At 55.4% G+C, this 255,410-nt stretch overlaps 4 protein-coding genes across 4 annotated transcripts; 1 reads left to right on the top strand and 3 right to left on the bottom strand.

Moving 5' to 3' along the window:
• Positions 1–44,268: 44,268 nt before the first annotated feature.
• On the top strand, positions 44,269–199,391 carry LOC146751948 (multiple epidermal growth factor-like domains protein 8). Its single transcript, XM_085533458.1, has 35 exons — positions 44,269–44,449; positions 44,911–45,056; positions 47,955–48,068; positions 59,170–59,326; positions 60,897–61,028; positions 62,359–62,494; positions 65,094–65,257; positions 73,357–73,602; positions 80,235–80,438; positions 83,770–84,180; positions 86,722–86,837; positions 88,447–88,578; positions 92,969–93,133; positions 94,720–95,220; positions 98,716–99,173; positions 109,838–110,033; positions 116,678–116,936; positions 119,923–120,055; positions 122,188–122,354; positions 124,806–124,868; positions 126,089–126,216; positions 139,190–139,397; positions 144,480–144,642; positions 148,289–148,443; positions 152,881–153,025; positions 159,149–159,266; positions 160,229–160,271; positions 160,551–160,584; positions 165,729–165,850; positions 171,324–171,585; positions 174,502–174,586; positions 175,416–175,479; positions 190,925–191,055; positions 196,767–196,884; positions 199,317–199,391. Exons 3-35 carry the CDS (start codon positions 47,989–47,991, stop codon positions 199,389–199,391), a joined length of 5,571 nt encoding a protein of 1,856 aa, XP_085389584.1. The 5' UTR covers positions 44,269–44,449; positions 44,911–45,056; positions 47,955–47,988.
• Positions 199,392–200,304: 913 nt separating this feature from the next.
• On the bottom strand, positions 200,305–201,426 carry LOC146751947 (uncharacterized). The gene has a single exon (XM_085533457.1). It carries the CDS (start codon positions 201,364–201,366, stop codon positions 200,305–200,307), a length of 1,062 nt encoding a protein of 353 aa, XP_085389583.1. The 5' UTR covers positions 201,367–201,426.
• Positions 201,427–206,561: 5,135 nt separating this feature from the next.
• On the bottom strand, positions 206,562–207,948 carry LOC146751946 (uncharacterized). Its single transcript, XM_085533456.1, has 2 exons — positions 206,714–207,948; positions 206,562–206,590 (listed from the first exon to the last, which is right to left on the bottom strand). The coding sequence occupies exons 1-2, from the start codon at positions 207,828–207,830 to the stop codon at positions 206,562–206,564; spliced, it is 1,146 nt and encodes a 381-aa protein (XP_085389582.1). The 5' UTR covers positions 207,831–207,948.
• Positions 207,949–214,432: 6,484 nt separating this feature from the next.
• Positions 214,433–253,295, bottom strand: LOC146751945 (B-cell lymphoma 3 protein-like). Its single transcript, XM_085533376.1, has 7 exons — positions 253,099–253,295; positions 242,383–242,491; positions 236,442–236,649; positions 229,972–230,060; positions 228,686–228,763; positions 224,029–224,196; positions 214,433–214,639 (listed from the first exon to the last, which is right to left on the bottom strand). Exons 1-7 carry the CDS (start codon positions 253,182–253,184, stop codon positions 214,475–214,477), a joined length of 903 nt encoding a protein of 300 aa, XP_085389502.1. The 5' UTR covers positions 253,185–253,295; the 3' UTR covers positions 214,433–214,474.
• Between the last annotated feature and the right edge of the window lie 2,115 nt (positions 253,296–255,410).

Below are 255,410 nucleotides of genomic sequence, written 5' to 3'. Positions count from 1 at the left end.
TCCCTATGGGGCTGGCTGTGGGGCTGGGGCTCCCCATTGATCCCTATGGGGCTGGCTGTGGGGCTGGGGCTCCCATTGATCCCTATGGGGCTGGCTGTGGGGCTGGGGCTCCCATTGATCCCTATGGGGCTGGCTGTGGGGCTGGGGCTCCCCATAGATCCCTATGGGGCTGGCTGTGGGGCTGGGCCTCCCCATTGATCCCTATGGGGCTGGTTGTGGGGCTGGGGCTCCCCATTGATCCCTATGGGGCTGGTTGTGGGGCTGGGGCTCCCCATTGATCCCTATGGGGCTGGTTGTGGGGCTGGGGCTCCCCACTGATCCCTATGGGGCTGGCTGTGGGGCTGGGGCTCCTCATTGAGCCCTATGGGACATGCTATAGGGTTGGGCTCCAGCTGGATATCCGGACTGGATATGGGGCTGGGACCCCTTATGGGACCTGCTGTGGGGCAGGACACTGATATGGGGCTGGGACCACTTATGGGTCCTGCTATGGGGCTGGAAACCCTATATGGAACCTGCTATGGGGCAGGAGCCCGCTATGGGGCTGGATATGGGGCTGGAGACCCTATTTGGGACCTGCTATGGGGCTGGATATGGGGCTGGGACCCCTTACAGGACCTGCTATGGGGCAGGACCCTACTATGGGGCTGGAAACCCTATATGGGACCTGCTATGGGGCAGGGGGCTGGATATGGGGCTGGGACCCATTATGGGACCTCCTATGGGGCAGGACCCCGCTATGGGGCACGCTGTGGGTCTGGGACCCTATATATATCCTACTATGGAGCTGGAAACCCTATATGGGTCCTGCTATGGGGCAGGACTCCACTATGGGGCTGGATATGGGGCTGGAAGCCCTATATGGGACCTGCAATGAGGCAGGATCCCGCTATGGGGCTGGATATGGGTCTGGGACCACTTATGGGTCCTGCTATGGGCCAGGACCCAGCTATTGGGCTGGATATGGGGCTGGAACCCCTTATAGGACCTACTATGGGGCTGGAAACCCTATATGGGTTCTGCTATGGGGCAGGACCCCACTATGGGGCTGGAAGCCCTATATGGAACCTGCTGTGGGGCAGGGCCCCACTATGGGGCTGGATATGGGGCTGTGATCCCTTATGGGACCTGCAATGGGGCAGGACCCCGCTATGGGGCTGGATATGGGGCTGGGACCCCTTATGGGACCTGCAATGGGGCAGGACCCCGCTATGGGGCTGGATATGGGGCTGGAACCCCTTATGGGACCTACTATGGGGCTGGAAACCCTATATGGAACCTGCTGTGGGGCAGGGCCCCACTATGGGGCTGGGTATGGGGCTGTGACCCCTTATGGGACCTGCTATGGGGCAGGACCCTACTATGGGGCTGGAAACCCTATATGGAACCTGCTGTGGGGCAGGGCCCCACTATGGGGCTGGATATGGGGCTGTGACCCCTTATGGGACCTGCAATGGGGCAGGACCCCGCTATGGGGCAGAGCCCCCTATAACTCCCCCCCCCTCCATCTCTTTCCAGCTCCAGCTCGAAGCCCCGCCCACTCCGAGAAGACCACGCCCACCATCACAGAGGCCACGCCCCCTCATTATAATACCGACCCCATAAGCCCCGCCCACCATCCAGAGGCCACGCCCCCTCATTATAATACCGACCCCATAAGCCACGCCTCCTCATTATACTATCACCCCATAAGCCACACCTCCTCATTATAATATCACACCTTAAGCCCTGCCCCCTCATTATAATACCACCACCATAAGCCACGCCTCCTCATTATAATACCACCCCATAAGCCACGCCTCCCCATTATAAAATCACACCTTAAGCCCCGCCCCCTCATTATAATACCGGCCCTTAAGTCACGCCCCCTCATTATAATACTGCCATCTTAAGCCCCGCCCCCTCATTATAATATTGACCCCTTAAGCCACACCTCCTCATTATAATACCGCCCCTTAAGCCCCGCCCCCTCACTATAATACTGCCCCCTTAAGCCCCTCCCCCTCATTATAATACTGGCCCTTAAGCCACGCCCCCCCATTATAATACTGGCACCTTAAGCCACGCACCCTCATTATAACATCGCCCCATTAAGCCCCACCCCCTCATTATAATACTGGCCCCTTAAGCCCCACCCACTACCCCGAGACATGCCCCTCATTATAATACCGATCCCTTAAGCCCCGCCCCCTCATTATAATACTGTCCTTAAGCCACGCCCCCTCATTATAATAAAGCTCCTTAAGCTCTGCCCCTCATTATAATACTGCCCCCTTAAGCCACGCCCCCTCATCATAATACAGACTCCTTAAGCCCCGCCCCCTCATTATAATACAACCCCTTAAGCCCAGCCCCCTCATTATAATAAAGCTGCTTAAGCTCCGCCCCCTCATCATAATACCACCCCTTAAGCCCCGCCCCCTCATTATAACACCGCCGTTAAGCCACGCCCCCTCATTATAATACTACCCCCTTAAGCCCCGCCCCCTCATTATAATACTGCCCCTCTTAAGCACCGCCCCCTCATTATAATACCGGGCCCCTTAAACCACGTCCCCTCATTATAATACCACCCATTAAGCCACGCCCCCTCATTATAATACCGCCCTTAAGCCCCACCCCCTCATTATAATACTGCCCCTCTTAAGCACCGCCCCCTCATTATAATACCGGGCCCCTTAAACCACGCCCCCTCATTATAATACCACCCATTAAGCCACGCCTCCTCATTATAATACCGCCCTTAAGCCCCACCCCCTCATTATAATACTGCCCCCTTAAGCCCCACCCCTCCATTATAATACCACCCCTTACGCCCCGCCCACTATCCCCGAAGCCACGCCCCCTCATTATACCACCACCCCATTAAGCCCCGCCCCCTCATTATAATACCGACCCCATAAGCCCCGCCCCTCATCTCAATACTGGCCCCTAAGCCCCGCCCACTGCCGCCATGGCCCCGCCCCTTGTGTGGGCGTGGCTTTGTGTGTGTGTGGGCGGGGCGGTGGGCGGGGCTTGCACCGGAAGGAGGTGGAGCTTAAAAGGGGGCGGAGCTTTGAGTGACGGGCCCGGGAACTACTCGGTCATGGGGGAGTGTGTCTGGGTGCTGCAAGGTGAGTGGGGGCACCCCATAGGGACACATAGCGACCCCATAGAGACCCATAGAGACCCCATAGAGACCCATAGAGATACATAGAGACCCATAGAGACACATTGGAACCCATTGGGACCCATAGGGACACATTGGGACCCATAGAGAGCCATAAAACCCCATAGAACCCCATAGGGATCCATAGAGACCCATAGGGACCCCATAGGGACTCATAGCGACCCCATAGAGACCCATAGAGACCCATAGAGATACATAGGGACCCATGGGGACCCATAGGGACCCATAGGGACCCATAGAGACCCATAGAGACACATTGGGACCCATTGGGACCCCTAGAGATCTATTGGGACCCCTAGAGATCCATTGGGACCCATAGAGATCCATTGGGACCCATAGAGACCCTATAGGGACCCCATAGCAACACATAGGGACACATAGGGACACATAGAGACCCCATAGGGACACATAGGGACGCATAGAGACCCATAGAGACCCCATAGAGATCCATTGGGACCCCATAGAGACACATAGGGACCCATAGGGACACATAGGGACACATAGAGACCCCATAGGGACACATAGACCTATAGGGACCCCATAGGGACTCCATAGGGACACATAGAGAGACATAGACCCATAGAGACCCCATAGGGACACATAGAGATCCATTGGGACCCCTAGAGATCCATTGGGACCCATAGAGACCCTATAGGGACTCCATAGCAACACATAGGGACCCCATAGGGACACATAGGGACACGTAGACCCATAGGGACCCCATAGAGACCCCATAGAGACCCATAGAGACCCATAGAGATACATAGGGACCCATAGGGACCCATAGGGACACATAGACCCATAGAAACCCCATAGAGACCCCATAGAGACCCATAGAGATACATAGGGACCCATAGGGACCCATAGGGACACATAGACCCATAGAAACCCCATAGAGACCCCATAGGGACACATAGGGACCCCATAGAGACCCATAGAGATACATAGGGACCCATAGGGACACATAGACCCATAGAAACCCCATAGAGACCCCATAGGGACACATAGGGACACATTGGGACCCCATAGAGACCCATAGAGACCCATAGAGGGACATAGAGCCATAGGGACCGCATAGGGACTCCATAGAAACCCCATAGGGACACATAGAGACCCCATACGGACCCCATAGGGACCCCATAGAGACCCATAGGGACCTCATAGGGACACATAGGGACCCATAGGGACACATAGACCCCATAGGGACCCATAGAGACCCATAGGGAACCCATAGCGACCCCATAGAGACCCCATAGGGACCCCATAGAGACCCCATAGGGACCCCATAGGGACACATAGAGTCACATAGGGACACATAGAGAGACATAGACCCATAGAGACCCCATAGGGACCCCATAGAGACCCCATAGAGAGACATAGACCCATAGGGACCCCATAGGGACACATAGGGACACATAGAGACCCATAGGGACCCCATAGGGAACCCATAGAGACCCCATAGGGACCCCATAGGGACACATAGGGACCCCATAGAGACCCCATAGAGAGACATAGACCCATAGGGACCCCATTGAGACCCCATAGAGGGACATAGACCCATAGGGACCCCATAGGGACACATAGGGACCCCATAGGGACACACTGAGACCCCATAGAGACACATAGAGACACATAGGGACCCCATAGAGATCCATTGGGACCCATAGAGGGACATAGAGCCATAGGGACCCCATAGGGACACATAGAGACCCATAGAGACCCCATAGAGATCCATTGGGAGCCCATAGAGATCCATTGGGACCCCATAGAGACACATAGGGACCCATAGGGACACATAGGGACACATAGAGACCCCATAGGGACACATAGACCTATAGGGACCCCATAGGGACTCCATAGGGACACATAGAGAGACATAGACCCATAGAGACCCCATAGGGACCCCATAGGGACACATAGAGATCCATTGGGACCCCTAGAGATCCATTGGGACCCATAGAGACCCTATAGGGACCCCATAGCAACACATAGGGACCCCATAGGGACACATAGGGACACATAGAGACCCCATAGGGACACATAGACCCATAGGGACACATAGGGACACATAGGGACACATAGACCCATAGGGACCCCATAGGGACCCATAGAGACACATAGGGACCCCATTGAGACCCATAGGGACCCCAGAGGGACACATAGGGACGAATAGGGACCCCATAGAGATCCATTGGGACCCATAGAGGGACATAGAGCCATAGGGACCCCATAGGGACCCATAGAGACCCATAGAGATCCATTGGGACACATAGAGACACACAGGAACCCATAGAGACCCCATAGGAACACATAGGGAGCCATAAGGACCCATAGAGAGCCATAGAGACACATAGGGACCCCATAGAGACCCTATAGGGACCCCATAGCAACACATAGGGACCCATAGAGGGACATAGAGCCATAGAGACCCCATAGCGACCCCATAGGGACCCATAGAGACACATAGGGACCCATAGGGACACATAGGGACACATAGAGACCCCATAGGGACACATAGACCTATAGGGACCCCATAGGGACACATAGGGACACATAGAACCATTGAGACCCATAGGGACCCCATAGGGACACATTGGGACCCATACAGACCCATAGGGACCCATAGAGATACATAGGGACCCCATAGAGATCCATTGGGACCCATAGAGGGACATAGAGCCATAGGGACCCCATAGGGACACATAGGGACACATACACCCATAGGGACCCCATTGAGACCCATAGAGAGCCATAGAGACACCGCATAGAGACCCCATAGAGATACATAGGGACCCGTAGGGACCCATAGGGACCCCATAGAAACCCATAGGGACCCCATAGAGACCCATAGAGACCCATAGAGACCCATAGGGACCCCATAGAGACCCATAGGGACCCCATAGAGACCCATAGAGACTCATAGAGACCCATAGAGACCCATAGGGACTCCATAGAGACCCATAGAGACCCATAGACTCATAGGGACCCCATAGAGACCCATAGAGACCCATAGACCCACAGGGACTCCGTAGAGACCCATAGACGCATAGAGACCCCATAGCGACCCCATAGGGACACATAGACCCATAGGGACCCCATAGGGACACATAGAGAGACATAGACCCATAGGGACCCATAGACACCCATAGGGACACATAGGGACCCATAGAGACCCCATAGGGACGCATAGGGACCCCATAGGGACGCATAGGGACTACATAGAGGCCCATAGGGACCCATAGAGACCCATAGAGACACATAGACCCATAGGGACACATAGGGACCCCATAGAGACACATAGAGACCCATAGAGACCCATAGACCCATAGGGACCCCATAGGGACACATTGGGACACATAGAGAGACATAGGGACCCCATAGAGACCCATAGGGACCCATAGAGACCCATAGAGACTCATAGAGACCCATAGAGACCCATAGGGACTCCATAGAGACCCATAGAGACCCATAGACCCATAGGGACCCCATAGAGACCCATAGACCCACAGGGACCCCATAGAGACCCATAGAGACCCCATAGAGACCCACAGGGACCCAATAGAGACCCATAGAGACCCATAGACCCACAGGGACCCCATAGAGACCCCATAGAGACCCATAGACCCATAGGGACCCCATAGAGAATCCATCTGGCCTTGTAGAGAGACCCCATAGAGACCCCATGGGGTTATGGGGGGGATATGGGGGTCTGGGAGTTTACATGGGGGTCTATGGGGAGGGATATTGGGGTCTATGGGGGGATATTGTGACCCTTGACCCCTTGTGACCTTTGACCCCAACCCACCTTGACCTTTAACCCCATTTGTGACCTTTGACCCCCAACCTAATGACCTTTAACCCCCCTCTGTGACCTTTGACCCCATTTGTGACATTTGACCTCAACCCACCTCGACCTTTTGACCCGTGTTGACCTTTAACCCCTTGTGACCTTTGACCTCTCATGAAATTTGACTCCTCATGACCTTTGACCCCTCGTGACCTTTAACCCCCCATGACCTTTGAGCCCTCATGACCTTTGACCTCCCATGACCTCTGACCCCATTGTGACCTTTGACTCCTCATAACCTTTGGCCCTACATGACCTTTAACCCTCATGACCTTTGACCCCTCATGACATTTGACTCCTCATGACCTGTGACTCATCGTGACCTTTGACCCTCACGTGACCTTTGACCCCTCATGCCCTTTGACCTCCCATGACCTCTGACCCATCGTGACCTTTGACCCCCTCATGACCTTTGACTCCTCATGACCTTTGAGCCCTCATGACCTCTGACCCCCATGTGACCTTTGACCCCCTGCTGACCTTTGCCCCCAGCCCCCCCAGGTCACCATGTCATGCTGACCCCAACCTCGTGACCTTTGACCCCTCATGACCTCTGACCCCTCGTGACCTGTTACCCCATGTGACCTTTGAACCCCTCATGACCTCTGATCCAATTGTGACCTTTGACCTCCTCATGACCTTTGACTCCTCATGACCTTTGACCCCCACGTGACCTCTGACCCCATGTGACCTTTGCCCCCAGCCCTCCCCAGGTCACCATGTCCTGCTGACCCCAACCTCGTGACCTTTGACCTCCCATGACCTCTGACCCCATCGTGACCTCTGACCCCATAGTGACCTTTGACCCCCCTCATGACCTTTGACCCCCATGTGACCTTTGACCCCATGTGACCTTTGCCCTCAGCCCCCTGGTCACCGCGTGCTGCTGACCCCCATGTCGTGACCTTTGACCCCTCATGACCTCTGACCCCATTGTGACCTTTGACCCCCTCATGACCTTTGACTCCTCATGACCTTTGAGCCCTCATGACCTCTGACCCCCATGTGACCTTTGACCCCCTGCTGACCTTTGCCCCCAGCCCTCCTCAGGTCACCATGTCCTGCTGACCCCAACCTCGTGACCTTTGACCTCCCATGTTCTCTGACCCCATCGTGACCTCTGACCCCATTGTGACCTTTGACCTCCCATGACCTCTGACCCCTCATGACCTCTGACCCCATTGTGACCTTTGACCTCCCATGACCTCTGAACCCCATGTGACCTGTGACCCCCATGTGACCTTTGCCCCCAGCCCCCCCCGGTCACCGCGTGCTGCTGTCGCTGTCGGAGCTGGAGACGGAATGCGGCTTCGACTTCCTGTTCGTCTTCGACGGCTCCGCCCACCGCGGCCGCCTATTGGCTGCGCTCAGCGGCAACGCCCCGCCCCCACCAATCATAGAGGCCGCATCCGGGCAGGTGGGCGGGGCTACGGGGGGGGGGACGGCCAATGGGAGGGGAGGGAGAACAAAGGGGGGCGGGGCTAAGGGAGGGGGCGGGGCTAAAGGAGAAACAGCCAATGGGAGGGGAGGGGGGACAAAGGGAGGCGGGGCTTAAGAATGGCCAATGGGAGGGGAGGGAGGACAAAGAGAGGCGGGGCTAAAGGATGACCAATGGGAGGGGAGGGGGGGCAATAAGGGGCGGGGCTAAAGAACAGCCAATGGGAGGGGAGGGAGGACAAAGGGGGGCGGGGCTAAAGAACGGCCAATGGGAGGGGAGGGAGGACAAAGAGGGGCGGGGCTAAGGGAGGGGGAGGGGCTAAAGGGAGGAACGGCCAATGGGAGGGGAGGGGGGACAAGAAGGGGCGGGGTCCTATGGGTCCCTATGGGTCTCTATGGGTCCCTATGGGTCCCTATGGGTCTCTATAGGTCTCTATGGGTCTCTATGGGTCTCTATGGATCCCTATGGGTCTCTATGGGTCCCTATGGGTCTCTATGGGTCCCTATGGGTCTCTATGGGTCTCTATGGGTCTCTATGGGTCCCTATGGGTCTCTATGGGTCTCTATGGATCCCTATGGGTCCCTATGGGTCTGTATGTGTCTCTAAAGGGTCCCTATGTGTCACTATGGGTCTCTGTGGATCTCTGTGGTCCCTATGGGTCTCTATGGGTCCCTATGGGTCCCTAAGGGTCTCTATGGGTCCCTATGGGTCTCTATGGGTCCCTATGGGTCCCTATGGGTCCCTATGGGTCTCTATGGGTCCCTATGGGTCTCTATGGGTCCCTATGGGTCCCTATGGGGTTCTATGGGGTTTTATGGGTCCCTATGGGTCTCTATGGATCCCTATGGGGTTCTATGGGGTTTTATGGCTCTCTATGGGTCCCTATGGGGTTCCATGGGTCCCTATGGGTCCCTATGGGTCTCTATGGATCCCTATGGGGTTCTATGGGGTTTTATGGGTCTCTATGGGGTTCTATGGGGTTTTGTGGCTCTCTATGGGTCCCTATGGGTCCCTATGGCTCTCTATGGGGTTCTATGGGGTTCTATGGGTCTCTATGGGTCCCAATGTGTGTGTATGTTCCCAATGCAGATGGAGGTCCGTCTGTTCAGTGACGCCAATTACAACCTGGGCGGGTTCTGGGGCTGGTTCCGCTCCAGTCTGTGCCCTATGGGTCCCTATGGGTCCCTATGGGTCCCTATGGGTCTCTATGGGTCCCTATGGGTCCCTATGTGTCTCTATGGGTCTCTATGGGTCTCTATGGGGTTTTATGGGTCTCTATGGGTCCCTATGGGGTCTCTATGGGTCTCTATGGGTCTCTATGGGTCCCTATGGGTCCCTATGTGTCGCTCTGTGCCATCTGTAGTTCCACTGTTGGCCACCAGGGGGCGCAGTGGAGCAATAGAGATCTCTATGGATTCCTATGAGGTTCTATGGGGTTTTATGGATCCCTATGGCTCTCTATGGGGTTCTATGGGGTTCTATGGGGTTCTATGGCTCTCTATGGGGTTCTATGGGTCTCTATGGGTCCCAACGTGTGTGTATGTTCCCAATGCAGATGGAGGTCCGTCTGTTCAGTGACGCCAATTACAACCTGGGCGGGTTCTGGGGCTGGTTCCGCTCCAGTCTGTGCCCTATGGGTCCCTATGGGTCTCTATGGATCCCTATGGGGTTCTATGGGTCCCTATGGGTCTCTATGGGTCTCTATGGGTCCCTATGGGTCCCTATGGGTCTGTATGTGTCTCTAAAGGGTCCCTATGTGTCCCTATGGGTCCCTATGGGTCACTGTGTCACCAGTTGCACTTCCACTGTTGGCCACCAGGGGGCGCAGTGGAGCAATAGAGATCTCTATGGATTCCTATGGGTCCCTATGGGGTTCTATGGGGTTTTATGGCTCTCTATAGGGTTCTATGGGTTTCTATAGGGTTTTATGTGCCCCTATGGGTCCCAATGTGTGTGTATGTTCCCAATGCAGATGGAGGTCCGTCTGTTCAGTGACGCCAATTACAACCTGGGCGGGTTCTGGGGCTGGTTCCGCTCCAGTCTGTGCCCTATGGGTTCCTATGGGTCCCTATGGGTCTCTATGGGTCCCTATGGGTCCCTATGGGTCCCTATGTGTCCCTATGGGTCCCTATGGGTCCCTATGGGTCTCTATGGGTCCCTATGGGTCTCTATGGATCCCTATGGAGTTCTATGGGGTTTTATGGGTCTCTATGTGTCTCTATGGGGTCCCTATGGGTCCCTATGGATCTCTATGGATGCTTATGGGGTTCTTTGGGGTTTTATGGGTCCCTATGGGTCCCTATGGCTCCCCATGGGTCGCTCTGCACCAGTTGCACTTCCACTGTTGGCCACCAGGGGGCGCAGTGGAGCAATAGAGATCTCTATGGATTCCTATGGGGTTCTATGGGGTTCTATGGGGTTTTATGTTTCTCTATGGGGTTTTATGGGTCTCTATGGGTCCATATGGGTCTCTATGGATTCCTATGGGGTTTTATGGGTCTCTATGGGTCCCTATGGGTTCCTATGATGGGTCTCTATGGATCCCTATGGGGCTCTATGGGGTTTCATGACTCTCTTTGGGTCCCTATGGGTCCCTATGGGTCTCTATTGATCTCTATGGGGTTCTATGGGTCTCTATGGGTCCCTATGGGTCTCTATGGATCCCTATGGGTCCCTATGTGTCTCTATGGGTCCCTATGGGTCTCTATGGATCCCTATGGGTCCCTATGTGTCTCTATGGGTCCCTATGGGTCTCTATGGATCCCTATGGGTCCCTATGGGTCTCTATGGATCCCTACGGGGTTCTATGGGGTTTTATGGGTCTCTATGTGTTTCTATGGGGTCTCTATGGGTCCCTATGGGTCTCTATGTGTCCCTATGGGTCTCTATGGATCCCTATGGGTCTCTATGGGGTTTTATGGGTCCCTATGGGTCTCTATGGGTCTCTATGGGTCCCTATACGTCCCTATGGGTCCCTATGGGTCACTGTGTCACCAGTTGCACTTCCACTGTTGGCCACCAGGGGGCGCAGTGGAGCAATAGAGATCTCTATGGATTCCTATGGGTCCCTATGGGGTTTTATGGGTCCCTATGGGGTTCTATGGGGTTTTATGGCTCTCTATAGGGTTCTATGGGTTTCTATAGGGTTTTATGTGCCCCTATGGGTCCCAATGTGTGTGTATGTTCCCAATGCAGATGGAGGTCCGTCTGTTCAGTGACGCCAATTACAACCTGGGCGGGTTCTGGGGCTGGTTCCGCTCCAGTCTGTGCCCTATGGGTCCCTATGGGTCCGTATGGGTCTCTATGGGTCTCTATGGGTCTCTATGGGTCTCTATGGATCCCTATGGGTCTCTATGGGTCCCTATGGGTCTCTATGGGTCCCTATGGGTCCCTATGGGTCTGTATGTGTCTCTAAAGGGTCCCTATGGGTCCCTATGGGTCCCTATGGGTCCTATAGGTCTCTATTGGTCCCTATGTGTCCCTATGGGTCTCTATGGGTCCCTATATGTCGCTCTGTGCCATCTGTAGTTCCACTGTTGGCCACCAGGGGGCGCAGTGGAGCAATAGAGATCTCTATGGATTCCTATGGGGTTCTATTGGGTTCTATGGGTCCCTATGGGGTTCTATGGGGTTCTATGGGTCTCTATGGGGTTCTATGGGGTTCTATGGGTCTCTATGGGTCCCAATGTGTGTGTATGTTCCCAATGCAGATGGAGGTCCGTCTGTTCAGTGACGCCAATTACAACCTGGGCGGGTTCTGGGGCTGGTTCCGCTCCAGTCTGTGCCCTATGGGTCCCTATGGGTCCCTATAGGTCTCTATGGGTCTCTATGGGTCCCTATGGGTCCCTATGGGTCCCTATAGGTCTCTATGGGTCTCTATGGGTCCCTATGGGTCCCTATGGGTCTCCATGGGTCCCTATGGGTCTCTATGGGTCTCCATGGGTCTCCATGGGTCCCTATGGGTCCCTATGTGTCCCTATGGGTCTCTATGGGTCTCTATGGGTCCCTATGGCTCTCTATGGGTCTCTATGGATCCCTATGGGTCCCTATGGGTCCCTATGTGTCGCTCTGTGCCATCTGTAGTTCCACTGTTGGCCACCAGGGGGCGCAGTGGAGCAATAGAGATCTCTATGGATTCCTATGGGTCCCTATGGGGTTCTATGGGGTTTTATGGCTCTCTATAGGGTTCTATGGGTTTCTATAGGGTTTTATGTGCCCCTATGGGTCCCAATGTGTGTGTATGTTCCCAATGCAGATGGAGGTCCGTCTGTTCAGTGACGCCAATTACAACCTGGGCGGGTTCTGGGGCTGGTTCCGCTCCAGTCTGTGCCCTATGGGTTCCTATGGGTCCCTATGGGTCTCTATGGGTCCCTATGGGTCCCTATGGGTCCCTATGTGTCCCTATGGGTCCCTATGGGTCTCTATGGGTCCCTATGGGTCTCTATGGATCCCTATGGAGTTCTATGGGGTTTTATGGGTCTCTATGTGTCTCTATGGGGTCCCTATGGGTCCCTATGGATCTCTATGGATGCTTATGGGGTTCTTGGGGTTTTATGGGTCCCTATGGGTCCCTATGGCTCCCCATGGGTCGCTCTGCACCAGTTGCACTTCCACTGTTGGCCACCAGGGGGCGCAGTGGAGCAATAGAGATCTCTATGGATTCCTATGGGGTTCTATGGGGTTCTATGGGGTTTTATGTTTCTCTATGGGGTTTTATGGGTCTCTATGGGTCCATATGGGTCTCTATGGATTCCTATGGGGTTTTATGGGTCTCTATGGGTCCCTATGGGTTCCTATGATGGGTCTCTATGGATCCCTATGGGGCTCTATGGGGTTTCATGACTCTCTTTGGGTCCCTATGGGTCCCTATGGGTCTCTATTGATCTCTATGGGGTTCTATGGGTCTCTATGGGTCCCTATGGGTCTCTATGGATCCCTATGGGTCCCTATGTGTCTCTATGGGTCCCTATGGGTCTCTATGGATCCCTATGGGTCCCTATGTGTCTCTATGGGTCCCTATGGGTCTCTATGGATCCCTATGGGTCCCTATGGGTCTCTATGGATCCCTACGGGGTTCTATGGGGTTTTATGGGTCTCTATGTGTTTCTATGGGGTCTCTATGGGTCCCTATGGGTCTCTATGTGTCCCTATGGGTCTCTATGGATCCCTATGGGTCTCTATGGGGTTTTATGGGTCCCTATGGGTCTCTATGGGTCTCTATGGGTCCCTATACGTCCCTATGGGTCCCTATGGGTCACTGTGTCACCAGTTGCACTTCCACTGTTGGCCACCAGGGGGCGCAGTGGAGCAATAGAGATCTCTATGGATTCCTATGGGTCCCTATGGGGTTTTATGGGTCCCTATGGGGTTCTATGGGGTTTTATGGCTCTCTATAGGGTTCTATGGGTTTCTATAGGGTTTTATGTGCCCCTATGGGTCCCAATGTGTGTGTATGTTCCCAATGCAGATGGAGGTCCGTCTGTTCAGTGACGCCAATTACAACCTGGGCGGGTTCTGGGGCTGGTTCCGCTCCAGTCTGTGCCCTATGGGTCCCTATGGGTCCGTATGGGTCTCTATGGGCTCTATGGGTCTCTATGGGTCTCTATGGATCCCTATGGGTCTCTATGGGTCCCTATGGGTCTCTATGGGTCCCTATGGGTCCCTATGGGTCTGTATGTGTCTCTAAAGGGTCCCTATGGGTCCCTATGGGTCCCTATGGGTCCTATAGGTCTCTATTGGTCCCTATGTGTCCCTATGGGTCTCTATGGGTCCCTATATGTCGCTCTGTGCCATCTGTAGTTCCACTGTTGGCCACCAGGGGGCGCAGTGGAGCAATAGAGATCTCTATGGATTCCTATGGGGTTCTATTGGGTTCTATGGGTCCCTATGGGGTTCTATGGGGTTCTATGGGTCTCTATGGGGTTCTATGGGGTTCTATGGGTCTCTATGGGTCCCAATGTGTGTGTATGTTCCCAATGCAGATGGAGGTCCGTCTGTTCAGTGACGCCAATTACAACCTGGGCGGGTTCTGGGGCTGGTTCCGCTCCAGTCTGTGCCCTATGGGTCTCTATGGGTCCCTATGGGTCCCTATGGGTCTCTATGGATCCCTACGGGGTTCTATGGGGTTTTATGGGTCTCTATGTGTCTCTATGGGGTCTCTATGGGTCCCTATGGGTCCCTATGGGTCTCTATGGGTCCCTATGGGTCTCTATGGGTCCCTATGGGTCCCTATGGGTCTGTATGTGTCTCTAAAGGGTCCCTATATGTCCCTATGGGTCCCTATGGGTCACTGTGTCACCAGTTGCACTTCCACTGTTGGCCACCAGGGGGCGCAGTGGAGCAATAGAGATCTCTATGGATTCCTATGGGGTCCTATGGGGTTTTATGGGTCCATATGTGGTTCTATGGGGTTCTATGGGGTTCTATGGGGTTCTATGGATCCCTATGGGGTTCTATGGGGTTTTATGGCTCTCTATGGGTCCCTATGGGTTCTATGGGGTTTTATGGATCCCTATGGGTCCCTATGGGGTTCTATGGGGTTTTATGTCTCTCTATGGGTCCCTATGGGGTTCTATGGGGTTCTATGGGGTTTTATGGCTCTCTATGGGTCCCTATGGGGTTTTATGGCTCTCTATGGGTCCCTATGGGGTTCTATGGGGTTCTATGGGTCTCTATGGGTCCCAATGTGTGTGTATGTTCCCAATGCAGATGGAGGTCCGTCTGTTCAGTGACGCCAATTACAACCTGGGCGGGTTCTGGGGCTGGTTCCGCTCCAGTCTGTGCCCTATGGGTCCCTATGGGTCCCTATGTGTCCCTATGGGTCTCTATGGGTCTCTATGGGTCCCTATGGCTCTCTATGGGTCTCTATGGATCCCTATGGGTCCCTATGGGTCCCTATGTGTCGCTCTGTGCCATCTGTAGTTCCACTGTTGGCCACCAGGGGGCGCAGTGGAGCAATAGAGATCTCTATGGATTCCTATGGGTCCCTATGGGGTTCTATGGGGTTTTATGGCTCTCTATAGGGTTCTATGGGTTTCTATAGGGTTTTATGTGCCCCTATGGGTCCCAATGTGTGTGTATGTTCCCAATGCAGATGGAGGTCCGTCTGTTCAGTGACGCCAATTACAACCTGGGCGGGTTCTGGGGCTGGTTCCGCTCCAGTCTGTGCCCTATGGGTTCCTATGGGTCCCTATGGGTCTCTATGGGTCCCTATGGGTCCCTATGGGTCCCTATGTGTCCCTATGGGTCCCTATGGGTCCCTATGGGTCTCTATGGGTCCCTATGGGTCTCTATGGATCCCTATGGAGTTCTATGGGGTTTTATGGGTCTCTATGTGTCTCTATGGGGTCCCTATGGGTCCCTATGGATCTCTATGGATGCTTATGGGGTTCTTTGGGGTTTTATGGGTCCCTATGGGTCCCTATGGCTCCCCATGGGTCGCTCTGCACCAGTTGCACTTCCACTGTTGGCCACCAGGGGGCGCAGTGGAGCAATAGAGATCTCTATGGATTCCTATGGGGTTCTATGGGGTTCTATGGGGTTTTATGTTTCTCTATGGGGTTTTATGGGTCTCTATGGGTCCATATGGGTCTCTATGGATTCCTATGGGGTTTTATGGGTCTCTATGGGTCCCTATGGGTTCCTATGATGGGTCTCTATGGATCCCTATGGGGCTCTATGGGGTTTCATGACTCTCTTTGGGTCCCTATGGGTCCCTATGGGTCTCTATTGATCTCTATGGGGTTCTATGGGTCTCTATGGGTCCCTATGGGTCTCTATGGATCCCTATGGGTCCCTATGTGTCTCTATGGGTCCCTATGGGTCTCTATGGATCCCTATGGGTCCCTATGTGTCTCTATGGGTCCCTATGGGTCTCTATGGATCCCTATGGGTCCCTATGGGTCTCTATGGATCCCTACGGGGTTCTATGGGGTTTTATGGGTCTCTATGTGTTTCTATGGGGTCTCTATGGGTCCCTATGGGTCTCTATGTGTCCCTATGGGTCTCTATGGATCCCTATGGGTCTCTATGGGGTTTTATGGGTCCCTATGGGTCTCTATGGGTCTCTATGGGTCCCTATACGTCCCTATGGGTCCCTATGGGTCACTGTGTCACCAGTTGCACTTCCACTGTTGGCCACCAGGGGGCGCAGTGGAGCAATAGAGATCTCTATGGATTCCTATGGGTCCCTATGGGGTTTTATGGGTCCCTATGGGGTTCTATGGGGTTTTATGGCTCTCTATAGGGTTCTATGGGTTTCTATAGGGTTTTATGTGCCCCTATGGGTCCCAATGTGTGTGTATGTTCCCAATGCAGATGGAGGTCCGTCTGTTCAGTGACGCCAATTACAACCTGGGCGGGTTCTGGGGCTGGTTCCGCTCCAGTCTGTGCCCTATGGGTCCCTATGGGTCCGTATGGGTCTCTATGGGTCTCTATGGGTCTCTATGGGTCTCTATGGATCCCTATGGGTCTCTATGGGTCCCTATGGGTCTCTATGGGTCCCTATGGGTCCCTATGGGTCTGTATGTGTCTCTAAAGGGTCCCTATGGGTCCCTATGGGTCCCTATGGGTCCTATAGGTCTCTATTGGTCCCTATGTGTCCCTATGGGTCTCTATGGGTCCCTATATGTCGCTCTGTGCCATCTGTAGTTCCACTGTTGGCCACCAGGGGGCGCAGTGGAGCAATAGAGATCTCTATGGATTCCTATGGGGTTCTATTGGGTTCTATGGGTCCCTATGGGGTTCTATGGGGTTCTATGGGTCTCTATGGGGTTCTATGGGGTTCTATGGGTCTCTATGGGTCCCAATGTGTGTGTATGTTCCCAATGCAGATGGAGGTCCGTCTGTTCAGTGACGCCAATTACAACCTGGGCGGGTTCTGGGGCTGGTTCCGCTCCAGTCTGTGCCCTATGGGTCTCTATGGGTCCCTATGGGTCCCTATGGGTCTCTATGGATCCCTACGGGGTTCTATGGGGTTTTATGGGTCTCTATGTGTCTCTATGGGGTCTCTATGGGTCCCTATGGGTCCCTATGGGTCTCTATGGGTCCCTATGGGTCTCTATGGGTCCCTATGGGTCCCTATGGGTCTGTATGTGTCTCTAAAGGGTCCCTATATGTCCCTATGGGTCCCTATGGGTCACTGTGTCACCAGTTGCACTTCCACTGTTGGCCACCAGGGGGCGCAGTGGAGCAATAGAGATCTCTATGGATTCCTATGGGGTCCTATGGGGTTTTATGGGTCCATATGTGGTTCTATGGGGTTCTATGGGGTTCTATGGGGTTCTATGGATCCCTATGGGGTTCTATGGGGTTTTATGGCTCTCTATGGGTCCCTATGGGTTCTATGGGGTTTTATGGATCCCTATGGGTCCCTATGGGGTTCTATGGGGTTTTATGTCTCTCTATGGGTCCCTATGGGGTTCTATGGGGTTCTATGGGGTTTTATGGCTCTCTATGGGTCCCTATGGGGTTTTATGGCTCTCTATGGGTCCCTATGGGGTTCTATGGGGTTCTATGGGTCTCTATGGGTCCCAATGTGTGTGTATGTTCCCAATGCAGATGGAGGTCCGTCTGTTCAGTGACGCCAATTACAACCTGGGCGGGTTCTGGGGCTGGTTCCGCTCCAGTCTGTGCCCTATGGGTCCCTATGGGTCCCTATGTGTCCCTATGGGTCTCTATGGGTCTCTATGGGTCCCTATGGCTCTCTATGGGTCTCTATGGATCCCTATGGGTCCCTATGGGTCCCTATGTGTCGCTCTGTGCCATCTGTAGTTCCACTGTTGGCCACCAGGGGGCGCAGTGGAGCAATAGAGATCTCTATGGATTCCTATGGGTCCCTATGGGGTTCTATGGGGTTTTATGGCTCTCTATAGGGTTCTATGGGTTTCTATAGGGTTTTATGTGCCCCTATGGGTCCCAATGTGTGTGTATGTTCCCAATGCAGATGGAGGTCCGTCTGTTCAGTGACGCCAATTACAACCTGGGCGGGTTCTGGGGCTGGTTCCGCTCCAGTCTGTGCCCTATGGGTTCCTATGGGTCCCTATGGGTCTCTATGGGTCCCTATGGGTCCCTATGGGTCCCTATGTGTCCCTATGGGTCCCTATGGGTCCCTATGGGTCTCTATGGGTCCCTATGGGTCTCTATGGATCCCTATGGAGTTCTATGGGGTTTTATGGGTCTCTATGTGTCTCTATGGGGTCCCTATGGGTCCCTATGGATCTCTATGGATGCTTATGGGGTTCTTTGGGGTTTTATGGGTCCCTATGGGTCCCTATGGCTCCCCATGGGTCGCTCTGCACCAGTTGCACTTCCACTGTTGGCCACCAGGGGGCGCAGTGGAGCAATAGAGATCTCTATGGATTCCTATGGGGTTCTATGGGGTTCTATGGGGTTTTATGTTTCTCTATGGGGTTTTATGGGTCTCTATGGGTCCATATGGGTCTCTATGGATTCCTATGGGGTTTTATGGGTCTCTATGGGTCCCTATGGGTTCCTATGATGGGTCTCTATGGATCCCTATGGGGCTCTATGGGGTTTCATGACTCTCTTTGGGTCCCTATGGGTCCCTATGGGTCTCTATTGATCTCTATGGGGTTCTATGGGTCTCTATGGGTCCCTATGGGTCTCTATGGATCCCTATGGGTCCCTATGTGTCTCTATGGGTCCCTATGGGTCTCTATGGATCCCTATGGGTCCCTATGTGTCTCTATGGGTCCCTATGGGTCTCTATGGATCCCTATGGGTCCCTATGGGTCTCTATGGATCCCTACGGGGTTCTATGGGGTTTTATGGGTCTCTATGTGTTTCTATGGGGTCTCTATGGGTCCCTATGGGTCTCTATGTGTCCCTATGGGTCTCTATGGATCCCTATGGGTCTCTATGGGGTTTTATGGGTCCCTATGGGTCTCTATGGGTCTCTATGGGTCCCTATACGTCCCTATGGGTCCCTATGGGTCACTGTGTCACCAGTTGCACTTCCACTGTTGGCCACCAGGGGGCGCAGTGGAGCAATAGAGATCTCTATGGATTCCTATGGGTCCCTATGGGGTTTTATGGGTCCCTATGGGGTTCTATGGGGTTTTATGGCTCTCTATAGGGTTCTATGGGTTTCTATAGGGTTTTATGTGCCCCTATGGGTCCCAATGTGTGTGTATGTTCCCAATGCAGATGGAGGTCCGTCTGTTCAGTGACGCCAATTACAACCTGGGCGGGTTCTGGGGCTGGTTCCGCTCCAGTCTGTGCCCTATGGGTCCCTATGGGTCCGTATGGGTCTCTATGGGTCTCTATGGGTCTCTATGGGTCTCTATGGATCCCTATGGGTCTCTATGGGTCCCTATGGGTCTCTATGGGTCCCTATGGGTCCCTATGGGTCTGTATGTGTCTCTAAAGGGTCCCTATGGGTCCCTATGGGTCCCTATGGGTCCTATAGGTCTCTATTGGTCCCTATGTGTCCCTATGGGTCTCTATGGGTCCCTATATGTCGCTCTGTGCCATCTGTAGTTCCACTGTTGGCCACCAGGGGGCGCAGTGGAGCAATAGAGATCTCTATGGATTCCTATGGGGTTCTATTGGGTTCTATGGGTCCCTATGGGGTTCTATGGGGTTCTATGGGTCTCTATGGGGTTCTATGGGGTTCTATGGGTCTCTATGGGTCCCAATGTGTGTGTATGTTCCCAATGCAGATGGAGGTCCGTCTGTTCAGTGACGCCAATTACAACCTGGGCGGGTTCTGGGGCTGGTTCCGCTCCAGTCTGTGCCCTATGGGTCTCTATGGGTCCCTATGGGTCCCTATGGGTCTCTATGGATCCCTACGGGGTTCTATGGGGTTTTATGGGTCTCTATGTGTCTCTATGGGGTCTCTATGGGTCCCTATGGGTCCCTATGGGTCTCTATGGGTCCCTATGGGTCTCTATGGGTCCCTATGGGTCCCTATGGGTCTGTATGTGTCTCTAAAGGGTCCCTATATGTCCCTATGGGTCCCTATGGGTCACTGTGTCACCAGTTGCACTTCCACTGTTGGCCACCAGGGGGCGCAGTGGAGCAATAGAGATCTCTATGGATTCCTATGGGGTCCTATGGGGTTTTATGGGTCCATATGTGGTTCTATGGGGTTCTATGGGGTTCTATGGGGTTCTATGGATCCCTATGGGGTTCTATGGGGTTTTATGGCTCTCTATGGGTCCCTATGGGTTCTATGGGGTTTTATGGATCCCTATGGGTCCCTATGGGGTTCTATGGGGTTTTATGTCTCTCTATGGGTCCCTATGGGGTTCTATGGGGTTCTATGGGGTTTTATGGCTCTCTATGGGTCCCTATGGGGTTTTATGGCTCTCTATGGGTCCCTATGGGGTTCTATGGGGTTCTATGGGTCTCTATGGGTCCCAATGTGTGTGTATGTTCCCAATGCAGATGGAGGTCCGTCTGTTCAGTGACGCCAATTACAACCTGGGCGGGTTCTGGGGCTGGTTCCGCTCCAGTCTGTGCCCTATGGGTCCCTATGGGTCCCTATAGGTCTCTATGGGTCTCTATGGGTCCCTATGGGTCCCTATGGGTCCCTATAGGTCTCTATGGGTCTCTATGGGTCCCTATGGGTCCCTATGGGTCTCCATGGGTCCCTATGGGTCTCTATGGGTCTCCATGGGTCTCCATGGGTCCCTATGGGTCTCTATGGGTCCCTATGGGTCTCTATGGGTCTCTATGGCTCTCTATGGGTCCCTATGGCTCTCTATGGGTTCCTATGGGTCACTATGTGTCCCCATCTGTAGTTCCACTGTTGGCCACCAGGGGGCGCAGTGGAGCAATAGAGATCTCTATGGATCCCTATGGGGTTCTATGGGGTTTTATGGGTCCCTATGGGGTTCTATGGGGTTCTATGGGTCCCTATGGGGTTCTATGGGTCTCTATGGGTCTCTATGGGTCTCTATGGGTCCCAATGTGTGTGTATGTTCCCAATGCAGATGGAGGTCCGTCTGTTCAGTGACGCCAATTACAACCTGGGCGGGTTCTGGGGCTGGTTCCGCTCCAGTCTGTGCCCTATGGGTCCCTATGGGTCCCTATAGGTCTCTATGGGTCTCTATGGGTCCCTATGGGTCCCTATGGGTCCCTATAGGTCTCTATGGGTCTCTATGGGTCCCTATGGGTCCCTATGGGTCTCCATGGGTCCCTATGGGTCTCTATGGGTCTCCATGGGTCTCCATGGGTCCCTATGGGTCTCTATGGGTCCCTATGGGTCTCTATGGGTCTCTATGGCTCTCTATGGGTCCCTATGGCTCTCTATGGGTTCCTATGGGTCACTATGTGTCCCCATCTGTAGTTCCACTGTTGGCCACCAGGGGGCGCAGTGGAGCAATAGAGATCTCTATGGATCCCTATGGGGTTCTATGGGGTTTTATGGGTCCCTATGGGGTTCTATGGGGTTCTATGGGTCCCTATGGGGTTCTATGGGTCTCTATGGGTCTCTATGGGTCTCTATGGGTCCCAATGTGTGTGTATGTTCCCAATGCAGATGGAGGTCCGTCTGTTCAGTGACGCCAATTACAACCTGGGCGGGTTCTGGGGCTGGTTCCGCTCCAGTCTGTGCCCTATGGGTTGTAGGGGACGGGGGTCGTGTGGCCCCGATGGCGTCTGTAGGTGCGACCCCCCGTGGGGGGGGATGGACTGCGGACAAAGACTGTGTGATGTGGGGTGTCACAACGGGGGGCAGTGCCAGGTACATGGGGGTGGGATATGGGGGGTGGTTATGGGGTGGTTATAGGTGGGATATGGGGGATATGGGGTGGTTATGGGGGGCTATGGGGTGGTTATGGGGCAATATGGGGTGGTTATGGGGTGGGCAAGGTTATAGGGGTGTGGGGTGGGGGTTATGGGGTGGTTACAGGTGGCTATGGGGGGTTATGGGGTGGTTATGGGGGGATAAGGGGGGATATGGGGGGCTATGGGTTGGTTATGGGGTGGTTATGGGGGGGTTATGGGATGGTTATGGGGGGTTATGGGGTGTCACAACGGGGGGCAGGGCCAGGTACATGGGGGTGGGATATGGGGGGTGTGGGGTGGTTATGGGGGGCTATGGGGTGGTTATGGGGGGATATGGGGGGCTATGGGGGGGTATGGCGGGGTATGGGGGGTTATGGGGTGGTTATGGGGGGGATATGGGTGGGTATGGGGTGGTTATGGGGGGTTATGGGGGGTATGGGGTGGTTATGGGGGGTTATGGGGGGTATGGGGTGGTTATGGGGGGTGGTTATGGGGTGGTTATAGGGTGATATGGGGTGGTTATGGGGTGAGTATAGGGGGATATGGGGTGGTTATGGGGGGCTATGGGGGGCTATGTGGGGCTATGGGGTGGTTATGGGGTGGGTATGGGGTGGTTATGGGGGGGTATGGGGGGTATGGGGGGCTATGGGGGTGATATGGGGGGATATGGGGTGGTTATGGGGTTGGTTATGGAGGGCTATGGGGGGTTATGGGGTGGGTATAGGGGGATATGGGGGGATATGAGGTGTTTATGGGGGGTATGGGGTGGTTATGGGGTTGTTGGGGGTATATAGGGTGGGTATGGGGGGCTATGGGGTGGTTATAGGGGGTTATGGGGGGATATGGGGTGGTTATGGGGTGGGTTATGGGGGGATATGGGGTGGTTATGGGGGGTTATGGGGTGGTTATGGGGTGGTTATGGGGCGTTATGGGGTGGTTATGGGGTGGGCAAGGTTATAGGGGCGTGGGGTGGGGGTTATGGGGTGGTTATGGGGGGCTATGGGGGGATATGGGGTGGTTATGGGGGGATATGGGGGGCTGTGGGGTGGTTATGGGGGGATATGGGGGGTTATGGGGTGGTTATGGGGTGGTTATGGGGGGATATGGGGGGCTGTGGGGTGGTTATGGGGGGATGTGGGGTGGTTATGGGGGGATATGGGGTGGTTATGGGGGGATATGGGGGGTTATGGGGTGGTTATGGGGGGATATGGGGGGGATATGGGGGGCTATGGGGTGGTTATGGGGGGCTATGGGGTGGGTTATGGGGTGGTTATGGGGGGATATGGGGGTCTATGGGGTGGTTATGGGTCACTATGGGGGGTATGGGGTGGTTATGGGGTTATATGGGGTTATATGGGGTTATATGAGGTTGTATGGGGTTATATGGGGGGATATGGGGGGCTATGGGGTGGTTATTGGGGGTATGGGGGGGATATGGGGTGGTTATGGGGTGGTTATGGGGGGGTATGGGGGGCTATGGGGTGTCACAACAGGGGGCAGTGCCTGGTACATGGGGGTGGGATATGGGGGTATATGGGGGGATATGGGGGGATATGGGGTGGTTATGAGGGGATATGGGGTGGTTATGGGGGGATATGGGGTGGTTATGGGGTGGTTATGGGGTGGTTATGGGGTGGGTATAGGGGGATATGGGTGGTTATGGGGGGTATGGGTTGGTTATGGGGTGTCACAACGGGGGGCAGTGCCAGGTACATGGGGGTGGGATATGGGGGGTATGGGGTGGTTATGGGGTGGTTATGGGGGGATATGGGGGGCTATGGGGTGGTTATGGGTTTATATGGGGGGATATGGGGGGATATGGGGGGCTATGGGGTGGTTATAGGGGGATATGGGGGGATATGGGGTGGTTATGGGGGGTTATGGGGGGATATGGGGTGGTTATAGGGGGTTATGGGGGCTATGGGGTGGTTATGGGGGGATATGGGGGGGCTATGGGGGGATATGGGGTTATATGGGGTTATATGGGGTTATATGAGGTTGTATGGGGTTATATGGGGGGATATGGGGGGATATGGGGGGATATGGGGTGGTTATGGGGCGGATATGGGGTGGTTATGGGGGGATATGGGGTGTCACAACGGGGGGCAGTGCCAGGTACATGGGGGTGGGATATGGGGGGTGTGGGGTGGTTATGGGGGGTATGGGGTGGTTATGGGGGGCTATGGGGGGTTATGGGGTGGTTATGGGGGGATATGGGGGGGTATGGCGGGGTATGGGGGGTTATGGGGTGGTTATGGGGGGGATATGGGTGGGTATGGGGTGGTTATGGGGGGTTATGGGGGGATATGGGGTGGTTATAGGGGGCTATGGGGGGGCTATGGGGGGATATGGGGTGGTTATGGGGGGATATGGGGTGGTTATGGGGGGATATGGGGTGGTTATGGGGGGATATGGGGTGGTTATGGGGTGGGTATGGGGGGGTATGGGGTGGGTATAGGGGGATATGGGTGGGTATGGGGTGGTTATGAGGGGCTATGGGGGGTTATGGGGTGGTTATGGGGGTCTATGGGGGGTATGGGGTGGTTATGGGGGGATATGGGGGGATATGGGGTGGTTTTGGGGGGATATGGGGTGGTTATGGGGTGGTTATGGGGGGATATGGGGTGGTTATGGGGGGCTATGGGGGGATATGGGGTGTCACAACGGGGGGCAGTGCCAGGTATATGGGGGTGGGATATGGGATATGGGGGGATATGGGGGTATATGGGGGGATATGGGGTGTCACAACGGGGGACAGTGCCAGGTACATGGGGGTGGGATATGGGGGGCTATGGGGTGGTTATGGGGTGGTTATGGGGGGCTATGGGGGATATGGGGGGGATATGGGGGGCTGTGGGGTGGTTATGGGGGGATATGGGGGGCTATGGGGTGGTTATGGGGGGATATGGGGTGATATGGGGGGGTATGGGGTGGTTATGGGGTGGTTATATGGGGTTATATGGGGGGATATGGGGTGGTTATGGGGGGATGTGGGGTGGTTATGGGGGGATAAGGGGGGATATGGGGTGGTTATGGGGGGGCTATTGGGGGGTTATGGGGTGGGTATAGGGGGATATGGGTGGGTATGGGGTGGTTATGGGGGGTTATGGGGGGATATGGGGTGGTTATGGGGGAGATATGGGGGGATATGGGGGGGTATGGGGTGGTTATGGGGGCATATGGGGGGTTATGGGGGGGATATGGGGTGGTTATGGGGGGCTATGGGGTGATGTGGGGTGTCACAATGGGGGGCAGTGCCAGGTACATGGGGGTGGGATATGGGGTTATATGGGGGGGTATGGGGGGTTATGGGGTGGGTATGGGGGGATATGGGGGGGTATGGGGGGCTATGGGGTGGTTATGGGGTGGTTATGGGGGGATATGGGGTGGTTATGGGGGGTATGGGGTGGTTATGGGGGGTATGGGGGGTATGGGGTGGTTATGGGGGGGGATATGGGGGGATATGGGGTGGTTATGAGGGGATATGGGGTGGTTATGGGGGGATATGGGGTGGTTATGGGGTGGTTATGGGGTGGTTATGGGGTGGGTATAGGGGGATATGGGTGGTTATGGGGGGTATGGGTTGGTTATGGGGTGTCACAACGGGGGGCAGTGCCAGGTACATGGGGGTGGGATATGGGGGGTATGGGGTGGTTATGGGGTGGTTATGGGGGGATATGGGGGGCTATGGGGTGGTTATGGGTTTATATGGGGGGATATGGGGGGATATGGGGGGCTATGGGGTGGTTATAGGGGGATATGGGGGGATATGGGGTGGTTATGGGGGGTTATGGGGGGATATGGGGTGGTTATAGGGGGTTATGGGGGCTATGGGGTGGTTATGGGGGGATATGGGGGGGCTATGGGGGGATATGGGGTTATATGGGGTTATATGGGGTTATATGAGGTTGTATGGGGTTATATGGGGGGATATGGGGGGATATGGGGGGATATGGGGTGGTTATGGGGCGGATATGGGGTGGTTATGGGGGGATATGGGGTGTCACAACGGGGGGCAGTGCCAGGTACATGGGGGTGGGATATGGGGGGTGTGGGGTGGTTATGGGGGGTATGGGGTGGTTATGGGGGGCTATGGGGGGTTATGGGGTGGTTATGGGGGGATATGGGGGGGTATGGCGGGGTATGGGGGGTTATGGGGTGGTTATGGGGGGGATATGGGTGGGTATGGGGTGGTTATGGGGGGTTATGGGGGGATATGGGGTGGTTATAGGGGGCTATGGGGGGGCTATGGGGGGATATGGGGTGGTTATGGGGGGATATGGGGTGGTTATGGGGGGATATGGGGTGGTTATGGGGGGATATGGGGTGGTTATGGGGTGGGTATGGGGGGGTATGGGGTGGGTATAGGGGGATATGGGTGGGTATGGGGTGGTTATGAGGGGCTATGGGGGGTTATGGGGTGGTTATGGGGGTCTATGGGGGGTATGGGGTGGTTATGGGGGGATATGGGGGGATATGGGGTGGTTTTGGGGGGATATGGGGTGGTTATGGGGTGGTTATGGGGGGATATGGGGTGGTTATGGGGGGCTATGGGGGGATATGGGGTGTCACAACGGGGGGCAGTGCCAGGTATATGGGGGTGGGATATGGGATATGGGGGGATATGGGGGTATATGGGGGGATATGGGGTGTCACAACGGGGGACAGTGCCAGGTACATGGGGGTGGGATATGGGGGGCTATGGGGTGGTTATGGGGTGGTTATGGGGGGCTATGGGGGATATGGGGGGGATATGGGGGGCTGTGGGGTGGTTATGGGGGGATATGGGGGGCTATGGGGTGGTTATGGGGGGATATGGGGTGATATGGGGGGGTATGGGGTGGTTATGGGGTGGTTATATGGGGTTATATGGGGGGATATGGGGTGGTTATGGGGGGATGTGGGGTGGTTATGGGGGGATAAGGGGGGATATGGGGTGGTTATGGGGGGGCTATTGGGGGGTTATGGGGTGGGTATAGGGGGATATGGGTGGGTATGGGGTGGTTATGGGGGGTTATGGGGGGATATGGGGTGGTTATGGGGGAGATATGGGGGGATATGGGGGGGTATGGGGTGGTTATGGGGGCATATGGGGGGTTATGGGGGGGATATGGGGTGGTTATGGGGGGCTATGGGGTGATGTGGGGTGTCACAATGGGGGGCAGTGCCAGGTACATGGGGGTGGGATATGGGGTTATATGGGGGGGTATGGGGGGTTATGGGGTGGGTATGGGGGGATATGGGGGGGTATGGGGGGCTATGGGGTGGTTATGGGGTGGTTATGGGGGGATATGGGGTGGTTATGGGGGGTATGGGGTGGTTATGGGGGGTATGGGGGGTATGGGGTGGTTATGGGGGGGGATATGGGGGGATATGGGGGGCTATGGGATATGGGGGGATATGGGGGGATATGGGATATGGGGGGATATGGGGGGCTATGGGCCGGATATGGGGTGGTTATGGGGGGATATGGGATATGGGGGGGTTATGGGGTGGTTATGGGGGGCTATGGGGTGGCTAGGGGGTGGTTATGGGGGTCTATGGGGGATATGGGGTGGTTATGGGGGGATATGGGATATGGGGGGATGTGGGGTGGTTATGGGGGGTTATGGGGGGATATGGGGTGGTTATGGGGTGATTATGGGGGGATATGGGGGGCTATGGGGGGGTATGGGGGGCTATAGGGTGGTTATGGGGTGGTTATGGGGGGATATGGGGGATATGGGGGGCTACGGGATATTGGGGGATATGGGGGGCTATGGGGCGGATATGGGGTGGTTATGGGGGGATATGGGATATGGGGGGGTTATGGGGTGGTTATGGGGGGATATGGGGGGTATGGGGTGGTTATGGGGTGGGTATGGGGTGGGCAAGGTTATAGGGGTGTGGGGTGGGGGTTATGGGGTGGTTACGGGTGGCTATGGGGGGCTGTGGGGTGGTTATGGGGGGCTATGGGGAGATATGGAGGGCTATGGGGTGGTTATGGGGTGGTTATGGGGTTGTTGGGGGTATATAGGGTGGGTTATGGGTGGCTATGGGGTGGTTATGGGGGGCTATGGGGGGCTATGGAGGGGTTGGGGGGGGATGTCCCCCTTCCACCCCGCATCTCTCCACATCTCCCCCCATCTCTGCCCCACATCTCCCCCCTTATACCCCATATCTCCCCCCTTATACCCCATATGTCCCCTCTTATACCCCATATGTCCCCCTTTCTGCCCCATATGTCCCCCCTTACACCCCACATCTCCCCCCTTATACCCCATATATCCCCCTTTCTGCCCCACATCTCTCCCCTCCCACCCCACATCTCCCCCCTTATACCCCATATGTCCCCCTATCTCTGCCCCCCATCTCTGCCCCATATCTCCCCCCTTATACCCCACATCTCCCCCCTTCTACCCCATATGTCCCCCCTTATACCCCACATCTCCCCCCTTCTGCCCCCCATCTCTGCCCCCTATCTCCCCCCATCTCTGCCCCATATCTCCCCCTCTTATACCCCATATGTCCCCCTATCTCTCCCCCCTCCCACCCCACATCTGCCCCCCATCTCTACCCCACATTCTCCCCCCTTATACCCTATATCTCCCCCCTTCTGCCCCCCATCTCTGCCCCCTATCTTCCCCCATCTCTGCCCCACATCTCCCCCCTTATACCCCATATCTCCCCCCTTGTACCCCATATCTCCCCCCTTCTGCCCCCCATCCCTGCCCCCTATCTCCCCCCATCTCTGCCCCACATCCCCCCCCTCCCTGCCCCACATTAGTCCTCAGGTCGCTGTCGTTGCCCCCCCGGTTTTATGGGGCAGAGCTGTGAGCTGGATGTGTGGGGCCCGGGGGGGGGCGGCCGTTGGTACCCCATAAGTGACGGAGACGACGTCTATGGGGCCAGAGTGGGGGCTGCGGGGGTCTTCCTGCCCCACACAGGGGGGCTCTATGTGTTTGGGGGTGAGTATGGGGGGATATGGGGAGATATGGGGGGATATGGGGAGATATGGGGGGATATGGGGAGATATGGGGGGATATGGGGTGGTTATGGGGGGGTATGGGGTGGTTATGGGGTGGTTATGGGGGGATATGGGGGGCTATGGGGGGCTATGGGGAGGTTATGGGGGGATATGGGGGGTTATGGGGGGATATGGGGAGATATGGGGGTATTGGGTGGTTATGGGGGGATATGGGGTGGTTATGGGGGGATATGGGGTGGTTATGGGGGGCTATGGGGTGGTTATGGGGGGATATGGGGGGATATGGGGTGGTATGGGGTGGTTATGGAGGGGTATGGGGTGGTTATGGGGGGATATGGGGGGTATATGGGGGGATATGGGGGGATATGGGGTGGTTATGGGGGGCTATGGGGGGATATGGGGTGGCTATGGGGTGGTTATGGGGGGATATGGGGTGGTTATGGGGGGATATGGGGGGATATGGGGTGGTTATGGGGCTGCCGGGGTCTTCCTGCCCCACACAGGGGGGCTCTATGTGTTTGGGGGTGAGTATGGGGGGATATGGGGGGATATGGGGGGCTATGGGGTGGTTATGGGGGGATATGGGGGGATATGGGGGGGATATAGGGGGTATGGGGTGGTTATGGGGTGATATGGGGTGGTTATGGGGGGCTATGGGGGCCTATGGGGTGGTTATGGGGGGGTATGGGGTGGTTATGGGGGGATATGGGGGGATATGGGGTGGTTATGGGGGGATATGGGGGGTATGGGGTGGTTATGGGGGGGTATGGGGTGGTTATGGGGGGATATAGGGTGGTTATGGGGGGATATGGGGTGGTTATGGGGGGATATGGGGGGGTATGGGGTGGTTATGGGGGGCTATGGGGTGGTTATGGGGGGGTATGGGGTGGTTATGGGGGGGTATGGGGTGGTTATGGGGTGGTTATGGGGGGATATGGGGGGATATGGGGGGGTATGAGGTGGTTATGGAGGGATATGGGGGGATATGGGGTGGTAATGGGGGGGTATGGGGTGGTTATGGGGTGGTTATGGGGGGATATGGGGAGGTTATGGGGTGGTTATGGGGAGCTATGGGGAGGTTATGGGGGAGTATGAGGGGATATGGGGGGCTATGGGGTGGTTATGGGGTATGGGGGTCTTCCTGCCCCACACTGGGGGGTTCTATGTATTTGGGGGTGAGTATGGGGAGGTTATGGGGGGATATGGGGTGGTTATGGGGTGGTTATGGGGGGCTATGGGGAGGTTATGGGGGGGTATGGGGGGATATGGGGGGATATGGGGTGGTTATGGGGGGCTATGGGGTGGTTATGGGGGGATATGTGGGGTTATGTGGTGGTTATGGGGTGGGCGAGGTTATAGGGGTGTGGGGTGGGGGTTATGGGGTGGTTATGGGGGGCTATGGGGTGGTTATGGGGCTGCTGGGGTCTTCCTGCCCCACACAGGGGGGCTCTATGTGTTTGGGGGTGAGTATGGGGGGATATGGGGGAGCTATGGGGTGGTTATGGGGTGGTTATGGGGGGATATGGGGGGATATGGGGTGGTTATGGGGTGGTTATGGGGGGTTATGGGGGATATGGGGTGGTTATGGGGTGGTTATGGGGGGTTATGGGGGGATATGGGGTGGTTATGGGGGGTTATGGGGGGATATGGGGTGGTTATGGGGTGGTTTTGGGGGGCTATGGGGGCCTATGGGGTGGTTATGGGGGATATGGGGGGCTATGGGGTGGTTATGGGGCAGCTATGAGTCTGTATGGGTTTGTATGTGTCACTGTGGGTCTCTATGTGTCCCTATGGGTCTATATGTGTGTCTATGGGTCTCTATGGGTCTCTATGTGTCCCTATAGGTCTCTATGGGGCAGTTATGGGTCTATGTGTCTCTATGGGGTCCCTATAGGTCTCAATGGGTCTCTATGGGGTCCCTATATGTCTCTATGTGTCCATATGGGTCCCTATGGGTCCCTATATGTCTCTCTGTATATCTCTATGGGGTCTCTCTCTATATCTCTATGGGTCTCTATGTGTCCCTATGTGTCCCTATGTGTCTCTATGGGTCCCTATGTGTCTCTATGGGTCCCTATAGGTCTCTATGGGTCCCTCTATGTCTCTATGTCTCCCTATAGGTCACTCCCTGGGCTCCCTATGGGTCCCTATGGGTCCCTATAGGTCTCTATGGGTTCCTATGTGTCTCTATGGGGTCTCTATGTATCTCTATCTGTCCCTATATCCTACAGGTCACTCCCTGGGCTCCCTATGTGTCTCTATGGGTCCCTATAGGTCTCTATGGGTCCCTATAGGTCCCTATATGTCTCTATGTGTCCCTATGGGTCTCTATGGGGTCTGTATGTGTCCCTATGTGTCTCTATGGGTCTCCCTATAGGTCACTCCCTGGGTTCCCTATGGGTCTCTATCTGTCTCTATCTGTCTCTATGTGTCTCTATGGGTCCCTATGGGTCCCTATGTGTCCCTATGGGTTCCTTTGTGTCTCTATGGGGTCTCAATGTGTCCCTATGGGTCTCTATGGGTCTCTATGTGTCTCTATGGGTCTCTATGTGTCCCTATATGTCTCTATGGGTCCCTATGTGTCCCTATGGGGTCCCTATGTGTCTCTATGTGTCTCTATGGGTCCCTATAGGTCCCTATAGGTCCCTATCTGTCTCTATGGGTCTCTCCCTACAGGTCACTCCCTTGGTTCCCTATGGGTTCCCTATGGGTCCCTGTGTATCTCTATGTGTCTCCCTACAGGTCACTCCCTGGGCTCCCTATGTGTCCCTGTGTGTCCCTATAGGTCTCTATGTGTCCCTATGTGTCTCTATGGGTCCCTATGTGTCCCTATGTGTCTCTATGGGTCCCTATGTGTCCCTATGGGTCTCTATGTGTCCCTATGTGTCCCTATGGGTCTCTATGGGTCTCTATGGGTCCCTATGTGTCTCTATGAGTCTCTATGGGTCCCTATGTGTCTCTATGGGTCTCTATGTGTCTCTATGGGTCCCTATGTGTCTCTATGGGTCTCTATGGGTCCCTATAGGTCCCTATAGGTCTCTATGTCTCTCTATAGGTCCCTATGTATCTCTATGTGTCTCTATGGGTCTCTATGGGTCCCTATGTATCTCTATGGGTCCCTATGTGTCTCTATGTGTCTCTATGTGTCTCTATGTGTCCCTATGGGTCCCTATGTGTCCCTATGTATCTCTATGTGTCCCTCTATCCCACAGGTCACTCCCTTGGTTCCCTATGGGTCCCTATGGGTCCCTATGGGTCCCTATCTGTCCCTATAGGTCTCTATATGTCTCTCTATGTGTCCCTCTATCCTACAGGTCACTCCCTTGGTTCCCTATAGGTCCCTATAGGTCTCTATGTGTCTCTATGGGTCTCTATGGGGTCTGTATGTATATCTATAGGTCTCTATAGGTCTCTCTATGTGTCTCCCTACAGGTCACTCCCTTGGTTCCCTATGGGTCCCTATAGGTCTCTATGTGTCTCTATGGGTCTCTATGTGTCCCTATGGGTCCCTATGTATCTCTATGGGTCTCTCTATAGGTCACTCCCTGGGTTCCCTATAGGTCTCTATGGGTCTCTATGGGTCCCTATGGGTCTCTATGTGTCCCTATGTGTCCCTATAGGTCTCTATGGGTCTCTATGGGTCTCTCTATGTGTCCCTCTATCCCACAGGTCACTATGGGGCTCTATGGGGCTCTATGGGTCTCTATAGGGCTCTATGAGTCTCTATGGGGTCTCTATGGGTCTCTATAGGTCTCTATGGGTCTCTATGGGATCTCTATGTGCCTCTATGGGTCCCTATGTGTCCCTATGGGTCTCTATGGGTCTCTATGTGTCTCTATGGGTTCCTATGGGTCCCTATGGGGTCTCTATGTGTCCCTATGTGTCCCTATCTGTCTCTATGTGTATCTATGGGTCTCTATAGGTCCCTATGTGTCCCTATGTATCTCTATGGGTCTCTATGGGTCCCTATAGGTCCCTGTGTATCTCTATGTGTCTCCCTATAGGTCACTCCCTGGGTTCCCTATGGGTCTCTATGTGTCCCTATGGGTCTCTATCTGTCTCTATGTGTCCCTATGTGTCCCTATAGGTCTCTATGGGTCCCTATGTGTCTCTATGGGTCCCTATGCGTCTCTATAGGTCCCTATAGGTCTCTATGTGTCCCTATGGGTCCCTATGGGTCTCTATGGGTCCCTATAGGTCTCTATGGGTCCCTATGGGTCTCTATCTGTCTCTATGTGTCCCTATGTGTCCCTATGTGTCTCTATGGGTCTCTATGTGTCTCTATGTGTCTCTATGGGTCTCTATGTGTCCCTATAGGTCCCTATAGGCCTCTCTATGGGTCTCTATGTGTCCCTATGGGTCTCTATGGGGTCTCTATGTGTCCCTATGTGTCTCTATGTGTCTCCCTACAGGTCACTCCCTGGGTTCCCTATGTGTCCCTATGGGTCTCTATGTATCTCTATCTGTCCCTATATCCTATAGGTCACTCCCTGGGTTCCCTATGGTTTCCCTATGTGTCTCTATGGGTCTCTATGTGTGTCTATGGGTCTCTATGGGTCTCTCCCTACAGGTCACTCCCTGGGTTCCCTATGGGTCTCTATGGGTCTCTATGGGGTCTCTATGTATCTCTATCTGCCCCTATATCCTACAGGTCACTCCCTGGGTTCCCTATGGGTCTCTATCTGTCTCTATGGGTCCCTATGTGTCCCTATGGGTTCCTATGTGTCTCTATGGGGTCTCTATGTGTCCCTATGGGTCTCTATGGGTCCCTATGTGTCCCTATGGGTCTCTATGGGTCCCTATGTGTCCCTATGGGTCTCTATGTGTCCCTATGGGTCCCTATGTGTCCCTATGGGTTCCTATGTGTCTCTATGGGGTCTCTATGTGTCCCTATGTGTCTCTATGGGGTCTCTATGTGTCCCTATGGGTCTCTATGGGGTCTGTATGTGTCTCTGTGGGTCTCTATGGGTCCCTATGTGTTTCTATGGGTCTCTATGTGTCTCTATGGGGTCCCTATGGGTTCCTATGGGTCCCTATGGGGTCTCTATGTGTCCCTATGTGTCCCTATCTGTCTCTATGTGTCTCTATGGGTCTCTATAGGTCCCTATGGGTCCCTATGTATCTCTATGGGTCCCTATAGGTCTCTATGTGTCCCTATGTGTCTCTATGGGTCTCTATGGTTCCCTATGGGTCTCTATAGGTCCCTATGTGTCTCTATGTGTCCCTATGTGTCCCTATGTATCTCTATGTATCTCTATGTGTCTCTCTATGTGTCCCTGTATCCTACAGGTCACTCCCTTGGTTCCCTATGGGTCTCTATAGGTCTCTATAGGTCCCTATGGGTCTGTATGGGTCTCTATGTATATCTATAGGTCTCTCTATGTCTCTCTATGTGTCTCTATCCCACAGGTCACTCCCTTGGTTCCCCTCTGGGCGATTTGTTGCTGTTCAATTTCAGCACCAACAGTTGGAGCCGCATCGTACACAGACCAGCACCGGTAACTGCACGGCCCTGACCTCTGACCTCTGACCCCTGACCTCTGACCCCCATCCCTGACCTCTGACCCCCAACCTCTGACCTCCATACCTGACCTCTGACCCCAACCCTGACCTCTGACCCCGGCCTCTGACTTCTGACCCCCATCCCTGACCTCTGACCCCCATCCAAGACCTCTGACCCCGACCCCTGACCTCTGACCCCCGACCCCTGACCTCTGACCCCGACCCCTGACCTCTGACCCCCATCCCTGAGCTCTGACCCCCATCCAAGACCTCTGACCCCGACCCCTGACCTCTGACCCCCACCCTGACCTCTGACCCCCGACCCCTGACCTCTGACCCCAACCCTGACCTCTGACCCCCATCCCTGACCTCTGACCCCCACCCTGACCTCTGACCCCAACCCTGACCTCTGACTTCTGACCCCCATCCCTGACCTCTGACCCCGACCCCTGACCTCTGACCCCCATCCCTGACCTCTGACCCCAACCCTGACCTCTGACCCCATCCCTGACCTCTGACCCCCGACCCCTGACCTCTGACCCCACCCCTGACCTCTGAACCCAACCCTGACCTCTGACCCCCATCCCTGACCTCTGACCCCCATCCCTGACCTCTGACCCCACCCCTGACCTCTGACCCCCATCCCTGACCTCTGACCCCCGACCCCTGACCTCTGACCCCCAACCCTGACCTCTGACTCCTATCCCTGACCCCTGCCCCCCAGATCTGAACTCTGACCCCCAAGTCTGACCTCTGACCCCATCCCTGACCTCTGACCCCCAACCTCTGACCTCCATGCCTGACCTCTGACCCCCAACCCTGACCTCTGACCTTTACCCTGACTCCACATCTGACCTCTGACCCCCAGCACTGGCTTCTGACCCCTGATCCCAATCTGACCCCCTGACCTTTCACCTTGACCCCTGACCCCTCTCTGTGACACCCCACCCCACCCCTGACCTCTGACCCCTGACCCCCATCTCTGACCCATTGACCCCCCCATCTTTGACCTTTCCCCCCTGACCCCCAACTACGACCCCATCTGACCTCTGACCCCCTGACCTTTCACCCTGACCCCATATCTGACCTCTGACCCCCATCCCTGACCCCATCTGACCCCATGACCTTTCACCCTGACCCCATATCTGACCTCTGACCCCATCTGACCCCCTGACCCCCACCCCACCCCTGACCCTCGCCCTTTAACCCCCATCTCTGACCCCTGACCCCCACCCTGACCCCATATCTGACCCTTGCCCTTTAACCCCCATCCCTGACCCTCACCCTCTGACCCCCACCTCTAACCTCTGCCCTTTAACCCCCATCCCTGACCCCATCTGACCCCATGACCTTTCACCCTGACCCCATATCTGACCTCTGACCTCCATCCCTGACCCCTAACCCTGACCTCTGACCCCCTGACCCCTCACCCCCACCCCACCCCTGACCCTCGCCCTTTAACCCCCACCTCTGACCTCTGCCCTTTAACCCCCACCTCTAACCTCTGCCCTCTGACCCCCACCTTTAACCTCTGCCCTTTAACCCCCATCCCTGACCCCATCTGACCCCATGACCTTTCACCCTGACCCCATATCTGACCTCTGACCCCCATCCCTGACCCCATCTGACCCCATCTGGCCCCCTGACCCCCACCCCTGACCCTGACCCTCGCCCTCTCACCCCCATCTCTGACCTTTGCCCTCTGACCCCCATCCCTGACCCCCACCCCATCCTTGACCTTTGCCCTCTGACCCCCATCTCTGACCTTTCCCCTTTGCCTGATCCTCATCTTTGACCCCCTGACCTTTCACCCTGACCCCCCATCCCTGACCCCATCTGACCCTCTGACCTTTCAACCTGACCCCATATCTGACCTCTGACCCCCATCCCTGACCCCTAACCCTGACCTCTGACCCCCTGACCCCTCACCCCCACCCCATCCCTGACCCTTGCCCCTTAACCCCCATCTCTGACCCCCACCCCATCCCTGACCCTTGCCCTCTGACCCCCATCTGACCCCATCTGACCCCCTGACCTTTCACCCTGACCCCATATCTGACCTCTGACCCCCATCCCTGACCCCATCTGACCCCCTGACCCCTGACCCCCACCCCACCCCTGACCTCTGCCCTTTAACCCCCACCTCTGACCTCTGCCCTTTAACCCCCACCTCTGACCTCTGCCCTTTAACCCCCACCCCTGACCCTTGCCCTTTAACCCCCACCTCTAACCTCTGCCCTCTGACCCCCACCTCTGACCTCTGCCCTTTAACCCCCACCCCTGACCCTTGCCCTTTAACCCCCACTTTTAACCTCTGCCCTTTAACCCCCACCTCTGACCTCTGCCCTTTAACCCCCACTTTTAACCTCTGCCCTTTAACCCCCACCTCTGACCTCTGCCCTCTGACCCCCACCTCTGACCTCTGCCCTCTGACCCCCACCTCTGACCTCTGCCCTCTGACCCCCACCTCTGACCTCTGCCCTTTAACCCCCACCTCTAACCCTTGCCCTTTAACCCCCATCCCTGACCCCATCTGACCCCCTGACCTTTCACCCTGACCCCATATCTGACCTCTGACCCCCATCCCTGACCCTTGCCCTTTAACCCCAACCCCTGACCCCCACCCCACCCCTGACCCTCACCCTTTAACCCCCATCTCTGACCCCCACCCCATCCCTGACCCTTGCCCTCTGACCCCCATCTGACCCCATCTGACCCCCTGACCTTTCACCCTGACCCCATATCTGACCTCTGACCCCCATCCCTGACCCTTGCCCTTTAACCCCAACCCCTGACCCCCACCCCACCCCTGACCCTCACCCTTTAACCCCCATCTCTGACCCCCACCCCATCCCTGACCCTTGCCCTCTGACCCCCATCTGACCCCATCTGACCCCCTGACCTTTCACCCTGACCCCACATCTGACCCTTGCCCTTTAACCCCCCCCTCTGCCCTCTGCCCTTTGCCCTTTGCCCTTTAGGCCGCCCGCCATTCGCACACGGCCTGTCGCTGGCGTGACTCCATGGTTGTCTATGGCGGGGAGACGCGGGGGGGAAACATGGCGGCCGATGTCTGGAGGTATCGACCACACAGAGGGTGGGACCTACTGAGGCCTAAGGGACCCACAACATGGCCGCCACATAGGGCACAACACGCTGCCGCCATCGTTGGGGACTGGATGTACATCAGTGGGGGTAATTAACACTAATTAGGGGTAATTAATGGGGGAAGGGTGTCTATGTGTCTCTATGGGTCCCTATGGGTCTCTATGGGTCCCTATGGGTCCCTATGGGTCTCTATGGGTCTCTATGGGGTCCCTATGTGTCCCTATGGGTCTCTATGGGGCCCTATGTGTCCCTATGGGTCCCTATGGGTCTCTATGGGGTCTCTATGGGTCTCTATGGGTCTCTATGGGTCTCTATGGGTCTCTGTGGGTCCCTATGTGTATCTATGGGTCTCTATGGGTCTCTATGTGTCCCTATGGGGTCTCTATGGGTCTCTATGGGACTCTATGGAATCTCTATGGGTCCCTATGGGTCTCTATGTGTCTCTATGGGTCTCTATGTGTCTCTATGGGTCTCAATGGTTCCCTATTAATCCCTATGGGTTGCAATGAGTCCTCCAAGCCTCTAGGGGGCGCTCTATTAATCTCTATGGGTCTCTATGGGTCCCTATTAATCCCTATGGGTTGCAATGAGTCCTCCAAGCCTCTAGGGGGTGCTCGATTAATCTCTATGGGTCTCTATGGGTCTCTATGGGTCCCTATGGGTCCCTATGGGTCTCTATGGGGTCTCTATGGGTCTCTATGGGTCCCTATGGGTCTCTATGGGTCCCTATGGGTCTCTATGGGGTCTATGGCGGCCTAAGGGACAGATAAAGGGACCCCATAGGGCACAGCATGCGGCCGCCATCATTGGGGACTGGTTATACGTCAGTGGGGGTAATTAGTGATAATTAACGTTAATTAATGGGGTAATTAGTTAATGGGGGGGGGTGGGAGCAACTGAGGCCTAAGGGACCCACAACAAGGGCGCCCCATAGGGCACAACACGCGGCTGCTGTCATTGGGGACTGGTTATATGTCAGTGGGGGTAATTAATGGGGTAATTAATGGTAATTAATGGGGTAATTAGGGAATGGGGGGGGTTATTGGGGGGGTAGGGGGGTAATTAATGGGGGTGGGAGGAACTGAGGCCTAAGGGACCCACAGCAAGGGCGCCCCATAGGGCACAACACGCTGCCGCCATCGTTGGGGACTGGTTATACGTCAGTGGGGGTAATTAACATTAATTAGGGGTAATTGGTTAATTAGGGGGCTTATTGAGGGGGTAGGGGGGTAATTAATGGGGGTGGGAGGAACTGAGGCCTAAGGGACCAATAAAGGGACCCCATAGGGCACAACACGCTGCCGCCATCGTTGGGGACTGGATGTACATCAGTGGGGGTAATTAATGGGGTAATTAGTGATAATTAATGGGGTAATTAGTTAATTAATGGGGTAATTAGGTAGTTATGGGGGTAATTAATGGGGGTGGGAGGAACTGAGGCCTAAGGGACCGATAAAGGGACCCCATAGGGCACAACACGCCGCCGCCATCGTTGGGGACTGGTTATAGGTCAGTGGGGGTAATTAACATTAATTAGGGGTAATTGGTTAATTAGGGGGGTTAATTGGTTAGTTATGGGGGTAATTAGGGAATGGGGGGGGTAATTAGTTAGTTATGGGGGTAATTAATGGGGGTGGGAGCTACTGAGGCCTAAGGGACCCACAACAAGGGCGCCCCATAGGGCACAACACGCTGCCGCCATCGTTGGGGACTGGTTATACGTCAGTGGGGGTAATTAGTGATAATTAATGGGGTAATTAATGGGGGATGGGTCTCTATGTGTCTCTATGGGTCTCTATGGGTCTCTATGTGTCTCTATGGGTCTCTATGGGTCTCTATGGGTCTCTATGGGTCTCTATAGGTCCCTATTAATCCCTATGGGTTGCAATGAGTCCTCCAAGCCTCTAGGGGGTGCTCGATTAATCTCTATGGGTCCCTATGGGTCTCTATGGGTCTCTATGGGTCCCTATGGGTCTCTATGTGTCTCTATGGGTCCCTATGGGTCCCTATGTGTCCCTATGGGTCTCTATGGGTCCCTATGGGTCTCTATGGGGTCTCTATGGGTCTCTATGGGTCTCTATGGGTCTCCATGGGTCTGTATGGGGTCTATGGCGGCCTAAGGGATGGATAAAGGGACCCCATAGGGCACAGCATGCGGCTGCTGTCAGTGGGGACTGGTTATACGTCAGTGGGGGTAATTAGTGATAATTAATGGGGTAATTAGTGTTAATTAATGGGGTATGGGGGTAATTAGGTAGTTATGGGGGTAATTAATGGGGGTGGGAGCTACTGAGGCCTAAGGGAACAACAAGGGCGCCCCATAGGGCACAGCATGCGGCCGCCATCGTTGGGGACTGGATGTACATCAGTGGGGGTAATTAACATTAATTAATGGGGTAATTAATGGGGGATGGGTCTCTATGGTTCCCTATTAATCCCTACGGGTTGCAATGAGTCCTCCAAGCCTCTAGGGGGTGCTCGATTAATCTCTATGGGTCTCTATGGGTCTCTATGGGGTCTCTATGGGTCTCTATGGGTCCCTATGGGTCCCTATGGGTCTCTATGGGGTCTCTATGGGTCCCTATGGGTCTCTATGGGTCCCTATGGGTCCCTATGGGTCTCTATGGGTCCCTATGGGTCCCTATGGGGTCTTTATGGGTCCCTATGTGTCCCTATGGGTCTCTATGGGTCCCTATGTGTCCCTATGGGTCTCTATGGGTCCCTATGGGTCTCTATGGGTCTCTATGGGTCTCTATGGGTCTGTATGGGGTCTATGGCGGCCTAAGGGATGGATAAAGGGTCCCCATAGGGCACAACACGCTGCCGCCATCGTTGGGGACTGGATGTACATCAGTGGGGGTAATTAACATTAATTAATGGTAATTAATGGGGTAATTAGGGAATGGGGGGGGGTGGGAGGAACTGAGGCCTAAGGGACCCACAGCAAGGGCGCCCCATAGGGCACAACACGCGGCTGCTGTCATTGGGGACTGGATGTACATCAGTGGGGGTAATTAGTGATAATTAATGGGGTAATTAATTAGTGGAGGGGGTAATTACTTACTGGGGGGGGTAATTAATGGGGGATGGGGGGTAATTAATGGGGGTGGGAGGAACTGAAGCCACGGGGACCTCCAATGGGACCACAATGGGCACAACACGTGGGGGTAATTAAGGTTAATTAACATTAATTAGGGGTAACTAGTTAATTAATGGGGTAATTAGTTAATTAGGGGGGTAATTAATTAGTTATGGGGTTAATTAATGGGGATGCGAAGAACTGCAGCCATGGGGACATACAAGGGGACCGCAATGGGCACAGCACGCGGGGGTAATTAACGTTAATTAACATTAATTAGGGGGTAATTAGTGTTAATTAGGGGTAATTAGGGGGTAATTAGTTAATTAGGGGGGTAATTAATTAGTTATGGGGGTAATTAATGGGGGATGGGAGGAATTGCAGCCATGGGGACATACAAGGGGACTGCAATGGGCAGAACACGCGGGGGTAATTAAGGTTAATTAATGTTAATTAGGGGGTAATTAGTTAATTAATGGGGTAATTAGTTAATTAGGGGGGTAATTAGGGAATGGGGGGGTAATTAATGGGGGATGAGAGGAACTGCAGCCACAGGGACAGACAAGGGGACCCAATAAGTCACAGCATGTGGGGGTAATTAACGTTAATTAGCGTTAATTAGGGGTAATTAGCTAATTAATGGGGTAATTAGTTAGGGGGGTAATTAATTAGTTATGGGGGTAATTAATGGGGGATGGGAGGAATTGCAGCCACAGGGAACGACAAGGGGGCCACAAGGGGAACAACACGTGGGGGTAATTAACGTTAATTAACGTTAATTAGGGGGTAATTAGTGTTAATTGGGGGTAATTAGGGGGTAATTAGTTAATTATGGGGGTAATTAATTAGTTATTGGGGTAATTAATGGGGGATGGGAGGAACTGCAGCCATGGGGACATACAAGGGGACCCTATAGGGCACAGCATGTGGGGGTAATTAAGGTTAATTAACGTTAATTAGGGGGTAATTAGTTAATTAGGGGGGTAATTAATTAGTTATGGGGGTAATTAATGGGGTATGGGAGGAATTGCAGCCATGGGGACATACAAGGGGACCCAATAGGGCACAGCACCCAGGGGTAATTAACGTTAATTAATGCTAATTAGGAGGTAATTAGTGAACGGGGGTTAATTAATTAATGGGGAATTAGTGGGGGTGGTTGGGGGGTAATTAGTGGTTGGGGTAATTAATTGGGGGGGTAATTAATGGGGGTTTGGGGAATGGCTGTACGTCAGCGGGGGTAATTAGCGTTAATTAGGGGGAGAGTTAATTAATGGGGGAGAGTTAATTAATGGGGGGTAATTAATGGGGGGTGGGGGGATAAAGGGGGGAGATGGGGGGGGTGGGGGGGGGGGATGGGGGCCCCATTAACCCCATTGACCCCATTGACCCCATTGACCGCATAGACCCCATTAACCCCATTGAGCCCATTGACCCCATAGACCCCATTATTAACCCCATTGACCCCATTGACCCCAATGACCCCATTGACCCCATTAACCCCATAGCCCCCATTGACCCCATTGACCCCATTGACCCCAATACCCCATAGCCCCCATTGACCCCATTAACCCCATTAACCCCATTGACTCCATTAACCCCATTAACCCCATAGCCCCCATTGACCCCATTAACCCCATAGCCCCCATAGCCCCCATTACCCCCATAGCCCCCATTGACCCCATAGACCCCATTATTAACCCCAATGACCCCATTACCCCCATAGCCCCCATTGACCCCATAGCCCCCATTGACCCCATAGCCCTCATTGACTGCATAGCCCCCATTGACCCCACTGACCCCTTATCCCCCATTGACCCCATTAACCCCATTGCCCCCATAGCCCCCATTACCCCATAGCCCCCATAACCCCATAGCTCCCATTGACCCCATAGCCCCCATTAACCCCATTGACCTCATTACCCCTATAGCCCCCACTGACCCCATATCCCCCATTGCCCCCATTGACCCCATATCCCCTATTAACCCCATTAACCCCATATCCCCTATTAACCCCATATCCCCTATTAACCCCATTAACCCCATATCCCCCATTAACCCCATATCCCCTATTAACCCCATTAACCCCATATCCCCTATTAACCCCATTAACCCCATATCCCCTATTAACCCCATATCCCCTATTAACCCCATATCCCCCATATCCCCCATTAACCCCATATCCCCTATTAACCCCATATCCCCTATTAACCCCTATTAACCCCATTAGCCCCATATCCCCTATTGACCCCAATAACCCCATAGCCCCCATAGCCCCCATTGACCCCATATCCCCTATTACCCCCATATCCCCCATTAACCCCATATCTCCAATTAACCCCATATCCCCCATATCCCCCATAACCCCATAGCCCCCATAGCCCCCATTGACCCCATAGCTCCCATTGACCCCATAGACCCCGTTGACCCCAATAACCCCATTGACCCCATAGACCCCATAACCCCATATCCCCTATTAACCCCATTAACCCCATATCCCCCATTAACCCCATATCCTCTATTAACCCCATTAACCCTATATCCCCTATTAACCCCATATCCCCTATTAACCCCATAGCCCCTATTAACCCCATAACGCCCATATCCCCTATTAACCCCATATCCCCTATTAACCCCATTAACCCCATATCCCCTATTAACCCATAACGCCCATATCCCCTATTAACCCCATATCCCCTATTAACCCCATTAACCCCATATCCCCCATTAACCCCATTACCCCCATATCCCCCATTGCCCACATATCCCCTATTACCCCCATAACCCCATTAAATCCCCTATTACCCCCATAGGCCGCAGTGACGGTGACGCCGTGTCCTCGTCCCTATTCCGCTTCCATTTGGGGTCGCCCCATTGGGAACAATTGGAGCCGTGGGGCGGGAGGGCACCGGCAGCTATGGGGCACTCCATGCTATGGGATCCGTGGGGCAGCAGCCTCATCCTACATGGCGGGGTACGGCCATCATCAGCCAGGTATGGGGCGCTATGGGGCTGACTTATGGGGCTGGGGGTCTCTATGGGGCTCTATGGGTCCCTATGGGTCCCTATGGGTTTCTATGGGTCTCTATGGGTTTCTATGGGTCCCTATGGGTCTCTATGGGTCTCTATGGGTCCCTATGGGTCTCTATGGGTCTCTATGGGTCCCTATGGGTCCCTATGGGTCTCTATGGGTCTCTATGGGGCTCTATGGATCTCTATGGGTCTCTATGGGTCTCTATGGGGTCTCTGTGGGGCTGACTTATGGGGCTGGAGGTCTCTATGGGGCTCTATGGGTCTCTATGGGTCTCTATGGGGTCTCTATGGGTCTCTATGGGTCCCTATGGGTCCCTATGGGTCTCTATGGGTCTCTATGGGTCCCTATGGGTCCCTATGGGTCTCTATGGGTCTCTGTGGGGCTCTATGGGTCTCTATGGGTTTCTATGGGTCTCTATGGGGCTTTATGGGGCTCTATGGGTCTCTATGGGTCTCTATGGGTCTCTATGGGTCTCTATGGGGCACTCCATGCTATGGGATCCGTGGGGCAGCAGCCTCATCCTACATGGCGGGGTACGGCCATCATCAGCCAGGTATGGGGCGCTATGGGGCTGACTTATGGGGCTGGGGGGCTCTATGGGCCTCTATGGGTCACTATGGGTCTCTATGGGTTTCTATGGGTCTCTGTGGGTCTCTATGGGTCTCTATGGGTCCCTATGGGTCTCTATGGGTCTCTATGGGTCCCTATGGGTCTCTATGGGGCTCTATGGGGTCCTTATGGGTCCCTATGGGTCTCTATGGGTCTCTATGGGGTCCCTATGTATCTGTATGGGGTTCCTATGGAGTTTCCATGTATCTCTATGGGTCCCTATGTATCTCTATGGGGTCCCTATGTATCTCTATGGGGTTCCCATGTATCCCTATGGGGTCCCTATATATCTCTATGGGGTCCCTATGGGTCTCTATGTATCTCTATGGGGTCCCTATGTATCTCTATGGTGTCCCTATATCTCCCTATGTTACCCCCATAATCTCGCCCCCCCCCCCCATCCAGGTTCAGTTCTCGCGTGAACACGACGGATGTGTACCACGTGACCCGTCGCCATTGGAGCACGCTGCGGTTCCGTGATGGCGGCTCAGGGGCGCCCCCCAGCGCCCAGCACAGCGCACTGCGGGTCGGACCTTATATGGTCATATTCGGTATGGGGCTGACACATAGATTATATGGGGGGGGTCTGACCCATAGATTATATGGGGCTGGACCCATAGATGAGGGTCCCTGACCTATAGATGGGGGATATAGGGATAATTGGGGTCCCTGACCCATAGATTATATGGGGGGACCTATAGGTTATATGGGGTCTGACCTATAGATTGTATGGGGGGACCTATAGGTTATATGGGGCTGGACCCATAGATGGGGGGCCCTGACCTATAGATGGGGGTCTCAGACCTATAGATGGGGGTCCCTGACCTATAGATATGGGGCTGGACCCATAGATGGGGGTCCCTGACCTATAGATGGGGGGCTGGACCCATAGATGGGGGTCCCTGACCCATAGATATGGGGCTGGACCCATAGATGGGGGTCTCAGACCTATAGATGGGGGACTGGACCCATAGATGTGGGGGGACACAGGGATATATGGGGTCTGACCCATAGATATGTGGGGCTGACCCATAGATATGGGGCTGACACATAGATATGGGGCTGACCCATAGATATGGGGCTGACCCATAGATATGGGGGGGGTCTGACCCATAGATATGGGGCTGAACCATAGATATGGGGGGCAGACCCATAGATATGAGGCTGACCCATAGATTATGTGGGGCTGACACATAGATATGGGGGGCTGACACATAGATATGGGGGGCTGACACATAGATATGGGGGGCTGACACATAGATATGGGGGGCTGACACATAGATATGGGGGGCTGACCCATAGATGTGGGGGGACACAGGGATATATGGGGTCTGACCCATAGATTATATGGGGCTGGACCCCTATAGATGGGGGTCCCTGACCCATAGATGTGGGGGGACACAGGGATATATGGGGTCTGACCCATAGATATGGGGCTGACCCATAGATATGGGAGGCTGACACATAGATATGGGGCTGACCCATAGATATGGGGGGCTGACACATAGATATGGGGCTGACCCATAGATATGGGGGGCTGACACATAGATATGGGGCTGACCCATAGATATGGGGGGCTGACACATAGATATGGGGCTGACACATAGATATGGGGGGCTGACACATAGATATGGGGCTGACACATAGATATGGGGCTGACACATAGATGGGGGTCTCAGACCCATAGATGTGGGTCCCAGCCCCATAGATGTGGGTCCCAGCCCCATAGATGTGGGTCCCAGCCCCATAGTTGTGGGTCCCAGCCCCATAGATGTGAATCCCAGCCCCATAGATGTGGGTCCCAGCCCCATAGATGTGGGTCCCAGCCCCATAGATGCGAATCCCAGCCCCATAGATGTGGGTCCCAGCCCCATAGATGTGGGTCCCAACCCCATAGATGTGGGTCCCAGACCCATAGATGTGGGTCCCAGCCCCATAGATGGGGGTCCCAGCCCCATAGATGTGGGTCCCAACCCCATAGATGTGGGTCCCAGCCCCATAGTTGTGGGTCCCAGCCCCATAGATGTGGGTCCCAGCCCCATAGATGTGGGTCCCAGCCCCATAGATGCGAATCCCAGCCCCATAGATGTGGGTCCCAGCCCCATAGATGTGGGTCCCAACCCCATAGATGTGGGTCCCAGACCCATAGATGTGGGTCCCAGCCCCATAGATGCGAATCCCAGCCCCATAGATGTGGGTCCCAGCCCCATAGATGTGGGTCCCAACCCCATAGATGTGGGTCCCAGCCCCATAGTTGTGGGTCCCAGCCCCATAGATGTGTGTCCCAGCCCCATAGTTGGGTCCCAGCCCCATAGATGTGGGTCCCAGCCCCATAGTTGGGTCCCAGCCCCATAGATGTGTGTCCCAGCCCCATAGATGTGGGTCCCAGCCCCATAGATGCGAATCCCAGCCCCATAGATGTGTGTCCCAGCCCCATAGATGTGGGTCCCAACCCCATAGATGTGGGTCCCAGCCCCATAGATGTGGGTCCCAGCCCCATAGTTTGGTCCCAGCCCCATAGATGTGGGTCCCTGCCCCATAGATGTGGGTCCCAGCCCCATAGATGTGGGTCCCAGCCCCATAGGTGTGGGTCCCAGCCCCATAGATGTGGGTCTCAGCCCCATAGATGTGAGTCCCAGCCCCATAGATGTGGGTCCCAGCCCCATAGATGTGTGTCCCAGCCCCATAGATGTGGGTCCCAGCCCCATAGTTTGGTCCCAGCCCCATAGATGTGTGTCCCAGCCCCATAGATGTGGGTCCCAGCCCCATAGATGTGTGTCCCAGCCCCATAGATGTGGGTCCCAGCCCCATAGTTTGGTCCCAGCCCCATAGATGTGTGTCCCAGCCCCATAGATGTGTGTCCCAGCCCCATAGATGTGTGTCCCAGCCCCATAGATGTGGGTCCCAACCCCACAGTTTGGTCCCAGCCTCATAGATGTGGGTCCTAGCCCCATAGTTGGGTCCCAGCCCCATAGATGTGTGTCCCAGCCCCATAGATGTGGGTCCCAGCCCCATAGATGTGTGTCCCAGCCCCATAGATGTGGGTCCCAGCCCCATAATTTGGTCCCAGCCCCATAGATGTGGGTCCCAGCCCCATAGATGTGGGTCCCAGCCCCATAGTTTGGTCCCTGCCCCATAGATGTGGGTCCCAGCCCCATAGTTTGGTCCCAGCCCCATAGATGTGTGTCCCAGCCCCATAGATGTGTGTCCCAGCCTCATAGATGTGGGTCCCAACCCCATAGGTGTGGGTCCCAGCCCCATAGATGTGTGTCCCAGCCCCATAGATGCGAATCCCAGCCCCATAGATGTGGGTCCCAGCCCCATAGATGTGGGTCCCAGCCCCATAGATGTGGGTCCCAGCCCCATAGATGTGTGTCCCAGCCCCATAGATGTGGGTCCCAGCCCCATAGATGTGGGTCCCCATCTCACCCCACACTTGTGGGTCGCAGGGGGCAGCGTCCACCAGCATTACAGCCAGGAGAAATGTTATGGGGACGGGATCTACTTCTACCACCTGGGCTGCCATCAGTGGGTCTCCGGCCCCACATTGACACCAGGATCCGGTGAGTGCCCCATAAGTTGGGGGGCAGCCCCATAGATGGGATGTGGGATGGGATGGGGGGGCTGCCCTATATATGGGGTGTGGGGTGCCCCATAAATGGGGTGGGGTGACCCATATATGGGGTGTGGGGGTGTGGGGTTGCCCTATATATGGGGTGTGGGGTGCCCCATAGATTGGGGTATGGGGCTGCCCCATAGATGGGGTGTGGGTCTGCCCCATAGATGGTGTGGTGTGCCCCATAGATGGGGTTTGGGGTTGGGGGGCTGCCCCATAGATGGGGTGTGGGGTGCCCCATAGATGGGGTTTGGGGGTGTGGGGCTGCCCTATATATGGGGTGTGGGGTGCCCCATAGATAGGGTTTGGGGCTGCCCCATAGATTGGGGTGTGGGGGTAGGGGGCTGCCCCATAGATGAGGTGTGGGGTGCCCCATAGGTTGGGGTGTGGGGCTGCCCCATAGATGGGGTGTGGGGCTGCCCCATAGATGGTGTGTGGGGTGCCCCATAGATGGGGTTTGGGGTTGGGGGGCTGCCCTATATATGGGGTGTGGGGTGCCCCATAGATAGGGTTTGGGGCTGCCCCATAGATGGGGTGTGGGGTGCCCCATAGATTGGGGTGTGGGGGTAGGGGGCTGCCCCATAGATGAGGTGTGGGGTGTCCCATAGGTTGGGGTGTGGGGCTGCCCCATAGATGGTGTGGGGTGCCCCATAGATGGGGTTTGGGGTTGGGGGGCTGCCCCATAGATGGGGTGTGGGGTGACCCATAGATGGGGCGTGGGGGTTGGGGGCTGCCCTATATATGGGGTGTGGGGCTGCCCCATAGATGGGGTGTGGGGTGACCCATAGATTGGGGTTTGGGGGTGTGGGGTTCCCCATAGATGGGGTGTGGGGGTAGAGGGCTGCCCCATAGATGGGGTGTGGGGTTTGGGGGGCTGCCCCATAGATGGGTTGTGGGGTGCCCCATAGATGGGGTGTGGGGCTGCCCCATAGGTGGTGTGGGGTGCGCCATAGATGGGGTTTGGTGGTATGGGGTGCCCCATAGATGGGGTTTGGGGGTGGGGGTCTGCCCCATAGATGGTGTGTGGGGTGACCCATAGATTGGGGTGTGGGGGTAGGGGGCTGCTCCATAGATGGGGTGTGGGGTGTCCCATAGGTTGGGGTGTGGGGCTGCCCCATAGATGGGGTGTGGGGCTGCCCCATAGATGGTGTGGGGTGACCCATAGATGGGGTTTGGGGGTGTGGGGCTGCCCCATAGATGGGGTGTGGGGTGACCCATGGATTTTATGGGGCTGCCCCATAGATTGGGGTTTGGAGTGACCCATGGATGTGTGGGGCTGCCCCATAGATGGGGTGTGGGGTGACCCATGGATTTTTTGGGGCTGCCCCATAGATTGGGGTGTGGGGCTGCCCCACAGATGGGGTGTGGGGTGACCCATAGATGGGGTGTGAGAATGGGGGTCTGCCCCATAGATGGTGTGTGGGGTGCCCCATAGATGGGGTTTGGGGGTGTGGGGCTGCCCTATATATGGGGTGAGGGGTGCCCCATAGATAGGGTTTGGGGCTGCCCCATAGATGGTGTGTGGGGTGACCTATAGATTGGGGTGTGGGGGTGGGGGGCTGCCCTATATATGGGGTTTGGGGTGACCCATGGATGTGTGGGGCTGCCCCATAGATTGGGGTGTGGGGGTGGGGGGCTGCCCCATAGATGGTGTGGGGTGCCCCATAGATGGGGTTTGGGGCTGGGAGGCTGCCCCATAGATGGGGTGTGGGCTGCCCCATAGATGGGGTGTGGGGTGCCCCATAGGTTGGGGTGTGGGGCTGCCCCATAGATGGGGTGTGAGAGTGGGGGTCTGCCCCATAGATGGTGTGTGGGGTGCCCCATAGATTGGGGTGTGGGGGTGGGGGGCTGCCCCATAGATGGGGTTTGGGGTGACCCATGGATTTGTGGGGCTGCCCCATAGATTGGGGTGTCGGGGTAGAGGGCTGCCCCATAGATGGTGTGGGGTGCCCCATAGATGGGGTGTGAGAGTGTGGGTCTGCCCCATAGATGGGGTGTGGGGTTGGGGGGCTGCCCCATAGATGGGGCGTGGGGTGCCCCATAGATTGGGGTGTGGGGGTGGGGGGCTGCCCTATATATGGGGTGTGGGGTGCCCCATAGGTTGGGGTATGGGGCTGCCCCATAGATGGGTTGTGGGGTGCCCCATATATGGGATTTGGGGGTGTGGGGCTGCCCCATAGATGGTGTGTGGGGTGACCCATAGATTGGGGTGTGGGGCTGCCCCATAGATGGGGTGTGGGGTGCCCCATAGATGGGGTTTGGGGGTGTGGGGCTGCCCTATATATGGGGTGTGGGGTGCCCCATAGATGGGGTGGGGGGCTGCCCCATAGATGGTGTGTGGGGTGCCCCATATATGGGGTGTGGGGTGCCCCATAGGTGGGGTTTGGGGTTGGGGGGCTGCCCCATAGATGGGGTGTGGGGTGCCCCATAGATGGGGTTTGGGGGTGTGGGGTTGCCCTATAGATGGGGTGTGGGCTGCCCCATAGATGGGGTTTGGGGTGCCCCATAGATGGGGTGTGGGGGTGGGGGGCTGCCCCATAGATGGGGTGTGGGGCGGGGGGCTGCCCTATATATGGGGTGTGGGGTGACCCATAGATGTGTGGGGCTGCCCCATAGATTTTGCCCCATTTCCCCCCATTTTCCCCCATTTTGGAGCTGATTTCCCCCCCATATCCCCCTTATTTCCCCCATTTTACCCCATTTCCCCCCATATCCCCCTTATTTCCCCCAATTTTCCCCCATTTAGGAGCTGATTTCCCCCTATTTCCCCCATTTTACCCCACTTTGGATCCGATTTCCCCCCCCCATATCCCCCTTATTCCCCCCATTTCCCCCTATTTCCCCCCCATTTTACCCCATTTCTGCCCCATTTCCCCCCATTTTCCCCCATTTTGGGGCTGATTTCCCCCAATTCCCCACTATTTTCCCCTCATTTACCCCCATTTTCCCCCCATTTCCCCCCTATGTGCCCCATTTCTGCCCCATTTCCCCCCATATCCACCCCATTTCCCCCCCATTTTCCCCCATTTTGGAGCTGATTTCCCTTTATTTCCCCCCATTTCCCCCCTATTTCCCCCCATTTTACCCCATTTTGGTGCTGATTTCCCCCATTTCCCCACTATTTTCCCTTCATTTCCCCCCATTTCTCCCCCATTTCCCCCATTTCCCCCCATATCCCCCTTATTTCCCCCTATATCCCCCCTATGTGCTCCATTTCTGCCCCATTTCCCCCCCATTTCCCCCTAATTCCCCCATTCCCCCCCATATCCCCCCTATTTCCCCCCATTTCCCCCCATTTTGTTGCTGATTTCCCCCATTTCCCCCCATATCCCCCCATATCCCCCATATCCCCCCATTTCCCCCCATATCCCCCATATTCCCCTTATTTCCCCCCATTTTACCCCATTTTGGAGCTGATTTCCCCCTATTTCCCCCCATATCCCCCCCATTTCCCCCCATATCCCCCATATCCTCCCCATTTTCCCCTATTTCCCCCCATTTCCCCCTTATTTCCCCCCATTTCCCCCATTTTGGAGCTGATTTCGCCCTATTTTCCCCCATATCCGCCTTATTTCCCCCCATTCCCCCCCTATTTCCCCCCATATCCTCCCCATTTCCCCCATTTCCCCCCTATTTCCCCCTTATTTCCCCCGATATCCCCCATATTTCCCCCTTATTTCCCCCCTATATCCCCCCATTTCCCCTATATTTCCCCCCATTTTCCCCATTTCTGCCCCATTTCCCCCCATATTCCCCCCATTTCCCCCCATTTTGTTGCTAATTTCCCCCCATTTCCCCCTTATTTCCCCCCATTTCCCCCCATATCCCCCCTATTTCCCCCTATTTCCCCCCATTTTGGTGCTGATTTCCCCTATTTCCCCCCATTTCCCCCCATATTCCCCCTATTTCCCCTCCTTCCTCCCCATATCCCCCTATTTCCCCCTTATTTCCCCCATTTCCCCCTATTTCCCCCCCATTTTACCCCATTTCTGCCCCATTTCCCCCCATTTTCCCCCATTTTGGGGCTGATTTCCCCCCATTTCCCCCTTATTTCCCCAATTTTACCCCATTTTACCCCATTTTACCCCTATTTCCACCTTATTTCCCCCCATTTCCCCCCATTTTGGAGCTGATTTCCCCCCATATCCCCCCATTTTGGAGCTAATTTCCCCTATTTCCCCCCTATTTCCCCCATATCTCCCTTATTTCCCCCCATTTCCCCCTATTTGCCCCATTTCCCCCCATTTTACCCCATTTTGGGGCTGATTTCCCCCCATTTCCCCCCTATTTCCCCCCATATCCGCCCCATTTCCCCCATTTCCCCCCTACTTCCCCCTTATTTCCCCCCATTTCTCCCCTATGTGCCCCATTTCTCCCTAATTTCCCCCATTTTACCACATTTTGGAGCTGATTTCCCCCCTATTTCCCCCCCATTTCACCCCATTTCCCCCTATTTCCCCCCATTTCCCCCATTTTTCCCCATTTTGGTGCTGATTTCCCCACTATTCCCCCCTATTTCCTCCCCATATCCCCCTTATTTCCCCCCATATCCCCCATATACCCCTTATTTCCCCCCATTTCCCCCCATTTCCCCCCATATCCCCTTTATTTCCCCCTATATCCCCCCTATGTGCTCCATTTCTGCCCCATTTCCCCCCCATTTCCCCCCCATATCCCCCATATCCCCCTTATTTCCCCCCATTTCCCCCCATTTTGTTGCTAATTTCCCCCCATTTCCCCCTATTTCCCCCCATTTCCCCCATATTTCCCCCCTATTTCTGCCCCATTCCCCCCCATTTCCCCCCCATTTCTGCCCCATTTCCCCCCATACCCCCCCTATTTCCCCCCATTTCCCCCTATTTTCCCCCATTTTGGGGCTGATTTACCCTTATTTCCCCCATTTCCCCCCTATCTGCCCCATTTCCCCCCATTTTCCCCCATTTTGAAGCTGATTTCCCTTTATTTTCCCCCTATTTCCCCCCATTTCCCCCCTATGTGCCCCATTTCCCTCTATTTTCCCCCATTTTGGGGCTGATTTCCCCCTATTTCCCCCCATATCCCCCTTATTTCCCCCCATTTCCCCCCATTTTGTTGCTGATTTCCCCCCATATCCCCCCATATCCCCCCTATTTCCCCCCATATCCCCCCATTTCCCCCCATTTTGTTGCTAATTTCCCCTATTTCCCCCCTATTTCCCCCCATATCCCCCATATCCCCCCCATATCCCCCATATTCCCCCCATTTCTCCCCCATATCCCCCTTATTTCCCCCTCTATCCCCCCTATGTGCTCCATTTCTGCCCCATTTCCCCCCTTATTTCCCCCCATTTTCCCCCATTTTGTTGCTAATTTCCCCCATTTCCCCCCCATATCCCCCCTATTTCCCCCTATTTCCCCCCATATCCCCCCTATTTCCCCCTATTTCCCCCCATTTCCCCCTTATTTCCCCCTAATTCTCCCCTACTCCCCCCTATTTCCCCCCCATTTCCCCCCATTTCCTCCCCATATCCCCCCATATCCCCCCTATTTCCCCCCATTTTGTTGCTGATTCCCCCCATTTTCCCCCATTTCCCCCCCATATTCCCCCTATTTCCCCCCATTTCCCCCATTTCCCCCCATTTCCTCCCATATCCCCCATATTCCCCCCATTTCCCCCCATTTCCCCCCATTTCCCCCCCCTATCCCCCATATTTCCCCCCATTCCCTCCCATTCCCCCCCCATTTTCCCCCATTTCCCCCCTATTTCCCCCTATTTCCCCCCATTTACCCCCATTTCCCCCCTATTTCCCCCTTATTTCCCCCGATATCCCCCATATTTCCCCCCTATTTCCCCCCATTTTCCCTATTTCCCCCCATATCCCCCTTATTTCCCCCCATTTCCCCCCATATCCCCCTTATTTCCCCCCATATCCTCCCCATTTCCCCCCATTTCCCCCTATTTTACCCCATTTTGGTGCTGATTTCCCCCCATTTCCCCCCATTTTACCTCATTTTGGAGCTGATTTCCCCCCATATCCCCCTTATTTCCCCCATTTTACCCAATTTCCCCCCCATATCCCCCTTATTTCTCCCCATTTCCCCCCTATGTGCCCCATTTCTCCCCTATTTCCCCCCATTTTACCCCATTTTGGAGCTGATTTCCCCCTATTTCCCCCCTATTTCCCCCATTTCCCCCCATTTTACCCCATTTCAGAGCTGATTTCCCCCCATTTCCCCCCATTTTGTAGCTGATATCCCCCCTATTTCCCCCCATATCCCCCCATATTCCCCCCATTTCCCCCCTATATTTCCCCCTTTCCCCCCTATTTCCCCCCTATTTTCCCCCATTTCCCCCCATTTCCCCCCATATTCCTCCTATTTCCCCTCCTTCCTCCCCATTTCCCCCATTTCCCACCTATTTCCCCCCATTTCCCCCTTATTTCCCCCCATTTTCCCCCATTTTGGAGCTGATTTCCCCCCATTTCCCCCTTATTTCCCCCCATTTCCCCCCTTTTTGCCCCATTTCCCCCCTATTTCCCCCCATTTCCCCCCATTTTACCCCTTTTTGGGGCTGATTTCCCCAATTTCCCCACTATTTTCCCCTGATTTACCCCCATATCCCCCTTATTTCCCCCCATTTTCCCCCATTTTGGAGCTGATTTCTCCCCTATTTCCCCCCATATCCCCCCATATTCCCCCCATTTCCCCTATATTCCCCCCTTTTCCCCCTATTTCCCCCCATTTTACCCCATTTTGGGGCTGATTTCCCCCATTTTACCCTCATTTCTCCCCTTTTTGCCCCCATTTCCCCCCATTTTCCCCCATTTTGGGGCTGATTTCCCCCCTATTTCCCCCCATATCCCCCCCATTTCCCCTCTATTTCCCCCCATTCCCCCCCATTTCCCCCCATATCCCCCATATCCTCCCCATTTCCCCCATTTCCCCCCTATTTCCCCCTTATTTCCCCCCTATATCCCCCCATTTCCCCCCATTTCCCCTATATTTCCCCCATTTTCCCCATTTCAGCCGCATTTCCTTCCATTTCCCCCCTATTTCCCCCTTATTTCCCCCCATTTTACCCCATTTTGGAGCTGATTTACTCCCGTTTCCCCCCTATTTCCTCCCCACTTCCCCCCATTTCCCCCCATTTCCCCCCATTTCCCCCCTATTTCCCCCTATTTCCACCTTATTTCCCCCCATTTCCCCCCATTTCCCCCTTATTTCCCCCCATTTCCCCCCTATTTCCCCCCATTTCCCCCCATTTCCCCCCATTTTGGAGCTGATTTCCCCCCATTTCCCCCTTATTTCCCTCCATTTCCCCCCTTTTTGCCCCATTTCCCCCCTATTTCCACCTTATTTCCCCCCATTTTCCCCCATTTTGGTGCTGATTTCCCCCCTATTTCCCCCCTATTTCCCCCCATATCCCCCTTATTTCCCCCTATATCCCCCCTATGTGCTCCATTTCTGCCCCATTTCCCCCCATATCCCCCATATCCCCCTTATTTCCCCCCATTTCCCCCCATTTTGTTGCTGATTTCCCCCATTTCCCCCCATTTCCCCCCCATTTCCCCCTTATTTCCCCCATTTCCCCCCATTTCCCCCACCATTTCCCCCTTATTTCCCCCATTTACCCCTATTTCCCCCTATTTCCCCCCATTTTACCCCATTTTAGAGCTGATTTCCCCCTATTTCCCCCCTCTTTCCCCCCGTATCCCCCTTATTTTCCCCATTTCCCCCCTATTTCCCCCCATTTTACCCCATTTTAGAGCTGATTTCCACTATTTCCCCACTATTTTCCCCTCATTTCCCCCCATTTCCCCCCATATCCCCCTTATTTCCCCCCATTTCCCCCCTATTTCCCCCCACTTCCCTTCATTTCCCCCCATTCCCCCCCTATTTGCCCCATTTTCCCCTATTTCCCCCATTTTGGTGCTGATTTCCCCTTATTTCCCCCCATTTTCCCCCATTTCTGCCCCATTTCCCCCCTATTTCCCCTCATTTTGGAGCTGATTTCCCCCCATTTTCCCCCATTTCTGCCCCATTTCCCCCATTTCTGCCCCATATCCCCCATTTCCCCCGTACTTCCCCCCATTTCCCCCATTTTGGAGCTGATTTCCCCCCATATCCCCCTTATTTCCCCCATTTTACCCCATTTTACCCCTATTTCCCCGCATTTCCCCCCATTTTGTTGCTATTTTCCCCCCATTTCCCCCCATATCCCCCCCATATCCCCCATATTTCCCCCCATTTTCCCCATTTCTGCCCCATATCCCCCTATATTTCCCCCATTTTCCCCCATTTTGTTGCTAATTTCCCCCTATTTCCCCCCCATTTCCCCCCATATCCCCCATATTCCCCCTATTTCCCCCCATTTTACCCCATTTTGGAGCTGATTTCCCCCCATTTCCCCCCTATTTCCTCCCCACTTCCCCCCATTTCCCTCCATTTCCCCCCATTTCCCACCTATTTCCCCCCATTTCCCCCCATATCCCCCCTATTTCCCCATATTTCCCCCCCATATCCCCCCATTTCCCCCCATTTCCCCCCATTTTCCCCCCATATCCCCCATATTTCCCCCCATTTTCCCCATTTCTGCCCCATATCCCCCTTATTTCCCCCATTTTCCCCCATTTTCCCCTATTTCCCCCCATATCCCCCCATATCCCCCTTATTTCCCCCCATATCCTCCCCATTTCCCCCCTATTTTGTTGCTGATTTCCCCCATTTCCCCCCCTTTTCCTCTCCATTTCCCCCAATTTTGGTGCTGATTTCCCCTTATTTCCCCCCATTTCCCCCCATTTCCCCCCATTTCCCCCCTATTTCCCCCTTATTTCCCCCGATATCCCCCATATTTCCCCCTTATTTCCCCCCTATTTCCCCCCATTTCCCCCCATTTTGTTGCTAATTTCCCCCCATTTCCCCCCATATCCCCCATATTCCCCCCATTTCCCCCCATTTTACCCCATTTTCGAGCTGATTTCCCCCCCATATCCCCCTTATTTCCCCCCTATTTCTCCCCATATCCCCCTTATTTCCCCCCATTTTCCCCATTTCTGCCCCATTTTCCCCCTATTTCCCCCCATTTCCCCCCATTTTGTTGCTATTTTCCCCCCATTTCCCCCCATTTCCCCCCATTTCCCCCCATTTTCCCCCTATTTCCCCCCTATTTCCCCCCATTTTCCCCATTTCTGCCCCATTTCCCCTTATTTCCCCCATTTTCCCCCATTTTGGGGCTGATTTCCCCTTATTTTCCCCCCCTTTTCCCCCTATTTCCCCCATTTCCCCCATTTCCCCCCTATTTTCCCCATATCCTCCCCATTTCCCCCATTTCCCCCATATTTCCCCCTTATTTTCCCCCTATATCCTCCCCATTTCCCCTATATTTCCCCCCGTTTTCCCCATTTCTGCCCCATTTCCCCCCAATTCCTCTCTTACTTCCCCCATTCCCTCCCATTTCCCCCCTATTTCCCCCCATTTCCCCCCTATTTCCCCCCTTTTCCCCCTATTTCCCCCCATTTCCCCCTTATTTCCCCCTTATTTCCCCCTTATTTCCCCTCCTTCCCCCCCCATTTCCCCCATTCCCCCCCATTTCCCCCTATATCCCCCCTATGTGCTCCATTTCTGCCCCATTTCCCCCCTTTTCGCCCCTATTTCCCCCCATTTTACCCCATTTTGGAGCTGATTTCCCCATTTCCCCCCATTTCCCCCCCATATCCCCCATATCCCCCCCATTTCCCCCCATTTACCCCCATTTCCCCCCTATTTCCCCTTATTTCCCCCGATATCCCCCATATTTCCCCCCTATTTCCCCCATTTTCCCTATTTCCCCCCATTTCCCCCCATTTTGTTGCTAATTTCCCCCATTTCCCCCCAGATTTCCCCCCCATATCCCCCTTATTTCCCCCATTTGGTGCTGATTTCCCCCTATTTCCCCCATATCCCCCTTATTTCCCCCCATTTCCCCCCTAATTCCCCCCTACTCCCCCCATTTCCTTCCCATTTCCCCTCTATTTCCCCCATTTTACCCCCTTTTGGTGCTGATTTCCCCCCTATTTCCCCCCATTTCCCCCCATTTCCCCCCCATATCCCCCTTATTTCCCCCTATATCCCCCCTATGTGCTCCATTTCTGCCCCATTTCCCCCTATTTCCCCCTATTTCCCCCCCATTTCCCCCCATTTTGTTGCTAATTTCCCCCTATTTCCCCTTATTTCCCCCCATTCCCCCCATTTTGTTGCTGATTTCCCCCATTTCCCCCCATATCCCCCTTATTTCCCCCCAATTCCCCCCATTTTGGTGCTGATTTCCCCCTATTTCCCCCCATTTCCCCCATATTCCCCCTATTTCCCCTCCTTCCTCCCCATATCCCCCTATTTCCCCCTTATTTCCCCCATTTCCCCCTATTTCCCCCCATTTTACCCCATTTCTGCCCCATTTCCCCCCATTTTCCCCCATTTTGTTGCTGATTTCCCCCCATTTCCCCCTTATTTCCCCAATTTTACCCCATTTTACCCCATTTTACCCCTATTTCCACCTTATTTCCCCCCATTTCCCCCCATTTTGGAGCTGATTTCCCCTTATTTCCCCCCATTTCCCCCCTATTTTCCCCCATATCCTCCCCATTTCCCCCCCATTTCCCCCCATTTTCCCCATTTCTGCCCCATATCCCCCCTATTTCCCCCTATTTCCCCCCATTTTGGTGCTGATTTCCCCTATTTCCCCCCATTTTCCCCCATATCCCCCCCATATCCCCCTTATTTCCCCCCATATCCCCCATATCCCCCCATTTCCCCCCATTCCCCCCCATTTTGTTGCTAATTTCCCCTATTTCCCCCCATTTCCCCCCATTTCCCCCCCATTTCCCCCCATATCCCCCATATCCCCCATATTTCCCCCCATTTTCCCCATTTCTGCCCCATTTCCCCCCATTTCCCCCCCATATCCCCCCTATTTCCCCCTATATCCCCCCTATTTCCCCCTATTTCCCCCCATATCCCCCCCATATCCCCCATACCCCCCATTTCCCCCCATTTCCCCCCATTTAGTTGCTGATTTCCCCCATTTCCCCCCAGCTTTCCCCCCCCCCCAGGTGGGGGTCGCGTGTCCCATACCTCGGCTGTGCTATGGGGCCGGGTGATGGTGGTGATCGGGGGCTTCAATGGGGTGGCCCGGGGGGATCTCATTGCCTTCAAGGTGCCCAACTCGGTGCTGCAGGACAGACCCCAAGGGGTGAGTCATATAGGGGTGGATATGGGGGTCCCTGACCCACATATGGGGGTCTATGGGGGGTCTCAGACCCACATATGGGGGGCTATGGGGGTCCCTGACCCACATATGGGGGCTATGGGGGGCTATAGGGGGTCCCTGATCCACATATGGGGGGCTATGGGGGGCTATGGGGGGTTCCAACCCACATATGGGGGGCTATGGGGGATACTGGGGGTCTCTGACCCACATATGGGGGGCTATGGGGGGTCTGTGGGGTCTTTGAGGGGTCCCAGACCCACATATGGGAGGCTATGAGGTGTCCCTGACCCACATATGGGGGTCTATGGGGGGTTCCTGACCCACATATGGGGGGCTATGGGGGGTCTCAGACCCACATATGGGGGGATATGGGGGGTCCTGGGGGTCCCAAACCCACATATGGGGGGATATGGAGGGCTATGGGGGGTCCCAGATCCACATATGGGGGGATATGGGGGGTCCCTGACCCACATATGGGGGGTCTATGGGGTCTTTGGGGGGTCCCTGACCCACATATGGGGGGCTATGGGGGGTCCCTGACCCACATATGGGGGGCTATGAGGGGTCCCTGACCCACATATGGGGGGCTATGGGGGGCTATGGGGGGTCCTGGGGGTCCCTGACCCACATATGGGGGGCTATGGGGGACTATGGGGGGTCCCAGACCCACATATGGGGGCTATGGGGGCTCCCTGACCCACATATGGGGGGTTATGGGGGGTTCCTGACCCACATATGGGGGGCTATGGGGTTCCCAGCCCCACATATGGTCTCTATGTGGTGTCTGTGAGTCCCAGCCCCACGTATGGGCTGTGTGTGGGTCTCAGCCCCACATACGGCCTCTGTGGGGGATCTATGGGGTCTATGGAGTTCCCAGCCCCACATATGGTCTCTATGGGGTCTATGGGGTTCCCAGCCCCACATATGGTCTCTATGGGGTCTATGGGGTTCCCAGCCCCACATATGGGCTCTATGGGCTGTGTGGGGGTCTCAGCCCCACATATGGGCTCTATGGGATTCCCAGCCCCACATATGTTCTCTATGGGGTGTATGTGGGTCCCAGTCCCACATATGGTTTCTATGGGGTCTATGGGATTCCCAGCCCCACATATGGTCTCTATGGGGTGTATGTGGGTCCCAGCCCCACATATGGTTTCTATGGGGTCTATGGGATTCCCAGCCCCACATATGGTCTCTATGGAGTCTGTGTGGGTCTCAGCCCCACATATGGGCTGTGTGTGGGTCCCAGCCCCACATATGGGCTCTATGGGGTCTATGGGATTCCCAGCCCCACATATGGTCTCTATGGAGTCTGTGTGGGTCTCAGCCCCACATATGGGCTGTGTGTGGGTCCCAGCCCCACATATGGGCTCTATGGGGTCTATGGGGTTTCCAGCCCCACATATGGTCTCTATGGGGTCTGTGTGGGTCCCAGCCCCACATCTGGTCTCTATGGGGTGTCTGTGGGTCCCAGCCCCACATCTGGTCTCTATGGGGTGTCTGTGGGTCCCAGCCCCACATCTGGTCTCTATGTGGTGTCTGTGGGTCCCAGCCCCATAGATGCCCCCTATTTCCCCAGCACCCCGACCCCTGCTCTGCCCACCCCGATCCCAGCGCCTGCAGCGCCGACCCCCAATGCTCCTGGTGCCGGGGGGGATGTACGAGACCCCCAGCGGGGGGAGGGGTGAGATGTGGGGCTCATATGGGGCAGGGGGGGGGGTGGTTATGGGGCAGGGGGGCTGGTTATGGGGTGGATATGGGGCGGTGGGGGGGGTTATGGGGCAGGGGGGCTGGTTATGGGGTGGTTATGGGGCAGGGGGCTGGTTATGGGGCAGGGGGGGCTGGTTATGGGGCAGCTATGGGGCAGGGGGGTTGGTTATGGGGCGGGGGGGGTGGTTATGGGGCAGCTATGGGGCAGGGTGGGTGGTTATGGGGTGGGTTATGGGTCAGTCTCACTTATGGGTCCCACTTATGGGTCCCATCCCCCACTTATGGGTCCCATTGCCTCCACTTATGGGTCAGCCCCACTTATGGGTCCCACTTATGGGTCCTGTCCCCACTTATGGGTCCCACCCCTCACTTATGGGTCCCACTTATGGATCAGCCCCACTGATGGTCCCACTTATGGGTCCTGTCCCCACTTATGGGTCCCGCCCCCAACTTATGGGTGGGTCCCACTTATGGGTCAGCCCCACTTATGGGTCGCACTTATGGGTCCCACCCCCAACTTATGGGTCCCACTTATGGCTCCCCCTCCCCACTTATGGGTCCTGCTCCCCCACTTATGGGTCTCACTTATGGCTCCCCCTCCCCACTTATGGGTCCCATTGCCTCCACTTATGGGTCAGCCCCACTTATGGCTCCCCCTCCCCACTTATGGGTCCCACTTATGGGTCAGTCCCACTTATAGGTCCCACTTATGGGTCCCATCCCCCACTTATGGGTCCCATTGCCCCCACTTATGGGTCCCACCCCCAACTTATGGGTCCCACTTATGGGTCCCACTTATGGGGTCTCACTTATAGGCCCCACTTATGGGTCAGCCCCACTTATAGGTCCCACTTATGGCTCCCATCCCCACTTATGGGTCACTTATGGGTCCCATTGCCTCCACTTATGGGTCCTGCCCCCCACTTATGGGTCCCACTTATGGGTCAGCCCCACGTATGGGTCACTTATGGGTCCTGCCCCCCACTTATGGGTCTCACTTATGGGTCAGTCTCACTTATGGGTCCCAGCCCCCACTTATGGGTCTCCCTCCCCACTTATGGGCCAGCCCAACTTATGGGTCCCACTTATGGGTCTCATTTATGGGTCTCAATATGGGTCTCACTTATGGGTCCCACTTATGGGTCTCACTTATGGGTCTCAATATGGGTCTCACTTATGGGTCCCATTCACTTATGGGTCAGCCCCACTTATGGGTCACTTATGGGTCCTGCCCCCCACTTATGGGTCCCATTCACTTATGGGTCAGCCCCACTGATGTGTCACTGATGTGTTCCCCCATGTAGTGCCCCCCCCCCCGCTGTGGGTCCCTGTCCCGGCTCCTCCCCGACTGCTCGTCCTGCCTCGTGTTCAGCGCCCCACGGCGCCAAGATGGCGCCTACGGCTGGTGCGTGCAGAACGACACCTGCCTCCCATTGGCCGGTGAGTCCCAGCGCCCGCATCCCATTGGACGGGGAGAGAAAAGGGGCGGGGAGAAAAGAACCGCGCCTGCCTCCCATTGGGTGGGGAATTGAAAGGGGCGGGGACAAGCGAGGAGGGGGCGGGGCTAAATGAGGGGGCGGGGCTAAAAGACGCCTGCCTCCCATTGGCTGGTGAGATAAAAGGGGCGGGGCTAAGCGAGGCAGGGGGCGGGGCTAAGCAAGAATGACGCCTGCCTCCCATTGGCTGCTGAGACAAGGGGGGCGGGGCTAAGCAGTGAGGGGCGGGGCTAAAAGACGCCTGCCTCCCATTTGCTGGTGAGACAAAAGGGGCGGGGCTAAGCGAGGCAAGGGGCGGGGCTAAGCAAGGACGCCTGCTTCCCATTGGCTGGTAGGACAATGGGGGCGGGGCTAAGCGAGGAGGGGGCGGGGCTAAAAGATGCATGCCTCCCATTGGCTGGTGAGATGAAAGGGGGCAGGGCTAAGCGAGACAGGGGGCGGGGCTAAATGAGAGGGGTGGGGCTAAATGAGAACGATGCTTGCCTCCCATTGGCTGGTGAGATAAAAGGGGCGGGGCTACGCAAGGCAGGGGGCGGGGCTAAAAGACGCCTGCATCCCATTGGCTGGTGAGACAAAAGGGGCGGGGCTAAATGAGGGAGGGGGCGGGGCTAAACAATGAGGGGTGGGGCTAAGCAAGGGTGCCTGCCTCCCATTGGCTGGTGAGACAAAGGGGCAGGGCTTAGTGAGGGGGCGGGGCTAAGCGAGAAGGGGGCGGGGCTAAGCAAGGACGCCTGCCTCCCATTGGCTGGTAGGACAATGGGGGCGGGGCTAAACAATGAGGGGCGGGGCTAAGCAAGGTCGCCTGCCTCCCATTGGTTGGTGAGATAAAAGGGGTGGGGCTAAAAGACGCCTGTCTCTCATTGGCTGGTGAGATGAAAGGGGCGGGGCTAAATGAGGGAGGGGGCGGGGCTAAACAATGAGGGGTGGGGCTAAGCAAGGGTGCCTGCCTCCCATTGGCTGGTGAGACAAAAGGGGCGGGGCTATAAATGAGGGAGGGAGAGGGGCTAAGCAAGAACGGCGCCTGCCTCCCATTGGCTGGTGCGATAAAAGGGGGCGGGGCTAAATGAGGGAGGGGGCGGGGCCAATAGGACCCTATAGGACCCCATATCACCTCATAGAACCCCCTATTATCCCCATATCACCCCATAGGAACCCATAGGACTCAATAGGACCCAATAGGACCCCATATCACCCCATAGGACCCCATATAACCCCCTTATCACCCCCATAGAAACCCATAGGAACCCATAGGACCCAATAGGACCCCATATCACCCCATAGGACCCCATAGGACCCCATATAACCCCCTTATCACCTCCATAGGACTCCATATCACCCCATAGGAACCCATAGAACCCCATAGGACCCCATAGGAACCAATAGGACCCCATGGGACCCCATATCATCCCATAGGACCCCATATCACCCCATAGGACTCCATAGGATCCCATATCACCCCGTAGGACCCAATAGGACCCCATATCACCCCATAGGACCATAGAAGGACCCCATATCACCCCCATAGGACCATAATAGGACCCCATAGAACCCAGTAGGACCCAATAGGACCCCGTAGGACCCCATATCACCCAATAGGATCCCGTATAACACCCTTATCACCCCCATAGGACCTAATAGGACCCCATAGGATCCCATAGGACCCCATATAACCCCCTTATCACTCCCATAGGACCCCACATCACCCCATATCACCACCATATGACCACAATAGGGCCCCATAGAACCCAATAGGACCCAGTAGGACCCCATATAACCCCATAACTCCATATAATACCCCTCTATCTCCCCCCATAGAGGCGTCCCGGTGCCGCATGGGCCGGGTGGGGGGCACCCACGGGTGGTGGGGTCCCCGTGCTCAGCTGCTGACCCCATATCACCCCATAGGATCCCATATCACCCCCATAGGACCCCATATCACCGCATAGGACCCCATAGGAACCCCATATGACCCCATAGGAACTTATAGGACCCCGTATCACCCCATATCAACCCATATCACCCCATAGGACCCAATAGGACCCCATAGGAACCTATAGGACCCCATATAACCCCCATTTCACCCCCATAGGACCCCATATCTCCCCATAGGATCCCATATAACACCCTTATCACCCCCATAGGACCCCATATCACCCCCATAGGGCCCCATAGGAACCAATAGGACCCCCTATCACCCCCTTAGGACCCAATAGGACCCCATAAGAACCTATAGGACCCCATAGGAACCTATAGGACCCCATAGGAACCTATAGGACCCCATATCATCCCATAGGACCCCATATCACCCCCATAGGTCCCCATATCACCCCAAAGGACCCAATAGGACCCCATATCACCCCATAGGACCCCATAGGACCCCATATAACCCCCATATCACCTCCATAGGACCCCATAGGACCCCATATAACCCCCATATCACCTCCATAGGACCCCATAGGACCCCATATAACCCCCATATCACCTCCATAGGACCCCATATAACCCCATAACTCCATATAATACCCCTGTATCTCCCCCCATAGAGGCGTCCCGGTGCCGCATGGGCCGGGTGGGGGGCACCCACGGGTGGTGGGGTCCCCGTGCTCAGCTGCTGACGTCATTGGAGCAGTGCAGGACGGACGACGTCCCCCCCGGGCTCCATCTGCTCACATTCCTACGGCCACGCAACGACTCACAGCCCGACAAGGTGCGGGGGGGGTTAAATAGCGAGGGGGCGGGGCTAAGGGAAAGGGGGCGGGGCTAAGGGGAAAGGGGGCGGGGCTAAAAAGAGGGGGCAGGGCTAAGGGGAAAGGGGGCAAGGCTAAGGGGGAAGAGGGCGGGGCTAAGGGGAAAGAGGGCGGGGCTGAGGGGAAAGAGGGCGGGGCTAAAGGGAAAGGGGGCGGGGTTAAAAGGAAAGGGGCGGGGCTAAGGAGAAAGGGGGCGGGGCTAAGGGGAAAGGGACGGGGCTAAAGAAAAGGGGCGGGGTTAAGGGGAAAGAGGGCGGAGCTAAGGGGAAAGGAGGCGGGGTTAAAAGGGAAGGGGCGGGGCTAAAGGGAAAGGGGCTGTGTTAAAGGGGCGGGGCTAAGAGAAGGGGGGCGGGGCTAAAGGAAGGTGGGGGCGGGGTTTAAAGAAAAGCGTGGTTAAAAGGGGGCAGGGCTAAAGAAAAGGCGTGGCTAAGGGAAAGGGGGTGGGGCTAAGGGGAAAGGGGGCGGGGTTAAAAGGGAAGGGGCGAGGCTAAAGGGAAAGGGAGAGGTTAAAAGGGGCGGGGCTAAAGGGAAAGGGGCGGGGCTAAAGGAAGGCAGGTTGAAAGGGAAAGGGGGCGGGGCTAAAGAAAAAGGGGGCAGGTTTAAATGGAAGGGGCGGGACTAAGGGGAAGGGGGCTGGACTAAAGGAAAGGGGCGGGGCTTAATGGAAAGGGGCGGGGCTGAGGGAAATGGGGCGGGGCTAGGGGAAAGGGGGCGGGGCTAAGGGGAAAGAGGGCGGGGCTAAAGGGAAGGGCTAAAGGAGAGGGGGCGGGGTTAATGGAAAGGGGGCGGGGCTAAGAGAAAAGGGGGTGGGGCTAAGGAAAGGGCGTGGCTAATGGAAAGGGGCGGGGCTTAAGGAAGGGGCGGGGCTAAATGAAAGGGGCGGGGTTTGAGGGAAGAGGCGGGGCTAAAGGAAAAGGTGCGGGGCTAAGGGGAAAGGGGCGGGGCTAAAGGGAAAGGGGCGGGGCTAAGGGAAAAGGGGCGGGGCTAAAGGAAAGGGGCGGGGCTAAAGGAAAGGGGCGGGGCTAAAGGGAAAGGGGGGCTAGAGGAAGGTGGGTTAAAGGGGGAAGGGGGTGGGGCTTAAGGGAGAGGGGGCGGGGCTAAGGGAAAGGGGCGGGGCTAAAGGAAAGGGGCGGGACTAAAGGAAAAGGGGCGGGGCTGAAGAAAAGGAAGCGGGGTTAAAAGGAAGGGGGCGGGGTTAAAGGAAAGGGGGCGGGGCTAAAGGGAAAGGGGCGGGGCTAAAGGAAAGGGGGCGGGGGTAAAGGAAGGTGGGTTAAATGGAAAGGGGCGGGGCTAAAGGAAAGGGGGCGGGGCTAAAAGGGGCGGGGCTAAAGGGAAAGGGGAGGGGCTAAAGGAAAGGGGGCGGGGATGAAGGAAGGTGGGTTAAATAAAAAGGGGCGGGGCTAAAGGAAAGTGGGCGTGGCTAAGAGAAAAGGGGCGGGGCTAAAGGAAGGGGCGTGGCTTAATGGAAGGGGCGGAGCTAAAGGAAAAGGGGCGGGGCTAAAGGGAAAGGGGGCGTGGCTAAGAGAAAAGGGGTGGGGCTAAGGGAAAGGGGGCGGAGCTAAGGGAAAATGGGTGGGGTTAAAGGAAATGGGGCGGAGCTAAAGGAAAAGGGGCGGGGCTAAAGGAAAGGGTGGTCTCCCTTTAACCCCATTGCTGCCCCATAAGTGACCATAATCCCTCCCATTTAACCCCATAAGTGACCATAGTCCCCATTGAACACCATAAGTGACCCTATTCCCCCCCTTTAACCCCATAGGTGACCATAGTCCCCATTTAACCCCATAAGTGACCCTATTCCCCCTTTAACCCCCTTTAACACCATTGCTGCCCCATAAGTGACCCTATCCCCCCCCTTGAACCCCATAGGTGACCATAGTCCCCATTGAACCCCATTGAACCCCATAAGTGACCCTATTCCCCCCCCTTGAACCCCATAACTGACCCTATTCCCCCTTTAACCCCATAAGTGACCCTAATCCCCCCCATTTAACCCCATTGAACCCCCTTTAACCCCATAGGTGACCATAGTCCCCCCATTTAACCCCATAAGTGACCATAATCCCCCCCCTTTAACCCCATAAGTGACACTAATCCCCCCCATTTAACCCCATTGAACCCCATTGAACCCCATAACTGACCCTATACCCCATTTAACCCCATAAGTGACCCTATTCCCCCCCATTGAACCCCATAACTGACCCTATTCCCCCTTTAACCCCATAAGTGACCCTAATCCCCCCCATTTAACCCCATTAAACCCCATTGAACCCCATAACTGACCCTAATTCCCCCCCTTAACCCCATTTAACCCCATTGCTGCCCCATAAGTGACCCTAATCCCGCCCATTTAACCCCATAAGTGACCCTAATCCCCCCATTTAACCCCATAACTGACCATATTTCCTCTTTAACCCCATAAGTGACCCTAATCCCCCCCATTTAACCCCATTTAACCCCATTTAACCCCATTGAACCCCATAACTGACCCTAATCCCCCCCCTTTAACTCCATTGAACCCCCTTTAACCCCATAAGTGACCCTAAACCCCCCCATTTAACCCCATTAAACCCCATTGAACCCCATTGCTGCCCCATAAGTGACCCTATCCCCCCCTTATTGACCCCCATAGGTGACCATAGTGCCCATTGAACCCCATTGAACCCCATTGAACCCCATTGAACCCCCTTTAAACCCATTGCTGCCCCATAACTGACCCTATTCCCCCCCCTTTAACCCCATAACTGACCCTATCCCCCCCCTTGAACCCCATAGGTGACCATAGTCCCCATTGAACCCCATTGAACCCCATAACTGACCCTATCCCCCCATTTAACCCCATAAGTGACCATAAGACCCCATATCACCCCCATAGGACCCCATATCACTGCATAGGACCCCATAGGAACTCATAGGACCCCATATAACCCCCTTATCAACCCCATAGGACCCCATATCACCCCATATGACCCCATAGGACCCGATAGGACCCCATAGGACCCCATATCACCCCCATAGGACCCCATATCATCCCATAGGACCCCATATCACCCCCATAGGACCCCATATAACCCCCTTATCACACCCATAGGACCCCATATCACCCCATAGGACCCCATAGGACCCCATATCACCCCCATAGGACCCAATAGGACCCCATATAACCCCCTTATCACAACCATAGGACCCCATATCACCCCATAGGACCCCATATCGCCCCCATAGGACCCCATATAACCCCCATATCACCCCATAGGACCCAATAGGACCCCATATCACCTAATCCTCCCCATTTAACCCCATTTAACCCCATAACTGACCCTAATTCCCCCCATTTAACCCCCTTTAACCCCATTGCTGCCCCATAAGTGACCCTATCCCCCCCTTATTGACCCCCATAGGTGACCATAGTGCCCATTGAACCCCCTTTAACCCCATTGAACCCCATTGCTGCCCCATAACTGACCCTATCCCCCCCTTATTGACCCCCATAGGTGACCATAGTGCCCATTGAACCCCATTGCTGCCCCATAACTGACCCTATTTCCCCCCCTTTAACCCCATAGGTGACCATAGTCCCCATTTAACCCCATTGCTGCCCCATAAGTGACCCTATTTCCCCCCCTTTAACCCCATAACTGACCCTATTCCCCCCTTGAACCCCATAGGTGACCATATTCCCCCTTTAACCCCATTGAACCCCATTTAACCCCATTGCTGCCCCATAAGTGACCCTATCCCCCCCCTTGAACCCCATAGGTGACCATAGTCCCCATTGAACCCCATTGCTGCCCCATAACTGACCCTATCCCCCCATTTAACCTCATAGGTGACCATAGTCCCCATTGAACCCCATTGAACCCCATAACTGACCCTATCCCCCCCCTTGAACCCCATAGGTGACCATAAGACCCCATATCACCCCCATAGGACCCCATATCACCCCCATAGTACCCCATAGGAACCCATAGGACCCCATATGACCCCCTTATCACCCCCATAGGACGTCATATCACCCCATATGACCCCATAGGATCTCATATCACCCCCATAGGACCCAATAGGACCCCATATAACCCCCTTATCACAACCACAGGACCCCATATCACCCCATAGGACCCCATAGGACCCCATATCACCCCATAGGAACCAATAGGACCCCATATAACCCCCTTATCACAACCATAGGACCCCATATCACCCCATAGGACCCCATATAACCCTCTTATAACCCCATAGGACCCCATATCACCCCATAGGAACCCATAGGATCTCATATCACCCCCATAGGACCCAATAGGACCCCATATAACCCCCTTATCACAACCATAGGACCCCATATCACCCCATAGGACCCCATATCACCCCCATAGGACCCCATATAACCCTCTTATCACCCCATAGGACCCCATATCACCCCATATCACCCCATAAGACCCCATATCACCCCCATATCACCCCCATAGGACCCAATAGGACCCCATATCACCTAATCCCCCCCATTTAACCCCCTTTAGCCCCCTTGAACCCCATAGGTGACCATATTCCCCCTTTAACCCCATTTAACCCCATTGAACCCCATTTAACCCCATTGAACCTCATTGTACCCCATAACTGACCCTATTCCCCCTTTAACCCCATAACTGACCCTAATCCCCCCCCATTTAACCCCATTTAACCCCATAACTGACCCTAATCCCCCCCATTTAACCCCATTGAACCCCCTTTAACCCCATAAGTGACCCTAATCCCCCCCATTTAACCCCATTGAACCCCATTGAACCCCATAAGTAACCCTATTCCCCCCATTGAACCCCATAACTGACCCTAATCCCCCCCATTTAACCCCATTGAACCCCCTTTAACCCCATAAGTGACCATAAACCCCCCCATTTAACCCCATTAAACCCCATTGAACCCCATTGCTGCCCCATAAGTGACCCTATCCCCCCCCTTATTGACCCCCATAGGTGACCATAGTGCCCATTGAACCCCCTTTAACCCCATTGAACCCCATTGCTGCCCCATAAGTGACCCTATTCCCCCTTGAACCCCCTTTAACCCCATTGCTGCCCCATAAGTGACCCTATTCCCCCTTTAACCCCATTGAACCCCATTGCTGCCCCATAAGTGACCCTATGCCCCCCCTTATTGACCCCCATAGGTGACCATAGTGCCCATTGAACCCCCTTTAACCCCATTGAACCCCATTGCTGCCCCATAAGTGACCCTATTCCCCCTTGAACCCCCTTTAACCCCATTGCTGCCCCATAAGTGACCCTATTCCCCCTTTAACCCCATTGAACCCCATTGCTGCCCCATAAGTGACCCTATCCCCCCCTTATTGACCCCCATAGGTGACCATAGTGCCCATTGAACCCCATTGAACCCCATTGAACCCCATTGAACCCCCTTTAAACCCATTGCTGCCCCATAACTGACCCTATTCCCCCCCCTTTAACCCCATAACTGACCCTATCCCCCCCCTTGAACCCCATAGGTGACCATAGTCCCCATTGAACCCCATTGAACCCCATAACTGACCCTATCCCCCCCCTTGAACCCCATAGGTGACCATAAGACCCCATATCACCCCCATAGGACCCCATATCACCCCCATAGTACCCCATAGGAACCCATAGGACCCCATATGACCCCCTTATCACCCCCATAGGACGTCATATCACCCCATATGACCCCATAGGATCTCATATCACCCCCATAGGACCCAATAGGACCCCATATAACCCCCTTATCACAACCACAGGACCCCATATCACCCCATAGGACCCCATAGGACCCCATATCACCCCATAGGAACCAATAGGACCCCATATAACCCCCTTATCACAACCATAGGACCCCATATCACCCCATAGGACCCCATATAACCCTCTTATAACCCCATAGGACCCCATATCACCCCATAGGAACCCATAGGATCTCATATCACCCCCATAGGACCCAATAGGACCCCATATAACCCCCTTATCACAACCATAGGACCCCATATCACCCCATAGGACCCCATATCACCCCCATAGGACCCCATATAACCCTCTTATCACCCCATAGGACCCCATATCACCCCATATCACCCCATAAGACCCCATATCACCCCCATATCACCCCCATAGGACGTCATATCACCCCATATGACCCCATAGGATCTCATATCACCCCCATAGGACCCAATAGGACCCCATATAACCCCCTTATCACAACCACAGGACCCCATATCACCCCATAGGACCCCATATCACCCCATAGGAACCAATAGGACCCCATATAACCCCCTTATCACAACCATAGGACCCCATATCACCCCATAGGACCCCATATAACCCTCTTATAACCCCATAGGACCCCATATCACCCCATAGGACCCCATAGGATCTCATATCACCCCCATAGGACCCAATAGGACCCCATATAACCCCCTTATCACAACCATAGGACCCCATATCACCCCATAGGACCCCATATCACCCCCATAGGACCCCATATAACCCTCTTATCACCCCATAGGACCCCATATCACCCCCATAGGACCCCATATCACCCCCATATCACCCCCATAGGACCCAATAGGACCCCATATCACCTATTCCTCCCCCTTTAACCCCATTGAACCCCCTTTAACCCCATAAGTGACCCTAATCCCCCCCATTTAACCCCATTGAACCCCATTGAACCCCCTTTAACCCCATTGCTGCCCCATAAGTGACCCTATTCCCCCTTGAACCCCATTGAACCCCATTGCTGCCCCATAAGTGACCCTATTCCCCCTTGAACCCCATTGAACCCCATTGCTGCCCCATAAGTGACCCTATTCCCCCTTTAACCCCATTGAACCCCATTGCTGCCCCATAAGTGACCCTATTCCCCATTGAACCCCATTGAACCCCATTGCTGCCCCATAAGTGACCCTATTCCCCATTGAACCCCATTGAACCCCATTGCTGCCCCATAAGTGACCCTATTCCCCCATTGAACCCCATTGAACTCCATTGCTGCCCCATTATTGACCCTATTCCCCATTGAACCCCCTTGAACCCCATTGCTGCCCCATAAGTGACCCTATTCCCCATTGAACCCCATTGAACCCCATTGCTGCCCCATAAGTGACCCTATTCCCCATTGAACCCCATTGAACCCCATTGCTGCCCCATAAGTGACCCTATTCCCCATTGAACCCCATTGAACCCCATTGCTGCCCCATAAATGACCCTAATCCCCCCCATTTAACCCCATTGAACCCCATTGCTGCCCCATAACTGACCCTATTCCCCCTTTAACCCCATTTAACCCCATAAGTGACCCTAATCCCCCCCATTTAACCCCATTGAACTCCATTGCTGCCCCATAACTGACCCTATTCCCCCCCATTTAACCCCATAGGTGACCCTATTCCCCCTTGAACCCCATAGGTGACCATAGTCCTCATTTAACCCCATAACTGACCCTATTCCCCCCCTTTAATCCCATTTAACCCCATAAGTGACCATAATCCCCCCCCATTTAACCCCATAAATGACCATAAGACCCCATATCACCCCCATAGGACCCCATAACACCCCATAGGACCCTATAAGACCCAATAGGACCCCATAGGACCCCATATCGCCCCCATAGGGCCCCATAACACCCCATAGGACCCCATAGGACACAATAGGACCCCATAGGACCCCATATCGCCCCCATAGGGCCCCATAACACCCCATAGGACCCCATAGGACACAATAGGACCCCATAGGACCCCATATCGCCCCCATAGGACCCCATATCATCCCATAGGACCCCATATCACCCCCATAGGACCCCATAACACCCCATAGGACCCTATAGGACCCAATAGGACCCCATAGGACCCCATATCACCCCCATATCACCCCCATAGGACCCAATAGGACCCCATATCACCTAATCCCCCCCATTTAACCCCCTTTAACCCCCTTGAACCCCATAGGTGACCATATTCCCCCTTTAACCCCCTTGAACCCCATTGAACCCCATTGCTGCCCCATAAGTGACCCTATCCCCCCCTTATTGACCCCCATAGGTGACCATAGTGCGGAGCAGCACGGTGACTCTGTCTCCCCCTGGTGGTGGGGGCGTGTGGCTGCAATACCTGGGTTTCCTCCACCCCCTTGTGGGACCCCCCCCCATCCCGGCCCCCTCCCCATATAAGAACCGATCCCTGACCCACCCCCCCCCCACAATTCGAACCCCCCAAGTTTGGGCCCGAATTCGACGCCTCATCGACGTGGTGGCCAAAGTGGGGAGGGGACCCGACGACCCACACATGGTGAGTATGGACCCATAGGGAACCATAGGGACCCCATAGGGACCCATAGAGAACCCAGAGGGACCCATAGAGACCCATAGAGACCCCATAGGGACACATAGAGACCCCATACGGACACATAGAGACCCCATAGGGACCCATAGAGACCCCATAGGGAACCATTGAGACCCCATAGGGACCCATAGGGACACATTGAGACCTATAGGAACCCATAGAGACCCCATAGGGACCCATAGGGACACATTGAGACCCCACAGGAACCCATAGGGACACATTGAGACCCCATAGGGACCCATAGGGAAACATTGAGACCCATAGAGACCCCATAGGGAACCATAGGGACCCATTGAGACCCATAGGAACCACTGAGACCCATAGAAACCCATAGAGACCCCATAGGGACCCATAGAGACCCCATAGGGAACCATAGGGACCCATTGAGACCCATAGGGACTCATAGGGACCCATAGAGACCCATAGGGACCCATAGAGACCCCATAGGGACCCATACGGTCCCATTGAGACCCATAGGGAACCATTGAGACCCATAGGAACCCATAGGGACCCATAGAGACCCCATAGAGACCCATAGAGAACCCAGAGGGACCCATAGAGACCCCATAGGGACACATAGAGACCCCATAGGAAACCATAGAGACACACAGGGACACATAGAGAACCCATAGGGACCCATAGAGACCCCATAGGGAACCATTGAGACCCCACAGGAACCCATAGGGACACATAGGGACCCATTGAGACCCATAGGGACCCATAGGGACCCATAAGATCCCATTTAGACCCATAGAGACCCCATAGGGACCCATACAGTCCCATTGAGACCCATAGGGACACACTGAGACCCATAGGGACACATAGAGACCCATAGAAATCCATAGGGACCCATAGGGACGCATAGGGACCCCATAGGGAACCATTGAGACCCCATAGGAACCCATAGAGACCCCATAGGGACACATAGGGACCCCATAGGGACACATAGGAACACATAGGGACCCATAGGGACCCCATAGAGACCCCATAGGGAACCATTGAGACCCCATAGGAACCTATAGAGAACCCAGAGGGAACCATTGAGACCCCATAAGGACCCATAGAAACCCATAGGGACCCCATTGAAGCCCATTCAGACCCATAGAAACCCATAGGGACCCACAGAGACCCATAGAGACCCATAGGGACCCATAGAGACCCATAGAGACCCATAGGAACCCATAGAGAACCCATAGGGACCCATAGAGACCCACTGAGACCCATAGGGACCCATTGAAACCCCATAGGGAACCATTGAGACCTATAGGGAACCATAGAGACCGCGTAGGAACCCATAGAGACCCATAGGGAACCATTGAGACCCCATAGGGAACCATTGAGACCTATAGGGAACCATAGAGACCGCGTAGGAACCCATAGAGACCCATAGGGAACCATAGAGACCCCATAGGGAACCATTGAGACCCATAGAGAACCCAGAGGGACCCATAGGGACACATTGAAACCCAATAGGGACCCCATAGGGAACCATTGAGACCCCATAGGAACCCATAGAGACCCCATAGGAACCCATTGAGACCCCATAGGGAACCATTGAGACCCATAGAGACCCATAGAGACCTATAGAGACCACATAGGGACCCATAGGGACCCATAGAGACCCATAGGGAACCATTGAGACCCCATAGGGACACATAGAGACCCCATAGGAACCCATAGGGACACATAGGGACCCATTGAGACCCATAGGAACCCATTGAGACCCCATAGGGACACATTGAGACCCATAGGGAACCATAGAGACCCCATAGGAACCCACAGAGACCCCATAGGGACCCATAGAAACCCATAGGGACCCATAGAGACCCATAGAAACCCATAGAAACCCATAGGGACCCCATTGAAGCCCATTCTGACCCATAGAAACCCATAGGGACCCATAGGGACCCATAGGGATCCATAGAGACCCAAAGTGGGGAGGGGACACGACGACCCACACATGGTGAGTATGGACCCATAGGGAACCATAGGGACCCCATAGGGACCCATAGGGACACATTGAGACCCATAGGGAACCATTGAGACCTATAGGGAACCATTGAGACCCATAGAGACCCCATAGAGACCCATAGAGACCCATAGAGACCCATAGAGACACATAGAGACGCATAGAGACCCATAAGGACCCCATAGAGACCCATAGAAACCCATAGAGACCCAGAGAGACCCAGAGAGACCCATAGAGACCCACTGAGACCCATAGGAACCCATAGAGACCCATAGAGACCCATTGAGACCCATAGGGACCCACAGAGACCCATAGGGACCCATAGGGACCCATAGAAATCCATAGGGACCGCTAGGGACACAAAGTGGGGAGGGGACCTGACGACCCACACATGGTGAGTACATAGGGAGACATAGGGAACCATAGGGACCCCATAGAGACCCATAGAGAACCCAGAGGGACCCATAGAGACCCATAGAGACCCCATAGGGACACATAGAGACCCCATAGGGACACATAGAGACCCCATAGGGAACCATTGAGACCCCATAGGGACCCATAGGGACCCATTGAGACCTATAGGAACCCATAGAGACCCCATAGGGACCCATAGGGACCCATTGAGACCCCATAGGGACCCATAGGGACACATTGAGACCTATAGGAACCCATAGAGACCCCATAGGGACCCATAGGGACCCATTGAGACCCCATAGGGACCCATAGGGACCCATAGGGACACATAGGGACTCATAGAGACCCATAGAGACCCATACAGACCCCATAGGGATCCATAGGGACCCATAGAGACCCCATAGGGACCCACTGAGACACATAGGGACCCATAGGGACCCATAGAGACCCAAAGTGGGGAGGGGACCCGACGACCCACACATGGTGAGTATGGACCCATAGGGACACATTGAGACCCCATAGGGACCCCATAGGGACACATTGAGACCCCATAGGGACCCCATAGGGACACATAGGGACACATTGAGACCCATAGGGAACCATTGAGACCCCATAGGGACACATAGAGACCCCATAGGGACACATAGGGACACATAGGGACCCATTGAGACCTATAGGGAACCATTGAGACCCATAGGGACCCATAGGGACACATAGAGACCTATAGAGAACCCATAGAGACCCAAAGGGACCCATAGGGACACATTGAGACCCATAGAAACCCATAGAGACCCCATAGGGACACATAGAGACCTATAGAGACCCCATAGGGACCCATAGGGACCCATAGGGACACATTGAGACCCATAGGGACCCATAGAGACCCCATAGGAATGAATAGGGACCCATAGGGACCCATAGAGACCCAAAGTGGGGAGGGGACCCGACGACCCACACATGGTGAGTATGGACCCATAGGGACACATTGAGACCCCATAGGGACCCATAGGGACCCATAGAGACCCATAGGGACCCATAGAGACCCATAGAAACCCATAGGGACCCATAGAGACCCATAGAAACCCCATAGAGAGCCATAAAGACCCACAGAGACCCATAGGGACCCATAGAAACCCCATAGAGACCCATAAAGACCCATAGAGACCCATAGAGACCCATAGAGACCCATTTAGACCCATAGAGACCCATAGGGACACATAGGGATCCATAGGGACACATAGAGACCCATATAGACCCACAGAGCCCCATAGAGACCCATAGAGGCCCATAGAGACCCCATAGAGGCCCATAGAGATCCCATAGAGACCCATAGGGACCCATAGGAACCCATAGAGACCCATTCAGACCCATAGGGACCCGTAGGGAACCATTGAGACCCCATAGAGACCCATAGTGACCCCATAGAGACCCATAGAGGCCCCATAGAGACCCATAGAGACCCATAGAGACGCGTAGAGACCCATAGAGACCCATAGAGACCCATAGGGACTCATAGAGACCCATAGGGACACATAGAGATGCATAGAGACCCATAGGGACCCATAGGGACCCATAGAGATGCCATAGAAACCCATAGAGACCCATAGAGACCCATAGAGACCCATAGAGACCCATAGTGACCCCATAGAGCCCCATAGAGCTCCATAGGGACCCATAGTGACCCCATAGAGACCCATAGAAACCCATAGGAACCCATAGAGACCCATAGAGATGCGTAGAGACCCATAGAAACCCATAGGGACCCATAGAGACCCATAGAAACCCATAGGAACCCATAGAGCCCCATAGAGACGCATAGAGCCCCATAGAGACGCATAGGGTCCCATAGAGCCCCATAGAGACTCATAGAGACCCCATAGAGACCCATAGGGACCCATAGGGACCCATAGGGACCCCATAGAGACCCATAGGGACCCATAGGGACCCATAGGGACCCCATAGAGACCCATAGAAACCCCATAGAAACCCCATAGAGACCCATAGAGATGCCATAGAAACCCATAGAGACCCATAGAGACCCCATAGAGACCCATAGTGGCCCCATAGAGACCCATAGAGACCCATAGAGACCCATAGAGACCCATTGGAGACCCATTGGAGACCCATTTAGACCCACAGAGATCCATAGAACCCTATAGAGACCCATAGAGGCCCATTGAGACCCATAGTGACCCATAGAGATCCATAGAACCCTATAGAGACCCATAGGGACCCATAGAAACCCCATAGAGACCCATAGGGACCCATAGAGCCCCATAGAGACCCCATAGAGACCCATAGAGACCCATAGAGCCCCATAGAAACCCACAGAGCCCCATAGGGACCCATAGAAACCCCATAGAAACCCCATAGAGACCCATAGTGACCCCATAGAAACCCCATAGAAACCCCATAGAGACCCATAGTGACCCCATAGGGACCCATAGAGACCCACAGAGCCCCATAGAAACCCCATAGAGAGCCATAAAGACCCACAGAGACCCATAGGGACCCATAGAAACCCCATAGAGACCCATAGAAACCCACAGAGCCCCATAGAGGCCCCATAGAGACCCATAGAAACCCATAGAGACCCATAGAGACCCATTGAGACCCATAGAGGCCCATTGAGACCCATAGTGACCCATAGGGATCCATAGAACCCTATAGAGACCCATAGGGACCCATAGAGCCCCATAGAGACCCCATAGAGACCCACAGAGACCCATTTATACCCATAGAGACCCATAGGGACACATAGGGATCCATAGGGACACATAGAGACCCATATAGACCCACAGAGCCCCATAGAGACCCATAGAGACCCATAGGGACCCATAGAGACCTATAGAAACCCATAGGGACCCATAGAGACCCACAGAGCCCCATAGAGGCCCATAGAGACCCATAGAGACCCCATAGAGACCCATAGTGACCCATAGAGATCCATAGAACCCTATCGAGACCCATAGAAACCCACAGAGCCCCATAGAGGCCCCATAGAGACCCATAGAGACCCATAGAGACCCATAGTGACCCATAGTGACCCCATAGAGACCCATAGAGACACATAGAGACACATAGAGACCCATAGAAACCCATAGGGACCCATAGAGACCCATAGAGACCCCATAGAGACCCATAGAAACCCATAGGGACCCATAGAGGCCCCATAGAGACCCATAGAGACCCCATAGAGACCCCATAGAGACCCATTTATACCCATAGAGACCCATTTATACCCATAGAGACCCATAGGGACACATAGGGATCCATAGGGACACATAGAGACCCATATAGACCCACAGAGCCCCATAGAGACCCCATAGAGACCCATAGAGGCCCATAGAGACCCCATAGAGACCCATAGGGACCCCATAGAGACCCATAGAGACCCATAGAGACCCATAGAGGCCCCATAGAGACCCATAGAGGCCCCATAGAGACCCATAGAAACCCATAGAGACCCATAGAGACCCATAGAGGCCCCATAGAGACCCATAGGGATCCATAGGGACACATAGGGATCCATAGGGACACATAGAGACCCATATAGACCCACAGAGCCCCATAGAGACCCCATAGAGACCCATAGAGGCCCATAGAGACCCCATAGAGACCCATAGGGACCCCATAGAGACCCATAGAGACCCATAGGGACCCATAGGGACCCATAAAGACCCATAGAGACCCATAGAAACCCACAGAGCCCCATAGAGGCCCCATAGAGACCCATAGAAACCCATAGAGACCCATAGAGACCCATAGAGACCCATAGTGACCCATAGGGATCCATAGAACCCTATAGAGACCCATAGGGACCCATAGAAACCCCATAGAGACCCATAGGGACCCATAGAGCCCCATAGAGACCCCATAGAGACCCATAGAGACCCCATAGAGACCCATAGGAACCCATAGAAACCCATAGAGACCCATAGAGACCCATTGAGACCCATTGAGACCCATAGAGATCCATAGAAACCCCATAGAGACCCATAGGGACACATAGAAACCCCATAGAGACCCATGGAGACCCATAGAGACCCATAGAAACCCATAGAGACCCATAGAGCCCCATAGAGCCCCATAGAAACCCACAGAGCCCCATAGAGACCCATAGAAACCCCATAGAAACCCCATAGAGACCCACAGATAGACCCCATAACCCCCACCCTCTTCTCCCACCCCATAGGAAGAAGTGGGGCGCTGGGCCGCCCCCAAGGACCGTCAGACCCGTCCCTTATTACGGGGGGGGTCTCGTGCTTTGCTGTCCCCCCCCCGGGGTCGTTACGCCCTACAAGTGGAGGGCAGGAGTGGGGCCGACCCCGAAGACGGAGCCGGGGGGAGCAGCGAACTCACCTTGGTGTGGGATCGAACCGGGGTCCCGGGGGGCAGCGTGAGTTATGGGGTTATAGGGGGTTATAGGGGGCTATAGGGGGGTTGTAGGGGGTTATAGGGTGGCTATGGGGTGGGTTATGGGGACTATGGGCGGCTATGGGGTGGTTATGGGGGTTATAGGGTCCCTGTCGGGGGATATGGGGTCCCTATGGGGCTGTATGGGGGGATATGGGGTCTCTATGGGGCTCTATGGGGGGATATGGGGTCCCTATGGGGCTGTATGGGGGGATATGGGGTCTCTATGGGGGGATATGGGGTCCCTATGGGGCTGTATGGGGGGATATGGGGTCTCTATGGGGCTCTATGGGGGGATATGGGGTCTCTATGGGGCTGTATGGGTGGATATGGGGTCCCTATGGGGCTCTATGGGGAGATACAGGGTTATAGGGGGGTTATAGGGGGCTATAGGGGGATTATAGGGGGGTTATGGGGGGTTAAAAGGGCTATGGGGTGGGTTATGGGGGCTATGGGGTGGGTTATGGGAGGGTTGTAGGGGGTTATGGGGGCTATGGGGTGGTTATAGGGGGGTATAGGGGGGCTATGGGGGGCCTATGGGGTGGTTATGGGGGTTATAGGGGGGCTATAGTGGGGCTATGGGGTGGATTATAGGGTGGTTATAGGGGGGTTATAGGGGGTTATGGGGGGTTATAGAGGGTTATAGGGGGGTTATAGTGGGTTATAGGGGGGCTATGGGGGGTCTAAGGGGTGGGTTATGGGGGCTATGGGGTCTATGGGGTGGTTATAGGGGGTTTAAGAGGGTTATGGGGGGGCTATAGGGGGGCTATGGAGTGGGTTATGGGGGCTATAGGGGGGCTATGGGGGGCAATGGGGGGTTATAGGGTGGTTATAGGGGGGCTATGGGGGGATTATAGGGGGGCTATGGGGGGTTATAGGAGGTTATAAGGGGTTATATGGGGGTTATAGGGGGTTATAGGGTGGGTTATGGGGGGCTATGGGGTGGTTATAGGGGGATATAGTGGGTTATAGGGGGGCTATAGGGGGTTATAGGGGGATATAGGGGGGTTATAGGGGGTTATATGGGGGCTATGGGGTGGTTATAGGGGGTTATAGGGGGGCTATAGGGGGCTATGGGGGGCTATGGGGGGTTATGGGGTGGTTATAGGGGGTTATACGGGGTTATACGGGGTTATAGGGGGGTTATAGGGGGTTATAGGGGGCTATAGGGGGGTTATAGGGGGGCTATAGGGGGCTATGGGGGGCTATGGGGGGTTATAGGGGGGTTATACGGGGTTATACGGGGTTATACGGGGTTATAGGGGGGTTATAGGGGGTTATAGGGGGCTATAGGGGGGTTATAGGGGGGCTATGGGAGGTTATAGGGGGATATAGGGGGTTATAGGGGGGCTATGGGGTGGGCTATGGGGGGCTATGGGTGGCTATGGGGTGGTTATAGGGGGTTATGGGGGGCTATAGGGGGGTTATAGGGGGTTATAGGGGGGCTATGGGGTGGGCTATGGGGGGCTATGGGTGGCTATGGGGTGGTTATAGGGGGTTATGGGGGGCTATAGGGGGGTTATAGGGGGTTATAGGGGGGCTATTGGGGGGCTAAGGGGTGGGTTATGGGGGTATAGGGGGTATGGGGGGGTTATAGTGTCTGTGTGGGGTGGGGGTGGTTATGGGGGGCTATGGGGGGTTATAGGGGGGCTATGGGGTGGGCTATGGGGGGCTATGGGTGGCTATGGGGTGGTTATAGGGGGTTATGGGGGGTTATAGGGTGGCTATGGGGTGGTTATAGGGGGTTATAGGGGGGCTATAGGGGGTTATAGGGTGGCTATGGGGTGGTTATAGGGGGTTATAGGGGGTTATGGGGGGTTAAAAGGGCTATGGGAGGGTTATAGGGTGGCTATGGGGTGGTTATAGGGGGTTATAGGGGGGCTATAGGGGGTTATGGGGGGCTATGGGGGGCTATGGGGTGGGTTATGGGGACTATAGGGGGCTATGGGGTGCTTATAGGGGGTTATAGGGGGTTATAGGGGGGCTATGGGGCGGGTTATGAGGGGCTATGGGGGGCTATGGGGTGGTTATAGGGGCTTATGGGGTGGTTTATGGGGGCTATGAGGGGTTATGGGGTGGTTATAGGGGGATTATAGGGGGGCAGCGTGAGTTATAGGGTTATAGAGGGGTTATAGGGGGGCTATGGGGTGGGTTATGGGGGGCTATGGGTGGCTATGGGGTGGTTATAGGGGGTTATGGGGGTATAGGGGCTATGGGGTGGTTATGGGGGGTTATAGGGGGCTATGGGGGTGGTTATAGGGTCCCTGTGGGGGGATATGGTGTCCCTATGGGGGCTCTATGGGGGGATATGGGGTCCCTATGGGGCTGTATGGGGGGATATGGGGTCTCTATGGGGGGATATGGGGTCTCTATGGGGCTGTATGGGTGGATATGGGGTCCCTATGGGGCTGTATGGGGAGATACAGGGTTATAGGGGGGTTATAGGGGGTTATAGGGTGGTTATAGGGGATTATAGGGGGTTATAGGGGGGCTATAGGGGGTTATGGGGGGTTATAGGGGGTTATAGGGGGGTTATAGGGGGTTATAGGGTGGCTATGGGGTGGTTATAGGGGGTTATAGGGGGTTATGGGGGGTTATAGGGTGGCTATGGGGTGGTTATAGGGGGTTATAGGGGGGCTATAGGGGGTTATGGGGGGCTATGGGTGGCTATGGGGTGGTTATAGGGGGTTATGGGGGGCTATGGGTGGCTATGGGGTGGTTATAGGGGGTTATGGGGGGCTATAGGGTGGCTATGGGGTGGTTATAGAGGGTTATAGGGGGGCTGTAGGGGGTTATAGGGGGGCTATGGTGTGGTTATAGGGGGTTATAGGGGGCTATGGGGGTGGTTATAGGGTCTCTGTGGGGGGATATGGGGTCCCTATTGGGCTCTATGGGTGGATATGGGGTCTCTATGGGGCTGTATGGGGGGATATGGGGTCCCTATGGGGGTTCTATGGGGGGATATGGGGTCCCTATGGGGCTGTATGGGGAGATATGGGGCTCTGTGGGGTTCCTATGGGGGGATATGGGGTCTCTATGGGGCTGTATGGGGCTCTGTGGGGTTCCTATGGGGGGATATGTGGTCCCTATGGGGCTCTATGGGGAGATATGGGGTTATAGGGGGGCTATAGGGGGGTTATAGGGGGGTTATAGGGGGCTATAGAGTGGCTATAGGGGAGCTATGGGGTTGCTATGGGGTCTATGGTGTCTATGGGATTATGTGACTGGCCCTTTAATTCCTCCCTCAACCACGTGACCCCCTTCCCCACCACCACCCGAGTCACGTGACACCCCCCCCCCCCCCCCCCCCCCAGGAGATCTCGTTCTTCTTCCTGGAGCCGCACCGCACTTCCGCTTCCGGCTCCCTATCATCCCAAGATGGCGGAACTTCCGCTTCCGACTCCGCATCGCCTCAAAATGGCGGCACTTCCGCTTCCGGCTCTCCATCGCCCCCCGGTGGCGTCTGCGGCTCGTTACCGTCGTGTGGCCGCTGTTTGTCGGACCTGAGCTGCGCCTGGTGCCCCCGGAACAACAAGTGCGTGCCCCGTAACGCCCCAACACCGGAAGTAGGCCGCAACGCCTCCAAACCGGAAGTAGGCCGCAAAGGCTCCGGACCGGAAGTAGGCCTCTGCGTAACCGGAAGTGGCCCTGGGCCTCGGTTGGTGCTGAGCCCGGCCTTGTGTCCGAGCTGCGAGGAGAAGAGCGAGTGTCGGCTGTGTGCTGCGGTACGGGTCACGTGGGGTCATGGGTGGTCACGTGGGAGGAAGTGGGGGTCACGTGGGGGGGTGTCACGTGGTGGTGGGGGGTCACGTGGGAGGAAGTGGGGGTCTCGGGGTGGAGAGAGAGGTCACGTGGGGGGGATGGGGGGTTACGTGGGGGGGGTCACGTGGGAGGGGGGAGGGGTCACGTGGGGGGGAGGGGTCACGTGGGGGAGTCGTTTGAGAGGGGGGAGGGGTCACGTGGGGTGAGGGAGGGTCACGTGGGGGGGGGGTCACGTGGGGGGGTCATGTGGGAGGGGGGAGGGGTTACGTGGGGGAGAGGGGGGGTCACGTGAGGGGGGGGTCACGTGGGGGGAGGGGTCACGTGGGGGGGATGGGGGTGTCACGTGGGGGGGGTCACGTGGGAGGGGGGAGGGGTCACGTGGTGGTGGGAGGTCACGTGTAGGGGGGAGGGTCACGTGGTGGAGGGCGGGGGGTCACGTGGGAGGAAGTGGGGGTCTTGGGGTGGGGAGAGGGGTCACGTGGGGGGGATGGGGGGTCACGTGGGAGGGGGGAGGGGTCACGTGGGGGGGAGGGGTCATGTGGGGGAGTCATTTGAGAGGGGGGAGGGGTCACGTGGGGTGAGGGAGGGTCACGTGGGGGGGTCATGTGGGAGGGGGGAGGGGTTACGTGGGGGGGAGGGGGGGTCACGTGGGGGGGGAGGGGTCACGTGGGGGGAGGGGTCACGTGTTGGGGGGGGTCACGTGGGAGGAAGTGGGGGTCATGGGGTGGGGAGAGGGGTCACGTGGGGGGGATGGGTCACGTAGGGGGGGAGGGGGGGTCACGTGGGGGGAGGGGTCACGTGGGGGGGATGGGGGTGTCACGTGGGGGGGTCACGTGGGAGGGGGGAGGGGTCACGTGGTGGTGGGAGGTCACGTGTAGGGGGGAGGGTCACGTGGTGGAGGGCGGGGGGTCACGTGGGAGGAAGTGGGGGTCTTGGGGTGGGGAGAGGGGTCACGTGGGGGGGATGGGGGGTCACGTGGGAGGGGGGAGGGGTCACGTGGGGGGGAGGGGTCACGTGGGGGAGTCATTTGAGAGGGGGGAGGGGTCACGTGGGGTGAGGGAGGGTCACGTGGGGGGGGGTCACGTGGGGGGGTCATGTGGGAGGGGGGAGGGGTTACGTGGGGGGGAGGGGGGGTCACGTGGGGGGAACTGGGGGTCACGTGGGGGGAGGGGTCACGTGGGAGGGGTGTCATGTTGTGGTAGGTGGGGGGGAGGGTCACGTGGTGGGAGTGGTCACGTGGGGGGGGTCACGTGGGGAGGTCACATGGTGGGAGGGGTCACGTGGGATGGGGAGGGTCACGTGGTGGGAGGGGTCATGTGTGGAGGTCATATGGGAGGGGTCACGTGGGGCTGGAGGATCACATGGGTTGAGGGATGGGGGTCACGTGGGAGGAAGTGGGGGTCACGTGGGGGGGAAGGGTCACGTGGGGGGGTCACGTGGGAGGAAGGGGGGGTCACGGGGGGGAGGGTCACGTGGGGGAGAATGGGGAGGTGGGGGGGGTCACGTGGAGGTAGTAGATCTCTATGTGTCCCTATGTGTCTCTATGTGTCTCTATGGGTCCCTATGTGTCCCTATGTGTCCCTATGGATCCCTATGGTGTCTGTATGTGTCTCAATGGGTCTCAATGGGTCTCTATGGTTCCATATGTGTCCCTATTGGGTTGCTATAGGTCTCTATGTGTCTCAGTGTGTCCCTATGGGTCCCTGTGGGTCTCAGTGTGTCCCTATGGGTCTCTATGGGGTCTCTATGGGTCCCTATGGGGTTTCTATGGGTCTCTATGGGTCTCTATGGGTCTCTATGTGTCTTTATGTGTCCCTATGTGTCCCTATGTGTCCCTATGGGTCTCTATGGGTCTTTATGTGTCTCTATGGGTCCCTATGTGTCCCTCTGTGTCCCTATGGGTCCCTATGGGTCTCTATGGGTCCCTATGGGGCTCTATGGGTCCCTATGTGTCCCTATGGGGTCTCTATGGGTCCCTATGGGTCTCTATGGGGTCTCTATGGGTCACTATGTGTCTCAGTGGGTCACTATGTGTCCCTATGGGTCTCTATGTGTCCCTATGGGGTTTCTATGGGTCTGTATGTGTCTCAATGGGTCTCTATGGGTCTCTATGTGTCCCTATGGGTCCCTATGAGTCTCTATGGGGTTTCTATGGGTCCCTATGTGTCTCAATGGGTCCCTAAGTGTCCCTATGGGTCTCTATGGATCCCTATGGGTCCCTATGGGTCTCTATGGGTCCCTATGTGTCTCTATGTGTCCCTATGGGTCCATATGGGTCTCTATGGGTCCCTATGTGTCCCTATGGGTCTCTATGGGTTCCTATGTGTCTCTATGGGTCTCTATGGGTCCATATGTGTCTCTATGTGTCCCTATGGGTCCCTATGGGTCTCTATGTGTCCCTATGGGTCCCTATGGGTCTCTATGGGTCTCTATGTGTCCCTATGGGTCTCTATGGGTCCCAATGTGTCCCTATGTGTCCCTATGGTGTCTGTGTGTTCCCCCAGGACCCGTTCTGTGAGTGGCAGCCCAGCTCCCAGGTGGGTGATTTTATCTGCAGCCGCCGCGGCCGAATGGACGGAGCCGTGAGGGACCCCAAAGAGTGTCCGGAACTGTGCAGCAGGTGGGAACCGGAACAGGAAGTGAGGGGGACAGGAAAAGAGGGGGGACAGGAAGTAGGGGACAGGAAGTGAGAGGGGACAGGAAGTGAGGGGGACGGGGGGGGGGGGAAACAGGAAGTGGGGGACAGGAAGTTGAGGGGGACAGGAAGTGGGAGGGACAGGAAGTGAGGGACAGGAAGTGAGGGGGATGGGGGGGGAAACAGGAAGTGGGGGACAGGAAATGAGGGGGGCAGGAAGTGAGGGGACAGGAAGTGGTGGACAGGAAGTGAGGGGGGCAGGAAGTGAGGGGGGACAGGAAGTGGGGAAGGACCGGAAGTGAGGGGGACGGGGGGGGAGAGGGGGAACAGGAAGTTGAGGGGGACAGGAAGTGGGGGGGACAGGAAGTGAGGGGGGACAGGAAGTGGGGGACAGGAAGTGGGGGGGACGGGGGGGAAACAGGAAGTGGGGGACAGGAAGTGAGGGGGGCAGGAAGTGGGGGGACAGGAAGTGGGGGGGGACAGGAAGTGGGGGACAGGAAGTGGGGGGACAGGAAGTGAGGGGGGACAGGAAGTGAGGGGGACAGGAAGTGGGGGGGACAGGAAGTAAGGGGACAGGAAGTGGGGAAGGACCGGAAGTGAGGGGGACGGGGGGGGGGGAAGGGGGGGAACAGGAAGTTGAGGGGGACGGGGACAGGAAGTTGAGGGGGACAGGAAGTATGGGGGGACAGGAAGTGGGGGGGGACAGGAAGTGAGGGGCAGGAAGTGAGGGGGACGGGGGGGGAAACAGGAAGTGGGGGACAGGAAGTGAGGGGGGCAGGAAGTGGGGGGGGAGGGGGGGAACAGGAAGTTGAGGGGGAGAGGAAGTGAGGGGGGACAGGAAGTGGGGGGGACAGGAAGTGAGGGGGGACAGGAAGTGAGGGGGACGGGGGGGGGGAACAGGAAGTGGGGGACAGGAAGTGAGGGGGGCAGGAAGTGGGGGAGACAGGAAGTGAGGGGGGACAGGAAGTGAGGGGACAGGAAGTGAGGGGGATGGGGGGGAAACAGGAAGTGGGGGGGACAGGAAGTGAGGGGGACAGGAAGTGGGGGACAGGAAGTGAGGGGGACAGGAAGTGAAGGTGGCTCCATTTATGGGTCCACCCACCACTTATGGGTCTGTCCCCCACTTATGGGTCCCACTTATGGGTCTGCCCCCCACTTATGGGTCCCACCCCCCACTTATGGGTCCCACTTATGGCCCCCACCCCCCACTTATGGGTCTGACCTCCACTTATGGGTCCCATCCCCACTTATGGGTCCCACTTCTGGGTCCCATCCCCACTTATGGGCCCCACTTATGGGTCTGCCCCCCACTTATGGGTCAGCCCCACTTATGGGTCCCACTTATGGGTCTGCCCCTCACTTATAGGTCCCACTTATGGGTTTCATTTATGGGTCCCACTTATGGGTCCCACTTATGGGTCCCACCCCCCACTTATGGGTCAGCCCCACTTATGGGTCAGCCCCACTTATGGGTCCCACTTATGGGTCAGCCCCACTTATGTGTCTGCCCCCCACTTATGGCCCCCACCCCCCACTTATGGGTCAGCCCCACTTATGTGTCAGCCCCACTGCTGTGCCCCCCTTGTCCCCGCAGTCGCCGCAGCTGCAGTAGGTGCCTGTCCCAGCCGGGTCCCTGCGCCTGGTGCCGCTCGTTGGGTCGATGCTTCGCGTTCGGAACCTACTTGGGCCAGTTCAGCACCGGGGGGTGTCAGGGCTGGCACGACAGGTGGGATGGGGGGGGGTATGGGGGAGATGGGGGGATATGGGGGGATATGGGGGGTATGGGGGGATATGGGGTCCCTGTGGGGGGATATGGGGCTCTATGGGGGATATGGGGGGATATGGGGCTCTATGGGGGGATATGGGGCTGTATGGGGCTCTGTGGGGTTCCTATGGGGGGATATGGAGGAATATGGGGGGGTATGGGGTTCCTATAGGGGGATATGGGGCTGTATGGGGGGATGTGGGGGGATATGGGGTCCCTATGGGGCTCTATTGGGGGATATAGGGGGATATGGGGCTCTATGAGGGGATATGGGGGGGTATGGGGCTATATGGGGGGATATGGGGGGATATGGGGCTGTATGGGGGGGTATGGGGGGATATGGGGCTGTATGGGGGGTATATGGGGTCCCTATGGGGCTCTAGGGGGGGATATGGGGTCCCTATGGGTCTCTATGGGGGGGTATGCTGTCCCTATGGGTCTCTATGGGGGATATGGGGGGATATGGGGTCCCTATGGGGGTATATGGGGTCCCTATGGGTCTCTATGGGGGATATGGGGGGATATGGGGTCCCTATGGGGGTATATGGGGTCCCTATGGGTCTCTATGGGGGATATGGGGGGATATGGGGTCCCTATGGGGGTATATGGGGTCCCTATGGGTCCCTATGGGGGGATATGGGGTCCCTATGGGTCTCTATGGGGGGATACGGGGTCCCTATGGGTCCCTATGTGGGGATATGGGGTCCTTATGGGTCCCTAAGGGGGGATATGGGGGAGTATGGGGTCCCTATGGGTCCCTATGGGGTCCCTGTGTTCCCTATGGGGGGATATGGGGTCCTTATGGGTCCCTATGGGGGGATATGCGGGGATACGGGGTCTCTGTGGGGCTGTATGGGGGGATATGGGGTCTCTATGGGGGGGTATGGGGTCCCTATGGGGTCCATTGGGTCAGTTCCTGGGCCAGTTCAGCACCGGGGGGTGTCAGGGCTGGCACGACAGGTGGGATGTGGGGGGGATATGGGGGGAGATGGGGGGGATATGGGGGGATATGGGGCTGTATGGGGGGATATGGGGCTCTGTGGGGGGATATGGGGCTGTATGGGGCTCTGTGGGGTTCCTATGGGGGGATATGGAGGAATATGGGGGGGTATGGGGTTCCTATAGGGGGATATGGGGCTGTATGGGGGGATGTGGGGGGATATGGGGCTGTATGGGGGGTATATGGGGTCCCTATGGGGCTCTAGGGGGGGATATGGGGTCCCTATGGGTCCCTATGGGGAGGTATGGGGTCCCTATGGGGCTCTATGGGGCCATATGGGGCTCTGTGGGGTTCCTATGGGGGGAGATGGGGGGATATGGGGCTGTATGGAGGGTATGGGGGGATATGGGGTTCCTATGGGGGGATATGGGGCTGTATGGGGGGATATGGGAGGATATGGGGTTCCTATAGGGGGATATGGGGCTGTATGGGGGGATATGGGGGGGATATAGGGCTGTATGGGGGATATGGGGGGATATGGGGTCCCTATGGGGCTCTATGGGGGGATATGGGGGGATATGGGGCTCTATGGGGGGATATGGGGTCCCTATGGGGGGATATGGGGTCCCTATGGGGGGATATGGGGCTCTATGGGGCTCTATGGGGGGATATGGGGTCTCTATGGGGCTCTGTGGGGGGATATGGGGTCTCTATGGTGGGATGTGGGGGGGATATGGGGGGGTATATGGGGGGATATGGGGGGATATGGGGCTGTATGGGGGGGTATGGGGGGGATATGAGGGGATATGGGGCTCTATGGGGGGTATATGGGGCTGTATGGGGGGATATGGCGCTGTATGGGGGGATATGGGGCTCTATGGGGGGATATGGGGCTGTATGGGGGGATATGGGGCTCTATGGGGGGATATGGGGCTCTATGGGGGGATATGGGGGGGTATGGGCCTCTATGGGGGGATATGGGGGGATATGGGGCTGTATGGGGGGGTATGGGGGGATATGGGGCTGTATGGGGGGGTATGGGGTCCCTATGGGTCCCTATAGGGGGATATGGGGGGAGATGGGGGGATATGGGGCTCTATGGGGGGATATGGGGTCCCTGTGGGCTCTATGGGGGGATATGGGGTTCCTATAGGGGGGTATGGAGGGATATGGGGTTGTTATAGGGGGAGATGGGGGGAGATGGGGGGATGTGGGGGGATATGGGGTCCCTATGGGTCCTTATGGGGGGGTATGGGGTCTCTATGGGGCTCTGTGGGGGGATATGGGGTCTCTATGGGGGGATATGGGGTTCTATGGGGGGATATGGGGTCTCTATGGGGCTCTGTGGGGGGATATAGGGGGATATGGGGCTGTATGGGGGGATATGGGGTTCCTATGGGTCCCTATGGGGGGGTATGGGGTCCCTATAGGGGGATATGGGGGGAGATGGGGGGATATAGGGGGAGATGGGGGGATATGGGGTTCCTATAGGGGGATATTGGGGATATGGGGGACTATAGGGGGAGATGGGGGGATGTGGGGCTGTATGGGGGGATATGGGGGGATATGGGGTCCCTATGGGGCTCTATGGGGGGATATAGGGGGATATGGGGCTCTATGGGGGGATATAGGGGGATATGGGGCTGTATGGGGGGATATGGGGTTCCTATGGGTCCCTATGGGGGGGTATGGGGTCCCTATGGGGGGATATGGGGTCCCTATGGGTCTCTATGGGGGATATGGGGGGATATGGGGTCCCTATGGGGGTATATGGGGTCCCTATGGGTCCCTATGGGGGGATATGGGGTCCCTATGGGTCTCTATGGGGGATATGGGGGGATATGGGGTCCCTATGGGGGTATATAGGGTCCCTATGGGTCTCTATGGGGGATATGGGGGGATATGGGGTCCCTATGGGGGTATATGGGGTCCCTATGGGTCCCTATGGGGGGATATGGGGTCCCTATGGGTCTCTATGGGGGATATGGGGGGATATGGGGTCCCTATGGGGGTATATGGGGTCCCTATGGGTCCCTATGGGGGATATGGGGGGATATGGGGTCCCTATGGGTCTCTATGGGGGATATGGGGGGATATGGGGTCCCTATGGGGGTATATGGGGTCCCTATGGGTCCCTATGGGGGGATATGGGGTCCCTATGGGTCTCTATGGGGGATATGGGGGGATATGGGGTCCCTATGGGGGTATATGGGGTCCCTATGGGTCCCTATGGGGATATGGGGGGATATGGGGTCCCTATGGGGGTATATGGGGTCCCTATGGGGGGATATGGGGTCCCTATGGGTCTCTATGGGGGATATGGGGGGATATGGGGTCCCTATGGGGGATATGGGGTCCCTATGGGGCTCTAGGGGGGGATATGGGGTCCCTGTGGGTCCCTATGGGGGGGTATGGGGTCCCTATGGGTCTCTATGGGGGATATGGGGGGATATGGGGTCCCTATAGGGGGATATGGGGGGAGATGGGGGGATATAGGGGGGAGATGGGGGGATATGGGGTTCCTATAGGGGGATATGGGGGGATGTGGGGCTGTATGGGGGGATATGGGGGGATATGGGGTCCCTATGGGGCTCTATGGGGGGATATAGGGGGATATGGGGCTCTATGGGGGGATATAGAGGGATATGGGGCTGTATGGGGGGATATGGGGTTCCTATGGGTCCCTATGGGGGGGTATGGGGTCCCTATGGGGGGATATGGGGTCCCTATGGGTCTCTATGGGGGATATGGGGGGATATGGGGTCCCTATGGGGGTATATGGGGTCCCTATGGGGGGATATGGGGTCCCTATGGGTCTCTATGGGGGATATGGGGGTATATGGGGTCCCTATAGGGGGATATGGGGGGAGATCGGGGGATATAGGGGGGAGATGGGGGGATATGGGGTTCCTATAGGGGGATATGGGGGGATGTGGGGCTGTATGGGGGGATATGGGGGGATATGGGGTCCCTATGGGGCTCTATGGGGGGATATAGGGGGATATGGGGCTCTATGGGGGGATATAGAGGGATATGGGGCTGTATGGGGGGATATGGGGTTCCTATGGGTCCCTATGGGGGGGTATGGGGTCCCTATGGGAGGATATGGGGTCCCTATGGGTCCCTATGGGGGATATGTGGTCCCTATGGGGGTATATGGGGTCCCTATGGGGCTCTAGGGGGGGATATGGGGTCCCTGTGGGTCCCTATGGGGTCCATGGGTTCCCTGTGTTCCCTATGGGTCCCTATGGGGTCCCTGTGTCCCCTATGGGGTCCATGGGTTCCCTGTGTTCCCTATGGGTCCCTATGGGGTCCCTGTGTTCCCTATGGGGTCCATGTGGTCCCTGTGTCCCCTATGGGTTCCCTGTATCCCCTATATACCCCAATTCAATGTATGTCTCTATATGTCAGTTCCCCCCCCGCCGCCGGCTGCCCACGGTGTGAAGCCGCTACAACGTGTGAGAGCTGCATCGGGAATAGAGATATAGATACAGATAGAGACAGCAATACAGACAGCGATACCAACAGCGCCCCCTGCGGGTGGTGCTGGGACGGACAGCGGCCGCATATAGGGCGGTTAGTGTGGGGGTTATATAGGGGGATATGGGGTTATATGGGGGGATATGGGGTTATATGGGGTTGTATTGGATCTTATAGGGTTATATGGGGTTATATGGGGGTGGTGCTGGGACAGACAGCGGCCACATGTAGGGCGGTTAGTATGGGGTTATATAGGGTTATATGGGGGGATATGGGGGGATATAGGGGGACATGGGGTTGTATGGGGGATATGGGGTATATGGGGGATATGGGGTATATGGGGGGATATAGGGTTATATGGGGTTATACGGGATTGTATGGGGGTATATAGGAGGTATAGGGATCTATATGAAGTTATACGGGGTTATATGGGGGATATGGGGTTATATGGGGGATATAGGGTATATGGGATTGGTGCTGGGATGGACAGCGGCCACATGTAGGGCGGTTAGTATGGGGTTATATGGGGTTATATGGGGGGATATGGGGGTATATGGGGGTATATGGGGTTATATGGGGTTATATGGGGTTATATGGGGTTATATGGGGTTATATGGGTTATATGGGTTATATGGGGTTATATGGGGTTATATGGGTTATATGGGGGGATATGGGGTTATATGGGGGTTATATGGGGTTATATGGGGGTTATATGGGGTTATATGGGGTTATATGGGGTTATATGGGGTTATATGGGGTTTTATGGGGGGATATGGGGTTATATAGGGTTGTATTGGGGTATCTAGGGGGGATATGTGGTTATATGGGGGATATGGGGTTATATGGGGTTATATGGGGGTATATGGGGGATATGGGGTTATATGGGGTTATATGGGGTTATATGGGGTTATATGGGTTATATGAGCTGCATTGGGAATAAGGATAGTGATACCAACAGCGCCCCCTGTGGGTGGTGCTGGGACGGACAGCGGCCGCATATAGGGCGGTTAGTATAGGGGTTATATGGGGTTATATAGGGGGATATGGGGGGATATGGGGTTATATGGGGTTATATGGGGTTGTATTGGGGTATATAGGGGATATATGGGGTTATATGGGGTTATATGGGGTTATATGGGGTTGTATTGGGGTATATAGGGGGTATATGGGGTTGTATGGGGGGATATGGGGGGATATAGGGGGGATATGGGGTTATATGGGGTTATATGGGGGGATATAGGGGGGATATGGGGGGATATGGGGTTATATGGGGTTATATGGGGGGATATGGGGTTATATGGGGTTATATGGGGGGATATGGGGTTATATGGGGTATATAGGGGGGATATGGGGTTATATGGGGTATATAGGGGGGATATGGGGTCTTATAGGGTTATATGGGATATCATAGGGTGATATGGGGTTATATGGGATTATATAGGGTTATGTGGGGTTGTATGGGATTTTATAGGGTTATATGGGGTTGTATGGGGTATATAGGGGCTATAGGGGGTTATATTGGGGTATATAGGGGGGATATGGGGTTATATGGGGGGATATGGGATTGTATTGGGGTATATAGGGGTTATAGGGGGTTATATTGGGGTCAATATGGGTCTCTATGTGTCTCTATGGGTCTCTATGGGTCCCTATGTGTCTGACCTTTGCCCTTTGACCCCCAGCTGTGTCCCCGGTGACTTCCTGTCCCCGCGGGGTTTCCCGCACTGTGGTGCAGCGCTTCCTGGGTCACGTGACCCCATGTGGGCCTACACACAGTGTCCAACCCACCACTGTAGCCCCGCCCCCTCCCGGACAACCGACCAATCAGAACGCTCCGCCTTGGCCTCAAGCCACGCCTCCTTCACAAGCCCCGCCCCCTTCGGAATCAATGCCTTCAATGGAAGCCACGCCTACAACGGAAGGCAACAACCAATGGGAAGCCTCGAATCTCTGGAAGGCCACGCCCCCTTTAATGGAAGCCACGCCCACAATGGAAGCTCCGCCCCCTTTAATGGAAGCCCCGCCCCTGATGGTGGTGAACCAATGGGAAGCCCCGCCCCCGTTGTAAGTCCCGCCCCCTCGGGGTGTCATCCAATGGCGAGCTGCGAACTGACGTCAGTCGGGTACCGGTGCCGCTGCCCCATTGGTTACCAGGGGGATGGGAGGAAACAATGCAGCCCCAAGTGAGTCTATGGGGGATATGGGGGGGATATAGGGGGTCAATGGGGGCTATGGGGGGATATGGGGTCAATGGGGGGATATGGGGTCAATGGGGGCTATGGGGTCAATGGGGGCTATGGGGTCAATGGGGGGATATGGGGTATATATGGGGTTATGGGGTCAATGGGGGATATGGGGTCAATGGGGGCTATGGGGTATATATGGGGTTATGGGGTCAATGGGGGATATAGGGTCTATGGGGTCAGTGGGGGCTATGGGGGGATATGGGGTCAATGGGGGATATGGGGTCAATGGGGGCTATGGGGTCAATGAGTCTATGGGGTATATGGGGTCAATGGGGGGATATAGAGGTAATGGGGTTAATAGGGTTCAGTGGGGGGATATGGGGTCAATGGGGGTTATGGGGGCTATGGGATCAATGGGATTAATGGGGTCAATAATGGGGTCAATTGGGTCACTAATGGGGTCAATAGGATCAATGGGGTCACTAATGGGGTCAATGGGCTCAATGGGATCTATGGGGTCAATAATGGGGTCAATGGGATCAATGGGGTCAATATAGTCCCTAATAGGGTCCATAGGGTCAATGGAGCCAATGGACTCTATAACCCCCCATTTACCCCCATATATCCCCCCATATCCTCTTATAACCCCCTATTAACCCCAATTAACCCCCATATCCCCCCATATCCCCCTATATTAACCCCATATCCCCCATATCCCCCTATATTAACCCCATATCCCCCATATCCCCCTATATTAACCCCATATCCCCCATATCCCCCCTATATAAACCCCATATCCCCCCTATATTAACCCCATATCCCCCATATCCCCCCCATATTAACCCCATATCCCCCATATCCCCCCTATATTAACCCCATATCCCCCATATCCCCCCATTTACCCCATATATCCCATATATCCCCCCATATCCCCCCTATATCCCCTATTAACCCCATATCCCCCCCATATAAACCCCATATCCCCCATATCCCCCATATTAACCCCATATCCCCTATATCCCCCATATCCCCCTATATTAACCCCATATCCCCCATATCCCCCCTATATTAACCCCATATCCCCCATATCCCCCCTATATTAACCCCATATCCCCCATATCCCCCCTATATTAACCCCATATCCCCCCATTTACCCCATATATCCCCTATACCCCCCATATCCCCTCTATATTAACCCCATATCCCCCATATCCCCTCTATATTAACCCCATATCCCCCATATCCCCCTATATTAACCCCATATCCCCCATATCCCCCCTATATTAACCCCATATCCCCCATATCCCCCCTATATTAACCCCATATCCCCCATATTAACCCCATATCCCCCATATCCCCCCTATATTAACCCCATATCCCCCATATCCCCCATATATCCCCCATAACCCCCCCATATTAACCCCATATCCCCCATATCCCCCCATATTAACCCCATATCCCCCCTATATTAACCCCATATCCCCCCATATCCCCCCTATATTAACCCCATACCCCCCATATCCCCTATATTAACCCCATATCCCCCATATCCCCCCCATATTAACCCCATATCCCCCATATCCCCCCCATATTAACCCCATATCCCCCATATATCCCCTATATTAACCCCATATCCCCCATATCCCCCCATATTAACCCCATATCCCCCATATCCCCCCTATATTAACCCCATATCCCCCATATCCCCCCTATATTAACCCCATATCCCCCATATCCCCCCTATATTAACCCCATATCCCCCATATCCCCCCTATATTAACCCCATATCCCCCATATCCCCCCCATATTAACCCCATATCCCCCATATCCCCCTATATTAACCCCATATCCCCCATATCCCCCCTATATTAACCCCATATCCCCCATATCCCCCCATATTAACCCCATATCCCCCATATCCCCCCTATATTAACCCCATATCCCCCATATCCCCCCCATATTAACCCCATTTCCCCCATATCTCCCCTATATTAACCCCATATCCCTCATATATCCCCCATATCCCCCCCATATCCCCCCTATATTAACCCCATATCACCCATATCCCCCCATATTAACCCCATTTCCCCCATATCCCCCCTATATTAACCCCATATCACCCATATCCCCCCATATTAACCCCATATCCCCCCTATATTAACCCCATATCCCCCATATCCTCCCTATATTAACCCCATATCCCCCATATCCCCCCCATATTAACCCCATATCCCCCATATCCCCCCATATCCCCCCATATTAACCCCATATCCCCCATATCCCCCCCATATTAACCCCATATCCCCCCATTTACCCCATATATCCCATATTAACCCCATATCCCCCCTATATCCCCCATATCCCCCCTATATTAACCCCATATCCCCCATATCCCCCCATTAACCCCCTATATCCCCTATACCCCCCATATTAACCCCATATCCCCCATATCCCCCATATCCCCCCATATCTCCCTATATAAACCCCATATCCCCCCATTAACCCCATATATCCCCTATACCCCCCATATCCCCCCTATATTAACCCCATATCCCCCATATCCCCCCATATTAACCCCATATCCCCCATATCCCCCATATTAACCCCATATCCCCCCCATATTAACCCCATATCCCCCATATCCCCCCTATATTAACCCCATATCCCCCATATCCCCCCCATATTAACCCCATATCCCCCATATCCCCCCCATATTAACCCCATATCCCCCATATCCCCCCTATATTAACCCCATATCCCCTATATATTAACCCCATATCCCCCATATCCCCCCTATATTAACCCCATATCCCCCATATCCCCCCCCATATTAACCCCATATCCCCCTATATTAACCCCATATCCCCCATATCCCCCCCATATTAACCCCATATCCCCCATATCCCCCCATATCCCCCATATCCCCCTATATTAACCCCATATCCCCCCTATATTAACCCCATATCCCCCATATTAACCCCATATCCCCCATATCCCCCCTATATTAACCCCATATCCCCCCTATATTAACCCCATATCCCCCCTATATTAACCCCATATCCCCCATATCCCCCCCATATTAACCCCATATCCCCCATATCCCCCCTATATTAACCCCATATCCCCCATATCCCCCCATATTAACCCCATATCCCCCATATCCCCCCTATATTAACCCCATATCCCCCCATGTCCCCCCATATTAACCCCATATCCCCCATATCCCCCTATATTAACCCCATATCCACCCTATATTAACCCCATATCCCCCCTATATCCCCCCTATATTAACCCCATACCCCCCATATCCCCCCATATCCCCCCTATATTAACCCCATATCCCCCCCATATCCCCCCTATATTAACCCCATATCCCCCCATTTACCCCATATATCCCCTATATCCCCCTATATCCCCCATATCCCCCCTATATCCCCCATATCCCCTATATCCCCCTATATCCCCCTATTAACCCCATATCCCCCCCCCCAGGTGCCCCCATAGTTGCGGTCACGGCCGTTGCGGCCCCTCCCCCCATTTCCGCTGCCTCTGTCACCTGGGATGGCGCTCCCCACGTGGCCGCCGCCATCTTGCCGCCGTCACTTCCGCTTCTAACCCGGAAGTGGCCGGCTCTAACCCGGAAGTGGCCGGCTCTAACCCGGAAGTGGCCGGCACTAACCCGGAAGCGACTCGCGCTAACCCGGAAACGGAAGTTCTCTCTACCGGAGCTGTCCCAACTGCTGGTGGTGCTGAAATCGGAGCTGAACCGGATACAACCCGATCTGACCCGGATGTTATCGGTGCCGACCCGGAAGTTGTTAATGCGGAAGCGGAAGTGAGCCGTGTGCCGCCATGTTCGTTGCCGTGCGGCTGCCATTGGCACAGCAGCTGTGACCTTAAAGGGCCGGGACACTGCGACCGGTGTCAGCGTGAGTTAATGGGGGACCCCGGTAATTAACGACCCCGTTAATTAGTGACACCATTAATTAACGACCCCGTTAATTAACGACCCCGTTAATTAGTGACACCATTATTGAACCCATTAAGGACCCCATTAATTAGTGACCCCATTAATTAACGACCCCGTTAATTAACGACCCCATTAATTAGTGACCCCATTAATTAACGACCCCGTTAATTAGTGACCCCATTAATTAATGACCCCATTAATTAACGACCCCGTTAATTAGTGACCCCATTAATTAACGACCTCGTTAATTAGCGACCCCATTAATGAACCACCCCATTAATGAACCACCCCATTAATTAATGACCCCATTAATTAGTGACCCCATTAATGACCCCATTAATGAACCACCCCATTAATGAACCACCCCATTAATTAACGACCCCGTTAATGAACCACCCCATTAATGAACCACCCCATTAATTAATGACCCCATTAATTAGTGACCCCATTAATGACCCCATTAATGAACCATCCCATTAATGAACCACCCCATTAATTAACGACCCTATTAATGAACCACCCCATTAATGACCCCATTAATGAACCACCCCATTAATGAACCACCCCATTAATTAGTGACCCCATTAATGACCCCATTAATGAACCACCCCATTAACGACCCCATTAATTAACGACCCCATTAATTAGCGACCCCATTAATGACCCCATTAATTAACGACCCCATTAATGAACCACCCCATTAATTAGTGACCCCATTAATGAACCACCCCATTAATTAACGACCCCATTAATGAACCACCCCATTAATGAACCACCCCATTAATTAACGACCCCATTAATGAACCACCCCATTAATGAACCACCCCATTAATGAACCACCCCGTTAATGAACCACCCCATTAATGAACCACCCCATTAATTAACGACCCCATTAATGAACCACCCCATTAATTAACGACCCCATTAATGAACCACCCCATTAATGAACCACCCCATTAATTAACGACCCCGTTAATGAACCACCCCATTAATGAACCGCCCCGTTAATTAACGACCCCATTAATTAGTGACTCCATTAATGAACCAACCCATTAATTAATGACCCCATTAATTAGTGACCACATTAATGAACCACCCCATTAACGACCCCATTAATGAACCACTCCATTAATGAACCACCCCGTTAATTAACGACCCCATTAATGAACCACCCCATTAATTAACGACCCCATTAATGAACCACCCCGTTAATTAACGACCCCATTAATGAACCACCCCATTAATGAACCACCCCGTTAATTAACGACCCCATTAATTAGTGACCCCATTAATGAACCACCCCATTAATTAACGACCCCATTAATTAGTGACCCCATTAATGAACCACCCCATTAATGAACCACCCCATTAATTAACGACCCCATTAATTAACGACCCCATTAATGAACCACCCCATTAATTAACGACCCCATTAATGAACCACCCCATTAATGAACCACCCCATTAATGAACCACCCCATTAATTAACGACCCCATTAATTAGTGACCCCATTAATGAATCACCCCATTAATTAATGACCCCATTAATTAGTGACCCCATTAATGAATCACCCCATTAATTAATGACCCCATTAATTAGTGACCCCATTAATGACCCCACTAATTAGTGACCCCATTAATGAACCACCCCATTAATTAACGACCCCGTTAATGAACCACCCCATTAATGAACCACCCCGTTAATTAACGACCCCATTTAATGAACCACCCCGTTAATTAACGACCTCATTAATTAACGACCTCATTAATGAACCACCCCATTAATTAACGACCCCATTAATTAACGACCCCATTAATGAACCACCCCATTAATTAATGACCCCATTAATGACCCCATTAATGAACCACCCCATTAATTAATGACCCCATTAATTAACGACCCCATTAATGAACCACCCCATTAATGAACCACCCCATTAATTAATGACCCCATTAATGAACCACCCCATTAATTAACAACCCCATTAATGAACCACCCCATTAATGACCCCATTAATGAACCACCCCATTAATGAACCACCCCATTAATTAACGACCCCATTAATGAACCACCCCGTTAATTAACGACCCCATTAATGAACCAACCCGTTAATGAACCACCCCAATAATGAACCACCCCGTTAATGAACCACCCCGTTAATTAACGACCCCATTAATTAGTGACCCCATTAATAAACCACCCCATTAATGAACCACCCCGTTAATTAACCACCCCATTAATTAACGACCCCATTAACGACCCCATTAATGAACCACCCCATTAATGAACCACCCCATTAATTAACGACCCCATTAATGAACCACCCCGTTAATTAACGACCTCATTAATGAACCACCCCATTAATGAACCACCTCGTTAATTAACGACCCCATTAATTAACGACCCCATTAATGAACCACCCCATTAATGAACCGCCCCGTTAATTAACGACCCCATTAATGAACCACCCCATTAATGAACCACCCCATTAATTAACGACCCCATTAATGAACCACCCCATTAATTAACGACCCCATTAATTAACGACCCCGTTAATGAACCACCCCATTAATGAACCACCCCATTAATGAACCACCCCATTAATGAACCACCCCATTAATTAGTGACCCCATTAATGAACCACCCCATTAATTAGTGACCCCATTAATGAACCACCCCATTAACGACCCCATTAACGACCCCATTAAGGACCCTATTAGGGACCCCATTGACCCCATTGATCCCATTAGTGACCCCATTGATCCTATTGACCCCATTATTGACCCCATTAATTAGTGACCCCATTAATGACCCCATTAATGGCCCTATTAGGGACCCCATTAGTGAATGACCCCATTAATGACCCCATTAATGAACCACCCCATTAATGAACGACCCCATTAAGGACCCTATTAGGGACCCCATTGACCCCATTGATCCCATTGACCCCATTGATCCCATTGACCCCATTGACCCCATTAGGGACCCCATTGATCCCATTGACCCCATTGACCCCATTAGGGACCCCATTGATCCCATTGACCCCATTGACCCCATTGACCCCATTAGGGATCCCATTGATCCCATTGACCCCATTGATCCCATTGACCCCATTGACCCCATTAGTGACCCCATTGACCCCATTGGCCCCATTAATGACCCTATTAGGGACCCCACTGACCCCATTAGTGACTCTATTGACCCTATTGATCCTATTGACCCTATTAGTGACCCCATTGATCCCATTGACCCCATTGACCCTATTAGTGACCCCATTGACCCTATTGACCGCATTGACACCATTATTGACCCCATTAGTGACCCCATTGATCCCATTGACCCCATTGACCCTATTAGTGATCCCATTGATCCCATTGACCCCATTGACCCCATTATTGACCCCATTGATCCTATTGACCCCATTAGTGACCCCATTAGGGATCCCATTGACCCCATTGACCCCATTGACCCCATTAGGGATCCCATTGACCCCATTGATCCCATTGACCCCATTGACCCCATTAGTGACCCCATTGATCCTATTGACCTCATTGACACCATTATTAACCCCATTGACCCCATTGACCCTATTGACCCCATTGATCCTATTGACCCCATTGAGCCCATTGACCCCATTATTGACCCCATTGATCCCATTGACCCCATTATTGACCCCATTGATCCTATTGACCTCATTGATCCCATTGACCCCATTATTGACCCCATTGATCCCATTAGTGACCCCATTGACCCTATTGATCCCATTGATCCCATTGACCCCATTGTTGACCCCATTGACCGTATTGACCCCATTGATCCCATTGACCCCATTGACCCTATTGATCCCATTGGTAACCCCATTGACCCCATTATTGACTCCATTGACACCATTGACCCCATTAGGGACCCCATTAACCCCATTAATCACATTGACCCTATTAGGGACCACAGTGATCACATTGATCCTATTGACCCCATTAGTGACCCCATTGATCCCATTCAGCCCATTGACCCCATTATTGACCCCATTGATCCCATTGACCCCATTAGTGACCCCATTAGTGACCCCATTGATCCTATTGACCCCATTGACCCCATTATTGAACCCATTGACCCCATTATTTATCCCATTGACACCATTATTGACGCCATTGAGCCCATTGAGTCCATTGATCTCATTGACCCTATTGACCCTATTAGGGACTCTATTGACCCCATTAGTGACCCCATTGATCCCATTGACACCATTAGTGACCCCTATTGACCCCATTAAGGACCCCATTGATCCTATTGATCCTATTAGTGACCCCATTGACCCCATTGATTCTATTGACCCTATTGACCCCATTATTGACCCTATTGATCCCATTGACTCAATTGATCCCATTGATCCCATTGATCCCATTGACCCCATTAGTGACCCCATTGATCCCATTGGCCCCATTAATGACCCTATTACGGACCCCATTAATGACCCCATTATTGACCCCATTGATCCCATTGACACCATTAGTGACCCTATTGGTCCCATTAAGGACCCCATTGAGCCCATTGATCCTATTGATCCAATTGACCCCATTATTGACCCCATTGATCCCATTGACACCATTGATCCCATTGACCCCATTATTGACCCCATTGATCCCATTGACCCCATTATTGACCCCATTGATCCCATTGATCCCTTTGACCCCAATTATCCTATTGACCCCATTGATTCCATTGACCCCATTGATCCTATTGACCCCATTAGGGACGCCATTGACCCTATTGACCCCATTGACCCCATTAGTGGCCCCATTGATCCCATTGATCCCATTAGTGACCCCATTGACCCCATTGACCCCATTAGTGACCCCATTGACCCCATTGACCCCATTAGTGACCCCATTGACCCTATTGACCCCATTGATCCCATTGATCCCGTTGACCCCATTAATGACCCCATTGATCCCATTGACCCCATTGACCCTATTGACCCCATTGACCCCATTAGGGACCCCATTAGACTTCATATCCCCCCGTAGAGCCCCATAGGAACCCTATATCCCCCTGTGTCCCCCCTTAATACCACATAGAGCCCCATAGGGACCCCATATCACCCCATAGGGACCCCATATCACCCCATATCCCCCATATCCCCCATTACTGACCCCATATCCCCCATAACTGACCCCATATCCCCCCATATCCCCCTATACCCCCATACCCCCTATATCCCCCATATCCCCCCATTACTGACCCCATATCCCCCATAACTGACCCCATATCCCCCCATATCCCCCATATCCCCCATTACTGACCCCATATCCCCCATATCCCCCCATTACTGACCCCATATCCTCTATATCCCCCATTACTGACCCCATATCCCCCATATCCCCCATATCCCCCATTACTGACCCCATATCCCCCATATCCCTCATATTACCCCATTACTGACCCCATATCCCCCATATCCCCCATTACTGACCCCATATCCCCTATATCCCCCCATAGAGCCCCATTGGGACCCCATATCCCCCATATCCCCCATATCCCCCATTACTGACCCCATATCCCCCATATCCCTCATATTACCCCATTACTGACCCCATATCCCCCATATCCCCCATTACTGACCCCATATCCCCTATATCCCCCCATAGAGCCCCATTGGGACCCCATATCCCCCATATCCCCCATATCCCCCATTACTGACCCCATATCCCCCATATCCCTCATATTACCCCATTACTGACCCCATATCCCCCATATCCCCCATTACTGACCCCATATCCCCTATATCCCCCCATAGAGCCCCATTGGGACCCCATATCCCCCATATCCCCCATATCCCCCATTACTGACCCCATATCCCCCATATCCCTCATATTACCCCATTACTGACCCCATATCCCCCATATCCCCCATTACTGACCCCATATCCCCTATATCCCCCCATAGAGCCCCATTGGGACCCCATATCCCCCATATCCCCCATACCCCCCACTACTGACCCCATATCCCCCCATAACTTACCCCATATCCCCCCATATCCCCCATATCCCCCATAACTGACCCCATATCCCCCATTACTGACCCCATATCCCCCATATCCCCCCATTACTGACCCCATATCCCCCCATATCCCCCATATCCCCCATTACTGACCCCATATCCCCCATATCCCCCATTACTGACCCCATACCCCCCATATCCCCTCATATCCCCCATATCCCCCATTACTGACCCCATATCCCCCATATCCCCCCATTACTGACCCCATATCCCCCCATATCCCCCATATCCCCCATTACTGACCCCATATCCCCCCATATCCCCCCATATCCCCCATATCCCCCATTACTGACCCCATATCCCCCATATCCCCCTATACCCCCATATCCCCCATAACTGACCCCATATCCCCCTATTACCCCACAGACGGTACCTGGGGTCCCGGCTGCTCCTCCCATAGCCCCATATCCCCCCATAGAGCCCCATATCCCCCCATATCCCCCCATATCCCCCATAACTGACCCCATATCCCCCATTACTGACCCCATATCCCCCATTACTGACCCCATATCCCCCATAACTGACCCCATATCCCCCATAACGGACCCCATATCCCCCATTACTGACCCCATATCCCCCCATTACTGACCCCATATCCCCCATTACTGACCCCATATCCCCCATTACTGACCCCATATCCCCCCATTACTGACCCCATATCCCCCATTACTGACCCCATATCCCCCTATACCCCTATATCCCCCATTACTGACCCCATATCCCCCATATCCCCCCATAACTGACCCCATATCCCCCATAACTGACCCCATATCCCCCCATATCCCCCATACCCCCCATAACTGACCCCATATCCCCCCATATCCCCCATTACTGACCCCATATCCCCCCATATCCCCCCATATCCCCCATTACTGACCCCATATCCCCCCATATCCCCCATAACTGACCCCATATCCCCCATAACTGACCCCATATCCCCCATTACTGACCCCATATCCCCCATATCCCCCATATCCCCCATTACTGACCCCATATCCCCCATAACTGACCCCATATCCCCCCATATCCCCCATTACTGACCCCATATCCCCCCATATCCCCCCATATCCCCCATTACTGACCCCATATCCCCCATATCCCCAATTACTGACCCCATATCCCCCCATACCCCCCATATCCCCCATTACTGACCCCATATCCCCCCATACCCTCCATATCCCCCCATTACTGACCCCATATCCCCCATATCCCCCATAACTGACCCCATACCCCCCATTACTGACCCCATATCTCCCCATATCCCCCTATACCCCCATATCCCCCATTACTGACCCCATATCCCCCTATAACCCCACAGACGGTACCTGGGGTCCCGGCTGCTCCTCCCATAGCCCCATATCCCCCCATAGAGCCCCATAGGGACCCCATATCCCCCCATATCCCCCCATTACTGACCCCATATCCCCCATATCCCCCATATCCCCCATATCCCCCATTACTGACCCCATATCCCCCATATCCCCCATACCCCCCATTACTGACCCCATATCCCCCATACCCCCCATATCCCCCATTACTGACCCCATATCTCCCCATACCCCCCATTACTGACCCCATATCCCCCATACCCCCCATTACTGACCCCATATCCCCCATACCCCCCATATCCCCCATTACTGACCCCATATCCCCCATTACTGCCCCCATATCTCCCCATATCCCCCATTACTGACCCCATATCCCCCATATCCCCCATTACTGACCCCATATCCCCCCATATCCCCCATTACTGACCCCCTATTCCCCATAACTGACCCCATATCCCCCATATCCCCCATTACTGACCCCATATTCCCCTTTATCCCCCCATTACTGACCCCATATCCCCCTATCCCCCATTACTGACCCCATATTCCCCTTTATCCCCCCATTACTGACCCCATATCCCCCTATCCCCCATTACTGACCCCATATCTCCCCATATCCCCCATATCTCCCATATCCCCCCATTACTGACCCCATATCCCCCTATCCCCCATTACTGACCCCATATTCCCCTTTATCCCCCCATTACTGACCCCGTATCCCCCATATCCCCCATTACTGACCCCATATCCCCCATATCCCCCATTACTGACCCCATATCCCCCATATCCCCCCATTACTGACCCCATATCCCCATATCCCCCATATCCCCCATTACTGACCCCATATCCCCCATATCCCCCATTACTGACCCCATACCCCCCATATCCCCCATACCCCCCATTACTAACCCCATATCCCCCATATCCCCCATATTCCCCATTACTGACCCCATATCCCCCATATCCCCCCATTACTGACCCCATATCCCCCCATACCCCCCCATAACTGACCCCATATCCCCCCATATCCCCCATATCTCCCATTACTGACCCCATATCCCCCATATCCCTCCATTACTGACCCCATATCCCCCCATTACTGACCCCATACCCCCCATATCCCCCATAACTGACCCCATATCCCCCCATACCCCCCCATAACTGACCCCATATCCCCCCATATCCCCCATATCCCCCATTACTGACCCCATATCCCCCATTACTGACCCCATATCCCCCTATACCCCCATATCCCCCATAACTGACCCCATATCCCCCCATATCCCCCATAACTGACCCCATATCCCCCATAACAGACCCTATATCCCCCCATATCCCCCATAACTGACCCCATATCCCCCCATATCCCCCATTACTGACCCCATATCCCCCATTACTGACCCCATATCCCCCATATCCCCCATAACTGACCCCATATCCCCCCATATCCCCCCATATCCCCCATATCCCCCCATATCCCCCCATATCCCCCATAACTGACCCCATATCCCCCATTACTGACCCCATACTTCCCATTACTGATCCCATATCCCCCATATCCCCCATTACTGACCCCATACCCCCCATATCCCCTCATATCCCCCATATGCCCCATTACTGACCCCATATCCCCCATTACTGACCCCATACCCCCCATATCCCCCATAACAGACCCCATATCCCCCATTACTGACCCCATATCCCCCCATTACTGACCCCATATCCCCCATTACTGACCCCATATCCCCCTATACCCCTATATCCCCCATTACTGACCCCATATCCCCCATATCCCCCCATAACTGACCCCATATCCCCCATAACTGACCCCATATCCCCCCATATCCCCCATACCCCCCATAACTGACCCCATATCCCCCCATATCCCCCATTACTGACCCCATATCCCCCCATATCCCCCATTACTGACCCCATATCCCCCCATATCCCCCATATCCCCCATTACTGACCCCATGTCCCCCATTACTGACCCCATATCCCCCATATCCCCCATAACTGACCCCATATCCCCCATTACTGACCCCATATCCCCCATTACTGACCCCATATCCCCCATATCCCCCATTACTGACCCCATACCCCCCATATCCCCTCATATCCCCCATATCCCCCATTACTGACCCCATATCCCCCATATCCCCCATTACTGACCCCATACCCCCCATATCCCCCATTACTGGCCCCATATCCCCCCATATCCCCCTATACCCCCATATCCCCCATTACTGACCCCATATCCCCCATATCCCCCCATATCCCCCATTACTGACCCCATATCCCCCATATACCCCTATACCCCCATATCCCCCATAACTGACCCCATATCCCCCTATTACCCCCCAGACGGTACCTGGGGTCCCGGCTGCTCCTCCCATAGCCCCATATCCCCCCATAGAGTCCCATATCCCCCCATATCCCCCTTATCCCCCCATTACTGACCCCATATCCCCCATATCTCCCATTACTGACCCCATATCCCCCATAACTGACCCCATACCCCCCATATCCCCCATAACTGACCCCATATCCCCCATTACTGACCCCATACCCCCATAACTGACCCCATATCCCCCATACCCCCCATTACTGACCCCATACCCCCCATAACTGACCCCATATCCCCCCATATCCCCCATAACTGACCCCATATCCCCCATTACTGACCCAATATCCCCCCATATCCCCCCATATCCCCCATTACTGACCCCATATCCCCCCATATCCTTCCATTACTGACCCCATATCCCCCATTACTGACCCCATATCCCCCATTACTGACCCCATATCCCCATATCCCCCCATATCCCCCATTACTGACCCCATATCCCCCATTACTGACCCCATATCCCCCATATCCCCCATTACTGACCTCATACCCCCCGTATCCCCCCATATTCCCCATTACTGACCCCATATCCCCCATATCCCCCATTACTGACCCCATACCCCCCATATCCCCCATTACTGACCCCATATCCCCCCATATCCCCCATATCCCCCATTACTGACCCCATATCCCCCATAACTGACCCCATATCCCCCCATTACTGACCCCATATCCCCCCATATCCTTCCATTACTGACCCCATATCCCCCATAACTGACCCCATACCCCCCATTACTGACCCCATATCCCCCATACTCCCCCATAACTGACCCCATACCCCCCATAACTGACCCCATATCCCCCCATACCCCCCATTACTGACCCCATACCCCCCTATTACCCCCCAGACGGTACCTGGGGTCCCGGCTGTTCCCGCTGCTCTCGGCTCCATTATGGCTCAGCTTTATGGGGTCGGGGCTGTCGGCCGTGTCGCTGTTGGGGGGCTCAGCCCTGCCACCCTATAACCGGAGCCTGTCGCTGCAGCCCCCCCCTCAGCGGGACCCGATGTCAGCGATGCCTGCCTGGATACCAGAGGGGGCCGGGGTGAGATATAGGGGGGGTATGGGGGGATATGGGGGATATGGGGGGATATGGGATCCCTATGGGGTGATATGGGGGGATATGGGGGAGATATGGGGGGATATGAGGGGATATGGGGGGATATGGGGTTGGTATGGGGGGATATGGGGTCCCTATGGTGTGATATGGGGGGATATGGGGTCCCTATGGGGGGATATGGGGTCAGTAATGGGGGGTATATGGCAGATATGGGGGGATATGGGGTCCCTATGGGGGGACACAGAGGGATATGGGGTTCCTATGGGGCTCTATGAGGGGGATATGGGGTCCCTATGGGGTGATATGGGGGGTATGGGGAGATATGGGGTCCCTATGGGGCTCTATGGGGGGATATGGGGGGCTATGGGGTCTCTATGGGGTTATATGGGGTGATATGGGGGGATATGGAGTCCCTATGGGGAGATATGGGGTCCCTATGGGGAGATATGGGGGGATATGGGGTCCCTATGGGGTGATATGGGGGGCTATGGGGTCTCTATGGGGTGATACGGGGGTATACGGGGGGATATGGGGTCGCTAATGAGGGGATATGGGGGATATGGGGTCTGTATGGGGGGATATGGGGTCCCTATGAGGTGATATGGGGGGATATGGGGTCTGTATGGGGGGATATGGGGAGTATGGGGGGATATGGGGGTATGTAGGGTTCCTATGGGCTTCTATGGGGGGATATGGGGGGATATGGGGTCAGTAATGGGGGGATATGGGGGGTTTGGTGGGATATGGGGTCCCTATGGGGTGATATGGGTGGATATGGGGGGATATGGGGTGATATGGGGTCTGTATGGGGGGATATGAGGTCCCTATGGGGTGATATGGGGGGATATGGGGATATGGGGGGATATGGGGGGATATGGGGTCCCTATGGGGCTCTATGGGGCAATGTCAGCGCTGCCTGCCCGGATACCAGAGGGGGCCGGGGTGAGATATAGGGGGATATGGGGGGATATGGGGGATATGGGGAGATATGGGGTCAGTAATGGGGGATATGGGGGCAGTAATGGGGGATATGGGAGATATGGGGTCAGTAATGGGGGGATATGGGGCATATGGGGTCAGTAATGGGGGGATATGGGGCATATGGGGTCAGTAATGGGGGGATATGGGGTCAGTAATGGGGGGATATGGGGGATATGGGGTCAGTAATAGGGGGATATGGGGGATATGGGGTCAGTAATGGGGGATATGGGGTCAGTAATGGGGGATATGGGGGATATGGGGTCAGTAATGGGGGATATGGGGTCAGTAATTGGGGATATGGGGGATATGGGGGATATGGGGTCAGTAATTGGGGATATGGGGGATATGGGGGGTATGGGGTCAGTAATGGGGGATATGGGGGATATGGGGTCAGTAATTGGGGATATGGGGGATATGGGGGGTATGGGGTCAGTAATGGGGGATATGGGGGATATGGGGTCAGTTATGGGGGGATATGGGGGATATGGGGTCAGTAATGGGGGATATGGGGGGTATGGGGTCAGTAATGGGGGATATGGGGTCGGTAATGGGGGATATGGGGGGTATGGGGTCAGTAATGGGGGGGTATGGGGTCAGTAATGGGGGATATGGGGTCGGTAATGGGGGATATGGGGGATATGGGGTCAGTAATGGGGGATATGGGGTCGGTAATGGGGGATATGGGGGATATGGGGTCAGTAATGGGGGATATGGGGGGTATGGGGTCAGTTATGGGGGATATGGGGTCAGTAATGGGGGATATGGGGGGTATGGGGTCAGTAATGGGGGATATGGGGTCAGTTATGGGGGGATATGGGGGGATAATGGGGCTCTATGGGGGGATATGGGGGATATGGGGTCCCTATGGGGTCCCTATGGGGTGATATGGGGTCCCTATGGGGGGATATGGGGTGATATGGGGTGATATGGGGGGATATGGGGGTATATGGGGTTCCTATGGGGCTCTATGTGGGGATATGGGGTCCCTTAGGGGCTCTGTGGGGGGATTTGGGGGGATATGAGGGGATATGGGTTCCCTATGGGGGGATATGGGGGGATATGGGGTGATATGGGGTCTGTATGGGGGGATATGGGGCTCAAAGGGGGGGTATGGGGGGATATGGGGTCCCTATGGGGCGATATGGGGGGGATATGGCGGTATATGGGGGAATATGGGGTTCCTATGGGGGGATATGGGGGATATGGGGTCTGTATGGGGTGATATGGGGTCCCTATGGGGTGATATGGGGTCTGTATGGGGGGATATGGGGTCCCTATGTGGGGATATGGGGGGATATGGGGTCTCTATGGGGCTCTATGGGGGGATATGAGGTTTCTATGGGGTGATATGGGTGGTTTGGGGGGATATGGGGTCCCTATGGGGCTCTATGGGGGGATATGGGGGATATGGGGTCCCTATGGGGTGATATGGGGTCTGTATGGGGGGATATGGGGCAATATGGGGTGATATTAGGGGATATGGGATCTCTATGGGGTGATATGGGGTGATATGGGGGGATATGGGGTCTGTATGGGGGGATATGGGATATGGGGTCCCTATGGGGGGATATGAGGGGATATGGGGGGAGTATGGGGGGATATGGGGTCCCTATGGAGGCATAGGGGGGATATGGGGTGATATGGGGGGATATGGGATCCCTATGGGGTGATATGGGGGGATATGGAGTCCTTATGGGGGGATTTGGGGGGTATGGGGGGATATGGGGTCAGTAATGCAGGGATATGGGGGGCTATAGGGGGATATGTGGGGATATGGGGGGCATATGGGGTCCCTATAGGGCTCTATTTGGGGATTTGGGGGTTATGGGGTCAGTAATGGGGTGATATGGGGGATATGGGGCACATATGGGGGTATATGGGGGGGGTATGGGGGGATATGGGGTCCCTATGGGGTGATATGGGGCAATGTCAGCGCTGCCTGCCCGGATACCAAAGGGGGCCGGGGTGAGATATAGGGGGATATGGGGGGATATGGGGTCTGTATGGGGGGTATGGGTGGATATGGGGTCCCTATGGGGGGATATGGGGGAATATGGGTGATATGGGGTCTCTATGGGGTGATATGGGGGAGATATGGGGGGATATGGGGTCTGTAATGGGGGGATATGGGGGGATATGGGGGATATGGGGTCCCTATGGGGGGGATATGGAGGGGATATGGGGGGATATGGCGTCAGTAATGAAGGATATGGGGGATATGGGGTCAGTAATGGGGGGATATGGGGGATGTGGGGTCAGTAATGGGGGGATATTGGGTCAGTAATGGGGGATATGGGGGATATGGGGTCAGTAATGGGGGATATGGGGGATATGGGGTCAGTAATGGGGGATATGGGGTCAGTAATGGGGGGATATGGGGGATGTGGGGTCAGTAATGGGGGGCTATGGGGGATATGGGGTCAGTAATTGGGGATATGGGGTCAGTAATGGGGGATATGGGGTCAGTAATGGGGGATATGGGGGGTATGGTGTCAGTAATGGGGGATATGGGGTCAGTAATGGGGGATATGGGGGGTATGGGGTCAGTAATGGGGGATATGGGGTCAGTAATGGGGGATATGGGGGATATGGGGTCAGTAATGGGGGATATGGGGTCAGTAATGGGGGATATGGGGGATATGGGGTCAGTAATAGGGGATATGGGGTCAGTAATGGGGGGATATGGGGGATATGGGGTCAGTAATGGGGGGATATGGGGGGATAATGGGGCTCTATGGTGGGATATGGGGGATATGGGGTCCCTATGGGGTCCCTATGGGGTTATATGGGGGGATATGGGGTCAGTAATGGGGGGCTATGGGGTCTGTATGGGGTTATATGGGGGGATATGGGGGGATATGGGGTCCCTATGGGGGGATATGGGGGATATGGGGTCTGTATGGGGGGATATGGGGGAATATGGGGTTCCTATGGGGGGATATGGGGGATATGGGGTCTGTATGGGGTGATATGGGGTCTGTATGGGGGGTTATGGGGGAATATGGGGCGCTATGGGATCCCTGTAGGGGGATATATGGACCCTATGGGGCGATATGGGGTCCCTATGGGGTGATATGAGGGGATATAGGGGGATATGAGGTTATATGGGGTGATATGAGGGGATATGGGGTCTGTATGGGGGGATATGGGGGGATATGGGGTCCCTATGGGGTTATATGGGGGAATATGGGGGGATATGGGGTTCCTATGGGGCGATATGGGGGGATATGGGGGGCTATGGGGTCTCTATGGGGTTATATGGGGGGATATGGGGGAATATGGGGTGCTATGGGGGTATATGGGGGGATATAGGGTGATATGGGGTCCCATTGGGGAGATATGGGGGGATATGGGGTCCCTATGGGGAGATATGGGGGGATATGGGGTCCCTATGGGGTCCTTATGGGGGGATATGGGGTCCCTATGGGGAGATATGGAGGGGATATGGGGGGATATGGGGTCCCTATGGGGTCCCTATGGGGTGATATGGGGTCCCTATGGGGAGATATGGGGGGATATGGGGTCTGTATGGGGTTATATGGGGTGATATGGGGGGATATGTGGTCCCTATGGGGTGATATGGGGGGATATGTGGTCCCTATGGGGTGATACGGGGGGATATGGGGCAATATGGGGGGATATGGGGTCCCTATGAGGTGATACGGGGGGATATGGGGTCTGTATGGGGGGATATGAGGTCCCTATGGGGGGATATGGGGCAATATGGGGGGATAGTGGGGCTTTATGGGGGGATATGAGGGGATATGGGGTCTGTATGGGGGGATATGGGGGTATATGGGGTCCCTATGGGGGGATATGGGGGGATATGGGGTCCCTATGGGGGGATATGGGGAGATATGGGGGGATATGGGGTCCCTATGGAGTTATATGGGGGGATATGGGGGGATATGGGGTCTGTATGGGGGGATTTGGGGGGATATGGGGTCAGTAATGGGGGGCTATGGGGTCTGTATGGGGTTATATGGGGGGATATGGGGGGATATGCGGTCCCTATGGGGTGATATGGGGGAGATATGGGGGGATATGGGGGATATGGGGTCTGTATGGGGGGATATGGGGTCCCTATGGGGGGATATGGGGGGATATGGGGTCCCTATGGAGGGATATGGGGTCCCTATGGGGAGATATGGGGGGATATGGGGTCCCTATGGGGTGATATGGGGGGATATGGGGTCTGTATGGGGGGATATGGGGAGTATGGGGGGATATGGGGGTATGTAGGGTTCCTATGGGCCTCTATGGGGGGATATGGGGGGATATGGGGTCAGTAATGGCGGGATATGGGGGGTTTGGTGGGATATGGGGTCCCTATGGGGTGATATGAGGGGATATAGGGGGATATGAGGTTATATGGGGTGATATGAGGGGTAATGGTGTCTGTATGGGGGGATATGGGGTCCCTATGGGGAATATGGGGCAATATGGGGGGATAGTGGGGTCCCTATGGGGAGATATGGGGTGATATGGGGTCCCTATGGGGGGATAGTGGGGTTCTATGGGGGGATATGAGGGGATATGGGGTCTGTATGGGGGGATATAGTTGTGTATGGGGTCCCTATGGGGCTCTATGGGGGGATATGGGGTCCCTATGGGGAGATATGGGGTGATATGGGGTCCCTATGGGGGGATATGAGGGGGTATGGGGTCTGTATGGGGGGATATGGGGAGTATGGGGGGGCATGGGGGGATATGGGGTCCCTATGGGTCTCTATGGGTCTCTATGGGTCCCTATGGGTCTCTGTGGGTCTCTATGGGTCCCTATGGGTCTCTATGGGTCCCTATGGGTCTCTGTGGGTCTCTATGGGTCCCTATGGGTCCCTATGGGTCTCTATGGGTCTCTATGGGTCCCTATGGGTCTCTATGGGTCTCTATGGGTCTCTATGGGTCCCTATGGGGTCTCTATGGGTCTCTATGTGTCCCTATGGGTCTCTATGGGTCTCTATGGGTCCCTATGGGTCCCTATGCGTCTCTATGGGTCCCTATGGGTCCCTATGGGTCTCTATGGGTCCCTATGGGTCCCTATGGGTCTCTATGGGTCTCTATGGGTCTCTATGGGTCCCTATGGGTCCCTATGCGTCTCTATGGGTCCCTATGGGTCCCTATGGGTCCCTATGGGTCTCTATGGGGTCCCTATGGATCCCTATGGGTCTCTATGGGTCTCTATGAGTCTCTATGGGTCTCTATGGGTCCCTATGCGTCTCTATGGGTCCCTATGGGTCCCTATGGGTCCCTATGGGTCTCTATGGGGTCCCTATGGATCCCTATGGGTCTCTATGGGTCCCTATGGGGTCTCTATGGGTCTCTATGTGTCCCTATGGGTCTCTATGGGTCTCTATGGGTCCCTATGGGTCCCTATGGGTCTCTATGGGTCCCTATGGGTCCCTATGGGTCCCTATGGGTCTCTATGGGTCTCTATGGTTCCCTATGGGTCTCTATGGGTCTCTATGAGTCTCTATGGGTCCCTATGGGTCTCTATGAGTCTCTATGGGTCCCTATGGGTCTCTATGAGTCTCTATGTGTCCCTATGGGTCCCAATGGGTCTCTATGGGTCTCTATGGGTCTCTATGGGTCCCTATGGGTCCCTATGTGTCTCCATGGTAACCCCTTTGACCTCTGACCCCTTTTAGCCCCGCCCCCTGTTTCCAGATGTGCCCAGGCCGGAAGGTTCTCTGGCTGAGGGGGCGGAGCCAACAGCTGTCAATCAACTCAGCCCCGCCCCCAGGCCCCGCCCACTGCCTCTGGGTGGTGGTGGGCGGGGACAGGCCATGTGACCACGGCCAATCACGTGACCACGCCCCGTCACGTGACCATGGCCCCGCCCACCCGCCCTGCCCTCAGCTGTCAATCACGGTGTGGCCCCGCCCACAAGATGGCGGCCGCTGTCAGGTGAGCAATCTATGGGGCACAGTGGGATATATGGGGTCTATGGGATCTATGGGGGTCTATGGGGTCTATGGGGATCTATGGGGTCTATGGGGATCTATGGGGCACAATGGGGATCTATGGGGATCTATGGGGCACAATGGGGATCTATGGGGTCTGTGGGGATCTATGGGGTCTGTGGGGATCTATGGGGATCTATGGGGCACAATGGGGATCTATGGGGTCTATGGGGCACAATGGGGATCTATGGGGTCTATGGGGATCTATGGGGCACAATGGGATCTATGGGGCACAATGGGGATCTATGGGGGTCTATGGGGTCTATGGGGCACAATGGGATCTATAGGGTCTATGGGGCACAATGGGGATCTATGGGGCACAATGGGGCTCTATGGGGCACTATGGGGATCTATGGGGCACAATGGGATCTATGGGGCACAATGGGGATCTATGGGGCACAATGGGATCTATGGGGTCTATGGGGTCTATGGGGATCTATTGGGCTCTATGGGATCTATGGGGATCTATGGGGATCTATGGGGTCTATGGGGATCTATGGGGCACAATGGGGATCTATGGGGATCTATGGGGCACAATGGGGATCTATGGGGCACAATGGGGATCTATGGGGTCTGTGGGGATCTATGGGGTCTGTGGGGATCTATGGGGATCTATGGGGCACAATGGGGATCTATGGGGTCTATGGGGCACAATGGGGATCTATGGGGTCTATGGGGATCTATGGGGCACAATGGGGATCTATGGGGCACAATGGGATCTATGGGGTCTATGGGGATCTATGGGGATCTATGAGGCACAGTGGGGATCTATGGGGCACAGTGGGGATCTATGGGGTCTATGGGATCTATGGGTTTCTATGGGTCCCATTGGATTCTATGGGTTTCTATGGGTCTCTATGGGGCTTTATGGGTCTCTATGGGTTCCAATGGGCTCTATAGGTCGCAATGGGTTCTATGGGTCTCATTGGGCTCTATGGGTCTCTATGGGTCCCTATGGGTCTCTATGGGTCTCTATGGGTCTCTGTGGGTCTCTATGGGTCCCTATGGGTCTCTATGGGTCTCTGTGGGTCTCTATGGGTCCCTATGGGTCTCTATGGGTCTCTGTGGGTCCCTATGGGTCCCTATGTGTCTCTATGGGTCCCTATGTGTCCCTATGGGTCTCTATGGGTCCCAATGGGTCTCTATGGGTTTCTATGGGTCTCTATGGGTCTCATTGGGTTCTATGGGTTTTAGTGGGCTCTATGGGTCTCTATGGGTCTCTATGGGTCTCATTGGATTCTATGGGTCTCTATGGGTCGCATTGGATTCTATGGGTCTCTATGGGTCGCTATGGGTCTCACTGGATTCTATGGGTCTCTACGGGTCCCATTGGATTCTATGGGTCTCTATGGGTCTCTATGGGTCGCTATGGGTCTCATTGGATTCTATGGGTCTCTATGGGTCCCATTGGATTCTATGGGTCTCTATGGGTCTCTATGGATCGCTATGGGTCGCATTGGATTCTATGGGTCTCTATGGGTCTCTATGGGTCGCTATGGGTCTCATTGGATTCTATGGGTCTCTATGGGTCTCATTGGATTCTATGGGTCTCTATGGGTCGCATTGGATTCTATGGGTCTCTATGAGTCTCTATGGGTCGCTATGGGTCTCATTGGATTCTATGGGTCTCTATGGGTCTCATTGGATTCTATGGGTCTCTATGGGTCGCATTGGATTCTATGGGTCTCTATGGGTCTCTATGGGTTGCTATGGGTCTCATTGGATTCTATGGGTTGCTATGGATCTCATTGGATTCTATGGGTCTCTATGGGTCTCATTGGATTCTATGGGTCTCTATGGGTCTCATTGGATTCTATGGGTTTCTATGGGTCACTATGGGTCTCATTGGATTCTATGGGTCTCTATGGGTCTCTATGGGTCACTATGGGTCTCATTGGATTCTATGGGTCTCTATGGGTCTCATTGGATTCTATGGGTCTCTATGGGTCTCTATGGGTCGCTATGGGTCTCATTGGATTCTGTGGGTCGCTATGGATCTCATTGGATTCTATGGGTCTCTATGGGTCTCTATGGGTCACTATGGGTCTCATTGGATTCTATGGGTCTCTATGGGTCTCTATGGGTCACTATGGGTCTCATTGGATTCTATGGGTCGCTATGGGTCTCATTGGATTCTATGGGTCTCTATGGGTCTCATTGGATTCTATGGGTCTCTATGGGTCTCTATGGGTCGCTATGGGTCTCATTGGATTCTATGGGTCTCTATGGGTCTCTATGGGTCGCTATGGGTCTCATTGGATTCTGTGGGTCGCTATGGATCTCATTGGATTCTATGGGTCTCTATGGGTCTCTATGGGTCACTATGGGTCTCATTGGATTCTATGGGTCTCTATGGGTCTCTATGGGTCACTATGGGTCTCATTGGATTCTATGGGTCGCTATGGGTCTCATTGGATTCTATGGGTCTCTATGGGTCTCATTGGATTCTATGGGTCTCTATGGGTCTCTATGGGTCGCTATGGGTCTCATTGGATTCTATGGGTCGCTATGGGTCTCATTGGATTCTATGGGTCGCTATGGGTCTCATTGGATTCTATGGGTCGCTATGGGTCTCATTGGATTCTATGGGTCTCTATGGGTCTCTGTGGGTCGCTATGGGTCTCATTGGATTCTATGGGTCACTATGGGTCTCATTGTATTCTATGGGTCGCTATGGGTCTCATTGTATTCTATGGGTCGCTATGGGTCTCAATGGATTCTATGGGTCTCTATGGGTCTCACTGGATTCTATGGGTCTCTATGGGTCTCTATGGGTCGCTATGGGTTTCATTGGATTCTATGGGTTGCTATGGGTCTCTATGGGTCGCTATGGGTCTCATTGGATTCTATGGGTCTCTATGGGTCTCTATGGGTCTCTATGGGTCTCTATGGGTCGCTATGGGGCTGATGCTGTGTCCCCCCCCCCCCAGGACGTGTTCTCCTTCATCTTCGATGGGATCCCCCCCTCCCTGCACGGTGTGGGGCTGCGGGGTGACCCACAACTGCTGGGGGCCTTCTGTGGGGGGGGGCCCTCCCAGCCCCACACATTGGTGGCCCGCTCAGGTGAGAGCTATGGGGCAGTGTGGGGTTCCTATGGGTCTCTATGTGTCTCTGTGGGGTCTCTATGGGTTACTGTGGGTCCCTATGGGTCTCTATGGGTCCCTATGTGTTCCCTATGTGTCCCTATGGGGTCCCTGTGGGTCGCTGTGGGCTTTTCTATGGGTCTCTATGGGTCTCTGTGGGTCTCTGTGGGTCTCAGTATGTCCCTATGTGTCTTTATGGGTCCCTATGGGGTCACTATGGGTCTCTTTGGGTCCCTATGGGTCTCTATGGTCTCTATGGGTCCCTATGAGGTCTCTATGGGTCCCTATGGGGTCTCTATGGGTCTCTATGGGTCTCTGTGTGTCCCTGTGGGGTCTCTATGGGTCCCTATGTGTCTCTATGTGTTCCTATGGGGTCTGTATCGGTCTCTGGGGTATCTATGGGTCCCTATGGGGTCTCTGTGGGTCTCTATGGGTCTGTATGTGTCCCTATGGGGTCTGTGTCGGTCTCTATGTGTCTCTATGTGTCTCTATGGGTCCCTATGGGTCTCTATGGGTCCTTATGGGTCTCTATGGGTCTCTATGGGTCCCTATGGGTTCCCTATGTGTCCCTATGGGGTCCCTGTGGGTCACTGTGGGTCGCTGTGGGCTTTTCTATGGGTCTCTATGGGTCTCTGTGGGTCTCTATGGGTCTCAGTGTGTCCCTATGTGTCTCTGTGGGTCCCTATGGGGTCTCTATGGGTCTCTGTGTGTCCCTGTGGGGTCTCTATGGGTCCCTATGTGTCCCTATGGGGTCTGTATCGGTCTCTATGGGTCCCTATGGGTCCCTATGGTCTCTATGTGTCTCTATGGGTCCCTATGGATCTCTGTGTTTCCCTATGGGTCTCTATGGGGTCTCTATGGGTCTCTATGGGTCTCTATGTGTCCCTATGGGTCCCTATGTGTCTCTATGGGTCTCTATGGGGTCCCTATGGGTCCCTATGGGTCTCTATGGGGTCCCTATGGGTCCCTATGGGTCTCTATGGGTCCCTATGGGTCTCTATGTGTCCCTATAGGTCCCTATGGGGTCTCTTTGTATCTCTGTGGGTCTCTATGGGTCCCTATGGGTCTCTCTCTATGGGTTCCTATGTGTTTCTATGGGTCCCTATGGGGTCTGTATGTGTCCCTATGTGTCTCTATGGGTCCCTATGGGTCCCTGTGGGTCTCTATGGGGTCTCTATGGGTCTCTGTGGGTCTCTATGTGTCCCTATGTGTCTCTATGGGTCTCTATGGATCCCTGTGGGTCCCTATGTGTCCCTATGGGTCTCTATGTGTCTCTATGAGTCCCTATGGCTCTCTGTGTCCCTATGGGTCTATATGGGTCTCTATGGGGTCTCTATGGGTCCTTATGAGTCCCTGTGGGTCCCTATGGGTCTCTATGGGTCTCTATGGGTCTCTATGGGTCCCTATGGGTCTCTATGGGTCTCTATGGGTCCCTATGGGTTCCCTATGTGTCCCTGTGGGGTCCCTGTGGGTCGCTGTGGGCTTTTCTATGGGTCTCTATGGGTCTCTATGGGTCTCTGTGGGTCTCTATGGGTCTCAGTATGTCTCTATGTGTCTCTATGGGTCCCTATGGGTCTCTATGGGTCTCTATGGGTCCCTATGGGGTCTCTATGGGTCCCTATGGGGTCTCCTCTATGTGTCCCTATGTGTCCCTGTGTGTCCCTATGGGTCTCTATGGGTCTCTATGGGACCCTGTGGGGTCTCTATGGGTCTCTATGGGTTTCTATGGGTCTCGGTCTCTATGGGGTCTCTATGGGTCTCTGTGGGTCCCTATAGGTCCCTATGTGTCTCTATGGGTCCCTATGTGTCCCTATGGGTCCCTATGAGTCTCTATGTGTCCCTATTGGTCCCTATGGGTCTCTATGTGTCTCTATATGTCCCTATGTGTCCCTATGGGTCCCTATGGGTCTCTATGGGTCTCTATGTGTCCCTATGGGGTCCCTATGGGTCTCTATGGGTCCCTATGGGTCTCTAGGTGTCCCTATGTGTCCCTATGGGTCTCTATGGCTCTCTATGTGTCTCTATGGGTCCCTATGTGTCCCTATGGGTCCCTATGTGCCCTATATGTCCCTATATGTCCCTACATGTCCCTATCTGTCCCTATACATCCAGGTGTGGCTGTCATATACTCTGCCCCCCCCGCCGTGGGGCTGAACGTCACTGTCCGTCTGTGTGGGGCGGGGCCGGGGGGTGGGGCCGACTGTGGGGCGGAGCCTGAGGAGACCACGCCCCCTTCAGTGCACACTGACCAATGGGAGCAAGAGGAGGAGTGTAATGAGGTGAGGGGGCGGGGCCTAAAAGGGGCGGGGCTTAAAGGGGTGTGGTCTAAGGGGGGCGGGCTTTAAAGGGGCGGAGCCTAAAGGTGGGCGGGGCTTAAAGGGGGCGGGGCTTAGATGGGGTGTGGCCCCAAAGGGGCTGAGCTGAGAGTGGGCGGGGCCTAAGAGGGTGGGGCTTAAATGGGGGCGGGGCCTAAAGTGGGCGGGGCTTAAATGGGGCGGAACCTAATTGGGGGCGGTCTTAAAGGGGGCGGGGCTTAAAGGGGACGTGGCCTTAGGGGGCGGGGCTTAATGGGGCTGAGCCTAAAGGGGGCAGAGCTTAAAGAGGGAGGGGCCCAGAGGGGCGGGGCTTAAAGGGGGGTGTGGCCTAAAGAAGGCGGGGCTCAAAGGGATGGGACCTGAAGGGGGGCGGGGCTGAAAGTGGGCGGGGCTTAAAAGGGGCGGAGCTTAAAGGGGGCGGGGCTAGAATTGATGTGCTTAACGGGGCGGGGCCTAAAGGTGGGAGGGGCTTAAAAGGATTGTGGCCTAAAGGGGGGCGGGGCTTAACGGGGGGTGGGGCCTAAAGGTGGGCAGGGCTTCAAAGAGCGGGAGGGGCGGGGCTTAATAAGGGGCGGGGCAAAAGGGGCGGGGCTTAGAGGGTGTGTGACCAAAGGGGCGGGGCTTAAAGATGGGAGGGGCTTAAAAGGGGGAGTGGCTTAAAGGGGGGCGGGTCTTATTAGGGGGCGGGGCCTAAAGGTGGGCGGGGCTTCAAAGGGTAGAAGGGGCGGGGCTTAATAAGGGGCGGGGCTTAAAGGCGGAGGGGCTTAAAAGAAGGGCGTGGTCTAAAGGGGGAGGAGCTTGAAGGTGGCTGGGCTTAAAGGGGGAGGGGGTATAAGGGAGACGGGGCCTAAAGGAGGCGGGGCTTAAAAGGGGAGGGGTCTATTGGGGGCGGGGCTTAGGGGGGTGTGGCTGGGGGAGGTGCCTAATGTGGGTGGGGCTTAAAGGGGGAGGGGCTTAAAAGGGGACTTAAAGGGGGCAGGGCTTAAAAGGGGCGGGGCCTAAAGGGGGTGTGCGGCCTAAAGGGGGCGGGGCTTAAAGGGATGAGGGCTGAAAGTGGGCGGGGTCTGAAAGGGGCGGGGCTTAAAGGGGGCGGTGCTTAAATTGATGTGCTTCAGGGGGCGGGGCCTAAAGGTGGGCGGAGCGAAAGGGGGCAGGGCCTGAAAGGGGCGGAGCCTAATGGTGGGCGGGGCTTAAAATGGGTGGGGTTAAAGGGGGTGGGGCTTTAAAGGGGCGTGGCCTAAATGGGGATGGGGTTTAAAAGGGGTGGGGCCTAAAGTGGGCGGGGCTTGAGGGGATGTGGCCTAAAGGGGTGGGGCTTAAAGGGGGCAGGGCTAAAGGAGATTGGGGGGTGGGATATGGAGCTGGGTTATGGGATATGGGGCTGGGTTATGGGGTGGGATATGGGGCTCATGGGGTGGGATATGGGGCTGGGTTATGGGGTGGGATATGGGGCTCATTATGGGGTGGGATATGGGGCTGGGTTATGGGATATGGGGCTGGGTTATGGGGTGGGATATGGGGCTGGGTTATGGGGTGGGATATGGGGCTGGGTTATGGGGTGGGATATGGGGCTGGGTTATGGGGTGGGATATGGGGCTGGGTTATGGGATATGGGGCTGGGTTATGGGGTGGGATATGGGGCTCATGGGGTGGGATATGGGGCTGGGTTATGAGGTGGGATATGGGGCTGGGTTATGGGGTGGGATATGGGGCTGGGTTATGAGGTGGGATATGGGGCTGGGTTATGGGGTGGGATATGGGGCTGGGTTATGGGGTGGGATATGGGGCTGGGTTATGGGGTGGGATATGGGGCTGGGTTATGGGGTGGGATATGGGGCTGGGTTATGGGGTGGGATATGGGGCTGGGTTATGAGGTGGGATATGGGGCTGGGTTATGGGGTGGGATATGGGGCTGGGTTATGAGGTGGGATATGGGGCTGGGTTATGGGGTGGGATATGGGGCTGTGTTATGGGGTGGGATATGGGGCTGGGTTATGGGGTGGGATACGGGGCTGGGTTATGGGGTGAGATATGGGGCTGGGTTATGGAGCGGGATATGGGGCTGGGTTATGGGGTGGGATATGGGGCTGGGTTATGGGGTGGGATATGGGGCTGGGTTATGGGGTGGGATATGGGGCTGGGTTATAGGGTGGGATATGGGGCAGGGTTATGGGGTGAGATATGGGGCTGGGTTATGGGTTGATCTATGGGGCAGGTAATGGGGTGAGCTATGGGGCTGGGTTATGGGGCAGGTTATGGGGCTGGGTTATGGGGTTAGCTATAGGGTGTGGTTATGGGTTGATCCATGGGGCATGTTATGGGCTGGGTTATGGGGTTAGCTATAGGGTGTGGTTATGGGGTGGGATATGGGGCAGGTTATGGGGCGGCACAGCCCTGACCCCACTCTCTTTTTAGACCCGGTGCCTGGAGCCGTGGAGCGTCCAATGGGAGCAGCTGGGGGCGGAGCATAAAGGAGCCGTGAGTGGGGGGATCTATGGGGCTCTATGGGTCTATGGGTCTCTATGGGTCTATGGGTCCCAATGGGTCTCTATGGGATCTCAGTGAGGCTCTATGGGTCTCTATGGGGCTCTATGGGTCCCTATGGGTCTCTATGGGGCTCTATGGGTCTCTATGGGGTCTCTATGGGGCTCTATGGGGTCTCCATGGGTCCCTATGGGTCTCTATGGGTCCCTATGGATCTCTATGGGGCTCTATGGGGTCTCTGTGGGGCTCTATGGGTCCCTATGGGGTCTCTATGGGGCTCTGTGGGGTCTCTATGGGTCCCTATGGGTCTCTATGGGGCTCTATGGGTCTCTATGGGGTCTCTGTGGGGCTCTATGGGTCCCTATGGGGTCTCTATGTCTCTCTATGGGTCCCTATGGGTCTCTATGGGGTTCTATGGGGTCTCTATATGTCTCTATGTGTTCCTATGTCTCTCTATGGGGTCTCTATGGGTCCGTATGGGGTCTCTATGTATCCCTATGGGATCTCTATGGGTCTCTATGGGTCCCTATGGGTCTCTATAGGTCTCTATGGGACTATTTGGGTCCCTATGGGTCCCTATGGGATTTCTATGGGTCTCTATGGGTCTCTATGGGTCTCTATGGGTCTCTATGGGTCTCTATGGGTCCCTATGTGTTTCTATGTGTCTCTATGGGTCCCTATGTGTCCCTATGGGTCTCTATGGGTCCCTATGTGTCCCTATGGGTCCCTATGGGTCTCTATGGGTCTCTATGTGTCTCTATGGGATCTCTATGGGTCCCTATGGGTCTCTATGGGGTCTATGGGTCTCTATGGGGTCTATGGGGTCTCTATGGGTCCCTATGAGTCTCTATGGGTCTCTATGGGTCCCTATGGGTCCCTATGTGTCCCTGTGGGTCTCTATGGGTCTCTATGTGTCTCTATAGGGTCTCGATGGGTCTCTATGAGTCCCTATGTGTTCCTATGTGTCTCTATTGGGGTCCCTATGGGTCTCTATATGTCCCTATGTGTCCCTATGGGGTCTCTATGGGGTCTCTATGTATCCCTATGGGTCTCTATGGGTCTGTATGGGGTCTCTGTGGGTCTCTATGTGTCCCTATGTCTCTCTATGGATCCGTATGGGGTCTCTATGTGTCCCTATGGGGTCCCTATATGTCCCTATGGGTCCCTATTGTTCCCTATGTCCCTCTGACCCTTTATATCTCCCCATCCCTCAGTCCGGCTCCTTCCTGGGTCGCTTTGGTCACTCCCTATTGGCTGCCGCTGGCCCCGCCCCCTTTGGCCCCGCCCTCTGGCTCTATGGCGGCCTGTCGCTGCAGCAAGGCATGCTGGGAACGCTCTACAGGTCTGTCAATCAAAACCCTTTAAACCCCGCCCCCCTTTAAGCCCCGCCCCCCCCTTTGGCCATTAAACCACATTAAGCCCCGCCCCCTTTAGACCACACCCCTCCCCATTCTGCTCTCCCATTGGCCATTACACCACATAAGCCCCACCCCCTTTAAGCCCCTCCCCTCCCAATTCTCTTCTCCCATTGGCCATTAAACCACTTTAAGCCCCGCCCCCTTTAAGCCCCGCCCCCCTTTGGCCATTGAACCACCATTAAGCCACGCCCCCATTAGACCACACCCCTTCCCATTCTGCTCTCCCATTGGCCATTGAACCACCATTAAGCCCCGCCCCCTTTTAGCTCCACCCCCTTTTAGCTCCGCCCCCATTGGCCATTGAAGCACATTAAGCCCCGCCCCCATTAGACCACACCCCTCCCATCCCGCTCTCCCATTGGCCATTACACCACATCAACCCTGCCCCCTTTAAGCCCCGCCCCCTTTAAGCCCCTCCCCTCCCAATTCTCTTCTCCCATTGGCCATTAAACCACCATTAAGCCCCGCCCCCTTTAAGCCCCGCCCCCGCTGGCCATTACACCACATAAAGCCCCGCCCCCTTTAAGCCCCGCCCCCTTTAAGCCCCTCCCCTCCCCATTCTGCTCACCCATTGGCCATTAAGCCACCATTAAGCCCCGCCCCCTTTAAGCCCCGCCCCCGTTGGCCATTAAACCACATTAAGCCCCTCCCCCTTTAAGCCACGCCCCCTTTAAGCCCCTCCCCTCCCCATTCTGCTCTCCCATTGGCCATTAAGCCATCATTAAGCCCCGCCCCCTTTAAGACACGCCCCCCTTTAAGCCACGCCCCCTTTAAGCCCCTCCCCTCCCAATTCTCTTCTCCCATTGGCCATTAAACCACCATTAAGCCCCGCCCCCTTTAAGCCACGCCCCCATTTGACCACGCCCCTCCCCATTCTGCTCTCCCATTGGCCATTACACCACATAATCTCTGCCCCCTTTAAGCCACGCCCCCTTTAAGCCCCTCCCCATTCTGCTCTCCCATTGGCCATTAAGCCACCATTAAGCCCCGCCCCCTTTAAGACACGCCCCCTTTAAGCCACACCCCCTTTAAGCCCCTCCCCTCCCAATTCTCTTCTCCCATTGGCCATTGAACCACATTAAGCCCCGCCCCCTTTAAGCCCCGCCCAGCCTCTATAGCTCCGCCCCCTTTCCCTTTTGGGCCACGCCCCCTTCAACGTGGCCACGCCCCCCACCCTTTTAACGCCATCCTATTGGCTCTTCCTCCCCTTCTAGGCCCCGCCCCCTTTTCTCTTGGCCCCGCCCCCTTTTTCCTTATATGGGTTCCTATGGGGAATTGTATGGAGGGAAATAGGGGCGGGGTTTGTGGGCGGGGCTAAAGGAAAAGGGGGCGTGGCCTATGTGTAGCCCCGCCCCCTATTGCTCCTATTGGCTCATATGGGGCCCTATGGGGTTCTATTGGGGTCTATGGGGCTCTATGGGGGTCTGTGGGGCTCTATGGGGCTCTATTGGGGTCTATGGGTCCCTATGGGGCTCTATTGGGGTCTATGGGGCTCTATGGGGCTCTATTGGGGTCTGTGGGGCTCTGTTGGGGTCTATGGGGCTCTATGGGGGTCTGTGGGGCTCTATGGGGCTCTGTTGGGGTCTATGGGGCTCTGTGGGGCTCTGTGGTGCCCTATAGGGCTCTATGGGTGTCTATTGGGGTCTATGGGGCTCTTTGGGGTCCTGTGGTGGTCTATGAGGCTCTATGGGGTCCTATGGGGCCCTATGGGGCTCTATGGGGTCCTATGGGGGTCTATGGGGCTCTATGGGGTCCTATGGGGCCCTATGGGGCTCTGTTGGGGTCTATGGGGGTCTATGGGGCTCTATGGGGTCCTATGGGGCCCTATGGGGCTCTATGGGGTTCTGTTGGGTCCTATGGGGCCCTATGGGGCTCTATGGTTCCCTATGGGGCCCTATGGGGCACAGACACATAACCCTGCCCCCCTTTTATATCCCCCCCCCCCCCCCAGGTTCTCCATAGGGTCATATAGGGCTCTATTAGATCTATGGGGCTCTATGGGTGTCTGTTGGGGTCTGTGGGGCTCTATGGGGTCCTATGGGGCTCTATGGTGCCCTATGGGGCTCTGTTGGGGTCTATTGGGATCTGTTGGGGTTTATGGGGCTCTATGGGGCTCTATTGGGGTCTATGGGGCTCTGTGGGGCTCTATGGTGCCCTATGGGGCTCTATGGGTGTCTATGGGGCTCCATGGGGCTCTATTGGGGTCTATGGGGCTCTATGAGGCCCTATTAGATCTATGGGGCTCTGTGGGGCTCTATGTTGCCCTATGGGGCTCCATGGGGGTCTGTTGGGGTCTGTGGGGGTTTATGGGGGTTTATTGGGGTCTATGGGGTTCTATGGGGCTCTGTGGGGGTCTATGGGGCCTATGGGGTTCTATGGGGTTATATTGTGTTCTATGGGGCTCTATTGGGGTCTGTGGGGTTCTATGGGGCCCTATTAGATCTATGGTGCCCTATGGGGCCCTATGGGGCACAGACACATAACCCTGCCCCCCTTTTATATCCCCCCCCCCAGGTTCTCCATAGGGTCATATAGGGCTCTATTAGATCTATGGGGCTCTATGGGTTCCTGTGGGGGTCTATGGGGTTCTATGGGGCTCTGTTGGGGTCTATTGGGATCTGTTGGGGTTTCTGGGGCTCTATGGGGGTCTATTGGGGTCTATGGGGCTCTATGGGGGTCTATTGGGGTCTATGGGGCTCTATGGGGGTCAATCTGTGGGGCTCTATGGGGCTCTGTTGGGGTCTATGGGGCTCTGTGGGGCTCTATGGTGCCCTATGGGGCTCTATGGGTGTCTATGGGGCTCCATGGGGCTCTATTGGGGTCTATGGGGCTCTATGGGGCTCTATTAGATCTATGGGGTCCTATGGGGCTCTATGGGGTCTTGTGGGGGTCTACGGGGTCATATGGGTCCCTATGGGGTTCTATTGGGGTTTATGGGGCTCTATGGGGGTCTGTGGGGCCCAATGGTGTTCTATTGGGGTCTATGGTGCTCTATTGGGGTCTATGGGGCTCTATGGGGCTCTATTGGGGTCTATGGGGCTCTATGGTGCCCTATGGGGCTCTATGGGGCTCTATGGTGCCCTATGGGGCCCTATGGGGCACAGACACATAACCCTGTCCCCTTTTATGTCCCCCCCCCGCCATGTTCTCCATAGGGTCATATAGGGCTCTATTAGATCTATGGGGCTCTATGGGTTCCTGTGGGGGTCTATGGGGTTCTATGGGGCTCTGTTGGGGTCTATTGGGATCTGTTGGGGTTTATGGGGCTCTATGGGGGTTTATTGGGGTCTATGGGGCTCTGTGGGGGTCTATTGGGGTCTATGGGGCTCTATGGGGGTCAATCTATGGGGCTCTATGGGGCTCTATTGGGGTCTGTGGGGCTCTGTGGGGCTCTATGGTGCCTTATGGGGCTCTATGGGTGTCTATTGGGGTCCATGGGGCTCTATTGGGGTCTATGGGGCTCTATGGGGCTCTATTAGATCTATGGGGTCCTATGGGGCTCTATGGGGTCCTGTGGGGGTCTACGGGGTCATATGGGTCCCTATGGGGTTCTATTGGGGTTTATGGGGCTCTATGGGGGTCTGTGGGGCCCAATGGGGTTCTATTGGGGTCTATGGGGCTCTATTGGGGTCTATGGGGCTCTATGGGGGTCTATTGGGGTCTATGGGGCTCTATGGGGTTCTATGGGGGTCTATGGGGCTTTATGGGGCTCTATTGGGGTCTGTGGGTCCCTATGGGGGTCTGTGGGGCTCTATGGTGCCTTATGGGGCTCTCTGGGTGTCTATTGGGGTCTATGGGGCTCTATGAGGCTCTATTAGATCTATGGGGCCCTATGGGGCTCTATGGGGTCCTATGGGGCTCTATGGTTCCCTATGGGGCCCTATGGGGCACAGACACATAACCCTGCCCCCCTTTTATATCCCCCCCCCCCAGGTTCTCCATAGGGTCATATAGGGCTCTATTAGATCTATGGGGCTCTATGGGTTCCTGTGGGGGTCTATGGGGTTCTATGGGGCTCTGTTGGGGTCTATTGGGATCTGTTGGGGTTTATGGGGCTCTATGGGGGTTTATTGGGGTCTATGGGGCTCTGTGGGGGTCTATTGGGGTCTATGGGGCTCTATGGGGGTCAATCTATGGGGCTCTATGGGGCTCTATTGGGGTCTGTGGGGCTCTGTGGGGCTCTATGGTGCCTTATGGGGCTCTATGGGTGTCTATTGGGGTCCATGGGGCTCTATTGGGGTCTATGGGGCTCTATGGGGCTCTATTAGATCTATGGGGTCCTATGGGGCTCTATGGGGTCCTGTGGGGGTCTACGGGGTCATATGGGTCCCTATGGGGTTCTATTGGGGTTTATGGGGCTCTATGGGGGTCTGTGGGGCCCAATGGGGTTCTATTGGGGTCTATGGGGCTCTATTGGGGTCTATGGGGCTCTATGGGGGTCTATTGGGGTCTATGGGGCTCTATGGGGTTCTATGGGGGTCTATGGGGCTTTATGGGGCTCTATTGGGGTCTGTGGGTCCCTATGGGGGTCTGTGGGGCTCTATGGTGCCTTATGGGGCTCTCTGGGTGTCTATTGGGGTCTATGGGGCTCTATGAGGCTCTATTAGATCTATGGGGCCCTATGGGGCTCTATGGGGTCCTATGGGGCTCTATGGTTCCCTATGGGGCCCTATGGGGCACAGACACATAACCCTGCCCCCCTTTTATATCCCCCCCCCCCAGGTTCTCCATAGGGTCATATAGGGCTCTATTAGATCTATGGGGCTCTATGGGTTCCTGTGGGGGTCTATGGGGTTCTATGGGGCTCTGTTGGGGTCTATTGGGATCTGTTGGGGTTTATGGGGCTCTATGGGGGTTTATTGGGGTCTATGGGGCTCTATGGGGTTCTATTGGGGTCTATGGGGCTCTGTGGGGCTCTATGGTGCCCTATGGGGCTCTGTGGGTGTCTATTGGGGTCTATGGGGCTCTATGGGGTCCTATGGGGGTCTATGGGGCTCTATGGGGCTCTCTGGGTGTCTATTGGGGTCTATGGGGCTCTATGAGGCCCTATTAGATCTATGGGGCTCTATGGGATCCTGTGGGGGTCTACGGGGTTCTATGGGGCTCTATGGGGGTTTATTGGGGTCTATGGGCCTCTATGGGGTTCTATTGGGGTCTATGGGGCTCTATGGGGTCCTATGGGGCCCTATGGGGCTCTATGGGGTCCTGTGGGGGTCTATGGGGTCTACGGGGCTCTATGGGGGTTTATTGGGGTCTATGGGGCTCTATGGGGGTCTATTGGGGTCTATGGGGTTCCATGGGGGTCTATGGGGCTCTGTGGGGGTCTATGGGGCTCCGTGGGGCTCTATGGTGCCCTATGGGGCTCTATGGGTGTCTATTGGGGTCTATGGGGCTCTATGGGGTCCTATGGGGGTCTGTGGGGCTCTATGGGGTCCTATGGGGCCCTATGGGGCTCTATGGGGCTCTGTTGGGGTCTACGGGGCTCTATGGGGGTTTATTGGGGTCTATGGGGCTCTATGGGGGTCTATTGGGGTCTATGGGGCTCTACTGGGGTCTATGGGGCTCTATGGGGCTCTATTGGGGTCTATGGGGCTCTATGGGGGTCAATGGGGCTCTATGGGGCTCTGTTGGGGTCTATGGGGGTCAATGGGGCTCTATGGGGCTCTATTGGGGTCTATGGGGCTCTATGGGTGTCTATTGGGGTCTGTGGGGCTCTATGGGGCTCTATGGGGTCCTATGAGGGTCTATGGGGTTCTGTTGGGGTCTATGGGGTTCTATTGGGGTCTATGGGGCTCTATTGGGGTCTGTGGGGCTCTATTGGGTCTATTGGGGTCTATGGGGCTCTATGGGGGTCTGTTGGGGTCTATGGGGTCCTATGGGGCCTGTGGGGCTCTTTGGGGCTCAATGGTGCCCTATGGGGGTCTATGGGGGTCTATTGGGATCTATTGGGGTTTATGGGGCTCTATGGGGGTCTGTTGGGGCCCTATGGGGCTCTATGGGGTCCTGTGGAGTTCTATGGGGCTCTATGGGATCCTATGGGGTTCTATTGGGGTCTATGGGAGACTATTGCGGTCTATGGGGTTCTATGGGGTTTTATTGGGGTCTATGGGGGTTTATGGGGGTTTATTGGGGTCTATGGGTTTCTATGGGGTTCTATGGGTGTCTATTGGGGTCTATGGGGCTCTATGGGGCTCTATGGGGTCCTATGGGGCTCTATGGTGCCCTATGGGGCTCTCTGGGTGTCTATTGGGGTCTATGGGGCTCTATGAGGCCCTATTAGATCTATGGGGCTCTGTAGGGCTCTATGGTGCCCTATGGGGCTCCATGGGGGTCTGTTGGGGTCTATGGGGCTCTATGGGTGTCTGTTGGGGTCTATGGGGCTCTATTGGGTTGTATGGGTGTCTATGGGGCTCTATTGGGGTCAATGGGGCTCTATGGGGCTCTGTTGGGTCTATGGGGGTCAATGGTGCTCTCTGGGTGTCTATTGGGGTCTATGGGGCTCTATGGGGTCCTATGGGGGTCTATGGGGCTCTATGGGGTCCTATGAGGGTCTATGGGGTTCTATTGGGGTCTATGGGGTTCTATTGGGGTCTATGGGGCTCTATTGGGGTCTGTGGGGCTCTATTGGGTCTATTGGGGTCTATGGGGCTCTATTGGGGTCTGTGCGGCTCTATTGGGTCTATTGGGCTCTATGGGGCTCTATGGGGGTCTGTTGGGGTCTATGGGGGCCTGTGGGGCTCTTTGGGGCTCAGTGGTGCCCTATGGGGATTTATGGGGGTCTATTGGGATCTATTGGGGTTTATGGGGCTCTATGGGGGTCTGTTGGGCCCTATGGGGCTCTATGGGGCTCTATGGTGCCCTATGGGGCTCTATGGGTGTCTATTGGGGTCTATGGGGCTCTATGGGGCTCTATGGGGTCCTATGGGGCCCTATGGGGCTCTATGGTGCCCTATGGGGCTCTCTGGGTGTCTATTGGGGTCTATGGGGCTCTATGAGGCCCTATTAGATCTATGGGGCTCTGTGGGGCTCTATGGTGCCCTATGGGGCTCCATGGGGGTCTGTTGGGGTCTATGGGGCTCTATGGGGGTCTATTGGGGTCTATAGGGCTCTATGGGGGTCTATGGGTGTCTATGGGGCTCTATTGGGGTCTACTGGGATCTATGGGGCTCTATGGGGCTCTATTGGGATGTATTGGGGTCTATGGGGCTCTGTGGGGCTCTATGGTGCCCTATGGGGCTCTATGGGTGTCTATGGGGCTCCATGGGGCTCTATTGGGGTCTATGGGGCTCTATGGGGCTCTATTAGATCTATGGGGTCCTATGGGGCTCTATGGGGTCTTGTGGGGGTCTACGGGGTCATATGGGTCCCTATGGGGTTCTATTGGGGTTTATGGGGCTCTATGGGGGTCTGTGGGGCCCAATGGGGTTCTATTGGGGTCTATGGGGCTCTATTGGGGTCTATGGGGCTCTATGGGGCTCTATGGGGGTCTATTGGGGTCTGTGGGGCTCTATGGGGTCCTATGGGGCTCTATGGGGTCCTATGGTGCCCTATGGGGCTCTATGGGGCACAGACACATAACCCTGCCCCCCTTTTATATCCCCCCCCCCCAGGTTCTCCATAGGGTCATATAGGGCTCTATTAGATCTATGGGGCTCTATGGGTTCCTGTGGGGGTCTATGGGGTTCTATGGGGCTCTGTTGGGGTCTATTGGGATCTGTTGGGGTTTATGGGGCTCTATGGGGGTTTATTGGGGTCTATGGGGCTCTGTGGGGGTCTATTGGGGTCTATGGGGCTCTATGGGGGTCAATCTATGGGGCTCTATGGGGCTCTATTGGGGTCTGTGGGGCTCTGTGGGGCTCTATGGTGCCTTATGGGGCTCTATGGGTGTCTATTGGGGTCCATGGGGCTCTATTGGGGTCTATGGGGCTCTATGGGGCTCTATTAGATCTATGGGGTCCTATGGGGCTCTATGGGGTCCTGTGGGGGTCTACGGGGTCATATGGGTCCCTATGGGGTTCTATTGGGGTTTATGGGGCTCTATGGGGGTCTGTGGGGCCCAATGGGGTTCTATTGGGGTCTATGGGGCTCTATTGGGGTCTATGGGGCTCTATGGGGGTCTATTGGGGTCTATGGGGCTCTATGGGGTTCTATGGGGGTCTATGGGGCTTTATGGGGCTCTATTGGGGTCTGTGGGTCCCTATGGGGGTCTGTGGGGCTCTATGGTGCCTTATGGGGCTCTCTGGGTGTCTATTGGGGTCTATGGGGCTCTATGAGGCTCTATTAGATCTATGGGGCCCTATGGGGCTCTATGGGGTCCTATGGGGCTCTATGGTTCCCTATGGGGCCCTATGGGGCACAGACACATAACCCTGCCCCCCTTTTATATCCCCCCCCCCCAGGTTCTCCATAGGGTCATATAGGGCTCTATTAGATCTATGGGGCTCTATGGGTTCCTGTGGGGGTCTATGGGGTTCTATGGGGCTCTGTTGGGGTCTATTGGGATCTGTTGGGGTTTATGGGGCTCTATGGGGGTTTATTGGGGTCTATGGGGCTCTATGGGGTTCTATTGGGGTCTATGGGGCTCTGTGGGGCTCTATGGTGCCCTATGGGGCTCTGTGGGTGTCTATTGGGGTCTATGGGGCTCTATGGGGTCCTATGGGGGTCTATGGGGCTCTATGGGGCTCTCTGGGTGTCTATTGGGGTCTATGGGGCTCTATGAGGCCCTATTAGATCTATGGGGCTCTATGGGATCCTGTGGGGGTCTACGGGGTTCTATGGGGCTCTATGGGGGTTTATTGGGGTCTATGGGCCTCTATGGGGTTCTATTGGGGTCTATGGGGCTCTATGGGGTCCTATGGGGCCCTATGGGGCTCTATGGGGTCCTGTGGGGGTCTATGGGGTCTACGGGGCTCTATGGGGGTTTATTGGGGTCTATGGGGCTCTATGGGGGTCTATTGGGGTCTATGGGGTTCCATGGGGGTCTATGGGGCTCTGTGGGGGTCTATGGGGCTCCGTGGGGCTCTATGGTGCCCTATGGGGCTCTATGGGTGTCTATTGGGGTCTATGGGGCTCTATGGGGTCCTATGGGGGTCTGTGGGGCTCTATGGGGTCCTATGGGGCCCTATGGGGCTCTATGGGGCTCTGTTGGGGTCTACGGGGCTCTATGGGGGTTTATTGGGGTCTATGGGGCTCTATGGGGGTCTATTGGGGTCTATGGGGCTCTACTGGGGTCTATGGGGCTCTATGGGGCTCTATTGGGGTCTATGGGGCTCTATGGGGGTCAATGGGGCTCTATGGGGCTCTGTTGGGGTCTATGGGGGTCAATGGGGCTCTATGGGGCTCTATTGGGGTCTATGGGGCTCTATGGGTGTCTATTGGGGTCTGTGGGGCTCTATGGGGCTCTATGGGGTCCTATGAGGGTCTATGGGGTTCTGTTGGGGTCTATGGGGTTCTATTGGGGTCTATGGGGCTCTATTGGGGTCTGTGGGGCTCTATTGGGTCTATTGGGGTCTATGGGGCTCTATGGGGGTCTGTTGGGGTCTATGGGGTCCTATGGGGCCTGTGGGGCTCTTTGGGGCTCAATGGTGCCCTATGGGGGTCTATGGGGGTCTATTGGGATCTATTGGGGTTTATGGGGCTCTATGGGGGTCTGTTGGGGCCCTATGGGGCTCTATGGGGTCCTGTGGAGTTCTATGGGGCTCTATGGGATCCTATGGGGTTCTATTGGGGTCTATGGGAGACTATTGCGGTCTATGGGGTTCTATGGGGTTTTATTGGGGTCTATGGGGGTTTATGGGGGTTTATTGGGGTCTATGGGTTTCTATGGGGTTCTATGGGTGTCTATTGGGGTCTATGGGGCTCTATGGGGCTCTATGGGGTCCTATGGGGCTCTATGGTGCCCTATGGGGCTCTCTGGGTGTCTATTGGGGTCTATGGGGCTCTATGAGGCCCTATTAGATCTATGGGGCTCTGTAGGGCTCTATGGTGCCCTATGGGGCTCCATGGGGGTCTGTTGGGGTCTATGGGGCTCTATGGGTGTCTGTTGGGGTCTATGGGGCTCTATTGGGTTGTATGGGTGTCTATGGGGCTCTATTGGGGTCAATGGGGCTCTATGGGGCTCTGTTGGGTCTATGGGGGTCAATGGTGCTCTCTGGGTGTCTATTGGGGTCTATGGGGCTCTATGGGGTCCTATGGGGGTCTATGGGGCTCTATGGGGTCCTATGAGGGTCTATGGGGTTCTATTGGGGTCTATGGGGTTCTATTGGGGTCTATGGGGCTCTATTGGGGTCTGTGGGGCTCTATTGGGTCTATTGGGGTCTATGGGGCTCTATTGGGGTCTGTGCGGCTCTATTGGGTCTATTGGGCTCTATGGGGCTCTATGGGGGTCTGTTGGGGTCTATGGGGGCCTGTGGGGCTCTTTGGGGCTCAGTGGTGCCCTATGGGGATTTATGGGGGTCTATTGGGATCTATTGGGGTTTATGGGGCTCTATGGGGGTCTGTTGGGCCCTATGGGGCTCTATGGGGCTCTATGGTGCCCTATGGGGCTCTATGGGTGTCTATTGGGGTCTATGGGGCTCTATGGGGCTCTATGGGGTCCTATGGGGCCCTATGGGGCTCTATGGTGCCCTATGGGGCTCTCTGGGTGTCTATTGGGGTCTATGGGGCTCTATGAGGCCCTATTAGATCTATGGGGCTCTGTGGGGCTCTATGGTGCCCTATGGGGCTCCATGGGGGTCTGTTGGGGTCTATGGGGCTCTATGGGGGTCTATTGGGGTCTATAGGGCTCTATGGGGGTCTATGGGTGTCTATGGGGCTCTATTGGGGTCTACTGGGATCTATGGGGCTCTATGGGGCTCTATTGGGATGTATTGGGGTCTATGGGGCTCTGTGGGGCTCTATGGTGCCCTATGGGGCTCTATGGGTGTCTATGGGGCTCCATGGGGCTCTATTGGGGTCTATGGGGCTCTATGGGGCTCTATTAGATCTATGGGGTCCTATGGGGCTCTATGGGGTCTTGTGGGGGTCTACGGGGTCATATGGGTCCCTATGGGGTTCTATTGGGGTTTATGGGGCTCTATGGGGGTCTGTGGGGCCCAATGGGGTTCTATTGGGGTCTATGGGGCTCTATTGGGGTCTATGGGGCTCTATGGGGCTCTATGGGGGTCTATTGGGGTCTGTGGGGCTCTATGGGGTCCTATGGGGCTCTATGGGGTCCTATGGTGCCCTATGGGGCTCTATGGGGCACAGACACATAACCCTGCCCCCCTTTTATATCCCCCCCCCCCAGGTTCTCCATAGGGTCATATAGGGCTCTATTAGATCTATGGGGCTCTATGGGTTCCTGTGGGGGTCTATGGGGTTCTATGGGGCTCTGTTGGGGTCTATTGGGATCTGTTGGGGTTTATGGGGCTCTATGGGGGTTTATTGGGGTCTATGGGGCTCTGTGGGGGTCTATTGGGGTCTATGGGGCTCTATGGGGGTCAATCTATGGGGCTCTATGGGGCTCTATTGGGGTCTGTGGGGCTCTGTGGGGCTCTATGGTGCCTTATGGGGCTCTATGGGTGTCTATTGGGGTCCATGGGGCTCTATTGGGGTCTATGGGGCTCTATGGGGCTCTATTAGATCTATGGGGTCCTATGGGGCTCTATGGGGTCCTGTGGGGGTCTACGGGGTCATATGGGTCCCTATGGGGTTCTATTGGGGTTTATGGGGCTCTATGGGGGTCTGTGGGGCCCAATGGGGTTCTATTGGGGTCTATGGGGCTCTATTGGGGTCTATGGGGCTCTATGGGGGTCTATTGGGGTCTATGGGGCTCTATGGGGTTCTATGGGGGTCTATGGGGCTTTATGGGGCTCTATTGGGGTCTGTGGGTCCCTATGGGGGTCTGTGGGGCTCTATGGTGCCTTATGGGGCTCTCTGGGTGTCTATTGGGGTCTATGGGGCTCTATGAGGCTCTATTAGATCTATGGGGCCCTATGGGGCTCTATGGGGTCCTATGGGGCTCTATGGTTCCCTATGGGGCCCTATGGGGCACAGACACATAACCCTGCCCCCCTTTTATATCCCCCCCCCCCAGGTTCTCCATAGGGTCATATAGGGCTCTATTAGATCTATGGGGCTCTATGGGTTCCTGTGGGGGTCTATGGGGTTCTATGGGGCTCTGTTGGGGTCTATTGGGATCTGTTGGGGTTTATGGGGCTCTATGGGGGTTTATTGGGGTCTATGGGGCTCTATGGGGGTCAATCTATGGGGCTCTATGGGGCTCTATTGGGGTCTATGGGGCTCTATGGGGGTCAATGGGGCTCTATGGGGCTCTGTTGGGTCTATGGGGGTCAGTGGTGCTCTCTGGGTGTCTATTGGGGTCTATGGGTCTCCATGGGGTCTCAATGGGTCTCTATGGGGCTCTATTGGATCTATGGGGCCCTATGGGGCTCTATGGGGTCCTGTGGGGGTCTACGGGGTCATATGGGTCCCTATGGGGTTCTGTTGGGGTCTATGGGGCTCTATGGGGCTCTGTTGGGGTCTATGGGGCTCTATGGGGCTCTGTTGGGGTCCTGTGGGGGTCTACGGGGTCCTATGGGGCTCTATGGGGGTTTATTGGCGTCTATGGGGCTCTATGGGGCTCTATTGGGGTCTATGGGGCTCTATGGGGTCCTATGGGGGTCTATGGGTCTCCATGGGGTCTCAATGAGTCTCTATGGGGCTCTATTAGATCTATGGGGCCCTATGGGGCTCTATGGGGTCCTGTGGGGGTCTACGGGGTCATATGGGTCCCTATGGGGTTCTGTTGGGGTCTATGGGGTCCTATGGGGCCCTATGGGGCTCTATGGTTCCCTATGGGGCCCTATGGGTCACAGACACATAACCCTGCCCCCCTTTTATATCCCCCCCCCCCAGGTTCTCCATAGGGTCCCAGCGTTGGACTCAGGTGTTGGCTGGGGGTCCTATGGGGAGCCCGGGACCCCCAAGTCGGGCCTTCCACGCGGCCGCCATGTTTCCCCCCAGCGGCCCCATGGTGATCCATGGGGGGCTCAGGGTGGGGGGCGGCGTGGGGGGGGACGCGTGGGAGCTGCAGCTCCATAGTCTGCAATGGAGGCAGCACCGGGTGAGTGGGGGGAGATGGGGGGAGGTATGGGGGGGGGCTATGGGGTTTGGGGGTTCTATAGGGTTCTATGGGGTCCTAGGGGGGTCCTGTGGGGGTTATGGGGATTCTATAGGGTTCTATGGGGTCCTAGGGGGGTCCTGTGGGGGTTATGGGGGTTCTATAGGGTTCTATGGGGTCCTAGGGGGGTCCTGTGGGGGTTATGGGGGTTCTATAGGGTTCTATGGGGTCCTAGGGGGGTCCTTTGGGGGTTAAGGGGGTTCTATAGGGTTCTATGGGGCCTCAGAGGGGATGTTGGGGGGGTCTTATGGGGGTCCTGTGGGGTCTATGGGGTCTTAGAGGGGTCCTGTGGAGGTTATGGGGTCTTGTGAGGGTCTTGTGGGGTGTTATGGGGTCTTAGAGGGGTCCTATGGGCAGTTATGGGGCTCTTATGGGGTCTATGGGGTCTTAGAGGGGATCTGTGGGGTCTTATGGGGGTCCTGGGGGGGGTTATGGGGTCTTATGGGGTCTTAGAGGGAATCTATGGGGTTCTGGTGGGGTTCTGTGGGGTCTTATAGGGGTCCTGTGGGGGTTATGGGGGTTCTGTAGGGTCTTATGGGGGTCCTGTGGGGTTCAATGGGGCCTTAGAGGGGATGTGGGGGGGTCTTATGGAGGCAGCACCGGGTGAGTGGGGGGCTATGGGGGGAGATATGGGGGGGGCTATGGGGTTTGGGGGGGGCTATGGGGTCTATGGGGTCTTATGGGGGTCCTGTGGGGTTCTGTGGGGTCTTATGGGGTCTATGGGGTCTTAGAGGGGTCCTGGTGGGGTTCTGTGGGGTCTTATGGGGTCTATGGGGTCTTAGAGGGGAGCTGTGGGGGGTTATAGGGGGTCTTGTGGGGTTCTGTGGGGTCTTATGGGGCCTATGGGGTCTTAGAGGGGATATTGGGGGGTCTTATGGGGTCTATGGGGTCTTAGAGGGGATATTGGGGGGTCTTATGGGGTCTATGGGGTCTTAGAGGGGATATTGGGGGGTCTTATGGGGTCTATGGGATCTTAGAGGGGATACTGGGGGGTCTTATGGGGTCTATGGGGTCTTAGAGGGGATATTGGGGGGTCTTATGGGGTCTATGGGGTCTTAGAGGGGATATTGGGGGGTCTTATGGGGTCTATGGGGTCTTAGAGGGGATATTGGGGGGTCTTATGGGGTCTATGGGGTCTTAGAGGGGATATTGGGGGGTCTTATGGGGTCTATGGGGTCTTAGAGGGGATATTGGGGGGTCTTATGGGGTCTATGGGATCTTAGAGGGGATACTGGGGGGTCTTATGGGGTCTATGGGGTCTTAGAGGGGATATTGGGGGGTCTTATGGGGTCTATGGGGTCTTAGAGGGGATATTGGGGGGTCTTATGGGGTCTATGGGGTCTTAGAGGGGATATTGGGGGGTCTTATGGGGTCTATGGGGTCTTAGAGGGGATATTGGGGGGTCTTATGGGGTCTATGGGATCTTAGAGGGGATATTGGGGGGTCTTATGGGGTCTATGGGGTCTTAGAGGGGATATTGGGGGGTCTTATGGGGTCTATGGGGTCTTAGAGGGGATATTGGGGGGTCTTACGGGGTCTATGGGGTCTTAGAGGGGATATTGGGGGGTCTTATGGGGTCTATGGGGTCTTAGAGGGGGATATTGGGGGGTCTTATGGGGTCTATGGGGTCTTAGAGGGGATATTGGGGGGTCTTATGCGGTCTATGGGGTCTTAGAGGGGATATTGGGGGGTCTTATGGGGTCTATGGGGTCTTAGAGGGGATATTGGGGGGTCTTATGGGGTCTATGGGGTCTTAGAGGGGATCTGTGGGGTCTTATGGGGTCTATGGGGTCTTAGAGGGGATATTGGGGGGTCTTATGGGGTCTATGGGGTCTTAGAGGGGATATTGGGGGGTCTTATGGGGTCTATGGGATCTTAGAGGGGATATTGGGGGGTCTTATGGGGTCTATGGGATCTTAGAGGGGATATTGGGGGGTCTTATGGGGTCTATGGGATCTTAGAGGGGATATTGGGGGGTCTTATGGGGTCTATGGGGTCTTAGAGGGGATATTGGGGGGTCTTATGGGGTCTATGGGGTCTTAGAGGGGATATTGGGGGGTCTTATGGGGTCTATGGGGTCTTAGAGGGGATCTGTGGGGTCTTATGGGGGTCCTGGGGGGGGTTATGGGGTCTTGGGGGGGTCTTATGGGGTCTATGGGGTCTTGGAGGGGCTCTGTGGGGGGTTATGGGGGCCCTGAGGGGGGTTATGGGGTTTGGGGGGGTCTTATGGGGTCTATGGGGTCTTAGAGGGCATCTGGGGGGGGTTATGGGGTCCTGGGGGGGGTTATGGGGTCCTGGGGGGGGTTATGGGGTCTTACGGGGGTCTTATGGGGACTATGGGGTCTTATGGGGGTCCTGGTGGGGTTCTATGGGGGTCCTTTGGGGTTCTATGGGGTCTTATGGGGTCTATGGGGTCTTAGAGGGGTTCTATGGGGTCTTAGAGGGGTCCTGGTGGGGTCCTGTGGGGTCTTATGGGGGTCTTGGGGGGGTCTTATGGGGTCTTAGAGGGGTCCTGTGGGGGTTATAGGGGTCTTATGGGGTTCTATGGGGTCTTAGAGGGGATCTGTGGGGTTCTATGGGGTCTTATGGGGGTCCTGGTGGGGGTTATGGAGGTTCTATAGGGTTTTGTGGGGTCTTATGGGGGTTATGGGGTCTTATGGGGGTCCTGTGGGGCTCTATGGGGTCTTAGAGGGGATCTGGCGGGGGTTATGGGGGTCCTGAGGGGGGCTATGGGGTTTGGGGGGGTCTTATGGGGTCTATGGGGTCTTAGAGGGGAGCTGTGGGGGGTTATAGGGGGTCTTGTGGGGCTCTGTGGGGTCTTATGGGGTCTATGGGGTCTTAGGGGGGAGCTGTGGGGGGTTATGGGGGTCCTGGGGGGGGTTATGGGGTCTTACAGGGGTCTTATGTGGTCTATGGGGTCTTAGGGGGGAGCTGTGGGGTCTTATGGGGGTCCTGGGGGGGGTTATGGGGTCCTGTGGGGGGTTATGGGGTCTTATGGGGGTCTTATGGGGTCTATGGGGTCTTAGAGGGGTCCTGGTGGGGTTCTATGGGGGTCCTGTGGGGTTCTGTGGGGTCTTATGGGATCTATGGGGTCTTAGAGGGGTTCTATGGGGTCCTGGTGGGGTTCTATGGGGTCTTAGAGGGGTCCTGGTGGGGTCCTGTGGGGTCTTATGGGGGTCTTGGGGGGGTCTTATGGGGTCTTAGAGGGGTCCTGTGGGGGTTATAGGGGTCTTATGGGGTTCTATGGGGTCTTAGAGGGGATCTGTGGGGTTCTATGGGGTCTTATGGGGGTCCTGGTGGGGGTTATGGAGGTTCTATAGGGTTTTGTGGGGTCTTATGGGGGTTATGGGGTCTTATGGGGGTCCTGTGGGGCTCTATGGGGTCTTAGAGGGGATCTGGCGGGGGTTATGGGGGTCCTGAGGGGGGCTATGGGGTTTGGGGGGGTCTTATGGGGTCTATGGGGTCTTAGAGGGGATCTGTGGGGGGTTATGGGGGTCTTGTGGGGTTCTGTGGGGTCTTATGGGGTCTATGGGGTCTTAGAGGGGATCTGTGGGGTCTTATGGGGGTCCTGGGGGGGTTATGGGGTCTTACGGGGGTCTTATGGGGTCTATGGGGTCTTAGAGGGGTCCTGGTGGGGTTCTATGGGGTCTTAGAAGGGTCCTGTGGGGGTTATGGGGGGTCTTATGGGGTGTATGGGGTCTTAGGGGGGATCTGGGGGGGGTTATGGGGGTCCTGGGGGGGGTTATGGGGTCTTACGGGGGTCTTTTGGGGTCTATGGGGTCTTAGAGAGGATCTGTGGGGTTCTATGGGGTCTTATAGGGGTCCTGTGGGGTTCTGTGGGGTCTTATGGGGTCTATGGGGTCTTAGAGGGGAGCTGTGGGGGGTTATAGGGGGTCTTGTGGGGTTCTGTGGGGTCTTATGGGGTCCATGGGGTCTTAGGGGGGATCTGTGGGGGGTTATGGGGTCTTATGGGGGTTCTTTGGGGTTCTATGGGGTCTTAGAGGGGTCTTTTGGGGTCTATGGGGTCTTAGAGGGGATCTGTGGGGGGTTATGGGGGAGATACAGGGTTGTGTGGGGTCTTAGAGGGGTCCTGTGGGTTGGTTTCCCTATGGGGTGGGTTTCTCTATGGGATGTGGGTCCCTATGGGGTGGGATCCCTATGGAGTGGGGGTCCCTATGGGGTGGGGTCTCTATGGGGCAGGGTCCCTATGGGGTTGGGATCACAGTGCATTGGGGGTCGGTATGGGGTGGGGGTCCCTATAGGGTAGGGGTCCCTATGGGATGTGGGTCTCTATGGGGTGGGATCCCTATGGGGTTTTGTTCTCTATGGGGCTGGGTTCCCTATGGGGTGGGATCCCTATGGGTCAGGGGTCCCTATGGGGTGGGATCCCTATGGGATGTGGGTCGCTATGGGGTGGGATCCCTATGGGGTGGGTTTCTCTATGGGATGTGGGTCCCTATGGTGTGGCCCTATGGGGTTGGGTCCCTATGGGGTGGCCACCCTATTGGCCTGGGTTCCTATGGGGCAGGGGCCGCTATGGGGCAGGGGTCCCTATGTGATGTGTATCCCTATGGGTCTCTATGGGTCCCTATGGGTCCCTATGGGTCTCTAGGGGTCCCTATGGGTCTCTATGGGTCTCTATGGGTCCCTATGGGTCTCTATGGGTCTCTATGGGCCTCTATGAGTCCCTATGGGTCTCTATGGGTCCCTATGGGTCTCTATGGGTCTCTATGGGTCCCTATGGGTCTCTATGGGTCCCTATGGGTCTCTATGGGTCTCTATGGGTCCCTATGGGTCTCTATGGGTCCCTATGGGTCTCTATGGGTCTCTATGGGGTCCCTATGTGTCTCTATGGGTCCCTATGGGCCTCTATGAGTCCCTATGTGTCTCTATGGGTCTCTATAGGTTTCTATGGGTCTCTATGGGTCTCTATGGGTATCCCTATGGGGTGGGGGTCCCTATGGTGTGTAATGGGATCGATGTGGGGTCCCGACCCCATATAACCCCCATCTCTCCCCCCCGCAGGCTCCTCCCCCCCCCTTGTTGGGTCACACTCTGACCCCCGCGGGCGCCGTGGGGCTGGTGCTGCTGGGGGGCTACAACCCACAGCTGGGGGTCAACACCAGGATGTGGGGCCTACGGGGCGGAATATGGACAGAGCTGAGGGCACAGGGACGGGGACCCACAGGTGGGGGATCTATGGGGCGCTATGGGGTCTCTATGGGGCTCTATGGGGTGCTATGGGGCTCTATGGGGCGCTATGGGTCTCTGTGGGGCTCTATGGGTCTCTGTGGGGTCTCTATGGGGCTCTATGGGTCTCTGTGGGTCTCTATGGGGCTCTTTGGGGTCTCTATGGGTCACTAAGGGGCTCTATGGGGCTCTATGGGGTCTCTGTGGGGCTCTATGGGTCCCTATGGGGTCTCTATGGGTCTCTGTGGGTCTCTATGGGGTCTCTATGGGTCCCTATGGGGTCTCTATGGGTCTCTATGGTCTCTCTATAGGTCTCTATGGGGCGCTATGGGGCTCTATGGGGCTCTATGGTCTCTCTATGGGTCTCTATGGGGCAGCTATGGGGTCTCTATGGGGCTCTGTGGGTTTCTATGGGGCTCTATGGGTCTCTATGGGGCACTATGGGTCTCTATGGGTCTCGTCTCTATGGGGTCTCTATGGGTCTCTGTGAGTCTCTATGGTCTCTCTATGGGTCTCTATGGGGCGCTATGGGGCTCTATGGGGCTCTATGGGGTCTCTATGGGGCTCTATGGGGCGCTATGGGTCTCTATGGGGTCTCTATGGGGCTCTATGGGGCGCTATGGGTCTCTGTGGGGCTCTATGGGTCTCTATGGGGTCTCTATGGGGCTCTATGGGTCCCTATGGGTCTCTGTGGGTCTCTATGGGTCTCTGTGGGTCCCTATGGGGTCTCTATGGTTTTCTATGGGTCTCTATGGGTCCCTATGGGTCTCTATGGGGTCTCTATGGGGCTCTATGGGGCGCTATGGGTCTCTGTGGGTCTCTATGGGTCTCTGTGGGTCCCTATGGGGTCTCTATGGTTTTCTATGGGTCTCTATGGGTCCCTATGGGTCTCTATGGGGTCTCTATGGTTTTCTATGGGTCCCTATGGGTCTTTATGGGTCTCTGTGGGTCTCTATGGTCTCTCTATGGGTCTATGGGGCAGCTATGGGGTCACTATGGGGCTCTGTGGGTCTCTATGGGTCTCTATGGGGTCTCTATGGGTCTCTATGGGGCTCTATGGGTCTCTATGGTCTCTCTATGGGTCTCTATGGGGCGCTATGGGGCTCTATGGGGCTCTATGGGTCTCTATGGTCTCTCTATGGGTCTCTATGGGGCAGCTATGGGGTCTCTATGGGTCTCTATGGGTCACTAAGGGACTCTATGGGGTCTCTGTGGGGCTCTATGGGGTCTCTATGGGGCTCTATGGGGCTCTATGGGTCTCTATGGGTCCCTATGGGGTTTCTCTGGGTCTCTATGGGGTCTCTGTGGGGCTCTATGGGGCTCTATGGGGCAGCTATGGGTCTTTATGGGTCTTTCTATGGGTCTCTATAGGTCCATGGGGTCTCTATGGGGCTCTATGGGCCTCTATGGGTCTCTATGGGGCTCTTTGGGGTCTCTATGGGTCACTAAGGGGCTCTATGGGGCTCTATGGGGTCTCTGTGGGGCTCTATGGGGTCTCTATGGGTCTCTATGGGGTCTCTATGGGGCTCTATGGGTCTCTATGGGTCCCTATGGGGTTTCTCTGGGTCTCTATGGGGTCTCTATGGGTCTCTATGGTCTCTCTATGGGTCTCTATGGGGCGCTATTGGGCTCTATGGGTCTCTATGGTCTCTCTATGGGTCTCTATGGGGCAGCTATGGGGTCTCTATGGGTCTCTATGGGTCACTAAGGGACTCTATGGGTCTCTATGGGTCTCTATGGGGTTTCTCTGGGTCTCTATGGGGTCTCTATGGGGCTCTATGGGTCTCTATGGGGCAGCTATGGGTCTTTATGGATCTTTCTATGGGTCTCTATAGGTCCATGGGGTCTCTATGGGGCTCTATGGGCCTCTATGGGTCCCTATGGGGCTCTATGGGTCTCTATGGGTCTCTGTGGGGTCTCTATGGGGCTCTATGGGGCTCTGTGGGGGTTCTATGGGTCTCTATGGGTCTCTATGGGTCTCTGTGGGGTCTCTATGGGGCTCTATGGGGCTCTGTGGGGGTTCTATGGGTCTCTATGGGTCTCTGTGTGTCTCTTTGGGGTCTCTATGGGTCTCTATGGGGTCTCTATGGGTCCCTATGGGTCTCTATGGGCCCCGCCCCTTTCAAAACCCCTCCACCCAATACAAAGCCCTGCTCATTTGCATAGCCCTGCCCCCTCTCCTGAACCCCCACCTAAACGTGGCCCCGCCCCCTTTTGGCCCCGCCCCCTTTATGTGACCACGCCCCCTTTATGACTCCGCCCCCTTTGTGTGACCACGCCCCCTACATTGACCCCGCCCCCTCCCGTGACCACGCCCCCTATATTAGCCCCGCCCCCTTTCTGACTCTGCCTCCTTTGTGGCCCCGCCCCCTTTAAGTGACCCTGCCCCCTTGCTGACTCCGCCCCTTTTCTGCCCCCACCCACTACATTAGCCCCGCCCCCCTTTCTGGCCCCACCCCCTTTCTGACTCCGCCCCTTTCTTGTGGCCACGCCTCCTAAATTAGCCCCGCCCCTTTCTGGCTCCGCCCCCTTTGTGGCCCTGCCCCCTTTCTGACCGCACCGCCTACATTAGCCCCGCCCCCTTTCTGACCACGCCCCCTACATTAGCCCCGCCCCCTTCCTGACCACGCCCCTTCAATTAGCCCCGCCTTCTTTCTGACCACGCCCCCTACATTAGCCCCGCCCCCTTTCTGACCACGCCCCCTACATTAGCCCCGCCCCCTTTCAGACCACGCCCCCTACGTTAGCCCCGCCCCCTATGTTAGCCCCGCCTCCTTTCTGACCACGCCCCTACATTAGCCCCACCCACATTCTGACCGCGTCCCCTACATTAGCCCCGCCCCCTTTCTGACCACGCCCCCTACATTAGCCCCGCCCCCTTTCTCACCACGCCCTCTGCATTAGCCCCGCCCCCTTTCTGACCACGCCCCCTACAGTAGCCTCGCCCCCTACATTAGCCCCGCCCCCTTTCTGACCACGCCCCTACATTTGCCCCACCCCCTTTCTGGCTCCACCCCTTTCTGACCCCGCCCCCTTTCTGACCCCGCCCCTTTTTGGCTCCGCCCCCACCCGTGACCACGCCCAATATATTGGCCCCGCCCCCTTTTGACTCCTCCCCCTTTGTGGCCACGCCCCCTTAAACTGACCAAGTCCCTATATTAGCCACGCCCCCCTTTTGGCCCCGCCCCCTCACGTGACCCTGGTCTTGGCCCCGCCCCCTTTCTGACCACGCCCCCTTTCTGACCACGCCCCCTACATTGGCCCCGCCCCCTTTCTGACCACGCCCCCTTTCTGACCACGCCCCCTACATTGGCCCCGCCCCCTTTCTGACCACGCCCCCTACATTGGCCCCGCCCCCTCCCGTGACCACGCCCCCTGCATTGACCCCGCCCCCTTTCTGACCCCGCCCCCTCCCGTGACCACGCCCCTATATTAGCCCCGCCCCCTTTAAGTGACCTCGCCCCTATATTAGCCCCGCCCCCTTTAAGTGACCCCGCCCCCTTTCTGACTCCGCCCCCTTTCTGGCCCCACCCACTACATTAGCCCTGACCCCTACATTAGCCCCGCCCCCTTTCTGGCTCCACCCCTTTCTGACCCCGCCCCCTTTCTGACTCCGCCCCCTTTGTGTCCCCGCCCCCTTCCAGCTTTGCTGGGTCACGTGTCAGTGTTCGACCCCCCCTCTCGCTCCATGTTTGTCTATGGGGGGTGGAGCCCCATGGAGGGAACAGCCGGGACCATGTACAGGCTGCACTGCGACACCTGGAGGTGGGAACCGGTACTGCAGGACCCACAGTGCGGGGTAAGGGGGATATAGGGGGATCTATGGGGGGATATGGGGATCTATGGGGGGATATGGGGATCTATGGGGGGATATGGGGGGCTATGGGGCTGTATGGGGGGCTATGGGGGGATATGGGGGGATATGGGGATCTATGGGGGGATATGGGGAGATATGGGGTCCCTGGGGTCCCTATGGGGCTCTATGGGGGCATATGGGGTCCCTATGGGGCTCTATGGGGGGATATGGGGTCCCTATGGGGCTCTATGGGGGGATATGGGTCCCTATGGGGCTCTATGGGAGGATATGGGCGGATATGGGGTCTCTATGGCGCTATATGGGATATGGGGTGTTTATTCCGACACCTGGAGCTGGGAACCGGTACTGCAGGACCCACAGTGCGGGGTAAGGGGGCTATGGGGGGATCTATGGGGATGTATGGGGGGATATGGGGGGATATGGGCGGATATGGGGTCCCTATGGGGGGATATGGGGGGATATGGGGTCCATATGGGGGGATATGGGGTCCATATGGGGGGATATGGGGTCCCTATGGGGTTCTATGGGGGGATATGGGGCCCCTGGGGTCCCTATGGGGCTCTGTGGGGGGCTATGGGGGGATATGGGGCTGTATGGGGGGATATGGGGGGATATGGGGTCCCTATGGGGCTATATGGGGGGGATATGGGGGGATATGGGGTCCATATGGGGGGATATGGGGTCCCTATGGGGTTCTATGGGGGGATATGGGGTCCCTGGGGTCCCCATAGGGCTCTGTGGGGGGCTATGGGGGGATATGGGGCTGTATGGGGGGATATGGGGGGATATGGGGGGATATGGGGCTGTATGGGGGGCTATGGGGGGATATGGGGCTGTATGGGGGGCTATGGGGGGATATGGGGCTGTATGGGGGGATATGGGGGGATATGGGGTCCCTATGGGGAGATATGGGGGGATATGGGTCCCTATGGGGCTCTATGGGGGGATATGGGGAGATATGGGGGGATATGGGTCCCTATGGGGCTCTATGGGGGGATATGGGGAGATATGGGGTCCCTATGGGGCTCTATGGGGGGACATGGGGGGGATATGAGGTCCCTATGGGGCAATATGGGGGGATATGGGGCTCTATGGGGGATATGGGGTCCCTATGGGGGGATATGGGGTCCCTATGTGGCTCTGTGGGGGGATGTGGGGGGATATGGGGCTCTATGGGGGGATATGGGGTCCCTATAGGGCTCTATGGGGGGATTTGGGGTCCCTATGGGGGGATATGGGGTCCCTATGGGGCTCTATGGGGGGATATGGGGTCCCTATGGGGCTCTATGGGGGATATGGGGTCCCTATGGGGCTCTATGGGGGGATATGGGGTCCCTATGGGGCTGTATGGGGGGATATGGGGACCCTATGGGGATCTATGGGGGGATATGGGGTTCCTATGGGGCTCTGTGGGGGGATATGGGGTCTCTATGGGGCTCTATGGGGGGATATGGGTTCCCTATGGGGCTATATGGGATATGGGGTGTTTATTGTGACACCTGGAGCTGGGAACCGGTACTGCAGGACCCACAGTGCGGGGTAAGGGGGCTATGGGGGGATCTATGGGGCTGTATGGGGGGATATGGGGGATATGGGGATGTATGGTGTCTGTATGGGGCTAACTGGGGCTCTATGGGGGGATATGGGGGGATATGGGGTCCCTATGGGCCAATATGGGGAGATATGGGGTCCCTATGGGGGGATATGGGGGGATATGGGGCTCTATGGGGGATAAGGGGTCCCTATGGGGCTCTATGGGGGGATATGGGGGGATATGGGGCTCTGTGGGGTCCCTATGGGCCAATATGGGGGGATATGGGGCTCTATGGGGGGATATGGGGTCCCTATGGGGCTCTATGGGGGGATATGGGGAGATATGGGGTCCCTATGGGGGGATATGGGGTCCCTATGGGGCTCTATGGGGGGATATGGGGCTCTATGGGGGGATATGGGGCTATATGGGGATCTATGGGGCTTAATGGTGTCTGTATGGGGCTATATGGGGCTCTATGGGGGGATATGGGGCTCTATGGGGGGATATGGGGTCCCTATGGAGCTCTGTGCGGGGATATGGGGCTCTATGGGGGGATATGGGGCGATATGGGGGTATATGGGGTCCCTATGGGGGGATATGGGGCTGTATGGGGATCTATGGGGGGATATGGGGTCCCTATGGGGCTCTGTGGGGGGATATGGGGTCCCTATGGCGCTATATGGGATATGGGGTGTTTATTGCGACACCTGGAGCTGGGAACCGGTGCTGCAGCATCCACAGTGCGGGGTAAGGGGGCTATGGGGAGATCTATGGGGCTGTATGGGGGGCTATGGGGGGATATGGGGCTGTATGGGGGGCTATGGGGGGATATGGGGGGATATGGGGATGTATGGTGTCTGTATGGGGCTAAATGGGGCTCTATGGGGGGATATGGGGTTCCTATGGGGGGATATGGGGATCTATGGGGGGATCTATGGGGATATATGGGGGGATATGGGGGGTTATGGGGCTCTATGGGGCTCTATGGGGGGATATGGGGTCCCTATGGGGCTCTATGGGGGGATATGGGGTCCCTATGGGGGGATATGGGGGGATATAGGGCTCTATGGGGAGATATGGGGCTCTATGGGGGGATATGGGGTCCCTATGGGGGGATATGGGGGGATATAGGGCTCTATGGAGGGATATGGGGTCCCTATGGGGGGATATGGGGGGATATAGGGCTCTATGGAGGGATATGGGGCTCTATGAGGGGATACGGGGTCCCTATGGGGCTCTGTGGGGGGATATGGGATCCCTATGGGCCTCTATGGGGGGATATGGGGTCCCTATGGGGGGATATGGGGTTCCTATGGGGCTGTATGGGGGGGTACGGGGTCTCTATGGGGCTCTATGGGGGGATATGGGGTCCCTATGGGGCTCTATGGGGGGATATGGGGCTCTATGGGGGGATATGGGTTCCCTATGGGGGGATATGGGGGGGATATGGGGTCCCTATGGGGCAATATGGGGGGATATGGGGCTCTATGGGGGGATATGGGGCTCTATGGGGGGATATGGGGCTATATGGGGATCTATGGGGCTTAATGGTGTCTGTATGGGGCTATATGGGGCTCTATGGGGGGATATGGGGCTCTATGGGGGGATATGGGGTCCCTATGGGGCTCTATGGGGGATATGGGGTCCCTATGGGGCTTTATGGGAGGATATGGGGTCCCTATGGGGCTCTATGGGCCTTGATGGGGTCTCTATGAGGTCTCTGTGGGTCTCGATGAGGTTTCTATGGGACCCTATGGGGTCTCTATGGGGCTTTGTGGGGCTCTTTGGTTTTCTGTGGGGCTCTATGGGGCTTTATGGGGCTTAATGGGGTCTCTATGGGTCTCTATGGCTTTTTATGGGTCTCTATGGGGTGTTTACGGGTGTTCACTGTGACACCTGGAGCTGGGAGCCGGTACTGCAGGATCCACAGTGCACAGTATGGACCTATGGGGGGATATGGGGATGTATGGTGTCTGTATGGGGCTATATGGGGATCTATGGGGGAATATGGGGATCTATGGGGGGACATAGGGGGGATATAGGGGATATAGGGGGAGATATGGGGCTCTATGGGGAGATATAGGGGGAATATGGGGGATATAGGGGGAGATATGGGGCTATATGGGGATCTATTGGGCTGTATGGGGATCTATGGGGCTATATGGGGATCTATGGGGGGATATGAGGATATATGGGCGGATATGGGGCTCTGTGGGGGGATATGGGGATCTATAGGGCTATATGGGGATCTATGGGGGGATATGGGGCTCTATGGGGGGATATGGGGTCCCTATGGGGCTGTATGGGGGGGATATGGGGTCCCTGGGGTCTCCATAGGACTCTGTGGGGGGATATGGGGTCACCATGGGGCTCTATGGGGAGATATGGGGGGGATATGGGGTCCCTATGGGGTTCTATGGGGGGATATGGGGTCCCTGGGGTCCCTATGGGGCTCCATGGGGGGATATGGGTCCCTATGGGTCCCTATGTGTCCCTATGGGTCTCTATGGGTCCCTATGTGTCTTTATGGGTCTCTATGGGTCCCTATGTGTCCCTATGGGTCTCTATGGGTCCCTATGGGGCTCTATGGGGTCTCTATGGGTCTCTATGGGTCTCTATGGGGTCTCTATGGGTCTCTATGTGTCTCTATGGGTCCCTATGTGTCCCTATGGGTCTCTATGTGTCTCTATGTGTCCCTATGGGTCTCTATGGGTCCCTATGTGTCCCTATGGGTCCCTATGGGTCTCTATGGGTCCCTATGGGTCCCTATGGGTCTCTATGGGTCCCTATGGGTCCCTATGGGTCTCTATGGGTCCCTATGGGTCCCTATGTATCTCTATGGTCGCACTGTTGCCTCTCTATCCCCCCGTCTCTATGATCCCCAGCTCCCGCCCCGCTGGCTGCACGCCGCGCTCCCATTGGACGGTTCCTTGTTGGTGTTGGGCGGACGCGGCGCTTCCGGGTCCGACGCGTCACAGCGCCCCCTGCTGCTCGGAGGGCGGCAGCGCGGCTGGCGGCCAATCAGAGGAGGTGAGGGGGGGGGATATGGGGTCACTATGGGGTTACTATGGGGCTGGGGTTACTATGGGCCCCTATGGGGTCCCTATGGGGCTCTATGGGGTCCCTATGGGGTCCCTATGGGGCTCTATGGGGTCCCTATAGGGTCCTTATGGGGTCCTTATGGGTCCCTATGGGGTCCATATGGGGTGGGGGTCTTTATGGGGTCCCTACGGGGTCCTTATGGGGTCCCTATGGGTCCCTATGGGGTCCCTATGGGGCTGGGGTTACTATGGGCCCCTATGGGGTCCCTATGGGGTCCCTATGGGGTCCTTATGGGGCGGGGGTCCCTATGGGGTCCTTATGGGGTCCCTATGGGGCTCTGTGGGGTCGGGTTACTATAGGGTCCCTATGGGGTCCCTATGGGGTTCCTATGGGGCAGGGGTTACTATGGGTCCCTATGGGGTCCCTATGGGGTTACTGTGGGGTTACTATGGGGCAGGGGTCCCTATGGGGTCCCTATGGGGTTGGGGTCCCTATGGGGTTCCTATAGGGCAGGGGTTCCAATGAGTCCCAATGGGGTCCTTATGGGGTCCCTATGGGGTTGGGGTCCCTATGGGTCCCTATGGGGTCCCTATGGGATTCCTATGGGGCAGGGGTTACTATGGGTCCCTATGGGTTTCTATGGGGTCCCTATGGGGCTCTATGGGGTCTCTATGGGGTCCCTATGGGTCCCTATGGGGCTCTTTGGTGTTACTATGGTCCCTATGGGGCTCTATGGGGTTACTGTGGTCCCTATGGGGTCCCTATGGGGCTCTATGGGGTCCCTATGGGGTCCTTATGGGGCGAGGGTCCCTATGGGGTCTTTATGGGGTCCTTATGGGGTCCTTATGGGGTCCATATGGGGTGGGGGTCTTTATGGGGTCCCTACGGGGTCCTTATGGGGTCCCTATGGGTCCCTATGGGGTCCCTATGGGGTCCCTACGGGGTGGGGGTCTCTATGGGGTCCCTATGGGGTGGGGGTCCATATGGGGTCCCTATGGGTCCCTATGGGGTCCCGATGGGTCCGTATGGGGTCCGTATGGGGTCCCTATGGGGCAGGGGTCACTATGGGGTCCTTATGGGGTTCCTATGGGGTGGGGGTCCCTATGGGGTCCTTATTGGGTTGGGGTCCCTATGGGTCTCTATGGGTTCCCTATGGGGTCCCTATGGGGTTGGGGTCCCTATGGGTCTCTATGGGTCTCTATGGGTCTCTATGGGTTCCCTATGGGGCAGGGGTTACTATGGTCCCTATGGGGTCCCTATGGGGTTGGGGTTACTATGGGTCTCTTTGGGGTCCCTATGGGGTCCCTATGGGGTGGGGGTCTCTATGGGGTCCCTATGGGGTCTCGATGGGGTCTCAATGGGGTTATTATGGGGTCCCTATGGGGTGGGGGTCACTATGGGGTCCCTATGGGGTTGGGGTCCCTATGGGTCCCTATGGGGTTCCTATGGGTTTCCAATGGGGCAGGGGTCTCTATGGGGTCCCTATGGGGTGGGGGTCTCTATGGGGTCCCTATGGGGTGGGGGTCTCTATGGGGTCCCTATGGGGCAGGGGTTACTATGGGTCCCTTTGGGGTTCCTATGGGTTTCCAATGGGGCAGGGGTCTCTATGGGGTCCCTATGGGGTGGGGGTCTCTATGGGGTCCCTATGGGGTTCTATGGGGGGATATGGGGTCCCTATGGGGTGGGGGTCCTTATGGGGTCCATATGGGGTTACTATGGGGTTCCTATGGGGCAGGGGTTACTATGGGTCTCTATGGGGTCCCTATGGGGTCCCTATGGGGTTGGGGTCCCTATGGGTCTCTATGGGGTCCCTATGGGGTCCCTATGGGGCAGGGGTCCCTATGGGGTCCCTATGGGGTGGGGGTCCATATGGGGTCCCTATGGGGTCCCTATGGGGCAGGGGTCCCTATGGGGTCCCTATGGGGTCCCTATGGGGTGGGGGTCTCTATGGGGTCCCTATGGGGTGGGGGTCCATATGGGGTCCCTATGGGTCCCTATGAGGTCCCTATGGGTCCTTATGGGGTCCATATGGGGTCCCTATGGGGTCTCTATGGGGCAGGGGTCCTTATGGGGTCCCTATGGGGTGGGGGTCCCTATGGGGTCCCTATGGGGTTGGGGTTACTGTGGGTCCCTATGGGGTCCCTATGGGTCCTTATGGGGTCCCTATGGGGTGGAGCTCTCTATGGGGTCCCTATGGGGTTCCTATGGGGTCTCTATGGGTCCATATGGGGTCCTTATGGGGCAGGGGTCCATATGTGGTCCATATGGGGTCCCTATGGGGTGGGGGTTTATATGGGGTCCCTATGGGGTCCCGATGGGTCCTTATGGGGTCCATATGGGGTCCCTATGGGGTCCCTATGGGGCAGGGGTCACTATGGGGTCCTTATGGGGCAGGGGTCCCTATGGGGTCCTTATGGGGTTCCTATGGGGTGGGGGTCCCTATGGGGTCCTTATGGGGTCCTTATGGGTCCCTATGGGGTCCATATGGGGTGGGGGTCTTTATGGGGTCCCTACGGGGTCCTTATGGGGTCCCTATGGGTCCCTATGGGGTCTCTATGGGGTCCCTATGGGGTCCCTATGGGGCAGGGGTCCCTATGGGGTCCCTATGGGGTGGGGGTCCATATGGGGTCCTTATGGGGTCCTTATGGTGCAGGGGTCCTTATGGGGTCCCTATGGGGTGGGGGTCTCTATGGGGTCCCTATGGGGTGGGGGTCTCTATGGGGTCCTTATGGGGTCCCTATGGGGTCGGGTTACTATGGGGTCCCTATGGGGCTCTATGGGGTCCCTATGGGGCTCTGTGGGGTCGGGTTACTATGGGGTCCCTATGGGGCTCTATGAGGTCCCTATGGGGTTCCTATGGGGCAGGGCTTACTATGGGTCCCTATGGGGTCCCTATGGGGTTACTGTGGGGTTACTATGGGGCAGGGGTCCCTATGGGGTCCCTATGGGGTTGGGGTCCCTATGGGGTTCCTATGGGGCAGGGGTTACTATGGGTCCCTATGGGTCCCTATGGGGTCCCTATGGGTCCTTATGGGGTCCATATGGGGTCCCTATGGGGTCTCTATGGGGCAGGGGTCCTTATGGGGTCCCTATGGGGTGGGGGTCTCTATGGGGTCATTATGGGGTGGGGGTCCATATGGGGTCCCTATGGGGTCCCTATGGGCCCCTATGGGGTGGGGGTTCCTATGGGTCCCTATGGGGTCCTTATGGGGTTGGGGTCCCTATGGGTCTCTATGGGTCCCTATGGGGTCCTTATGGGGTTGGGGTCCCTATGGGTCTCTATGGGTCCCTATGGGGTCCCTATGGGGCAGGGGTTACTATGGGCCCCTATGGGGTCCCTATGGGGTCCCTATGGGGCTCTGTGGGGTCCCTATAGGGTCCTTATGGGGCAGGGGTTACTATGGGTCCCTATGGGGCTCTATGGGGTCCCTATGGGTCCCTATGGGGTCCCTATGGGGCTGGGGTTACTATGGGCCCCTATGGGGTCCCTATGGGGTCCTTATGGGGCGGGGGTCCCTATGGGGTCTTTATGGGGTCCTTATGGGGTCCTTATGGGGTCCATATGGGGTGGGGGTCTTTATGGGGTCCCTACGGGGTCCTTATGGGGTCCCTATGGGGTCTCTATGGGGTCCCTATGGGGCAGGGGTCCCTATGGGGTCCCTATGGGGTGGGGGTCCATATGGGGTCCTTATGGGGCAGGGGTCCATATGGGGTCCCTATGGGGTGGGGGTCCCTATGGGGTCCATATGGGGTCCCTATGGGGTGGGGGTTTATATGGGGTCCCTATGGGGTCCCTATGGGGTGGGGGTCCCTATGGGTCCCTATGGGGTCCCGACGGGTCCTTATGGGGTCCATATGGGGTCCCTATGGGGTCCCTATGGGGCAGGGGTCACTATGGGGTCCTTATGGGGCAGGGGTCCCTATGGGGTCCTTATGGGGTTGGGGTCCCTATGGGTCTCTATGGGTTCCCTATGGGGTCCCTATGGGGTTGGGGTCCCTATGGGTCTCTATGGGTCTCTATGGGTTCCCTATGGGGCAGGGGTTACTATGGTCCCTATGGGGTCCCTATGGGGTTGGGGTTACTATGGGTCCATATGGGGTCCATATGGGGTCCCTATGGGCCCCTATGGGGTGGGGGTTCCTATGGGTCCCTCTGGGGTCCCTATGGGGTTCCTATGGGGCAGGGGTCCCTATGGGGCAGGGGTTACTATGGGTCCCTATGGGGTCCTTATGGGGTTGGGGTCCCTATGGGTCTCTATGGGTCCCTATGGGGTCCCTATGGGGCAGGGGTTACTATGGGTCTCTATGGGGTCCCTATGGGGTTACTATGGGGTTACTATGGGGCAGGGGTCCCTATGGGGTTGGGGTCCCTATGGGGTTCCTATGGGGCAGGGGTTACTATGGGTCCCTATGGGGTCTCTATGGGGTCCCTATGGGGTTGGGGTTACTATGGGGTCCTTATGGGGTCCATATGGCGTTCCTATGGGGTCCCTATGGGGTCCATATGGGGTCCCTATGGGGTTCCTATTGGGTTCCTATGGGGCAGGGGTTACTATGGGTCTCTATGGGGTCCTTATGGGGTCCCTATGGGGTGGGGGTCTCTATGGGGTCCCTATAGGGTCCCTATGGGGTCCCTATGGGGCAGGGGTTCCTATGGGGTCCCTATGGGGTTCCTTTGGGTTTGAGGTTACTATGGGTCCCTATGGGGTCCCTATGGGGTGGGGGTCTCTATGGGTCCCTATGGGGTCTCTATCGGGTCCCTATGGGGTGGGGGTCTCTATGGGGTCCTTCTGGGGTCCCTATGGGGTTGGGGTCCCTATGGGTCCCTATGGGGTCACTATGGGGTCCCTATGGGTCCCTATGGGGGGGGGGTTACTATGGGTCCCTATGGGGTCCCTATGAGGGGGGGGTTACTATGGGTCCCTATGGGGTCTCTATGGGGTGGGGGTCTGTGTGGGGTTGGGCTCACTGTGGGGTGGGGGTCGCTATAGGGCGGTGGTTCCCTATAGGGCGTGTGTTTCTATGGGGTGGGGTCCCTTTTATATGGGGTTCCCTATGGCTCAATGGTTCTTATGGGGTGGGGGGGGGGGGCGTGGCTTCGAATTGGGGGGCGTGGCTTATGCTAATCAAGGGGGCGTGGTCTCCCAATGGGGGGTCATGTGTTATAAGGGGCGTGGCCTATGAGGGGGCGTGGCTTATTTGGGGGCGTGGCCTGTTGACTCCTCCCACTTCCTTTCCACCAATGGCGACAGGGGGCGTGGCCTATGAGGGGGCGTGGCCTATCGACTCCCCCCCTTCCTTTCCCACCAATGGCGGAAGGGGGGCGTGGTCTCTATGGGGGCGTGGCCTACATGGGGGCGTGGCCTATCGACTCCGCCCCCTACCTTTCCACCAATGGCGGGTGGGGGGCGTGGCCAATGTGGGGGCGTGGCTTATTTCGAGGGGCGTGGCCTGTTGACTCCTCCCCCTTAATTTTCCACCAATGGCGGTGGGGGGGTGTGGCCTACTGGGGGCGTGGCCTATATTAGGACGTGGCCAATGGGGAAGGGCCTATAAGGGGGTGGGGTTTATATGGGGGCGTGGCTTATTTGAGGGGCGTGGCCTGTTGGGGGCGTGGCCTATTGACCCCACCAATGGCGGCTGGGGGCGTGGCCTTATATGGGGGCGTGGCCTGTTGGGGGCGTGGCCTATCGACCCCACCAATGGCAGCAGGGGGCGTGGCCTATATGGGGGCGTGGCCTGTTGGGGGCGTGGCCTATTGACCCCGCCAATGGCGGCTGGGGGTGTGGCCTATATGTGGGCGTGGCCTGTTGGGGGCGTGGCCTATTGACCCCACCAATGGCAGCAGGGGGCGTGGCCTATATGGGGGTGTGGCCTATTGACTCCACAAATGGCGGCTGGGGGCGTGGCCTTATATGGGGGCGTGGCCTGTTGGGGGCGTGGCCTATTGACCCCACCAATGGCGGCTGGGGGTGTGGCCTATATGTGGGCGTGGCCTGTTGGGGGCGTGGCCTATTGATCCCACCAATGGCAACAGGGGGCGTGGCCTATATGGGGGCGTGGCTTATAAGGGGGCGTGGCCTACTCTGCTGACCCCGCCCCCTTTCCCAGCCCCCCGGTTCCCCCCGATGTTGGCTGCAGCGTCGCTGGGCGGCGCCATCTTTGTTTGCGGCGGGACGGAGGGGGCGGGGCTGTGGAAGCTCCGACCAATGAGAGACCAGAGAGACAGGTGAGATGCTAATGAGATGCTAATGAGGGGGGAGATGTGGGGCTGGGGGGTATGAATCTCTATGGGTCTCTATGGGTCCCTATGGGTCTCTATGGGTCTCTATGGGTCCCTATGGATCTCTATGGGTCTCTATGGGTCCCTATAGATCCCTATGGGTCTCTATGGGTCTCTATGGGTCCCTATGGGATGCAAATGAGATGCAAATGAGTGGGGAGATGTGGGGCTGGGGGGTATGAATCTCTATGGGTCTCTATGGGTCTCTATGGGTCTCTAAGGGTCTCTATGGGGTCTCTATGGGTCCCTATGGGTCTCTATGGATCCCAATGGGTCTCTATGGGGTCTCTATGGGTCTCTATGGGTCTCTATGGGCCTCTATGGGCCTCTATGGGTCTCTATGGGTCCCTATGGGATGCAAATGAGGGAGGGAGATGTGGGACCGGGAATGATGTAGGGCAGCATGGCGGCCATGGGTGTGAATGAGATGCAAATGAGATGCAAATGAGACGGAATGTAATGCAAAGAAGGTGGGAACGATGTGGAAGTGAGATGTAAATGAGATGCAAATGAGATGCAAGCGATATAGGAATTAGCTGTAAATGAGATGGGGGTGATACGCAAATGAGATGTAAATGAGATGCAAATGAGATGTGAGTGATATAGGAATGAGCTGTAAGTGAGATGGGGGAGAGATATGCAAATGAGATGTAAATGAGATGCAAATGAGATGCGAGTGATATAGGAATGAGCTGTAAGTGAGATGGGGGTGATATGCAAATGAGATGTAAATGAGATGCAAATGAGATGCGAGTGATATAGGAATGAGCTGTAAGTGAGATGGGGGTGATATGCAAATGAGATGTAAATGAGATGCGAGTGATATAGGAATGAGCTGTAAGTGAGATGGGGGCTATATGCAAATGAGATGTAAATTAGATGCAAATGAGGTGCAAATGACCCCACAGGAACTGCAGCACTGAGCTGACCCCAATTACAGCCCAAAATGAGGTGAGAATTTGGGGGATTTGGGGGCATTTTTGGGGCATTTTGGGGTAAATTTGGGGCATTTTGGGGCATTTTGGGGGAAATTTGGGGTTTTTTGGGTGGGATTTGATGGATTTTGGGGTGATTTTGAGGGATTTTGGGGCATTTTGGGGCATTTTGGTGGATTTTGGGGTTATTTTGGGTCATTTTCTGTGTTTTTGGGGTCTCTATGGGTCGGGGATTTGGGGTTGTGGGTTCAGTTCCATCATTGACCAATTTGGGGTTTTTTGACCCCAATTCCAGGGACCCACAACTGCTCCGAAGCTCCATGAGGATGGTGAGAGATCTATAGGGCTCTATAGGGCTCTATGGGGCGCTATGGGGCTCTATGGGGCTCTATGGGGCTCTATGGGGCTCTATGGGGTTCTATGGGGCTCTATGGGGCTCTGTGGGGTTCTATGGGGCTCTATGGGGCACTATGGGGTTCTATGGGGCTCTATGGGGCTCTGTGGGGCTCTGTGGGGCGCTATGGGGCTCTATGGGGCGCTATGGGGTTCTATGGGGCTCTATGGGGCCCTGTGGGTCTCTATGGGGTTCTATGGGGCTCTATGGGGCGCTATGGGGCGCTATGGGGTTCTATGGGGCCCTGTGGGTCTCTGTGGGGCTCTATGGGGCGCTATGGGGTTCTATGGGGCTCTATGGGGCTCTGTGGGGCTCTGTGGGGCTCTATGAGGCGCTATGGGGCGCTATGGGGTTCTATGGGGCTCTATGGGCCTCTATGGGGCTCTGTGGGGCTCTATGGGGCTCTATGGGGCTCTGTGGCGCTCTGTGGGGCGCTATGGGGCGCTGTGGGGTTCTATGGGGCTCTATGGGCCTCTATGGGGCTCTATGGGGCGCTATGGGGTTCTATGAGGCTCTATGGGGCCCTGTGGGTCTCTATGGGGCTCTATAGGGCACTATGAGGTTCTATGGGGCTCTATGGGGTTCTATGGGGCGCTAAGGGGCGCTATGGGGCTCTATGGGGCGCTATGGGGCTCTATGGGGCTCTGTGGGGTTCTATGGGGCTCTATGGGGTTCTGTGCGGCTCTATGGGGCACTATGGGGCGCTATGGGGCTCTATGGGCCTCTGTGGGGCTCTGTGGGGCTCTATGGGGTGCTATGGGGTTCTATGGGGCGCTATGGGGTTCTATGGGGCGCTATGGGGTTCTATGGGGCACTATGGGGTTCTATGGGGCTCTGTGGGGTGCTATGGGGTTCTATGGGGCGCTATGGGGTTCTATGGGGCGCTATGGGGCTCTATGGGGCGCTATGGGGCTCTATGGGGTTCTATGGGGCTCTATGGGGCGCTATGGGGTTCTATGGGGCTCTATGGGGCGCTATGGGGCGCTATGGGGCTCTATGGGGCTCTGTGGGCGTCTATGGGCCTCTATGGGGTTCTATGGGGCTCTGTGGGGCTCTGTGGGGCTCTATGGGGTTCTATGGGGCTCTATGGGGCACTATGGGGTTCTATGGGGCCCGGTGGTTCTCTATGGGGCTCTATGGGGTGCTATGGGGCTCTATGGGTCCCTATGTGTCCCTATGGGTCTCTATGGGTCCCTATGGGGCTCTATGGGTCTCTATGGGTCTCTATGGGTCTCTATGGATCTCTATGGGTCTCTATGGGTCTCTATGGGTCTCTATGGGTCCCTATGGGTCTCTATGGGTCTCTATGGGTCTCTATGGGTCCCTATGGGTCCCTATGGGTCCCTATGGGTCTCTATGGGTCCCTATGTGTCCCTATGGGTCTCTATGGGTCTCTATGGGGCTCTATGGGTCCCTATGTGTCCCTATGTGTCCCTATGGGTCTCTATGTGTCCCTATGTGTCCCTATGGGGCCCGGTGGTTCTCTATGGGGCGCTATGGTGCTCTATGGGGCTCTATGGGGTTCTATGGGGCCCTGTGAGCTTCTATGGGGTTTTATGTGGTGCTGTGGGGCTCTATGGGGCGCTATGGGGCTCTATGGGGCTCTATGGGGCGCTGTGGGGTTCTATGGGGCTCTATGGGGTTCTATGGGGCTCTATGGGGCGCTATGGGGCTCTATGGGGCGCTATGGGGTTCTATGGGGCTCTATGGGGCTCTATGGGCCTCTATGGGGCTCTATGGGGTTCTATGGGGCTCTATGGGGCGCTATGGGGCTCTATTGGGCTCTATGGGGCGCTATGGGGTTTTATGGGGCTCTAAGATGCTCTATGGGGCGCTATGGGGTTCTATGGGGCTCTATGGGCCTCTATGGGGTGCTATGGGGTTCTATGGGGCTCTATGGGGCTCTATGGGGCGCTATGGGGTTCTGTGGGGCTCTATGGGGCGCTATGGGGCTCTATGGGGTGCTATGGGGTTCTATGGGGTTCTATGGGGCTCTGTGGGGCGCTATGGGGTTCTATGGGGCTCTATGGGGTTCTATGGGGTTCTATGGGGCTCTATGGGGCGCTATGGGGCTCTATGGGGCTCTATGGGGCGCTATGGGGTTCTATGGGGCGCTATGGGGCTCTATGGGCCTCTATGGGGCTCTGTGGGGCTCTATGGGGCTCTATGGGGCCCTGTGGGGCTTTATGGGGCTCTATGGGGCGCTATGGGGTTCTGTGGGGCACTATGGGGTTCTATGGGGCCCGGTGGTTCTCTATGGGGCTCTATGGGGCGCTATGGGGTTCTATGGGGCTCTGTGGGGCCCTGTGGGTCTCTGTGGGGCTCTATGGGGCACTATGGGGTTCTATGGGGCTCTATGGGGCGCTATGGGGCTCTATGGGGCTCTATGGGGCGCTATGGGGTTCTATGGGGCTCTATGGGGCGCTATGGGGCTCTATGGGCCTCTATGGGGCTCTGTGGGGCTCTATGGGGCTCTATGGGGCCCTGTGGGGCTTTATGGGGCTCTAAGATGCTCTATGGGGCACTATGGGGTTCTATGGGGCTCTATGGGGCTCTATGGGGTGCTATGGGGTTCTATGGGGCTCTATGGGGCACTATGGTGTTCTATAGGGCTCCATGGTGCTTAATGGGGCGCTATGGGGCTCTATGGGACTCTATGAGACTTTATGGGGCTCTATGGGGCTCTATGGGGCGCTATGGGGTTCTATGGGGCTCTATGGGGCGCTATGGGGTTCTATGGGGATCTATGGGGTTCTATGGGGCTCTATGGGGCGCTATGGGGCGCTATGGGGCTCTGTGGGGCTCTATGGGGCGCTATGGGGCTCTATGGGGCTCTATGGGGCGCTATGGGGCGCTACGGGGTTCTATGGGCCTCTATGGGGCTCTATGGGCCTCTATGGGGCTCTATGGGGTGCTATGGGGTTCTATGGGGCTCTATGGGCCTCTATGGGGCTCTGTGGGGCTCTATGGGGCGCTATGGGGTTCTGTGGAGCTCTATGGGCCTTTATGGGGCTCTATGGGGCTCTGTGGGGCGCTATGGGGCTCTATGGGGCTCTATGGGGCCCTGTGGGGCTTTATGGGGCTCTAAGATGCTCTATGGGGCGCTATGGGGCTCTATGGGGCCTGTGGGCCTCTATGGGGCTCTGTGGGGCTCTATGGGGCACTATGGGGTTCTATGGGGCTCTGTGGGCCTCTATGGGGCTCTATGGGGCTCTATGGGGCCCTGTGGGGCTTTATGGGGCTCTAAGATGCTCTATGGGGTGCTATGGGGCTATATGGGGTTCTATGGGTCCCAGTGGTTCTCTATGGGGCTCTATAAGGCGCTATGGGGTTCTGTGGGGCCCTGTGAGCCTCTGTGGGGCTCTATGGGGCGCTATGGGGCACTATGGGGTGCTATGGGGCTCTGTTGGGCTCTATGGGGTGCTATGGGGTTCTATGGGGCTCTATGGGCCTCTATGGGGCGCTGTGGGGTACTATGGGGCTCTATGGGGTGCTATGGGGCTCTATGGGGCTCTATGGGGCGCTATGGGGTTCTATGGGGCTCTATGGGGCGCTATGGGGCTCTATGGGACTCTGTGGGGCTCTATGGGGTGCTATGGGGCTCTATGGGACGCTATGGGGCGCTATGGGGCTCTATGGGGCGCTATGGGGCTCTATGGGACTCTATGGGGTGCTATGGGGTGCTATGGGGCTCAATGGGGCGCTGTGGGGTTCTGTGGGCCTCTATGGGGTTTTATGTGGTGCTATGGGGCTCTATGGGTCCCACCCCACTTATGGGTCCCACCCCACTTATGGGTCTCACCCCACTTATGGGTCTCAGCCCACTTATGGGTCCCACCCCACTTATGGGTCCCACCCCACTTATGGGTCTCGCCCCACTTATGGGTCTCAGCCCCACATATATGGGTCCCACCCCCCACTTAATGGGTCTCAGCCCCACATATATGGGTCCCACCCCCCACTTATGTGTCTCAGCCCCACACTTGTGGGTCCTGCCCCACTTATGGGTCCCACCCCCCACTTATGGGTCTCAGCCCCCACTTATGGGTCCCACCCCCCACTTATGGGTCTCAGCCCCACATATATGGGTCCCACCCCACTTATGGGTCTCACCCCACTTATGGGTCTCAGCCCCACACTTGTGGGTCCTGCCCCACTTATGGGTCCCACCCCCCACTTATGGGTCTCAGCCCCACATATATGGGTCCCACCCCCCACTTATGGGTCTCAGCCTCACACTTATGGGTCCTGCCCCACTTATGGGTCCCACCCCCCACTTATGGGTCTCAGCCCCACACTTATGGGACCTGCCCCACTTATGGGTCTCAGCCCCACACTTATGGGTCCCACCCCCCACTTATGGGTCTCAGCCCCACACTTGTGGGTCCTGCCCCACTTATGGGTCCCACCCCACACTTATGGGTCTCAGCCCCATACTTATGGGTCCTACCCCCCACTTATGTGTCTCAGCCCCACACTTATGGGTCCCACCCCCCAATTATGTGTCTCAGCCCCACACTTGTGGGTCCTGCCCCACACTTATGGGTCCCACCCCCCACTTATGTGTTTCAGCCCCACACTTATGGGTCCTGCCCCACTTATGGGTCTCAGCCCCACACTTATGGGTCCCATCCCCCACTTATGTGTCTCAGCCCCACACTTATGGGTCCCACCCCCCACTTATGGGTCTCAGCCCCACACTTATGGGTCTCAGCCCCACATATATGCGTCCCACCCCCCTCTTATCGGTCCCACCCCCTACTTAATGGGTCTCAGCCCCACATATATGGGTCCCATCCCCCACTTATGTGTCTCAGCCCCACACTTATGGGTCCCACCCCCCACTTATGGGTCTCACCCCACTTATGGGTCTCAGCCCCCCACTTGTGGGTCCTGCCCCACACTTGTGGGTCCCACCCCACTTGTGGGTCTCAGCCCCACACTTATGGGTCCCACCCCCCACTTATGGGTCTCAGCCCCACACTTGTGGGTCCCACCCCACTTATGGGTCCCACCCCCCACTTATGGGTCTCAGCCCCACACTTGTGGGTCCTGCCCCACTTATGTGTCTCCCCGCAGAGCTGCCGGCCCCACACCCCACCGCTGGCCCCACACGGTGCCACCAGCATCGCTCCTGTGTCACCTGCGTCGGCTCCTATGGGGCAGAGGGGGCCTGTGTCTGGAGCCATGGCCTGCAGCAGGTGGGGGGCGGTTATGGGGCGGATATGGGGCGGTTATGGGGTGGATATGGGGTGGATATGGGGTGGATATGGGGCAGTTATGGGGTGGATATGGGGCAGTAATGGGGCGGATATGGGGCGGATATGGGGTCTGTGGGGCAGTTATGGGGTTATGGGGCAGTTATGGGGTGGATATGGGGCGGTTATGGGTTGGATATGGGGTCTATGGGGCAGTTATGGGGTCTGTGGGGTGGTTATGGGGTGGATATGGGGTCTGTGGGGCAGTTATGGGGCGGTTATGGGGTGGATATGGGGTCTGTGGGGCAGTTATGGGGCGGTTATGGGGTGGATATGGGGTCTATGGGGCAGTTATGGGGTCTGTGGGGTGGTTATGGGGCGGATATGGGGCGGTTATGGGGTGGATATGGGGTCTGTGGGGCAGTTATGGGATCTGTGGGGTGGTTATGGGGCGGTTATGGGGTCTGTGGGGTGGTTATGGGGCAGTTATGGGGTCTGTGGGGTGGTTATGGGGCAGATATGGGGTGGTTATGGGGAGGATATGGGGTCTATGGGGCAGTTATGGGGTCTGTGGGGTGGTTATGGGGTGGATATGGGGCGGTTATGGGGCAGTTATGGGGTCTGTGGGGCAGTTATGGGGTTATGGGGCGGATATGGGGCGGATATGGGGCGGTTATGGGGTGGATATGGGGTCTGTGGGGCAGTTATGGGGTTATGGGGCGGTTATGGGGTGGATATGGGGCGGATATGGGGCGGTTATGGGGCAGTTATGGGGTTATGGGGCGGTTATGGGGCGGTTATGGGGCGGTTATGGGGTGGTTATGGGGCGGTTATGGGGTGGATATGGGGTCTATGGGGTGGTTATGGGGCAGTTATGGGGTGGATATGGGGTCTGTGGGGCAGTTATGGGGTTATGGGGTGGATATGGGGCGGTTATGGGGTGGATATGGGGCGGTTATGGGGCGGATATGGGGCAGTTATGGGGTGGATATGGGGTCTGTGGGGCAGTTATGGGGTCTGTGGGGTGGTTATGGGGCGGATATTGGATGGTTATGGGGCGGATATGGGGTCTGTGGGGCAGTTATGGGGTTATGGGGTGGATATGGGGTGGTTATGGGGCGGTTATGGGGTGGATATGGGGTCTGTGGGGCAGATATGGGGTCTGTAGGGTGGTTATGGGGCAGCTATGGGGTCTGTGGGGCGGTTATGGGGCGGTTATGGGGTGGATATGGGGCAGTTATGGGGTGGATATGGGGCGGATATGGGGTGGATATGGGGTCTGTGGGGCAGTTATGGGGTCTGTGGGGTGGTTATGGGGCAGATATGGGGCGGTTATGGGGTGGATATGGGGTCTGTGGGGCAGTTATGGGGTTATGGGGTGGATATGGGGTGGATATGGGGCAGTTATGGGGTGGATATGGGGCGGATATGGGGCAGTTATGGGGTGGATATGGGGTCTGTGGGGCAGTTATGGGGTTATGGGGTGGATATGGGGTGGATATGGGGCAGTTATGGGGTGGATATGGGGTCTGTGGGGCAGTTATGGGGTTATGGGGTGGATATGGGGCGGATATGGGGCAGTTATGGGGTGGATATGGGGTCTGTGGGGCAGTTATGGGGCGGTTATGGGGTGGATATGGGGCGGTTATGGGGCGGATATGGGGCGGTTATGGGGTGGATATGGGGTCTATGGGGCAGTTATGGGGTTATGGGGTGGATATGGGGCGGTTATGGGGTGGATATGGGGACTGTAGGGTGGTTATGCGGCAATTATGGCGTTTGTGGGGTGGTTATGGGGCAGTTATGGGGTCTGTGGGGTGGTTATGGGGCAGATATGGGGCGGTTATGGGGTGGATATGGGGTCTGTGGGGCAGTTATGGGGTCTGTGGGGCAGTTATGGGGTTATGGGGCGGATATGGGGCGGTTATGGGTTGGATATGGGGTCTATGGGGCAGTTATGGGGTCTGTGGGGTGGTTATGGGGCGGCTATGGGGTGGTTATAGGGCAGTTATGGGTTTTGTGGGGTGGTTATGGGGTGGTTATGGGGTCTGTGGGGCAACTATGGGCCAGTTATGGGGTCTGTGGGGCGGCTATGGGGTGGTTATGGGGTGGATATGGGGCGGATATGGGGTGGATATGGGGTCTGTGGGGCAGTTATGGGGTTATGGGGTGGATATGGGGCGGTTATGGGGTGGATATGGGGTCTGTGGGGCAGTTATGGGGTTATGGGGTGGATATGGGGTCTGTGGGGCAGTTATGGGGCTATGGGGTGGATATGGGGCGGTTATGGGGTGGATATGGGGTGTATGGGGCAGTTATGGGGTCTGTGGGGTGGTTATGGGGCAGTTATGGGGTCTGTGGGGTGGTTATGGGGTGGTTATGGGGTCTGTGGGGCAACTATGGGCCAGTTATGGGGTCTGTGGGGTGGCTATGGGGCAGCTATGGGGCAGGTATGGGGTCTGTGGGGTGGTTATGGGGAGGCTGTGGGGTGGTTATAGGGCAGATATGGGGCGGTTATGGGGTCTGTGGGGCAGTTATGGGGTCTGTGGGGTGGTTATGGGGCGGTTATGGGGTCTGTGGGGCGGTTATGGGGCGGTTATGGGGTGGATATGGGGCAGTTATGGGGTGGATATGGGGCGGATATGGGGTGGATATGGGGTCTGTGGGGCAGTTATGGGGTCTGTGGGGTGGTTATGGGGCGGATATGGGGCGGTTATGGGGTGGATATGGGGACTGTAGGGTGGTTATGGGGCAATTATGGGGTTTGTGGGGTGGTTATGGGGCAGATATGGGGCGGTTATGGGGTGGATATGGGGTCTGTGGGGCAGTTATGGGGTTATGGGGCGGTTATGGGGTGGATATGGGGCAGCTATGGGGTGGTTATGGGGCAGTTATGGGGTGGATATGGGGTCTGTGGGGCAGTTATGGGGTTATGGGGTGGATATGGGGCAGTTATGGGGTGGATATGGGGTCTGTGGGGTGGTTATGGGGCAGTTATGGGGTTATGGGGTGGTTATGGGGTGGATATGGGGCAGTTATGGGGTGGATATGGGGCGGTTATGGGGTGGATATGGGGTCTGTGGGGCAGTTATGGGGTTATGGGGTGGATATGGGGTGGTTATGGGGTGGATATGGGGTGGATATGGGGCAGTTATAGGGTGGATATGGGGTCTGTGGGGCAGTTATGGGGCGGTTATGGGGTGGATATGGGGTCTATGGGGCAGTTATGGGGTCTGTGGGGTGGATATGGGGCGGTTATGGGGTGGATATGGGGCGGATATGGGGCGGTTATGGGGCGGTTATGGGGTGGATATGGGGTCTGTGGGGCAGTTATGGGGTTATGGGGCGGATATGGGGCGGTTATGGGGTGCATATGGGGCGGTTATGGGGTGGATATGGGGCAGTTATGGGGTGGATATGGGACGGATATGGGGTGGATATGGGGCAGTTATGGGGTGGATATGGGACGGATATGGGGTGGATATGGGGTCTGTGGGGCAGTTATGGGGCGGTTATGGGGTGGATATGGGGTCTGTGGGGTGGTTATGGGGCAGTTATGGGGTCTGTGGGGTGGTTATGGGGCGGATATGGGGCGGTTATGGGGTGCATATGGGGTCTATGGGGCAGTTATGGGGTTATGGGGTGGATATGGGGCGGTTATGGGGTGGATATGGGGCGGTTATGGGGTGGATATGGGGACTGTAGGGTGGTTATGGGGCAATTATGGGGTTTGTGGGGTGGTTATGGGGCAGATATGGGGTCTGTGGGGTGGTTATGGGGCAGTTATGGGGTCTGTGGGGTGGTTATGGGGAGGCTATGGGGTCTGTGGGGTGGCTATGGGGCAGCTATGGGGCAGGTATGGGGTCTGTGGGGTGGTTATGGGGAGGCTATGGGTTGGTTATGGGGCAGTTATGGGGTTTGTGGGGTGGTTATGGGGTGGTTATAGGGTGGTTATAGGGTTGTTATGGGGTCTGTAGGGTGGTTATGGGGCAGTTATGGGGTCTGTAGGGTGGTTATGGGGAGGCTATGGGGTCTGTGGGGTGGCTATGGGGCAGCTATGGGGCAGGTATGGGGTCTGTGGGGTGGTTATGGGGCGGTCATAGGGTTGTTATGGGGTTTGTGGGGTGGTTATGGGGTTTGTAGGGTGGTTATGGGGCAGTTATGGGGTCTGTGGGGTGGTTATGGGGCAGTTATGGGGTCTGTAGGATGGTTATGGGGAGCCTATGGGGTTTGTGGGTGGTTATGGGGTCTGTGGGGCGGCTATGGGGCAGCTATGGGGTCTGTGGGGTGGTTATGGGGAGGCTATGGGGTTTGTGGGGTGGTTATGGGGTGGTTATAGGGTGGTTATAGGGTTGTTATGGGGTTTGTGGGGTGGTTATGGGGCAGCTATGGGGTAGTTATGGGGTCTGTGGTGTGGTTATGGGGTGGTTATGGGGTGGTTATGGAGTTTGTGGGGCGGCTATGGGGCGGTTATGGGGTAGTTATGGGGTCTGTGGTGTGGTTATGGGGCAGTTATGGGGTCTGTGGGGCGGCTATGGGGCAGTTATGGGATGGCTATGGGGCAGCTATGGGGTGGTTATTGGGTGGTTATGGGGTCTGTAGGGTGGTTATGTGGCATTTATGGGGTCTGTGGGGTGGTTATGGGGCAGTTATGGGGTGGCTATGGGGCAGCTATGGGGCAGTTATGGGGTCAGTTCTAACTTAGCTCCTCCCTGACCCCGCCCCCTTCTCTCTGGCCCCGCCCCCTTTTCCTTAAACCCCACCCCTTTTCCCCTGGCCCCACCCCCTTTCTATTCCCCCATTGGCCCCTTCCCTTGGCCCCGCCCCCTTTCCTTTAACCCCGCCCCCCTCCATTGGCCCCGCCCCCTTCCTAATGCCCCATTGGATCCTTCCCTTGGCCCCGCCCCCTCCTTTTTCCCCCATTGGCCACGCCCCCTTTCCCTTTGGCCCCGCCCCATTCTTTTGGCCACACCTCCTTCCCCTTGGCCCCGCCCCCTTTCTAACCCCCCCATTGGCCCCTTCCCTGGCCCCGCCCCCTTTTCCCTTTGGCCCCGCCCCTCCTCTCTGGCCCCCTTTCCCCTTTGCCCCTCCCTTTGACCACGCCCCCTTTCTCTTTAACCCCGCCCCCTTTGGCCACGCCCCTTTCTGTTTCCCCATTGGTCCTGCCCCTTCCTTTGGCCCCGCCCCCTTTCCTTTAACCCCGCCCCCTTTTCCCTTGGCCCCGCCCCCTTTCTATTCCCCATTGGCCCCGCCCCCTTTTCCCATTGGCCCCGCCCCTTTCTTTTTAACCCCTCCCCCCTTCCCTTGGCCCCGCCCCCTTTCTGGTCCCCCATTGGCCCCGCCCCCTTTCCTTTAACCCCGCCCCCCTTCGTTGGCCCCGCCCCCTTCCTAATCCCCCATTGGATCCTCCCCTTCCCTTGGCCCCGCCCCCTTTCCCCTTGGCCCCGCCCCCTTTTCCCTTGGCCCCGCCCCCCAGTGCCTCAGCCCCGCCTTCCTCCCCTGGCGCTGCACCGGGGCTGGGGGCTGCGGTCGGCTGCTCCGATTGGCCGAGCCGAATGACGGACGGGACCATGAGCCAATAGGAAACCGAGCGGCGGAGCTTTGCGCCAATGGCTGCCAGGGGGCGGAGCTTTGCGCTGCCTGTCTGCGGATGCCGGGCTGCGGTTGGTGCGCTGCCAAAGGGGGGCGGGGCTTCGGTGGGCGCTGCCTGGAGGGGGGACCGGCTGGACCAATGGAAGGTGAGGGGCGGGGCCAAGGGGGGCGGGGCTTAAGTGGGGTTGGTTGTGAAGGGGGTGGGCGGGGCTTATGGAGGGGGCGGGGCTTAAGGGGGGCGGGGCTTAAGGGGTTGGTTGTGAATGGGGTGGGCGGGGCTTATGGGAGGGGGCGGGGCTTAAGGGAGGGAGCTTAAGGGATTGGTTGTGAATGGGGTGGGCAGGGCTTAAGGGGGCGGGGCTTAAGGGATTGGTTGTGAATGGGGTGGGCGGGGCTTAATGGAAGGGGCGGGGCTTAAGGGAGGGAGCTTAAGTGATTGGTTGTGAATGGGGTGGGAGGGGCTTAATAGAGGGGGCGGGGCTTAATGGGGCGGGGCTTAAGTGATTGGTTGTGAGTGGAGTGGGCGGGGCTTATGGAGGGGGCGGGGTTTATGGTGGTGGGTGGGGCTTATGAAGGGGGCTTAAGGGATTGGTTGTGCGTGGAGGGGGCGGGGCTTAAGGGAGGGAGGGCTTAAGGGATTGGTTGTGAGTGGGGTGGGCAGGGCTTAAGGGGGTGGGGCTTATGGGGGCGTTGGGAAGTGGGCGGTGCTTGATGGAGGGGGCGGGGCTTAATGGGGCGGGGCTTAAGTGATTGGCTGTGATTGTGGTGGGCGGGGCTTAAGGGGCGGGGCGGGGCTTAAGGGGGTGGGCGGGGCTTAACGGAGAGGGCTTAAGGGATTGGTTGTGAATGGGGGGCGGGGCTTAATGAAGGGGGCGGGGCTTAAGGGAGGGAGGGCTTAAGTGATTGGTTGTGAATGGGGTGGGCGGGGCTTAAGGGGGCGGGGCTTATGGGGGCGTTGTTGGGAGGTGGGCGTGGCTTGATGGAGGGGGCGGGGCTTAATGGGGCGGGGCTTAAGTGATTGGCTGTGAAGGGGGTGGGCGGGGCTTAAGTGGGTGGGGGCGGGGCTTGGGGATGGGGCTTAAGGGGGGAGCTCAAGGGATTGGTTGTGAATGGGGGCGGGGCTTATGGAGGGGGAGGGACTTAATGGAGGGGGCGGGGCTTGTAAAGCTTCTAACTGCCCCATAATTGCTCTCTAAGTGCCCCATAGCTGCCCCATAAGTGTCCCACAGACCCCATAGCTGCCCCATAACCACCCATAGACCCTATTGCTGCCCCATAACCACCCCATAGACCCCATTGCTGCCCCATAGCTGCCCCATAACCACCCCATAGACCCCATTGCTGCCCCATAACTGCCCCATCAGCCCCATAACATCCCTGTAGCTGCCCCATAACCACCCATAGACCCTATTGCTGCCCCATAGCTGCCCCATAACCACCCATAGACCCTATTGCTGCCCCATAGCTGCCCCATAACCACCCCATAGACCCCATTGCTGCCCCATAACTGCCCCATCGGCCCCATAACATCCCTGTAGCTGCCCCATAACCACCCCATAGACCCCATAACTGCCCCATAGGCCCCATAGCTGCCCCATAACCACCCCATAGACCCCATAACATCCCTATAGCTGCCCCATAACCACCCCATAGACCCCATAGCTGCCCCATAGGCCCCATAGCTGCCCCATAGCTGCCCCATAGACCCCATAACATCCCTGTAGCTGCCCCATAACTGCCCTATAGACCCCATAACATCCCCATAGTTGCCCCATAAGTGTCCCACAGACCCCATAGCTGCCCCATAGCCACCCCATAGACCCCATAACATCCCCATAGCTGCCCCATAACCACCCCATAGACCCCATAGCTGCCCCATAGGCCCCATAGCTGCCCCATAGCCACCCCATAGACCCCATAACACCCCCATAGCTGCCCCATAACCACCCCATAGACCCCATAACACCCCCATAGCTGCCCCATAACCACCCATAGACCCCATAACATCCCCATAGCTGCCCCATAGCTGCCCCATAACCATCTCATAGACCCCATAGACCCCATAGCTGCCCCATAGGCCCCATAGCTGCCCCATAGGTGCCCCATAGACCCTATAACATCCCCATAGCTGCCCCATAGGCCCCATAACATCCTCATTGCTGCCCCATAACTGCCCTATAGACCCCAAAACATCCCCATAGGTGCCCCATAAGCGTCCCACAGACCCCATAGCTGCCCCATAACCACCCATAAACCCCATAACATCCCTGTAGCTGCCCCATAACTGCCCCATAGACCCCATAGCAGCCCCATAACCACCCATAGACCCCATAACATCCCCAGAGCTGCCCCATAACTGTCCCACAGACCCCATAGCTGCCCCATAACCGCCCCATAGACCCCATAATCGCCCCATAGACCCCATAACATCCCCATAGCTGCCCCATAACCACCCCATAGACCACACAGCTGCCCCATAAGCCCCATAGCTGCCCCATAACTGCCCCATAACCGCCCTATAACCACCTCATAGACCCCATAGCTGCCCCATAACTGCCCCATAGGCCCCATAGACCCCATAATATCCTCATAGCTGCCCTATAACCGTCCCATAGACCCCATAGCTGCCCCATAACCACCCCATAGACCCCATAACATCCCCATAGCTGCCCCATAACCGCCCCATAGACCCCATAACATCCCCATAGCTGCCCCATAGACCCCATAACATCCCCATAACTGCCCCATAACCGCCCCATAGACCCCATTGCTGCCCCATAACCGCCCCATAGGCCCCATAGACCCCATAATCGCCCCATAGACCCCATAACATCCCCCTAGCTGCCCCATAACCGCCCCATAGACCACACAGCTGCCCCATAAGCGCCCCCCACCCATGGGGGCAAAGGAAATGGGGATGAAGGGGGGAGGAATTGGGGTCTATGGGGGATCTATGGGGCAGGGTGTGGGGTAATGAAGGTTCTATGGGGCAGGGTGTGGGGTAATGAAGGTTCTATGGGGCAGCTGCCCCATAGATGATCATCCCCCCTTCCCCCCCATAGGGCTGAGCTGTGCCAGGGGACAAGAGTGGAACTTCCTGCGCTGCCCCATAGAGGAGGGAGAGGGGAAGTGTGGGGCAGGGTCACGGTAAGGGGCTCTATGGGGCTCTGTGGGGTCTCTGTGGGGTCTCTATGGGTCTTTATGGGATCTCTCTATGGGGTCTCTCTATGGGTCTCTGTAAGTCTCTATGGGGTCTCTATGGGTCCCTATAGGTCCCTATGGGTCCCTGTGGGTCTCTGTGGGGTTCTTATGGGTCCCTATGGGGCTCTATGGGGTTACTATGGGTCTCTATGGATCTCTGTGGGGCATCTGTGGGTCTCTATGGGGTCTCTGTGGGGCTCTATGGGGCATCTGTGGGTCTCTATGGGGTCTCTGTGGGTCTCCATGGGGTCTCTGTGGGTCCCTATGGGTCTCTATGGGTCCCTATGTGTCCCTATGGGTCCCTATGGGTCTCTATGGGTCTCTATGGGTCTCTATGGGTCTCTATGGGTCCCTATGGGTCTCTATGGGTCTCTATGGGTCGCTATGGGTCCCTATGGGTCTCTATGGGTCCCTATGGGGTCCCTATGTGTCCCTATGGGTCTCTGTGGGTCTCTATGGGTCGCTATGGGTCTCTATGGGTCCCTATGTGTCCCTATGGGTCTCTGTGGGTCTCTATGGGTCGCTATGGGTCCCTATGGGGTCCCTATGGGTCCCTATGGGTCTCTGTGGGTCTCTATGGGTCGCTATGGGTCTCTATGGGTCCCTATGTGTCCCTATGGGTCTCTGTGGGTCTCTATGGGTCTCTATGGGTCCCTATGGGGTCCCTATGGGTCCCTATGGGTCTCTGTGGGTCTCTATGGGTCGCTATGGGTCTCTATGGGTCCCTATGGGTCTCTATGGGTCTCTATGGGTCTCTATGGGTCTGTTCCCTCAGCTCTCCCTGCCCTGGTCACTGTGACAGTCGCGGGCGCTGCAGACGCTGCACTGACAACACACAGGTGGATATAGGGTGGATATGGGGCAGATATGGGGCTATATGGGGCAGATATGGGGTGGATATGGGGTGGATATGGGGCAGATATGGGGTGGATATGGGGTGGATATGGGGCAGATATGGGGTGGATATGGGGTGGATATAGGGTGGATATGGGGCAGATATGGGGCTATATGGGGCAGATATGGGGTGGATATGGGGTGGATATGGGGCAGATATGGGGCAGATATGGGGTGGATATGGGGTGGATATGGGGCAGATATGGGGTGGATATGGGGCTATATGGGGCAGATATGGGGTGGATATGGGGTGGATATAGGGTGGATATGGGGCAAATATGGGGTGGATATGGGGTGGATATGGGGCAGATATGGGGTGGATATAGGGCAGATATGGGGCAGATATGGGGTGGATATGGGGTGGATATGGGGCAGATATGGGGCAGATATAGGGCAGATATGGGGCAGATATAGGGCAGATATGGGGCAAATATGGGGTGGATATGGGGTGGATATGGGGCGGATATGGGGTGGATATGGGGTGGATATGGGGTAGATATGGGGTGGATATGGGGCAGATATGGGGCGGATATGGGGTGGATATGGGGTGGATATGGGGTGGATATGGGGTGGATATGGGGTGGATATGGGGTGGATATGGGGTAGATATGGGGTGGATATGGGGCAGATATGGGGCGGATATGGGGTGGATATGGGGTGGATATGGGGTAGATATGGGGTGGATATGGGGTGGATATGGGGTGGATATGGGGTGGATATGGGGTGGATATGGGGTGGATATGGGGCGGATATGGGGTGGATATGGGGTAGATATGGGGCGGATATAGGGTGGATATGGGGTGGATATGGGGTGGATATGGGGCGGATATAGGGCAGATATGGGGTAGATATGGGGTGGATATGGGGTGGATATGGGGCGGATATAGGGCAGATATGGGGCAGATATGGGGTGGATATGGGGTGGATATGGGGTGGATATGGGGCGGATATAGGGTGGATATGGGGTGGATATGGGGTAGATATGGGGTGGATATGGGGCGGATATAGGGTGGATATGGGGTGGATATGGGGCAGATATGGGGCAGATATGGGGTAGATATGGGGTGGATATGGGGTGGATATGGGGTGGATATGGGGTGGATATGGGGTGGATATGGGGTGGATATGGGGTGGATATGGGGCGGATATAGGGCAGATATGGGGCAGATATGGGGTGGATATGGGGTGGATATGGGGTAGATATGGGGTGGATATGGGGCAGATATGGGGTGGATATGGGGTGGATATGGGGTGGATATGGGGTGGATATGGGGCAGATATGGGGTGGATATGGGGTGGATATGGGGCAGATATGGGGTGGATATGGGGTGGATATGGGGTGGATATGGGGTGGATATGGGGTGGATATGGGGTGGATATGGGGCAGATATGGGGTGGATATGGGGTGGATATGGGGTGGATATGGGGCAGATATGGGGTGGATATGGGGTGGATATGGGGCAGATATGGGGTGGATATGGGGTGGATATGGGGTGGATATGGGGTGGATATGGGGTGGATATGGGGTGGATATGGGGTGGATATGGGGCAGATATGGGGTGGATATGGGGTGGATATGGGGTGGATATGGGGTGGATATGGGGCAGATATGGGGTGGATATGGGGTGGATATGGGGTGGATATGGGGTGGATATGGGGTGGATATGGGGTGGATATGGGGCAGATATGGGGTGGCTATGGGGTGGATATGGGGTGGATATAGGGCAGATATGGGGTGGATATGGGGCGGATATGGGGTGGATATGGGGTGGATATGGGGCAGATATGGGGTGGATATGGGGTGGATATGGGGTGGATATGGGGTGGATATGGGGTGGATATGGGGTGGATATGGGGTGGATATGGGGTGGATATGGGGCGGATATGGGGCAGATATGGGGTAGATATAGGGCAGATATGGGGTGGATATGGGGTGGATATGGGGTGGATATGGGGTGGATATGGGGTGGATATGGGGTGGATATGGGGTGGATATGGGGTGGATATGGGGCGGATATGGGGCAGATATGGGGTAGATATAGGGCAGATATGGGGTGGATATGGGGTGGATATGGGGTGGATATGGGGTGGATATGGGGCGGATATGGGGTGGATATGGGGCGGATATGGGGTGGATATGGGGTGGATATGGGGTAGATATGGGGTGGATATGGGGTGGATATAGGGCAGATATGGGGTGGATATGGGGCGGATATGGGGTGGATATGGGGTGGATATGGGGTGGATATGGGGTGGATATGGGGTGGATATGGGGCGGATATGGGGTGGATATGGGGCGGATATGGGGTGGATATGGGGTGGATATGGGGTGGATATAGGGCAGATATGGGGTGGATATGGGGTGGATATGGGGCGGATATGGGGTGGATATGGGGTGGATATGGGGTGGATATAGGGCAGATATGGGGTGGATATGGGGTGGATATGGGGCGGATATGGGGTGGATATGGGGTGGATATGGGGCAGATATGGGGCGGATATGGGGTGGATATGGGGAGGATATGGGGCAGATATAGGGCAGATATGGGGCGGATATGGGGTGGATATGGGGTGGATATGGGGTGGATATGGGGGCTATGGGGTGGATATGGGGCAGATATAGGGCAGATATGGGGTGGATATAGGGTGGATATGGGGTGGATATGGGGTAGATATGGGGCGGATATGGGGTGGATATGGGGTGGATATAGGGCGGATATGGGGTGGATATGGGGTGGATATGGGGCGGATATGGGGTGGATATGGGGTGGATATGGGGTGGATATGGGGTGGATATGGGGTAGATATGGGGTGGATATGGGGTGGATATGGGGCTATATGGGGCAGATATGGGGCGGATATGGGGCAGATATGGGGCAGATATGGGGCAGATATGGGGCGGATATGGGGTGGATATGGGGTGGATATGGGGTAGATATGGGGTAGATATGGGGCGGATATGGGGTGGATATGGGGTAGATATGGGGTGGATATGGGGGGGATATGGGGTGGATATGGGGTAGATATGGGGTGGATATGGGGGGGATATGGGGTGGATATGGGGTAGATATGGGGTGGATATGGGGCAGATATGGGGCGGATATAGGGCAGATATGGGGCAGATATGGGGTGGATATGGGGCGGATATGGGGTGGATATGGGGCGGATATGGGGTGGATATGGGGTAGATATAGGGCAGATATGGGGCGGATATGGGGTAGATATAGGGCAGATATGGGGTGGATATGGGGTAGATATAGGTCAGATATGGGGTGGATATGGGGTGGATATGGGGCAGATATGGGGCAGATATGGGGTGGATATGGGGCAGATATGGGGCTATATGGGGCAGATATGGGGTGGATATGGGGTGGATATGGGGCAGATATGGGGCAGATATAGGGCAGATATGGGGCGGATATGGGGTGGATATGGGGTGGATATGGGGTGGATATGGGGCAGATATGGGGCAGATATAGGGCAGATATGGGGCAGATATAGGGCAGATATGGGGCAAATATGGGGTGGATATGGGGTGGATATGGGGTGGATATGGGGTGGATATGGGGTAGATATGGGGTGGATATGGGGTGGATATGGGGTAGATATGGGGTAGATATGGGGCGGATATAGGGTGGATATGGGGTGGATATGGGGTAGATATGGGGTGGATATGGGGCGGATATAGGGTGGATATGGGGTGGATATGGGGCAGATATGGGGCAGATATGGGGTAGATATGGGGTGGATATGGGGTGGATATGGGGTGGATATGGGGCGGATATAGGGCAGATATGGGGCAGATATGGGGTGGATATGGGGTGGATATGGGGTGGATATGGGGCAGATATGGGGTGGATATGGGGCGGATATGGGGTGGATATGGGGTGGATATGGGGTGGATATGGGGCAGATATGGGGTAGATATAGGGCAGATATGGGGTGGATATGGGGTGGATATGGGGTGGATATGGGGTGGATATGGGGCGGATATGGGGTGGATATGGGGCGGATATGGGGTGGATATGGGGTGGATATGGGGTGGATATGGGGCGGATATGGGGCAGATATGGGGCGGATATGGGGCGGATATGGGGTGGATATGGGGTGGATATGGGGTGGATATGGGGCGGATATAGGGCAGATATGGGGCAGATATGGGGCAGATATGGGGCGGATATAGGGCAGATATGGGGTAGATATGGGGAGGATATGGGGCAGATATAGGGCAGATATGGGGCAGATATGGGGTGGATATGGGGTGGATATAGGGCGGATATGGGGTGGATATGGGGTGGATATGGGGCGGATATAGGGCAGATATGGGGCAGATATGGGGCAGATATGGGGCGGATATAGGGCAGATATGGGGTAGATATGGGGAGGATATGGGGCAGATATAGGGCAGATATGGGGCGGATATGGGGTGGATATGGGGTGGATATGGGGCAGATATAGGGCAGATATGGGGTGGATATGGGGCGGATATGGGGTGGATATGGGGTGGATATGGGGTAGATATGGGGTAGATATGGGGTGGATATGGGGTAGATATGGGGTAGATATGGGGTGGATATGGGGTAGATATGGGGTGGATATGGGGTAGATATGGGGTGGATATGGGGCGGATATAGGGTGGATATGGGGTGGATATGGGGCAGATATGGGGTGGATATGGGGTAGATATGGGGCGGTTATAGGGTGGATATGGGGTGGATATGGGGTAGATATGGGGTGGATATGGGGCGGATATAGGGTGGATATGGGGTGGATATGGGGCAGACATGGGGCAGATATGGGGTAGATATGGGGTGGATATGGGGTGGATATGGGGTGGATATGGGGCGGATATAGGGCGGATATGGGGCAGATATGGGGTGGATATGGGGTGGATATGGGGTGGATATGGGGTAGATATGGGGTGGATATGGGGCAGATATGGGGTGGATATGGGGCGGATATGGGGTGGATATGGGGTGGATATGGGGTAGATATGGGGTGGATATGGGGCGGATATAGGGTGGATATGGGGTGGATATGGGGTAGATATGGGGTGGATATGGGGCGGATATAGGGTGGATATGGGGTGGATATGGGGCAGATATGGGGCAGATATGGGGTAGATATGGGGTGGATATGGGGTGGATATGGGGTGGATATGGGGCGGATATAGGGCAGATATGGGGCGGATATGGGGTGGATATGGGGTGGATATGGGGTGGATATGGGGTGGATATGGGGCAGATATGGGGTAGATATAGGGCAGATATGGGGTGGATATGGGGTGGATATGGGGCGGATATGGGGTGGATATGGGGTGGATATGGGGTGGATATGGGGCAGATATGGGGTAGATATAGGGCAGATATGGGGTGGATATGGGGTGGATATGGGGTGGATATGGGGTGGATATGGGGTGGATATGGGGTGGATATGGGGTGGATATGGGGCGGATATGGGGTGGATATGGGGTAGATATGGGGTGGATATGGGGTAGATATGGGGTAGATATGGGGAGGATATGGGGCAGATATAGGGCAGATATGGGGTGGATATGGGGTGGATATGGGGTAGATATGGGGCGGATATGGGGTGGATATGGGGTGGATATGGGGTGGATATGGGGGCTATGGGGTGGATATGGGGCAGATATAGGGCAGATATGGGGTGGATATAGGGTGGATATGGGGTGGATATGGGGTAGATATGGGGCGGATATGGGGTGGATATGGGGTGGATATGGGGTGGATATGGGGCTATATGGGGCAGATATGGGGCGGATATGGGGCGGATATGGGGCAGATATGGGGCAGATATGGGGCAGATATGGGGCAGATATGGGGCGGATATGGGGTGGATATGGGGTGGATATGGGGTGGATATGGGGTGGATATGGGGTGGATATGGGGTGGATATGGGGTGGATATGGGGTGGATATGGGGTAGATATGGGGTGGATATGGGGTGGATATGGGGTGGATATGGGGTGGATATGGGGTGGATATGGGGTAGATATGGGGTGGATATGGGGCGGATATAGGGTGGATATGGGGTGGATATGGGGCAGATATGGGGCGGATATGGGGTAGATATGGGGTGGATATGGGGTGGATATGGGGTGGATATGGGGCGGATATAGGGCAGATATGGGGCAGATATGGGGTGGATATGGGGTGGATATGGGGTGGATATGGGGTAGATATGGGGTGGATATGGGGCAGATATGGGGTGGATATGGGACGGATATGGGGTGGATATGGGGTGGATATGGGGTGGATGTGGGGTGGATATGGGATGGATATGGGGTGGATATGGGGTGGATATGGGGTGGATATGGGGTGGATATGGGGTGGATATGGGGCAGATATGGGGTGGATATGGGGTGGATATGGGGTGGATATGGGGCGGATATGGGGTGGATATGGGGCAGATATGGGGCAGATATGGGGTGGATATGGGGTGGATATGGGGTAGATATGGGGTGGATATGGGGTGGATATAGGGCAGATATGGGGTGGATATGGGGCGGATATGGGGTGGATATGGGGTGGATATGGGGCAGATATGGGGTGGATATGGGGCGGATATGGGGTGGATATGGGGTGGATATGGGGCGGATATGGGGCAGATATGGGGCAGATATGGGGTAGATATGGGGCGGATATGGGGCGGATATGGGGTGGATATGGGGTGGATATGGGGTGGATATGGGGTGGATATGGGGTGGATATGGGGTGGATATAGGGCAGATATGGGGTGGATATGGGGCGGATATGGGGTGGATATGGGGTGGATATGGGGCGGATATGGGGTGGATATGGGGCGGATATGGGGTGGATATGGGGTGGATATGGGGTGGATATGGGGTGGATATGGGGTGGATATAGGGCAGATATGGGGCGGATATGGGGCGGATATGGGGTGGATATGGGGTGGATATGGGGCGGATATGGGGTGGATATGGGGCGGATATGGGGTGGATATGGGGTGGATATGGGGTGGATATGGGGTAGATATGGGGTAGATATGGGGTGGATATGGGGTAGATATGGGGTAGATATGGGGTGGATATGGGGCAGATATGGGGTGGATATGGGGTGGATATGGGGCGGATATGGGGCGGATATAGGGCAGATATGGGGCAGATATGGGGTGGATATGGGGTGGATATGGGGTGGATATGGGGTAGATATGGGGTGGATATGGGGCAGATATGGGGTGGATATGGGGCGGATATGGGGTGGATATGGGGTAGATATGGGGTAGATATGGGGCGGATATAGGGTGGATATGGGGTGGATATGGGGTAGATATGGGGTAGATATGGGGTGGATATGGGGTAGATATGGGGTGGATATGGGGTGGATATGGGGTAGATATGGGGTAGATATGGGGCGGATATAGGGTGGATATGGGGTGGATATGGGGTAGATATGGGGTGGATATGGGGTGGATATGGGGTGGATATGGGGTAGATATAGGGCAGATATGGGGCGGATATGGGGCGGATATGGGGCGGATATGGGGTGGATATGGGGTGGATATGGGGTGGATATGGGGCAGATATGGGGTGGATATGGGGTGGATATGGGGCGGATATGGGGTGGATGTGGGGTGGATGTGGGGTGGATATGGGGTGGATATGGGGTGGATATGGGGTGGATATGGGGCGGATATGGGGTGGATGTGGGGTGGATATGGGGCGGATATGGGGTGGATATGGGGTGGATATGGGGTCTATGTGTCCTTATGGGGTCTCTGTGTCCCTATGGGGTCCCTATGGTGTCTCTATGTCTCTATGGGTCCCTATGGGGTTTCTGTGGGTCCCTATGTGTCTCTATGGGGTCCCTATGGGGTTTCTATGGGTCCCTGTGGGCTCTCTATGTGTCCCTATGGGGTCCCTATGGGGTCTCTATGTCTCTATGGGTCCCTATGGAGTCTCTATGGGGTCTCTATGGGGTCCCTATAGTCTCTGTGGGTCCCTATGGGGTCTCTATGGGGTCTATGTGCCCCTATGGGGTCCCTATGGTGTCTCTATGTCTCTATGGGTCTCTATGGGGTCTCTATGGGGTCCCTATGGGGTCCCTATGGTCTCTGTGTGTCCCTATGGGGTCTCTATGGGGTCTGTGTGTCCCTATGGGGTCCCTATGGTGTCTCTGTGTCTCTATGGGTCCCTATGGGGTTTCTATGGGTCCCCATGTGTCCCTATGGGGTCTCTATGGGGTCTGTGTGTCCCTATGGGGTCCCTATGGTATCTCTGTGTCTCTATGGGTCCCTATGGGGTTTCTATGTGTCCCTATGGGGTCTCTATGTGTCTCTATGACCCTATAAGCTGCCCCATATCCCTCTCTTCCCCCATAGGGCCCGCTGTGTCCTTATGGAGTCTCTATGGGGCCTCTGTCCCTATGGGGTCCCTATGTGTCCCCATGTGTCCCTATGGGTCCCTATGGGTCTCTATGGGTCCCTATGTCTCCCTATGTGTCCCTATGGGGTCCCTATGGTGTCTCTATGTCTCTATGGGTCCCTATGGGGTTTCTATGGGGTCTCTATGGGGTCCCTATGGGGTCCCTATAGTCTCTGTGGGTCCCTATGGGGTCTCTATGGGTCCCTATGTGTCCCTAAGGGGTCCCTATGGTGTCTCTGTGTCTCTATGGGTCCCTATGGGGTTTCTATGGGTCCCCATGTGTCCCTATGGGGTCTCTGTGTGTCCCTATGGGGTCTCTATGGGGTCTATGGGTCCCTATGTCTCCCTATGTGTCCCTATGGGGTCCCTATGGTGTCCCTATGTCTCCCTATGGGTCCTTATGGGGTTTCTATGGGTCTCTATGGGTCCCTATGTGTCTCTATGGGTCCCTATGGGTCCCTATGGGGTCTCTATGGGGTCTATGTGTCCCTATGTCTTCCTATGTGTCCCTATGGGGTCCCTATGTGTCTCTATGTCTCTATGGGTCCCTATGGGGTCTCTGTGGGTCCCTATGGGTCTCTATGGGGTCCCTATAGTGTCCCTATGGGGTCCCTACGGTGTCTCTATGTCTCTATGGGTCCCTATGGGGTTTCTATGGGTCCCTATGGAGTCTCTATGGGGTCTCTATGGGGTCCCTATGGTCTCTGTGGGTCCCTATGGGGTCTCTATGGGGTCTATGTGTCCCTATGGGGTCCCTATGGTGTCTCTGTGTCCCTATGGGTCTCTATGGGTCCCTATGTGTCTCTATGGGTCCCTATGGGGTCTCTATGGGGTCTCTATGGGGTCCCTATAGTCTCTGTGGGTCCCTATGGGGTCTCTATGGGGTCTATGTGTCCCTATGGGGTCCCTATGGTGTCTCTGTGTCCCTATGGGTCTCTATGGGTCCCTATGTGTCTCTATGGGTCCCTATGGGGTCTCTATGGGGTCTCTATGGGGTCCCTATAGTCTCTGTGGGTCCCTATGGGGTCTCTATGGGGTCTATGTGTCCCTATGGGTCTCTATGGGTCCCTATGTGTCCCTATGGGGTCCCTATGGTGTCTCTGTGTCTCTATGGGTCCCTTATGGGGTTTCTATGGGTCCCTATGGGGTCCCTATGGGGTCCCTATGGGGTCTCTATGGGGTCTATGGGTCCCTATGTCTCCCTATGTGTCTCTATGGGTCCCTATGGGGTCCCCATGTGTCCCTATGGGGTCTCTATGTGTCTCTATGACCCTATAAGCTGCCCTATATCCCTCTGTTCCCCCATAGGGCCCGCTGTGTTCCCGCTGCCGCCCCCTTTATGTGGGGCCTCAGTTTGGGGTCTCTCCCCGTTGCCGTCCCTGCAGCTGGTTCTGTATGGGGCGCAGTGGGGTCTGTGTGGGGCGCAGCGACCTGATGAGGGCACACAGCGACCCCAAAAGGTTCCCACTGAGCCCTGAGGGGGTAAGTGGGGGATCTATGGGGTCTATGGGGCTCTATGGGGTCTATATGGGTCTATATGGGGTTGTTATGGGGTCTATGGGGTCTATATGGGTCTATATGGGGTTGTTATGGGGTCTATGGGGTCTATATGGGTCTGTGGGTCCCTATGGGGTCTATTTGGGTCTATATGCGGTTGTTATGGGTTCTGTGGGGCTCTATATGGGTCTGTGGGGCTCTATGTGGTCTGTGGGGTCTGTATGGGGCTCTATGGGGTCTATGAGGCTCTATGGGGCTCTATGGGGTCTATGGGGTCTATATGGGTCTGTGGGGCTCTATGGGGTCTATGGGGTCTATGGGGTCACTATGGGGTCTATGGGGCTCTATGGGATCTATATGGGTCTATATGGGGTTGTTATGGGGTCTATGGGTCTATATGGGTCTGTGGGTCCCTATGGGGTCTATCTGGGTCTATATGGGGTTGTTATGGGGTCTGTATGGGTCTATGGGTCCCTATGGGGTCTGTGGGGCTCTATGGGGCTCTATGGGGTCTATGGGTCTCTATGAGGTCTTGGTGTGGTCTCTATGGGGTCCCTATAGGGTCTATGGGGTCTATATGGGTCTCTATGGGTTTGTGGGGCTCTATGGGGTGTCTCTGTGGGTCTCTGGGTGTCTATGGGGTCTCTATGGGTCTCTATGGGGTCTCTATGGGTCTCTATGGGTCTCTATGGGTCTCTATGGGGTCTGGTTCTGTATGGGGCGCAGTGGGGTCTGTGTGGGGCGCAGCGACCTGATGAGGGCACACAGCGACCCCAAAAGGTTCCCACTGAGCCCTGAGGGGGTAAGTGGGGGATCTATGGGGTCTATGGGGTCGCTATGGGGTTGTTATGGGGTCTATGGGGCTCTATGGGATCTATATGGGTCTATATGGGGTTGTTATGGGGTCTATGGGGTCGCTATGGGGTCTATGGGGCTCTATGGGGTCTATATGGGTCTGTGGGGTTCTATGGGGTCTATGGGGTCTGTATGGGTCTCTATGGGGTCTATATGGGTCTATATGGGGTTGTTATGGGGTCTATGGGGTCTATATGTGTCTGTGGGGCTCTATGGGGTCTGTGGGGTCTATGGGTCTCTATGGGGTCTCTGTGTGGTCTCTATGTGTTCCTATAGGGTCTATGGGGTCTCTATGGGGTCTATATGGGTCTCTATGGGGTTGTTATGGGGTCTATGGGGTCGCTATGGGGTCTATGGGGCTCTATGGGATCTATATGGGGCTATATGGGGTTGTTATGGGGTCTATGGGGTCTATATGGGTCTGTGGGGCTCTATGGGGTCTATGGGGCCGCTATGGGGCCGCTATGGGGTCTATGGGGCTCTATGGGGTCTCTAAGGGGTCTCTATGGGTCTCTATGGGGTCTATATGGGTCTGTGGGGCTCTATGGGGTCTATCAGGGTCTGTATGGGGTTGTTATGGGGTCTGTATGGGTCTATGGGTCCCTATGGGGTCTGTGGGGCTCTATGGGATCTATGGGTCTCTATGAGGTCTCGGTGTGGTCTCTATGGGGTCCCTATAGGGTCTATGGGGTCTATATGGGTCTCTATGGGTTTGTGGGGCTCTATGGGGTGTCTCTGTGGGTCTCTGGGTGTCTATGGGGTCTCTATGGGTCTCTATGGGTCGCTATGGGGTCTCTATGGGTCTCTATGGGTCTCTATGGGTCTCTATGGGGTCTGGTTCTGTATGGGGCGCAGTGGGGTCTGTGTGGGGCGCAGCGACCTGATGAGGGCACACAGCGACCCCAAAAGGTTCCCACTGAGCCCTGAGGGGGTAAGTGGGGGATCTATGGGGTCTATGGGGTCTATGGGGTTGTTATGGGGTCTATGGGGCTCTATGGGGTCTATATGGGTCTATATGAGGTCCCTATGGGGTCTATGGGGTCTATAAGGGTCTCTATGGGTCTGTGGGGCTCTATGGGGTCTATGGGGCTCTATGGGGTCTATGGAGCTCTATGGGGCTCTATGGGGTCTATGGGGCTCTATTGGATCTATATGGGTCCATATGGGGTTGTTATGGGGTCTGTATGGGTCCATATGGGGTTGTTATGGGGTCTATATGGGTCTGTGGGTCCCTATGGGGTCTATCTGGGTCTATATGGGGTTGTTATGGGGTCTATATGGGTCTGTGGGGCTCTATGGGGTTGCTATGGGTCTCTATGGGGTCTCTATGGGTCTCTATGGGTCTCTATGGGGTCTCTATGGGGTCTGGTTCTGTATGGGGCGCAGTGGGGTCTGTGTGGGGCGCAGCGACCTGATGAGGGCACACAGCGACCCCAAAAGGTTCCCACTGAGCCCTGAGGGGGTAAGTGGGGGATCTATGGGGTCTATGGGGTCTATATGGGGTTGTTATGGGGTCTATGGGGTCTATATGGGTCTGTGGGGCTCTAAGGGGCTCTATGGGGTCTATGGGGCTCTATGGGATCTATATGGGTCTATATGGGGTTGTTATGGGGTCTATATGGGTCTGTGGGGCTCTTTGGGGTCTATGGGGCTCTATGGGGTCTATATGTGTCTATATGGGGTTGTTATGGGGTCTATATGGGTCTGTATGGGGTTGTTATGGGGTCTATGGGGTCTATATGGGTCTGTGGGGCTCTATGGGGTCTATGGGGTCTATATGGGTCTCTATGGGGTCTATATGGGTCTGTGGGTCCCTATGGGGTCTATATGGGGTTGTTATGGGGTCTATGGGTCTATATGGGTCTGTGGGTCCCTGTGGGGTCTATCTGGGTCTATATGGGGTTGTTATGGGGTCTGTATGGGTCTATGGGTCCCTATGGGGTCTGTGGGGCTCTATGGGGTCTATGGGTCTCTATGAGGTCTTGGTGTGGTCTCTATGGGGTCCCTATAGGGTCTATGGGGTCTATATGGGTCTCTATGGGTTTGTGGGGCTCTATGGGGCTCTCTGGGTCACTATGGGGTCTCTATGGGTTCCCTATAGGGTCTATGGGGTCTATGGGTCTCTATGGGTCCCTATGGGGTCTCTATGGGTCTCTATGGGTCTCTATGGGTTCCTATGGGTCTCTATGGGTCCCTATGGGTCTCTATGGGTCTCTATGGGGTCTCTATGGGTCTCTATGGGTCTCTATGGGGTCTCTATGGGTCTCTATGGGTCTCTATGGGTCTCTATGGGTCTCTATGGGGTCTGGTTCTGTATGGGGCGCAGTGGGGTCTGTGTGGGGCGCAGCGACCTGATGAGGGCACACAGCGACCCCAAAAGGTTCCCACTGAGCCCTGAGGGGGTAAGTGGGGGATCTATGGGCTCTATGGGGTCTATGGGGTTGTTATGGGGTCTATGGGGCTCTATGGGCTCTATGGGGCCGCTATGGGGTCACTATGGGGTCTGTGGGGCTCTATTGGGTCTATATGGGTCCATATGGGGTTGTTATGGGGTCTATGGGGTCGCTATGGGGTCTATGGGGCTCTATGGGGTCTATACGGGTCTGTGGGGTTCTATGGGGTCTATGGGGTCTGTATGGGTCTCTATGGGGTCTATATGGGTCTATATGGGGTTGTTATGGGGTCTATGGGGTCTATATGTGTCTGTGGGGTCTTTGGGGTCTATCTGGGTCTATATGGGGTTGTAATGGGATCTATATGGGGTTGTTATGGGGTCTATGGGGTCTCTATGGGTCTGTGGGTCCCTATGGGGTCTATCTGGGTCTATATGGGGTTGTTATGGGGTCTATATGGGTCTGTGGGGCTCTATGGGGTCTATGGGATCTCTATGGGTCTCTATGGGGTCTATGGAGTCTATATGGGTCTCTATGGGGTCTCTGTGGGGTGTTTCTATGGGTCTCTGAGGGTCTGTGGGGCTCTATGGGGTGTCTCTGTGGGTCTCTGTGTGTCTATGGGGTCTCTATGGGTCTCTATGGGTCTCTATGGGTCTCTATGGGGTCGCTATGGGTCTCTATGGGGTCTCTATGGGTCTCTATGGGTCTCTATGGGTCTCTATGGGTCTCTATGGGTCTCTATGGGTCTCTATGGGTCTCTATGGGGTCTCTATGGGTCTCTATGGGTCTCTATGGGGTCTGGTTCTGTATGGGGCGCAGTGGGGTCTGTGTGGGGCGCAGCGACCTGATGAGGGCACACAGCGACCCCAAAAGGTTCCCACTGAGCCCTGAGGGGGTAAGTGGGGGATCTATGGGCTCTATGGGGTCTCTATGGGTCTGTGGGGCTCTATGGGCTCTATGGGGCTCTATGGGGTCTATGGGGCTCTATGGGATCTATATGGGTCTATATGGGGTTGTTATGGGGTCTATGGGGTCTATATGGGTCTGTGGGGCTCTATGGGGTCTATGGGGTCTATATGGGTCTGTGGGGCTCTATGGGGTCTATCTGGGTCTATATGGGGTTGTTATGGGGTCTATGGGGTCTCTATGGGGTCTATGGGGCTCTATGGGGTCGATATGGGTCTATATGGGGTTGTTATGGGGTCTATGGGGTCGCTATGGGGTCACTATGGGGTCTATGGGGCTCTATGGGATCTATATGGGTCTATATGGGGTTGTTATGGGGTCTATGGGGTCTATATGGGTCTGTGGGTCCCTGTGGGGTCTATCTGGGTCTATATGGGGTTGTTATGGGGTCTATATGGGTCTGTAGGGCTCTATGGGGTCTGTGGGGCTCTATGGGGCTCTATGGGGTCTATGGGGCTCTATGGGATCTATATGGGTCTATATGGGGTTGTTATGGGGTCTATGGGGTCTATATGGGTCTGTGGGGCTCTATGGGGTCTGTGGGGCTCTATGTGGTCTATGGGGTCTGTATGGGGCTCTATGGGGTCTATATGGGTCTATATGGGGTTGTTATGGGGTCTATGGGGTCTGTATGGGTCTGTGGGGCTGTATGGGGCTCTATGGGGTCTATGGGGCTCTATGGGGCTCTATGGGGTCTATGGGGTCTATGGGGTCTATATGGGTCTGTGGGGCTCTATGGGGTCTATGGGGCTGTATGGGGCTGTATGGGGCTCTATGGAGTCTATGGGGCTCTATGGGGTATATATGTGTCTATATGGGGTAGTTATGGGGTCTGTGGGGTCTATATGGGTCTGTGGGTCCCTATGGGGTCTATGGGGTGTCTCTATGGGGTCTATGGGGTCTCTATGGGTCCCTATGGGTCTCTATGTGTCTCTATGGGTCTCTATGGGTCCCTATGGGTCTCTATGTGTCCCTATGGGTCTCTATGGGTCCCTATGGGTCTCTATGGGTCTCTATGGGTCTCAGTGGGTCCCTATGTGTCCCTATGGGTCACTATGGGTCCCTATAGGTCTCTATGGGTCTCTATGGGTTTCTGTTGGTCTCTATGGGTTTCTATTGGTCCTTATGGGTCTCTATGGGTCTCTATGGGTCCCTATGGGTCTCTATGGGTCTCTATGGGTCCCTATGGGTCCCTATGGGTCTCTATGGGTCTCTATGTGTCCCTATGTGTCCCTATGTGTCTCATTGTGTCCCTATGGGTCTGTCTATGGGGCAGGTTCTGCGCTGGGTGGGTTCTGGCCCCACAGATTCTGATGCCGTTTGCGTTGGCTGCTCGTTGGGCTCCGTGGGGCGGCGCTGTCAGGCCTGTAGGGACGGATTCTTCCTCCTCAATGGGAACTGCGTGCGGTGAGTGACCCACAGCTGCCCCATAGCGCCCCATAGCGCCCCATTGTCTGCCCCATAGAGCCTCATAGAGCTTCATAGTGCCCCATAGTGCCCCATATAGCCCCATAGCACCTCACAACTGCCCCATAGCACCCCATAGAGCCCCATAGCACCCCATAGCACCCCATAGAGCCCAATAGTGCCCCATAGCTGCCTCATAGCACCCCACAGCGCCCCATAGAGCACCATTGTCTGCCCCATAGCACCCCATAGAGCCCCATAGCTGCCCCATAGCGCCCCATAGAGCCCCATAGCTGCCCCATAGCACCCCATAGAGCTTCACTGTCTGCCCCATAGCACCCCATAGAGCCCCATAGCTGCCCCATAGTACCCCATAGTGCCCCATGGCACCCCATAGTGCCCCATAGCTGCCCCATAGCGCCCCATAGTGCCCCATAGATCCCCATAGCTGCCCCATAGCACACCATAGCACCCCATAGAGCCCCATTGTCTGCCCCATAGAGCCTCATAGCGCCCCATAGCACCCCATAGAGCCCCATTGCACCCCATAGCACCCAATAGAACCCCATAGAGCCCCATTGTCCGCCCCATAGTGCCCCATAGCTGCCCCATAGCACCCAATAGAACCCCATAGAGCCCCATTGTCCGCCCCATAGTGCCCCATAGCTGCCCCATAGCACCCCATAGTGCCCCATAGAGCCCCATAGAGCCCCATAGTGCCCCATAGCGCCCCATAGAGCCCCGTAGCACCCCATATAGCCCCATAGCGCCCCATAGAGCCCCATAGAACCCCATAGAGCCCCATAGAGTCCCATAGAACCCCATAGAGCCCCATAGAGTCCCATAGAGCCCCTTAGCACCCCATAGAGCCCCATAGAGCCCCATAACACCCCATAGAGCCCCATAGAGCCCCATAACACCCCATAGCACCCCATAGAGCCCAATAGCGCCCCATAGAGCCCCGTAGCACCCCATAGAGTCCCATAGAGCCCCTTAGTGCCCCATAGAGCCCCATAGCTGCTCCATAGAGCCCCATAGTGCCCCATAGAACCCCATAGAGCCCCATAGTGCCCCATAGCGCCCCATAGAGCCCCGTAGCACCCCATATAGCCCCATAGCGTCCCATAGAGCCCCATAGAACCCCATAGAGCCCCATAGAGTCCCATAGAGCCCCTTAGTGCCCCATAGAGCCCCATAGCTGCTCCATAGAGCCCCATAGTGCCCCATAGAACCCCATAGAGCCCCATAGTGCCCCATAGAGCCCCATAGAGCTCCATAGCACCCCATAGCACCCCATAGCACCCAATAGAACCCCATAGAGCCCCATTGTCCGCCCCATAGTGCCCCATAGCTGCCCCATAGCACCCAATAGAACCCCATAGAGCCCCATTGTCCGCCCCATAGTGCCCCATAGTGCCCCATAGCGCCCCATAGCACCCCATTGCACCCCATAGCACCCAATAGAACCCCATAGAGCCCCATTGTCCGCCCCATAGTGCCCCATAGCGCCCCATAGCACCCCATTGCACCCCATAGCACCCAATAGAACCCCATAGAGCCCCATTGTCCGCCCCATTGCACCCCATAGCACCCAATAGAACCCCATAGAGCCCCATTGTCCGCCCCATAGTGCCCCATAGCTGCCCCATAGAGCCCCATAGAGCCCCATAGAACCCCATAGAGCCCCATAGAGTCCCATAGAGCCCCGTAGCACCCCATATCACCCCATAGAGCCCCATAGTGCCCCATAGCTGCCCCATAGCACCCCATAGCACCCCATAGAGCCCCATAGCTGCCCCATAGAGCCCCATAGAGCCCCTTAGCACCCCAACACTGCCCCATAGTACCCCATAGAGCCCCATAGCACCCCATAGAGCCCCATAGCGCCCCATAGAGCCCCGTAGCACCCCATATAGCCCCATAGAGCCCCATAGAGCCCCATAGCACCCCATAGAGCCCCATAGAGCCCCATAGCACCCCATAGAGCCCCATAGTGCCCCATAGCACCCCATAGTGCCCCATAGCTGCCCCATAGCACCCCAATAGTGCCCCATAGCTGCCCCATAGCACCCCACAGCGCCCCATAGAGCACCATTGTCTGCCCCATAGTGCCCCATAGCGCCCCATAGCACCCCATTGCACCCCATAGCACCCAATAGAACTCCATAGAGCCCCATTGTCCACCCCATAGTGCCCCATAGCTGCCCCATAGCGCCCCATAGCGCCCCATAGAGCCCCATAGAGCCCCGTAGAGCCCCATAGCGCCCCATAGCACCCCACAGCACCCCATAGAGCTCCATACAGCCCCATAGAACCCCATAGATCCCCATAGCTGCCCCATAGCACCCCATAGCACCCCATAGAGCCCCATAGCTGCCCCATAGCACCCCATAGAGCTTCCATAGTGCACCATAGCGCCCCATAGTGCCCCATAGATCCCCATAGCACCCCATAGCACCCCATAGAGCCCCATAGCGCCCCATAGCACCCCATAGCACCCCATAGCGCCCCATAGTGCCCCATAGCTGCCCCATAGCACCCCATAGCACCCCATAGAGCCCCATAGCTGCCCCATAGCACCCCATATCACCCCATAGCACCCCATAGTGCCCCATAGCTGCCCCATAGCACCCCATAGCACCCCATAGAGCCCCATAGCTGCCCCATAGAGCCCCATAGAGCCCCTTAGCACCCCATAACTGCCCCATAGTACCCCTAGAGCCCCATAGCACCCCATAGAGCCCCATAGTGCCCCATAGAGCCCCGTAGCACCCCATATAGCCCCATAGTGCCCCATAGAGCCCCATAGCGCCCCATAGAGCCCCGTAGCACCCCATATAGCTCCATAGCGTCCCATAGAGCCCCATAGAGTCCCATAGAGCCCCTTAGTGCCCCATAGAGCCCCATAGCTGCTCCATAGAGCCCCATAGTGCCCCATAGAACCCCATAGAGCCCCATAGTGCCCCATAGAGCCCCATAGTACCCCATAGTGCCCCATGGCACCCCATAGTGCCCCATAGTGCCCCATAGAACCCCATAGCACCCCATGGAGCCCCATAGAGGCCCATAGCGCCCCATAGAGCCCCATAGCGCCCCATAGAGCCCCATAGAACCCCATAGAACCCCATAGCGCCCCATAGAGCCCCATAGAGCCCCATAGCGCCCCATAGAGCCCCATAGAGCCCCATAGTGCCCCATAGAGCCCCATAGTACCCCATAGTGCCCCATGGCACCCCATAGTGCCCCATAGTGCCCCATAGAACCCCATAACACCCCACTGCTGCCCCATAGAGCCCCATAGTACCCCATAGGGCCCCACAGAGCTCCATAGCGCCCCGTAGAGCCCCATAGAGCACCATAGAGCCCCATAGCACCCCATAGAGCCGCATAGAGCCCCATAGTGCCCCATAGAGCCCCGTAGCACCCCATATAGCCCCATAGCGCCCCATAGAGCCCCATTGCACCCCATAGCACCCAATAGAACCCCATAGAGCCCCATTGTCCGCCCCATAGTGCCCCATAGCTGCCCCATAGCACCCCATAGTGCCCCATAGAACCCCATAGAGCCCCATAGTGACCCATAGCGCCCCATAGGGCCCCGTAGCTCCCCATATAGCCCCATAGCGCCCCATAGAGCCCCATAGAACCCAATAGAACCCCATAGAGCCCCATTGTCCGCCCCATAGTGCCCCATAGCTGCCCCATAGCACCCCATAGTGCCCCATAGAGCCCCATAGAGCCCCATAGTGCCCCATAGCGCCCCATAGAGCCCCGTAGCACCCCATAGTGCCCCATAGCTGCCCCATAGCGCCCCATAGTGCCCCATAGATCCCCATAGCTGCCCCATAGCACCCCATAGCACCCCTAGAGCGCCATAGAGCCCCATAGCTGCCCCATAGCACCCCATAGTGCCCCATAGAGCCCCATAGAGCCCCATAGAGCCCCATAGCGTCCCATAGCACCCCATAGAGCCCCATAGCGCCCCATAGCGTTGCTGTGCCCCATAGGTGTCGCTGTAACGGCCACGCCGACACGTGCAGCGCGTTGGACGGGTCCGACTGCCCCATAACACCCCATAGAGCCCCATAGAGCCCCATAGCACCCCATAGTGCCCCATAGAGCCCCATAGAGCCCCATAGTGCCCCTTAGCACCCCATAGTGCCCCATATAGCCCCATTGCACCCCATAGAGCCCATAGCACCCCATACCATCCCATACCACCCCATAGCACCCCATACCACCCCATAGTGCCCCATACCACCCTATAGTGTCCCATAGCACCCCATAGCGCCCCATAGCACCCCATAGCGCCCCATAGCGCCCCATAGCGCCCCATAGTGCCCCATAGAGCCCCATAGTACCCCATAGTGCCCCATAGCACCCCATAGTGCCCCATAGCGCCCCATAGCGTTGCTGTGCCCCATAGGTGTCGCTGTAACGGCCACGCTGACACATGCAGCGCGTTGGACGGGTCCGGCTGCCCCATAGCACCCATAGAGCCCCATAGAGCCCCATAGCGCCCCATAGAGCCCCATAGCGCCCCGTAGAGCCCCATAGCACCCCATAGTGCCCCATAGAGCCCCTTAGCACCCCATAGTGCCCCATAGAGCCCCATAGCGCCCCATAGCACCCCATAGCGCCCCATAGAGCCCCATAGTGCCCCATAGCTGCCCCATAGCACCCAATAGAACCCCATAGAGCCCCATTGTCCGCCCCATAGTGCCCCATAGCTGCCCCATAGCATCCCATAGTGCCCCATAGAGCCCCATAGAGCCCCATAGTGCCCCATAGCGCCCCATAGAGCCCCATAGCGCCCCATAGAGCCCCATAGCTGCCCCATAGAGCCCCATAGAGCCCCTTAGCACCCCATAACTGCCCCATAGTACCCCATAGAGCCCCATAGCACCCCATAGAGCCCCATAGCGCCCCATAGAGCCCCGTAGCACCCCATATAGCCCAATAGTGCCCCATAGAGCCCCATAGCACCCCATAGAGCCCCATAGCGCCCCGTAGAGCCCCATAGAGCCCCATAGCACCCCATAGAGCCCCATAGCGCCCCATAGCGCCCCATAGCGCCCCATAGCGCCCCATAGCGTTGCTGTGCCCCATAGGTGTCGCTGTAACGGCCATGCTGACACGTGCAGCGCGTTGGACGGGTCCGGCTGCCCCATAACACCCCATATCACCCCATAGAGCCCCATAGCGCCCCATAGAGCCCATAGCACCCCATAGCACCCCATACCACCCCATAGTGCCCCATAGCACCCCATAGTGCCCGATAGAGCCCCATAGTGCCCCATAGTGCCCCAAAGAGCCCCATAGTGTCCCATAGCACCCCATAGTGCCCCATACCACCCCATAGAGCCCCATAGCACCCCATTTTCTGCCCCATAGCAGCCCATTATCTGCCCCATAGCACCCCATAGCACCCCATAGAGCCCCATAGCACCCCATAGTGCCCCGTAGAGCCCTATAACACTCCATAGCGCCCCATAGCGCCCCATTGTGTTGCTGTGCCCCATAGCGCCCCATAGCGTTGCTGTGCCCCATAGGTGTCGCTGTAACGGCCACGCTGACACGTGCAGCGCGTTGGACGGGTCCGGCTGCCCCATAGCACCCATAGAGCCCCATAGAGCCCCATAGAGCCCCATAGCACCCCATAGAGCCCCATAGAGCCCCATAGCGCCCCATAGCGTTGCTGTGCCCCATAGGTGTCGCTGTAACGGCCACGCCGACACGTGCAGCGCGTTGGACGGGTCCGGCTGCCCCTGCAGCAACAACACGGAGAGCGGGACCTGCACCGAGCGCAGCCAGTGCTACCGGCAACAGGTGGGGGGGGGGGGGGTGTGTTGTGTTGTTGTGTTGTTGTGTTGTTGTGTTGTGTTGTTGTGTTGTGTTGTTGTGTTGTGTTGTTGTGTTGTGTTGTTGTGTTGTTGTGTTGTTGTGTTGTTGTGTTGTTGTGTTGTGTTGTTGTGTTGTTGTGGGGTTATGAGGTTCTGTTGTGTTGTTGTGTTGTTGTGACGTTATAAGGTTGTGTTGTTGTGTTGTGTTGGTGTGGGGTTATAAGGTTGTGTTATTGTGTTGTTGTGTTGTTGTGTTGTTATAAGGTTGTGTTGGTGTGTTGTTGTGTTGTGTTGTGTTGTTGTGTTGTGATGTTATAAGGTTGTGTTGTTGTGTTGTTGTGTTGTTGTGATGTTATAAGGTTGTGTTGTTGTGTTGTTGTGTTATTGTGTTGTTGTGGGGTTATAAGGTTGTGGGGTTGTGAGGTTGTGAGGTTGTGAGGTTCTGTTGTGTTGTTGTGTTATTGTGTTGTTGTGTTGTGTTGTATTGGTGCGGGGTTGTGGGGTTATAAGGTTGTGCTGTTGTGTTGTTGTGTTGTTGTGACATTGTATGGTTGTGTTGTTGTGTTGTTGTGGGGTTATAAGGTTGTGTTGTTGTGTTGTTGTGTTGTGATGTTATAAGGTTGTGGGGTTGTGAGGTTCTGTTGTGTTGTTGTGTTGTTGTGTTGTTGTGTTGGTGTGTTGTTGTGTTGTTGTGTTGTGTTGTTGTGTTGTGTTGTGTTGTTGTGTTGTTGTGTTGTTGTGTTGTTGTGTTGTTGTGTTGTGTTGTTGTGTTGGTGTGTTGTTGTGTTGTTGTGTTGTGTTGTGTTGGTGTGTTGTGTTGTGTTGTGTTGTTGTGTTGTGTTGTGTTGTTGTGGGGTTATGAGGTTGTGTAGTTGTGACATTATAAGGTTGTGTTGTTGTGTTGTTGTGTTGTTGTGTTATGATGTTATAAGGTTGTGTTGTTGTGTTGTTGTGTTGTGTTGTTGTGTTGTTGTGTTGTTGTGTTATGATGTTATAAGGTTGTGTTATTGTGTTGTTGTGTTGTTGTGTTGTTGTGTCCCCCCCATTTCAGTGCTCCAAGTGCCGCGACTCGTTCCATGGTCACCCGGTTTCGGGCCGTCAGTGTTACCCCCATAACACCCCATAGCCCCCCATAGCCCCCCATAACCCCCCTATTTCCCCCCATAATCCCCCCATAACACCCCATAACCCCTTATATCCCCCCATAACCCCCCTATTTCCCCCCATAACCCCCTATATCCCCCCAAAGACCCCATATCCCCCCTATATCCCCCCATGACCCCCCTATTTCCCCCCATAATCCCCCCATAACACCCCATAACCCCTTATATCCCCCATATCCCCCCATAACCCCTTTTTAACCCCCCAAAGACCCCCATAATCCCCTTATCTCCCCCATATCCCCCTATTTCCCCCCATAACCCCCCATAACCCCCCTATAACCCCCCATAGCCCCCCATATAGGCCCCATTTCCCCCCCATATCCCCCCATTTTACCCCATATCCCCTCATAATCCCCCTATAACGCCCCCAAAGACCCCCCATATCCCCCCATAACCCCCCCATTCCCCCCATAACCCCCCATATAACCCCTTATATCCCCCCTATAGCCCCACATATACCCCCATATACCCCCCAAATAGCCCCATAACCCCCTATAAGACCCCCTTATACCCCCCCTCCCCTAATACCCCTCTCTTTCCCCCCATTTCAGTGCTCCAAGTGCCGTGACTCGTTCCACGGTCACCCCGTTTCGGGCCGTCAGTGTTACCCCCATAACACCCCATAACACCCATAGCCCCCCATAACACCCCATAACCCCTTATATCCCCCCATATCCCACCCATAACCCCTTATATCCCCCCATAACCCCTATAGATCCCCCTCAAAGACCCCCATAACCTCCCCATATCCCCCCATAACCCCTCTATAACCCCCCAAAGACCCCCATATAGGCCCCATAACCCCCTATATCCCCCCAAAGACCCTCATATCCCCCCTGTATCCCCCCATATAATCCCCCATATCCCCCCTTAGCCCCCCCATATCCCCTTATATCCCCATATAACCCCCCATAACCCCCCCATAACCCCTTATATCCCCCTATACACCCCCCATACACTCCCCATAGCCCCATTTCCCCCCATAACACCCCATAAACCCCCATAACCCCTATAAGACCCCCAAAGACCCCTTATATGCCCCCATAGCCCCCCCATAGCCCCCATCCCCCCCCATATCCCCCCATAACCCCCCATAACCCCCCATAACCCCACCAAATAGCCCCCACACCCCCTATTTCCCCCCATTTCCCCCCCTATAAAGCCCCCCATATAGGCCCCATAACCCCCCCATAGACCCCTATTTTAACCCACATAGCCCCCCATAATAACCCCCCTATTTCTCCCCCCATTTCAGTGCTCCAAGTGCCGCGACTCGTTCCACGGTCACCCTGTTTCGGGCCGTCAGTGTTACCCCCATAACACCCCATAGCCCCCCATAACCCCATTATAGCCCCCCTATAACTCCCCTAAAACCCCCTAAACCCCCCAAATACCCCCTATACCCCCCATAATAACCCCCTATTTCTCCCCCCATTTCAGTGCTCCAAGTGCCGCGACTTGTTCCACGGTCACCCGGTTTCGGGCCGTCAGTGTTACCCCCATAACACCCCATAACCCCCCATAACCCCATTATAGCCCCCCCATAAGGCCCCTAAACCCCCCAAATACCCCATATCCCCCCCATTAACCCCCTATTTCTCCCCCATTTCAGTGCTCCAAGTGCCGCGACTCGTTCCACGGTCACCCCGTTTCGGGCCATCAGTGTTACCCCCCATAACACCCCATAGCCCCCCATATCCGCCCCATAACCCCTTATATCCCCCATACAACCCCATAACCCCCCCATATCCCCCCCATAACCCCTTATATTCCCCATACACCCCCATAACTCCTCTATAACCCCCCAAAGACCCCCATATCCCCCCCATAACACCCCATAACCCCCCATATCCCCCCCATAACCCCCCTATTTCCCCCCACAACCCCCCTATTTCCCCCCATAACCCCCCTATAATGCCCCCAAAGACCCCCCTATAAGCCCCCCCATAGCCCCCCATAATAACCCCCCTATTTCTTCCCCCATTTCAGTGCTCCAAGTGCCGCGACTCGTTCCACGGTCACCCCGTTTCGGGCCGTCAGTGTTATCGCCTCCTCCCCATCGAGCAGCAGTTTTGCCTGGACCCCTCCCCATATAACCCCTGCCCACCCCCACCCCAGCACGGACCCCCCTTGGCAGCATCCAGAACCGTTTTCTTTGGGGTCCAACCCAAATTCACCAACGTGGACATTCGGGTCACTTTGGACGTCACCTTCGGTTCCGTGGACCTTTACGTCTCGACGTCTTACGATACTTTTATTGTGGATGTAGAACCCGGAACCGGGAGGCACCTGGTTCGGGTCGGGGTGGGGGGGGATGATGTGGGGGGAGATGGGGGTGAGAGGGGGGATGTGGGGGGGAATGGGGCAGGGGGTTCTGGTGGGGTTAGGGGAGGTTCTGGTGGTACCATGGATGGGGGTAGGGGTGGTTCTGATGGTTCTGATGGGGTTAGGGGCGGTTCTGGTGGTTCTGGTGGGGTTAGGGGAGGTTCTGACGGTACCATAGATGGGGGTAGGGGTGGTTCTGGTGGTTCTGGTGGGGTTAGAGGTGGTTCTGGTGGGATTAGGGGCAGTTCTGGTGGTACCATAGATGGGGGTAGGGCTGGTTCTGGTGGTTCTGGTGGGGTTAGGGGCGGTTCTGGTAGTTCCATAGATGGGGTTAGGACTGGTTCTGATGGTTCTGATGGGGTTAGGGGCGGTTCTGGTGGTTCTGGTGGGGTTAGGGGTGGTTCTGATGGTACCATGGATGGGAGTAGGGCTGGTTCTGGTGGTTCTGTTGGGGTTAGAGGTGGTTCTGGTGGGGTTGGGGGTGGTTCTGGTGGTTCTGGTGGGGTTAGAGGTGGTTCTGTTGGGGATGGGGGTGGTTCTGGTGGTTCTGGTGGGGTTAGGGGAGGTTCTGGTGGTTCCATAGATGGGGTTATGGCTGGTTCTGGTGGGGTTAGAGGTGGTTCTGGTGAAATTAGGAGTGGTTCTGATGGGGGTAGGGGTGGTTCTGGTGGTTCTGGTGGGGTTAGGGGAGGTTCTGGTGGTACCGTAGATGGGGTTAGGGGTGATTCTGATGGGGGTAGGGGTGGTTCTGGTTCTGTTGGTGGGGGTTCTGGTGGGGTTAGGGGAGGTTCTGACGGTACCATAGATGGGGGTAGGGCTGGTTCTGGTGGTTCTGGTGGGGTTAGAGGTGGTTCTGATGGTACCATAGATGGGGTTAGGGGCGGTTCTGGTGGTTCTGGTGGGGGTAGGGCTGGTTCTGGTGAGGTTAGGGCTGGTTCTGATGGTTCTGGTGGGGTTAGGGGCGGTTCTGGTGGTACCATGGATGGGGGTAGGGCTGGTTCTGGTGGTTCTGGTGGGGTTAGAGGTGGTTCTGGTGAGATTAAGAGTGGTTCTGGTGGGGGTAGGGGTGGTTCTGATGGTTCTGGTGGGGTTAGAGGTGGTTCTGGTGGGGTTAGGGGAGGTTCTGATGGTACCATAGATGGGGGTAGCGCTGGTTCTGGTGGTTCTGTTGGGGGTAGGGGTGGTTCTGGGGGTTCTGGTGGTACCATAGATGGGGGTAGGGCTGGTTCTGATGGTTCTGGTGGGGTTAGAGGTGGTTCTGGTGGTACCATAGATGGGGTTATGGGTGGTTCTGATGGGGTTAGGGGCGGTTCTGGTGGTTCTGGTGGGGGTAGAGGTGGTTCTGATGGTTCTGGTGGGGTTAGGAGTGGTTCTGGTGGTACCACAGATGGGGTTAAGGGCGGTTCTGGTGGTTCTGGTGGGGTTAGAGGTGGTTCTGATGGTACCATAGATGGGGGTAGGGCTGGTTCTGATGGTTCTGGTGGGATTAGGAGTGGTTCTGATGGGGGTAGGGCTGGTTCTGATGGGGTTAGGGGCGGTTCTGGTGGTTCTGGTGGGGTTAGAGGTGGTTCTGCTGGTTCTGTTGGTAACATAGATGGGGGTAGGGGCGGTTCTGGTGGTTCTGGTGGGGTTAGAGGGGGTTCTGTTGGGGATGGGGGAGGTTCTGATGGTACCATAGATAGGGGTAGGGCTGGTTCTGATGGTCCTGGTGGGGTTAGGAGTGGTTCTGGTGGGGTTAGGGCTGGTTCTGATGGTACTGGTGGTACTGGCGGTACCATAGGTGGGATTAGGGCTGGTTCTGATGGTTCTGGTGGGGTTAGGAGTGGTTCTGATGGGGGTAGGGCTGGTTCTGATGGTTCTGGTGGGGTTAGGGCTGGTTCTGGTGGTTCTGGCGATACCATAGGTGGGATTAGGGCTGGTTCTGATGGTTCTGATGGTTCTGGTGGGGCTGGTTCTGGTGGTTCTGTTGCCATTGGTGGGGTTAGGGCTGGTTCTGCTGGTGCTGGTGCTGTTAGTAGGACTGGTTCTGGTGGTTCTGGAGGGGTTCAGGGTGGTTCTGGTGGGGTTAGGGCCGGTTCTGGTGGTTCTGGTGGTGCCATTGGTGGGGTTAGTGGTGGTTCTGGTGGGGTTAGGGCTGGTTCTGGTGGTACTGGTGGTTCTGGTGGTACCATAGGTGGGATTAGGGCTGGTTCTGATGGTTCTGGTGGTTCTGGTGGTACCATAGGTGGGGGTAGTTCTGGTTCTGGTGGTTCTGGTGGTTCTGTTGGTGCTGGTTCTGGTGGTTCCGATGGTTCTGGTGGTTCTGGTGGTGCTGGTGCTGGTTCTGGTGGTGCTGTTGGTGGGGGTAGTTCTGGTTCTGGTGGTTCTGTTGGTGGTACTGGTGCTGGTTCTGGTGGTTCCGGTAGTTCTGGTTCTAGTGGTGCTGGTTCTAGTTCTGGTGGTACCATAGATGGGGGTAGGGTCGGTTCTGGTGGTTCTGGTTCTGTTGGTTCTGTTGGTGCTGGTTCCGGTGGTTCTGGTGGTTCTGGTGGTGGTACTGGTGCTAATTCTGGTGGTTCTGGTGGTACCATAGATGGGGGTAGGGTCGGTTCTGGTGGTTCTGCTGGTTCTGCTGGTTCTGGTGGTTCTGGTGCTGGTTCGGGCCGCCATTTTGGGTCATCCAATGAAGGTGGGTCTCCTCATTTTGGGGTTAAATCACCCGATTTTGGGTCATCCAATGGTGGATCTCCCAATGTCGCCTCATCAAATGAAGGTGGATCTCCCCATTTTGGGTCCGAATCCCTCAATTTTGGGGCCAAATCCCCCAATTTTGGGTCCAAATCCCCCCATTTTGGGTCTGAATCCACCAATTTTGGGTCCGAATCCCCCAATTTTGGGTCTGAATCCACCAATTTTGAGGCCAAAACCTCCCATTTTGGGTCCAAATCCCCCCATTTTGGGTCCGAATCTCCTGATTTTGGGTCCAAATCCCCCAATTTTGAGACCAAATCCCCCAATTTTGAGGCCGAATCCTCCCAATTTGAAGCCAAATCCCCCCATTTTGGGTCCGAATCCCCCAATTTTGGGTCAGAATCCCCCAATTTTGAGGCCAAATCCCCCCATTTTGAGGCCGAATCCCCCCAATTTGGGGCCCCCAATGTTAATTACCCTGACTACCCCGACACCATTAATTACCCCGACACCATTAATTACCCCGACACCATTAATTACCCTGACACCGTTAATTACCCCGATGCCGTTAATTACCCTGACACCGTTAATTACCCCGATGCCATTAATTACCCCGACGCCGACGAGTTTCCTTACGAGCTCCTCCAGCACCTCTATGTCCGCCCCCCAACCACCCAGCCCCATAAGTTGGGCTCATCTCCCCCTCCAGCCCCATAAGTTGGGCTCATCTCCCACCCAGCCCCCCAAGTTGGGCTCCTACCCCACCCAGCCCCATAAGTTGGGCTCCTACCCCACCCAGCCCCATAAGTTGGGCTCATCTCCCACCCAGCCCCCCAACTTGGGCTCCTACCCCACCCAGCCCCATAAGTTGGGTTCCTCTCCCACCCAGCCCCCCAAGTTGGGCTTCTACCCCTCCCAGCCCCATAAGTTGGGCTCCTCTCCCACTCAGCCCCATAAGTTGGGCTCCTCTCCCACCCAGCCCCATAAGTTGGGCTCATCTCCCACCCAGCCCCCCAAGTTGGGCTCCTACCCCACCCAGCCCCCCAAGTTGGGCTCCAACCCCACCCAGCCCCATAAGTTGGGCTCCTACCCCACCCAACCCCCCAAGTTGGGCTCCTACCCCACCCAGCCCCCCAAGTTGGGCTCCTACCCCACCCAGCCCCATAAGTTGGGCTCCTACCCCACCCAGCCCCCCAAGTTGGGGTCTTCTTCTCTCACCCAGCCCCACAACATTGACCAACCCAACGTTGGCCAACCCAACAATGGCCAACCCAGCCTTGACCAACCCAATGATGGCCAACCCAATATTGGCCAACCCAATGATGACTATCCCAATGTCTACCAACCCAATGATGACTATCCCAATGTCTACCAACCCAATGATGGCCACCACAACTTCTATGACCAACCCAATGGTGACTACCCCAACTTCTATAACCAACCCAACCAACCCAACGTTGACCAACCCAACATCTACCAACCCAACTTTGACCACCCCACCATTGACCAACCCATCTACCAACCCAACTTTGACCAACCCAACTTTGACCAACCCAACTTTGACCAACCCAACGTTGACCAACCCAACATCTACCAACCCAACTTTGACCAACCCAACATCTACCAACCCACCATTGACCAACCCATCTACCAACCCAACATTGACCAACCCATCTACCAACCCAACATTGACCAACCCATCTACCAACCCAACATTGACCAACCCATCTACCAACCCAACATTGACCACCCCAATATTGACCAACCCAACATCTACCAACCCACCATTGACCAACCCAACATTGACCAACCCACCATTGACCACCCCAATGTTGACCAACCCATCTACCAACCCAACATCTACCAACCCAACTTTGACCAACCCAATGTTGACCAACCCATCTACCAACCCAACTTTGACCACCCCACCATTGACCAACCCATCTACCAACCCAACATTGACCAACCCAACATTGACCAACCCATCTACCAACCCAACATTGACCACCCCAACATCTACCAACCCAACTTTGACCACCCCACCATTGACCAACCCAACGTCTACCAACCCATTGACCAACCCAACATTGACCAACCCAATGTTGACCAACCCATCTACCAACCCAACTTTGACCAACCCAACATCTACCAACCCAACATTGACCACCCCACCATTGACCAACCCAACATCTACCAACCTGTTGACCAACCCAACTTTGACCACCCCAACGTTGACCAACCCATCTACCAACCCAACTTTGACCACCCCAACTTTGACCACCCCACCATTGACCAACCCATCTACCAACCCAACATCTACCAACCCAACATTGACCAACCCAACTTTGACCACCCCAATGTTGACCAACCCAACATTGACCAACCCAACATTGACCAACCCAACGTCTACAACCAACCCAATGATGACCATCCCACCATTGACCAACCCAACATCTACCAACCCAACTTTGACCAACCCAACATTGACCAACCCAACATCTACCAACCCAACTTTGACCACCCCAACATTGACCAACCCATCTACCAACCCAACATCTACCAACCCAACATTGACCAACCCAACATTGACCAACCCAACATCTACCAACCCAACATTGACCAACCCAACGTCTACCAACCCAACATTGACCACCCCAACGTTGACCAACCCAACATCTACCAACCCAACATTGACCACCCCAATGTTGACCAACCCAACATTGACCAACCCAACATCTACCAACCCAACTTTGACCACCCCAACATTGACCAACCCAACATCTACCATCCCAACTTTGACCACCCCACCACTGACCACCCCATCTACCAACCCAACGTTGACCAACCCAACGTCTACCAACCCAACACTGACCACACCAACGTTGACCAACCCATCTACCAACCCAATGTTGACCAACCCAACATCTACCAACCCAACATTGACCAACCCAACATCTACCAACCCACCATTGACCACCCCACCATTGACCACCCCAACGTCTACAACCAACCCAACTTTGACCACCCCACCCCCTTCCACCCCCCCAATGATGCCAACCCCTCCCCCAACCCCAGGCACCGCCACCCCCCCAACCCCAGCCCCCCAGCCCCCCCCACCTCCCCCCCGCCCCCGTCCCCCGCCCCATATCTCCGCGAGGAACGAGCTTCGGGCCTGGTGACCTACGTCACAGTGCGCGACCCATGGCCGGCGCTGGTGATCCGCGACATCCGCGACCGCCTGGTTCTCACTTACCCCCACCAGCTTCACCCACTCAAATCCACTCGGTTCTACCTTGTGGTTCTGGCTGGTTCCGACGGCCCGGCTCAAGGTTTGCTGTTCTTTAGGCAGGATCAGGCCCACATCGACCTCTTTGTTTTCTTCTCCGTCTTCTTCTCTTGTTTCTTCCTCTTCTTGGCCCTGTGTGTGTTGCTATGGAAGGCCAAGCAGGGCTGGGACGCCAGGCGGCAGCAGCGCCGCCATCTCCAAGAGATGACCCAAATGGCGTCAAGGCCTTTCGCCACCGTCACCGTTGCCTTCGAGAGGGGGGTGGGGGGGTGGGGGGGGGGCCTTGGGGGGAGCTTTGGGGGTGGGGGTGGGGCTGGGGGGGTTATTGGGGGTGGTGGGGCTGGTGGGGTTGGAGCTGGTGGGGCTGGGACTGGGGGGGTTATTGGGGGTGGTGGGGCTGGGGGGGTTATTGGGGGTGGTGGGGTCTATGGTGGGGCTGGGGCTATTGGGGCTATTGGGGTCGGAGGTGGAGGGGCTGGTGGGGTTGGAGGGATCTTTAGTGGTGGGGCTGGGACTATTGGGGTTGGAGCTGGTAGGACTGGGGGGAATGGGACTGGGGGGGTCTTTGGTGGTGGGACTAATGGGGTTGGAGCTGGTGGGAATGGGACTGGTGGGGTCTTTGATGGTGGGACTATTGGGGTTGGTGGGATCTTTGATGCTGGGGCTGGGACAGGTGGGGTTGGTGAGGTCGTTGGGAGCTTTGGTGGTGGAAATGGGACTAATGGGACTATTGGGACTGGTGGTGGTTGGGTTGGTGGCACTGGTGGTGGTGGTGATGGGGCTGATATTGGGGGTGGGACTGGTGATACTGGGACTGATAATAGGACTGGGGTTGGTGGAGCTATTGGGGTTGGAGCTGTCCGTGGTGCTGAATCGGTTGCTGGTGGAGCTGTCCGCGGTGCTGAATCGGTTGCGGACGGAACTGTCCGTGGTGCTGAACATGTCATTGATGGAGCTGTCCGTGGTGCTGAACCTCAAGCTCGTGGTACCGAAGCTGGTGTTGCGGGAGCTGTCCGTGGTGCTGAAGCGATCGGTAGTGTGGGGGCTGTCCATGGTACTGAAAGTGTGGGTAGAGTTGGAGCTGTCCGTGGTCCTGAAGCTGTTATAGGTGTAGGAGCTGTCCATAGTGCTGAAACTGTCTGTAATGCTGGAGCTGTCCGTGGTGCTGAAGTTGTTGCCGTGGGCGCTGTCCGTGGTCCTGAAGCTGTCAGTGTAGGAGCTGTCCGTGGTCCTGAAGCTGTCAGTGTAGGAGCTGTCCGTGGTGCTGGAGCAGTAGGATCCGTTGTAGGTCACTGGCCCCCCAGGGGTCGCACCGGGGGCCCTATGGGGGTGGGGCGGTACATGGGGACCCTCGGGGGGGTCCCACACCGTCGTGGGGTGGGGGTGGGGGTCGGGGTGGGGGCGGTGACGTTGGAACCCACCGAGGACGGGGTGGCTGCGGTGCTGACGGTGCTGGTGCAGCTGCCGGGGGGGGGGGGGGCGGCCCATAGGGCTGCATTGGGGTCAGCGTTGGTCACTGTGAGGAGGGGGGGGGGGGTGGGGGGGGTTGGGGGGGGTGGGGGGGGTGGGGGAGGGGGCAAAACGTTACGTTGATGGGAATAAAGTGATATAGAGAATGGAGTGATGTGATTGGAGGGGTATGGGGCGAAATGGGACCCATAGAGACCCATAGACCCCATGGAGACCCATAAGGAGACCCATAGAGACCCATAGACCCCATGGAGACCCATAGGGACCCCATAGAGACTCATAGGGAGACCCATAGACCCATTGAGAGACCCCATAGAGACCCCATAGAAACCCATAGAGACCCATAGACCCCATAGAGACCCACAGAGAGACCCATAGGCAAATATAGGGACCCTATAGAGAGACCCCATAGAAACCCATAGAGAGACCCATATTGACCCATAGAGTCCCATAGAGAGACCCATAGAGACCCCATAGACAGACCCCATAGACAGACCCCATAAAGTGACCCATAGAGACACCATAGACCAGTAGACCCAATAGAGACCCATAGACACCACAGAGACCCATAGAGACCCCATAGAGCCCCATAGAGGCCCACAGGAGTTGTGGGACAATGGGGCCTTGGGGGTCAGCGTCGGTCACTGTGAGGAGGGGGGGGGTGGGGGGGGCTGGGGGGGGAGGGGGAGGGGGGGGAGGGGGCAAAACATTGCGTTGATGGGAATAAAGTGATAAAGAGAATGGAGTGATGTGATTGGAGGGATATGGGGCCATCTGGGACCCATAGAGACCCATAGACCCCATAGAGACCCATAAGGAGACCCATAGAGACCCATAGACCCCATAGAGACCCATAGGGACCCCATAGAGACCCATAGACCCATTGAGAGACCCCATAGGGAGATCAAAGACCAATAGAGAGACCCCATAAGGAGATCCCATAGAGACCCCATAGAAACCCATAGAGACCCATAAGACCCCATAGAGACCCATAGGGACCCCATAGAGACCCATAGAGAGACCCATAGACAAATACAGGGACCCTATAGGGAGACCCTATAGAGAGACCCCATAGAGATCCCATAGGAGGTGGTGTAGGGCAATGGAGAGACCCCATAGAAACCCATAGAGAGACCCATATTGACCCATAGAGTCCCATAGAGAGACCCATAGAGACCCCATAGACAGACCCCATAGAGAGGCCCATAGAGACACCATAGAGACCCCATAGACCAGTAGACCCAATAGAGACCCATAGTCACCACAGAGACCCATAGAGACCCCATAGAGACCCATAGAGAGACCCATAGACCAATATAGAGATCCCATAGGGAGTTCCCATAGAGACCCATAGAGACCCCATAGAAACCCATAGAGACCCATAGGCCCCATGGAGACCCATAGGGACCCCATAGAGACCCATAGAGAGACCCATAGACAAATATAGGGACCCTATAGAGAGACCCTATAGAGATCCCATAGGAGGTGGTGTAGGGCAAAGGAGACACCCCATAGAAACCCATAGAGAGACCCATAGACCCCATGGAGACCCATAGGGACCCATAGAGACCCATAGGGACCCAATAGGAACCCATAGAGACCCATAGAGCCCCATATAGCCCCATAGACCCCCATAGAGCCCCATAGAGACCCATAGCTGCCCCATAAAGACCCATAGAGCCCCAAATAGTCCCATAGCTGCCCCATAGAGACAGATTGTTGCCCCATAAAGACCCATAGAGCCCCATATAGCCCCATAGCTGCCCCATAGAGACCCATTGTTGCCCCATAAAGTCCCATAGAGCCCCATATAGCCCCATAGACCCCCATATAGCCCCATAGCTACCCCATAGAGACCCCATAGAGACCCATTGTTGCCCCATAAGGACCCATAGAGCCCCATATAGCCCCATAGAGCCCCATATAGCCCCATAGATGCCCCATAGAGACCCCATAGAGTCCCATATCTGCCCCATAGAGCACCATAGACCCCCCATAGACCCCCATAGACCTCCATAGAGCCCCATAGAGACCCATTGTTGCCCCATAAGGACCCATAGACCCCCATAGACCCCCATATAGCCCCATAGCTGCCCCATAGAGACCCCATAGAGTCCCATAACTGCCCCATAAAGACCCATAGAGCCCCATAGAGCCCCATAGACCCCCATAAAGACCCATAGAGACCCATTGTAGCCCCATAAAGACCCATAGGGAGACCCATTGTTGCCCCATAAGGACCCATAGACCCCCATAGACCCCCATAGACCCCCATAGACCCCCATATAGCCCCATAGCTGCCCCATAGAGACCCCATAGACCCCCATAGAGCCCCATAGAGACCCATAGAGACCCACAGAGCCCCATAGACCCCCATATAGCCCCATAGCTACCCCATAGAGACCCCATAGAGACCCATTGTTGCCCCATAAGGACCCATAGACCCCCATAGACCCCCATAGAGCCCCATATAGCCCCATAGATGCCCCATAGAGACCCCATAGAGTCCCATATCTGCTCCATAGAGCCCCATTGTTGCCCCATAAAGACCCATAGAGCCCCATAGACCCCCATAGACCCCCATAGAGACCCATAGAGACCCATTGTAGCCCCATAAAGACCCATAGGGAGACCCATTGTTGCCCCATAAGGACCCATAGAGCCCCATAGACCCCCATGGAGCCCCATATAGCCCCCATAGAGCCCCATATCGCCCCCATAGCTGCCCCATAGAGACCCCATAGACCCCCATAGACCCCCATATAGCCCCATAGCTGCCCCATATAGACCCCATAGACCTCCATAGAGCCCCATATAGCCCCATAGCTGCTCCATAGAGACCCCATAGACGCCCATAGAGCCCCATAGAGCCCCATAAAGCCCCATAGAGCCCCATAGCTGCCCCATAGAGCACCATATAGCCCCATAGCTGCCCCATATAGACCCCATAGAGCCCCATAGAGCCCCATATAGCCCCATAGCTGCCCCATAGAGACCCCATAGATCCCCATAGACCCCCATATAGCCCCATAGCTGCCCCATAGAGACCCCATAGAGCCCCATAGACCCCCATAGAGCCCCATATCTGCCCCATAGAGACCCCATAGACTCCCATAGAGCCCCATATAGCCCCATAGCTGCCCCATAGAGACCCCATAGACCCCCATAGACCCCCATATAGCCCCATAGCTGCCCCATATAGACCCCATAGAGCCCCATAGAGCCCCATAAAGCCCCATAGAGCCCCATAGCTGCCCCATAGAGACCCCATAGACACCTATAGAGCCCCATAGAGACCCATAGCTGCCCCATAGAGCCCCATAGAGACCCACTGTTGCCCCATTAAGACCCATAGAGCCCCATAGACCCCCATAGAGACCCATAGAGACCCATAGCTGCCCCATAGAGACACCATTGAATCCCATATCTGCCCCATAAAGACCCATAGAACCCCATATAGCCCCATAGACCCCCATAGACACACATAGACCCTCATAGAGCCCCATAGAGCCCTATAGCTGCCCCATAGAGACCCCATAGAGTTCCATTGTTGCCCCATAGAGCCCCATAGAGCCCCATTGTTGCCCCATAGAGCCCCATAGAACCCCACAGAGCCCCATAGAGCCCCATAGATCCCAAAGAGCCTCATAGACACCCCATAGAGCCCCATAGAGACCCATTGTTGACCCATAAAGACCCATATAGCCCCATAGCTGCCCCATAGAGCCCCATATAGCCCCATAGACCCCCATAGAGCCCCATATCTGCCCCATAGAGACCCCATAGACTCCCATAGAGCCCCATATAGCCCCATAGCTGCCCCATAGAGACCCCATAGACCCCCATAGACCCCCATATCTGCCCCATAGCTGCCCCATATAGACCCCATAGAGCCCCATAGAGCCCCATAAAGCCCCATAGAGCCCCATAGCTGCCCCATAGAGACCCCATAGACACCTATAGAGCCCCATATAGCCCCATAGCTGCCCCATAGAGCCCCATAGAGACCCATTGTTGCCCCATAAAGACCCATAGAGCCCCATAGAGCCCTATAGACCCCCATAGAGCCCCATATAGCCCCATAGACACCCCAAAGAGCCCCATAGAGACCCCATATAGCCCCATAGACCCACATAGAGCCCCATAGCTGCCCCATAGAGCCCCATAGAGACCCATTGTTGCCCCATAGACCCACATAGAGCCCCATATAGCCCCATAGACCCCCATAGAGCCCCATAGAGATCCATATCTGCCCCATAAGGACCCATAGACCCCCATAGACCCCCATAGCTGCCCCATATAGCCCCATAGCTGCCCCATATAGAGCCCCATAGACACCCATAGAGCCCCATATAGCCCCATAGCTGCCCCATAGAGACCCCATATAGCCCCATAGAGCCCCATAGACCCCCATAGAGTCCCATAGACACCCATATAGCCCCATAGCTGCCCCATAGAGACCCCATAGAGCCCCGTAGACCCCCATAGAGCCCCATATAGCCCCATAGCTGCCCCATAGAGACCCCATAGAGCCCCATAGAGCCCCATAAAGCCCCATAGAGCCCCATAGCTGCCCCATTGAGACCCCATAGACCCCCATAGAGCCCCATAGAGACCCATAGAGACCCATAGCTGCCCCATAGAGACCGATAGACCCCCATAGAGCCCCATAGAGACCCATTGTTGCCCCATAAGGACCCATAGACCCCCATAGACCCCCATAGAGCCCCATAGCTGCCCCATAGAGACCCCATAGACCCCCATAGAGCCCCATATAGCCCCATAGCTGCCCCATAGAGACCCCATAGAGTCCCATATCTGCCCCATAGAGCACCATAGACCCCCATAGACCCCCATAGCTGCCCCATAGAGACCCATTGTTGCCCCATAAGGACCCATAGACCCCATAGACCCCCATATAGCCCCATAGCTGCCCCATAGAGACCCCATAGACCCCCATAGAGCCCCATAGAGACCCATAGCTGCCCCATAGAGACCCCATAGAGTCCCATATCTGCCCCATAGAGCACCATAGAGACCCCATAGAGACCCATTGTTGCCCCATAGAGCCCCATAGAGCCCCATAGACCCCCATAGACCCCCATATAGCCCCATAGCTGCCCCATAGAGACCCCATAGACCCCCATAGACCCCCATATAGCCCCATAGCTGCCCTATAGAGACCCCATAGAGTCCCATAGAGCCCCATAGAGCCCCATAAAGCCCCATAGAGCCCCATAGAGTCCCATATCTGCCCCATAGAGTCCCATATCTGCCCCATAGAGCCCCATAGAGCCCCATAAAGACCCATAGCTGCCCCATAGAGCCCCATATAGCCCCATATCTGCCCCATAGAGTCCCATATCTGCCCCATAGAGCCCCATATAGCCCCATAGCTTCCCCATAGAGACCCCATAGAGCCCCATAGAGCCCCATAGCTTCCCCATAGAGACCCCATAGAGCCCCATAGAGCCCCATAGACCCCCATATCTGCCCCATAGAGACCCCATAGACCCCCATATAGCCCCATAGCTGCCCCATAGAGACCCCATAGAGTCCCATATCTGCCCCATAAAGACCCATAGAGCCCCATAGCTTCCCCATAGAGCCCCATATAGCCCCATAGACCCCCATATAGCCCCATAGCTGCCCCATAGCTGCCCCATAGAGACCCATAGAGTCCCATATCTGCCCCATAAAGACCCATAGAGCCCCATAGCTTCCCCATAGAGCCCCATATAGCCCCATAGACCCCCATATAGCCCCATAGCTGCCCCATAGCTGCCCCATAGAGACCCCATTGAGTCCCATATCTGCCCCATAGAGTCCCATAGAGCCCCATAAAGCCCCATAGAGCCCCATAGCTGCCCCATAGAGACCCCATAGACCCCCATATAGCCCCATAGAGCCCCATAGAGCCCCATAAAGCCCCATAGAGCCCCATAGCTGCCCCATAGAGACCCCATAGAGCCCCATATCTGCCCCATAGAGCCCCATAGCTGCCCCATAGAGACCCCATAGACCCCCATATAGCCCCATAGCTGCCCCATAGAGACCCCATAGAGCCCCATAGAGCCCCATATAGCCCCATAGCTGCCCCATAGAGACCCCATAGACCCCCATATAGCCCCATAGAGCCCCATAGAGCCCCATAAAGCCCCATAGAGCCCCATAGCTGCCCCATAGAGACCCCATAGAGCCCCATATCTGCCCCATAGAGCCCCATAGCTGCCCCATAGAGACCCCATAGACCCCCATATAGCCCCATAGCTGCCCCATAGAGACCCCATAGACCCCCATATAGCCCCATAGCTGCCTCATATAGACCCCATAGACCCCCATATAGCCCCATAGCTGCCTCATATAGACCCCATAGACCCCCATAGAGCCCCATATAGCCCCATAGCTGCCCCATAGAGACCCCATAGAGTCCCATATCTGCCCCATAAAGACCCATAGAGCCCCATAGCTTCCCCATAGAGCCCCATATAGCCCCATAGACCCCCATAGAGCCCCATATAGCCCCATAGCTGCCCCATAGCTGCCCCATAGAGACCCCATTGAGTCCCATATCTGCCCCATAGAGTCCCATAGAGACCCATAAAGACCCATAGAGAAACTCTATTGACTCTATTTTATTGCTATAACCGGAAGGGGCGGGGTTAATGCTCAGATGTGGGCGGGGCCACGAAGCCACGCCCCTCCCGGGGGCGCAGCTTATTGGCTTTAGGCTTTTCCTTCTCCTCTTCCCATTGGTCAACCCGGGGCGTTCCCTTTTGTTCCGCGTTCTGATTGGACGCCGCTTTGCCTCGGAGGATGTCAATCACCTGGGAGGGTTACAAACCTTCCCATCACTAAAATCGCTGCTTTTCACCCCAAAACAAAGTCGCAACCAAAAGGCCCCATTGCAGCCCCATAACACCACGTTGCAACCCAAAACCCCACGTGATCCAACCCCCCCCACCGTCCCTCCCCTCCCCCAAAGCCACAACCCCAAAGAACCCAAAACTTTTGCATTTCACCCCAAAATCCTCCCAGACAAAAAGCCCCGTTGCAAGCCCAAAATTGGCCTTTTTCATCCCAAACCTATTGCACTTTAATGCTCCCCATCCCCCCCAAACCCCACCGCAGTCACGTTTGACCACCCCCTCAAACTTTTGCATTTGACCCCAAAATCCTCCCCGACAAAAAGCCCCATTGCATGCCCCAAATTGACTTTTTTCACCCCAAACCTTTTGCACTTTAATGCTCCTCACCCCCTCCAACCACCACCCCCAACATGTCCCTCCAGCACCCCAAACTTTTGCATTTCACCCCAAAATCCTCCCTGACAAAAAGCCCCATTGCAAGCCCAAAATTGGCCTTTTTCATCCCAAACCTCTTGCACTTTAATGCTCCTCACCCCCTCCAACCACCACCCCCAACACGTCCCTCCAGCACCCCAAACTTTTGCATTTCACCCCAAAATCCTCCCTGACAAAAAGCCCCATTGCATGCCCAAAATGCACCTTTTTCACCCCAAACCTCTTGCACTTTAATGCTCCCCATCCCCCCCAAGCCCCACCGCAGTCACGTTTGCCCACCCCCTCAAACTTTTGCATTTGACCCCAAAATCCTCCCTAACAGAAATCCCCCACTGCATGCCCCAAATTGGCCTTTTTCACCCCAAACCTTTTGCACTTTAATGCTCCTTACCCCCTCCAACGACCACCCCCAACACGTCCCTCCAGCACTCAAAACTTTTGCATTTCACCCCAAAATCCTCCCTGACAAAAAGCTCCATTGCAAGCCCAAAATGCACCTTTTTCACCCAAAACCTTTTGCACTTTAATGCTCCTCACCCCCTCCAACCACCACCCCCAACACGTCCCTCCAGCACCCCAAACTTTTGCATTTCACCCCAAAATCCTCCCTGACAAAAAGCTCCATTGCAAGCCCAAAATGCACCTTTTTCACCCAAAACCTTTTGCACTTTAATGCTCCTCACCCCCTCCAACCACCACCCCCAACACGTCCCTCCAGCACCCCAAACTTTTGCATTTCACCCCAAAATCCTCCCTGAAAAAAAAGCCCCATTGCAAGCCCAAAATTGACTTTTTTCACCCCAAACCTATTGCACTTTAATGCTCCCCATCCCCCCCAAGCCCCACCGCAGTCATGTTTGTCCACCCCCTCAAACTTTTGCAATTGACCCCAAAATCCTCCCCGACAAAAAGCCCCATTGCATGCCCAAAATGCACCTTTTTCATCCCAAACCTTTTGCACTTGAATGCTCCTCACCCCCTCCAACCACCATCCCCAACACGTCCTTCCAGCACCCCAAACTTTTGCATTTCACCCCAAAATCCTCTCAGTCAAAAAGCCCTGTTGTAAGCACAAAATTGACCTTTTTCATCCCAAACCTTTTGCACTTTAAAGCTCCTCACCCCCTCCAACCACCACCCCCAACATGTCTCTCCAGCACCCCAAACTTTTGCATTTCACCCCAAAATCCTCCCCCACAAAAAGCCCCATTGCATGCCCAAAATGCACCTTTTTCACCCCAAACCTTTTGCACTTTAATGCTCCCCACCCCCTCCAACGACCACCCAAGTCACATTTACCCACCCCCCCAAACTTTTGCATTTCACCCTAAAATCCTTCCCCACAAAAACCCCCATTGCATGCCCAAAATTGACCTTTTTCACCCAAAGCCTTTTGCACTTTAATGCTCCTCACCCCCTCCAACCACCACCCCCAACACGTCCCTCCAGCACTCAAAACTTTTGCATTTCACCCCAAAATCCTCCCTGACAAAAAGCCTCATTGCATGCCCAAAATGCACCTTTTTCACCCCAAACCTATTGCACTTTAATGCTCCCCATCCCCCCCAAGCCCCACCGCAGTCATGTTTGCCCACCCCCTCAAACTTTTGCAATTGACCCCAAAATCCTCCCTGACAAAAAGCCCCATTGCATGCCCAAAATGCACCTTTTTCATCCCAAACCTTTTGCACTTTAAAGCTCCTCACCCCCTCCAACCACCACCCCCAACACGTCCTTCCAGCACCCCAAACTTTTGCATTTCACCCCAAAATCCTCTCAGTCAAAAAGCCCTGTTGTAAGCACAAAATTGACCTTTTTCATCCCAAACCTTTTGCACTTTAAAGCTCCTCACCCCCTCCAACCACCACCCCCAACACGTCCCTCCAGCACCCCAAACTTTTGCATTTCACCCCAAAATCCTTCATGACAAAAAGCCCCATTGCATGCCCAAAATGCACCTTTTTCACCCCAAACCTCTTGCACTTTAATGCTCCCCATCCCCCCCAAGCCCCACCGCAGTCACGTTTGCCCACCCCCTCAAACTTTTGCATTTGACCCCAAAATCCTCCCTGACAAAAAGCCCCATTGCAAGCCCAAAATTGACCTTTTTCATCCCAAACCTTTTGCACTTTAATGCTCCTCACCCCCTCCAACCACCATCCCCAACACGTCCCTCCAGCACCCCAAACTTTTGCATTTCACCCCAAAATCCTCCCTGACAAAAAGCCCCATTGCAAGCCCAAATTTGACCTTTTTCACCCCAAACCTATTGCACTTTAATGCTCCTTACCCCCTCCAACCACCACCCCCAACATGTCCCTCCAGCACCCCAAACTTTTGCATTTCACCCCAAAATCCTCCCTGACAAAAAGCCCCATTGCAAGCCCAAAATGCACCTTTTTCACCCAAAACCTTTTGCACTTTAATGCTCCCCATCCCCCCCAGACCCCACCGCAGTCACGTTTGCCCACCCCCTCAAACTTTTGCATTTCACCCCAAAATCCTCCCAGACAAAAAGCCCCATTGCAAGCCCAAATTTGACCTTTTTCACCCCAAACCTCTTGCACTTTAATGCTCCCCACCCCCTCCAAACCCCACCGCAGTCACGTTTGCCCACCCCCTCAAACTTCTGCATTTTACCCCAAAATCCTCCCCAACAAAAATCCCCATTGCATGCCCAAAATGCAACTTTTTCACCCAAAACCTTTTGCACTTTAAAGCTTCTCACCCCCTCCAACCACCACCCCCAACATGTCCCTCCAGCACCCCAAACTTTTGCATTTCACCCCAAAATCCTCCCAGACAAAAAACCCCGTTGCAAGCCCAAAATTGACCTTTTTCATCCCAAACCTTTTGCACTTTAATGCTCCCCACCCCCTCCAACGACCACCCCAGTCACATTCACTCACCCCCCCCAAACTTTTGCACTTCACCCCAAAATCCTTCCCCACAAAAACCCCCATTGCAAGCCCAAAATGCACCTTTTTCACCCCAAACCTTTTGCACTTTAAAGCTCCTCACCCCCTCCAACCACCACCCCCAACACGTCCTTCCCTGCACCCCAAACTTTTGCATTTCACCCCAAAATCCTCTCAGTCAAAAAGCCCTGTTGTAAGCACAAAATTGACCTTTTTCATCCCAAACCTTTTGCACTTTAAAGCTCCTCACCCCCTCCAACCACCACCCCCAACATGTCCCTCCAGCACCCCAAACTTTTGCATTTCACCCCAAAATCCTCCCTGACAAAAAGCCCCGTTGCAAGCCCAAAATGCACCTTTTTCACCCCAATCCTCTTGCACTTTAATGCTCCCCATCCCCCCCAAACCCCGCCGCAGTCACGTTTGCCCACCCCCTCAAACTTTTGCATTTCACCCCAAAATCCTCCCCCACAAAAAGCCCCATTGCATGCCCAAAATGCACCTTTTTCACCCAAAACCTTTTGCACTTTAATGCTCCTCACCCCCTCCAACCACCACCCCCAACACATCCCTCCAGCACCCCAAACTTTTGCATTTCACCCCAAAATCCTCCCAGACAAAAAGCCCCGTTGCAAGACCAAAATTGACCTTTTTCGTCCCAAACCTTTTGCACTTTAATGCTCCTCACCCCCTCCAACGACCACCCCCAACACGTCCCTCCAGCACCCCAAACTTTTGCATTTCACCCCAAAATCCTCCCTGACAAAAAGCCCCATTGCATGCCCAAAATGCACCTTTTTCACCCCAAACCTCTTGCACTTTAATGCTCCTCACCCCCTCTAACCACCATCCCCAACATGTCCCTCCAGCACCCCAAACTTTTGCATTTCACCCCAAAATCCTCCCTGACAAAAAGCCCCGTTGCAAGCCCAAAATGCACCTTTTTCACCCCAATCCTCTTGCACTTTAATGCTCCCCATCCCCCCCAAACCCCAACGCAGTCATGTTTGCCCACCCCCTCAAACTTTTGCAATTGACCTCAAAATCCTCCCTGACAAAAAGCCCCATTGCATGCCCAAAATGCACCTTTTTCACCCAAAACCTTTTGCACTTTAATGCTCCTTACCCCCTCCAACCACCACCCCCAACACGTCCCTCCAGCACCCCAAACTTTTGCATTTCACCCCAAAATCCTCCCAGTCAAAAAGCCCCATTGCATGCCCAAAATGCACCTTTTTCACCCCAAACCTCTTGCACTTTAATGCTCCCCATCCCCCCCAAACCCCACCGCAGTCACGTTTGCCCACCCCCTCAAACTTCTGCATTTTACCCCAAAATCCTCCCCAACAAAAATCCCCATTGCATGCCCAAAATGCACCTTTTTCACCCCAAACCTTTTGCACTTTAATGCTCCCCATCCCCTCCTACGACCACCCCAGTCACATTCACTCACCCCCCCAAACTTTTGCATTTCACCCTAAAATCCTTCCCCACAAAAACCCCCACTGCATGCTCAAAATGCACCTTTTTCACCCCAAACCTTTTGCACATTAATGATCCCCACAACCCCCAATTACCACACCCAATACGTCCCTCCAGCACCCCAAACTTCTGCATTTTAACCCAAAATCTTCCCCCACAAAAAGCCCCATTGCATGCCCAATATTTACTGTTTCCAACCCAAACCTATTGCACTTTAATGCTCCCCACCCTCCCCAACTCCCACCCTCAACATGTCCCTCCAGCACTCAAAACTTTTGCATTTCACCCCAAAATCCTCCCAGACAAAAAGCCCCGTTACAAGCCCAAAATGCACCTTTTTCACCCCAAACCAATTGCACTTTAATGCTCCCCATCCCCCCCAAACCCCACCGCAGTCACGTTTGACCACCCCCTCAAACTTTTGCAATTGACCCCAAAATCCTCCCTGACAAAAATCCCCATTGCATGCCTAAAATGCACCTTTTTCACCCAAAACCTTTTGCACTTTAATGCTCCTCACCCCCTCCAACCACCACCCCCAACACGTCCCTCCAGCACCCCAAACTTTTGCATTTCACCCCAAAATCCTCCCCCACAAAAAGCCCCATTGCATGCCCAAAATGCACCTTTTTCATCCCAAACCTTTTGCACTTGAATGCTCCTCACCCCCTCCAACCACCATCCCCAACACGTCCTTCCAGCACCCCAAACTTTTGCATTTCACCCCAAAATCCTCTCAGTCAAAAAGCCCTGTTGTAAGCACAAAATTGACCTTTTTCATCCCAAACCTTTTGCACTTTAAAGCTCCTCACCCCCTCCAACCACCACCCCCAACACGTCCTTCCAGCACCCCAAACTTTTGCATTTCACCCCAAAATCCTCTCAGTCAAAAAGCCCCATTGCAAGCCCAAAACTGACCTTTTTCATCCCAAACCTTTTGCACTTTAATGCTCCTCACCCTCCCCAACTCCCACCCTCAACATGTCCCTCCAGCACCCAAAACTTTTGCATTTCACCCCAAAATCCTCCCTGACAAAAAGCTCCATTGCATGCCCAAAATGCACCTTTTTCACCCAAAACCTTTTGCACTTTAATGCTCCTCACCCCCTCCAACCACCACCCCCAACATGTCCCTCCAGCGCCCCAAACTTTTGCATTTTACCCCAAAATCCTCCCTGACAAAAAGCCCCATTGCATGCCCAAAATGCACCTTTTTCACCCCAAACCTCTTGCACTTTAATGCTCCCCACCTCCACCAACCACCACCCAAGTCACATTCACCCACCCCCCCAAACTTTTGCATTTCACCCCAAAATCCCCACCCACAAAAATCCCCACTGCATGCCCAAAATGCACCTTTTTCACCCAAAACCTTTTGCACTTTAATGCTCCTTACCCCCTCCAACCACCACCCCCAACACGTCCCTCCAGCACTCAAAACTTTTGCATTTCACCCCAAAATCCTCCCTGACAAAAAGCCCCATTGCATGCCCAAAACTGACCTTTTTCATCCCAAACCTTTTGCACTTTAATGCTCCTCACCCCCTCCAACCACCACCCCCAACATGTCCCTCCAGCACCCCAAACTTTTGCATTTCACCCCAAAATCCTCCATGACAAAAAGCCCCATTGCATGCTCAAAATGCACCTTTTTCACCCCAAACCTTTTGCACTTGAATGCTCCCCACCCCCTCCAACGACCACCCCAAACACATTTACTCACCCCCCCAAACTTTTGCATTTCACCCTAAAATCCTTCCCCACAAAAACCCCCACTGCATGCCCAAAATGCACCTTTTTCACCCAAAACCTTTTGCACATTAATGATCCTCACAACCCCCAATTACCACCCCCAATACGTCCCTCCAGCACCCCAAACTTCTGCATTTTAACCCAAAATCTTCCCCCACAAAAAGCCCCATTGCATGCCCAGTATTTACTGTTTCCAACCCAACCCTATTGCACTTTAATGCTCCCCACCCTCCCCAACTCCCACCCCCAACATGTCCCTTCAGCACCCAAAACTTTTGCATTTCACCCCAAAATCCCCCCCCCACATTTTCCCCCATTGCATCCCCACCGAACCCCACAGCACCCCCGCTCCTTTTGCACTTTAATGCTCCCCACCCCCCACAACCCCCATCCCCCCCACGTCTCCCTTGCACCCAAAACTTTTGCATTTCACCCCAAAATCCCCCCCCACATTTTCCCCAATTACATCCCCATCGAACCCCGCAGCACCCCGCTCCTTTTGCATCCCCTCCCCCTCCCCTTCCCCTTCCTTCCCCAACCCCTACCCACCCCCCATCCCCCATAACTTTTGCAATTTACCCCAAAATCCCCCCCAACATTTCCCCCCATTGCATCCCCCTCGAACCCCGCAGCACCCCTGCTCCTTTTGCACTTTAATGCTCCCCACCCCCCACGACCCCCACCCACCCCACATCTCCCTTGCACCCAAAACTTTTGTATTTCACCCCAAAATCCTCCCCCACATTTCCCCCCATTGCATCCCCATCGAAGCCCGCAGCACCCCCAACCCTTTTGCACTTCAATGCTCCCCACCGCCCCCAACTCCCACCCCCAACATGTCCCTCCAGCACCCAAAACTTTTGCATTTCACCCCAAAATCCTCCCACACATTTCCCCCCATTGCATCCTCATTGAACCCCGCAGCACTCCCGCTCCTTTTGCACTTTAATGCTCCCCACCCCCCACAACCCTCACCCACCCCACGTCTCCCTTGCACCCAAAACTTTTGCATTACACCCCAAAATCCCCCCCCACATTTCCCCCCATTGCATCCCCATCGAACCCCGCAGCACCCCCGCTCCTTTTGCATCCCCTCCCCCTCCCCATCCCCTTCCTTCCCCAACCCCTACCCACACCCCATCCACCCTAACTTTTGCAATTTACCCCAAAATCCTCCCCCACATTTCCCCCTGTTGCATGCCCAAAATTCACCTTTTCCACCCCAAACCTTTTGCACATCAATGCTCCCCACCCTCCCCAACCCTCATCCCTTCTACACCCCCCCAGACCCCATAACTTTTGCATTTCACCCCAAAATCCCCCCCCACATTTCCCCCAATTGCATCCCCCTCGAACCCCGCAGCACCCCCGCTCCTTTTGCATCCCCTCCCCCTCCCCATCCCCTTCCTTCCCCCACCCCATCCCTGCCCCAGCCCCCTTAACTTTTGCATTTCACCCCAAAATCCCCCCCCACATTTTCCCCAATTGCACCCCCATCGAACCCCGTAGCACCCCCAACCCTTTTGCACTTTAATGCTCCCAACCCCCCCAAACCCCCATCCCCCCCCATCCCCCCACCCTTCATAACTTTTGCAATTTACCCCAAAATCCCCCCCCACATTTCCCCCCATTGCATCCCCCTCGAACCCCGCAGCACCCCCGCTCCTTTTGCATCCCCTCCCCCTCCCCTTCCCCTTCTTTCTGCTACACCCCCACCCCCTCAGACCCCAAAACTTTTGCAATATACCCCAAAATCCCCACACACAAAAAGCCCCGTTGCATCCCCCTCGAACCCCGCAGCACCCCTGCTCCTTTTGCACTTTAATGCTCCCCATCCCCCACAACCCTCACCCACCCCACGTCTCCCTTGCACCCAAAACTTTTGCATTACACCCCAAAATCCCCCCCCACATTTTCCCCAATTGCACCCCCATCGAACCCCGTAGCACCCCCGCTCCTTTTGCACTTTAATGCTCCCCACCCCCCACGACCCCCACCCACCCCACGTCTCCCTTGCACCCAAAACTTTTGCATTTCACCCCAAAATCCTCCCCAACAAAAAGCCCCATTGCATCCCCCTCGAACCCCGCAGCACCCCCGCTCCTTTTGCATCCCCTCCCCCTCCCTTCCCCTCCCTTCCCCAACCCCTACCCACCCCCCATCCCCCATAACTTTTGCATTTCACCCCAAAATCCCCCCCCACATTTCCCCCCATTGCATCCCCACTGAACCCCGCAGCACCCCCGCTCCTTTTGCATCCCCTTCCCCTCCCCTTCCCCTTCCTTCCCCAACCCCTACCCACCCCCCATCCCCCATAACTTTTGCAATTTACCCCAAAATCCCCCCCCACATTTCCCCCCATTGCACCCCCATCGAACCCCGCAGCAACCCCGCTCCTTTTGCATCCCCTCCCCCTCCCCTTTCTCTTCCTCCCCCTCCACCCCCACACTCCCACCCCCCCTAACTTTTGCATTTCACCCCAAAATCCCCCCCCAGATTTCCCCCCATTGCATCCCCCTCGAACCCCGCAGCTCCCCCGCTCCTTTTGCATCCCCTCCCCCTCCCCTTCCCCTTCCTTCCCCAACCCCTACCCACCCCCCATCCCCCATAACTTTTGCAATTTACCCCAAAATTCCCCCCCACATTTTCCCCCATTGCATCCCCCTCGAACCCCGCAGCACCCCCGCTCCTTTTGCATCCCCTCCCCCTCCCCTTCCCCTCCCTTCCCCCACCCCCCCCATTACCCCCCCCCCCCCCCACCTGCCGGTTGCTCGCCAGCGCCAGCGCGGTCTCGTGGTGGTTGTTGCGCAGCCCCAGGTCGGCCCCGTTGCGCAGGAGGAGCCGCAGCGCCCCCACGAGGCCGCGTCCCGCAGCTGCGTGTAGCGCCGTGCAGCCGGAGTATGACTGAGCGTTCACTGCGGCACCGTGCTGCGTGGGGGGCAATGGGGGGAAATGGGGTCAATGGGGTTAATGGGGGTCTATGGGGGTCAATGGAGGTCTCTGGGGGGCAATGGGGGACAATGGGGGTCAATTGGAGTCAATGGAGGTCAATTCGGGGCAATGGGGGTCAATGGGGGGGACTGGGGGTTAGTGGGAGTCAATGGGGGTCAATGGGGGGCAATGGGGGCAATGGGGGTCTGTGGGGGTCAATGGAGGTCTATGGGGGCAATGGGGTCAGTGGGGGGTAGTGGGAGGCAATGGGGATCAGTGGGGTGCAATGGGGGTCAATGGTGGTCAATGGGGGGCAGTGGGAGTCAATGGGGGGCAGTATAGGGGAGTGGGAGGCAATGGGGGTCAATGGGGGTCAGTGGGAGTCAATGGGGGGCAGTATGGGGGAGTGGGAGGCAATGGGGATCAATTGGGGGCAATGGGGGTTAATGGGGGTCAATGGGGGGGAGTGGGATGCAATGGGGGTCAGTGAGGGTTAATGGGGGTCAATGGGGGGCAATGGGGGTCAATGGGGGGCAGTGGGAGGCAATGGGGTTAATGGGAGTCAATGGGGGTCAGTGAGGGTTAATGGGGGTCAATGGGGGCAATGGGGGTCAATGGGGGGGAGTGGGGGGCAGTGGGAGTCAATGAGGGGCAATGGGGGAGAGTGGGAGTCAATGGGGGGGGACTGGGGGGCAATGGGAGTCAATGGGGGTCAATGGGGGGGAGTGGGGGTCAATGGGGCTCAATGGGGGTCAATGGTGGGCAATGAAGAGCAGTATGAGGGAGTGGGGGTCAATGGGGGTCAATGGGGGGCAGTGGGGGAGAGTGGGAGGCAATGGGGGTCAATGGGGGTCAATGGGAGGCAATGGGGGGCAGTGGGGGGCAATGGGAGTCAATGGGGGGCAATGGGGGTCAATGGGGGTCAATGGGGGACAATGGGGGTCAATGGGGGTCAATATGGTTAATGGGGGTGCAGCGCCGTGCAGCCGGAGTATGACTGAGCGTTCACTGCAGCACCGTGCTGCATGGGGGGCAATGGTGGTCAATGGGGGTCAATGGGGGGAACTGGGAGTCAATGGGGGGCAATGGGGGTCAATGGTGGTCAATGGGGGGGAGTGGGGGGCACTGGGGGTCAGTGGGAGTCAATGGGGGGCAGTATGGGGGAGTGGGAGGCAATGGGGAGCAATGGGGGTCAGTGGGGGGCAATGGGGGTTAATGGGGGTTAATGGGGTCAATTTGGGTCAATGGGGGTCAATGCGGGGCAATGGAGGACAATGGGGATCAGTCGGGGTCAATGGGGGTCAATGGGGGTCAATGGGGGGGAGTGGGAGGCAATGGGGGTCAGTGGGAGTCAATGGGAGTCAATGGGGGTCTATAGGGGTCAATGGGGGGGAGTGGGAGGCAATGGGGGTCAGTGGGGGTCAATGGGGTCAATGGGGTCAATGGGGGTCAATGGGGGTCAGTGGGGGTAATGGGGGTCAGTGGGGTCAATGGGGGCAATGGGGGGGACTGGGAGTCAGTGGGAGTCAATGGGGGTCAGTGGGAGTCAATGGGGGGCAGTATGGGGGAGTGGGGGTCAGTGGGGGTCAATCTGGGTCAATGAGGGTCTATGGGGGTCAATGGGAGTCAATGGGGGGGACTGGAAGTCAGTGGGGATCTATGGGGGTCAATGGAGGTCTATGGAGGGCAATGGGGGTCAATGGGGGACAATGGGGGTCAATGGGGGTCAATGGGAGTCAGTGGGGGTCAATGGGGGTTAATGGGGGTCAGTGGGGGTCAATGGGGGTCAATGGAGGTCTATGGGGGGACTGGGGGTCAATGGGAGTCAATGGGAGTCAATGGGGGTCAGTGGGAGTCAGTGGGGGGGAGTGGGAGGCAATGGGGGTCAATGGGGGTCAGTGGGGGTCAATGGGGGTTAATGGGGGTCAATGGGGGGCAGTATGGGCGAGTGGGGGTCAATGGGGGGCAATGGAAGTTAATGGGAGTCAATGGGGTCAATGGGGGTCAGTGGTGGGCAATGGGGGGCAATAGGGGACAATGGGGGTCAATGGGGGGGAGTGGGAGGCACTGGGGTTCAATGGGAGTCAATGGGGGTCAATGGGGTTCAGTGGGAGTCAATGGGGGTCAGTGGGAGCCAATGGGGGTCAATGGGGGAGAGTGGGAGGCAATGGGGATCAATGGGGGTCAATGGGAGTCAATGGGGGTCAGTGGGAGCCAATGGGGATCAATGGGGGAGAGTGGGAGGCAATGGGGAGCAATGGGAGGCAGTGGGGGGCAATGGGGGGCAGTATGGGGGAGTGGGAGGCAATGGGGAGCAACTGGGGTCAGTGGGGGGCAACTGGGGTCAGTGGGGGTCAATGGGGGTCAGTGGGGGGTAGTAAGGGGCAATGGGGATCAATGGGGGTCAATGGGAGTCAATGGGAGTCAATGGGGGGGAGTGGGGGACAATGGGGGGGACTGGAAGTTAATGGGAGTCAGTGGGGGAGAGTGGGAGGCAATGGGGTCAATGGGGGGCAGTGGGTGTCAATGGGGGTCAATGGGGGTCAATGGGGGTCAATGAGGGTCAATGGGGGGCAATGGGGGGCAATGGGGGGCAATGGGGGGGAGTGGGGTCAATGGGGGGGAGTGGGGTCAATGGGGGGGAGTGGGGTCAATGGGGGGCAATGGGGGACAATGGGGGGCAATGGGCGTCAATGGGGGTCAGTGGGAGTCAGTGCGGGGCAATGGGGGCAATGGGGGGCAATGGGGGTCAATGGGGGACAATAGGGGACAATGGGGGTGAATGGGGGCAATGGGGTCAGTGGGGGTCAATGGGGGTCAATGGGGGTTAATGGGGTCAATGGAGGTCAGTGAGGGTCTATGGGGGTCAATGGAGGTCTATGGGAGGCAATGGGGGGCAATGGGGGGGAGTGGGGTCAGTGAGGGTCTATGGGGGTCAATGGAGGTCTATGGGGGGACTGGGGGTCAATGGGAGTCAATGGGAGTCAATGGGGGTCAGTGGGAGTCAGTGGGGGGGAGTGGGAGTCAATGGGGTGCAATGGGGTGCAATGGGAGTTAATGGGGGGCAATGGGGTCAGTGGGGGGGACTGGGAGTCAATGGGAGCCAATGGGGGTCAGTGAGGGGCAATGGGGTTCAGTGGGGGGTAGTGGGGGTCAATGGGGGTCAATGGGGGGCAATGGGGGTCAGTGGGGGGTAGTAAGGGGCAATGGGGGGCAATGGGGTGCAATGGGGGTCAATGGGGATCAGTGGGGGTCAATGGGGGTCAATGGGGTCAATGGGGGACAATGGGGGAGCAATGGGAGGCAATGGGGGTCAATGGGGGTCAGTGGGAGTCAATGGGAGTCAATGGGGGTCAGTGAGGGTCTATGGGGGTCAATGGGGGACAATGGGGGAGAGTGGGAGGCAATGGGGGGCAATGGAGGTCAATGAGGGGGAGTGGGGATCAATGGGGTCAATGGGGGTCAATGGGGTCAATGGGGATCAATAGGCTCAATGGAAAACAATGGGGCTCCATGAGATCAGTGGGGTCAATGGAGATCTATGGGGTCAATGGGGATCAATGGGGGTCAATGGGGTCAAAGGGGCTCAATGGGGATCCATGGGATCAATGGGGTCAATGGGATCAATTAGGATCAATGGGGTCAATGGGATCAATGGGGTCAATGGGGATCAATGGGGGTCAATGGGATCAATGGGGTCAATGGGATCAATGGGGTCAATGGAGTCAATGGGAAACAATGGGGCTCAGTGGGGTCAAGGGCTTCAATGGGGTCAATGGGATCAATTGGGATCAATGGGGATCAATGGGTTCAAAGGGGCTCAATGGGGATCCATGGGATCAATGGGGTCTATGGGATCATAGATCAACGGAGATCTATGGGGTCAATGGGGATCAATGGAGTCAATGGGGATCAACTGGATCAATGGGGTCAATGGGGCCAAGGGGTTCAATGGGGTTCAATGGGGCTCAATAGGAATCCATGGGGTCAATGGGGATCAACGGGATCAATGAGGTCAATGGGGTCAATGGGGGATCAATGGGGCTCAATGGGGCTCCATGGGATCAGTGGGCTCAATGGGGCTCAATGGGGCTCCATGGGATCAATGGGGATCAATGGGGTCAATGGGGATCAATGGGGATCAATGGGGGTCAATGGGATCAATGGGGTCAATGGAGTCAATGGGAAACAATGGGGCTCAGTGGGGTCAAGGGCTTCAATGGGGTCAATGGAGATCTATGGGGTCAATGGGGATCAATGGGGACAAGGGTTTCAATGGGGTCAATGGGCACCAATGGGGATCAATGGGGCTCCATGGGATCAATGGGGATCAATGGGGTCAATGGAGATCTATGGGGTCAATGGGGATCAATGGGGCTCAATGGGGCTCAATGTGGGTCCCAAACCCCCCATCTCCCCCCAATAAACCCCCCTTTATACCCCAAATGAACCGATTTGGGCCTTTTTCCCCCCAATGTGTGCTCACCCTGAGCAGCAGCTCGGCCATGTCCAGGCTGTTGCTCTCCACAGCTCTCAATAAGGCCGTGCACCCGCTTTTGGTGTCCTAAAAACCCCAAATCCCCTTTAAATCACCCCAAAATCCAACCGACCAATCACAACACTCCCCCCACCCCCCAGGCCACGCCCCCCTAAGGCCACGCCCCCAAGGCCACGCCCCCCATCCAGGCCACGCCCCCATCAAGCCACACCCACAGACCACGTGACACCGAATTTGCATGTCCCGTCCCTTATTTGCATGTCCCGCCCCCTATTTGAATATCCAATCCATTTATTTGCATGCCCCGCCCCGTATTTGCATACCCGGCCCCCTATTTGCATGCCCAGCCCCCCCAAGGCTCTGCTCCAATCCCATGCCCTCCATTTGCATACCCCGCCCCATATTTGCATACCCCGCCCCCTTGAGCCAGACCCCGCCCACCTCCAAGGCTCTGCTCCAATCCCACGCCCCCTATTTGCATGACCCGCCCCCTATTTGCTTGCCCCACCATCTATTTGCATGCACCATCCCCAATTTGCATACCCCGCCCCCCCCATTTGCATGCCCCACCACCTATTTGCATACCCCACCCCCACCAACGCTCTGCTCCAATCCCATGCCCTTCATTTGCATGCCCCTCCCCCTATTTGCATACCCGGCCCCCTATTTGCATGCCCCGCCCCCCACCAACGCTCTGCTCCAATCCCACGTCCCCTATTTGCATACCCTGCCCCCTATTTGCATGACCCCAATTTGCATGCCCCGCCCCTATTTACATGCCCCGCCCCCTTATTTGCATGCCCCACACCCATATTTGCATGCCCCACCCTCTCAAAGGTGTTGCTCCAATCACACACACTCCATTTGCATGCACCGCCCCCTTATTTGCATGCACTGCCCCCTTATTTGCATGCTCTGCCCCCTTATTTGCATGTCCCGCCCCTCATTTACATACTCCGATCCCTCATTTGCATGTCCCGCCCCCTTATCTGCATGCACAGCTCCATTTGCATGCCCCGCCTCCTCTATTTGCATGTCCTGCCCCTTATTTGCATGCACCGCCCCATTTGCATGCCCCGCCCTCCATTTGCGTATACTGCCCCCTTATTTGCATGCCCCGTCCCCCACTTGCACATCCCCGCCCCCTCATTTGCATATCCTGCCCCCTCATTTGCATACCCCCTCTCATTTCCATGCCCCGCCCCTCACTTGCATATTCCGCCCCTCATTTGCATGCCCCGCCCCCTCATTTCCATGCCCCGCCCCCTCATTACCGGCGCATCCACGTCGGCTCCATGTTTGAGCAGCAGCTCCGTCATCTCGCGGCACCCGGAGCCAACGGCCACATGGAGCGGGGTCAGCCCTATAGACCCCATAACAACCCCATAACCACCCTATAGACCCCATAACAACCCTATAGACCCCATAACAACCCTATAGACCCCATAACAACCCCATAACCCCATAAACCACCCCATAACCCCATAAACCACCCCATAACCCCATAACAACCCTATATATCCTATAACACCACATTGACCCCATAACAACCTATATATCCTATAACACCCTATTAACCTCATAACACCCCATTAACCCCATAGCAAACCTATATATCCCATAACACCACATTAACCCCATAACAAACCTATATATCCCAATAATCCCCCATTAACCCCCCATTAACCCCATACCACCCATTACCCCATAACCCTCCCTTACCCTATAACCCCCTCACCCCATAACCCCATAACCCCATAGATAACCCCATAACCCCATAAACCACCCCATAACCCCATACCCCCATACCCCCATAACCCCATAAACCACCCCATAACCCCATACCCCCATACCCCCATAACACCATAACCCACTCCATAACCCCATATAACCCCATATAACACCCCATAACCCCATATCCCCCCATATAACCCCATATAACCCCATATAACCCATATAACCCCATATAACACCATATAACCCCATATACCCCCCATATAACCCCATATAACCCCATATAACCCCATATCCTCCCATATAACCCCATATACCCCATATAACCCCATATATCCCCATATAACCCCATATAACCCCACATAACCCCATATAACCCCATATAACCCCCCCATCACCCCATAACCCCATAAACCACCCCATAAATCACCCCATAACTCCATAACACCATAAATAACCCCATAACCCTATAACCCCATAACACCATAGATAACCCCATAACCCCATAACCCCATAACCCCCCACCCCATAACCCCCCCCCCCGACCCCATAAGCCCCCATTAACCCCATAAACAACCTTACACCCCCTGACCCCATAACCCCCCATTACCCCATAGCCCCCCCATTAACCCCATATACCCCCCTCACCCCATAACTCCCCCTTACCCCATAAACCCATTACCCCATTAACCCCATAACAACCCATTAACCCCATAACAACCCTATATATCCCATAACACCCCATTGACCCCATAAACCCCCCATTAACCCCATAACCCCCCCTTATCCACCATAATCCCATAAACCACCCCATAAACCACCCCATAAATTACCCCATAACCCCATAACCCACCCCATAAACCACCCCATAACCCCATACCCCCATATCCCCTCTGTCCCCCCTGACCCCATAAACCCCTATAACCCCATAACCCCATAAGTCATCCCATATAACACCCCATAACCCATAACCCATAACCCCATAAGTCATCCCATATAACACCCCATAACCCATAACCCCATACCCCATAAGTCATCCCATATAACCCCATATAACCCCATAACCCCACAAGTCATCCCATATAACACCCCATAACCCATAACCCCGTAAGTTATCCCATATAACCCCATAACCCACCCCATAACCCACCCCATAACTCACCCCATAACCCCCCATCACCCCATAACCCCCCCATAACCCCATAAATACCCCCTGACCCCATAAACCCCATAAACCCCATATCCCCATAAACCCATAACCCCATATAACCCTATAACCCACCCCATAAGCCACCCCATAACCCCATAACCCCATATAACCCCATATAACCCTATAACCCCATAACCCACCCCATAACCCCATAACCCCCCATATCCACCCCCCTCACCCCATAACCCTCCCATCCCATATCCCCCCCATAACCCCATAACCCACCCCATATCCCCCCCCCGACCCCATAAATCCCCCCATACCCCCATATAACCCATAACCCCATATAACCCCATATAACCCCATATACCCCCATATAACCCATAACCCCATATAACCCCATATAACCCCATATAACCCCATATATCCCATATAACCCCATATAACCCCATATATCCCATATAACCCCATATAACCCCATATAACCCCATATACCCCCATATAACCCCATATAACCCCATATACCCCCATATAACCCCATATAACCCCATAAACCCCATATAACCCCATATAACCCCATATAACCCCATATAACCCCATATAACCCCATATAACCCCATATACCCCCATATAACCCCATATAACCCCCATATAACCCCATATAACCCCATATAACCCCATAACCCCATATAACCCCATATAACCCCATATAACCCCATATAACCCCATATAACCCCATATAACCCCATATAACCCCATATAACCCCATATAACCCATATAACCCCATATAACCCCATATAACCCCATATAACCCATATAACCCCATATAACCCATATAACCCCATATACCCCATATAACCCCATATAACCCCATATCCCCCCATATAACCCCATATAACCCCATATAACCCCATAACCCCATAACCCCATATCCCCATAACCCCATAGATAACCCCATAACCCCATAGATAACCCCATAACCCCATAACCCCATAATCCCATAAACCACCCCATAACCCCATAACCCTATAACCCACCCCATAACCCTATAACCCCATAAATCACCCCATAACCCCATAACCCCATAAACCCCCTTACCCCCCCTGACCCCATAGCCCCCCATTACCCCATAGCCACCCATTAACCCCATAACACCCCATTAACCCTATAACCCCCCTATAACCCCATAACCCTATAACCCCCCATTAACCCTATAACCCCATAAACCACCCCATAAGCCACCCCATAAACCACCCCATAACCCCATAACCCACCCCATAAACCACCCCATAACCCCATAACCCCCTATAACCCCATAAACCACCCCATAAACCACCCCATAACCCCATAACCCCATAATCCCATAACCCCATAACCCCCCATTAACCCCATAACCCACCCTATAACCCCATAACCCACCCTATAACACCATAACCCACCCCATAACCCCATAACCTAATAACCCCATAACCCACCCCATAACCCCATAACCCCATATATCCCATAACCCACCCCATAACCCCATAACCCCATATAACCCATAACCCACCCCATAACCCCATAACCCCATATATCCCATAACCCACCCCATAACCCCATATAACCCATAACCCACCCCATAACCCCATAACCCCATATAACCCCATAACCCACCCCATAACCCCATAACCCCATATAACCCATAACCCACCCCATAACCCCATAACCCCATAACTCCACCCCATAACCCCATAACCCCATAACCCCCATAACCCCATAACTCACCCCATAACCCCATAACCCCATATAACCCATAACCCACCCCATAACCCCATAACCCCATAACTCACCCCATAACCCCATAACCCCATATAACCCATAACCCACCCCATAACCCCATAACCCCATATAACCCATAACCCACCCCATAACCCCATAACCCCATAACTCACCCCATAACCCCATAACCCCATATAACCCATAACCCACCCCATAACCCCATAACCCCATATAACCCATAACCCACCCCATAACCCCATAACCCCATAACTCACCCCATAACCCCATAACCCCATATAACCCATAACCCACCCCATAACCCCATAACCCCATATAACCCATAACCCACCCCATAACCCCATAACCCCATAACTCACCCCATAACCCCATAACCCCATATAACCCATAACCCACCCCATAACCCCATAACCCCATATAACCCATAACCCACCCCATAACCCCATAACCCCATAACTCACCCCATAACCCCATAACCCCATATAACCCATAACCCACCCCATAACCCCATAACCCCATATAACCCATAACCCACCCCATAACCCCATAACCCCATAACTCACCCCATAACCCCATAACCCCATATAACCCATAACCCACCCCATAACCCCATAACCCCATATAACCCATAACCCACCCCATAACCCCATAACCCCATAACTCACCCCATAACCCCATAACCCCATAACCCACCCCATAACCCCATTACCCCATAACCCCATATAACCCCATATAACCCCATATAACCCCATATAACCCCATATAACCCCATATAACCCCATATAACCCATATAACCCCATATAACCCCATATAACCCCTTATACCCCCATATAACCCCATATACCCCCATATAACCCCATATAACCCCATATAACCCCATATATCCCCATATAACCCCATATAACCCATATAACCCCATATAACCCCATATAACCCGTATAACCCATATAACCCCATATAACCCCATATAACCCCATAACCCCATATAACCCCATATAACCCCATATAACCCCATATAACCCATATAACCCCATATAACCCCATAACCCCATATACCCCCATATAACCCCATATAACCCCATATAACCCCATATAACCCCATATAACCCCATATAACCCATATAACCCCATATAACCCCATATAACCCCATATAACCCCATATAACCCCATATAACCCCATATAACCCCATATAACCCCATATAACCCCATATAACCCATATAACCCCATATAACCCCATATAACCCCATATAACCCCATATAACCCCATATAACCCCATATAACCCCATATAACCCCATATAACCCCATATAACCCATATAACCCCATATAACCCCATATAACCCCATATAACCCCATATAACCCCATATAACCCCATATAACCCCATATAACCCCATATAACCCATATAACCCCATATAACCCCATATAACCCCATATAACCCCATATAACCCCATAACCCCATATAACCCCATATAACCCCATATAACCCCATATAACCCATATAACCCCATATAACCCCATATAACCCCATATAACCCCATATAACCCATATAACCCCATATAACCCCATATAACCCATATAACCCCATATAACCCATATAACCCCATATAACCCCATATAACCCATATAACCCCATATCCCCCCATATAACCCCATATAACCCCATATAACCCCATATAACCCCATATAACCCCATATAACCCATATAACCCCATATATCCCATATAACCCCATATAACCCCATATAACCCCATATAACCCATATAACCCCATATAACCCATATAACCCCATATAACCCCATATAACCCATATAACCCCATATCCCCCCATATAACCCCATATAACCCCATATAACCCCATATAACCCCATATAACCCATATAACCCCATATAACCCCATATAACCCCATATAACCCCATATAACCCCATATAACCCCATAACCCCATATAACCCCATATAACCCCATATAACCCCATATAACCCATATAACCCCATATAACCCCATATAACCCCATATAACCCCATATAACCCATATAACCCCATATAACCCCATATAACCCATATAACCCCATATAACCCATATAACCCCATATAACCCCATATAACCCATATAACCCCATATCCCCCCATATAACCCCATATAACCCCAGATAACCCCATATAACCCCATATAACCCCATATAACCCATATAACCCCATATATCCCATATAACCCCCATATAACCCCATATAACCCCATATAACCCATATAACCCCATATAACCCATATAACCCCATATAACCCCATATAACCCATATAACCCCATATCCCCCCATATAACCCCATATAACCCCATATAACCCCATATAACCCCATATAACCCATATAACCCCATATATCCCATATAACCCCATATAACCCCATATAACCCCATATAACCCCATATAACCCCATATAACCCATATAACCCCATATATCCCATATAACCCCATATAACCCCATATAACCCCATATAACCCCATAACCCCATATACCCCCATATAACCCCATATAACCCCATATAACCCATATAACCCCATATAACCCCATATAACCCCATAACCCCATATAACCCATATAACCCCATATAACCCCATATAACCCCATATAACCCCATATAACCCCATATACCCCCATATAACCCCATATCCCCCATATAACCCCATATAACCCCATATAACCCCATATAACCCCATATAACCCCATATAACCCCATATAACCCCATATAACCCATATAACCCCATATAACCCCATATAACCCCATATAACCCCATATAACCCCATATAACCCCATATAACCCCATATAACCCCATATAACCCCATATATCCCATATAACCCCATATAACCCCATATAACCCCATATAACCCCATATAACCCCATATAACCCCATATAACCCCATATAACCCATATAACCCCATATAACCCCATATAACCCCATATATCCCATATAACCCCATATAACCCCATATAACCCCATATAACCCCATATAACCCCATATAACCCCATATAACCCCATATAACCCCATATAACCCATAACCCCCCACTCACCCTCATAGTCCCTGGCTCCCATGATGCCTTTCGCCGCCCCCCCCCTCAGCAGCTCCTTCAGACACTCTGCTCGCCCCGCCCCCCCCTGACAGGCCAGATGTGCAGCACAGCGCCCCAAGCGGTCGGGGACGGAAGGGCAGGAACCGTGTGTCAGTAGGAGGCGGACAAGGACCGGGTGACCCGTAATGACGGCCAGGTGAAGGGGGGTCTGCAATAGATATAGGGGGTATGAAGTTATGGGGGGATATAGGGGGATATAGGGGTCTCTATGGGTCCCTATGGGTCTCTATGGGTCTCTATGGGTCCCTATGGGGTCCCTATGGGGTCTATGTGTCCCTATGGGGGGATATGGGGGGATATATGGGGGGATATGGGGTTAGGGGGGACATAGGGGATATGGGGGGGGTATGGGGGGATATAGGGGGATATGGGGGGGATATGGGGGGATATGCTGTGTATGGGGGGATATGGGGGGATATGGGGGGATATGGGGGGATATGGGGGGGATATGGGGGGATATGGGGGTGTATGGGGGGATATGGGGGGATATGGGGGGATATGGGGGGGATATGGGGGGATATATGGGGGTGTATGGGGGGATATGGGGGGATATGGGGGAATATGGGTCTTCTATGTGTCCCTATGGGTCCCTATGTGTCCCTATGGGGGGATATATGGGGTTAGGGAGGATATATGGGTCTCTATGGGTCCCTATGGGTCTCTATGGGTCTCTATAGGTCCCTATGTGTCCCTATGTGTCCCTATGTGTCTCTATGGGGTCTCTATGGGTCCTAGATAGACCTATGGGGTCTATGGGGTCCCTATGGGGTCTATAGGGTCCCTATGGGGTCTATGGGGTCCCTATGTGTCCCTATGTGTCCCTATGGGGTCCCTATGGGGTCTCTATGTGTCCCTATGGGTCTCTATGTGTCCCTATGGGTCTCTATGTGTCCCTATGGGGTCTCTATGGGTCTCTATGGGTCCCTATATGTCTCTATGGGGTCTATAGGGTCCCTATGGGTCCCTATGTGTCCCTATATGTCCCTATGGGGTCTATGGGGTCCCTATGGGGTCTATGTGTCCCTATGGGGGGATATGGGGGGATATATGGGGACGGAAGGGCAGGAACCGTGAGTCAATAGGAGCCGGACAAGGACCGGGTGACCCGTAATGACGGCCAGGTGAAGGGGGGTCTGCAATAGAGGGGATATATGGGGTGGGTATGGGGTTATGGGGTGGGATATGGGGGATATGGGGGTCTCTATGTGTCCCTATGGGTCCCTATGTGTCCCTATGGGGTCTATGGGGTCTCTATGGGTCTCTATGGGGTCTATGGGGTCTGTATGTGTCCCTATGGGGTCTATGGGGTCTATGGGGTCCCTATGTGTCCCTATGGGTTCCTATGGGGTCTATGTGTCCCTATGGGGTCTATGGGGTCTCTATGTGTCCCTATGGGTCCCTATGGGTCTCTATGGAGTATCTGGGTCCCTATGGGGTCTATGGGGTCTGTATGTGTCCCTATGGGGTCTATGGAGCCTATGGGGTCTATGGGGTCTGTATGTGTCCCTATGGGGGGATATAGGGGTCTTTATGGGTCTCTGTGGGTCCCTATGTGTCCCTATGGGTCTCTATGGGGTCCCTATGGGGTCTATGTGTCCCTATAGGGGGATATGGGGGGATATATGGGGACGGAAGGGCAGGAGCCGTGTGTCAATAGGAGGCGGACAAGGACCGGGTGACCCGTAATGACGGCCAGGTGAAGGGGGGTCTGCAATAGATATATGGGGTGATATAGGGGGATATAGGGGGATATGGGGTTATATGGGGTTATATGGGGGGATATAGGGTTATATGGGGTTATATGGGGTTATATGGGGTTATGGGGTTATGGGGTTATATGGGGTTATGGGGTTATATGGGGTTATGGGGTTATGGGGTTATATGGGGTTATGGGGTTATGGGGTTATGGGGTTATGGGGTATATGGGGGATATGGGGTTATGGGGTTATGGGGGGGTATATGGGCAATATGGGGTTAGGCGGGGATATGGGGTTAGGGGGAATATGGGGGGATATATGGGGGGATATATGGGGTTAGGGGGGATATATGGGTCCCTATGTGTCCCTATGGGGTCCCTATGGGGTCTATGTGTCCCTATGGGGGGATATATGGGGGGATATATGGGGTTAGGGGGGATATGGGGGGATATATGGGGTTAGGGGGGATATATGGGTCTCTATGTGTCCCTATGGGGTCTATGGGGTCCCTATGTGTCTATGGGTCCCTATGGGGTCTATGTGTCCCTATGTGTCCCTATGGGGTCTATGGGGTCTGTATGTGTCCCTATGGGGGGATATATGTGGGGATATATGGGGTTAGGGGGGATATATGGGTCTCTATGGGTCTCTTTGGGTCTCTTTGGGTCTCTTTGGGTCTCTATGGGGTCTATGGGGTCTGTATGTGTCCCTATGGGGTCAATAGGAGGCGGACCAGGATGGGGTGACCCGTAATGACGGCCAGGTGCAGGGGGGTCTGAAATATAGGGGGGGTATGGGGTGATATGGGGGGATATAGGGGGATATAGGGGGATATGGGGGGATATAGGGGTCTCTATGGGTCCCTATGGGTCTCTATGGGTCCCTATGGGTCTCTATGGGGTCTATGGGGTCCCTATGGGGTCTTTGTGTCCCTATGGGGTCCCTATGTGTCCCTATGTGTCCCTATGTGGTCTATGGGGTCCCTATGGGGTCTCTATGGGTCCCTATGGGTCTCTATGGGTTCCTATGTGTCTCTATGGGTCCCTATGGGTCCCTATGGGTCTCTATGGGTCCCTATGTGTCCCTATATGTCCCTATGGGGTCTATGGGGTCCCTATGGGGTCTATGTGTCCCTATAGGGGGATATGGGGGGATATATGGGGACGGAAGGGCAGGAACCGTGAGTCAATAGGAGCCGGACAAGGACCGGGTGACCCGTAATGACGGCCAGGTGAAGGGGGGTCTGCAATAGGATATAGGGGTTATATGGGGGGATATGGGGGTCTCTATGGGTCTCTATGGGTCTCTATGGGGTCCCTATGGGTCTCTATGGGTACCTATGGGTCTCTATGGGTCTCTATGGGTCCCTATGGGTCTCTATGGGTCCCTATGGGTCTCTATGGGTCTCTATGGGTCTCTATGGGTCTCTATGGGGTCTCTATGGGTCTCTATGGGTACCTATGGGTCTCTATGGGTCCCTATGGGTCTCTATGGGTCTCTATGGGTCCCGATGGGGTCCCTATGGGTCTCTATGGGGCTCTATGAGTCTCTATGGGTCTCTATAGGTCTCTATGGGTCTCTATGGGTCCCTATGGGTCTCTATGGGTCCCTATGGGTCTCTATGGGTCCCTATGGGTCTCTATGGGTCTCTATGGGTCCCTATGGGTCTCTATGGGTCTCTATGGGTCTCTATGGGTCTCCTATGGGTCTCTATGGGTCTCTATGGGGTCCCTATGGTTCTCTATGGGTACCTATGGGTCTCTATGGGTCCCTATGGGTCTCTATGGGTCTCTATGTGTCCCTATGGGTCCCTATGGGGTCTATGGGGTCCCTATGTGTCCCTATGTGTCCCTATGTGTCCCTATGGGGTCTCTATGGGGTCCCTATGTGTCCCAATGGGGTCTCTATGGGTCTCTATGGGTCTCTATGGGTCTCTATGTGCCCCTATGTGTCCCTATGTGTCCCTATGGGGTCTATGGGGTCCCTATGTGTCCCTACGTGTTCCTATGGGGTCAATGTACCCCTATGTGTCCCTATGGGGGGATATGGGGGGATATATGGGGATATGGGGGGATATATGGGGATATGGGGGGATATATGGGGACGGAAGGGCAGGAGCCGTGAGTCAATAGGAGGCGGACCAGGACCGGGTGACCCGTAATGACGGCCAGGTGGAGGGGGGTCTGCAATAGAGGGGGTATGGGGTTATATGGGGTTATATGGGGTTATATGGGGTTATATGGGGTTATATGGGGGGATATGGGGGGATATGGGGGGATATGGGGTTATGGGGTTATATGGGGTTATATGGGGTTATATGGGGGGATATGGGGTTATATGGGGTTATATGGGGTTATATGGGGTTATGGGGTTATGGGGTTATAGGGTTATATGGGGGATATGGGGTTATGGGGTTATATGGGGTTATATGGGGTTATGGGGTTATGGGGTTATGGGGTTATGGGGTATATGGGGGATATGGGGTTATGGGGGGGTATGTGGGGGATATGGGGTTATGGGGTTATATGGGGTTATGGGGTTATATAGGGTTATGGGGTTATGGGGTTATGGGGTATATGGGGTTATGGGGTTATGGGGGGGTATATGGGCAATATGGGGTTAGGCGGGGATATGGGGTTAGGGGGAATATGGGGGGATATATGGGGGGATATATGGGGTTAGGGGGGATATATGGGTCCCTATGTCTCCCTATGGGGTCCCTATGGGGTCTATGTGTCCCTATGGGGGGATATATGGGGGGATATATGGGGTTAGCGGGGATATGGGGGTATATATGGGGTTAGGGGGGATATATGGGTCTGTATGTGTCCCTATGGGTCTCTATGGGTCCCTATGTGTCCCTATGGGGAGATATGGGGGGATATATGGGGGGATATATGGGGTTAGGGGGGATATGGGGTTAGGGGGGGATATGGGGGGATATATGGGGACGGAAGGGCAGGAGCCGTGAGTCAGCAGGAGGCGGACCAGGACGGGGTGACCCGTAATGACGGCCAGGTGAAGGGGGGTCTGCAATAGGATATAGGGGGTTAGGGGGGATGTATGGGTCCCTATGGGTCTCTATGGGTCTCTATGGGTCCCTATTGGTCTCTATGGGTCCCTATGGGTCTCTATGGGGTCTATGGGGTCCCTATGTGTCCCTATGGGGTCTATGGGGTCTCTATGGGTCCCTATGGGGTCCCTATGGGGTCTATAGTGTCCCTATGGGGTCTATGGGGTCCCTATGTGTCCCTATGTGTCCCTATGGGGTCCCTATGGGGTCTCTATGTGTCCCTATGGGGTCTATGTGTCCCTATGGGGTCTCTATGTGTCCCTATGGGGTCTATGGGGTCCCTATGGTGTCTATGGGTCCCTATGTGTCCCTATGGGTCCCTATGGGTCTCTATGGGTCTCTATGTGTCCCTATGGGGTCTATGGGGTCTCTATGGGTCCCTATGGGGTCTATGGGGTCCCTATGGTGTCTATGGGGTCTGTATAGGTCCCTATGGGGTCTATGGGGTCTATGGGGTCCCTATGTGTCCCTATGGGGTCTCTATGGGGTCCCTATGTGTCCCAATGGGGTCTATGGGGTCTCTATGGGGTCTATGTGTCCCTATGGGGGGATATATGGGGGGATATATGGGGTTAGGGGGGATATATGGGTCTCTATGGGTCTCCATGGGGTCTATGGGGTCCCTATGGGGTCTATGGGGTCCCTATGGGGTGTATGGGGTCCCTATGGGGTCTATGGGGTCCCTATGGGGGGATATGGGGGGATTTATGGGGACGGAAGGGCAGGAGCCGTGAGTCAGTAGGAGGCGGACAAGGACGGGGTGACCCGTAATGACGGCCAGGTGCAGGGGGGTCTGCAATATAGGGGGGGGTATGGGGTTATATGGGGTTATGGGGGATATGGGGGGATATATGGGGTTAGGGGGGATATAGGGGATATGGGGGATATGGGGGGATATGGGTCTTCTATGTGTCCCTATGGGGTCTATGGGGTCCCTATGTGTCCCTATGTGTCCCTATGGGTCCCTATGTGTCCCTATGGGGTCTATGTGTCCCTATGGGGTTCTATGTGTCCCTATAGGTTCTATGTGTCCCTATGTGTCCCTATGGGGTTCTATGGGGTCTATGTGTCCATATAGTTTCTATGTGTCCCTATGTGTCCCTGTTTGTACCTGTCTCATCCTGTTGTAGACGTCGATGTTGCACCGTCCCTTTATGAACAGAGCGAGGAGGAGCCGGGTCACAGGAACCGAACCGTGAGCCACAGCGATGTGCAGAGCGCTGACGGGTCACACGGGGTCATGGGGTCACTTGGGGTCACATGGGGTCACATGGGGTCACGGGGTCACAAGGGGTCACAAGGGGTCATGGGGTCACCAGGGGGTCATGGGGTCAGGGTGGTCACATGGGGTTACAAGGGGTCATGGGATCACATGGTGTCACATGGGGTCATGGGGTCACAAGGGGTCATGGGGTCAGTGGGGTCACATGGGGTCACAAGGGGTCAGGGTGGTCACATGGGGTCACATGGGGTCACGAGGTTACATGGGGTCATGGGGTCACAAGGGGGTCATGGGGTCATATGGGGTCACAAGGTCACATGGGGTCACGGGGTTCACAAGGGGTCATGGGGTCACACGGGGTCACACAGGGTCATGGCGTCACTGGGGGGTCAGGGGGTCACATGGGGTCAGGGGGTCACAAGGGGTCAGGGGGTCACATGGGGTCACATGGTGTCACATGGGATCATGGGGTCAGGGGGGTCACATGGGGTCACGGGGGGTCATGGGGTCACAGGAGGTCATGGGGTCACCGGGGGGTCACCGGGGGTCATAAGGGGTCATGGGGTCAGTGGGGTCACATGGGGTCACGGGGTCATATGGGGTCACAAGGGGTCACAAGGGGTCAGGGGGTCACATGGGGTCATGGGGTCACGTGGGGTCACGTGGGGTCATGGGGTCACATGGGGTCACAAGGGGTCATGGGGTCACATGGGGTCACGGGGTTCACAAGGGGTCAGGGGGATCACATGGGGTCATGGGGTCACAAGGGGTCAGGGGGTCACAAGGGGTCAGGGGGTCACCGGGGTGTCACTGGGGGTCACATGGGGTCATGGGGTCAGGGTGGTCACATGGGGTCACAGGGTCATGGGGTCACCAGGGGGTCATGGGGTCAAGGGGGTCACCGGGGGTCACAAGGGGTCATGGGGTCAGTGGGGTCACATGGGGTCACAAGGGGTCATGGGGTCACGGGGTCACATGGGGTCACGGGGTCATATGGGGTCACAAGGGGTCAAGGGGTCAGGGGGGTGACATGGGGTCACAAGGGGTCATGGGGTCACTGGGGGGTCACTGGGGGTCACAAGGGGTCACGGGGTCACATGGGGTCATGGGGTTATGGGGGGTCACGGGTTCACAAGGGGGCGTGAGGTCACATGTGGGCATGGGGTCACGTGGGGTCACAGAGGTCATGGGGTCACACAAGGTCACCAGGGGTCATGAGGTCACATGAGGTCATGGGGTCACACGGGGTCACATGAGGTCACAGGGTCACATGAGGTCACTAGTGGTCATGGGGTTACTTGGGGTCATGGGGTCACATGGGGGGTCACATGGGGGTCAGGGGGGAAATGGGGGGTCATGAGGTCACATGAGGTCATGGGGTCACATGGGGTCATGGGGTCATGAGGTGACATGAGGTCACAAGAGGTCACGGAGGGTCATAGGGGTCAGGGGGCATTGGGGGGGAATGGGGTTATGGGGGGACAATGGGGTCAATAGGGACATTGGGGTTAATGGGAACTATAAGATCAATGGGGACATTGGGGTCCATGGGGTCAATGGGGACAATAGTATGAATGGGGACAATGGGATCAATGGGGACATTGGGGTCAATGGGGACATTGGGGTCAATGGGGTCAATAGGATCAATGGGGACATTGGGGTCAATGGTGTCAATAGGGACATTGGGGACACTGGGGTCAATAGGAACAATAGGATCAATGGGGATATTGGGGTCAATGGGGACATAGGGGTCAATGGGAGACAATGGGGTCCATGGGGACACTGGGGTCAATGGGGTCAATGGCGACAATGGGGTCAATGGGAACAATAGGATCAATGGGGACATAGGGGACAATAGGATCAATGGGGTCAATGGGGACAATAGGATCAATGGGGACATAGGGGACAATAGGATCATTGGGGTCAATGGGGACAATAGGATGAATGGGGATACTGGGCTCAATGGGGACACTGGGGGTCAATGGGGTCCATGGGGACATTGGGGTCTATGGGGGTATTGGGGTCAATGGGGTCAATAGGGACATTGGGGTCAATGGGAACAATAGGATCAATGGGGACATAGGGGACAATAGGACCAATGGGGTCAATGGGGACAATAGGATGAATGGGGATACTGGGCTCAATGGGGACACTGGGGTCAATGGGGTCAATGGCGACAATGGGGTCAATGGGAACAATAGGATCAATGGGGACATAGGGGACAATAGGATCATTGGGATCAATGGGGACAATAGGATCAATGGGGACATAGGGGACAATAGGATCATTGGGGTCAATGGGGACAATAGGATCAATGGGGATACTGGGCTCAATGGGGACACTGGGGGTCAATGGGGTCCATGGGGACATTGGGGTCTATGGGGGTATTGGGGTCCATGGGGGACCATAGTATCAATGGGGTCCATGGGGACAATAGGATGAATGGGGACATTGGAGTCAATGGGGACAATAGTATGAATGGAGACAATAGTATGAATGGGGACAATGGGATGAATGGGGACGATAAGATGAATGGGGACAATGGGATGAATGGGGACAGTGGGATGAATGGGGACGATAAGATGAATGGGGACAATAAGATGAATGGGGACAATGGGATGAATGGGGACAATAGGATGAATGGGGACAATGGGATGAATGGGGACAATAAGATGAATGGGGACAATAAGATAAATGGGGACAATGGGATGAATGGGGACAATGGGATGAATGGGGACAATAAGATGAATGGGGACAATAGGATGAATGGGGACAATGGGATGAATGGGGACAATGGGATGAATGGGGACAATAAGATGAATGGGGACAATAGGATGAATGGGGACAATGGGATGAATGGGGACAATAAGATGAATGGGGACAATAAGATGAATGGGGACGCCCGGGGTTACTCCCGGTCACGCCGAAGCCCCGCCCACTGCGGAGAAATTCCCGTAAGGGGGCGTGGCCTCCGCGGTGACGTCACGAGGAAGCAGCCAATAGGGGCGGGGCCGAGGGGTGGGGAGTTCCCGCCAAGGAGAGGGGGATTCCCCCGTGGGGGGGGGGGGGGGGACAGGGGGGGGAGCGACGGACGGAGGGAGGGGGAACATTGGAAGCGACAGGGAGGGGGAATGAGGGGGGTCTATGGGGGATTATAGGGGGATATGGGGGGATATGGGGGGTATATGGGGGATATGGGGGGTATATGGGGAATATGGGGGGGATATGGGGGATATGGGGGGATATGGGGAGGATATGGGGGATATGGGGGATATAAAGGGGATATGGGGGATATGGGGGGTCTATGGGGGTTATGGAGGGGATATGGGGGGTATATGGGGGATATAAGGGGTTATGGGGGGATATGGGTGGGATATAGGGGGGATAAGAGGGATATGGAGGGGTTATGGGGAGATATGAGGGATATAGAGGGGATATGGGGGGATATAGGGGGGATATAGATGGTTATGGGGGATTTGGGGGGGATATAGGGGGAATATGGGGGGGTTATGGGGGATATGGGGGAGATAAGGGGGATATAGGGGGGATATAGAGGGTTATGGGGGATATAGGGGGGATATGTGGAGTCCATGGGGGGATATAGGGGGGTTATAAGGGAGATAAGGGGAAATGGGGGGATATGGGGGGGATATAAGGGGGATATAGGGGGCCTATGGGGGATATAGGGAGGATATAGGGGGATATGGGGGATATAGGGGGGATATAGGGGGATATAGGGGTCTATGGGGGATAAGGGAGAGATAAAGGGGGGATAAGGTGGATATGGGGGACATAGGGGGGGAAAAGGGGGATATGGGGCATATATGGGGAATATGGGGGGGGTTATGGGGGATATGGGGGGGATATGGGAGGATATGGGGGGGGATATAAGGGGGATATAAGGGGTCTATGGGGGATATAGGGGAGATATAGGGGGATATGGGGGAATATAGGGGTCTATGGGGGATTATAGGGGGGATATGGGGGGTATACGGGGAATATGGGGGGGTTATGGGGGATATGGGGGGTCTATGGGGGGATATGAGGGATATAGAGGGGATATGGGGGGATATGGGGAAGATAAGGGGGATATAGGGGGTTGTGGGGGATATTGGGGGATATAGGGGGATATGGGGGTTCTATGGGGGATATAGGGGGATATGGGGGGAATATAAGGGGGATATAAGGGGATATGGGGGGTCTATGGGGAATATGGGGGGTTATGGGGGATATGGGGGGTCTATGGGGGGATATGAGGGATATAGAGGGGATATGGGGGGATATAGGGGGGATATAGAGGGTTATGGGGGATTTGGGGGGGATATAGGTGGATATGGGGGGATATGGGGGGGATATAAGGGGGACATAAGGGGGATATGGGGCGTCTATGGGGAATATGGGGGAGATAAGGGGGATATAGGGGGGATATGGGGGATATGGGAGGGTTATGGGGGATATAGGGGAGATATGGGGGGATAAGGGGGATATGGGGAATATGGGGGGGTTATGGGGGATATGGGGGGTCTATGGGGGGATATGGGGGATATAGAGGGGATATGGGGGGATATGGGGGATATGGGGAAGACAAGGGGGATATAGGGGGTTATGGGGGATATAGAGGGGATATAAGGGGGATATAAGGGGATATGGGGGTCTATGGGGAATATGGGGGGTTATGGGGGGGTCTATGGGGGGATATGAGGGATATAGAGGGAATATGGGGGGATATAGGGGGAATATAGATGGTTATGGGGAATTTGGGGGGGATATAGGGGGATATGGGGGGGATATAAGGGGGATATAAGGGGTCTATGGGGGATATAGGGGAGATATAGGGGGATATGGGGGAATATAGGGGTCTATGGGGGATTATAGGGGGGATATGGGGAGGATATGGGGGATATGGGGGATATAGGAGGGATATGGGGGGGATATGGGGGGTTATGGGGGATATAGAGGGGATATGGGGTGATATAAGGGGGATATAAGGGGATATGGGGGGTCTATGGGGGATATGGGGGGATATGGGGGGATATAGGAGGGATATGGGGGGTATATGGGGAATATGGGGGGGTTATGGGGGATATGGGGGGGTCTATGGGGGGATATGAGGGATATAGAGGGGATATGGGGGGATATAGGGGGGATATAGAGGGTTATGGGGGATTTGGGGGGGATATAGGGGGAATATGGGGGGGTTATGGGGGATATGGGGGAGATAAGGGAGATATAGGGGGGATATGGGGGATATAGGGGGGATATAGGGGGATATGGGGGGATATAGGGGGATATGGGGGGATATAGGGGGATATGGGGGATATAGGGGGGATATGGAGGGGTTATAGGGGAGATAAGGGGTTATGGGGGGATATGGGGGGGATATAGGGGGACATGGGGGGATATAGGGGATATAAGGGGATATGGGGGGTCTATGGGGAATATGGGGGCTTATGGGGGGGTCTATGGGGGAATATGAGGGATATAGAGGGGATATGGGGGGATATAGGGGGAATATAGATGGTTATGGGGAATTTGGGGGGGATATAGGGGGATATGGGGGGGAGATAAGGGGGATATAGGGGGGATATGGGGGATATAGGGGGGATATAGGGGGATATGGGGGGATATAGGGGTCTACGGGGGATATAAGGGGGATATAGGGGTCTATGGGGGATAAGGGAGAGATAAAGGGGGGATAAGGGGGATATGGGGGATATAGGGGGGGGAAAAGGGGGATATGGGGCATATATGGGGAATATGAGGGGGGTATGGGGGATATAGGGGGGATATGGGGGGATATGGGGGAGATAAGGGGGATATAGGGGGGATATAGGGGGATATGGGGGGGATATAAGGGGGATATGGGGGGGATATGGGGGGGATATAAGGGGGATATGGGGGGATATAGGGGGGATATGGGGGGATATGGGGGAGATAAGGGGGATATAGGGGGGATATAGGGGGATATGGGTGGGATATAAGGGGGATATGGGGGGGATATAAGGGGGATATGTGGGGTCTATGGGGGGATATAGGGGGATATGGGGGGATATGGGGGATATAGGGGGGATATGGAGGGGTTATAGGGGAGATAAGGGGATATGGGGGGGATATGGGGGGGATATGGGGGGATATGGGGGGTTATGGAGGATATAGAGGGGATATAAGGGGGATATAAGGGGGATATAAGGGGATATGGGGAGTCTATGGGGAATATGGGGGGGTTATGGGGGATATGGGAGGGTCTATGGGAGGATATGAGGGATATAGAGGGGATATGGGGGGATATAGGGGGAATATAGAGGGTTATGGGGGATTTGGGGGGATATAGGGGGATATGGGGGGGTTATGGGGGATATGGGGGAGATAAGGGGGATATAGGGGGGATATGGGGGATATAGGGGGGATATAGCGGGATATGGGGGGATATAGGGGTCTATGGGGGATATAGGGGGATATAAGGGGGATATAAGGGGGATATAGGGGTCTATGGGGGATAAGGGGGGGATAAAGGGGGGATAAGGGGAATATGGGGGATATAGGGGGGGAAAAGGGGGATATGGGGCATATATGGGGAATATGGGGGGGTTATGGGGGATATAGGGGGGATATGGGGGGGATATAAGGGGATATGGGGGGTCTATGGGGAATATGGGGGGGTTATGGGGGATATGGGGGGGTCTATGGGGGGATATGAGGGATATAGAGGGGATATGGGGGGATACAGGGGGGATATAGAGGGTTATGGGGGATTTGGGGGGGGTATAGGGGGATATGGGGGGATATAAGGGGTGATATAAGGGGGATATAAGGGGATATGGGGTGTCTATGGGGAATACGGGGGGGTTATGGGGGATATGGGGGGGTCTATGGGGGGATATGGGGGATATAGAGGGGATATGGGGGGATATGGGGGGGTATAGAGGGTTATGGGGGATTTGGGGGGGATATAGGGGGAATATGGGGGGCTTATGGGGGATATGGGGGAGATAAGGGGGATATAGGGGGGATATGGGGGGGATATAGGGGGATATGGGGGGATATAGGGGTCTATGGGGGATATAGGGGGATATAAGGGGGATATAGGGGTCTATGGGGGATAAGGGGGGGATGAAGGGGGGATAAGGGGGATATGGGGGACATAGGGGGGGAAAAGGGGGATATGGGGCATATATGGGGAATATGGGGGGATTATGGGGGATATAGGGGGAATATGGGGGGATATGGGGGAGATAAGGGGGATATAGGGGGGATATAGGGGGATATGGGGGGGATATAAGGGGGATATGGGGGGGATATGGGGGATATGGGGGGTCTATGGGGGATATGGGGGGATATGGGGAAATATAGGGGGGATATGGGGGGTATATGGGGAATATGGGGGGGTTATGGGGGATATGGGGGGGTCTATGGGGGGATATGAGGGAGATAAGGGGGATATAGGGGGGATATAGAGGGTTATGGGGGATATAGGGGGGATATGTGGAGTCTATGGGGGGATATAGGGGGGTTATAAGGGAGATAAGGGGGAAATGGGGGGATATGGGGGGGATATAGGGGGGATAAGAAGGATACGGGGGGGATATGGGGGGTTATGGGGGATATAGAGGGGATATGGGGGGATATAGGGGGGATATAGATGGTTATGGGGGATTTGGGGGGATATAGGAGGATATGGGGGGGATATAAGGGGATACAGGGGGTCTATGGGGGATATAGGGAGGATATAGGGAGGATATAGGGGGATATAAGGGGGATATAGGGGTCTATGGGGGATATAGGGGGAATATAGGGGGATATGGGGGGATATGGGGGATATAGGGGGATTATAGGGGAGATAAGGGGGAAATGGGGGGGATATAGGGGGATATTGGGGAATATAGGGGTCTATGGGGGATTATAGGGGGGATATGGGGAGAATATGGGGGATATGGGGGATATAGGAGGGATATGGGGGGAATATGGGGGGTTATGGGGGATATAGAGGGGATATGGGGTGATATAAGGGGGATATAAGGGGATATGGGGGGTCTATGGGGAATATGGGGGGGTTATGGGGGATATGGGGGGGTCTATGGGGGGATATGAGGGATATAGAGGGGATATGGGGGGATACAGGGGGGATATAGAGGGTTATGGGGGATTTGGGGGGGATATAGGGGGAATATGGGGGGGTTATGGGGGATATGGGGGAGATAAGGGGGATATAGGGGGGATATGGGGGATATAGGGGGGATATAGGGGGATATAGGGGGATATAAGGGGGATATAGGGGTCTATGGGGGATAAGGGAGAGATAAAGGGGGGATAAGGGGGATATGGGGGATATAGGGGGGGAAAAGGGGGATATGGGGCATATATGGGGAATATGGGGGGGTTATGGGGGATATAGGGGGGATATGGGGGGATATGGGGGAGATAAGGGGGATATAGGGGGGATATAGGGGGATATGGGGGGGATATAAGGGGGATATGTGGGGTCTATGGGGGGACATGAGGGATATGGGGGGATATGGGGGGATATGGGGGATATAGGGGGGTTATGGGGGGACATGAGGGATATAGAGGGGATATGGGGGGATATAAGGGGGATATAGGGGTCTATGAGGGATATAGGGGGGATATAGGGGATATGGGGGGGTTATGGGGGATATAGGGGGAATATGGGGGGGATAAGGGGGATATGGGGGTATATAAGGGGGTTATGGGAGATATAGAGGGGATATGGGGGTTTTAATGGGGTCTGTATGTGGTCTATGGGGTTTTAATGGGGTCAGTGGGGTTTAAATGGGGTTAATGGGGGATTTAATGGGGTCTCTATGGAGTCTATGGGGGATTTAATGGGGTCTCTATGGGGTCTATGGGGGATGTTAATGGGGTCTCTATGGGGTCTCTATGGGGACCCATAACGGAGGAAGTTAATGGGGTCAATATGGGGTCAGTGGGGTTTTAATGGGGTCAATATGGGGTCAGTGGGGGGTTTAATGGGGTCAATATGGGGTCAATGGGGTTTTAATGGGATCAATGTGGGGTCAATGGGGGATGTTAATGGGGTGGGGGGGTGTCTCATTACAGGGGGGGTCTAATTAATGGGGGGGGTCTAATTAAATAGGGGGGGTCTCATTAAAGGGGGGGAGTCTAATTAAATGGGGGGGACTAATTAAATAGGGGGTGTCCCATTAAAGGGGGGGGGGTCTAATTAAAGGGAGGGGATGTCTCATTATTGGGGGGGGTCTAATTAAAGGGGAGGGTCTAATTAAATAGGGGGGGGTCTAATTAAATAGGGGGGGGCCTCATTAAAGGGGGGAGGTCTCATTAAAGGGGGGGGTCTCATTAAATGGGGCGGGGTCTCATTAAAGGGGGGGTCTAATTAAATAGGGGGGGGTCTCATTAAAGGGAGGGGGGGTCTAATTAAATAGGGGGGGGTCTAATTAAATGGGGGGGTCCCATTAAAGGGGGGGGTCTAATTAAATGGGGGGGGGTCTAATGAAATGGGGGGGGTCCCATTAAAGGGGGGGGGTCTAATTAATGGGGGGGGTCCCATTGAAGGGGGGGGGTCTAATTAAATAGGGGGAGGTCTAATTAAAGGGAGGGGGGGGTCTAATTAATGGGGGGGTTCTCATTAAAGGGGGGGGTCTAATTAAATGGGGGGGGTCTCATTAAAAAGGGGGGGTCTAATTAAATAGGGGGGGTCCCATTAAAGGGGGGGGTCTAATTAAATAGGGGGGGGCCTAATTAAAGGGGGGGTCTAATTAAATGGGGGGGGTCCCATTAAAGGGGGGGGTGTCCCATTAAAGGGGGGGGTCTAATTAAATAGGGGGTGTCCCATTAAAGGGGGGGGGTCTCATTAAATTGGGGGGGGGTCTCATTAATGGGAGGGTCTAATTAAGTGGGGGGGACTAATTAAATAGGGGAGGGTCTAATTAAATGGGGGGGTCTAATTAAATGGGGGGGGTCTCATTAAATTGGGGGGGGGTCTAATTAAAGGGGGGGGTCTAGTAAAATGGGGGGGTCCCATTGAAGGGGGGGGTCTAATTAAATAGGGGGGGGTCTAATTAAAGGGAGGGGGGGTTTCTAATTAATGGGGGGGTTCTCATTAAAGGGGGGGGTCTAATGAAATGGGGGGGGTCTCATTAATGGGGGGGTCCCATTGAAGGGGGGGGCTCTAATTAAATAGGGGGGGGTCTAATTAAATGGGGGGGTCTAATAAAAGGGAAGGGGGGGTATAATTAAAGGGGGGGTGTCTAATTAAATAGGGGGGGGTCTAATTAAATAGGGGGGGGTCTAATTAATGGGGGGGTCCCATTAAAGGGGGGGTGTCCCATTAAAGGGAGGAGGTCTCATTAAATAGGGGGGGGTCTAATTAAATGGGGGGGTCTAATAAAAGGGAAGGGGGGGTATAATTAAAGGGGGGGTGTCTAATTAAATAGGGGGGGGGTCTAATTAAATAGGGGGGGGTCTAATTAATGGGGGGGGTCCCATTAAAGGGGGGGGGGTCTAATTAAATAGGGGAGGGTCTAATTAAATGGGGGGGTTCTAATTAAAGGGGGGGGGGTCTAATTAAATGGGGGGGGGGTCTAATGAAATGGGGGGGGTCCCACTTACGTGTCCCCATCCTCGTCCTGCCGGGTGGCGGCTGCGATGGCGGCGGCCAATTGAGTTGAGGGGAGGGGGGGGGGCAAAGCTTCCATGGGGGGGGGGCGAGGGAAGGGACCCCCCCCCAATAAGGAGATATAAGGGGGGGGGGTGGGAATGAAAGTCGATGGAGCCCCGGGTAATAAAGGTAATGGGAGCTCGTCCAGCAGGCCTGGAAATAAGGGGGGGGGGGGTTAAAGATGGGGGGCTTATGGGGGGGCTATGGGGGATATAGGGGGGATATAGGGGGATATAGGGGGATATAGGGGGATATATGGGGGCTATGGGGGATATAGGGGGATATAGGGGGGCTATGGGGGATATAGGGGGATATAGGGGGGATATAGGGGGATATAGGGGGGCTATGGGGGGGATATAGGGGATATAGGGGGATATGGGAGGGATATAGGGGGGATATAGGGGGGATATGGGGGATCTATGGGGGATATAGGGGGATATAGGGGGGATATAGGGGGGCTATGGGGGATATAGGGGGGATATAGGGGGATATAGGGGGGCTATGGGGGATATATGGGGGATATGGGGGGTCTATGGGGGATATAGGGGGATATGGGGAGGATATGGAGGATATAGGGGGAATATACGGGGTTATGGGGGGGTCTATGGGGGATATATGGGGGGATATGGGGGATATAGGGGGATATACGGGGATATAGGGGGGCTATGGGGGGTCTATGGGGATATAGGGGGGATATGGGGGTCTATGGGGAATATAGGGGGATATAGGGGGGCTGTGGGGGATATAGGGGGGACATGGGGGGTCTATGGGGGATATAGGGGGGGCTATAGGGGATATATGGGGGATATGGGCGGTCTATGGGGAATATAGGGGGATATAGGGGGGCTATGGGGGATATAGGGGGGGCTATGGGGGATATAGGGGGGATATGGGGGGTCTATGGGGGATATAGGGGGGATAAGGGGGGTCTATGGGGGATATAGGGGAATATAGGGGGTCTATGGGGGATATGGGGGGGATATAGGGGGGATATACGAGGTTATGGGTGGGTCTATGGGGATATATGGGGGATATAGCGGGATATAGGGGGTCTATGGGGGATATAGGGGATATAGGGGGATATAGGGGGGTCTATGGGGGATATAGGGGGGCTATAGGGGATATAGGGGGGCTATGGGGGGTCTATGGGGGATATAGGAGGGATATGGGGGGTCTATGGGGGATATAGGGGGGAATATGGGGGGTCTATGGGGGATATAGGGGGATATAGGTGGGTTTATGGGGGATATAGGGGGGATATGGGGGGTCTATGGGGGATATAGGGGGGATAAGGGGGGTCTATGGGGGATATAGGGGGGATAAGAGGGGTCTATGGGGGATATAGGGGGGATAAGGGGGATCTATGGGGGATATAGGGGGGATAAGGGGGGTCTATGGGGGATATAGGGGGGTCTATGGGGGATATAGGGGGGATATGGGGGATATGGGGAGTTATGGGTGGGATAAGGGGGGATATGGGTTGGTTATGGGGGGTCTATGGGGGATATAGGGTGGATATGGGGGGTCTATGGGGGATATAGGGGGATATGGGGGGTCTATGGGGGATATAGGGGGGATATGGGGGGTCTATGGGGGATATAGGGGGATATAGGGGGTTATGGGGGATATAGGGAGGATATGGGGGGTCTATGGGGGATATAGGGGGGATATGGGGGGTCTATGGGGGATATAGGGGGGATATGGGGGATATGGGGGGGATATGGGGGGTCTATGGGGGATATAGGGGGGATATGGGGGGTCTATGGGGGATATGGGGTGGTTATGGGGGGTCTATGGGGGATATAGGGTGGATATGGGGGGTCTATGGGGGATATAGGGGGATATAGGGGGTTATGGGGGATATAGGGAGGATATGGGGGGTCTATGGGGGATATAGGGGGGATATGGGGGGTCTATGGGGGATATAGGGGGAATATGGGGGATATGGGGGGGATATGGGGGGTCTATGGGGGATATAGGGGGGATATGGGGGGTCTATGGGGGATATGGGGTGGTTATGGGGGGTCTATGGGGGATATAGGGTGGATATGGGGGGTCTATGGGGGATATAGGGAGGATATGGGGGGTCTATGGGGGATATAGGGAGGATATGGGGGGTCTATGGGGGATATAGGGGGGATATGGGGGATATGGGGGGGATATGGGGGGTCTATGGGGGGGTCTATAGGGGATATATGGGGGGTATGGGGGGTCTATGGGGGATATATGGGGATATGAGGGGGCTATGGGGGATATAGGGGGG

The sequence above is a fragment of the Coturnix japonica genome, unplaced genomic scaffold (assembly GCF_054131305.1).
Source record: "Coturnix japonica strain WE unplaced genomic scaffold, WE-NBRP24 Scf060, whole genome shotgun sequence".
In the NCBI taxonomy this organism is placed as follows: Eukaryota; Metazoa; Chordata; class Aves; order Galliformes; family Phasianidae; genus Coturnix; species Coturnix japonica.
The sequence above is the reverse complement of the archived record's forward strand: the minus strand, read 5'-3'. Positions and strand labels throughout refer to the sequence as shown.

Coding starts and splice junctions, on each gene's coding strand:
- LOC146751946 (XM_085533456.1), bottom strand. CDS start 207,830: ATGGGCCGCCCCCCCCCCCCCCGGCAGCTGCACCAGCACCGTCAGCAC. Junction 206,591..206,713: donor CACCCCCAATAACCCCCCCA/GTCCCAGCCCCA, acceptor CCCCTCTCGAAG/GCAACGGTGACGGTGGCGAA.
- LOC146751948 (XM_085533458.1), top strand. CDS start 47,989: ATGTTATGGGGACGGGATCTACTTCTACCACCTGGGCTGCCATCAGTG. Junction 120,056..122,187: donor CACATTGGTGGCCCGCTCAG/GTGAGAGCTATG, acceptor CTATACATCCAG/GTGTGGCTGTCATATACTCT. Junction 165,851..171,323: donor GGAGCCATGGCCTGCAGCAG/GTGGGGGGCGGT, acceptor CCCGCCCCCCAG/TGCCTCAGCCCCGCCTTCCT.
- LOC146751947 (XM_085533457.1), bottom strand. CDS start 201,366: ATGGTACCACCAGAACCGCCCCTAACCCCACCAGAACCATCAGAACCA.
- LOC146751945 (XM_085533376.1), bottom strand. CDS start 253,184: ATGGAAGCTTTGCCCCCCCCCCTCCCCTCAACTCAATTGGCCGCCGCC. Junction 230,061..236,441: donor GGGAGCCAGGGACTATGAGG/GTGAGTGGGGGG, acceptor TGGGGTCTATAG/GGCTGACCCCGCTCCATGTG. Junction 214,640..224,028: donor CGCTGGCGAGCAACCGGCAG/GTGGGGGGGGGG, acceptor TAACCCTCCCAG/GTGATTGACATCCTCCGAGG.